The 243793-nt window shown below is 44.2% G+C and overlaps 2 protein-coding genes and 1 long non-coding RNA gene across 4 annotated transcripts; 1 reads left to right on the top strand and 2 right to left on the bottom strand.

The window, feature by feature from the left end:
• The first annotated feature begins 469 nt into the window (after nt 1-469).
• Otulin (OTU deubiquitinase with linear linkage specificity) lies at nt 470-29506 on the top strand. Of its 2 annotated transcripts, none has more exons than XM_042695182.1 (7): nt 470-667; nt 8567-8643; nt 13264-13358; nt 17789-17932; nt 23166-23291; nt 26353-26619; nt 27702-29506. In XM_042695182.1, exons 1-7 carry the CDS (start codon nt 534-536, stop codon nt 27894-27896), a joined length of 1038 nt encoding a protein of 345 aa, XP_042551116.1. In that variant the 5' UTR covers nt 470-533; the 3' UTR covers nt 27897-29506. The 2 variants fall into 2 exon arrangements, with proteins under 2 accessions (XP_042551116.1, XP_042551115.1); XM_042695181.1 differs by having other exon boundaries at nt 470-682.
• Nucleotides 9279-32103, bottom strand: LOC122120960. Its single transcript, XR_006149848.1, has 3 exons — nt 30408-32103; nt 27326-27337; nt 9279-9290 (listed from the first exon to the last, which is right to left on the bottom strand). It is a non-coding gene; the product is annotated as an uncharacterized LOC122120960 (long non-coding RNA).
• Nucleotides 32104-46317: 14214 nt separating this feature from the next.
• Nucleotides 46318-162993, bottom strand: Ankh (ANKH inorganic pyrophosphate transport regulator). Its single transcript, XM_042695180.1, has 12 exons — nt 162572-162993; nt 89902-90118; nt 80395-80513; nt 77328-77411; nt 72276-72446; nt 70301-70435; nt 68438-68530; nt 65037-65132; nt 52579-52708; nt 50066-50189; nt 49500-49599; nt 46318-47744 (listed from the first exon to the last, which is right to left on the bottom strand). Exons 1-12 carry the CDS (start codon nt 162665-162667, stop codon nt 47631-47633), a joined length of 1479 nt encoding a protein of 492 aa, XP_042551114.1. The 5' UTR covers nt 162668-162993; the 3' UTR covers nt 46318-47630.
• Between the last annotated feature and the right edge of the window lie 80800 nt (nt 162994-243793).

Raw genomic sequence — 243793 nt, 5'->3', positions numbered from 1 at the left:
GTCTCCGCGCGGCCCCGGCAGGCCGCTCCTCCGCGGCCTGGGCCCTACCCGGATGTCGGCAGCGCCAACCGCCGCCTCTGCTCCCGCTCCTCCTACGCGAGGACACGGGCACACACAGCTCGGTTCCGAGGACACGTCCACATACACGTAGGAAGCGCAAAGAACTCCAAGAGTGCCTCACGGTGACCCCTCCGCGGAGGCCGCGCGTCCCACTCCCGCGGGCGGACGGGAGGGCGGGCGGGCGCCACGTCACTCACCCCGCACGCGCTCCGGCGCCGCCGCGGCCCCTCGGCACCCGAGGGCTGAACCGGCGCAGTGGCCGCGGCGCGCGCGCACACGCACACGCATGCGCAGGCCCCGCCCCCTCGCCGCGGGGTAGAGGTCGAGGGGCGGGCCATGGTGACGCGCGCGGAAGCGCCGGTGGAGCCTGGAGAGCCGCTTGGCAGTGGAGCGGCGGCCGCGGCGGCCGGGCGCCGGGCAGGGCAGGGCAGGCCCGGGATTGCTCCGAGCGGTTGGACCCCGTCCGCCGCCGCATGAACCGGGGGACCATGCCTCAGCCCGGATCGTGGCCGGGCGCGGGCTGCGCGGAGACGCCGGCGCGGGAGGCGGGGGCCGCGGCGCGGGCCGGCGGGCAGCCCCGGCCGGCGGTGCGGTGCCCGGCGGCGCGGTGCCCGGCGGAGCAGTGAGTCTGGGGACCGGGCCGGGGCCGCGGCGGGCGGCGGCGGGGTCCCCGGTCCCCTCCCGCGGCGTCCTCACCTCACGGGGACCGGGGCGGCGGTCACCGCGTCTCAGGTGTCACCGTCCGGTCGCTCCGCGCCCCGAGACCCCCGCTCGACGTCGCTTCCCGTCAGGAAAGCTCCGGAAAGCTCGGGACTCGGGCTCCGGAAGAGTCGTCACGCGGTCACCAGCTCCCCCGAGCCCCTCTGCCCACCTGGCCGGGGAGGGACTCGGTCGCCGCCCGCGCCGCGCCCCACCTGTTGGGCAGACTTGGGGCGCCGCCGGGCCCCATTCCTCCGCTCACCCCACCCCGCCCGGCTGCACATCCCTCCGTCCTTTCCAAAGCAGAGCTCGGAAGTCCGTGCCGGACGGTGGCGGCCGCCTCCCGGGTGCCCAGCCCCTGCCTGCCGCGTGGGAATGGGGCGCGTGGGGAAGCGGGCAAGCTGCCCACACTGGCCCATTGCCTTGGGCTTCCAGAACGGACCGACAGCGCTCAACCCACTGGCCGGGCGGTGCCGTGGTTTAGAGGTGTTTCAAAGGACTTTTAATCTCTAAAAAGGTGTCCCTTGGAAGCCATCATGTAGATAGAGTGTATGCAATTACGCATTTGCATAGTACTTTGCCTTGGGCCTTGATGGGTTTCATTTACTGGGCATCCAAGTGCGATGCTAATTATTCATTTAAAGGGTGTTTGTGGGCACTGGGGAAAGATTTAGAGTCCGGTCTCCTCCCAGAGCTCAGCAGGTAACTTCCGAGGTAGACCTGCCGAGTTGTGTCTCTTTTGCGCACGGTTGTACCTCAACTCTAGCCTCTACTTGTTGGGTCTTCTGGCTTTTGTGTGAAATATCCTGATTTTTAAATAGCATCACTTATTATTTTCCTTTATATTAGCACCCACGTAGAGGCCCGTGTGTGAGTTACTGTGAGAACTGCTTCACATCTCACCACAGGCTAAGTAGGTCTCTTCCTTCTGCTCCATACTGTCTGTCGACACCTCCCTCCCTCCCTCCCTCCCTCCCTTCCTTCCTTCTTTCCTTCCTTCCTCTCTCTCTTTCTTTCTCGCTCTCGCTCTCTCTCACTCTCTCTCGCTCTCGCTCTTTCTTTCTCGCTCTCTTTCCTCGGTCATGGGGCTTGAACTCTGGGCCTGGACTCTGTCCCTCAGCTCTTCAGCTCAAGGCTAGCACTCTACCACTTGAGCCACAGCACCACTTCTGGCTTTTTGTGCTTATGTGGTGCTGAGGAATTGAACCTAGGGCCTCATGCATGTGAGGCAAACATTCTACCACTGAACCACCTTCCCAGCTCTCCCATACTAATTTCTGACTGCTGCCTCCTTGGCTGGACCCAGGACCCCACTTAGATGCCTTGGGCATGGGTGCTGTGCCTCAGTCGTGGTCAGAGCAAATTTTCCTACCCTCTGAGAGATGCATAAATGTGAAGCCAGACCATGTTCCAAAAAGTACACATGGTTTGTGTGGCAGGTTTTCTGGTACATGTCCTTCTCAGACTCTGAACACAAAGGGAAATGGTACTGGGGAAATGCACTTGGAGGGGCCTCTAGAAGGAAGTCTTTATGCTGCTTTTGTCTCCCTTCAGTTGAAATGAATCTAAAACTCTTAGCCTGGGTTTGTCATCTTCTCCACTAGAAAACATTTGCAGATTCATGTGGTGCAGTTTGGCCAGGAAGACTCAAGAGTAGGTTTCAGGGCCTCTCTGCCACCTCTTCCTGGACAACTCATAAAAACCAGAGCGGGACATAATTTATCATTCTTCCATAGATTTTTTTTGTAGTTTTAGTATTAGCTTAAGTTTTTCTCTTTCTTTTTGTTGTCTTATTCCATTCCTCATTAACTCATTAGATAGGGAAAGAAGGGAGATGCATGTAAGTTTCAGATGTTAAGTTTTGAACTTTATATCTTAAATTTTCTAGTGTATTTGTCTTTTTGAATCAGAGTTATATGGGCTGTTTGTCTTTGTGATGTTTTCTCAGGGGCTAGAGAAATTGGTTTGCAGCTTCATAGAAATATACAGTTTACAATGTATGTAAAATCCCATAGGATCATTTGCAGCTTAATACTTTGAGTATAAATTAGAGTAGTGTAATGTACTTTTGAGATCTCTTTTTTGGACATTGGAGCAAAAAACATTCTTTACACCAGATAGATTCAATGCAAATATTTGCATCCGGAAATATAAACTATATGATTGCAAATGTTTCATTTTGTGGAGTCATTTTGAATACACTTGGTGGAAGGCAGTTAGAAAAATCAAGGCAACTGTTTGCATCTGAGTGATATTTTTGGGATGTGGCTTTACAGAGGGTGAAGGGTGGCTCAGTCCTAGCAGCATAGGTTATGTTGATTTCTTCCAATAATTGTGCATTGCTCAAGAGAGAGGAATAGGGAAGAGGGACAAATAAACCACAGGGATAAACTGCTTTGTAAATCTCCTTGAGATTTTCCCTTCTTTTTATAACAGCTCATTTGAGGGACAGCCCCCAGGAGATGCCAGCGTAATTTAGTGTCCCATTTGAAGAAATCTTAAACCAGATTGTCTCCGGAAGCTCTCTTACTGCTAAGGTGTCTGTGCCCTTTCTTCTATGATTGCTTCCCTCCTGAAGTTACTCCTGCTGGTCTGCTTCTTACTTACCCTTAGCTCTGCTAAGTCATTGGTTCTCATGCACATGGCCAGGCCAGATTAGGGAGAGAGACCTCTGCATTGCTTTTCTTATCCCCTGAGGGTGGGGCAGGTTTGAATCCAAAGTTTGTGGATGGGCTCTGTTGTGGGAGCATAGATCATCTTCAATGCCCTATGAAGTTGAGGGAAAATTTGTGCATGTTTTGGGCCAGCATTAGGACAAAAGATGAATTCTCCCTCCGAAGTAGTAAATCTGTTCCTTATTGTTGCTGAGCATACTGTCCTGTGGTGTGTTTTCTGCCCCAGCTCCTAAGGTATGGTGTGGATGAGATGGGGTAACAATGGCTCCTTTTTCTTTCCCCATCTGATAAATAGCTTGCTTTAGTGATCAGGATTGGAATGTCACAAAGAATCAAGCCTCATTGTTTCCTCATACCTCTGGAAGTCACATATATAACATGAGCAAGCCAAGGAAAGTCCACTTGCGGCAGGAAGGAGGTGGAATTTTGGCCTGGGTGCCGGTACTTTCCTCAGTCTGATATGTTGCTACTCTTGATAACCACTGAGCGGTGGAGAAGGGCTGGCTTGAATGGTCTTTGCTTTTCCTGTCTGTGTGGGAAGATGTGTTAGTGTCACAGTGGTTGACAGTCTCACTAACACTGCCTGGGCTATTAGTCTTCTAAGACAGGTCAAGTTAGGCATGACCTTCAGGGCTCAAGTTCAGAGCTGAACAAAGCCATCCTTAGTTCTTTTGATAACTAGAGACAGATTGGTGCAAAGGTTCATAAATGGTGAGAAGTTAGTTTTTTGTTTTTGTTTTTGCTGGTCCTGGGGCTTGAACTCAGGGCCTGGGTGCTGTCCCTGAGCTCTTTTACTCAAGGCTGGCGCTCCACCACTTTGAGCCATACTACCACTTCTGGCTTTTTAGAGTAGTTTATTAGAGATAAGAGTCTCACAGGGACTTTTTTTCCTGGGCTGGCTTTGAACAATGATCCTCAGATCTCAGTTTCCTGAGTAGCAAGGATTATAGGATTAAGCCCTTGGTGTCTGGCTTTGTTTGCTTTGTATATACATGAGAATTGTTTTTATATCACATTTACTTAAATTAGCAATTGAAAAAGAAGTGGCTTCACAGAGGTCTTCTGCTTCATTGAGCTCTGCTTTTAATTTACAGCTTTTGGAAATAGTAGATTTTGTCCTTCATACTAGTATTTTTAAACAGTATTATAATTTGTTACTATGGTAGTCTGAACAGAGCAACAATGCTAGTTATAACTTAGTTTGTACTCTCATAATGCTTACATTGCTTTACTATTAAGAATTAATTGTTCTGGGTACTGGTGGTTCATGCTTGTAATCCTAGTTACTCAAGGAGGCTGAAATCTACAGGATTAAAGTTTGAAAACAGCCTGGGCCGAAAAGTCCATAATGCTTATCTACAAAATCAGCAAAATGATAGGCTGGAGGGGTGGTAGCTCCACTGATAGATGAACAAGCAGACTGAGAATGAGGCTCTAAGTTCAAACTCCAGTACTAGCAAAAGAAAATCATCCCAATTTTTACTATCCTTTAACTTCAAGAAACTCTTTAATAGTTTTCCTTTGAGTTTGTGAGCTCTTTTCTATGGGGTTCTGAAGGGTCACTGTATTCTGTATGCAGGAACTAATTGAATACATTTCATCTCCAGGTTGTGAGAAAGTGAGTAAGTACTGTTTAATGAGATGCTTTTAAGAAATGAATTTATGGTGCTAATTGTGACAGACATGCTAGCACACTGAGTCCCTTAAGACTCGTGTCTTTCCCTCACTACCTTCTAGAACAAAATGCTGTGGTGATCATGTTTCTGGATGACAGTGGCCTGTTTACCAGAGTGGACGCTTTCCTTTCCTCACCCAAAACTTAGTCACAAAGTAGCCAGATTTCTGGAACCATTCAGCATTGTTGATTTTAGCTAGTAAAAACTGCTTTCCTTTATATTGTTGCCCTATCTTCCCTTTCCTTAGTGAAAATTCAAATAAAACCTTGAGATAGCTTTAAGTATAAATTCATTTTGTCATCATTTTAAATATTTTTAAGGTATTCTAATTCTTAAAAAATTAAAACATTTCGTCTAACTTTTTTTTTTGGTTGTTGTTGAATAGAGCTTTGTGTATATTGGAAAGTACTCTAACACTGAAGTATATTCTTGAAATATTTTAAGCTACTAAAAATTATTTTTTCTCTTTTCTCCATGTCCTTCCTTTCTTTAGTTGGATAAGTATTTTATTCTAGTTGTCTCATTTTTTTCTGATTGTGCTGACTGAACTTCATTAGTTGAACAACCTTTCTACAAGGATTTGCAGCTTTGGGATCCTTTTTAGGGGCCATATTGCATATAGCTGATTTCCATTTATCCTTGGTGGCCAAGAAAGTTAGCAAGGATTTTTTCATAGAGTCCTAGTGAAATCTAGTTGTGGCTAAAATAATTTGCATGTACTCTGGACCTTTTATTCTACAGTTTCTGCTTTGCTTCTGTTGTATACTGGATCCTGAATCACTGCTTTTTCTTTTCCATAATTTCCCTTATTGGTTTCTTCCCTTTGCATGTACTTCTGGTGGTTCTGATGTTGGTTTCTTTCTGTTCTTTTCTTGTTCATCCTTGTAAAAATTCCTATTTGTGGCCATCTGGTGAATTTCTTGTTTGGAGAACTGTTTCAGGGAACTGGGATTGTGCTCAAATTCTTTCTGTTGTTATTTTGTCAAGTAAAAGAGGACCAAAGTAGAGCCAAGTAACATACAGTATAGCCACAGAATTTACTTGAAGTACAAATATATGCATAGAGTGTTAGAACCAAGAGTGGAAGAGGAACCATGTCAATCATACAGATTTCGTCTAGTTTTTTTGGAAATGAGAAAACTGAGAGCAAAATTAGGGAAGTGACTTGCCCAAAGACATCTTCTGATGATATAAATATTAAAAAAGTGATGTGCTTAAATGACTGACAAGGGAACAGAATTTCAGTGATAAAGCTAGGAATGAAGCTGAAAGGTAGCTGTTAAATTTGTGACAGAAAAGTGAACACATCTAGTCAGATTTTATTTTAGATCTTTGATCTGTAGTCTTCAGGCATCTGTTTGCTTTGAACTCTGGCACAGGCTCCATGGGTGATGTCACACTTTTACTTCAAGTCTCACTGGAATCACCCCACAAGGAAAGTACCTTTCCATAATATTTGTTTCTCATCCCAAGACTATTAAATTGGTCTTTTTCTCCTCTCCTTTTTTTTTTTTATCTCCTTCCTCATCGCCCCCCCACCCCAAATTTACTTAGAGAGGGAAAGTAGAATAATACTCTATATAAATGGATATTTAGTAGGAATGGAAAAGAATAGCTACGATTATAACTAATTATATGTGCCTTTTCTCAACTGTCCTGAGATGAATATTATTTTTTTCAATAAGTAGTTACTTAGACACTAGTAACCACTGTACAAATAACTAATAAGGGTTGAATGAAGGGTGGATAAACTCTAGTCTTAAGTACTGGATTCCCACTCCAACTGTTGCTCTTGGAGAGAGCTCGCCCACACAGTACCTCTCCAGATGTATTGTGCAGTAGGTGGGTCAGGAGTATGACCCAGTTGAGAGGAGAGAACACCTGGAGCCAATCACAGGTGTGAAAGCATAGGATAGTGTTGACCCAGTTTTCGGACTGACAGTGGAATGATGGGGCAGGTGTACATTTTGACATGAGTCCCTTCCAGCATCTGGGAAGTGTTGAAAGATTCCAGTACTCCCTACCTCAGTCTACCTCTTTTAGCATCCCTTCTTCTGTCTCTCTCTCCTGACCCTCTCTTCTTTCTCCATGTGCTAGGAGCTGGGTATTAAGAGTATTAGAATCTTAGTCATTTGCTTTATTCCTTACGTTGTTTTTAACCTGACACCTTCTCCTTCCATGTTCCCTTGTGTCTAGAGGCTCCCCCCAGCCGTCATTATTGTTTTAGGATGGGATGTGCTGTGGTTGGGTGGCAGTATAGGGAGTTAGGGTTCTGATGTAGATGTTAACATCCAGTCTCCTTGTTTTTTTTAAAATTTATTATTATTATTATTATTTTTGCCAGTCCTAGGGCTTGAACTCAGGGCCTGGGCACTGTCCCTGAGCTTCTTTTTGTTCAAGGCTAGCACTCTACTACCTGAGCCACAGCGCCACTTCTGGCCTTTTCTGTTTATGTGTTACTGAGGAATCTAACTCAGGGCTTTATGCATGTTAGCTAGGCAAGCACTCTACCACTGAGCCACATTCCCAGCCCCCAGTCTCCTTGTTTTTAAGTTCAGAATGGTCTGTGTACCTTTAGAAACTTGTCACTAGCTGCTGAGTCCTCCTGGGCTTCTGGCTGGCTTAGTGGCTTGCTTCCACAGATGCCTCTCCACCAGCTTCGTATATCCCTGTCTGTCATTTACCACTGCTTTCCAACTGGCCTTTCACATGTCTTCTGCTTTCAGCAATGATAGAGTGCTTCAATTTCCCTTCATTGTCATTTTGAGGTGAATCTTGAAGGGAAAAGGGGAAAGAGTCTTGTTCTTCATCTTTGGTACCTAGTGAGATTTTCTCCCTGACTCCTTAGTAAGCTTTTCTTAGTCTATTAAAGAGAGTGAGACACTTGAGGAAGCCAATGTGCGAGTAAAAAGTCATCAGTACTAGTGGTAGTCATTAGCGCATTTGGAAATATAGCAATCTGGCTGTCCAGGTGAGTGCTGGGGTCAGGGAGAGGAGCCCCCAGGAGGATCTTTAGCTTTGGAGACTTGTAATGTTGACTCGGAATTCTGATTTTGGAGGAACTGTTGAAATTTGCCTGTGACATGTTATAAAAGTTGGCAATTGGCCTGAATTCCTATATAATAAATGCTTTTGTTAGCTAATTCCCCTTGGAAATTGGCAGGATCAGTTCAAGAGCTTCACTGATAAGATACATGCTAATAGATGTTAACTTAAATGGCTGTGGAGTCTTGTAGCCCTCGGAATGGCATAAATTGTCCCGTTCAAAGAAATGCTGAAGAAGAAAGTGGTGAGGTAGAAGCATGAACATCTGAAGATGTAGAACCCCTATTTTATCAGGTTGTCATCAGGAAATGTGAAAAAAGTGAAACTATTTTTGTATTTCATACATTTTATAAGTAGCTGTATATTGTGGTGCAACAGTGTTTGAAAATGTCTACTTTGGTGTGATTTCAGTGAGGAGGACATATACCGTGCTGCAGATGAAATAGAAAAGGAGAAAGAATTACTTATTCATGAAAGAGGGGCATCAGGTATGTTTCCTGTTTCATTTATAGAGTTCTTACTATTTATAGTAGAAAACAGTTAAGTCAGTTTGTTCGCTTTCATAAAATGGGCATGTACTTCCTTGGATATATTCTTGTATGAAAAGCTTTAAATACGCCCAATGTTTATTTTACCCGTTTGTTTTTCCTAAAGTTTTACAATTTTAATGCAAGTATTCTGTCTGCATTCTTTGCATTCATATTTTTTTACTTGTGAGAATTGCTTTTATCTCGTAGTTACCCTGTCTCAGCTCATTTCTTGACATTCGTAGGAGAGTTTGACTTTGAAATGCATTTTCCATTTCCAGTGAAAAGACCAAGAAGCTGGCTATACACATCCATGACAATTAATTGCCTAAAAAACAATAATCATGGGACTGAAAGCACAATCCACATTTTATGGTTACAAGTCATCTGTGCTTCTCTGTCTGGCCTGCTCTTGTCACTTCTGGTAGGGCCCATCATTGGGTAAACTATTCTCTTGGCCTCCTCTGGTCCATGGAGACTTGTCTAGCAGAGTTACAGGTGAAGCAAATCCTTTCTTCTCTGGGAGGCCTCAGGCAGAAGCCAAGGATGGAGCTCCCCAACATAACTCACAAGTGACATTTCATTACCTGTGTCATTTATGTCTTCTGCTGGTTTGTTTTCAGCATTGGCTTCTGCTTACTTTATGGTTAACAAAAGCATTTTCACTATAATTGGGATATAGGTGTCGCATAGGACATTTGATTATTTCGGAGTCTTTCTTAAAAGTTTGTGAACGTTTCTCTTTGGTAGCCAGTGTAGGTGTCTTTGTAGTGGTTCTGGAGAGGTGCTGGGGCTCACTGTCCAGTCCTCCATGGAATTTCAGAGGATGCTCTGCTGTGTTGCTCAAATCATCCATGTTAGCCTATTTCTTTTCTTTTTTTTTTTTTGGGGGGGGGTCCGGTCCTGGGGCCTGAACTCTGGGCCTGGGCGCTGTCCCTCAGCTCTTCTGCTCAAGGCTAGCGCTCTACCACTTGAGCCACAGCACCACTTCCGGCTTTTTTCTTATGTGGTGCTGAGGAATCGAACCCAGGGCCTCAGGCATGCAAGGCAAGCGCTCTACCACTGAGCCACCTTCCCAGCCCCTGTTAGCCTATTTCTAAGGAGAATGTATGTAGTCGTTTTTTGTTATTGCTGCGAGTCCTCCTGCTTTCTCCTCTACTTTCTAGGTTTTGTTGTGTTTCTCTTTTGCCCAGTATTGTACTCCACACAGATTGCCAACTTTTTCAATGAGTCTTGTAATTTCTAGCTTTAGTCTGAGAGTAAAATTAACCCTTTTACTCTCCTTGTTCTCAGTCCAAGTTCATTGCCTTCCTGAAGTAATATCCTTTAACAGTGTTCACTCTCCAAATCAGAGGCCAGACGGACACAGAAAGTGTTCTCACCTTATTTGTTGGTGACAGTCTTTTTTATCTACCCCAGGAGTCAGCAGTCTGTGGCTTCCAGGTCACATCCGACCTGCCATCTGGGTCTTTCAACTCAGGGCTTTGTGCTTGCTAGTCAGGCACTGTGTTGCTGAACCACACTTCTATCCTTTTTTTTGCACTGGTTATTTTTGAGATAGAGGACCACTTCCTGACTGAGCATGCACTCAGATCTTGCTACTGCTGTATTCACTTCTGGCCATTACTGGGACAACAGGCAGGCACTGTCAGCCAAGCTCCCTCTATCGAGGTGAAGTCTCTTAGACTTTTCTGCCTGGCTGGCCTGAAAAGGCAGTCCTCCCTTTCTTAGGCTCATGCATAGCTTGGGTGATAGATGCAGACAAGTGCATCCAGCTTTTGGGAGAGAAGGGATCTCATAACTTCTTTGCTGTGCTTGAACTTGGATTGCCTTGAACTGCAGTCCTTTGAACTTTAGCCTTCCAAATAGCTAGGGTTACAGGCCACTGGTGCCTAGTTGATAATTTTTTAGTGTATGAATTTTTTAGTTTACATAGCGTTTTTGATGGTAGAGTGAAGTTGAGTAGCTGTGACAGTAGTTCACCTCCCTCAAAGCCTAAATTATTTCTTAACTGACTTATTACAGAAATGTTTTATATTCCTATCTTAGTCCATCCCCTGAGAGTCTGAACATCTTAAGTGGGGTTTCCCTTTTAATTTCTCACCCCTGAGGGTCTGATTCTTACTTTTCTTACTCATGTGGTGGTTAAGTACCAAACCACTTGGTTATTTCAGCTCCTTCCTACCACTTGGGGTTTCAACTTCCCTTATTTATTTTTATTTTTTTTTTGCCAGTAGAAATACACTTTTCTGCAGACAGTGATGATAGACAGGCAAAAGGTAAAAAAGGGACCGTTGTACTTCGTGCTCAGTGGGCTGATTCTGTACCTCCAGCTCCTTGTCCCTGCATAGGGCATGTGTTAGTTGTTGGAGTCCTCCTTCCAGAAAATTATGGCAAAATGGATTCAAGTAATCCTTGGTGCTGTCAGCTACGCAAGTACCCGTTTTCCTAACCTACTCTCCTCCCACAGGCCCCTGATGTAGCATGGAACTGGGGCCTGTGGCTTGGCCTCTTGCCCACGTGAGGCCCTAGGCCTCCTCCCCTCCATCCTGAGGTGGTGGGCCTGGCCAGCTCTGTACAGGGGCCAGGCCTGTCTTGGTGTAGTGAGAGTGAGGACAGCAGGAAAGGAGGCTTCCTGTGCCACAAGTGTGTTTTCTTTTTAGGCTCATACCCCTGCCTGGTGGGAACATAAGGCCCAGAAAGGTTCTGTGCCTTGCAGTTCTTCCTGCTTTGCTGGGAGGTGAGTGGAAAAGCAGATGTTGTCCCCTTCGTACAGGAATGAGATCGTGTTCTTGTGCTAAGAAGACAGTCAAAAAGTATATCTTGAATTTAAGAGTTGCAGAGTCTTTTCTGAAGGTTTGGCTGTGTGGCATTGGCTTTCGTGTTCTCTGTATATTATATCTTAGGGCCATTTTTACCTCTAAAGTAACCCTGATGTATGCCACAGATAAATGTATCTATAGTGCTGTATATATGTTATTTTCCCTCTATGTAAAAGGTTGATTTTTCTCTATGAAAGGACTCATACTGATATTTGAAAGAAAAAAAAAGTTCTTAATAGTTACTTAAAAAGATTTAATTGTCCTATATTGCAGTTATTGTAGAGAGAGTTTTGTGCTGCTTAGTCATCCTGGTATTGATCACACTCTCTGTGGTCTTTTCTTCTTCAGTAGTCTGTAATTCTTTTTAGGACAGAATCTGTTTTTGTTGCCTTTTTCTCTTTTGTTCCTGGATCAGTGTTTGGCATATATTATACACTCAGTAAATATTTGTTAAATAGAGCTAAATGAAACACTTGTTTTATGTGTAACTTACCTCAGGGATAAATACATTGTGAGATACTTTAAGGCTTATGTCCTAAATCACTAACATATACATCTTCACCAGTTTTGAAAAAAAAGTCAAGGTGTACCTGAGAATGTATCTCATTTTCTTCCTGAAACACACACATGCTGTCATATGCATGATCATATCTACACTTCTGTCTTGTCACAGACCAAACCCCAAACTTCATGCTTTAAACAAAGAAAATCTGAATTTTTTTAGCCCTGTAATATTTGCATGATCATGAGTAGTAATCCTAATTTGAGGTCATGAATCAAATGAGGTTGGTGGATCAACTGACAGTGAGTGCTCCATTATTTTCTCCATTAGTTTATTGTCAACAAGTTACAGTTTTAAGGCACCAAAGCAGCATATAAATAAGCACAGACAATTAATTATGTGTAATTTTTATTATATGTGCTATCTTTTTTATAATGGATATGAAAAACTAATTCAAGCTGTAGAAGTATTTTCTGTTGTTCAGACTGTTGAGTCTCTGATTAGGAAAATGTTCACAGAAGCCTGTGGGTCAGTGCATTTTCAGACATTGAGTAAGGATGCATCTGAGAAACAAAATAATCCTACTGTCAAGGAGCTCATTTTTTTTTTTTTTTTTTAGTTCACTGTGTAGAGGTTAGAGAAAAAGAAATATGGCAAGTATTGATAAGCATTAAGAAAAAATCAGAATGGCATATGATGAGAGCAAAGAGGTGTATATGATATTATGATGTAGGGCATCAGAAGACAGAGGCTGCAGGGAGCTGCCCTGCAGGGATGGGACAGAGGTTGGCAGGGGTGTTGCAGAGCATCTGGGGAGCTACAAGTAGGATAGGCGCACACTGAATGTGGGGAGCAATGGGAGCTGATCCAGAGGGGTAGTTGGGGCCTTTAGGGGTTTTCATGAGTCAGGGCATGTCTTTCTTGCAAATGAAGGTGAGACGGAAAACTCTCCGAGCTCTCTGGACTAGCAACGAGGACTGTTACCCAATGAGTCCTGTTCTAGGTGGGCAACTCTGGCTAGCTACCAGGTGGAGGATGGACTGGATGGTGTGATGACAAGGGAGACCCTTTGAGAGACTGCCATGGCTATCTGGTGATGGCCTGGACTAGAGGCACAGGCAGTGGTGGAATTCTGGATTTTTAAAAATGAAGTCAGAGAGAAAGTAAGGAGTGACAGGTGACCTTCATGTAAAGCAATACTGTTGTTTTGGTTATTCTTTGTTTCATTCTTTGTTTCTTGTTTTGATTCTTTGACAGAACTCAGATTAAGCGTGGCTCCTGAGATGGACATCATGGACTACTGTAAAAAGGAGTGGAGGGGAAACACTCAAAAAGCAATATGTATGAAAAAGGTACAGCAGAGGAGCACATATTTTAGGTCTTTCAAATAGTTGGTTATAACTTATATTTTTAGATATTGGTTAAGGCAACTGCTATTAGACTTGGTGAATATTGATGTTCTAATTTTAGCGATGAGGACACATTTCCCAAGGTAAGGACTTATTTAGGTCATAGTCCTAATATAGAACTGGCATCAGTATTTTAGAAACTTAATTTCTTTGAAAAACACAACTAAGTGATTCAGACTTGGGACCTCCATTGATGGTTGTCTTGGGCTGTTGTGAATGCTCTTTTTTTTGGATCACAAAGTGATTTTTCTTCTGTTGTTATTGTAAAGGTGATGTACAGAAGATTTACCGTTACATAAGTCAGATAATGAGTATATGTCTTTTTGAGCAGTGTCACCTCTTCCCTTGCCTTTTCCCAGTTTTTCCTTCTCAGCCGCCCTCCCCCCAGCCCAGGTTGTAGAGTTCATTTTTAACATAGTGTCTAACTATTGCATTTGTTCACCCTTTTTCCCACCATTTCTATGTTCCTCCCTTCCCTCCCCAAGATAGATAAATTATATGACAAAGGTATTGAAAACAAAAACAGTGTCAAAGGAGAAAGGAAAACAAAAAACAAAATAACAAAATCCTCTTGATTCCATTTCGTAGAGTTCATTTCAATAAATATCATTTTATATGAGCATAGCTCTTGAGCTTTTATGATCCTCTCCTAAGAATATCCTCCTTGGGTCTCACTGTGTCCAAGTATATAGTTTTGTCTATTACCATTCAGTGTATTTACCTGTAGATTTATAGGCACTTTCTAGTTACAACAAATGAGGGAAACCATGTAACCTATGTTTCTTTGGGTCTGGCTTACTTTGCTTAATATAATTTTTTCTAGATCTTTCCATTTCCTCATGAATGGTACAGTATCATTCTTTCTGATGGAAGAGTAGAGTTCCATTGTGTATATATACCATGTTTTCTTGATCCATTCATCCATTTAGGGGCATCTGGGTTGATTCCATATCTTAGCTATTGTAAACAATGCTGTAATGACTATGGTAGCTTTAGTGTGGCTTTCTTTGTGGTTTATGGGATAAATGCTCAGAAGTGGGATTGCTGGGTCCTAGGGAAGCTCTATGTTTAGCTCTATGTTTACTGCTTTCCAGAGTGATTAAGTAGGTTTACATTCCTACCAAAAGTGTAGTAGTGTTCCCCTTTGGCCAGTCCCCACCAGCATTTTCTTATTGTTAGTTTTCTTGATAATGGTCATTCTAACTGGGGTGAAGTGGAATCTCAGTGTTGTTTTGATTTGCACTTCTGTTATTGCCAGAGATGTTGAACATCTCTTCATGTGTCTGTTGGCCGTTCTTATTTTCTTCTTCAGAGAAGTCTCTCTTTAATTTTGTTCTCTCTCTTTAATTCTTTAGCCCTCTATTAATTGTGTTATTGTTTCGTTGAGGGTTTATTTTGGGAAGGTTTAATTTTTTAACCTGTAAGTATATTTTTGAGGCCCTTGTCTGATGCATAGCTAGTAAAGATCTTCTGCCATTTTGTGGGTTTTCTGTTTATCTTGCTAGATATGTTGTTTGCCATACAGAAACTCTTCAGTTTGATACAGTCCCATTTATCCTGTCTTCTTTGATTTGTTGTAATTCTGGATCATTTCTTAGGAAGTTTCGACCCATGCCTAGTAGCCCTGGTGTTTCCCCTACCCCTTCCTGTAATATTTTCATGGTATCTGGCCTTACATTGAAGTCTTTGATCCATTTAGATTTAATTTGGATGCAAGGTGATATAAGGATCTAGCTTAAGTTTTCTGTATAGCCAGTTCTGCCAGCACCATTTGTTGAAGAGGCTTTCTTCTAATCTGTGCTTTTGGCTCCCTTATCAAGTATTAGGTGGCCATAGGTCTGTGGGTTCATTTCTGGGTTTTCTGTTCTGTTCTATTGGTCCTCAGTACCATACTAGTGCCAGTACCAAGCTGTATCTACATGTTCACCTTCCACAGAAATGCTTCCTCTGACCTATAATTCTATTTTATGGCCCAATCTTCTTCAAAGAATCTATTTTAACTGTTGTCATCTTGAAGTCCTTTACTGAAGATGTCTGAGTTACCTAAACATTTTGTAATTTGAAAGTCATGTTAAAATCATTCCTGTATGGGATTAGTTTAATGCCAGGGGAAAAAAAGATTTGACTAGCAGTTGACCTCTTTTCAATGATAAGTCAAAGTACTTCATTGAGGCATATTTTGTTAAGATCTGTGGCATAATCAGAGTATCTTGGATGTCTACTAATAGTTTAGATCTTGACTTTATAGTAGTCTTTTATTTGTCTCATTGTCTGTTTTTTGTTTGGGTTAATGAATGTGAATTCAACTATAATTTTAGAAAGTGTGTCTCCTCTTTGAAATTGTACAAGTAATTTATGCAATTAGAAGGTGCAGTTGGATAATTAGTGGTAACTAGGGATAGCTAGGGGTCCCCCTGAGGGAGCAGGTACCTACTAGTAGGTGTGAACCTGTGTGGTGGTCCTTTATATATTACAGTGACAAACCCTTATATGTTAGTATGGTTTGACCATTAAATGCAAATGCAATTTTAAGGCTTTTATTACGAGAAAGAAGTACTTTCATACTCACATAAAACATCATTGAATGACACAGACTTTGAGAATGACGAGTAATGAGATTCCAGTATGCAAACACTCAGGATAAGATGTGCATTGTTCTTGCTTCTTTCTTTGTATAAGTTTAGGGTGGGGGGTGGATTTTTGAGTCACTGTCAAGGAAGAGTATGACAAGGGAAAGGATTGGCTGATGGGCTGGGGGCAACACAATCAGTACTAATGTGGAAGAGTGCCGCTAGAAAAATCAGGGTAGCACTCATGATCATGAACAAAGATACTAGAATTTGAGGGACCAGACATATCACTGACCATTTGTATCTTATTGTTTTACTTCCAGACAGAGCAGAAGTGACACTTTAATCCACTTAAAGTCTAACAGAAGTATCTAGACATTTCCTAGCAGTAGACTTTGATATACACATACACAGGTATGTGCCCCATATGTGTTTTGATAAACAGTAAATCACGTATACAATTGCCTCTAACATTGTGATGGGCTGAAAAATTCCCAACCTCCAGGGATATAGCCATTGTACATTGTAATGCAACACATTGTTCAGACATTTGTAGTGATGCTGCTGTGAACAAACATCATATAAAAATGTAGCACATACAGTTAGATATAATCTATAATACTTGGTAACGAAAGCTACATTAGTTACTTATATATTGGTGTCTACTATAAAACGATATGCCACATTACTGTAGCAGTAGCCTCATACATCTCAGTTGTGGGGCTTGACCTCAGAGCCTGGGTGCTGTCCCTTAGTCCCTGAGCTTTTTCACTCAAGCTTTTTTTTTTCTACCACTTTGAGCCACAGCTCCACTTCAGTTTCCTCATGATTAATTGGAGATAAGAGTCTCATGGACTTTATTGCCCTGGCTGGCTTTCAATTGTGATCTTCAGATCTTAACCTTTTGAGTAGTTAGGATGACAAGCTTGAGCCACTGGTGCCCAGCTTTTACGGCATATTTTGACTGGATAATTTTCTCTTGTGCTTAATTTAATCTCATCCTTTTTTTCATGATGGCTGTTGAACATGCTAAATCTACTGCTAAGGTTTATTAAGAGGTCATGGAGCTTAGGTGTGTTGCAGATCATACCATTTAGGTTTATGTAAGTTCACTCTGATGCTTGCGCAATAATGACATTGCCTCGTGACACATTTGTCAAGAATTGATTACATTGCTAAATGATACGTGATTTCACATAACATACCTTGGAAACTTGGGACTTTGTTTTTTAACGTAGAGATATTAACTTAGTACATCTGTCTCTTTTCATGTTCTCTTACTTGAAAGAATTTAGGACTAAATTTAAACACATTTATTTTACAAAAAATAAGTTTTATTTTGTTGGAATAGTTTTAGATTCACAGCAAAATTGTACACAAAAGGCAAAGTTACCATATTCCAATCTCCAAGTAGATACACTCTCTCTTACTATCTCTGTATCAATATACCAATATTGTGATGCTTCTTAAACACAGAGTAAACCTTTCAAAATGGTAACAGTGACTATTTCCACAGTTGCTTACAAGTAACATGACTCTGACTTTGGGGATGACTAGTGACTTGAATATTTGATTATTTTGTATGTTAGGTTTATCTTATCTGTTGCATATGCAGACACCTTATACATTACTTTCATTTTAAGAGGAGTGGAGTAATAGGAAATTATTGGAATGTTTTATATGAAAGACTCAGCCAGCTATTGTGTTCCAGTGGTCTGAGGGAAATTTTTCCACAAGACCAGAACTCCCCTTGATATTGGAAGCCAGTAACAACTATTTTCAATTCTTTGATCCTTCTTCCAGGGCTATGAGGAAGTTTCTCAGAAGTTCACCTCCATCAGGAGAGTCCGTGGTGATAACTACTGTGCACTGAGGGCCACACTCTTCCAGGCTATGAGCCAGCTGGCAGAGCTGCCCCCGTGGCTGCAGGACCCAGAGCTCACACTGGTATGTGGTTGCTTCATGTTCTCAAAGTTCTTGTGAGAAGACTCCCACTTTCTGCTCATTCTGGCTGATGATATATCTGCAGTGTGAGGTCAACACCTAGGTTCTGTGTATCCAGGCTGATGTCACATAGTGAACTGATCAGAAATCATTAGTATTTTCCAGAAGAAATTAGTCATAAAACTGTTTAGCATTCACTAAAGTGCTTATTAACAGTTTTAGTTCAGTGATGACATTTCTGTAAGTGAGCTATAATTTACTCTCTAAGGACCTGCCAGGGATTTAGGGTACACTTTTCTTTGGTCTTAGCGATGTTCCAAAAATTAGAACCCTGTCTTTGGTGTGACGGTGTGATAAAAAGCACTCCTGAAATAATTGCGTCTGAAAATGAAGACACTGAACTAGCCTGGGTAGAGGCCACACTGAGCACTGCCTCTTTCCTCAGAAGCAGTGCTTGTGTGACTGAGATGACTCCTTTCATTTTTGGAGTAGTTAAAGGGGCTGAGGTATTGACCTAGATGTAGAAAACTGTCAAAAGAAACTTGCTGACCAAGCCACATGTGTCCAGGGTTCAAAACCAAGACTGGGCACAGGATACTGCCTATCTAGTTCATGATTTTTAAAATTTTAATTCCAATCCTGGGGTTTGAACTCAGGGCCTGGGTGCTGTCCCTGTGATTTTTTTGCTCTTGAGCTGCAGTTCCATTTCTGACCTTTTGGTGGTTAATTGGAGATAAGAGTTTCATGGTCTTTTCTCCTCTGGCTGGCTTGAAACTCTGATCACTAGATCTCAGCCTCCTGAGCAGCTAGGATTACAGGTATGAGCCACCTATGTCTGACTTTTGTGATGATCTATGTTATAAGCCAGGAAAGTCAGCACACCTGTATGAATGATCAAAATTAACAATCTATTTATCATAAGCAGACTTTAAATATTTGATTATTTCTTTGACATGGACATTTAAAAATTATATATATATATAAAATGAAATATTTCAGAATTGTCGGTCAGTTGGCAAAAGTATACCTCATTCATGGATAAGAGACTAGGAAAGCAAATGAAGATTTCACTGTTTTTGTGCTAAACTTCTCTGCTGGATGACTGTGGCTTAATTTATAGATTATGACATAATTGCTCAATTTTAGACAAAGTTTCTTCTCTTCTTCTTGCCTCCCTTTCTTTCTTTTTTCTTTTTCTTTGTGGTACAGGAGAGACCCAGGATCTTTGCACATACTGTATGCTTGAGCCATGCATCTAGTCCCCAGTTTTCTTTTGGAGCTTTTCACTACTAAGGGGCTATTTAAATTTATGGATTCACTTGACGTTGAATTTGAATTTTTATTCTTTCAAAGAGCTTCTGGTGCAAGTAGTATCCTGAGTAATCAAACAAAAACACACTCTAAAATAGCATAATTCTCTTTCTGGTAACAGGGTACACTTGGATACCATCATCTACAATGTTGCAAGTAGGTCTGGTAGATTGCCTTTGGCCTGGGTTCAGTGTTAGAATGTGTTGCATATGTGAATGATGGAGCCCTGATGTGGTTTTCCTGACTTCATTCAAGTCATGTGGAAAAGTTTTAAAATTCCTAAATGTTCTTTCTAGTTTTTCATGTGGAAAAGTTTTAAAATTCCTAAATGTTCTTTCTTGTTTTCTCCTTTTTTTTCTTGTTGGTTCTTCCCCCTTTAATCTATGCTTTATTGAATGGCAAGAGGCCTGTGCCAGAGAAGAAAAGTATTATACATATTTATGAATTCTATATTTATGTTTATAAAATTTTAGTTCTACTGAATGTCTTCCAAAGAAATGATTTCTTGTTCTAATCCACCGCGAGGACTTGTCCTTGTGTTGATGTGCCAATCTCCAGACACTTAAACTTGCATTGAATGTTTTCTTGATAACATTTTGCCTTTCTTTTCAGTACAGGGCTTTGAACTCAGGGTTTTGAGCTTGCAAAGTAGACATTTTTCTGCTTGAACTCTGCCTTCAGCCCTTTTTACTCTGGTAATTTTTGGGATAGGATCTCACTTTTTGCCTGAACTGCATCCTCCTGTTTATGATTCCCACCATAGCTAGGATGACAGGGATGTACCACCATGCTCAGCTGTTGATTGAGATGGGGGTTGTATGAACTTTGTTCCCAGTCTGACCTTGAACTGCATTCCTCCCAATCTCTGTCTCTCAAGTAACTAGTATTGTAGACATGAGTCACTCTACATATTTTGTTTCATTGGCTCATTCATTCCTGAGGTAACAGATTCACCACAGCTTTACATTTGAGGTGCCAGGGAAGGAAAGGATATGCGAAAGTAGTCTGTTGCACGTGACAAGCTGCCCTTTAGCCTCTTCTAGTCATCCCTCAGACCCTCTGGTGGCACTTGCCATTTCTGTCCTCCCCTCCACCAGCTCTTCTCTTGGGAAGTCCATGCTAACATGAGTGTCATTGAGTGGAAAGGTGTGCATGGCAGTGTGATTGCAAGAAGTCAGGGGCGGAATCTGTGGCTCACTATATCTGCTGTCAGATGAAGACTGAACGATGTTCTCTCAGAACTCGATGTGTGGCTCAAGTGGTAAGGTGCCAGTCATCAGCAAGAAGGTCAAGCAAGAGAGCAAGTCCCTGAATTCAAGTCCCAGTACTGACATACACACGCATGTACAAATACACACACATGCACTCAAGCGTACACACAAAATGTTCTCTGTCGTGTTTTGCGATTCCTCTCTCTTAGACCAAACTTGGTTTCAGGATATTAAAGAGAAACAGGATAGCTAAAGCGACCAAATATGAGTTCAGTGGGAGTCTGGAGTTCATTTCTGCTGGCGTTCAGCTTCTCTAGCCTCTCTCTCTTCCCTGCCTGAGTTGAATTTTATCCTCCTGCCTCAGGTGTTGCCGCATCTCCTGTCCTTTTCTGAACTTCCTGTTTTTCCTATTTCTGTTCAGATCCCAATCTGTGTTTAACTGAAGTCAGATCATCTGAACCTGACCCCAGCCTTGGAGATGGTCTAGCTATCCTTACACTAGGAAGCACCCTGCTTTCGAGAAGGGGCGTCTTTCATAGTAGAGGTGCTTTGGTTTCCACATCCACTACAATTTAGAATGTCTCTGAGTGGGTGAGACCTGTGGCAGTGTTCATTAGAGAAGATTCTGAAGATCATTTGTGAGTTTATTTTGGGTGAATGACACATTTTAGCCATTTGGTATCTGTCATGCTGCCAAGAATTATAGGCATTTACTAGAGTAGAAAACAATCTGTTCTATAGTGACAAATGAAATGATAGGGCTATTTGCTGTATTCTTAAATATTTATAGTCTTTGTTCTCAGTTGATATCTGTCTCTTATTCTCCCAGAAGTCCCATTTCTGCCTAGTAGAAAAGAATGACTGTATGCTCTCATATGACTCCTGAGAGCATTTAAAGCTAAATTCACTTATTTCTTCTGGAAAAATAAATTTCAATTTCATTTTTGTTTCCTAATGGCTTCTTTTTCATGTCTCATTTTTTGGACTTTTGACACCTGGAATTTTCACAACTCTGAACTGGTTAATCACTCCAGTACAATTGACCAGTGAGTGAGTGAAAGGAATGAGGAAACTGATTTTGTTTCCATCTGTATGGTTAAGTCTTTGGGCACCCCAAAATAATTCAGTTGACGGTTGTACTGTATTTTGGATTCCTGGTCAATGTCACAGGATGCTAGCCAGGCTCCCTTTACCTCCTTTCTCAACTCACATCTTCCAGGCCAGTATTTTCTACCTAATTGTAGTTCCGGGAGCCCAGTTGTAATTTTACATTGTTGCCACTTGAGGGCACCCCAGGTTCTGGTGATGAATCTGAGGGTTTGGTGGGGGTGCCTGTTTGCAGGTTGCTGGAGGGCAGGACAGTATGAGCATTGAGCTGGACTGTGACAGCTCTTAGGTGAGTGGTCATTCCTCAGTGTAAACAAATGACAAGCACTTGACTCTCGAAGTTAGTGAGTGAGGTAGATGTAGATGGCCATCACTGTACCATAAGAAGCAGACTTTACATTCCTAGTGGGCTTCCGTGTTTGACATGATGGCTACAGCTTGAGAAGGCACAGCCAGTATTCCCATTCATGTAAGTGTCTTCAAGTCTTAGATCCAGTAGAAGAGAACATTGGCCACTTTGCTGAACAAGTTTGACATAGAATGTTGGAGGATTTAGTGAATTTTTTTTTCCTTTCTAAATTTTGTAGCAGTAAAGTGATATGTTCATGGCTTCTTTCTTGTCACACTCAGGTCTGAGGAGGAAGTCTTGATTTTCATGTTGTCATTGACAACATTATGCCTCAGGTTGTCCTTCGAACTCCAGATTCTGTTGTTATGTAGGTTGAAGTAAAATATTCCAGAAACTTAAAAAAGAAAGGAAGAGCTGGGAGCCGGTGGCTCACACCTGTCATCCCAGCTACTCAGGAGGCTGAGATATGAGGATCGAGGTTCAAAGCCAGCCTGGGCAGAAAAGCCCGTGAGGCTCTTATCTCCAATAAATAACCACCAGGAAACTGGAAGTGGCACTGTGGCCAAGTGGTAGAGCGTTTGCTTTGAGCTGAAGAGTACAGGGACAGCGCCCAAGCCCAGAGTTCAAGCCCCACGACTGACAAAAAAAAAAAAAAAGGAAAGGAGTTTAGTAGTTTGGTAGTTTAGTAGCTGTCAGTATCTTCTGAACAAGGAGGTATGCTGATTCCACACTTGATCTACAATAATGTTATTTCTTGGAGTGTATGTGTAAGTATTATTTAAAGATCTTTTTCTATGTCTTTCAGTAGGTTTTTTGGAAAAAAACCCCTCTCAGCATTATTATGCTGATAGGAAAGTCTCAGGTATTGGTTTTATTCTGGATGTACTCCAGTGTCCAGAAGTATCTTCCTTAGTTGTGTTTTAGGGAACTAGAGAGCTGCCAGTGAGTGTTGAATCTGGAGCTTGTCCTTTGATTGTTGTGGCTATGGCTGGCATTCTTACAAACTAGACTGTGCCCATATTTATTAGCCCAAGCACCATTCATTATAGCAGCCCTCTGCGTGATAGAGCTCCTTAAGTTCCTGACTTCCAGATTTAGGTCCTCCATCCTAAACTGATGTGACAGACTTGGCAGGAATTAACTCTGGGCACCAGGGTAAAGTTTTACAGACTTTATGTTTGTTTTTCCAGCTTGGATCATGTGATAGGCTTCTTGGAATGTTGACATCTCTTTAATTCTCTATTTCTTGATATTCTAGTTACCCGAAAAACTGATAAGGAAATATAGCTGGATCAAGCAATGGAAATTTGGACTGCAATTTGATGGGAAGAGTGAGGACCTGGTTGAAAAAATTAAGGAGTCCCTTATCCTGCTAAGGACAAAGGTTTGGAATATATAATTTCCATCTGTTATTAGTGCAAAGTTCTGTCTTGATTGTCCCAGCAGACCAGTTTGTAGCCTTTACTGGTAGATAATTTGATGCTCTTTGTTAATTTATTTATTTAAGTTTCTGAGGAAAAGAGATTTATTTATTTTGGTTCACAATTCTGGAAGCAGATTTGTGAGTCAAAATTAATTTTAATTTTTAAAGTGCTTTTGAGTTAGTTGTACAAAGGGGTTTCAGTTGCATCTGTCAGTTTATGAGTACACTTCATACTGATTACTGTCACCCCTTCCATCATTCTCTCTCTCTCTCTCTTTCCCAACCCGACCCAGGCCCTCAAGTTACCTGGTTAGACCATGGGCTTTTGAAGTCCTTCCTAGTATGTGTCCCAGATAGTGCCTTGTCTGCCCCTTTTAGACTTTCAGCTCCCTGAGAGACATCCTGTTTGTTCTTTTCTATCAATGCCTAGCTCCACACCTGGCACATAATAGGCATTCAGCAAATGCTTTGTTGAGCTGAGCAACCAGAGATCCATGACTTCCTTGAACTAAGTTTTTTTTTTAATTTAAATTTAAATTTTATTGTGAAGGTAATGTAAACAGGGGTTACAGTTACATAAGTTGTGAGACTATTTCTTGTCTAATTTGTTACCCCCCTCCCTCATTATCTCCCACTTTCCTTCCCCCCCAGTCCCCCACCAAGTTGTACAGATCATTGTACAGATCATTCCCAACATATGTCTTGTGAGTATCGCTGTTGCATTGGTTTCCCCTTTGTCCTTTGTCTTACCAGTCTGTTGTTCCCCTTTCCTTCCCTAATTCAGATAAACGCATTTACAATACCCAGGCTACCAAAATCAAATACAGTGACAACAGGAGATAAACCATAGCAGGAACAAGAAACACAAAAGAAGAAAAGAAATCACATAGTACATTAAAAACAACAACAACAAAGAAAAACCTCTTGTGTCCATGTCTTTCTTGGAGTTCATTTTGCTTAGCATCATCTTATGTGGTCATATGTATATGGCAATTGAGCTGTTCTGCTCATCTGATAAGATCATCCTAGACGTATAACAAATAAGGGAAACCATGAGACCTTTGTTTCTTTGGGTCTGGCTTACTTCATTTAATATGATTTTTTTCAATCCTTCCATTTCCTTACAAATGGGTTGGTGTCATTCTTTCCGATGGAAGCATAGAATCCCATTGAATGATCTACTACTGAGGGGCATCTGGGTTGGTTCCAAATATTAGCTATGGTAAATAATGCTGTGATGATCATAGTTGTGCTGGTAGCTTCAGTGTGGCCTTGTTTGTGGTCATTTGGGTAAACGTCCAGAAGTGGTCACCACAGATTGGAAGATCTTCACTAGCCATATAACAGACTCTAAGGGCCTCATATCTACAATATACTTAGAACTCAAAAACTTAAATCCCCCAAAAACAAATCCTCAAAGAAACAACTTCTCATTAATAAGTGGGCTAAAGACTTAGAGACTTCTCTGAAGAGGAAATAAAAATGGCCAATAAACACATGAAGAAATGCTCAACTTCTCTGGCCATAAAAGAAATGCAAATCAAAACAACATTGAGATTCTATTTTACCTCAGTTAGAATGGCTGTAATCAAGAACTGTAATAACAACAGATTCTAGAGGGGATATGGGCAGAAGGGAACCCTACTGCATTGTTGGTGGGAGTATAAACTTGTTCAACCACTCTGGAAAGCAGTATGGAGGTTCCTCAAAAGACTAAACATAGAATTTAGTTTATATTACTTACTTGAATATATACTGTTAAAAGAAGTGCAGTGATACTATTTTCCACTAAAAAGGAAAGAGAGAGAAGGGAATGGGCATTTTGTTTTGATTACCCATGTGTGTAGCATGTGTGTTGGGGGGCTCAAGGCCTGTGCTGCCCAATCTCTGGGCTAGTAGAAGCATTAGTGCAGGGTTCTAAGCCTGCACAGCTCTACTTCAGCTAACTCATTATGTGTGTGTGTGGGGGGGGGGGGGAGACAGAAAGGGAGAGAGGAAGAGAAAGAGACATACCAGTTTTCAGTCCAAGTATTGGAGAATGTTCTGTGTTGTCGTTATTTATATTTACTCTTGGTTTTAAAAACATAGTGGGTTTTGAAAGGGACCTTAAACTGTGGTAAGAAGATCTGGTTTTTATCACGTCCCTTTTCTCCTTCACTGTGACTTAAAAGCACATATAATAAAGGTTTTTTGTGTTTATTGAAGTGTTGGTTTATGTAGCTGAAAGCCTGACCCGTTTATTCTGAATTAGTAGTCAGTAAGAATTTCTGAATGGTTTTATTCATTTGAATCTCATGGGTTTTTGTTTGTTTTTTGATGGGACTGAGGTTTGAATTCCAGGGTCTCATGCTTGCTGGGCAGGTCCCGTATTGCATGAATCAAGTAGGGTCTCATATTCTTGTCTGGGCTGGTTTGGACTGTGATTCTCCTATTTACACATCCTGCAGGTGTGCATGACTACACTTAGATGGGGTCTTGTTAATTGTTTGCCTAGGCCAACTAAACTGTGATCCTCCTAGTCTTCATCTCTGAAATAGTTGGGATTGCAGGCATGAGCAACCACTGCCTAGTCTCATGAGTCTAGTAAACTTTAATATTCAGGAACCCCCACAATCTTCCCTGCCTATCTGTCATTTTGGAGGGTTGGCTGTATGTTTCTAGGGTAACTTTTTCCAAAAGTCCCTCAGGTGGTGGAGTGTGATAGTTTCTCCTCAGAGCCCCACACAGTCTTTTTTCCAACTATGTCCAGTTGTCGGGGCCATTCTTGTCTGGGAGGTTGGAGGAGTTGAGATTTCTATTCCATCACTCCAGTGCTTCTCCTTACTGTATCATACTTCTGTTGCAGATTAACAGGGGGAAAGCTGAATAAGAGTTCGTGCAGTCTAAAAGTACCATTGTACAAATCAGAAAGTTAAAATTGTAATCATTGGGATGTGACCTATGGTCCTCTAATTTGAAGAATAGTTTTGTGTACCAGCAGTGTTTAGATCACGAATTCTAATGATTATCTCTCTTGCTATAGTGGGCAGGCCTGGCTGAAATGAGAACTGCTGAAGCAAGGCAGAAAGCTTGTGACGAACTATTCACAAATGAAGAAGAATATAGCCTCTATGAAGCTGTGAAATTCCTAATGCTAAATAGAGCCATTGAACTCTATGATGATAAAGAGAAAGGAAAGGAAGTACCATTTTTCTCTGTGCTTCTGTTTGCTCGGGATACATCGAATGACCCTGGACAGCTGCTGAGGAACCATCTGAACCAGGTGGGCCACACTGGTGGCCTTGAACAGGTGAGTTCTTTGGAGAGTGTATGTAGTACCTCAGACCATGGCAGCTTTTGCCATCAAATGTGGCCTCAGAGCGTCTGTAGATTGGGAATCAGGAGCAGTGTAGTTGGGTGGTTCTGGCCCAGGGTCTCATGGGGCTTGTATGGTGCTGTTTAGGATGATTGTCTTAAGAGTCTGAGAGATTTACTTCATGGCTTTCTCCCCTGGTTGTGGGCAGGAAGCTTACTTCCTCATTGGTAGTTTGGAGGGTTCAGTTCCTCACCTCATGGGCCTCCCCATAGGGCTGTTCAGGTTTCCGTGTTATATGACAGCTAGCTTTTCTCAGAGGGATCCATGAATAGAACAAAGAGGAAGCCACAGTGAGCTCATCTTAGTAATCACATGCTATCACTTATTCTTTGTTCTGTTTGTTAAAACACCGTCTAAATCCATTGCATGCTCAAGGGCAAGGAGATTGAGCATCTTTTCAAGAGAGGAGACACATTCATAGGGTTTTGTTTACCTTGTCAGCTCCAGCTATAGAGGCTGTACTTTTCATGTCTTTATAGATGTGTTGTGCACAGATACCCAGTATAGTACTGGTTCCCATTCCACTCTGCTATTTGTCTCCATAAAGGATCTTTATTATTATTATATTTAAACTTTTATTCTTTTGATGCACCAACCACTAAAGTAACATCAAGGGTACCTTCCTCTTTCTATGACATACTCTTATGAATACCTTTTCCCAGAATGATCCAAGTGCCAGGAAGAGAGAGCCGTCCTGCAGGATGGAAATCTATAGTTTTTCTGAGGCTGTAGGAAAGAGCAGCACTCATTGTCATGATTGGCCAAATAGGATTGATTATGACTAGTTAAAATAATGATCTTTATTCAGAATGTGGATTGTGTCTCCTGAAATAGTCATCCATTCTTGACTGCTTTTTTTTTTTTTGTCCATATATATTAGGGCTGGGCTCAAAAGGGGGCAGTTACAGCCTAACCATTGCCACGTATTGGCTGTGATGATGAATGAATGGATGAATGCTGATATTGAAACATCTTTAAGTTTGGCTTTCCTCAGAATACTTGCTTTTTCTTCCCAGGTTGAAATGTTCCTTCTTGCCTATGCTGTTCGCCACACTATCCAGGTATATCGACTGTCCAAGTACAACACTGAAGAGTTCATCACAGTGTACCCCACCGATGCACCCCAGGACTGGCCAGTGGTCACCCTCATTGCCGAGGATGACCGGCATTATAATGTCCCTGTCAGAGTTTGTGAGGAGACGAGTCTGTGAGAGAGACATCACCTGGACAGCCTCGTGACATGGCAGGGCACACAGGCAGCTCCTTGCTGAGGGCCTTAGACCTGCCGGTGTTGGAAAACAACCTGTGAGAATCCCTGAGCTCCTGGGGGCCAGGTTGGACTGGGGTGTTCTGAAGACTACCTTTTGATAGTAATAATTAACTAAGTCTATCCCCTGGTGTGCCACATGGTGTGTTTCACTGGGGGCCATCAGAGCATATCTATTAGAAGGTGCAAGCTACAGTTCCACAAGTCAAAGATTTTTGTATCAGTGGACACCACTTTTGGATATGTTCATGTCTTGAATCAAAATTCTCTCTAATGCTAAAATGGCTTTTAATTTGTTTTGTAAAAGCAGTAATCTTTTGGTGGTGGTGATGGGTGTCTCTACCAGTCTTCTACGTGATCTGTTTCAGTGGTAGAGTTCTGAGATGGATGTGTTGATAGCATATTCAGGGCATCTTCTGATTGTCTCATCAGAGCAATAATTTGGATTTAGATATTAATACCATCTTAGGCAGATTGTCTCTGAGAAGATGAAGAGTTGGTTCCTCAGGTAGGTTCTTCGAAGGCTGGAGATGCTGCATGAGGGAACAGCAGAGGATCCCAGGCCTTCCTGCTCTGTGTGACCGTGACATGGGTTGGTTTGGTTGGTGATGCCTTGTCAACTTGGAGGAGCTGCTCACAAATGTGTCAGAGTTGATACTTACTCAAAGGCCCCAAAGAGACACAAGCTTAGTTAGAAAAGAGTGTGTATCCACCTGTGATTTTAGAGCTGGAGTCCAAGGCCAAATGAGCTTAGTCACTACTCTCAGCTGAGAGTTGGAGCTGAGCCCCCCAGTCTTCCTGTGCCCTTTTCACCCGGTGTTGCATATGTGTGCAACTTAACCTGGTGATAGGGTGATTAACAGCAGACTGTCTAGACTCTTCCTGAATAAGTTGAAGTGGGAGTATGTAGTAAACACAGTACAGAAGCTGTTGTGCTCCTAATTTGGCTTGAGAAGCCTGAAAGAGACAGCCAACCAGGCCATAAGCACTTGCCTGCATAGCACAGGGCAGTGTGGTGACTGGGTTAGTAGTGGGCAGTTGTGCTAAGCCTGGTCTGCCTTAGGGCTAGTGTTGTTCTTCAGGGACATGGACTTGGTCATTGTTCATGAGAACCGGACACATCACTCTTAAGATTCTGTCAGCAGAACCAGCATTAGCTCAGCTCTGTAGAGCTGATGTTTCCTTGAAGTACTGAGTCTGTTTTATATAATTAAAATATTGGATCCAATTTAAAACACCCAAGCTTATCGTTTATAAGCTGTGTAACCTATTTAGGGGAAGGGACAAACCTTTGAAAATTTATGTTTGCTTTTAATTAAAACTTATGCCTTAGTGAAGAGAACTCAAGATGCAGAACTATTCAGACTGTTACATTAGTATTTCTCCCATTACCTCATCAGTAATGTCTGCCACATTCTGCTAGATGTTTATTGGTCACAGTGTTAGAATCAAATCCTGCTCTAATTGTGTGCACATACATTAGAGAGGCTTTGTGTTTTTCACTGAGAAATACCATGGTGCCTGGAAACCAAATTAAAGTACTGCTAGAGATTTCTTGTTGGCGTTGACACTTCATTTCAGTATTTGTAACAATTCAGCTGGAAATGCTTACCCTTAATTTTGAACAATTTTGAAAGCACAGGTTGAATGTTTAGGTAACACATGGCAGGATGGATCTACTCCCTTAAGGCAGGTTGAATCTGACCATTAGTTCATATCCACTATGATTTTATTTTTTTTGTTGGTCATGGGGCTTGAACTCAGGGCTTGGGTGCTTGAGTTTTTTTTGCTCAAGGCAAGTGTTCTACCACTTTGAGCCACAGCACCACTTCCAGTTTTCTGGTGGTTAATTGGAGATAAGTGTCTCATAGACTTTCCTGCCCAGGCTGGTGATCCTCAGATCTCAGCCTCCTGAGTAGCTAGAATTATAGGTATGAGCCACCGGCGCCTGGCTTTCCACTATGATTTTTAATAGTACTCATGACTGTCTGCATTTAAAAATTATTTAGCCTTAGTGCACTTGAACTGGACTTTGGGGCAGCCTAATTTCATACATTTTTATTGTTTCTGTGTGGAATATCGTTCCTTTCATGATGCACGATACTGCATCATGATCCCTGTGACTAGTAGGCCTTTTCAGAACCTGCTCTCCTCCTCCCTGAGCCCCATAAACTTCAAAAACAAAAAACTGAAAACCCATGGTCAAGCTACCTTCTTACCTCATTAAAATTTTTTTTTTTTCTGGTCATGGGGCTTGAACTCTGGGCCTGGGTGTTGTCCCTGAGCTCTTCAGCTCAAGGCTAGTGCTCTACTACTTGAGCCACAGTGCCACTTCTGGTTTTCTGGTGGTTAATTGCAGATGAAAGTCTCAGCTTTGAACCACAATCTTCAGATCTCAGCCTCCTGAGTAGTTAGGATTACAGGTGTGAGTCACATGTGCCTGGATCTTATTTACTTTCTAGAAGCATAAATCACTGAGGAATTTTGCTTTTAGATATGCACAAAAATAAATATTTTTATTTAATATTTGTGACTACCAGAAAAAAAACAAAACCTTCAGAGTGTGTAAAGTGAATCTGAAAGTGCATGAAACACACAGAATCCCCAAGATCGTTTAGCACAATATCAGTTATTTATCTAAAGAGCTGAGAATGACCTCAAGATGACTTTAGAATAAACTTTAAAGCATAAAACAATAGAAGCTCAACAGACTTTCCATGCTTAAGTTATAAAGCATACAAATGTGAATGGGAAGAATTGTGGGCATAGATTCTGCAAATTCCTGTTTCTAAAATTTAACTTGTCTATTTGAGAAAAATATTGCATGCATAACTATGTTTTGGGAAACTGTGATCTCTTGAGGGTGTGGAGAGACAAGGGAGCCATGGAGTGGGCAGAGAATGTGTGAGCAAAGACACAGGCAATGAGTGTTACTGTTCCTATGATTCAGCTTATAAACTGGAGCCGTGAAAAGCACCAAACTGAACTGATTCAGCTGCATACCACCCTGGCGTTTTCCTGGAAGTCAGTAGCAGTAGAAGCCAGGAAGGCTTGGCCATGACCAGAGCGAGCAGCGTGGGTGTGGTTATGTGTGCACATGCTGGACTCACAGCAGTCCTTTGTGTACTGCAGCCCCCCTGCTTGGGAGTCAGGTGTATTCTGGGAAGCTGAAGACAATTGACCCATGTACTTGAATTTTTTTTCATGGTAAATTGAAATTTATTACTGGGGATGTTGGAATGAGCTAGTTTATATAATTAATATAGGATAACCATTCTGTCTGGAAGCGTTAATTATATTGAAATGGTATAGATCACTTATTATATATGTCTCTTTCCTTGGGCCTTACGGTCATTTTTATATTTAAGCATTTTGAATGCTCATAAATGCATTCAGTAGCAATAATGGAGGAGGACACTGAGTTTTGTCTGTTAATCTCAGTTGATTTCTTGGGTACAAGTTTGGGTCAGCAGTGAAATTGCCAAAACACAGCTCGACAAGAGGAAAGACACTGACCTTGAAATATCCACAGTCTTGGTAATCATATTCCTAATAACTATGGGAGTTCGAGCTTCATTCTGATCTTGAAACATTTTTTAGGTGCTTTGGCTTATGTATTGAAAATTGCTTTGATCTGCAAATGTCTGGTGTAAATCGTGCTAACTGTATGATAATCTGTATGTGCCCCGCAGCAGTCCAGTGTAATGGTGACTTCTGAGTATTTTGGTGTGGGAACAATGTGAAAATGAATATTTAGTGAATTTCCTTCTCTATTTCCAGCAGCATCTACTTTCTACCTTATCATTTGGACAGGACAGCAGCCCACTTCTAGAACTTTGGCCCATGGCAATGGTATCTTCTTCCTTGGGGAATCTGTCATGGAGGGGAGCAACTGGTGAAACTAGCTGCTCTGCTCTTGGCTTGTTTCGTGACACTTTCCATTGTAAGGTGGCAAGTTTGTCCACTTAAAAGTCATGCCCCGAAGGCCCTGGGTTTGGGCAGATTGAGGCCTTGTTTCCCACTTGCAGCCTCAATCCAGAGGCCTGGCTCATGGAGCCAGAGTGTTCTCAGCCACTTGTCTCTTGTGGTCACTGTCAGAGGCTAAGCCTACTCTGGGTTTGCTGTTGGTCTTTTCAGCACACCTGCCTACTGAGGACTGTAAAAATAAATGACTAAAAATAAACTTAAAATAAGACTCAGAAGCCTGGCAGCGCTGCTGTGGTTAAGTATCAGCTTTAGAGGACTTTGCAGACTGTGATCTGCACTTCAGCAGTCCATTAGTCCAGGGCAGGCTTGGAATGTGTAAAGCCACATCTTGACTTCGCTTCTGTGGGTGGAGTAGTGGAGGTTTGGGGACATAGTGTTGGGCAGTGCTGCAGAGCTGAATGAGATGAAGAGATTTAGCACAGTGCCTAGTTTGTAGTAAGGGCTCTAAAAAGATATATATATATATATATATATATATACATATATGTATATATATATATACATATATGTATATATATATATATATATATATGAACACACACACACAGACACAGAGTTTTGGATTTGGGTCTTGACTGAATAGCAGCCCATGAGCTACTACTAGCAGAGTTTGAGTAAGTTGCTAACAGTCTTTACATTTCAGTGTGTTCATCTGGACCATTCAGGCTGTCTCAGGTAATGTGGATTAAGTGAGTTGTCAGCATGCAAACAAAGCTGGAGGAAGATCCTTCAAGAGCAGGGATCCAGCCCTAATTGTGATCTATCCTGGCCATGTCAGGATTGTGTAGGATGTGTGAACCTTCATGGGTCTCTGCACCGCTAAGACTGTTGGAGTTGTATCTAGCAAGAACTTGTATGTATTACATATGAGTTAAGACTGCCACTGACATATGGAGCAAGTCTTCCTTTATTTTTTCCTAAATTATATTTTGTATTTAGGTAGTTGTACAGGGAGTTACCATTCAACAGGTACATTGCATATTTTCATTATAATGCAAATAGCTGTGTACATTTTTGTTACAGAATTTACTTGCTAGTATAAAATTCCTGGAGGTTGTAGAATTTCCATTCTTGGGTACTATGGGAAACATTCAATTTTCTGAATGCCTTTTAAGTAGTTGTACAAAGGAGTTGACATTGACAAAGCAGTTTTTGATCCATGTCACCCTTTCCAGCAGTCTTCCCTCCTATCCCTTCTATACCCAGCCCTTCCCACACCCTTTAATTTTGTAGGGTATACATTGAATTCTTGAGTGCCCTCTTCACCTATTCATTCATCTGCCCCTTTCCCCTCGACTCCACCTCACTCATTTCACATACCTGCCACTTGGTGTTTATTTTGTGTAACTTTTACTTTGCCTTCCTGAGGGATTACACTATTTGAGTTTCTTCCTTGAATCTATCATATTTCAGTTAATACATTTCTATATGTTTGCATACCACTCAAAATATTTACTTATGTTTATAAGCAAAATCTAGCTTCCACATTCATCCTTTGTCTCTTTGGGCCTGATTTCACTTAACACAATTTATTTCCAGGTCTTTCCATTTCCTTTTTTTTTTTTTTTTGGTCAGTTGTGGGGCTTGAACTCTGGGCCTGGGTGCTGTCCCTCAGCTATTCAGCTCAAGGCTAGCGCTCTACCACTTGAGCCACAGCACCACTTCCAGTTTTCTGAGTAGTTTATTGGGGATAAGAGTCTACAGACTTTCCTGCCTGGGCTGGCTTTGAACCTCAATACTCAGATCTCAGCTTCCTCAGTAACTAGGATTACAGGCATGAGCCACCAGCATCTGGGTTCCATTTCTTTACAAATCATACAATGTCATTCTTTGTAATGGATGAGTAAAATTCCAATGTGTGTATATAGCACATTTTCTTGATCCATTTATCCATGGAGGGGCTTCTGGGCTGATTTCCATAACTTGGCTAGGGTGAATAGTGCTGAATTGAACATGATTGTGCTGGTGGCTGAACAGGATTTTTAAAGGCACTTGGAAGCTGGGTGCTGGTGGTTCACACCTATAATCCTAGCTACTCAGGAGGCTGAGATCTAAGGATCATGATTCAAAGCCAGACCGGACAGGAAAGTCCATGAGACTCTTACCTCCAGTTAATCACAGAAGAAGCTGGAAGTGGTTCTGTGGCTCAAGTGGTAGAGTGCTAGTCTTGAACAAAAGCTCAGGGACAGCACCAAGATCCAGAGTTCAAGCCCCAGACTGGCAAAAAAAAAAAAAGGCTGTTGGAGAGAGAGTGAAGATGGATCTGGTTCCCATTAGCCAAAGAGCTACAGAACCTGTTTTTATTATTTTTTTTCAGAGATCTTTTTCTTGTTGGCATTGGGGTTTGGACTCAGGCTCTTTTTCTTGGTAGGCAGGTATTGTACTGTTTAACCAAACCCTTTTTTTTCATTGGTTTTTTGTTTTTGTTTGTTTTTGTCATGGGGCTTGAACTCTGGGCCTGAGTGCTGACCCCCAGCTCTTCAGCTCAAGGATAGCACTCTACCACTTGAGCCACAGTCCCATTTCCGGTTTTTCTGGTGGTTTATTGAGGTAAGAGTCTCACAGGCTTTCCTGCCCGGTCTGGCTTTGAACTGTGATCCTCAGATCTCAGCCTCATGAGTAATTAGGATTACAGGAGTGAGCCACCAGCGCCTGGCTTGCATTGGATATTTTGAGATAGGGTCTTCCCCTCAATGTCTCACCTGGACTCTAGTCCTAATTTATGCTTCTGTATTTGGATGACAGGTACATACCAGCATCCCCATCTGCTTCTGCTAAGATGAAGTATTAATATTTTTTTTTTTTTTTGCCTCAGAATACAATCTTCTTGATACCATCCTTTGAGCAGGGAGGATTGCAGGTGTGAACCACTGCACCCTGAGAGCACTGGACTTTTGAAGCCTCACTGGTTAGGGATTTGGCATTCCCAGAGTACATTCTAGATTGGTAACAGGCAGGAGAAGGGCCTCTCCTAAATAAATTCACAGCAGCAGCAAACTCTTGTTCAGTCTCATTCATGTGGGTTGGGTTTTTCAGTGTTGGGTGTAAATATATTTTCCCTTAGTCGGATGCCGGTGGCTCACGCCTTTAATCCTAGCTACTCAGAAGGTTGAGATCTGAGGATCGAGGTTCAAAGCCAGCCTGGGCAGGAAAGTTTGTGAGACTCTTATCTCCAATTAACCACCAGAAAACTGAAAGTGGTGCTGTGGCTCAAGTGGTAGAGCGCAGGGACAGCGCCCATGCCCAGAGCTCAAGTCCCATGACCAACCAAAAAAAAATTATATATATATATATATATATATTCCCCCTCCTTTTTGAATTATGAGGCCTGGCTCAGCTCTTGAGGGAATGTATCTTACATCTCTTCTTCCATGACCATCTGACACCTGGGAAGTAGAGAGAGACAGGTGCAGGTAGGGTCTTAGGGAGGCTGCTTCAGAAGTTGAGAACCAAGCTGCATTATATGCATTGAACTCTCACTTCCCACTTCGTATTTGCTCCAAGCCTGGGTATTCTTCCTGAAGTTTCTGAGTTGTTTCTCACCTTCCTACTCTTGCTTGGGCCTTTTTGTCTGAGTTCTGTTGCTTGGATTTGGTCATTGCCCGGAACTATCCATCTTTCCTGGTGGATGTGTGCTTAGGTCACCTTGCCAAATGGCCCCCGGAGCAGCCCAGTGACTGATGCTCCTGCTGGACAGTGGATACTACTTTCCTTAGGCTCTTGCCAGCAGGCTGAGCTGGTAGTCGGAAGTTCAATTTGTATTCATTACTTGAGGAAAGCTGAGCATATTGTCACAGAGACAGGCCATTTGCAGACCACTTTCTGGGAGCCAGTCAGCTGTTCACGAGCCTTACCTGTCAGGTACATTTTCTAATTACCTTTGGTTCTTGTGCCTGTCTTACAGAAGAGAGATCTTGTAAGGGGCAGGAGCATGGTTGCAAGCAGCAGGCACTCACTCAGGTTATCTTAGCTCCTGGAGAGGGCCTGGCCTTCAGAGATAAGAAGAGAGGCTGGCAGAAGGCTGCAGGAAGCAGCAGCTGGGTGTGTGGGAGCTGAGCAGGTTCAGGGGAGGAAGATGGGAACGCCTCGTCTCACCCGACTGCCTGCTCTGGCCAGGTGTGTACTGACCTCAAGGAAGCACAGCTCCGCTGTTGAGGCCCAGCCCTCCCAAGCCCCTCTCTTTGCCTCCTGGGTCTTTGTGGCATTCTTGTGCATTTGCCACAGGTGAGCTGACCTAGAGAGAGTCCCGGGATGAACACACGAAGTGTTCTGTCCTTCCACTGTTGATGGTGAAGTCGGCTGGAGAATGTCTCTCTCCTCATGCAAACTCAGCTCACTGTAACTTTCCTGAGTCAACACTCTGGAGTTTGTGTCTTAAATTGCCAACTGCTGTGTTAGTTCTCTGTCCAATGTAGAAAGACTCTTTTTTGTTTGTTTTTAGCAAACCTCACCTTGTGGTGAGAGGAGGCAAAGGAGAGGAAGAGATTGGAGTCCCCCAAGCTCCAATGACCTGAAGACCTCCCCCTAGGCCCCACCTCTTCATGCTCGTACCACCTCCCAGCACCCTGGGCCAAGCTGTAACACATGGGCCCTTAGGGGAGATTCATTGTAAGAATAAAACCATGGCAGTTTTGTAATTCAGTAAGAGTCTGGGGTACAACTGACAGCTAGCTGCCCTGGCTTGGTCCGAGCTGAGAAACCTTCGCATCTCTGCCCTGTCACACCGGCCTGTGTGGACAGTGCCAATGCCTTCTTCATCTACTTCTGCGGGTGGCTCACATGCAGGCACAGTGTCCGGCAGTGTTGGGGCCCTGCCATGCTCTCCCAATGGTGTTTTCTGAAGAGCCTGTTTCTTGATGAGAGGTACCTGGAGATCATCGACCATGACCCCTCACCCGCCAAAGGAGAGTGGCGCTCAGTGTAGACATCTACAAAGAAACCATCTGCACACATTTTCTTATTCAACTTGGGCTTTTTGTTGTCTTTACTACAGATGATAGCCAGCCAAGAGTTGAGTTCAAGCTCTTCTGGCAGGAGGCTAACACACCTTCAGGGTCTCCGTTTTGTGTTGCTACTTCTTATTTGCTGTTGTTACTTCTATCTGGCTGGGGCTTTCTTTTTCCTTTTCCTATATTGTTTTTTTTTTTCTTCCTTAAAAAAAAACACAAATTGGTCCTGAGAATTGAACTCAGGGCCTTTTGTTTGCTAGCTAAGCACTTTCTACTTGATACATATATCCTTGGTTCTTTTGTGTTTATTTTTCAGATTTTGTCTGGGCTACCATCAGACCGTGCTCCTCCTATTTCTACACCTGAGTCTCATGGATCACAGGCATGCAATGCCACACTTTATGTCTACAGATAGCCAGGTGTGGTGTGGAGCCCATCATGGAAAGTGCCAGGCTGGTTTTGCAGCCACCTAGTGTGTAAAATAAAGGCCGGCCCAGAAGAGCAGGGCTCTTGTGAAGCAGGGGTAGGTGGTGGTGAGCCTGCTAGAGACGGATATGGAAATTGGATGCCTGAAACTCTTGGAGGTGTTATATCCTAAGCGTGGGGACTGTGGCCTGGAGAAGAGACCCAGTTGCAGAGGCTTTGTAGACGCAGGGGGCAGAGGCACCCAAGCTGAGCAGAGTGGGGGTGGGGCGGAGGTTGAGGGGCCAGCGGGCAGCACTGATGGGACCCAGTCTGAGGGAGGGGAGAGTGTGGAGTAGCTTCGTGCTGATGTGATTCTCTAGGCAAGAAATTGGGAGGGGGTGATGTACAGAGTGGGACTTGAGGCCAGGCTCAAGGGGTCCCGAGAAGAACATCAGGATGACCAGATACACAAGTCTGACACCTGGGGATCGCAGTGGGGAAGAACTGGAAAGCTGCCTTGTTTGGCAGGTTATAAAACGGAATTCTCCATTATGGTGGGAAGGACATGGGGACCCATTTTAGCCTTGTCCTAAGACAGCAGTCAGAAGCACGGCAGCAGCTGAGGAAAGCAGCCGGGCCTCTGTGGAGAGATGTTTGATCTGAGCGAGGCCGAGGACGTGCTCCTGAGACGGGGCTTAGGGTGGTGGTGGCCGGCTCTCCACGGCTGTTTCCTTTGAATCAGAGTTTTCCCACACACCACATGGAAGACCCAGAAGAGCCTGGGTGGAGAGTAGAATGAAAGGCTGAGAAGCAGTACGCTGTGTGTGGTTCTGTGTGGGTCTTTGGGCTCAAGGGCTTCTGAATCTGAGCTAAGATGCGGCTTTGGCATGAGGAGGCTCGAGGCTTTTTGTCTGTTGAAGGCACACGGCGTCACTGGCTGAGGCTCTTCTAGCTTAGCAGATGTGGCACCTGGGAATCCGGGTCCCGGGGGATTAGAGCTCCTGAGGACAGGCAGCTAACGGGGGAGCTGGTGACTTGCTCCCCTTATGGCTATTACACCACGGGGACAGAAAATGCAGATTCATGGTTCCTGACTTACTGTTTCCTTTTGTTCAGACCAGCGTGTTGAGCGCATGAGGTTAGCATTTCACATGCTAACCCTGGACTGAGCTGCGTCACAGTGAAGGAGATGAGCAGCATCTGCCTTCCCTCTGCCCAGCCAGGCCTTTGTCGTATGGAAAGGGAAGCTTGGAGGAAGACGGCTGTCCCCGTGATCTGGGGATCCTGGCGGGATGCAGAGCTGCCTTTGGGGTAGCACATATCCGATGGGGGAAATTGTGCTGCTCAGGCAGACATTGTTTTTAAAGGCCGCCAAGAGTAGAACCCACCACAACACTAGGTGTGAAGCATGCATGGGCAAAGTACTGTGGGTAGAAGCAAAGAGTATGACCTCTTAAGGAATCAACAAAAAGCGGACCGGGCATAGTGCTGTATGGCACTCGGGAAGCCGAGGCAGGAACAGCTCACATTGCAGGCCGGCAGGGGCTGCGTAGTGAGATGCCATAAACAAGGAAGCCTGGCCAGAGCAAGAGAAGCGCAGCAGAGGCAGGATGGGGGGCGGGGATTTAAGTAAATAAATGACCTAACAGCAGGATAAAGAGAACTTGCAGCCTGACTAATTAGGGTGTTTATAATCCTGTGGATTGGAAGTATGTAAGAAAGCATTTTATCTGCTATCTGAGCAAACAAAGAATGAGTGGTCTTTGAGGTTAAGATGTTATGGTTTGGGGCTTTTTTTTTTTTTTTTCCTGGTCCGGGGTTTGAACTCAGGGTCTGGAGCTATTCCTGAGCTGCTTTTGTTCAAGGTTAGCACACTACCACTTGAGCCACGGCGTCACTTCTGGCTTTCTCTGGGTGGTTTATTGGAGATGAGAGTCTCATGGACTTTCCTGCTGGGGCTGCTGAGATAATCAGCTTTCAGCCCCCGCAGCATAGCTAGGATGATAGTTGTGACCACCAGTGGCTCCCAAGATATTATGTTAAAAACATTCTTAGCTGGGCGCCAGTGCTCCACTAATGTAATCCTAGCTACTCAGAAGGCTGAGACCTGAAGATCACAGTTCAAAGCCAGCCCTGACAGGAAAGTCTGTGACACTCATAGCCAGTTATGCACCAAAAAACCTGGAAGTGGAATTGTGGTTCAAATGTTAGAATGCTAACCTTGAGCTCAGGGACAGAACCCCGTCCTTGAGTTCAAGTCTCAGGATCAGCACATGTGTGTGTATGCATGTGTGTGTGTGCATGCATGTGTGTGCGTGCACACACATACACACACAGATTGAGAAGAACAAGACTCAGCCATGGGTAGGAGCAGTTTCCAGTTCTCCTCTTCTTGCATGCAATCAATGCACTCTGATTTTGGGGTTCCCACTTTAAGAGGGTAGAGAAGTTGGAGGGGTTCAGATACAAGCTTTCAGTATTACTAAAGTTAGGAGAAGTTAAAGTCATTTTAGTACAAAATCAAATCTAAATATATAGTACATATTTAAGACAAAAATCCCATACTACGAGGTTTTAACAAAGGGTCAGATTTTAGTGTCTCATTTAAATGCAAGAAAAGAAAATTATAATCAGGATTAGGAAATCAAGTATCTGTGGTGAGTCAACAGACTAATAGGATAAGAAAGTCAAGAAACTAAAAGCAATCTCAATTATATGCCAAGTTTGAAGCTATACTTAAAGCAAAATGAGCTTGAAACCTGTTAGTATACAGGTACAAGCTTCCTTTCCAATAAGCAGATTAAGTATTCTTAGTGATCAAATTTGTCTATATTAAATATATAAACAGCAATCGTTGCAATGCAGCATGTATTTTATTCTGATCTATGCATTCTGAATCAAAGGATACAGGAAAAAATTAATGTGATTGGTTTCACCATTTCAAACCCATCATGTTGATGTGAAATTGAAAAGCTGCTAAGCTGACAACCACAGACATCAAGGACTTAATTGTGTTAAAAACAAATCACTGCTGATGTTCGGGCTTGAAGTGAAGTAGGAGGTACTGGACCATGTTCTAAAAGGGCATCAGACATAGTGCAGTAGACCAGCAGTCTGCTTGGGTTCATGTGCAATGAAGCTGAGGGGTACGGTATGTGGGGTGTCCAGGTCACGCCGCAGGTTCCCCAGCTTAGAAGGATGCATGTTGGTGCTGAGCACAATCTCATGTGGGGAGCCGGTTTTTTGTTTTTGTTTTTCAGCAACTATGGCTTGCTCATAATAGCATTAGATAGTCACCTTAGTAAGACACCATCAAGGCAATAAAAATGTATCATGGAAACCAAGGAACAAGGTATCTTCCGAGTAAGGAGATGTGGTTGATGGTGGTGCGGCCACTGCTGCGAAGCGCAAGTTGATTGTCAGCAATGTGCATCCTGGGCTTGAGGCATGAGGCTGGTGTGAACTTTCCCCTCAGGGGCCGGTTTCTTCCAATTGTGGTTCCCTGTTGAGCTGAGCCCCACACTGCGGGAAGCCACGGGGCACCTGGCCATCATGTTCCCCAGCTCTAAGGGCACCTTGTCCCAGCCTGTGTGTCCCACAGTGATCACGACAGTGCCACTGCGTTTCATGGAGTCTGTCCCCACTGCTTTTCTTTCTTTTTTTTTTTTAATTTTATTTTATTGTACAGATGCTGTACAGAGGGTCACAGTTACATGAGTCAGGCAGTGAGTACATTTGTCAATCATTGCTACCCCTGCCCTTGTTGTTCTCCCACTATCCCTTCCCTCTCCCACTTCCCTCACGCCTCCCCTCCCCCGGCAAGTTGTAAAGTTCATTTCCAATATACTGTCTTGTGGGTATCATAGTTGCAATGGGTCATCCTGTGTTTTTGTTTCAGCATTTTGTTATTCCTCTTCCCCCCCCCACTCAAATTAGACAAATGTATATACAAGATGCAGGGTACCAAAATCAAGTACAGTGACAACAGGGAATACACCATAGGAAGAAGAACATACAAAGGAAACAACAAAAAAAAAAAATCACACAGTACATTTGAAACAACCAAGACCTCTTATGTCCATATCTCGGGTTTCATTTCACTTAGCATCATTTTATATGGTCCTAAAACATAGCTTTTGAGTTTTTCTGCTCATCTGATAAAATTATCCTAGATGTATACTAATTGCACATGAGGGAAACCCTGGGACCTATATTTCTTTGGGTCTGGCTTACTTCACTTAATATGATTTTTTCCAAGTCCTTTCCATTTCTTAACAAACTGGGGGGGGGGGCATTCTTTCTGATGGAGGCATAGAATTCCACTGTACTGTTCTTTCTATTGAGTTACAGTGTGTTGCACTCTTCTTTGGCTCACACTGTCCTGACTCCAGGGTCTGAAACTATGAGGAGGAAATGTGCTCTTTCACCCTCTGATCTTCAAATAAATGAAGATGCCTTCTTTCTGGGTTTTTCTTTCCAAGGCTGAAAGATTCTTCATTATCTTGGTGAAATTCAGAAGAACGTCACTGTTTCTTCTTTATTTTTAGATACGTTTTTATTCTCTGTAAGTAGTATAGAAAGGGTTTGCCATTTAGCAGAGCAATCTAGTCTATGAATACAGTGTCTCTTGATCAATAATCTCACCCACCCCCTTCCTTCCCTCTCCTTAATTTTTAGGCTAGCTAATGAAGTTCTTGCCATTTAACAAACCAGTCTATGCATACAACACATATTAATCTGTGTTGTCCCTTCAACATCTTTACCCCACTTCAACCTACCCTTTCCCTTATTTTTCTTAGTTCTGCGGCATATGCAATGCATTCTGGCCTGCGTTCTGCTCATTTCCCCCATTCATTCTTCTACCATTCTCCCCTAAGAGTACCCATTTCCTGGTACTCATTTTGTTGGGCTTTGACTTAGTCTCTCTAAAGAATTATACGGTTTATGCTCTCCATAGATTCTGTCATGTTTCAGTTAAGTCATTTATAACTGTTTGGGTGCCATCCAATGTGTTTACTTGTAGATTTTTTTTTAAATGTTATTTTATTTGTGAACATACTGTACAGAGGGGTTACAATTACATGGGCAAGATAATGCATACATTTCTTACCAAGCATTGCAGCCTCCTCCTTTGTTTACCCTTCACCTCCCTTCCCAGCCTCCCCCTCCCCCCCCCCCCCCACCGACATTGTAAAGCTCCTTTTTGACATGACAATTTGTACTTCTCATCGTTGCAACAGGTCCACCTGAATCCTTAAATGACTTGTTTTTCCCCATCTCCTCCATAAGTTATACTGACATCAAATATATTGAAAGCAGGGGTTATACTGTGGGGGAGGGACTGTCCCCACTGCTTTTCTTGTTTAGGTAACCTGTTTCTGAAAAGACTCAGTTCTTGTCACTTCTGTTTCTATGTGCTTGCACAGAAGCTCATGCCAAGTTTTTCTGTGAAATGTACTTGGAGTATACAGTATCGCCTCACTTAAAAAGGGGTGCCACCTAAAAAAAGCATTGCTGGTTCCAAGTGTAGCCCTCTATGAGCCATAAAAGCGTAGGTAGGTTACAGAGTTGTTAAGAGACCCTGGTCGGGTACAAAAGAGGCAGAGAATAATGTCTAAAAATTACTTTTGATGATATTGATTGTAACACCTACAGCCATGAAGTCAGGTGTTGGATTTGGGTACTCTGGTGAGCAGAGCCTCCTCAGCTAACAGGCCTGTCCGGCTATCTTGAGAAAAATCTAAACTTGAAGGAGTTTCAGAGTCTTTATTGTTGCCTTCTTTTATCTCTTCTTAGATCAGACAGTAAGGGGTAATTGGTTACTTCTGAGCAGAGTTGGGGTTATTTTAATTACACACTGTGATTTCTCTAGTGCTGAGCATTTGTGTGGCAATTTTAGATATTTAGCCCTTGAAAGAGCAGGCAACAGGGCCCTTCCTTCATTTTTCTTCAGATTTTCTCTACATCCTGTTTCATGTGTGGTTAGATCAGCTGATGTTTTGCTGCTACAAATGACAGAAATAGAGATCCAAAATAACTACATAAGAGGAGTATCTCGAATGTTTACCAAACACACCGCTCAAAAACATGCTTTTCGATGGTTCAAATGCCACGCAGGTGGCTCAGCAGAGGCCATGTCTGAGTCCTCCTGTATTACAAGCTTGATGATGAAGAGCGGGTGGTGTCAGCATAAGAAAAGACCCCTTCTCCTGGATGGTTCAAACCATGGCAGCTGTCCTGCGAAGCCCAAGGCCAGAGCTGGCTGGTCAGCCGGCACAGAGCAGCACGTGATGTTCTGAGCACAGGCCCAGGAGGAGGTGAGCTCAAATAGATTTTTTTTTTTAATGCAGAAAAACATTTCTCAAGGTCAGATAATTAAATTGTAGGAATATAAATACTTTATACAGTTCACAGTCTTATTCTGCTTCAGGTTGAAGGAAAAAAAATTCAGTGAACAGAGCTGAGTCTTCAAAATGGATGTTTCCAGAAAAAGTTTCTCTTTCTTGGCTCTTTCCTTTCTGAAATGATCCCAAACAAGGAATAATTAAGAGGGTTGCCTGTAATAGTAGCTACTCAGAAGGCTCAGACTTGGAGCCTTAAACCTGGAAGATTGTGGTTTGATGCCATTTCTAATTAACCAGCAAAATGTTAGGCTGGTGGTGTGGTTCAAGTGGTAGAACACCAGCTGTGAGAAAGCTGAGAGTGAGACCCTGAGTTCAAGCCCAGTATTGGCAAAAAGATAAAGGCCCATAAAGGGGAGCTGGGCATGGTGGCTCACGCCTGTCAGCTAGATGGGAGGCTGGGAATGGGAGGACTGTCATTTAAGGTTAGCCTGTTTTTCCCCCACAGTTGGGTACAGTGGTGCCCACCTGTCATCCTGGCTTTGTGGGAGCCTGCCATTGTGCGTATTCCATCTCAGTGTGAGAGGTGAGGCATGGTGGCGCACACTTGTCATCCTGGCTCTGGCGGGGAGAGTAAAAATAGGACTGTTGTCTAGACTTGTGCCTGGGTGGGAAGGGGGACCTATCTCAGGAAAAGCCCGGTGTGCTCACGGGCAGCCGGCTCAGTGGGAGATTGCCTGCCTGGCAAGCATGAAGTTCCGAGTCCAAACCCCACCTCTGCCCACCAATAGAAGCAGGGAGCTCCTGACTCACATTTTTGACTGGAAGAAATAATTGACTAACCCCTGTCTGGTTAGGCTAGGTAATTATTGCCCCTGCCTACCAAATCCAGAAAGAGCTGTGAGGATGCACCTGCAGTCCTGTTCCTCCTGGGCCTCGGCCTCCTCTCCCAAGACTATTTATTGGGAAGAAAGCTTCCAGAATGAAGTATACAGTGCTATAACTAGTGCAAGCAAGATTCACCCACACTCATCTGATACACCGTGCATTCCCTTCCCTCCATACTGAGGATTGAACTCGGGGCTCCACGCACGCCGCAGACACGCTGCCACCGGAGTCACACCTCAGCCTTCATCAGCTCAGTCAAGCCAGCATTCCCTGTTTCCACTTTTACATCGTATCCGTGGACGTTTCTGTAGCTAAGGCTGGAAAAGAAGATCCTGAAATAAATGAGAACATCTGGACGTCGGCAGCCAGCGAGCGTTGACTGGCTCTTACCAAATGATGCAAACAAGAGAACCTTCCTGTCCCCCCACCAAAAAACCCCCCATGCGTGAACGGTTCCACCGATGTGCCAGTCCCTCACGCCTGCTCCGGCCGTTCCTGTGGCGCAGGCCCCGTCTGGGTGTGTGCAGCCCCTTGACATCCCATACAGGTGTCCCCGGCACCAAGATCTCTGCAAGGGAGAGCCTGGGCCACTGCATCTCAAATGACTTCTGTGTCCCTCAGAAGAAACGCCTGAGTGCTTGTTGGGAGAGCGCCTCACCCCACGAAGGCTGTGCTTCGAGTGGCCCCAAGTATTTTTCATCCGTAGATAAAAACCTGCTTTCTGCCCTTGTGTTTAGACTGTATTTGTCAGCCATCGCTTAACCTGGAAAATCACCCTGGGTCATTCCGTGTCCCTTGGCCTGGTCCCTTTCTTCCAAATACATCAGCTGAATGACCTGTCCCCAAAGAAACGTTGTTGTGGGAGCGTGTCTTGGGCTGGGAAGTTGAAGCCCAGCCCCAATGGAGGCAAATGGGGAGAAATGCTGCCCCGGCCCCACCTCCACCATGCAAGTGTTGGTGAGGCCTGGAGACTCTGCTGGCTGAGTTCTCCTTAGATGAGGCGTGTGCTTGGCCAGGATCCCACAGTGCAAGCGAACGGAGGAGCCTGCACGTCCAGGTACAGCGCCGAGCAAGCCTTGCACAATCAGCTCCGCAGCTGAGGTTCTGGCCGGGCGCTACTTCCTGGATTCCCAGGACTCCCCCCTCCCTCCCCACGATGACCTCATCTCTCCACCCCACAGCAGCTCCAGAGCTAGAGTCACACAGTCTAAAGCCACCAAGAGCCAGTCACTGGAATAAGACAGGATTTCTTTTGGGTTCCAATTTAAAGTTCCAACCCCAGAAGCACGAATTAGTCACACGTGTTAAAAAATACCGTGGTTTAATTTTCTAGTCATGTAATATAAAAGAGCCAATACAATACGACTTCCCTCCCCCCAACTTTTCAGATCTACCTCTGAAACCAACTGAAAGCAGCTCTACGTGCTCATGTTCAGCTCGACCGGGCAAACGGAGGAAAAGTGAGGCAGCAGCCCGAGCCTCCAGGGCGCTGCGCCCCGGACACAGGAACGCGACTGACACGCACTGCCAGCGTTTCGCCCTTACAGGCTTTTCTTTCTAGGAGGAACAGGATGATTACACAGCACTGAAAACAATAATGTATTTTCTGGGGGGAGCTTTTTGCCCTCCCAATTTCTTCTCATCATTTTCTGCACCAGTGATTCCCAGGTGACCCAGGAAAAAGAGCTCATCTGCTGGCCCTTCCGCTCATGCCAATAAGGGGACGCTGTCCAGCTGTGGTGGTCAGGACAAAACAGGACTCAAATGCAGGGATTCTGAGCACACACTCACAGTATTGTATTAGAGACGTTTTATTGAAAATGCGAAAATAGGAAATGTATTATAGCCTAAAATAAATTACATAACATATACAGCATATATTTATATCTTTAAAATATTTGTTTTGTTTAGGTTCTTTCAGTCTAGTTATTTTTGACTAAATCAAGAATTTAGTGAACTATGTCCATAATTTTTAAAGGAAAAAAAAAACCCGCTTTCCAAAACTTAGAAAAATAGACTGCACTAAATGGATTTCCAATGCATCACTTGGGGGACACCTGGTATAAAATGTCTTGCTTTGTGGTGTGAGAGAGAGAGGTACCGGAGTACACTCCAAATTTCCTGTACCGCAGAGTTGTGACTGGGAATGGCAAAAAACCAGGCAAGCTACTTCAGGAGTTATGAAACAATCACCTGGCATTAGATGCTAGATTATGACTTAAAGCTTCTGTTCACTGTAAAGACTAAATACGGAGAGTTAGACTGCTCCACTGAACTCGCTCTAGTGCCATCTTCAGGAAAGGTGAGTGAAAGCAAGCTTTGGGGGGAAAGGCATGCGGAAGGATGCCGACTGACATCTGGAGATGCGCTTTGTGACAACTCGACGTTAGCTCACGTATATACACGGTGGGGTGGCAGCAGCTCACTGACAGCGCGGCAAAGGCGAAGTGAGCCGCTGCTGTTGATCACGTCAGCTTGCTACTCCAATGCCTTGTACACGTCAGCCCTGCAGGGTCACACATCTGCTCCTCCGGGCGAATGGTGCTCTGGGCTGCGGCCTGCCGCCCACCTCCAATGTGTGCAGTGTGTGCAGGGGAGAAGGGCGTAACCGGCCGCGGCGCACACCTGTGCCCACGGCCATGGTACTGGGGGGGCGAGTCAAAGGGGGCTGAGCTTTAACCTGCTGATTTCTGAGAGGCAATCGGGGTCAGGAATGAGTCTGTGGCCTGCCAGGCCTGGTAGCCGGCGGGGAGAGGAAGGGGCGATGGTACAGTCCTTTGGTTCCAAGTGGAGATTGTCCCAGGGAGGAGAAGAAACGTCAACCAGGAGGCAGCCATGTCTTAGGGGTGTTCATGAAGCAGGGGTACAGAGTCCATGGTTTTGTGTTTACAAAGTAACAGTAAAGACCTTTGTGCAGGTCTCCACCTCGGCGTGAGCATACCCAGTATGCTAGAGGATGTACACGAAACCTTTAAATCAAGGCCTCTTTCATTACCAAAACGAGAAAAGAAGAAGAAGAAAAAAAACACAAGTGAACCGAACACGACGGGAGAGAGGAGATTGAGAGAGAGGTCCCCAGGTCTGGCGGCGCCCGCGGTGTCCCGAGCCTTACTCGTTCCCCTCCCTCATCTCCACGATGTCTGTCACCTCCTCTGTTGGGGGCATGTCTGTCATGGCGGAGTCTTCTCCCTCCGTGGCCGACTCATTCTCCATCTTCTTTTTCTAGAGCAAAGAAGACTCATCAGCACAGGGCCATGGGCAGGGAGGGGCGGGGCATGGCTGACCGGTGAGCAGGGAGAGGCTTGGGCCCGCCGGCTGCCAACCTGGGGGACGCCATGAAGGCTGCGCCCCATGTGGTGTTCCTGTCAAGCCGTCAGGCTCGGGGGCACTGGCCCACCTCCCTGCCGCTGCCTGCGGAACCCGGCATCGGACGCCAGCTTCCGCGTGGCGGCCAGCGGAGCGTCTGCTCACCCACCAGCGCCTTGAATCTCATGTTCCAGAATACTTCTCCCTGTTGGTCCCTTCTGGGACAGCTCTGCGTCCACTCTCGTCTCCCGCTCATTTCCTGTCTTAATGACGGGTGGCCTTGCTGCCGCGTGGACCATCTTTTTAGGAAGTGGCCTCTGAGCGATCAGCAGCCCCTTGGCCAGTCTGGGGGCTCAATGCAGACCCTGCAGCTCCACTCCTTCAGCGCCAACAGAGCATCTGCATGACCGCCTCTTCCACGCTCCCCCCTCAGCGTAGATGAAATGCACAGAGCACATAGCCTGTGACCACTCCCGCCCCTACTCAGCCCAGGTTCTATTTGTCAGGCAAAGCCCTGACCTTGCTTAGGTCCAGATCTCCACCCACGGCCTTGGAACACTTGGCCTCCCTGACTGGGGAATTACAGGAATAGGGGGAGCGGCAAGCCTCTGTGTGGGGGCAGGCCTCCCTGTCTCTCTGTAGGAGCAAGTCTCCCTGTAGGGGCTGGCCTCTCTGTAGAAGCAGGCCTCCCTGTCTCTCTGTGGGAGCAGGCCTCCCTGTGGGAGCAGGCCTCCCTGACCCCTGTGGGAGCAGGCCTCTGTCTCTCTGTAGGGGCAGGCCTCCCTGTGGGAGCAGGCCTCCCTGTGGGAGTAGGCCTCCCTGTCTCCCTGTGGGAGCAGGCCTCCCTGTGGGAGTAGGCCTCCCTGTCTCCCTGTGGGAGCAGGCCTCCCTGTGGGAGTAGGCCTCCCTGTCTCCCTGTGGGAGCAGGCCTCTCTATGGGAGCAGGCCTCCCTGTGGTCTGGCTGCCACCACTGCTTCCCTGGGCAATTCGGCAGACTCTGGTTCTTGCACGGGTCATGAGACTGTCTGGGTAGGTCACCAGGTCCCTCCTGCTCGAAGAATTCTCCCCTAGACATCAGCACAGGCAACTCCTTGAAAGATATCTCCGCTCTCTCTGCCTCCTGTCCGTCATGAGGCGAGTCGCTTGCTCCCCCTAGCCTCCTCATGCTGGGCATGAGCCAGCAGCCATGGATCGACACATCTGAAACTGTGAACTGACCCATTTAGTTTCCCTGGTGTTCTGTCACACTGACTGTCTAATACCAGTATTAGAGAGACACATCTGGTACCAGTGCCTCAACTCTGTAATTCTAGCCCCCACCAGAAGCTGAAATCTGAGGATCACAACCCAAGCCCAGCCTGGACAGAAAAGTCTGAAAGACTCTCTCCGGTAAAATAACCAGCAAAAAGCATGGTCGGAAACATGGCTCAGTGGTAGAGCACCAGCTGAGCAAGCAAGCTGAGCAAATGCAAGGCCCCGAGTTCAAACCGTTGGTTCTGGCCCCAAACACAGACGTGTCTTAAAGCCACCTGTGGCCACGCTGGGCAGCGCAGGTCCTTAAAGGACAGGACAAAGGCAAGGCGGCCCAGCCCCTCCGCCCGCAGGCCTGTGCCTCGGAGCCCTGACGCCGGGTCTTCCGATGCCGGGGAGGAGACCCGCTGCTGTCTCACCTGTTTCCGGTAGACGTAGCATGCAGCGATGGCGACCATGGTGGATTCCCCGACGAAGCCTGCGAGGAGGGAGCCCACGCCCAGTGTGGCTCCGTGAACCCTGGGGATGAGACCGCACGGGCGTTTGGTGTGAGGAGCCACGCAGAGCGGCGATGCCCCCCCCCCTCCCACCCAGGAATCGAGAGGAGCGGACAGGGGCAGGAACAGCTTTCTCCATCACTCGGTTCACGCCAGGGCTCAGCTGCTTTCCTCCCAGCCGCAATATGGTAGCAGACTCCGGGACCGCAGTCTCAGCCTTGCTGACCAGCCACTGACCCCCTCGCTCAAGATGGGGAGTCTCCTGAGACTCCTTCCTGTCTGTGATCTCCTCTCGGGTCCCACTGGAGTATCTATGAGTGGATGTGTGTGTGGGGGGGACTGGCTCGTCAGCGCCTCTACTGGACTCAGCCTCTGGATTTCTAGCTCTCCCCTGCTTGGGGCCGTCACTCAAAGCACAGAATCCTCTGTGTAGACTACTTAAGCGGCAGAAGGAGCCCAGCAAGCCCGCCCCCTCCTCAGCGACATACCCTAGGTAGGGTAGGACCACCAGGCTGGTGATGAGGACGATGATGCGCAGGACCGAGCTGGGCGCCAGGACAAAGGTTTTCTTCAGTGTCATCAGCCAGCCGGTGAGATGCGCCCGCACCGTGACTGCGAGGAGACAGACTCTTAGCCAAACCTCGCCGCAACCCCGCTACCCCAAGTCCAACGCCTCTGGCTTGAGGCAACATTTTTAAGACCGCAGGGGGCTGGCTGGGACCTGGCCTTGCTGCCAGGGATCCCTGTCACTTGCCCTGCACTGCCGGGCTTGACTGGTGTCGGCCACTGACCCGCACAGGCTTCCTGTCCCCACCGCGGAGCAGCAGGTGCCCACGCGCCGTCCTGCTGCCCCCGGTTCCCGCCAGCTCTGTCCACTCTCTAGAAGAGGAAGCCCCAACTTAGATACAGGTGGGCAGACGTACTGGGACGGGAAGCCGTTGCCTCCCCCACCATCTGAGGGGAGAGAGGCCAGGGAGGAGGAGGAGGACCGCTGCCCCCACTTCCCGTTCTGACCCGGCAGCCTCGGCTGTTTCCTTCCCTCCTCCCCGGCCCGGCGTTGTCACTCAGCCGTCACCCTGATATTTCACAATCACCTAGCATGTTTCCTGCACTCTGCCCATGCAGATCTGCACACTCCTTTGAGCGTGCAAGTGCACAGCACGTGAATGATACTGCTCTGCAGGGCCTCGGCCTTTGTCCTTGCTGGTAAGAGATGTCCTGAAGGTCTAGCTTCCACCTAAAGCTGGAAGGTCTTAGAAGACCCTTGGCCCAGCCTGAGCAGCAGCAAAGGCTGCCGGAGGAGGCCATGCTGGCCAACACCTCATTTCCAGGGCCTGGGCTGCTAGGTGGGACCTGCTGTTGCTGCAGCCCTAGGGCCTTGTGCAGGCTGGACACCTTCTCCACCACCAAATGGTACCCTGGCTCTGCTGTCTTCTTGGTTTGTGGAGACTTCCCTCTCCCAGAGAGATGAAGAGCCTCATCGTCTTCACTCAGACACAGACAGGGCCACTTAAATTTAGCCAAGGGAGAGGAAAAGGAACAGTCATGTGGTAATGTGGTCGCCCCAACCCAGTAGATTGCAGGGAGTGCACAGGGCTTCTGGCTGTCTGGAAGCCCACTGCCTCACAGGCAGGAAGTGGGGTTGGGAGGAGATGAAAGGCAAGTCATACCCCCCGCTAGGCTCTCCAGCTCTCTTGGCCCTCCTTGAGTTACCCCTGCAGAAGTGAACCATGTGTCTGGACTTCCAATTGTAGCTTTCTCTGGGTGTCATCAGCTTTTCATGGGCTGGCTCACGAGCTTTTTGAATTACAGAGACCGGCCTCATCCCACTGTGGGCTTTGTCATTTCCTCCAGTTTTTCTACACCATGTCATGCAGAAGATGACACCCACAAGGGTTGGTGCCTGTGTGAGGGCTGCTTATCCCTACTTTGGGGACAACATGGGATGACAAGTGTGCATTGGCTCTGGTCTAAACTAGCTGCAGAGCTCCTATCTTTTTTTTTTTGTTGTTGGCTGTGGGGCCTGAACTCTGGGCCTTAGTACTGTCCCTCAGCTCTTCAGCTCTAGGCTAGTGCTCTACCACTTGAGCCACAGGGCCACTTCTAGTTTTCTGGTGGTTTATTGGAGATGAGTCTCATGGAGTTTCCTGTCTGGGCTGGCTTTGAACTGTGATCCTCAGATCTCAGCCTCCTGAGTAGCTAGGATTACAGGTGTGAGGCACCGGCACCCAGCAAAGAGCTCATATCTTTAACTGGTTTTATAGCACCTGACTTCTAAGTTTATTGATTTGGGTGGGTGGGTTTTTTTTGGTAATTTTTTTCTTCCCTCTTTTTCTTTTGTTGGGGATTAACCCTAGCATATCATGCTAAGATACACGCCCAGCCTTGGCAATTTATTTTTGACTAACTGATATGCACTTGCTAGAGAATTCCAGTGAAAAATGAAATAGAGAAGAAAGGTCTTCCTTGTAATCATGAGTTTCCAGCCCCCAATCCTGCTTCCCACAGGCAGCCACTGTGAGCAGCATGGTGGATTTCTCTTAGAAACAGAATATAGATTTATAAGCACTTACCATACACAAACTACAATACAGATACATAGATGTATATGTATGCATGAATATGTATGTTCGTTGAGTATAATGACTGTGCTATATGGTTTTTATAACAATAGTTGCATATTAATCACCTTGGCTTTCTCTAATACGCAGTCCTAAGAATTGTGATTCATGTACCACCACGACCAAGACAGATGGCAGGTCTACCATGGCCCCAACTCCATCCCAGATCTTTTGGGCTCACTGTGTTGGGCTCACTTAAAAACTTAATTGTGCTTATTTGATTCAGTTTTTGGAATTTTCAAACTATTGGCTGATGTCTTTGTATCTTTCTAACTCCAGGTAAAATTTTACATTTTCATTGTTGGTGTGCTCAAGAAATTCCAAAGAAATACATTGTACGAGGATGAGCAGGAGGGACGCCTCTGTCCCTCCGCCCTTACCTGGCACAGGGAAGAAGGAGAAGATTCGCAGGGGAACAACACACAGCTCTGCAAAGGCAAAGTCCACGCCAATGATGTCTATCAAAATCTTCTCAGAGACGTTGGGGGTCCAAAACATCACAAAGCAGAGCTGCAGAGAGGCAAGGTTAAACAAGGCTGTGAGGGGTTCTGGGCAGTGATGCGTCTGGGTGCCTGGCACGCCGGGGCCGCAGCTGCGCCTTCGGGCTGGTGCAACAGCATGAGCTGCCCTTGCCCAGGGGCTGCGGCGGCAGAGGTGGTGCATCCACGAAGGGCCAGGTCTGCACGTATACAGGCCAGCAAAGGGGCCAGGGCGCTCTGGTTAAGGCTCATCTGGGATCCTACACCGCTCAGGCAGCCTTTGCAAAACTGTAGAAACGCACTGCGGATGGTTCTGAACCACATGGAATCAGCAAGCAGGAGGAGAAAGGAAAATAGCACTATTTACAGTCATCGTCAGCAGTGATGAGCCAGCCCGTGGGTGTTGGTGTTGCTCTGAATGCCAGCATTAAGGATGGCACACAAGTGTGGGACTCCAGAAAGCAGATGCGTGAGTCAAAGACGACTTAAAAAAAATGGAACCTCAAACTGACCCATCAGACCAGGGAGCAGGGTGAAGATGGGTCTGGAGCAGGTAACTGGAGTCTGGTGTCAGCAATCCAGGCATTTGCCTCCCCCTCCCCCTCCCCCTCTCCCCCGCACAGCTGCAATGACATCTCCCACTCAGCAGGACAGATGGACAGCTTAGTCTCTGGATAAGGTAAAACCGAGCAGGCTTGTGACACCTTCACAGCTCCCACAACTCAGGACACCAGATAAATCCTCCAGGTAAGAGACTCCGGGCAGTCAGCCTCCTATCAGCCCAAGAGGGAAAAACCTAAGTTCCTGATGTTCCTGTTCCCAAGCACGTCCCGCTCCCAAGCAGCTTCCCAAGCTGCACAGCAGGTCGCCAGGGTTGAGAACAGTTTCCTCAGTGGAGAGAAGGAAACCTGATGTGTCTGAATACACGACAAAGGTGTTATACAAAGGAAGGTGAGCATAAACTAGCGTTAAGCACACAGGCAAGAAAAGGGAAGATGATAAGACAGTTATTAAGTGCAGGCCAAACTAAAGGTGTTTAAGAAAGGAAGGGCATTGGAACTTGCCCATGATCATGGGAAGAATGTAGGGAGGCTCTGGTTTAGCTGAAGGGGAGGGGGGGAGAGGGAGGGGAGAAGGGAGGGGGGCAGGGCTGGAATGGAGAGCCGCCGGGAGGGGGGGGGGAGTTTCACAGCCCCTATGGATCTGACTTTGAAATTGGGTACAGATTTTAAATACATGATTTTTAAAAAATGTATTCCTATAACGCGGGGCCAGTTCCATCAAATATTTATTTGTCCTCCCTCAAAAGCAAGTGATTTGTCTCTGAGATAAAAGTGAGCAGGTTCTAAGATGAATTACAGGGGCAGGAAAACAGAACTCTTGAGATTTTAGCATCAGACACCTTTTTGCTTTGGGTGAATTAAGCGTCATAGAACTAGGCCCATTTAAATACGACGCCACGCGACACATTTTAAAGAACACCTCGGGGCAATTTACCATAGATGCGTCTCACTTTAGAGAGGTGAGAGGCCTTTCCCCCAGTCCTCAGCCTCTGGAGGTCTGGCTCACTGGTTTTCAAATATGGCGGGAGCGGCACCACTTAATCCTTGGCTCTGCTGCCAAGACTGACATTCCACTTTGACATGAAGGGAAAACTACTTCCTTAGACTCAGCAAGGTGGAGCCCAGGGACCTGATTACGGGAGCCCCTGACTGTTACCCTTCCCCAGTGCTAAGCTGCTGGCCTAAAGCGAGATCTGTCCAGGCTGCAGTGCAGGTACGGGAACAACATCACATGACCAATGATAAGCAGGAGGCTAGGACACACCCATGTCCCACCTCATCCCCTCAACCCCCATAACCCAGCATTCCCCACGGCAGTGAGGCTGTGAAAATCGAGGGGAGAGAGCGCCACCCTGAGTCTGGAAAGGACCTGGGCTTCCAGACGCGCGAGCGAGCCAGCTTCTCATGTCTTCCTGATGGTGAGAACGAGACACGGAGGACTATTTGGTACTTTCAGGAGAGTCATTAGCTGGCTTTATGTCGCAGCCAGGGATCATGTGCATGTGAGATAATGCCTCCACACTGTACTGCAATCTCTCTGGGCTTGGACAAATCATGGTCAAGAGGCTTCTAGGTTACAGCAAAAGGAGGAGGGGTAATCACACATCAGAGAGAGGCCGATGTGAGCATGCCAGGTCGCTCCTCCCTGGGGTCTCTCCCTCCACACAGAGAATGCGCCGACTAGCCTGCATCTTGTGGGAATGACGGGCTATCCTCCGGAGGAGGAGTCTAGCCAGAAGACACAGTGGTAGTTGGTTTGCCCACGTCACATGACACACCCCTATCTAAGTCAGGCAACTACCATTTCTGAGTCCTTGAATACAAACACGCTATCCAACTGATGGGTCTCTCATGGACGCTTCCTAGGACAGCAGCTCAATACTCCCTTTCTAAGGTTGCACAGTGTAACGTGGAACTGGTAAATCACTGCTCCTCTGCTAGCTACCTGTGCCAGGGGCACCCATGCCACATGCCGCAGAGCTGCCTCTTCAGGCTTTTCAACCACACACTCAGGGCTTAGATAGGATCTTCTAGAACACCCAAACTGAAAGCTGTCGGCCCAGTCTGGGGCTTAACCAACTGGAGGCTGATAACTCAAGGGAAAGGAAAGCTACAGTTATCAAGGTCGTCTACTTTTTCCTTCCTGAGGCGAATTAAGCCTCCACCTTGCAGGAAGCTCTTCAACAAGGATATGTCTGCATTGTCCAGAAGGGGGCGCACACCGTTCAGAATGAGGTACAGTGGTTGTTAAAGCTTTAGCAGCATCTCTCTCTGTAGGTCAGCTCTCCCTGAGCAAATAAGCATCCCAGCCAAAACACCAAACCTCATTCACGCAGCGTGCTGCAGAACACCGGAAGCTTTATACATTTCCCCAACACAGAGCATTCAGGAGAGGTGTCCTCCTGGCTTCGCCCCGAGCGGCGCCCACTCAGGACGTGGCCTGCTGGCTGACCACGCACACTGTGTTCCTCAAAGATTTACAGAGCTCAGTGATGCTGAGTTTTCAAACCAGATGAGAACCTAATGAACCGGCGACGAGGGGCAGGGCTGGTCCGGGGCAGCCGCGGGACGGGGCTTTCTGTTGCAGAGTTTGCTGTCACCATTCTCTCATTACAAAGCAGCCTTCAAAACAGAACAAGCCACCACGTGCCCAGATCCTGGCTTTTCTATTTATTCTCCAACGAGAGGAAGCAGAGCTTCTTGGAGAAGTGACTCACTGTGGGACGAGAGCCGAGAAGATCCAACCCCGCTGGGAGTGTCTACCGTGTCAGAAACGTGCCAACAGCAAGACGAGAGGCCAGGGGACCCAGGAGTCACTTCCCAAAAAGCTTCCAGCGACCACCGCTGGAACTGTTTGAGGAAAATAAATATGTCTGTAAATACAGCAGAGAAGTGAGAAATAGTTCAACTAGGAAGTATGTGAAGAGACCAGAAAGGGTGAGGCCCGATGTACAGCAAAGACAAGAGCGGAGTGAGCGCTAGGGGACTGGAGGCCACGCTGACCCCCAACAGCCTCCACCTGTCCTCGCTGCCATACGCAAGTGGAGACACAGGGTCTGGCCCAAGAGCCCTTCGAAGGCTAATGCACCTGAAGGTAAGCAGGAGCCCAGCTTCTGGGGATCTGCAGGGAGCAAGCCGGGGTTGACTAGTAGAACCAGTGGGTCCCGTGCTGTGTTGCTGCCGCCACCGCTCTTGCTGACGGTCTCTGAAAAGACTCTAGAGAGGGCCATAGGAGAACACCTGCCTGCAGGTAGCCCCCGGGGAAGGAGAGGTCCCCGGTGGACGATGCTTACGTCGGAGCTCAGCATCGAGGGGTGTTCATGTCTCATGGAGCGCCAGGCAGGCAAAATTTTTAGTAGGCTGAACAAAGCAGTGAATTACATTTGTTCCTGAAACAGCTTGGTTTTCTATGCTAGAAAGTCTGAAAAAGCACAGGACAACAAAGTCGTGTGTGTGTTTCTTCAATATTGTACCTCATATTCACCATCTGGCTTGTTAATCATAGTGATTATCATACATCCATCTTGAACGGTTCCAAAAGGGAGTCAGTGTTAGAGCATATCCACTGTAAGAAAATAAAAATAGAACTGCGTGCCAGAGCTCTGTCTAGCTAGGTGCTTCCTATCTACCTGGGCGGCTGAGGTTGGGGTGACTGCAGTTAAGAGATGAGTTCGGGAGGGTCGTTCCCAACTGAGCTCTGGGTGTGGTGGTTTGTGCCTGCCATCCCAGCTGCAGTGGGAACCCCCAAAGAGAATCGCAGTCCCACTGCCTGCCAGGGCACTTTATCCCAAATATGACCAGCGCAAAAAGGGAGGGTGGTGTGGCTCAGCAGTAAAGCACCAGGTTAGCAAGTGCAAGGCCCCAGTTCAAACTCCAGTATTACCAAAAAACCACCCTTAAACAAAAATGTACCAGTTTTAGCTGTGTTTTACAATGCCCCCCTTTAAAATTGTCTTTATTTGTACAAAGGGATTCCAGTTCAACATGTCAGTTACCTTGCTCCTTGATTTTTTTTGACAATAAGAAGAGCGAATTATTCCTGCTGTAGTTTGACATGGCTCATGACAGTACAGGTACCTTTCCCATCCAAGGCAAGGGAAGACTCAGCAAGGCACCAAGTGCTGCTTGGGAGAAACAACAAGCCTCAAACAGCAGGGGGCGCTGTGCACCAAGCCCGCAGAAGTTCTAGGTCACACATGGCTTGCAGGTTCTACGTGCTATATCTGAAGTTCCACTCTTTCCTAGCCTCACCCTGTCTGATTTAGAAGTTTCCACCTTTAACTTTTCCTTCCCATTGACTGTTATCTGTAAACTTGGAACTTGTTTGGGGAAAGGAGAGATCTGGTTTGGCAAGATAACAAAAAGTTTTATGATGGATGGATGGATGGGGTATTTAATTAATGGTACAGGTAAAATGGCTACAATGGTGAATTTCTATGTATCTTATTAAAGTTAAAGGTTAAAAAAAAATGGAACTTGCTCCCAACAGTCCCACATGCCTGTTCATTGAGTAATCATTTTCAAAACTCTCACGAGAACCCATATTCGCTTTATGAAGAGGTCCCGAGAGAGCTTTAGGAACCAGCCACAATTGTCTCCATCTCCCCGGAGTCTCAAAAATAACCAGATCAATCCCCTCAGATCTACAGGATGTGCTCACTTAAAAAGCAAACGCTGAGTTGGGTGCCGGTGGCTCACGTCGGTAACCTTAGCTACTCAGGAACCTAACATCTGAGGATCTAGGTTCAAAGCCAGGCTGGGCAGGAAAGCCTGTGATGTTCTTGTCTCCAATTAATCACAAAAAGGCAGAAGTGGGCGTGTGGCTCACGTGTGGCCAGCCTTGGGGGAAACAAAGGCATATAGCATCCAGGCTCTGAGTTCAAGCCCCAGGACAGACACAAAACCAAACCAAACTAAGAACTAAAGCAAATGGTGGACTACAGATGCTTCCTGCACAGAACGTGAAGAAGTTCGGGAAGCGGCTGGGAATCCTGGCAAGTTGCTTACACGCAGCCAGGAGCTGTTCACAGCGGATTTCACGGCACCCCTACGCGGTCCCAGGATGGTGGCCTCGTGCTAGGTCCTCCCTGATGAGGACACGTAGTCCTGTTGGGGCCGCACGCCCTGCCCCATGTCGCCTGTTCCAAAAGGGTCTTGAGGACCCTGAATCCTCACCCTCTCCTGACATCCAGGATGTCCTCCGGCGCTGGAACGTTCCTGCCCATCGGGCCTCAGTTCCTTGGGATGAGAAAGCTGTGAACTCTGTTCATTTACCTTGGGCCCTTTCTTCCATCCCTCATGCACAAGAGAGTCATTTTCCTCGCTGGATAATGGGATCAGTGGGCAGCAGTCTCCACCCCCTGGCGTGGGGGGGGGGGGCCTCACACAGCCGCCTTTGTTCCAACCAAGGGTCAGCATGGTACACGGCTGCGGCCCCGCCCCAGCCTCGCCCAGGATGGCTGGGCCGCGGGCAGGCTCTGGGGTGGGGAGTCACGGGAGGTGAACCTGGGTCCTTTTTAGGAACCCACTTTAACATGGGCATCACGGCCACCTGGACACTCTCTTTGGACAAAGGATTTTAGTCTCGATCGCTTCTGATCTCGCTGCTTTCTAAACTGGCCATCGGAACAGTCCCGGGACAAGCGTTGCTGACACAGAGGTCACCAAGAGCAAGGATTCTTAGAGTGACCAGCACGGAAAACGGAGGCACCAAATAGCAGCCAAAACAACAACAACAAACACCCCAAAAGGGAGCTGAGGAGATCAGATCACCCTGATCTGCATGAGGAGATCAGATCACCCTGATCTGCAAGGTGAAGAAACAGACTCAAGCCGGGAAACTCAGGCCGCGAGAGGCAGTGCCAGCCCGGGGTCCAGCCTCTGACTTCTGGGCAGAGCGCTTTCCCCTGCGCATCTGTCTTCATCTGCCACAGCGCCTGAGAGCCCGAGGAGCAGGTGGCGGCTTCTAGGGGAATTAGAACACTATAAATACCAGCACCGCGGTGACCTTGCTCTCTTGGAGGTGGAGGCGGGCAAAGGGCGGAGTTCTTGTTTGTGTCTTGGAAAGGGCTGCCTGCCTGTAGAGCTACCTGTGTGCTCCTGGCCTCCATCCAGGAGGAGGCAGGGAGGCCCGAAGGAAGAGGCTGGTCCTGCGGGGGAGGGGGGGAGTTCATGCTTGGATTTCCACAAGAAGACTCAAGAAGGAACTTTCATCTCCTTTCCTCGCCGTCAGATACAGCCTCTCCCCTCCCTTCCCCTTCCACACGCCAGGTGACAGGCGACAGCTCTGTCCCCTAGGGCAGGCCCGGCGGGAGGCAGAGGCCGCCGCCAGGGGATGGGCGGACCACGGCCTCTTTGAAGTCACACACCGAGGAGACTCGAAAGGAATAAAAGGAAACACGAAGAAAATTGCGAATCCAGGGCGAGTAGGCTCCCACAGCACCAGAGAATCTAAGAGGAGGCTCAAAGGTGCTCAGAAAGAATTTCCCCCTCATCACCAGCAGAAAAGAGGCCGGCGAGGAAGGGTGTGTGGGCGATGGCGCCCTGGTTTGCAGGGGTGAAGCCTGCACGGTGGCATGCCCCTGCCTGGCCCTCTCTTCTGGCCGGCCCAGCAGACAGCTGGGATCTTGGCCTTCCAAGGTTCCCTGCCCTGATCCAGGGGGCGCTCCCGCGGCCGCTGGGCTGGAAAGCCGGAGCCTGGGGCGGGCGCGGAGGCCAGAGGCGCTCAGGCAGCCGCAGGAGTGACGATGGCAGAGCTGGGAGCAGGGCATGCTGGGGGCTCTGGGCGGTGGAGGCCTGAGGAGAGGGCGTGTGAAGTAACATCCAGACATCAGGAACCAGATCCTGCAGGATGACCAGACAGCTGACCTCGCATAACCCGCGTGGCCCGCCGCCCTCCCTGGGGGCTTCTTCTGTCCCTGTTCCCGTTGCCGCCCTGGCTCCGGCAGCCCCATCCATGGGAGGCTGTCTGGGGGCCCCTGCATGGCCCCAGGACTTTGCCATCACCTGAACGCGGGCTGGCAAAGCCTGGTGAGAGCAGTCCTCCGCGGCTGCCTACGTGACGGGCTCCCCGTCACCCGAACTCCCCCTGCGCAACCCCGCAGCAAAAACCACTTACTGATTCCTTAGAAATGCTGGGCGCCCGTGGCTCACGCCTGTCATCCTAGCCACTCAGAGGCTGAGATCTGAAGATCGCGCTTCAAAGCCAGCCCGGGCAGGAAAGTCCGTGAGACTCTTATCTCCAATGAACCACTAGAAAACTGCAAGTGGCGCTGTGGCTCAAGTGGTAAAGCGCTTACCTTGAGCTGAAGAGCTGAGGGACAGCGCCCAGGCCCAGAGTTCAAGCCCCACAACCGACCAAAAAAAGAATGCATCTTTCTTTAATCCTTCTCTAGTGTACTGCAACTTGGACTAAAGGACAGACAGCTGTGGGAGTCTCAGCGTATCCAGGCTCCGTGGTCTCCCCCACCGCACCCCACTCCCGCCATTCTGCACGGGCTTCTGCGACAAGCTCTTCTCTCTGGGGTCCCCTGACCTCCACATCCCTCCATCTCTGTGGAATGGAGCCTTCCTTCCTTCCCCGCTCCTGGCTCTCCCCTCCTGGCTGTCTCTGACATGGGGGGTGGGGGGGTTCTGGGCACAGGCTGCACAAAAGTGCCTGCCTGCGGTGCTTGCCAAGAGCGTCTGGACGCACGCCCGCTTCCACTGTGCACAAAGGGGCTTGGGAGCTCCGCAGCAGCCAAGCCTGTGCTGTGCATGGATTCTTCCCCACTGCTCTCAGACCACAAGCTCTCCAAAGCTCAAGCAACACAGAGAGCTAAAGAAGAGAAAACAGCAACTGCTTAGAAAATGCCACTTAGGAAGCAACATGGAACCCTGAGGACTCTAAGCAGCTGCTGAGACCCCCGTGTAAAGCCATGTGTTACGGATGTCAGGAAGTCGTAAGGATGAAGTCTCGCATACGTTCTGGGTAAATCAGCAAATCTGGTAACTTCAGTCTGATGGGGTGTGTGGGCTTTCACTAAGCTGGTGTGGCATCTAGGAGCAGGTGGCGGTGTGTCACTCTTTGGGGACCACAGTGCCATCAGGAGGCCACACGGCACCCTGATTCCGGGTTTTCATTTTGCCCCATGGAAAGTCCAGTGGGGACCAGGTTGGGTCTTCTTGGAAGCAAGGTCTCTGCATGTTTAGCACTGCCAGTTCTTCCCAGCAAGACAAATCCCTCTGCAGAGTCACCGCCACCCTCCTTCCCTGCCCTCTGCAGCCTTTCTACCGAGAGAGGCAGCCGTTGAAACGCACACCACCATACAGACAGCTGGGCCTGAAACGGACAGAGACCACGGCTCTATGGGAAGGTTTAGGGCCAAAGAGCCTTGTTCTGGGAACTAGGCCAGCACTCACCGCCTGCTCTTTGAGTTCTGCATTCTCCCCCATCCCTGCATCACCACCTGAAGTTCAGCCTCCCGGTGTGGCTTCAACAGGTGCCTTGCAGGGAGCAGTCTTCAGAGCTGTTCTCTGCATGGTCTTACTGTGCACGTAGTTTTGGACTATTTTCCTTCCCTTTAAACAATGCTTGGCATCGCCTTGCCGACCTTGCTCTGCATTACGTCCATACCCTCTCTGCTGTTCACCTGACTGTTTTGACTTCCCCCTGTCCTTATCTCCACTCCTCTGTGTTAGCTTGAAGAATCCAGTCAGTGTTTCCTTTGGCCCCTGAGAGCCAGAAGCCAAAAGGAACAGGAACAGAGAATAAATTCTGCTCTTTTCTGCTCTCTATAACTCCTAAATTTACTCTTCTAATTGCACAGAAGAAACCTGCTGCCTTTCATAAAACCTACCGCTTTAACAAAACAAAATGCTTTTGGGTAAGAGTATGAAGCTAGCAGAATTTTGTAGGATACTCTACATTTAAATTTACAATCTATAACAGAAAATAAATGTGTCATTGCAGCATCTCAGTCTCTTATAGGTTGTTAAGAGTAACAGTTACTTAGGAGGCTGAGATTTGAAAATCATGGTTTGAAGCCAGCTTGGGGCCTGGAAAGTCCATGAGACTCTTATCTCCAGTTAGTCACCAAAAGCCGAGTGTGCAGCTGTGGATCAAGCGGTAGAGCACTAGACCTGAGCAAAAAAATTCTCAGGGACAGTGGCCAGGCCCTGAGTCCAAGCCCCAGGACCAGCATGTGCACGTGTGCATGCACGCATACATGCATGCATGCATGAGCACACACACGTACACACACACAGAGGTACCTACACAGTATATGACAGGTTGATATTTAACTTAGAAAAGCTTTTGCTTTCAGCCAAGACATTCAATCAAACAACTGAGTCACTGTAGGGAAAAGAGTGTGAGATATCACAAATTCAAATACTACAACATTTAATGTTGAAGAGACGGTCATTTCTTCAAGTGCAGTGTCAACTATCCCAATCTGAAGACCTGAGGATCAGTATTTTTTCCCTATTGTTTGGGGACAGTGAAGTTCAAGGTAGGGGGCTGAGTTCTAGCAAGTTCTATTATTGGATACTTGAACAAGTCAATTGTCCTGTCTGAGTCTTTTCTTTTTCTGAGAAAAATGATAGGTTTTGAGTAGTTCATCTCCAAGTTTCCTTCTAATACAGGATTCTGTCTCTTTCTTTCCCTTTCTTCCTTCCCCCCCCCCCCCCCCCCCCCCCCCGTCTGTCGTGGGGCTTGAATTCTGGGCCTGGACGCTTGTCCCTGAGCTCTTCAGCTCAAGGTGAGCACTCTACCATTTGAGCCACAGCGCCATGAGTCTTTATTCTAAGGCAAAAATTTACCTTAAGATACTTCTAGTTAAAGATTAAAAAAATCCGGGATTAGAGTAAGTAAAGAAATAAACCCTTGGAGATGTACAAATTTTTCCAGGTCCTTAGTCATCATTTCAAAATAAACTTGCTGCAGAATAATTTGTTTCAGAGGTACAAATGGCTGGCCATGAGCCACGCGCAAGGAGAACTCTCCTGGCACCCCACGCGATCAAGATTTCCATCGCCCTCCACTCCAGCTGTGGAAGACTTTTCTGCCAGGAGAAGCAGCCAGCCTCGGCCTGGCAGCCACGGCCTCGACCCGCTGGCTTTCTACCTGGATGAGGCCCAAGTCAGAACCTGGCTTCGGGCTCCACTCTCAACTCACTGCCCTCTTACACGGTGTCCAAAAGCTGAGGTCCATTCTTGGAATAGAAATTTCTCTGTTTTTCCTAAAATACCCTTCTCCTTTTTTTTTTAAAAGCAGTTTCAAAGTTGTGCAGTGTTTTGCTAATATTTTAGGGAACTATGGAAAAACCTGCACAGCATAGGAAGGAAGAATGCCAGCAGAGGCACAGGGTCGCCCGGGGTCACTGGTCTGACTCCAACAGTCATATGAGAACAGCAATGCCTTGCCAGGGAGGAAGGCCGGGAGTAGGTGACTGACACCCCCACACTCCAAGGGTCGATGGTGGGAGCGGCGGCGTGGGTGGTGCTGTTGCTGAGACCCCGATGCCTGGGTGCTGGGTTTTTTGTCTTGAGTTTTCCCTAGAACACTGTATTCAGGTATTGGGTCAATAAAAATAATGCCCACTAGAGGGTTAACGTGAGCCAGGGCTTGATTTTAAAGCTACTCACAGGGGTCATCACACGAGCGGTTAGGATCATGGTGAGGAATGCAGAGACTGTGTTCTTGCTCTCAGTGTGAGCTGACACCCTGAATACCCTTCGTTACTGGTGGTTTATAAGGACTGCTGTACACACTCAGACATTCTCGTAACACTGCACATGGAAATGGAAATTCAGTTCTGCAGGACTTCATAAGAAATGTGCAGTCACAACAATAACCTGAAACACTGAGCGGGGGTCAAAGACTTTCTCCACTTCTTTTAATCTCCTTCTCCCCCATATCCTTACAACCCAAAGGGCACAGTCTACCGCGTGAGGATGTTTGTAAATGTGAGGTGTGTTGCTATGGTATATCATAAACAACCTTAAGTGATAGACCATGTCCCTTGGATGAGAAAGGACACACAGACTATTTTTTTTTTGGGGGGGGGTCTGGTCGTGGGGCCTGAACTCTGGACCTTGGCTCTATCCCTCAGCTCTTCAGCTCAAGGCTAGCACTCTACCACTTGAGCCACAGCGCCACTTCCGGCTTTTTTTTTTCTTTTTGCTTATGTGGTGCTGAGGAATCGAACCCAGGGCCTCAGGCATGCAAGGCAAGCACTCTACCACTGAGCCACCTTCCCAGCCCCACACACAGACTATTTGATACACTTGAGTTGCCCCTGGGGTTCAGTGAAGGAAGGTGCACGTTGTTTACTGAAGGCTGTGCACCCGGACCCCAGTAGACTGTAGTGGCTCACAGTTACCCACAGCTGCATCTTTGGCAGACACAGAGGACTTTGGATTGGGACTGTCCCCATAAGATGGACGAAATAAGTCCCATCAGGGTAATGTAATTAGGAACTTCTACCAGAGACACGGAAAAAATTCCAGTGAAGTCTGAGAAAGGACAGGGATGGTTATCAAGTTGCATTTGGATGTTTAAAAAAAAATTAGCTGGCTGATTAAAATTAGCTGGGAATGTTATTCAAATGAAGATGATCATTTTTAAGGGTCCTGAGAAGCGCGTGAAGTAGGTAGGACTTTTACTTCTAGATTCCATGACTTTTCTGACAGTAACTGCTCACAGGGAGAAAGAAGACCATCTGAGATGGTGTGAAGGAACCTAGCACTTTAAGTTCCTTTAAAAGGACAGCTTTCCCTGCATACGCACAGAGTGGGGACAGGCTGGGCTCTTACCGTCAGGGACAGGGCCATGCAGACAAACGTGAACTTCTTGATGTGGGCCGCCGTGACCGTGTTGCTTGTGCTCGCCAGTTTATTGCTGGGGTTATTCTGGGGAAAGAAGACGGCAGTGAGGATGGGATCCAGCTTATCCTTGGCTGACCTCCCCCCAGATCGGAGTCTTGTGTGATGTGTCTGAATACGGATGTCAAGTGACCGCGTGGAAGAGCACTGTCATGCTCAGTCTTTCTCAGACAGCTGTCATGCTCCTGTACGTGAATGTTAACCAGGGTAAAGTCGGGATGGATTCAATCCTTTCCTTTCGCCCTGCCCTGGGCTCCTGTGCCCCTTCGAGGCTCGGGCAGACACTGGCCTGCCACCACCGCGGTCTCCAGAAGGCAGTGCCTGGCTCAGTCTGGCTCCTGTGCTGTCTGATGACCCTGCAGCTGTCTTTAGGGCAGGAACTGAAGCCCGCCGCATCCACCGCCTGTCTGGGGGACTGTGCACTGCTGAGAGCGAGCACCTGTGTGTCTCACTGACTGCTTTGGCTCCGGAGCACTTAACCCAATATGGAGCAGAGAAGATCTTGAAGAGCCTCTGCCGCACTGAATCGTAAGCAAATTGTGCAGGTAGCACGGCTCCTCTGTCAGGCCACTAACCTGAGGCTTGCCGAAGTTTTCCCAGCCAAGTTCACGCCTCCCCCATCACAACAAAAACGGGGTTCTGAAGCCAGGAAAATCCTCAGAGAAGCCCTATCTCATTAGAGAGCCAATTAGTCCCAGAGCTGATAAACAGAAACTACCATGACACCTGGCTCTACATCTGGCCTAATGGAAGATACGAGACTCTCTGGATTCTGCCAGAAAACGTGGTGGTTTTCTTTCCCTGAGGAGGCTGAGGAACCTTTGAGACCCCCAATCTTTGTGGATGCTAGCAGGGGACTTGGATGGATTGTGCATTTCTCAACTCTCATCTCTAAAACACGTGTGCTTTTCTGAATGACTGCTCCCGCAGCCAAGTTCAAAGCCCCCTGTGCTGGCGATCTGTGTCTCCATGCATCCCAGAGGATGCTGCAGTGATGCCTGGAGAATCAGGACAGGGAGGGAATCAGGTGGTCTCTCGCAAACACACACTCTGCCGTGGCTCACACGGTGTGAAAGAGCAACTATTTCTCCAGCAGGGTAGAAGTGAGCTTGCCTGTGTCACCAGATGAACACAGGGGTTTCATTTGCTTGCCTGATCTGTTCAGAACATTCTCTTTCACCGATGACAACTAAATTTTAGAGAGTTTCTGCACTCGTGGAAATCTTTCTCTGGTTACGAGAACTACCACAAGGTGCATGAGGAATTTCAAATCTCTTCTGGAAACCACAATGAAGCTAAGGACTTCAATGGTCAAGATAGTAAAGCCTGCACAGAGGTGTCTACAATGCCCGAAACCAGATGGCATTTCCATTACTAGCTCCGCATTGCCCAGTGGATGGGTGGAAACAATGGGTGAGCTTTTAGCAGGATTCCAGGCTACTCAGGGGCATGCTCATTAAGTAAGTTTTGTCATGGCTCTAACCTCTGTAATGAAGTGAAGACTATGTTTTCTTTGGATGTTCCACTGAAGGCGTACACTGTAGCATTGTTAAGTCTTATTAGTTCAAGGTAGCCAAAGCCAATTTCAGACGAGATTTTCCCGGCCAGGGGTACACCCGCTCTGGCCTCCGTGGCATTATATAATCTCATTCTCCAGAGCTCCAAGTGCAAGGTAGCAAGACTCCCTTTTCTAAGCTCTACCTCTATCTGCACATTTCTTGAAATGAAAGCAGTGACTTCTACCCACAGGCTGTGTTAGACCCGCTGAGCACAGACAGTCCGCTCACCAGTTCTGCGGGAGACTCAGGCAGTCTAGTTATGGGGGCCGGGGGGGGGGGGGGCAACGACCTCAAACCTGTCTGAGGAGACGCTGCAAGCTAAAGTGTCATCAGATGTCTGCTGCAGGTGGTGAGAGCCTAGGGCAAAGTCCACACCCACCAGAGGCCAGAGCAGAGCCCAGCCCGGCCCGGCCCACACTGGGCTGCTTGCTGGGGTCCCTGCCGTATGGAGGCAGACAAGTCTGAGTCTCTGTGGGTAAGCGCATGTGCCCAGGACATAGAGGAGGGTGATGGGAATCCGGGGAAGGGGGTGGTGTGGAGGAATGCACGGGAATGGAGGAGAGGGCATGGGGTGTGTGCATGCGTGTTCACACGAGTAGCACACTAGCAGGGAGACTGTGCCTGTGGAACTGATGGAGAGCGGGTGGCTTCTCCAGGTTCCATCATTGGGTGCACCTCATTATAGTCTGAGGTTCTTGGGGGCTGCCTTGAGCTCAGGGTTTGAGGACGGAGGGTAGAGGACCAGCAGGAAACCCATTCCACAGCTGCTGACCCCTCACCGAAGCTCCCATCTAGTGGCAGGGGTACTCGGGGCGTTGGCGAGTGTGTGGCCTGAGGCTGCCCAGGGCTCTTTCACCTCTGAGAAGCCACAGGGAGAGGTGTGTGGTGGGAAGCAGGAGGAAGGGGAACCGGTGCCGGCCAGATTCGAGCTCAGACTGCCCGTGCTGCCGCCGCAGCTGACCCGCTGGGGACCCCTGGCCCAAAGCTGCCTGTCCTGGCTTCACGGACTATTGCTGGGAGCAGAGAAAACAGCACCGCCCACTGGGATAGAGACCCAGCTCGGAATGGCCCCAGGGCAGGCGATTTGCTTCTTTTCCATCTTCCCATTGCCAACACTGCCCACCACTGACTGGATGTCTTGGTAGCTATTTGCTTTAGAGTAAAAATAAAAAGTTATGGATGCTCGCGAGATAGATGCTGATGTGACGTGGCCCCTGCGGCCCGGCGGGCGGCTGGAGGGCACACAGCCGTCATCTGCTGAGGATTTCAGGCAGAACAAGTCTGCCATATCAAGGCCGAACTGGACGGAGGCCCGTGCCGTGCCAGGTGCCTCCCATGCCTCCTGGCCCTCGCCATGAAAGACAGCTGTGTGCCTACCGCCTCACCTGCGCGGTGCGCTACGAACTCCATGAGAGCGAGTTTCACTAGAGAACCAACCACACAAACAACACCTACATAGTCATTGCTTGATGGTTTATTTCCCCATTGGCAGACAAATGATTTCTCCATAGGAACACCCTCAAACGATCAGAGAAGCCCCCCATGTGGAAAAGCTCTCAACAGATCAACGTCAAGGTAAAAACTAAAAACTGCCCTGTTATTTATTTTTTTTTTTAAGAGGAAAATACCCCAGTCACCTCCAACACCCCAATGCCATGATAACCTCACAAAAAGAAGTGAGCCCCGGAGGCAACCATGTTCCTCTGAGACCCCTGTCGATCAAAAGACAACTTGAAAAAACATGTTTCCAACACCGAGCCATGCGGGTCTCACCTTGTCAAAAGCAGGATAGACAGCCCGGATTTCTGTCAGCCAGCCGTACGGCATGTGACCCACGGGGTACGTGGCTGTCAGAATGGCCACTGCCTGCAAGGAGAAGAGCGGGCAGCATTAGCGTGGGTCCCGGCACAAGGTCTCTCAGTAGCTGCAGGGCTTGAGACAAGGCTGGCAGCAGATCCCTCTCCCTAGCCAGCCACAGAATGGTCTAGAACAGAGAGAGCAGGTGACATACAGCGAGTAACAGAGCACTGGATGGAGAGGCTAAGAACTGAGCCCAGCCTTTTCAGACTCCAGGGCAGCCCCACTGGGCGCCTCATCCGCAGGTTCTGGGGCTCACTTCTCTTGGGAGCGTCTCAGCTCAGTGCGTTCCTCACCCCTCCGTTCCAGCAGGGGCACTGTTTGTGGATCTGTGCTGCTCTCTTTACACTTCAACTCATTTCAGACTGCTCGTCAGTGCGGCTCAATTAAACATTTTAGTTTCATGAAAATAATAAAGAATTCACAGACAAAGAGCTCTTGGTGGGTTTCCTACGGGGAAGAATAGGAGAAAAATGAAAAGAGAACATCTCTCAAATGAAGAGATCGGCAGGCTTCATCGACTTGAATGTCCGGCATTCCAGTTCTAGCATGTGGAGAGACGGCTGGGGTGGCATGAAGGAACAGAAGAAGGCATTGTGGCTGCGGGGTGCCTGGCTGCAAGCCTTCCCCTCCTCGCCTCTCTGCTCTGCGAGACACGAACCCTCTGGGAGCTTCCCTCTGCTCCAGCTGAACAGAAATGAGGCTTATCTCACAGGCTGATGGGGAGCCAGTGAAAAGTATATAAATACCGCCCCATCTGTAGACATCCCACAACTGCTGGTTCTATGACGCATGCTGTCTTCTATGCATTACTGTCCATTTAAAAATGGTTCTACTACGAAACTGACCCTTTGTTTGTTGGAAAGGGAAGACGGAAAGTCCAATAGAGAGGTGATGGAAGTCCCATTCTTCATGACTGGGAGACCAAGTATTCTAACAAAAAAGGGCTACTGTGTTATAGAAGCCATCCAAGATGGCATCTATGATGTGAAAACAAAATCCAGAAACACACGGAGGCCGGAGAAAGCATTCTGCTTTTGGTTTGCAGGCTTCTCTTGCCCAGCCAACCCGAGCTCGTCCCAGGACCTGGAAACTGGCAGATGCCCGGGGCTGGAGAGCTGCTGACAGCGCGTCGAGTCCTCTGCTCCCTAATGAGGAGCCGCCAGCCTCCTTGAGGCTGGCCAGGGCCAGACACGGAACAATTTCTCCAGAAGGCAGTGGAGGTGGGAAGAAATGAAGTCATTCTATTTGTCCATACCCAACTTAAAGAGGGAACGGATGAGTCAACTCTTTCTTTGGAGTAGTTGCCAGTTTCCAGATACGTTTTTTTGGGGGGAGCTGGGAGGGAGTAAATAAAAGAGACCCTCATTTGGAGGAAGGCGGATTGCCAAAGAGTCTGAGGTCCAGATGACGGCTGGGGTGCTGGCACAGGAGGGCGGTGGTGAGCAGGTGAGCGAGGTTCGGCTCAGCGTGTGGGCACGGTCACTTCTACTGCCACAGGGCACGGTCTACGGTTGTCATCCACCATGCTAGTCAGAGGCCCTTTAGAGATCCAAACCATGGAGGAATGGCAGGCCCCGAAGTTCCTCAGGGGGTAAATGAGAGGACGAAGCAGATGCTATTTTTCCACAATCATAGAGTCACTGAATGGGATGAGGTAGTTGGGTCACATAATTCAACACTGCAGAACTCTTTGAGCACTTGAGATAAATTGAAGAGGACTCTGAATCCTCCTCCCTGCCCAAGGTGGTGCCCCCCCCCCCCCCAACTGTGCCCTACCTCTGTAGCCGCTGAGCTGCCACCCAGGTCCCGGGAGACGAAGAGGTTGACGATAGGCCGGCTGATTCTCTGCGTGGCGAGAATCAGAGCCAAAGGCCACCAGAAGCTCAGCATCTTTCTTATCGTTGCATCTCCCTGCATTAAGAAATGGAGATCAAAGTTCACCGGAGCTCCTGCCATCCACTAGAAAAGAAAACACAACTCAAATCCACCCCCGCCCCCTTTTTTTTCCCATGCCAATCAGGAGTTGATTCACTATATTTAACAGCCATACAGGGAAAAGCCTTGTAGGCATGCCAAGTTGAATTAAAATAAAAAGAAATTAGAAATTAATTCAGACAGCTGAGAGGGCTACAGTGAAATCAAAGCTCACACTGAAGCTCTATCAGCTCCACCTTATTTTCCATATTGGATTCAGTCTCTAGCCAAGGTGGAGCCCAGAGCAGAGTCTTTGTTTCTGTCACCACAGTGACTGGGTAGAAGCCATGGCAGTAGGGGGTAACTCTTAGAATTTCAAAATTATTATCATCTAGGTTGGAATCAGTCAGTGTAGATAAAGGTGATTATCATGGCCCTGTGAAAATCGACTAGAGATTCTTACTTCCAAAGCTATCACAGAAGCCACATAAACTGTGCAGAGAAGCACAGGCAAAATAAAAGCATGGTAGAGAAAAGCTGTGTCTAAGCACTCTGCAGCCAAAGTGTGTCCCATCCGTAGAGCCTGGCTTTCATGACGCAGTTTTGGTTTGGATTCTTTAAGAGGGAGAGTCTGCTTTGTGAAAGCATCCTATGCCCACTTTTATATCCCTTACGTGGTGGTGGGATGTTGAGAGATGGATTGCTCCTGTCAAGACTAATTTGATGTGGTTAGCCTCGTGGTGGAAATAACCAGGTAGAGTTTATTGATAGCTTGACCTCAGATGCAGGTAAGTGGTCAATGTAATTACTGTTTTGACACAATGGAAGCAATGTGTGGTCCGGGAGGAGGTTATGGGCTAGAGGGTGGTGATTTATTCAGACATATTTATAATCACACACATCTGCTTTATAGCCAAATGGAAGAAAGCCCAGTGATGTCTATTATCTACCTATAGGTAGGAAAAATTTACATAAATCAGAAACAGCTTATACTTAGGATGTACAGAATGGCCACTTGTAAGAAGTTATGCATCCTCATCTGCATCTTCTTCAATTTTAAAAGCACAGACCAGACTCTGCCCTCCTCCAAAGGGGCTTCTTGGAGCATGTTACCACGTTCGTCCCCACAGTTTTGGGGGCTCACTGAAGGTCATGTCTAGTTGTTGCTTCTCCCTGGGTCTGACCTGCCACCTGGGACATATCTGAGACCCCATCCCATCTCACAGGCCATATCTGAACATTTTCTGTCACGCTCTTGCACCTAATGTTCTGCTTGATCCTTAAGAAGCAGGCACATGAATCAAAGATTGGGATTAGTAGTGCAGAAAGTACAGGCAAAACCTAGATCCTTGCCAGGAAATCAATAAAAAGTAAATTCAAGAGTCAGTGGATCTGAAAACGTCCTTGATTATAGAGTAATTCATAACAGAGAGAGGATGGTGGCCTCTAAGATCAGATCAGGGGGAGAAAACGAGGGAGAGGGTAACACTGTTCAAAAAGAAACGTACTCGTTACCTTACTTATGTAACTGTAACCCTCTGTACATCACCTTTACAATAAAAAATACAAAAAAGATCAGTTCATTCTCTAGAGTCCTTTCATTTTCCAGTGGTTTTCCTGAGGATACAACCCCGCTCTTGGCCATTGGTTTTGACATCACTGAGTTATATTGTTATGTTCTCGTTTCCTATGGAACTGGAATACAGCCTTACTCGACCGAGTCATGGAGAAACTGTGGTTGAGCTGGTTGTGGTCACACATGGTATATACCTGCATGAGACTAACAAGTCAGTCCCATGGATTTGTATGGCTGACATGCATTTATACAAAGGCGTACCCCCAGCTCCGGTCCACTTCTGTCGGGGATGATGTCGTGGATGTTCCTGTAGTAGCCCAGGCACAGGGTGGTGCAGCGCACGAGCGCACCCATGTACAGGGAGAGGATGGGGATGAGCAGGGGCTCGCGGCATTCCAGGTGACTGTGAAGTAAAATGGCTACGAAAACAACCTGAGAAAGGGGAGGATGTGACTGGTTAGTGGGAGAGGGGAACTGGTGCGCAGAGACCAGCCCGCCCTCCTGAGCCAGAATGTGGTTCACAGCGAGAACCTCCCCGTTGCAGCAGAGCACTGAAACATGGGCTCGAGCTCAAGTTTGTTCAGACAGGATTTGGGGGGCAGCTGTTTAAGGTTCCCTGAGGGAACACATGTATGTATCACCTTGCTAGATCCACCATTAAGATTTCTTTTCTTTTTTTTGTTCCTCATGGGGCTTGAACTCTGGGCCTGGGCGCTGACCCTCAGCTCTTCAGCTCAAGGCTAGCGCTCTACCACTTGAGCCACAGCACCACTTCCAGCTTATGTGGTGAATCAATCCCAGGGCCTCATGTGTGCGAGGCAAGCACTCTACCACTGAGCCACCTTCCCAGCCCAAATTTTTTCCAGTCCAAAGATTTATTGAAGGGAAGGGCACATGGAGTTAATACGATCACTTAAGAAATATCTAGAAATTCTGGCTTCCTAGCCACCCTTCTCCATGTAGAGTAGAGCTTTTCCCTCTGGAGGCTGGAAACCCTGGCGCTCACAGTACCCGCCCCTGAGGGAAAGCCAGTGGCCTGTCACTGTGCAAGCAAAGGGACCTAAATGTTTATAAGACAGGAGTCACTAAAGATACTGTCCAAAGCACTACCAGTAATTATGGTAAAAATTAAAATATAAATGTATGCAGTGGGACAAGTTGAAACTTCCAGAGTCAGGAGAGAATGAAGTCATATTCAAGTGTCCTTCTCTACGGAAAGGCACCGTGTCTCGAGCAAATATTTCAACGCATTCCTCTCCCTACATTGTGGAATGGCCAGCCTCTACACAGAGGCCTCCTGGCATCCACTTAAGCAAAAGACTGTGGAGGCACACTGAGGAAAAGCAGGGTGACCGCTCAGAAGGATGCTCCAGGGAAGACGCCCGAACTCATGGAAAAGCCAGCAGGTCAAATATGATGGCGTCGGATGATGTGACGGAAGGGGATAAAGGAAGACCCCTCCAGGATGGAGCTCAGGTTTCAGACCAGATGATAATGCAGTTGCTTTACTGAACAGAATGCTTGATACGAAAGACCTTCCACTCAGGACCTGGGACGTTCGAATAGCCTTGCCAGAGCTCTGAGCACGAGAGGCTACAGATATTTAATAGGGGATTTAACTATGTTATGGAGGCTATAAACCTAGGGTACTGCATTAGTCTGTGTTTCATTGTTAGAACAATATGCCTAAGACAGAGTAATTCAATGTTCTGAAAGGGGAAGGGTATCTGACTCACAGTGTGAAGCCTGAAAGTCAAGAGAGCACATGGCAGGCTTTGTCGGGGCTCTGCGGTGAACTGGCTGTGTCACTTTAGGGCTGAGGGCAATGGTGGGAGTGTAAGAGGTGGGAACAGATCACAAAAATCCAGAGAAACTGAGATCCACAATCCATGGAAGGTGCCCTCAATGGCTAGGCCTCCATTATCATACTAAGGGGTAACTTTGCTATGCATGACACTTGGGGGACTAACAGTATCCAAGCCATAGCGCACAACAATTAGACTCTCCATGGAAGGAACACAGAGCGCGGGTAGTGGGAGGACTGACAGGGAAGGGCTGCTGCACTGTCCAATGAGAAGGCAGAAGCTGCGTCAGGGCAGTTCTACTGACTGGCACACGGTCGTTAGTAAGAACTATCCATGTGAACTCACCACAGAGCAGCCAGCCTTCACGGGGAACAGAAGGAAAAGGAAGTGAAAGAATGGAGGCAGTGAACAGATACTGCCCTTGTATGAAGCATTACCGAGACTGACAAAAGAGAAAGAATGACCTCTAATGAGGAACACGGAGATCCAGAGAGTGCCTCTTGCTATTGTTTGCAGAGATCTCAGAAACAGTCCAAAAAGGCAAAAGATGATCAAGAACGGATCAGTAAAGCTCCTGAGGAAGCAGGTCAAACCAGGACCCAAGGAGCCTGCGCCTTCGTGGTCCTAGATTAGAGAGGCGGCATCTGTCCTCCTCTAGTGAGGGAAGGTGGAGATGACACCAAGGTTTGAAGACCTGGGGAAGCAAAGTCACTTGCTGGGAAGTGGGTGGTGGAGAGGGAAGGAGCCTCAGAAACGGTCTCAGGTCAGCTGAAGTGAGGAGGATTTCTATGTACCGTTTGGTCAGGAGTCCCTCCATGTAGGTTTCTGCATAAGCATTTACTACTGCTGGGGCAGGCAAGAAGGGACACCTGTGGCTGTTGGTTAGCGAAAGGCTGAGATGCAATGGCCACAGGCAGGGAGCCCCTAAAAATGCAGGGAGACGTTCATCTGAGGAGAGCAGGGCAGATGGCAGGAGAGAGGCCACGGAACAGGAGGCCCCAGGAAGGGACAATGCAATGGCCTTGTCAATTCTCACTTCAACACTGAGCAAGCCTAGAAAGCTCAGATGACAACGGGACAAAGCAAAAGCAGCAGCAGCATTGACTAGCGCTGGAACCGTCTTGCCTGTTGTCTACTGCATGTCTGAACAAAGCAAGAGCTTTTTTTTTTTTTTGCCCTGCTGTGTGAAATCAATTAAGATTTTTTAAAACTGAGTTTGGCCATTGAAATGAAGGCATTGTTGATAAATTTCATTTTATCAGTGATGACTGTTTATGGCAAGATGGTAGCTCAAATAAGTATTATGTAGAAAATCTATTTATAAAATTGCCAAATTAGGTAACTTAACAAATGCTTGCAGATAATGAGAAGAATACAGGCTGAGGTGGGGGAGGTAGGCTTACAAAGACAAATGGAATTTATTCCCTAACTGAAGTGTGGCAGGAACTCAAACAGCAAGGTTTAAAATAAGCTCAAGGACAGATGGCATCTGAACCCAGCCTTGCTTGCTCCTACTACCCAGATCTGTTTATTCTAAGAGACAAGGCCAGGATCAAGTTGAAAGCTGAGGAGAAAAATGGCTGTGGGCCTGGGGGCAAAGCGATTCTCAGGGAGATGGCTTGTCATCTGCTTTTGGATGCTTAAGGACATTCGCCTACTCCTTTTCTTTGTCCTTCTTTTTCTTCTTCTTTTTGTCCTGGTTCTGGGGCTTGAACTCAGGGCCTGGGCACTGTCCCTGAGCCTCTTTGTGCTCAAGACTAGTGCTCTACCACTTTGATCCAGAGTATCATTTCTGTTTTTTAAGTAATTAATTGGAGATGAGAGTCTCACAGGCTTTCTTGCCTGTGCTAGCATTGAGCCTCAATCTTCAGATCTCAGCCTCCTGAACAGCTAAAATTGCAGTCATGAGCCTGACTTCTTTTTGTTTCTAAAACAACAATCATCTACAAATGAACACTGACATGCTGATGCTGGTGTTAGAATGAGACGTGCTTCCTTCATTTCAAATGAAGTGATTAGAGAGGATAAGGCAGCTTAGTTAGTCTCTCAGAAGTTGGTCTCTCTGAAAGGAAGATTGGGACAAAACTCTAATAAAGCTACAAGAAAATTAACGAAGATATATCAAAGAACGATGTTAGCTAATATTAAGGCACTCACATATGTGTTTTTGGTAATTAATATAAATTACTTTTAATAGTGATCCACAGAGTAAGCACAATTAATTCGGAAATTTAATTCCTGCTCCGTAGGGAGGTAAATCTAAGTTCAACTGTTGATTATTGAAGCAGTGGCTAAAAGATGAGGATGTTAAGTGAAGTAAGTCAGGCCCAGAGAGAGAGAAAGAATGCATGTTTTCTCTCCTATGTGGAGGCCAGAACTAATTTATAAACGTGCAAGAAAACAGATATGGGGTTGTATGCAAGTGTACGCAAATGCATTAACCGAGTATAGTATTTGCACGGGAACATTCAAATGGTGCAATTCCTTAGAAAACGAACTCACAGTCCAACAAAATGAATACCAAGAAACTAACACTTGAAATGAATGTGGGGGGAGATCAAGAGCAGAAGGGGAGGTGAGAGGGAGGAAGGGAAGGATGCAGCCACAATAATGAATGCCTATCATACAATTAAGGAAATGAGGGGGGAGGGCTGAGGGGGACAACAGAGAAGGATAAAGGGATGACGTTCATCAACATACATCGTACTAAGTAACAGAGTTGTTGCATGGTAACGCCTCTGTACACCTTTGAAAGTTAATAAAATATAATTAACAAGGAAAGGATAATAAAAGTATAATGTAAAAAAGAGCAGGATGTTGCACAGGGGAAAATGGATGGGAATGGGTGGAGATGGAACGGACAATGTGGACTAGAATTTGTGATAGAGGGTGAAGTCTAACTTTCCCCTCTGTATTGTCCCCCCATGCCCCTAGTTTTATGTGTCCTAGGTGAAAGAAGGAAGGAAGAGCAGAAGGCCAGGCCTGTGCCAGCCGCTCTGCAAACTGGCCTGCAGAAGGTGAAGACGCTGACTTTAGACAGGGGAACCAATTCCGGGTGCTTTCACACGTGGGGAAATGATGCGTGAATTCGACCACTCTTCGTGGAGCCCACAAGAAAACCAAAGTTTGAAGCAAAGTTCCCAGGGCTCCTTCTAGAATAGAGTGACAGACGGTGCTACATGATCCACAGAACCACAGGCCTTATGACCAGCCCGAAACAGAGAAGAGGCAGTTCTCATACACACGGCTCAAAAACCAGGGGACAGTCAATTCAAATTCACACAATCCTCGCTCTAGCACCCTTGTATAGGCTTTGATCCTAGGACATTTCCTTTACTCAGTCGTTTACAAACATCGACGACAGTCCGTATCTGCCATGAGCTAAAGGCAGGGGGAGCTGCACAGGGCACGAATGAATGAACAGCGGTCAGCACTGTCACATCCAGCTGGCCATTCACTTACCACAAGGCCACTGAGTATAGCTGACCGACACACAGACCATACATACCTGAGCTATGACATCTGAGATTGAGGCACATCCCACCAGGAAACTGTATTTGTGTTTCAAGAGAATGCCAGCATGGGTCCAAGCCTGCCAGGTAGGAAAGCGATCACTATGAGTACACCCTGGGCATTGCAGTGTTTCTCCTCATTGTGATTCCCCCACTACCCCCAGGACTGGGGATTGAACTCAGGGCCTCAGGTTTGCTTCCACTTGAGCCACAATGCTAGTCCTTTTGTTGTTAGTATTTTAGATGAGATCTAGTGCTGGTCTCAGAGCATAATCTCCCTGCCTCTACCTTCCAAGTAGCTGAGACCACAGGTATGCACCACCATGTCTGGACTTACTAAATATTCCTGAGACATCTTCCATATCTCTCAAAGTCCTAGCAGCATAGGTATGGTAAGTTTTCACTAGGTACAATTCCTATGGTCAGGTGGCATGCTCCACATTGAAGTTCTAAGTGAGAATGACAATATTATGTATTTATTTAGTACCAATTGTATGCAGATGAATGGACTCATTAGGTGTATATGCCTATTAGGAAGCTGAATGAATACCAAGAGTGAAGGAAAAAAGCGCTTTCACCAGAGTGGCTTTTCCTAGGAGGTGTGGTGTACTGAGGGCTCTAACATGGTCATGGCCATTGCTGCAGCTCACTGACTGATTAGGGTTCTGCTATTTCCTTGTCTTGACGATTCTGATCTTGATGCTGTGCCTTACAAGGGAGTTGAGACGGGGCAGCAACCCCAACCCTGGGTATTAGGCTAGAAGTTCATGATGGGATCTGTTTAAGGACCGTCCTTCTTACTTTTAAGGTGGACTTTGACCCAGAAATAACATTTCACTGGAACTAAACAAAGTCACACAAGGACTATCTATTCCCCAGGTCCATGTCAGGCTTTCTAATACCAGCTGCTACATTCTCTGCTCGGAGTCCCCTCGGTACCAAATGTTCAACAAAGAGCAAACTGTAGATAACATTTGTGAATGATACCTTGTGGGCTGCCTCTGTTGTCTGGAAGCCATCTGGATAATAAGCCTCATAGCTTAGAGACATTATCCCTCCAACCAATATGTGAAGGCTCTATGTGTGTGTGTGTGTGTGTGTGTGTATGTGTGTGTGTGTGTGTGTATGTGTGTGTGCGTGCACATGTGCGTGTGCATGGTATACAGGTGGGAGAGGGGAGATATGGTCTGTTCTGTGCAAATGTTCATTATTTTGGTTTTTATTAGCAGTCTCTTACTGTTATATGAAGGCCTTTGGGAGAATTTATAGATAAAACATGGAATAAAAGAGTAGGGTCATACAAATGAACTTTACTGTTGAGAATTCCTTGTTCAAAACCTTTGAGATTGTTTTGGCTGTTGAATTCCTGGGGAACTTATTTATGTATATCTAAAATGAGATACCTCAGATTTGGGACCCATGTCTAACATAAATTCATTTATGTTTCATGTATACCACATAGCCTGGAGATAATTTTATATAATATTTAAAGAAAATGGGGCCTGAAACAGAGCTTCACACTTTAGAGTGTGTGTGGAATTCTCGAGTGGCAATGTCTTGTTGGCTTTTGGAGCAGTTAGGATGTTGGATTTCTGGACCAGATATGTCAAAGTCCAAAACTCAATCCTATACTGTCTTAGAAACTCTCCTATGGCAATTAAAATAGCGCTGAAGGGCAAGGAAAGACAGGGTATTTAAAGGTGCAACTCACTTTCACTAACAATCCTGAGACCCTAGCATTATTATGTGTAATGATAATTCTCTATTTAGCTTCCCACTTTCAGTTCAGAGGGGAGGACAGGCATTTGGGAGATCTGGCCTCCATCTAGGGGGGTAGGCCGTAACTCTTTAAGGATGTAAAGAAGGCTGCACTCTCTGTTTTCTGATACAGTAACTTAGAAGCAGTGGGCTCCCTGTAGGCCAGGCTAGCCAGGAGAGGCTGACTCACACACTGCAGCCCCTCCCTTGCCTTTCCCTTCCTTGAATCTCTGTCAGCACCTAATAAAGAAAAACAACTTGTGACAAGTAAGAAAATGCAGCGCATGTGTCCAGGTGACTTGATCCTTCCTCCAAGGTGGCATCCTAACAACTAAGAACCAGAACCTTCATGTCAGCCTGGAGCTTAGTGTTCCGGGCTGACCCGTGGATTGGCTGAGTGCTGTCTGGGAATCACGGAGGCTATACCAACCATCTGATAAATGGCCATACTTCCAATGACCTGGTAGGGCACAGGTTGTTTTTACTTTGCCTCATTTCTCTAAGGCTTTGGAAGGCCTTACGTGTCTATTGCTCATGAGACTTAAGGCAGACTTAAGGTAAAAAAAATTATGCAGACTGATGCATATATTGAAGATTCCTGTTAAGAGTCAGGAGTGTAGCTCAGCAGGAGAGCACCTGCTTAGCATGCATGAGGCCCGGGGTTCCTTCCCCTGCACGACAACAAACAAACAAACAAGTAAACAGCAAATGAAGGGACCTGAAAATGTATTAACTACATCTTTGCAATGGAACATTCCTAAGCCCTAATGCAACCAAGAACTCGGTGCATAGCCTACAAAATGAAGAAGCACGAGGGAAAGGTGGTGAGGAAGGGATGGGGAGAATGTTGAAAGGGGCGGCCTTCAAGGTGTGGCCTCCATAAACTGCTTTGGTCAATGGCAACTCCTGGTACAACTACTTACAGACAATAAATACATAGAAAAATTCAAAAAGGAATGAAATTCTAACATGTGCTACAACCTGAAGAGAGGAAACAAGGTTATGATGTAAAATGAAATAAGCCCATGCTCTCACTCATATGAGGCGTCTAATGGAGAATGGAGTCAAATTCCTGGAGACCGGGGTGGGGCTGGGGGGTGTGGCGGATATCGGGGCTGGGGCGGGGAACTGCTCTTAACGGACACAGAGCTTCAGTTCTGCAAAGTGGCGAGGGCTCTGAAGATTGTGCACAAAAGCGTGATTGTTCTTCGTGCGGCTGACGTGCACACGGAAACATGGTGAACATGGTCAATGTTCTGCTCTGTACGTTTCTCAAAGCAAAAACTCCACGGCCCCCGTGCTTACCATGGCATCCATGAATGGGAAGGCGGCGAGATACAGGAAGGCCCTTCGCGTTTTGCTCCCCACGGACTCGTCCACATGGTGGAGTTTATTGATGATGTAGTAGCCCAAGTCACTGTAAGCTGCAGAGGGTCAGGAACACACACGTGGAGACATTTAGAAAGGGACTTCGTACATGCTTTTTACCCTAACAACTTAAAAGTCACTTAGAAGATCCATTTGTGATAGACAAAGGGTAAGAAAAGCCTCTGGAACCTCACCCCTCTATCCAGAGACAGTCACAGCTAACACTTAGGGCTCTAATCACCAGGTTCCTCTCCAGATGTGTGGGGTACGTGTGTGGGTTTTATTGTTTTTCTTTTTTTTTTGTCGGTCGTGGGGCTTGAACTCTGGGCCTGGGCGCTGTCCCACAGCTCTTCATCTCAAGGCTAGTGCTCTACCACTTGAGCCACAGCGCCACTTCCTGTGTGTGAGTTTTAACAGGAAAAACGGGACCACCTTTGAAGGCATGAGGACGCCTTTCACCATGTGCTTCTATATTTTGTTTAATCCATTCACTCCTTTAGGTAATACCAGCTTATTGACTCTCCTGCAGTTGCACATTTACAATGTCATTTCCATGTAATTAAAGAATGCTTTGTGTATGGGTGTGAAGCTAAATGTTTATACACACATATATTAATATAACAGGTATTTGAATACTTGAACCCCAGCCTTGGTGCTCAATACAGATTGTGTGTGTGTGTGTGTGTATACTGGTACTGAGGCTTGAACTCAGGGCCTGGGCACACTGTTAGTAGCTTTTTTTTGCTAGAGTGGTACTCTACCGTAAGCCACAGATTCACGTTCAGCTTTTTGAAGGTTAATTGGTGACGAGTCCTACGAGCTTTTCTGCTGGATTCAGATCTCAGCTTCCTGAGGAGCTAGGATGACCCCCAGGCTGCTGAGATGCATCAGTTGCAGGGGGAGAGGGGGAGGAGGGAGACCCCAGCGGCCATAAGCATGGTGGGTCTGGGGGTGATGTGAAGGGGTGGGAGCTAGGATGGCTGTGATTTCCAGAGAGCACAGCAGGCTGGGGAGCTGGAGGAGGGAGGCCTAGCAAGCACAGAGGGGAGGGACGCTTCATGTCTCCAAGGAGAGGCTGCGGTGAAACCCAGACAGAAGCTGTAGAGGTAAGATCAGAAGCCGAGCAGGGCATCTGCGGCGGTGCTGTGTGAGGGGGAAGGCAGCCCACCAGAGCTGAAGTCAGTTGTACTGAAGGAAGATGCATATTCAGACCAGTGGTCATTTGGTGAGACCAACAGATAGAGCCTACAAATAGCCTGCTCAGGACGCTGAGCTGTGGAAGTTCTGTCTCAATGTGTATCATGGCTTCCATTTATCTGTTCGTGTGCTTTCATGCAGTCAACGGATGGTCACTCTGTAGGGTCCTGGGAGGAGACCGTCTCTACACCCATAGTACCAACCCTGACACAGCTACTGGTGATGGACAAGGTTGTAATGCCATGTTCACGAGCACAGCTATGAATAGCTCACGAGCTAAGTCCCCTGGTGAAGGTGACAGCCAATGGAAACTCGTGTGAAGTGATCTTGGTTGCAGAGGTCAAAGCTGGGGATCAAGAAGGGTGGTGTGTCGAATCTGACGGTCCCCTCAAAGTTCAAACACCAAGGTCGTAAGGCCCGTGCCTCACGACGTGGAGCATCGGGGTGGCTGCAGATACAAGTGAAGACGAGGTGGTACTGGACCCCAGCACCCAACCTCGTATGGCTGGTGACTTCACACAGATAGCACCCCGGGTGAGGATGGAGGCAAGGACTTCACGTGCCCGTATGTGCTGAAGAATGCGGCCAAGGCCCGCAAACCCGGGCACAGCCAGAGTCAGTCCTCCAAAGGAACAAAGCCCACGCCGTGTCCTGTGACTTGCAGCCTCCACAATTGGGAGAGGAAGCTTCTAGATGCAGCACTGTCCACAGCAGCCCTGACAAATGGATGCAGACAGCCTCTGAGGAAGAAGAGGACTTATTTTTGTATTAAATTCTGGGTTCAGTGATAGTAGAAGAGATGGGATGTTGAGTTGGAACTGTTGAGAGCAAGGTGTGTGTGTGTGTGTGTGTGTGTGTGTGTGTGTGTGTGTGTGTGTGTGTGTGTGTGTGTGTGTGTGTGTGGTTTGCCAATGGAACTACTTATTAGGATATTTAACTAAAACAGTCACACAGGGCCTTTGTGCAGGGCATCGGGAGTAAACACATGCTGCTCAGTGGGGACTGACGGCTCGCTTGGAGGAGCTAGCGCAGCTTTCTGTGAGCTCCGCTGCTGGTCTCAGCTCCCAGGGACTGCTGGGAGCTCTCTTTGGATCCCAAGTTCTAGCCTTGTGACTTCTGGACCCAAAGCTTCTTCTTTTTGCTTCTTTTCATTTTTGCCTTTTCCTCCTTCAGCTACTTAAGGAAAAAGTTTTCACACACTTCCTTACCTCCTTCTAGTCCAGCGGTAGAAGGAGGATCTTCTAACAGCGAAGGTTACTTCCACCCTGGGCACTGTTGAGTGTGAAGCCCCAGCACCTGTTTTCACCCAGTCTCTTCTGTCCCCCCAAGCCCTTCCTCCCTCACTTGGCTGCCCCTGAGCTATTTCCATCACCGGGAGAGCACGCGGCTCATGATGATTTGCTTAACGCGTTTTGCATCGAGTCCCTAATTACCAGGCTAGCTGTGTTAGCAATATTTAGTAACCAACTCCCATCCACTGCCTCACCAACACCGGGCTGCAAGCTCATAATGAAGAGCGGAAAGTTATAAAACAAAATTAAACAAGGCTTCTGAGCAGGTGTAAACGGGCTTTATGACACTGTAAACAGCAAGAGGATGGACGCTGCCCTGGCCTATTTATAGGTAGCTAGTTAGGACCCTGACCAAAAGCAGGACAGACAGAATGGGCTTTTAAGTTCATGGACCTCATGACCTGACCCACCGAGGAATATGGCCCCTTTCAAGCTTGCTCTTGTATTAGCTACGAGCACATATCACCAACTATGAAGTATTAACATTAACCAAAACAAGGCTACCTGCAGGTATTTTCTCACAGGGAACTGAGAAAAAGGCCAAGCCTCCTCCCTGATGTGAACAGTAGGACAATGTAGATTTCCAAGAAATGAAATGCATGTATGAGAACCTTTTTTTTTTTTAAATTCAAATCCCCAGTCCACCTCCGTTCTTTATTGAGCATGGAGTCCTGTTTATGAGGCTCCTCACGAGAGCTGCCGCCTTCCGCCCTGGTTTCTGATGTATCACTTCCAAAGTGTGTACACTCGCACGGCTGACAGACCGCATTGAAATCACTTCAGCAAATATGTGCTGAATGACTTGTTTGTACCAGGCACCGCGCCAATGGGCCAGCCGCGAGAAGAACGGTTCCCTGCATGGAAGTTGGGACGGACACTGATGTATGACTCAAATGTCATCTGTATTGAGCAAGTGGGTCTGATAAACAAGATGGGAGGTGCATGCACGGCCTAGACCTGGGAGAAAGAGCATGGATCCATGGCAAGTAAAGTCACATTTCTACTAGAAGAACAGCCTTCTACCCAGGCAGCATGGGGCTCCTAATACTTCACTGCCCGCATCTGCTTCTCTCTAGACAACTTACCTTGACTCAGGTCTGAACACACAGGACCAAGGTCTAATCCAGTGTTTACCATGTAGTAGGTGTTTGATAAATGTAGACTGAAGAGATGCACAAATCCATGACACCCAAAGGAAGGAACTATAAAGATGTCCCTAGTTCTTCCTTCCTCCTTCTATCTCCACTTTGTGACTTTACACCTTCCGCTGTCAGAATCGGCAGCTTATGTCCCTATACCTTGGCTTCCCTGCTGGCCCCTGCTATGGACTGCTCCGCTGGGGGCCGTGGGGGAGGAGAGTGTGGACTTGTGGTTCTTGCCTCAGGAAGCTTGTGTGCCTCTACCCTTCCACCTGACCACAGCCGTTAAAAAAGCCCAGAGAGTCCTGCTGTCCCAGCAGAGGCCACCTGGGTGGGCCTGCCTCTGGCTGACCTTGGGCTGGCCCTCCTGACCTTCAGCTGCCCACAGAGGCAAGTTCCCCCCCACTGGCCAGCCAGCTGGCCGTGGTATGGCGAACAACAGCAACATACTGGTGTTTTGAGCAAAGTACTAGAGTTGGTTTTAGATGCACAATAACAGAGCACAAGACTATTGAGTCGGTCATTCCCAGCACCTTTGCTGGCAAACCAGACTCATTTCCCTCTTTACAGGGCTGCTCCAGAACCCATGCATAAAGGTGGCAATTTTGGAGGGGAAAGAAAAACCCTGGCAAATGGAAGCGGTCTAGCAATGATTTCACATGTTCACTACCCAGTGCAAACATTTAGTTCTACTGACCACCCGGCTGCTTCTGAACAAGGCAGAGAACAATGGCTCCCATATTCTGTGAGAGCGAAAGGAAGCACTCATTTCCTTGCAGGTAAAGTTGACTTGGACCCCAGAGAAACCACACTGCAAGGTCAGCAAGCTTTCTTTTTTATAGATTCTTTAAGAGTGAAACAGGATCAGAGTGAGAAACAGGATTACCACCTTCAGTGACCACTCGCCTAAATTACGAGGTGGTCTGGGCAAACCCCGTGGGCAAACCCCGTGCTCCGCAGCTTTTATAAACAGTGCCTCAGGGATGAGTCCCTGACAGAATGCGTGGCTACAATTAAGTTCAAAAGGGATGCTAGGTCAGGAGGCCGGGCGGTTGGTAGAATCTGTTTCAGTCACGAGTGGGAAACCCACACTCAGGTGATCATGGCTGGAGGATGACAGAATGCCCTGCTCAGCAGTGATGAAATACAGTGGAAAAGAATTCCTTATCTAGAGCAAATGCAATGAAAAGGACTCCATATAACGTTCCTCCCTTTATTGGTACAAATGCAACTAATAACAGAGGAGGCTTTTACTGTTCGTTGACATGAGACTATTTTGATTGTCCTACTGTGACCCACGAACTGACCACAGAGATGGCACAGGGTTAATGAGCGCGAGGAGCTGCATCTGTGCCCTACTGTTCAGAAGTGGCCATGGCCACATGTGAAGGTCTTTCTAAGTGAAGACGGCCCTTCAAGGATCTAATTTATTAACAGTAATAACAAAAAGTGTGGCAAGTTCATCCAACTAAAATTGAAGCCAGGCTGAAGCCGGATTTCTCAAACGTTTGGAAGCAAAATTTGAGAGGAATCCTAGGGTATCTCACCAAGCTCTAGTCCTTAGCCAAGGAGATGATACAGTTATAAAATACAGCCAGCTTTTTCTAAATACAAAATAATCTCCTTAGAGATCAAGAGGTTACAAAGATAAATATTAGTCGAACATAGCCACCTCATTGGTGAAAGCTGAACCAGACACACATGAACAACGTGCTTATCTGTGAGACATCACAAAAAGAGCTCACTGGCATCAAAGGGTTTCCAAGGGAGTCCACACAGAGCTGCAGGCAATGTGGCTATGTGATGCTCGCTGCCAGCTTCCTCTCTACCTCTAGTTCCCTGCCCCCTATTCCTTTCTCCTCTCCTTAGGTTTTCCAAGCAGCCTACAGAGCTCTTCCTAGTCTCAGAACCTTTTCCTGGTCCCTTGTCTGACTCTACACACAGTATCTACTCAGGGACCTATTACAGTCCATGCTGGATTCTTTCTTGGTTCATATCTCTTCTTCCTGATGATAAATGTGTGGCCACTGCCTGTCCCTGAAAGACTTCCTTCCTCTCTGTTTTCTCTTTGTCACCGTCACCCTGCTCTTTTTGGGTCTAGGGATGTTTTAAGGCCCTTGGCTTTTGATGAGTTTATTTTCACCACTCTCAAAAGCTCTTGTTACCGGTGCTATAGAAATGAGCACGGGATGCACACACTCTTCTGTCAGATGCATGTACTCAGGGCAATGGGTGCATCTGACCACATCTTCTGTACTCAATCTCTCTCTCCTCCACTTTCTTTTTTCAGTCAGTCCTGGGGCTTGAACTCAGGCCTGGGGACTGTCCCTGAACCTCTTTGTGCTCAACGCTGTGGCTCTACGTAGACACTTGAGTCACAGCACCACCTCTGGCTTTTTTTTTTTTTTTTTGAGTAGTTTATTGGAGATAAGGAGTCTCATGGGGACTTTTCTGCCCGGGATGGCTTCAAACCCTGATCCACAGATCTCATCCTCCTGAGTAGCTAGGATTACAGGTGTCAGCCACTTGTGCCCAGCCTCAATCTCTTTTGATCAACAAGCCCATGCACTCATTTCCTCAGTACATATTTCGTTGAACCACACCAATGAGAGGTTAATGGGTCATTTAGAAAGTAAATGACACAAAGCAATTTTTACACTTACTCTTCTGTACTCCCCTGTTAACAATCAAAGAGGAAGATGAGCTCTAGCAATGTGAATGATGTTAAATGGTTCAACTCATATTTAACAACATCCTATGGTAAAATGGATGAGCTTTATCCGTAAGAACATATGAGAGGAGACACACGCGCGTTAAAAGTACAAAATGCTCCACACTAGGGAAAAGTGCTATCTTAGAGAGTAAAGTAGAAAGCAAAGCAAGGAAGTAGCCACTTATCACAAAAGTGCAACATATGACAGAATAGCGAAGTATTAGAAACAGGTCAAGTACTTGAATTTAGTTTTAGAAACAGGTCAAGTACTTGAATTTAGTTTATACTGAAAATTAGGGGGAAAAAACAAACCCTAAGAAGAGCTGGGCCAGACACTCCACAAGGCCTTTCAGTCCCAATCCCCCAAACAAAGAAGCTCTTCCTAATCTATGTGCTCCTCAGTGCTTCTAAAAATCACACACACACACACACACACACACACACACACACACCAAAACAAAAACGGGGGAAAGAAATAAATTACTGAAGTGGCGAAGGAAGTGGCAATTAATGAACCATTTAAAACAATCAGCCTGTTTTCATCTGATCAAAAGATACAGAAAACTGAAGTTAGGCCTAGATATCTGTGGCACATATTCCCTCTCTGAGTTAACCGAATGCATTTTTGGTAGGTGGTCTCTGGCTGACTATGGGCTCCACTCAGGGCTGCTCCTGCAGATCAGATGCTCATTCCCATAGCCACTTGGGCAAAGATGGCTAGCAAGGCTTCCTGAGATCCTACCACAGCGTCTCAGGTTCAGCACATGCACTGCATTTGTGTTTTATCTATGTCAGTGGCCCCAAGGCACAAGCACATCCACATGCTGACAGCTAAAGCAGAAATGTAAGCATCTGTTGCTAATATTACTACAGAGTGAAAATAGGTTGAGGCGTCTATCGAACACCTTCAGTAGATATAATTGAGAAACTGATACTGTGAGGTTAAAGGTCACTGATATAGGAAAATGATGGCAGGAAAAGGTTGAGCACGGATGGAGAAGTAGTAATGGCTCATCATGGAGCTAAAATCCAGATTAGAGAAAACAAAGCATGGACAAGACCTTACAGACCATGGAAAAAGGAAGGATGGAGAAAGGGAAATGAAGATGAAGATGTATCAGAGACAGAAAACAATAGAGACTAAGCAGAAAGGAGGCTGGTCAAAGGGCGACATAGATCACAAACTGACACATTGAATAACTGAAACCCCTTTGTACAACTACTTAAAAGATATCACTACTACCAGTGATAATAAAGTCTTTTCCAAGTCAAAAAGTAATTTTAAATATATTGAAAAAGATTTAGGTGGGCTACAGAAATTGCTTATCAACTGAAGAAGGAATGAAGCTTGATGCAGGTAATAAGAGCTTTCAGTACAAAATATCAAACGTGACAAATGATTACTACGTATAACTGAGATAGATACCTCTCTTCAGTTAAATTCCAAATTTTATGCTTCTACTCTAAAAGAGAAAAACAAGTTTAACTTGAAAAGCCATGCTCATTTTTTTTTAAGTGACTACATTTTCCTCTCATACAGTCTGCTCAGTTTCCTCTTTCTTAGCTGTTGACAGGTAGCTATTAGCTATTTATCTCAAATTCTCATTCAAGCATGGTTAAAACAGGGTACATTAGGTTCTTTACAGATCCAAGTAAAAGCACCAAACAAAAAGGAACTAGCTTACTATTTAGATAAGATCTTTGCTTCAAGGATGTATGGAATTTTCTCACTGCATATACTATCTTTAGAAATGGCCTAGATTATATATAGCTGCAGAAAGACTGGCAGTTTCAGGAACAAATTGAGAAAAAGAAAGGCATCTTTACCTTCCTACCTATCTTCCCTCTGAATGAGGCTTTGAGTACAGAGAAAATGATCAATATCAACACTCTGGCTGAATAATTTCATTAGCAGAGTGGCTCTCTTCCACATAGCTCTTAGAACGAAATTCGATGCCATGTTAAAGAGGAAAACCACAAAGGCCATGCCCTATTAACTTTGAGATTACAGTGATGTGAATAAACATCAGCTGCCTGGGAATACACTGAGTGGTTTGGATTAATCCTTTATTTGCTGCTGACATCCAGGTGTCTCACACAGCAGGTACAACAGTAGGGCTCATAGTGGGAAATGAAGTGATATTCACAGTGTCTTACCAACTGGCTCCAGCATACGTGGGACTTAATTTTTAGCCTTACAAGTATGCAAAGAAGCAGGGGAACATTCTGAAATAAAGGCCTTGTAGTTTCAGAACCACCAAGAAGACTGGAAGGAAAAGCCAGCCTTGAGGAAATGTGTTCCCAAGGCCTTGCTCCCCTGAAGGCAGTAAGTACCAGCCAGCTTCCCATTTCATGGAAAGAATGCTTTGACCAAAGCCATCAGTCTTGTTTGTGACTAAATCAGCAAAGAGAAGCACTAGAACAAATTAATTTTAACAAATAAAACAACCTGCCATTTGTTCACAGTATCAGTAGGATCCATTAAAAAATAATCCTTCCTACTTTTATTCTAGGATCAATAATTAGTACAGTGCATGTGCGCCGCTACTAAAAGTCTGTGCTTTGTTGTTGTTGTTGTTGTTGGGGTAGTAGGGCTTGAACTCAGGGCCTGAGCACCGACCCTGAGCTTTTTCACTCAAGGCTAGCATTCTACCACTTTGAGTTATAGAAACACTTCTAGTGTTGTTCTGGTGGTTAATTGGAGGTTAGAGTCTTACACACTTTCCTGCCTAGGTTAGCTTTGAACCATGATCCTCACCTCTCAGCCTCCTGAACAGCTAGGATTACAAATGTGAGCCACTAGCACCCACTGGATGTGCTATTTTGTCCATCTTCTAAAATGCTATTTCTAGGAGCAATCATCTATTAATCAAATCACTCCCTCCCCAACTTTGGGAGCCAGAGACACAAAACTACAGCTTTCCAGTAAGATAAATTTATTTGCTAGAACTAAGAACATGACCACCATTCCTTCCACCCACGAAAATTTCCATGAGGGATGGTTCAGTTAAGAAATCACTTATTCCAGTAACTGTAAGTCAATTAGGAGGAATTAAAATAATGGCCACAAAGCCAGCAGCTTTAGTGACCATCAAAGCCTTACCTATCAGGGTATGGAAGACAGCTGCTATGGCACCAGCCACCACCATACACAGGACGGCTTTGGTCCTGTCTCGCTTGCTGTTCACAAACACCAGGCCCACATTTTTGAAGTCACTCATGGGTCCTGTGAAGAACTTCATCAAGGAGTACGCCAGCCCATAGCTGGCTAGCATCTCGACAGCATCTTCCTTCACAGCCGCAATGCCCCGGTTCAAGGCCTGCCAAGGGAGAGAGAAATACTCAGAGCATTAGAAAGGGGGAAACCACAGAAAAGTAAGCATGACACTCAGCAGATCATAGCTGGGCAAGTTCAAGGCCAGCCTGAGCTACATAGTGAGACCCTATCCCAGTAAACAAACCAATACCTCTAACCTATCACATCTGCATCTGCATAATGGAAACACATTCTGGAGGTGCAGCAAGTGGTTTATATCAATGGGTGACATTTTCTTTAAAGTAGGCATGCATGCGTGTGTGCATGTTGTGTGTGTGTGTGTGTGCTCGTGCATATGCATGCATGCCTGCTCACATGTGCACCAGTAAACGTCTGTGCATGTTCTATATAGGGATCCTCACAGCACAGAGTCCTCTTTTATGAGAAAGAATTTTATGCTATCAGTGGATGGTGACTATAACTTGCAATACAATCCTGAGTTCTGGATAGACAAATACAGAGGAAAAGAACACCTTTAGACAGAACACATGGTTTATTATCTTATATTTGTGCAGGGCAGTAAATGTCCCTGTACAAGCTAGGCAGGCATTCTACCACGGAGCCACATCCCTAGTCTCAAATGGCAGGTATCCATCATCACAGAGTCAGATTTTAAAAAAATGACACCATAATACCTTTGCCCGCCACGTCAGTACTCCAACAGGGCCTCACTGATAGCTACAAAACCCATTATATCTCTGCGGATTAACTTAAAAAAGATATATTTTTCTGGTCTCCTCTGCCTCTCACTTTCCTCTGTCTCTCCTATTTTTATTTTTATCATCTTTAGGTAGTGCTCTCATTTTTTTTTTTTTTTTTGGTGTGTGCTGGTATCAGTGTTTGAATGCAGAGACTCATACTCAGCGTTCTTGTTCACATGTGGCACTTTACCCCTTGAACCATACCTCTAGGCCAATGTTTTGACAATTAATTGGAAATGGAATCTCACACACTTTCTGCCTGGCTGGCTTAGAACTGCCTCAGCTTTCTGAATAGCTAGGACGGCAGACATGAGGTACCAGAATCTGGCTGCAATCTTTTTTTTTTAAATTAAGCAAATAGTGGCTTATAATTTTCTTTACAATGACTGTGATACTTGTCATATTCCTTGGTATGAATATACACAACACTGTGGGTGCTTGAAAGAGTGGATACAATAAATTCAAGAATAAATCTTCAAATACACAGAATGAAGAGCTGTAACTCATACTGTATCACAATGAAAGATACCCAAGTAATTATATTTCATCGACTCTAATATGCTGTATCAGTTGTAAGATAGACTATTAGTTTATATGCCACTAAGAAAGTAAAAAAATACCTCCAGTTAAAATTGGATGTACTTTGTTCCTAAACTGTATCTACATTGCAGATATGGTAACACAGAGGGAAAATGTGACTCAGAACTGAGAGAGGAGTTCCACTGATAATGGGCTCTCATTCCAAAGGCTGGGTCAGGATGCCATCTCTAATACAATTCACTGGCAGTCTGTTCAGCACAGGCACAGGAGTCATACTGGCCAGGAACACTCCCGGCTTTCAAATTCTTCACTTGTACTTAGTTTCATTCACTTCCTACAACACAACACTGACAAATACAGTGAATCTTTAATATAGTCAAACATTCTTAACAAAACACTGAGGGGGGAAGTATTTGTACAGGAAAATACCACTCTAACAGCAGTAGAAAAATCCAGAATAAAAGTGTATGATAGCAATTGGAATTTATTATCATTCTGACTACTGTATACCCTTTGATAATTCTTTCCAATAACATCTCAAATTCTTTTTCTCCTTTCTAGTAATGACTTGGAACTTGCTTTTTAAGGCAGTCTTCTAGCGATGTCTTTTTTTTTTTTTTTTTGTGATCCAAGCTGATCAAATACCCTAACTCCAAATCAAAATGAAAACCAAGGAACTCACTGATAATAAATCCTGCTGTTTAATAGATTTACCCAGGGGGAGGGTTCCTGTTATGCATCATGGCTGAACACCTGATCATTTACTTTGGGACTTGGTAGTTGGTGATGCTGGCTCCCATTCAGACTCCAGATCTTGCAGTGCCCTCAGCCCCGGGGCTACAGTCACAGCTGCCTGCTTTACAGCCAAGAACCCCCAGACACTCTGCAGGTGTGAACCACATCTGACATCCCAGCATAGGAAGCCAAGGACTGGTGGACACAGGGTGTAAGTGGTCATAGGTAGGCCATTCTACAGCTCCTCCTCCAGAGTTCCCCACCAGGTCCAGGGAAGCAGTCTCCAGAGGGGATCAATCCTTGCTTAACTTTTCCCCAGAGCCTTAGCCCACAGGCTCCTCCTTTTCTCCCAACAGCCCTCGCTCCTTTCATCACAATGCATGAGATCCACACACAGGCTCTGCTTCCAGACAACGGAGCTAGGACAGCTTCAAATTACTCATCTCACACACCAAGAATCTGTTCAGTTCGTTCTCTTTCCCATTCTCCCCGAAGTCTATGAGGGTGAATTGTTTACTTGTCTTTGGATTGCTTGAAAGTGAGTTCTAATTTAAATGGCATCTACTATTTAGCACACATTGCAAAAGCCCCTCAGAGTGCTGGTCACCTGGCTGCCTGGCAAAACTCTACTGTTGGCTAAAAAGACATGGGCGCTGTGGGGCAAGCGCTGCAGAGCTTTCATCTCCACCAACAGTTTCTTGATGGGAGCCCTCACCCTGGCGAGGGCTGCGGCAGTGGGAAGCAGGAAGGCTCAGGTAATGATAGCTCTGTCTGCAGGACGGGGAGGGGAAGTTTCATTTAGCTCAACAATTATGGTAATTTGAGGACAGAGCACAGGGTGCCGAGGCGTGCAGACTTGGGCTAGAATCAGCTTCCACCACCCAACTGCGGAATGACCCCAGAGACTCATTTTCCCAGAAATAACCCAACAGATCAGAGCAGGGCTGTAGGCAGGTAGAGTATAGGCCATTGAGTTTTTCTCCCCCTCTCCCCTCCATTCCTTCCCTCCGCACCTTCTGTTTGTGCTGGTACTGGGGCTGGCACTCTTGCTGGACCTTTTCATTCCTGCCACTTAAGCCAAGCCTCAAATTCCATCTTTTCATTGGTTGGTCAGAGATAAGAATCTCCGAATCTCCAGGATTTGTCTGCCCTGGGCTGGCTTTGAACGGTGATTCTTAGATTGCAGTCTACTGAATAGCTAGGATTATAGGCATGAGGCAGCCAGCACAACACAGGAAAGTTCACTATTTTCTATAAAAAAAAGTTTAGCATTCATACTAATTTTTTACATTTATTTTTATTGCTCTGAGGGTTACAGGAGTAAAATTGGTTGTGGGGCTTGAACTCAGGGCCTGGATGCTGTCCCTGAGCTCTTTCACTCAAAGTTAGCACTCTACAACTTTGAGCCACAGTGCCACTTGCAGTTTTCTAGTGACTAATTGGAGAGAAGAAACTCATAGACTCTCCTGCTGGGGCTGGCTTTGAACCACAATCCTCAGATCTCAGAATCCTGAGTAGCTAGGATTATAGGTGTGAGCCACCAGTGTCTGGCCCTACTATTTTTTTTTTTTTTACAAAAGAATTTTACCTTTTAATTATGAGATGTTATTGCTTATAGGATACAACTATTTGATGTTTATAACAATCACATCTAATATAGGCATTATATGAAGGAAAAAAATCCATTCTGGTTTCTAAAATCTTTCAAATGCAAGAAAAAATGTGTGAGAGTTGAGGACATGAACTACATGTTACTAGAAGTTTTGTGTTCCCACTGATACCAAGTATTTCTTCCAATTTGTCTCTTCTTAAGTTCATGATATTCTTCTGATACCAAAACAGTAGCTCACTATGGGGTCTAGATAGACCTGTGGAGTTATTCAACACTTTGTCCTCCTTTTACCACCTCTAAGGTAATTTTATTCTAGTTTATGACTTCATTTGCACACTTAACTTTTTAACCTTCCCAGAACTTATGGAACAAAATGCATTTGGAAGAAACATTCTGTATAAAGCATCTCCTGTCCATTTATTTGTGATGGTTTCTTACCAGTTATGAGGCTCTTCCGGGTCCTTTGGTCATGCATCATCTCTCTCTGTTTACTTTGGTCTTTCTTCCTAGCATGTTCACTACTTGAAGCATGATCTGACATTATCTGCTGCAGTGGGCATCAGTCCTACCTGGGTGTGAGCTCCAGGGGAGCTCAGCCGTGCATTTCACTGCTCTGTCCCCAGACCCACAGCATGGCGGACATGACAGATGACGGACAGATGAAAGAATGAAGCAAACTATACACAAGCATTAGCTGCGATAGACATGGAGGAAATGAATGAGCCAACGGATTTACATAGACAAGGGGGCCCTGTGTGGAGGTGACAGTGGAGCTGACAGTCAAGGAACCTTCTAGTTCCTTGAAGGAGGCAGCTGGAAGAGGAGCTGGAAGAATGCAGAGAAGGAATAGGAGGAGGCAGAAGACGTGGAGAGGAGACAGGGCAAGCTTGGAAAAGCAGGCGATGCTAGGCTCATTCTCGATCAGGTGGACAGTATTATGTCTTGTGCTGAGACTAGCAAGCATTCATGAAAGGTCCTGGCAGAGGCAAGACAGGTACTCATGTCAGCATGAGATCTGTGGGAATGTAGACCAAGGCAAGGTGTTGGCATGGGCAAGGTGGGGGACAGAAGTAGAGTGACTGGAGAATGTTCTGGAAGCAGCCAGATCTAGAGATGGACTACATGATGGGTGTGAGGAAAAGAGAGAAGTCTAGAATGACTGTTGAATTTTTTGGCTTGAGTCCCAAGGGGAAGAGTGATATTACCGAGATGGGTGTGAGGGGGAGGGGAGGTTTGAGATGTAGGTTAGAATTCCAAATAGAGCCAGGTGCTGGCTCACACTTGTAATCCTATATACTCAGGAGGCTGAGAATCACAGGGGAAGCCAGCCTGGGCAGAAAAATCTGTGAGACTCTCATGTGCAATTAACCACTAGAAAACCAGAAGTGGAGCTGTGACTCACATGGAAGAACGCTACTACCCTTGAGCAGAAAAGCTCAAGGACAGTGCCTAGCCCCACTGCCAACCAACCTTCCCCCCACCAAAAAAAAAGAATCGCAAATAGAGAAGCAAGAGGTGGTCTGGAGAGTCAGGAGCAGTTAAAAAGCCAGAGGACTGCACGGGAGCATCCAAGGATATAGACAGAGGGGGAAGAGAGCCCCACACATGTCCGGAAGTGCTTGCCTTTGGTGCCACGCTGGCATGTGACTCTTATGTTCCAGTGGTGAGCTGCATGTTTCTAGCAATGCAGCGCTCAGCCTACCAGCACCTCTAGGAAGACCAGGAGCAAGGAAGCTGTCACGGCCAACGAGGAAGACCAGTCAAAGCCTTGAAAGCCAGCGCAAAGAGCATCTAGATTCTCTGCCGGATGAGTGAGGGCTTCAGGATGAATCTGGCCCAATATGTTCCTAAGCGATGAGACTATTGGTTGCTTACAGGCATGTCCCTAAACCTCCCCTAGTTTCCCAGACAAAGACGCTCTGCTTCACATCAGGGCCACACCTAAACAGTGCTCTGGCCCCTGTAAGTACGAGGCTGCCCCTTAACCACAGCCGGTTCTCGTCCCAAGGGGATGACCTAGTTCTTCCCATGCTTCAGACCCCAGTGCAGGTGGCTTGTAGACACGTGACGTCTGACTTCAAAGCACACCTGCTTCCAGCCAGCTCTGGGTGGCTCGTTCATATCTTCTATCTCCTGGTGTGTTCCAGGGTCATGGTGTTCTGATGTGTGCGTTCTTTCTTTTTCTTTTCTTTTTTTTTAAAAAAAATATTTTGTTTTTCCACAGTTAAGTTGCAAAACCACAGGATATTAAGAAATATTTTTAAAAAGAAAGTCCCAGGAAATGGCTACCAAATCCCACAGGTATGAACAGATCTTTCTGGCATGAAACTGTCCAGATCAGTAAATACTAAAAGATTTCCTGACATGTTAAATTTGGAGTCTGGAGACCAGACAAATCTCAGTGCTACTGACTGAGATGCATCAGGGCAAGTGGCTGTTTCCCCCCAACCCTGCCTCTCCTTCCATATTGATGGTGGCATAAGCAGCTTTGCAGAGGTAGGGAGGAAGGTGAAGGGAACCCTCCTGCCTTTCTTCCTTCCAGTTTCTCTCCTGGCTAGGAAGCCTGGGAGCTCTGAAAGTGTAGAGAGCTTATTTTTGTGGGCTCAGTACAAAGACTGAGTCCATGAGCCGCAAGCACAGCTATGGCAACAGAGCGAGGTCCATTAGTCTGATTCCCCTGGCCTCTGATTGACACTGTTGCTTTCCATCCTGCCTGTGGTTTCAGCTGTGGTTTACGTGGCCGGTGTGAGCACCCAGAGGTCCTGCACAAATACGCATGCAGTGTCCTGCCTGACCACACTCCTCACGTACCGCTGTCCCCCGCAGGGTGACCCTGCACAGCCTCTGGGTGGAGGAAGCCCTTGAGGGGCTCAAGCTTCTGGACAGGAGAAGAGGAAGGTAGGAGGAAGGAAAGAGCGCTGCAGCTGCTCTCTGCTTCCCATCCTGAGGGTGCTGCTGCGATCGCTTCTTTACTGCTCTCCCAGAAGCTTCCTGTGTCTCTGCGACTCCTGCCACCTAGCCACCTCCCATCCCATCCTATCTCCCCAACAGGATCCCTGTGGAATTCCAAATAGAAGAGTCAACCCTTTGGGTCAACCTGACCCATCTCTCTTCCCAGTTCCTTGACCTCCTCCACGTCAGTGGCCTTCTCTACCCAGGCTCCAGCCTCACCTTTGTTATTCATCTCTTTCAAGTCTCAATGGAAACCCAATGGGTACAGGTGGGGTAGGACTGGATACAGTCTTCTGCCACACCAGATGTTCCTCCCACTGCATCCACTCTTAAGGTCACTGAATTTCAAATCATGTCTGAAATCTCCAACCTAAGGTTCACTCGTTACAGACCAGTGCTGCTCTCATCTGTAGACTTCTCCTAGGCCTTTGACAGAGTCACAAATACAACATGGTGTGCAGCTACTCCACAGGGCTCACCGCTGCCCTGCCAGCCACCTCCTCTCTTCTATCCCTTCTCTCAGGATTTCTGGGCCACCTAGTTCCTTCTAACTCAGCAGAGAGCTTCACCTCCTACTTCATTTCTAACAAGGAATCCAAGGTAGAGGCTGGATTTCTCAATAAAAGTCTGTCTTAGGCGGGCGTAGGGGTGCATGCCCATCACCTTGGAACTCACAAGATTATGAGTTGGAGCCCAGCCGAGGCTGTGTAGTATTCAGCCTGGACTATCCAGTGAGACGTTTCTAAAACCAACCAACGAACCCAAATCCATTCCAAGCCCTCCTTAACGGAAAGGCCCGTCTGACCATGAGCCCTGGACTACCCATCCAAGGCTGGGCAAAGAGCGTTGCTCAGTTCTACCATTTTCCTCTCTTTGCTACTTGACTGCCACCTTCCTGTCGATACTGATCCACCTCCTCCATCTCGAAAGGATTTTGTCTCTGGACTCCATACTTCCTCACCAGCAGCTTCTTTCTCGCCTTCCCTGACCTCCAGGCCCCAAGGCTGTCCTTTCCAGCTGAGCTGTAGTCACTGTCCACTCAGCCGCCCAGCTCACCATCTACTATTCCTTGAGGTAGGGACTGGACTGGCTTGCCACCAGTTTTCCTGAATCTACTGAGGACCATGAATAACTGAACTCAGGATAGGAACAAAATGCACACATTAACTGTGGCCTATAACTTTAAAATCCTCTGTTGGTTTGGTCTTCTGGGTAAGAAAAAAAAAATTTTTTTTAGAAGCGTCTACAGACTTAAACTGTTATCAAAATGGTAACCGTATGAAATTTAAGCAAATAATTTGTTCTCTTTTTTTCTACTTCCTTTGGGTGGCAATTGGAATATTGGACAAATTGTTCTTAAGAAGTCAAGGCAAGTCCTGTAGCAGAAGTTAGCTGCTTAGATTCAAAGGATAAGACCGTCATTTCTGACCAGACCCTGGATAAACTAAAAGAACTCTGACAGGGCTGAGTCTGGGGCTGGGCCGAGTATGGGGCTGGTAGAGCACTTACTTAGCATAGTGTACTTGAGGCCCTGGGTTCAAACACTGCAGAACAGACAAAAAAAAAAAAAAAAAGATGGTGAGTGTGTCACTGACCAGACCACAGTGCCAGGCTCCACATTCTTAAAGATGGGTGCTTGGGAGGGCATTAGGGCATGCAAGAAAGATGGCTGCATAATCTGGGAAGTTCTGAGAGCTCTGTGGACCTGATCCTGTACTGTCACCCATGGCCAGATGGGGAAGTAATGATCATGTTCTTCCTAAGGAACGTTTCCAAAGTCTTCTGCAGCAAGGTTGCTGTAGAAATGAGCATCATTCTCTTAAATAACAAGCGATTATTATATGAAACACTGAAGCCCCCACTAAAAAAAAATTTAAGTAAGACAAATACTTCCTTTAATTGCTACATCCTGGATTAGAGGAGGCAGCTAGACCTAAGGGCTGGGCAATCGTTTTGTCTTGCTGGGAAATAGTCCAGATCATCTGCTAATCCTTTGATAAAAGACTCCTCTGTCTATCGCTTCCATGTCTCTGACATCCCTTAAACTGGCCATTTCAGCAGGTGAAATGCAGTTTAAAAATCTTTCTTAAACCCAACATCTTTAGAAAGGTGACATTTGTAGAAGTGTGGGAAACTCTGAAGTCTACGTCTAGGCGGGGACACTGACGGGACAGGGAGAAACAGCCATTTTGGATTATAATCCTTTCTCTCGGAGTCTGGGTTCCTGTAATTTTCCACTGTTATTGTTCTGTTTGTCTGTATTTTAAAAAGTGGTTTGGGTTAAATTAGATCATTTGTCTTCCCGGTAGTTTTCCAGCTCTGTTTTGTTTTCTCAAGGATCTATACTGCTCTAAATGAGACAACTTCCCTCTGTTTAGCTGGAGCTCCAGCCAAGAACCCGACACCCACACATGAGGTTGTGGTTTCAGGAGTGCAGAAGTCAAATGAGCCCATTCTCTTTAGAAGTCAAAGTCACTGCTCTGCGCGGGGTCCATATTTAGTCTTTCCTGAAATCCCAGGATGAGTCTGGCTATGACACTGGTGCTCTGTGTCACTTCCCAAACCTGGAGGAGAGAGTCTTTAAAGAACAGAGACAATCTTCAGAACAGAGTATGACAAAGCCACGGCTAACTCAAGTGTTCCCATGTCTCTAAGGAAATAAAAACCATAGTTTGGGATGCTCTCTGAATCTGAAAATATGTTCATTTTAGGTTCATTATAGAAGAAATGTCTTCTTTATAGGGAAAATTTCAGTGTCACAGAACCCTTCTTAAGTCCTCCCTGTCTTTCATTTAGATATAAACCTTACTACCTGGCCAATTCAGCTGTAATTCAAGATGGCAGAAGGCTTGACAAAGAGGTATTATTGTGAAAATTCCAGAGTTCTTACAAAAGCCAAAGGCTTCCTGTGCCACTTAAGAATCTGCTTTTTCCTTACCTTCACCTCATATATGAACTCTAATTGAAATACCTATATTCCTGATTGGTTCTGGGATCACCATATTTCCTGGTAATTTTCAATACTTAGGAAGATAAAAAGTCTCTGAATGATATTTCTTGGTTGATAGCTCAAGACCATGCCCACTCATTTCAGAACTGAGTATATATTACATTTAATAATAACAACAACAGCACAGGTGGTGCATGCCTGTAATCCTAACTACTCAAGAGACTGACATTTGAGGCTCACGGCTCAAAGCCATCCTGGCCAAGAAAGTCTGTGAGACCCTTAGCTCCAATTAATCACAGAAGAGTTAGAAGAGGAGCTATGGCTCAAGTGGTAGAGCACTAGCCTTGAGGAAAAAGGAGCTTAGGAACATTGCTCAGACTGAGTTTAAGAAGCACACAAGCAAGCAAACAACTCCATAAACAATAATCTGGAATAAAAGGCTGACTCTGAGACCTTAGACGTCTACCAGCTCTCCACATTCACTCTCTCCCTACTTGCTAACAGAATTCCCCCTCATTACTCTAGTACTTCACCTTGGCTGCTGATCTCTGAGCCACTCAGAATCTCCAGCCCCCATTTTGGACTCAACGCAACACTGAGAAGCGTCGCCTATCACCGTCTCTTGAATCAAGTGAAGATGCATTTGTGTTTGCCCCTAGCAAATCCAATGACACCAAAGGACGTTGCTCCAAGTATCTGTGCAGCTCCCTCTCACTGAGGCCTTGCTCCTGGTAGATGCTGTTCTAAGAGCATCACTTATCCTGATGACGCAGAGCTTGGGGTTTTACTTTAAGGTATTGTAAGTGGTCCCATTTTTTGCCTAAAACCAGTTCTTTCAGCATAAAGGTCTAGCCACCAAGTCAAAGAAAACTTTTGGGTAGACTTTTTTTTTAATAAAAAAATCCCATGAATCCTTAAGTAAAGGTTGTTTTTAAAAGAAGTTCTATCTGACAAGATGTGCAGCATTTGACCATGCCAAGAAAACAGAAATCGAGGAAGAAACCCGGTCAATTACATTCTGTAACAGCACTGTGAACTTGGTGAAAGTTCAGAACCTGTGAACACAGCCCATAAGGGCTGATGGGCAAATCCCAGCGCCTGCCCAGCTCGCCCCCTCCATGTCCTCCCCCCTCATGCCGGGATTGCTAAGAGGCTTGCTGCTGCTGCCTCCCCAGGGTCTGGACAGCCGGCGGCTGCTTCCACACGCGGTGACGAAGGCATCATCCCAGTTTGTCTCATGTGTCGGATGCTCCAGTTCGCTTCTCAGCACATTTATTTCTATGAGTGTGGTGGGGGGTGGGGTGGGTGAGAGTCAGGATTCACTTTGGGGAATTACACAATGGGCTCACACTACTCTGCCTTGTGAATGAGCTGTAAGGGTCCGGGGCTTCTGATTTGAAGACTCGTAGGGGAGTGAGAGTTACAATACACCACTGAACAACTTAGATCATACAGACCATGACTAAGAATCAGTAACATGGATTGTAATGTAAGATGTAGCACTGTAGCGCAAAATAGAGCAGTCCTGCCCTGCACACACGGGGCCCCCATATGTACACATGCTCATGCACACACACAGGCCCAAACACTTCAGGAACAATGCTAACAGCCCTGTAACAAAGCCATTTTCAGGGTTTGCAGTTCACAGAGGCTTGGCATCACCTCCCCCCCCCCCCCCCCCCAACACACCCATCTCTCCACTGCTGCTACTTTAGGTAAAGTAAACTCATCTTGCTGAAGTAAGCTGCCTAGACGTAGTACAGGAAGGAACAAAGGACATCACCACGGCACCTGCAAATCAGGAAAGCATTTAGAGGGTGTCATTAGCTGCAGCAGATATTTGAGACTATTTCACAAATTAATTTTGTATTTACAACTATGACCTTGTTTTATGCCTAATATTTTGCACATCAAAAAAAAAAGTGGTCTAACAAAGGACAAGCCTAGAAGAAAAGATGGAGAACATTAAAATGCTCTTACATAACATAAAAACAGGTCAATGAATATTTATTTTCCCCCTTCAGTTATGCATGCATAATAGATGAGCAGAGCTGGGTGTAAGGGGCATACACCTGGAATCCCAGTATTTGGAAGGGTGAGGCCGGAGGATCCTGAGTGTGAGGCTAAACTGAACAACAAAGAGAGACCCTGTCTCCAAACACCAAAACCAGACAGATATATGAATAGCAAATCCAGATACAGAGCTTCATTCCAAAACCCTACTGCCATCTTGGACTTTTACCTTTGAAAATTAGAGCAGCCCTTGCCCTTTGACCTTCATGTCTGAGAGGGCAAAGGGGATCCAGGGAAGGAGACACCTTCATCCTTCTCTACTTTACTCTTAACACGCTGGGGTCAATGCTATAGCCCCTGAGCACGTATGATCATTCATCCCAGAAACAATGGTGCATCACAAGAAGAGTAACCTGCTATAGACGCGGCATCGCAAAGACTTGAACATGATGTTGCACATCCTCTGCTAGTTCTACCCAATGATGCTACAGCCGCAGGGCAACTAAGGGAAATCCCCAAGTTGTAGATGAGGTGGCTGAAAGACATTCCAAGGTTTTTGGTTTTTCTTTGGCGGTGCCAAACTGGGACAAGTGAGCCTAGCTGGCCTGGTGCTTTCTCCTCCCTGTAACACTAGATAGAAGACAGTGGAGGAGTGGCTAGGATGATCCATTAAAAGGCCTGTGAGCAGGCCCAGCACACTTAGGTAGTTCTGATACTGTGCTAAGAAACCCTCCACAAAGTGGGTAGAGAGTTTTTCTGTAGCTTCTGTTCATCTTTCTGGCAGGTTAAAGGCTGAAAAGAGCCAGCAAAGCTATCAAAAAATTTCTGCCCTAAGCCGGGCGCTGGTGGCTCATGCCTGTAATCCTAGCTACTCAGGAGGCTGAGATCTGAGGATCGCGGTTCAAAGCCAGCCCGGGCAGGAGAGACCGTGAGACTCCTATCTCCAATAAAACCACCAGAAAACCGGAAGTGGCGCTGTAGCTCAAGTGGTAGAGCTCTTGCCTTGAGCTGAAGAGCTGAGGGACAGTGCCCAGGCCCAGAGTTCAAGCCCCATGACTGACAAAAAAAAAAAAAAAAATTCTGACCTAGTAGGGTAATACGCTGGACCCATTATAGGTCTTGTATGATTTCTACTCATTCAGAATAGAGATTTGGAGTAAAGATTCCAAAGCAAAACCTAATACATATATGTACTAAATACAGCTAGTTAAAATGGAAATGAAAGCATTATTTAGGAAAATGATAATAATATATACGTGTCCTAGGAAAATAATATTCTTATCTTCTCTAGTCAATGTTTCACTATATGTTTATTACTTAAAAGTAATTAATGTCAAGGAAAAAAAAAGTAAAATTTAAAAGTTTTTCTTTCTCCATTTGTGATGGACATATATTCTGTGACTTACTAGACTGATAAATTTGTATGAATGATAATGAAATGAATAAATTGCCTTTCATCACAGCAAAGACAAAACCATAAAATTCTTGGGAATGATTCAACAAATAATCCTAAATGAAAACAAAATTTTATTGAAGCACATAAAAGCAAGAGTCAAATAAAATGAAGAAGCAAGCAAGCTACGTTTCTTGATGCGGAGACGTCATAAAACATGAGAGATCTCACTGAATTCAGCTGTGAAACTAGTGGAGTTTCTGCTTAATTCCAGTAATTTGAGTTTTCAGTTAGACCTAGACACAAAGGAGTTCTAACTTTATAGAGGAGAAAAGCCAAGAGGAATGCGGTGAAGCCCAGTGGTCGGAGCTGTTCTTACCCAATAGTTAACCACAGAGAAGAAGTTACAGAGGAAAACAGGGCGGTGGCTTTGTGCACACGAAAAGATACTCTGCATCAACAGAAATAAAATGAGGTTGTTGCATCAGATATGGAAAAAAAATAAATAAAAACAACTGGTAAAATGGAGTCCTAGCAAAGAGAAGGCATGACAGGTAATTTTATATAGTACTGATAGACATGTACACTGCTGTAACTTTCAGGGAACAGAACATGTCAGGAGGGATTACGATGAAAAGTGTACCAACTCCCTGATCCAGTACTGTAATCTCCTTTAGACGTCTATCTAAACAAAGCTACAAGACAGAATGGCATACGTACAAAGGCATTTGTCAAAGCATTCTCTGTAAGGGAAGAGAGCAGACAATTATCCAGCTGTCCAGCAACATGGGAAAGGCTAACAAATTATGATACATGTGAATCGCATATTCTCCATGTCAGCTACAAAGCATGAAGTGAAACTGAATGCATTGCACTACATGATACACTGTTAAGCAGAGATAAGCTGCACCTCCAACAATATAATGGATTCAGTTAAAAAACAAAAAAGAAAGATTCTAAAAGATGTGTAAGCAGATCTGTGTGCAGAGGGGGGGGGGGGAGAGAGAGAGAAAAGAAAGAGAGAGAGAGGCTGAGAGAGCTGGAGAATAATGCAAATCAAGCTGGAAATACTGGTTATTTTAGTAGACAAGGAAGAATGGAGGAAATATGTAACTTTATACACATCTTTATTGTTTTGCTTATTACAAAGATCAGATGCAACTTTCTTTAGTTTAAAATGATAAAAACCACAAGAACCATCATCAAAACACACATTAACGCAGTGTCTAATTTCCTAAGGTTTAAAGCCAAAAAATCACCCTTACCCCACCCCAGTCAATATTGACATGCAATTGCATGCTTTGAGTGGTGACCTGGACAGATATTTCCAGGTAGAATCCCCTCTCGTCCATCTTGCTTGAAAAACACCATGATTTCCAACAGTTTTAATCATAAGACTAAAACTAGGAGCTATGTTCTGGCCAAATGAGAGCTATGATACTCCCAAGCCTGTACTTTTGGGCATGAGAAAACAGGAATAACCAACTCATGCTGCTGCTTGTGTAAGCCCTTCATGACCTGTTCCCCCTTTTCTGACATCAATACTTAATTCCTGATTTGCCTGAAAATATATAAAGCAACAATCACAGTCTTTGGAGCAAAAGAACATTTGACCTGTTCTATGGGTCATTGCGGTTATAACTCCAATCTTTAAATCTCCCCAGAAATGTCACAGAATGACTTTCTATTATTTTCTGCCCATCCTTTGAGAACAAGGTCAAGGTCAGGTCATTCCCCTTCCAGGAATTCACTCTAACCAGTCTGAGTCCATGTTGCTGTTGATTCAGGTACTTTTAGCATATTTTATCATTTCTACAATTACTCCATTATCAATATAGACTCCGTGAACGTGGCATGTCTGGTGCCATGTGTGCTCCTGATCACGGCATATGACACAGTGCCCGCACTGCACTGTAAACTTTTTATGGCCACTGCATCATATACTTGGATCAGTAAAGACATGGTGTCAGGCAGATGTATTGTTCTTGCCCAGTGTATTGGCACGTTTCTTCCCATCCCAAGGATTAGGGCCTTTTTGTAGGATAATAAGGACACCCTCAAAAAGCTTCAGATGGAGGAGATGGGGAGAAGACAGGAGAAAGACACAGAGAAATACATACCAAAGGACCAGCACTGAACCAAGGCCCAGATAATAATACGCATAATAACAAGTCACTCAGATAGGATGATACTCCTAATTGACCAAATCAATAGAAAGGGAGCATTAGGACGAAGGCATTTGGAAGGCATCCTCAAAAGTGTTTCACATGTTCCTGATGTAGTTGGGGCTCTTTGGATATAATCAAATTCAAACACATTTGACATTATATAGAAAACAATATTTAGAATGTGAGCCTCAGAGTTAACTTGTTTGAGCAAGTGTCAATGTTGAAGCTTCCTATGACTTCAATGCTTATTTTTGATGCAAATGTAATCATCTCATTTTACATCTATGTCCCATACAGTTACTTCAAACTTACCCATTCTTGTGGGATGAAAATGCTAAACTCCCTTCCTAAACTCTTTTCCTCCAGTAGTTTGACTTGAGTTTTCTATTTTACTGCAAGAAAAAGGAATCCTCTTGGGTCATGTGTTAAACTTCAAAATATCCAGAGGTAGAAAGTTTGAGTTGCACTCCAAAGAAAAAGGATGATGAGAATCCTGGACTTTGAGTAGAGCACATACTTTCTATATAAAACTGTTGATGCTGAAATATGAGTTAGTCTGCTTAAAAGGAAGTTTTCTGCTACCCTCCTTTTTCAAAGCATGGAACAGGAGGCTTTTCTACAAGTTAAAGTGCATTAAAATCTTCCTCCCTGGTCTTTATGAAATTGAGTTCAAATATTTCTCCTTAACTATTTACTTTCACGTGAAGATGGAAATGAACTCAACAGATGAAATACGACAAGCTATGTTATCCCCTAGTTTTTAATCCTATTTGACACCTATGGAAGTTGAGACTAGTCCCATATGACTGGGTTACACATGTGCTTGGCTGATTCAAAAACTGAAGAATTCAAACAGAAAAACACTGATGGGGAAAAACAGGAAGTCCCAACTTTGAAAAACACCCAACCACCTTCCATGCAAACCACAAAAAGATTAGACAAACTAAGTTCATATTGACGTTGGCTGTGAATTCTAAAAAGGGACTGGACCTTAAAATCTATCTGGGATGAGACCAAATCACGTATTCACCAGCTCTTTTCTCTTCCTCTCTTAAAAAAATATGTTTTAAAGGAACTGCTAACAGAAACCTAAAACTATTTATTTTGCAAAGGGTGACATTGCTCAAGATGCATAGTACTCATAAACTAACGTGTTAAATTGAAGCCTCTTTGTACAACTGTTTGAAGATAATAGATATTCTGAGATCGGATTAGACTAGAAGAGGTAGATGAAGACTGCAGTGTACTCAGGACATCCTAGGTGGGCAGTGGGCCTGTGCGCGCACTTCTCCTAGGTGACCACATTTGATTTGATCCTCCTGAAGACACAGGGTTGGAAGAAATGCCCTACCTTATTTAGTTCTATGGAAGATGGAAAATCTGGGGCTCATAGGGAAGAATAATTTAGGAAAGGCCATAAAGCTACTTCGTAGTTTATTTTACAAAGCAGAATTGGAACTTTAGTCTCCAAATACTGCTAAGTGAACTGAAAAGCTTATAGGGATGAACCTGAGAGAAAAAAAAAATATCTCAATGTCCTTAATCAATCAATCAATCAATATATATATCAATGTCCTCAATCAATCACTCTGTAACTGTCTCATGTCGGGCAGATTAGGGTTAACTGATCATGATCCAATGGAACCAAGCCACCCCGCCTCTTGCTCTCCCTGAAGCAAAGCCTTCCAGTGGAGATGTGATGGATTAGAAATGTGACCCCCAAAACAGAAGCTCTGGCTCACAGAGTCCCCAAGACCCTCAGCAGACCTCAGCATGCAGGTTTGAATCGACAGCATGAAGACTTCTGGCATATGTAAAAATCTTTTGAAATTATTTACTTTTTTAGAAGAGCCATAGCTGATGGACAGAGTCAGTTCAAAAGTTAGTCCCTTGATGATCTGACACCCACATGGTGCCTTCGTGTGGTTTGGAACGGGGGAAGGGCAGGTGAATAGACAAGCTGTGTCTTCCACAAGTGACCGTGCTGACCCAACTGCTGAGATTGAATGCCTTTGGTCAATGAAGGAGAGAAATATCAACAAGAGGAACCGCAGGAGCTGCTTTGTGATGTTTTTTTCCTTTAAAAAACAGGGGAGCAAAATTATAGACTCAATGAAGCCATTCTAATGGTGCCTTCTCCTCCATGACCTTCGGTGTGGTCCTCCCGTTTCAGAAAGCCTGGGCTTCTTTTGATTTCCTTCATATATATATATATTTGATTTCCTTCATATATATATATACATATATATACATATATATATATATATATATATATATATATATAAACAACACAAAAAACAACATGGTACTCTTGTTTAAAAATTGAGACAAGAAATTGGTTTTGAAGAAGCAAAAGCAAGCAATCTCCTCATTACTGAGTATTTATCTCCTTCCATATGATGGGTTTAAAAGGAAATGTGCAGATGTGTCGTGAAGTGCTGGCTTTATGTGATCAAAAGCGGCTCTCAACGATGCCCCGGGCTGTCCGTCTCCCCATCCACGCTCACCCTCTACCACACAGAGGCTCCGGGGCATCTGGCCGGTCTGGCAAGCATACCATTAAGATCTGTTCAGACCTTACGGCGTGCCTGTTGCTGTCCAAGGCCAGGACCACAGAGCACGTCAACGAGGTTTAAAAAGTGGCCTCTGCCTTCACAGAGGTCACAGTAATAACAGGAGGAGGCCTGCAAAACCCAACCAGAAGGTTAAGAATGTGCTGTGTGTGCTGGGGGGGAGACAGAGAGGGGCCCTGGACCCAAGGTGAGGGAAGGTTGGGAGGTTTGAGTGGGGGTGGCAGCAGTGGCCGAGCTCAGCTTGCTGGGCGCCCAGGAAGGACACAGGGGAGTGGAAGGAAAAGAGATCTAGTAAGGCAGTCTGTGCACAGACTGGCTATGACAGGAGGCAGGAAGGACTGCAAGTCTGTGAGTTACAGGTCATAAAGACAGATGAGAATGTGCCTAAGGGACCAGAATGACAATAGAACAAACAGCGTAGCTTCATGACCCGTGCTGGCGGTGGGGAAGGAGGAAGGGAGCTCACACATAATCTAATGTAAGAAACACCCTGTGCCTTGTCTACCTCCATCACTGCTTCTCCTAGGTTTTTTTCCCTCTGAGGGTCAGGCTGCTAATATGAAGGTCAACAATGACCACTGGTTAAAGGGAAGGATTTCAGAGTTAGGAGCCAAGGAAGCAGCCTAGGGGTAGGAGGTAGGTGTCTCTCTGCCTGAGATTGGGTGCTGGGTAACACAGCTGAAAGCATTACCTGGGTGAACTGCCCATTCCTGAAGTAATAGGAGGTAAAAATAAAACAATACTTACTTAGAACTAAAGGAAAGGTGGACACACTTACCCAGGTCTGAAGAGGGAAAGGAGGTGTTGTCAGACAAGCTGTCTCAGACATGGGCTGTCCAAGGACTTGGTGTTGAAAGATGTCTAGAGGGATATGGAGAATCTCAAGCCCCACCTCACTCAGCTGACCCACATGGATTGCTGTATGCAGCGATTGCTCATGGCATCCTGTTCATCCTGGACCTTGAGTAAAACCAACAACCTGACCCCTGAAGGTTCCTTGCCTAGGTCAGCTCCAGCCAGTAACTCAGGGATTCCCTCCATTTTGCGGAGTTGAGCAGAGCTGGCTCAGGAGGAAGTACTGGAGGGATCAGAGGCCAGAGAGACCACAGACATCCATTCAGCAGGTGCATGGTAAGAGTATTTAGATATGAAGGCTACAAGAAGGCAGAACAGGCAGGCAAAGGGCCAAGCCAGCACTAGCAGCTTCACAGGAATGGATGCTGCAGCCCTTGCCTTCTTGGCTGCAGCTCTCCTGGCTCTGCATGAGTCTGTTGGAGAAGCTTGTGAGTGATACCCACTGGGCCAGCCAGCTGGGTTAGCCTTGGTGGTGGCTAGGGAGGCCCTGACAGGAGCCATCTCCGGCCTGTTTGCTTTCTCAAAGGAGAGGCTGAACACCCCCTCCCCTCCCCATTTGCTATCATTGCATTTCTGCATTGCTGACTGTTGACCAATGAATGGAATAGCCGCCCACTGGGAGAAAAATGTTTTTCTCTAAGTGCAAGAAGTAATGCTAACCAGTGATCCATTCTGGCCTGCAAAGCAAATGTGTTTGCTAAGCTAACACTTATCTGATGGCAGACTGGCGTGGAGATAAGCAGAAATGTCACTAGGGTCTGTTGACACCGGTAAGAACCAACTCTGTTGGATGTGGACAGAGTAAATGTAACTGCACAGGGCTCCCTTCTCTCAAGCAGCAGACAGTGGAAGCTGAATGGCTTGGGCAGGAAAGCACTGGTGAAGAGTGTTCTGGAACAGCAGCCTGGTAGAAGAATCTATTTTCAAAGGACACTACTTTAGCCATGGCAGAAACCTGGAGATGGCAGAATTACTTGAGCTAGGATGCTATGCAGTAGGTTCCTGCACACCCAGCATCAGCGATGAATCCAGAGCGTAGGTAGTGGGGACACACAAGGCGAGGAAGAAGAGTTACAGAGAACAGCCTTGACCAGGACCTGCAACCAAGGACAGCCGGTGGAGTGCAAGACCATGAGCCAGACAGGGGGTGCCGTGTGCGAGGATGCTCCAAGCGTTCTGAGGTGGGGTGGGGGGGATGTTTTCTCCTTCTTCTCTGTTTTTCCTCTATGAATTATTTCTACCAATAGACATGCTTTTTGCTTGCTGTTACAGCACAGTTTAAAGACAGATGTCCTCAGATTTATTAATGGCAGTAACCTGGAACCGTGCTGTGGTTAAAAGGGCGCTGGTGGCTCACATCTGTAATAATAACCACTCAGGTGGCTGAGATCTGAGGATCGAGAAGCCCATGAGACTCTTACCTCCCGTTAACACCAAAAAGCTGGAAGCAGAGGTGTGGCTCAAGTGATGAGCAAAACCACTAGGCCCTGAGTTCAAGTCTCAGTACCCTATTCAAGCTAGCTCTCATAGCAGAGCCCTTAAATTGCAGTTAGTTATCTTTCCCATGATAAGCAAATGAGGGACTTTGCTCTTTATCTTATACAATAAGCTTAGTTTTTTTTTAAAAAAGCAGATTTGTAAACCAAGGCTTGGCAGTAACCAATTTCCTTTTCCCAGAATTAAGGAAAGAATTACATTCAGCATTGCACTGTCCCAGAACTTCGAAGAACTAAGTACGGCATTTGCTTCAGCACGAGGGGGAGGCAACGGAAAGACAGAATTGCTTTTGTGCTCGGGAAGGCTTGTCCTGAGCCTCCACGGCTGTCCTGGATATTACGATGAGGTAATGGAACCAAGAGGTGTCCAGGGCCACGTGTGGCTCTTCCTGCTTTATAAATGAGACCAAGATGTTGGGACGCAGGCCTGGTCCACTGTGTCTTCCCCTCACACCCCATGTTCTCTGCCTGCTTGTTCCTGGAGCAGACTCCTTCGTGTTTATGCACACATTCACCCCCACCGGCTCTGTGGTGTGGCAAGCAGGTGGCCATGCTAAACTCGCTTCCTTGACACAGATCCAATACGAACGTGTGCTCAGCAGCAAGAGGGGGAAACATTCTACCTCCAACGGTGCTACTAACAGCTGATCACAACTGAGTATACACTGCTGCCTATTATTTGAATACACAGCCTTTTCTGCATATGAAAAAAAAATACAGCTTTTATCCTAACCTAGGGAAATCCTGATAACAATACATTGTGGCTCTTACTCTCATGAAAGGAAACAATGATAATGTCATGTAAAACGGATTAATAAGGAACAAACAACAACAAATCTCCCCCACCAAAACCAAGAAAGGAAATGGATCCTTTAAGCAAACCTCACCCTTTTCAAATGAGAACTAGAGAAGGGATGTTGCAAAACAGGTGACAGAATACATAAAATCGGCAAAAGGGCTGGGCGCCGGTGGCTCATGCCTGTAATCCTAACTGCTCAGGAGGCTGAGATCTGAGGATCGAGGTTCAAAGCCAGCCTGGGCAGAAAAGTCCATGAAACTCTTATCTCCAATAAACTACCAGAAAACCGGAAGTGGCGCTGTGGCTCAAGTGGTAGAGTGCTAGCCTTGAGCTGAAGAGCTGAGGGACAGCGCTCAGGCCCAGTGTTCAAGCCCCATGACTGACCAAAAAAAAAAAAATAATAATATCCCCAAATGCATGAAAGCAGGCCTCCTGACAGCAGCCAGAGACAGGGGCTGGGCTCTGCTACCCTGCATCGTAGTGCTGTCCAGTTCCATAGAAACTGATAGTTACACATGTTCCCTTTAGACTGTCAAGATGGGTCTCAGCTGAAAAAATACCATTTTTTTTCTTAATGCAATTGCCTCCCTCTTTCTGTCAGTTATAGGGCTTGAACTCAGGGCCTAGGCACTGTCCCTGAGCTTTTGTGCTCAAGGCTAGCAGTCTACCACTTTGAGCCACAGGGCCACTTCTGGTTTTCTGGTGGTTCATTGGAGATAAGAGTTCTATAAGACTCCTGCTTGGGGTGGCATCAAACCCTGATCCTCGGATCCTCAGATCTCTGCCTCTTGAGTAGGCCTGAGCCTGTAATATCATATCAAGCTTTGATGTGCTATTATCAGTGTTTGTGTCTATATCTTTTGAAAATACAGTTTTATATATCTATTTTAGAAGACTGAACAGAATTACTGGACTAAGTGTTTTGCCAGGATTTTCTCTTTCTGTAGCCCTTCCTACAGAAGAGTGTGTGTGTGTTTATGTGTTTATGAATGCACACTCTGTTTCTGGGTTTAAACTGAAGGCCTGGGTACTATCCTTGAGCTTCTTTTCCTCAAGGCTAGGGCTCTAACACTTGAGTCAAAGATCCACTTTTGGCTTTTTGGTACTTTATTGGAGATAAGAGTCTCATGGGTTTTCCTGTTCAGGCTGGCTTTGAACTGAAAGTCTCAGATCTCAGCCTCCTGAATAGCTAGGGTTACAGGCATAAGCCACCTGAATTCAGCTTTATCTCTTATTTTTAATAGGCCTCCATTCAATGCCTTCTTTATTAATTCCTTAAGTTTCTCTATGACCTTCATAAAAACAGATTCGACTGCTTCCAGTACCTTCCCATGGCCTTACCAGGGCCAATGCTTATTCTGAAGTACTCCAGATCTAGACATTGACAAGATAATGCAGTGTCTGAAAGTATGTCCTAAGAAAGCAATTTTTTTCTAGATAGTAACAGGTACTGTGTAATAAAAGCTTTAGCGCTGGAATTACTTTAGGAACTAGATTGGTATTTGGGGTGGGGTGGGGAGGGAGGAGTACTAGGGTTTGAACCCAGGGCCTTTCCCTTGCAAGGAATGCTCTCCCGTTGGAGCCGAGTCCCTAGCCCTTTATAGACTGTCAGGGTGCTGCTCAGCTGAAAACTGTCTGCTTTTTTGATGAATTATTTTTACAAATAAGTTTGTTTACAAATAAGTTTGTGCCTATACCTTTTGAAAGTGTAACTTGATAGACTTATTTAAAAAGTTAATAGAATCATTGGACTACATGCTTTCTTTGTAGGCATGGGATGTTTATCTCTAATCTTTACCTAGGACCTTAAAGTAGATACAAAGTTACCATGAATAGACAACACCAGTAGATACATAGTTTCGGGGAACTTGGCTGAAACTTTGTGATCACAACTCTCAGTTCTTCCAGTCCTTTCATTTCAACACTCTTGTTCTGAAACATTTAAACTACAATTGCCTAATTTAATGCCTATTGGACAAAATGAAAACATCCAGTCAGTTAAAGAGAATTATATGTCTTACCAATCACAATCTACCTCCAAAGGAAAAACAGAAAACAAACTCTCCAAACAGCATCATACAACATGTGTGAGGGGAGGGTGAGGGGAGGGGGGCAAGCCACAGAAGTCTCTTGTTTATTCATAGTTAAACCAAGAAACCTCAATGTTTTAAGGGAGCGGTTCACCTCAATTTTAATAATTTCGGTTTACAATGATCTGGAAGCTCAACATACAACACTCCTCTCCCTGCTGTTGGTGGTTTTCTCATCAACTGTGTGATGACCCCTGTGCTTCGGGGCGGGGAGGAGAGCTATGGCAGGAGGTCACTTCTTTCTATCAGCAGAGCCCAGGGGGTGGCCAGGGCGGGTTTCTGTGGGCTCCTGGGGTTGCTTCTGCTAGCTGTCATCTGTCTAGGAGCATTATCAGTTTTCATTGTCCTCTTGTGACCTCTCATAAATGGAAAAAGGAAACGTTAGGGGAGACCGTGCAGCTCTAGCCTCATCCCTGATAAAGGAACAGAAGAGGAAGAAACATCGCAGGAAGTGCGGCTCAGTATTCTCTAATTCAGGAAATGCATGTTATTTCTAAGCAAAATGAAAGCTCTACAGTATTGGTTCAAACATTTGTTTACAACATTCAAAAACATTGCTCTTATTGCTTATACCATGTGACAAAATGTGTTGTATGTCTCTTTCTTCCCACCCAAGCATTCAAACACCTACCACCAATAAGTTGCTACTAAGTCACAGCTGTGTACTACCTGGTGTGCGGTACCATTATGACTCCTACTATGTTGTTGAATGAGCACAATGGGTTTGTGAAAGCTTTAAGGATTAACAGAGTCCTTAAGCATTGTTTCTCTAGGAACCAATCCTCAGCATGAACCCACTGTGAGAAAAGTAAAGTGTATTGAAATATATTCTTTCGTTTTGGTGGTACAGTAGCAGGGTTTGACCTTGTGCCTTGCACTTGCTAGGCTGACACACTACCACTTGAGCCATGCCTCCAGCTCTGTTTCTCTACTTGTTATTGTGGAGATGAAGTCTTGTGGGTTTTTCTGCCTGGGCTAGATAGAATGGTGTTCCTCCAGATCTCAGCCTCTTGAGTAGCTCGGATTATAGGCATGGGTCATTTTTTTTTTGGGGGGGGGGGGTCGGTTGTGAGGCCTGAACTCTGGGCCTGGGCACTGTCCCTGAGCTCTTCAGCTCAAGGCTAGAGCTCTACCACTTGAACCACAGTGCCACTTCTGGCTTTTTCTGCTTATGTGGTGTTGAGGAATCGAACCCAGGGCCTCATACATGCAAGGCAAGCACTCTACCACTGACCACCTTCCCAGCCCTGGCATGGGTCATTTTTGTATACATGTCTTTCCACGTACATTCCTGGGGTGATCTGCTAGACTATCAATCTCTAAAGACAAGTACTATGTCCCTATAAGAAAATTTATATGCCCGTCAACTGGGAAACTTATGGGAGTGTTTAAATGTTTGGATGAGATGAGGATACAGCACAATGAATTAAGAGCTCCTCCATAGTCCTCTTTCTCCTCAATATGAGTTATGATGCCTTTCTATAGTCCTGAAATGCTAAGAGCAAGTGTGACCTGCAAGTGATCACTTCTCGTCTTTCTGGGCCTTCCTGGCTCTTTCGGACTGAGTCCAGGGACCATTTGGGTGGGAGGTCTCCCAAGAAAATGGAACCCACAGGAAGTGGGTGATGACTCAATCGGAGGGATCCTGCCTGAGTCAGCCAGGTCTGAATGTGACTCAAGTGGGCACCGGGCACCCAAGCCAAAACAGAAGGAAGATTTACAACCAATATATTGCTCGCAAAGGAACCTGTACAGGAAGCTGGTGTTTGAATGCCACCTGAGTTCAAGCCACAGCCACAGATTCTGTTTTCAGTCTCTGCTTTCTTTGGTGCTCATTATTTTGACTTCCCCAAGTATGATATACCACCAGAAGCTTATGAGTTCTGCTAATAAGATGAACCAAGATGCAACTCTAATGTTGATGGGAGAGGAGAGTATGGATAATGACAGCAAGAAGATTAAGGATTCAAGATTAACTTTTGGACACACAAAGTACAAGGACGCGTGTGCATGGCACTATGATGGTCTGAATTCACTTTCATTGAATTTGAATGTAAAGTACCCACGTGATATGGCTACTGACATGAAACTATGCCTCACCATTTATCCCAGCAATTGCCAGTTCCAGGGATCTTTTGCAGCTCTAAGCAATCAAAGAGACAGCTGCATGTTTCATTTCTATTTCCTGACCTCTCAGAAGTCATTGCTTTGGGGTTCCCTGGCTTATTATTCCAGGGTATATTTTTGCTTTTAAATGAAAAAGTCGGCAGAAGGAAACAAAAACAGGATGAAATAAAATCTTACAAGTCATTGTCAGAGTCGTGTTTTTACCTCTTCATACCTAGGCTGTTGGAACAGGATGGTTCATTCATAAGATTCTGGGTTCAAAGGTGACAAAATACTATTTCACAGAGAACTACGTCTTCACCAGGGCACCGTGGGGTGAGGACGGTAGGTGGAAAATACACAGAATATAAAAAATGAAAGGTAAAAATGCCTGTGTGGGCTCCATAGATGGAAAATACACAGAATATAAAAAATGAAAGGTAAAAATGCCTGTGTGGGCTCCAATCGTGGTTTCTATGGTGTATCTCACACAACCTCCTAACGGAGATTTCCTCATGCCCTGTGTAGTACATTGCATTCTCCACCTTTTCTGTGGTTGGTCACAAATAGTCCTTTGGCTTTCAGAGTCTCACTCACCTCTGTCAATTGGAACAAGCTCCAACACTATCTCCATCTTCACATAGGAGACAAGACTGATGGAGAACTACACCACAGAAACAGGAGAAACAGAAGGGGAGAGAAGCAAACACCTGTGGTCTTCACAGACACCAGGATTATTCTTCTCTGACAACTCCATGACCACTGAGATGCCTCACAGGGTCCTCATATGACCCCAGGGTGGGGGTGCGGAGGGAGTGGTAGGAAGGGAAGAAGGGGAGGCAGGCTTGCTGTTTATAGCTCATGGAAGTCTCTGAATACGTAGATCCTTTTGAATTGTCTTCTGGGCAAGTAGTAAAAGGCATTCTGATTATGTTGCACACCCAAATACAAGCAAATGTTGTATGCCATGAAACAATCATGAAAAAAATACCGAACCTTTGACTTTCAATCAACTTCATTTTTAGTTTACTAGCATTTTAATACATTTCTAAGTTCCATGAAACCTCAAAATCTTCTTCTTTATTGTTCCTAGAGTCTAACTCAAAGAGGAACTTCCTGCTTTCTCCTAAATTCTTCTTTCTGCTAATCAAATGCCTGAGTACTTTTAATTCTTTACTAAACAAATGACTCACTCATGGAATATGGTCTTCATTTTTTTCATAATGAATCTGTGCTAAATATAACCCACCTTTATTCAATTTCTTCTTCTATTCTTAATTCTGCAAAGCCTAAAGACCATGGGACAAATAAATTATAGATTGTGCCTCATTAGCAGTAATGTTTCAAGTTTGAGTATAAAAAATATCCTTCTAGCTTAAATTGTGGTGCTATGATAGTCTATTCTTCCTTTCTATTTCCCTCCATAAAATTTTTACTGAGACAATTTCGTGTGGATGTCTATGCTGGTACTGGTCTTGAATTCAGCACCATAGCTTTTGGGGGCCTGAACTCTCCGTTAGTTTTTTGTTTTTTATGAACATTGGTACTCTACAAGTTAAGCCACAACTCCATTTCTGGTTTTTTGTTTTTGTTTTTGCTAGTTAACTGGATATGAGACTCAAGAAATTTCCTTCCCTAGCTAGCTTGTAACGCTATCCTATCTCAGGCTCCTGATAAACTAAGATTACAGGTATGAGCTGCCAGTACCCTAAGCCACTTTTAATAATTTGACCTTTAAGTTACTACTTCTATTAATTAGGAGTACTGGTGTACAAAGAAATGAGAAAAGGTCCCACAGAGTTGAAAATTTACCCAGGGAAAACATCTTTATTTAAGGGTTAATATTTCTGAAGTTAAAACAAAAACTCAGAACTGAGTTGGGTACTGCTGGCTCAAACCTATAATCTTGGCTACTCAGGAAACTGGGATCTGAGGATCATAGTTTGAAGGAAGTGTGGGCAATAAAGCCTTTGACACTCTTATCTCCAACTAAACACCATAAAGCTGTAAGTGTACCTAGAGCTAGAATGGCAGAGTGCTAGCCTTGAGCAAAAAAAGTGCAAGGGCAGTGCCAGGTCCTGAGTTCAAGTCCCGTGACCACCCCTCCCCCGCAAAAAAACCCCAAAACAAAAAACCCAAAACCCTCAAATTGACATTTTCCCACATCTACCTGAAGGCAAGTCATTATGACTTATACCACCTAATATAAAGGATAAATGCTACAAAAATAATCACACTATATTGTTTGAGGAATAATGACAAGAATAAGGAATCTGTGTATTTCAGTAGAGATCCAATTTTCCCCAGATATTTCCAACCCAAGGTTGGGTTGACTCTACAGATCTGAAATCCGTAGATACAAAAGGTAACTATATTACTAAATTCAAGGGGGAAAGGACTCTAGATCTGGCCTGGTTGAGTCTAGTCACTCTCCAGGAAAACATCAAGCTGACCAATGAACCAGTCATATACCCAGAGTGACAGCACCATATGTTTTCTGTCACTTGGCTGTCCTATGTTGGCTCCCCGTTGAAGAGATTTGCGGTGTCAGGCTGAAAAGCTTTGAAAATAGACTGGTGAAAGTGTTCTCCACCGAAACATCTTCAGTTGTCATCTGAATGTGAAAAGCACATTCTGCTGCAGTTCTTTTCCCAATGAAAGACAGTCTCCTTTGCTCTCCTCTGAAAGCAGCTGGAAAGAACACCCTACTTCTGCCAGTGAAACAAGCTGCATCCATCTTCATGAAGGAGAAAAGAGAGGGTTGCACATTTTGGGGGGGCTTATATTTGGTAAGGAACCCGTCTGGGCCTCATCTTCCATAGATCAAGATGCAAGAGTTGGTTGAGAAGCAGAGAGAAAGAGAATGGAAGGAAGGGAGGGAGAGAGGGATGGAGGAGAGCAAGGGAGGGAGGAGAGAAACAAAGAGCGAAGCAAACTACTTTAAACAGGTACAAGTTGAACTTAAACTACATCTTGGAGAGCTGCAAGGATGGCAATGATATTTTTTCCTCCTAATGCTTTCACTCCCCAGTCTGACTGAACACCAGAGTCACTTGAGACCTAAGAGAGGAGCAGAGGATGAGAAGGTCTCTGTTAGAGAAACAAACTCAGAGTGAGGAGGAATCGCAGCCACCTTCAGGGGGATGCAAAAGGCCTGGAGATGCCCTGGGTCTGTGGCTCTTCTGTCCCTTAGTATTTCAATTTCAGTGCTAATATTTTCAGGAGGCCCACATGTTTTGGCTGCCTCTTCAACCCTGGTGGCAACTACACCACCTGACTGTTCCTCAGGAGAGTCTATAACAGGTTGGTCTGGCCCCAAGAATAACTTCTCAAAACTGCACCCAACCAAGAGCAGTGCAGTCCTCACACTTCAGCCTCTCCAGGAGCTTTGGTCAATGTGCAATGTGCTGGCATATGAAACCACCCTGCAGGGGAAAGAAAAACACTCACTGGGGCTGTGAGGAAAGGCAAGCCCACAGGCTGTGTGATCGGGCTTTCACCTGACCCTTTACATTCTAAACACACGTCTGGCCACAGGTTTCTAGATTTTAAATCCCCAAACCAGCATAAAATCGTCTTTGAGGATTCTGTGGTGCCATGTTTTTCTACATTCAACCATTTTACTGTATAAAATGCTTCAATTCCTTCAGACATGAGCTGTCTCTTTTTTTCTGTTGTTTTTGCCAAACAGGCAGATGGAAAGGATGTATCGTGCAAGAGTCTAGGATTGACACTGCAGGGCAGAAATGATGAATCAAAGCGTACTGATTCTGTTTGGCTTTCCACAGTGCCCCAGTGTGTTGGAGGCCACCTTACCACGCACCTTGCTCCTGCTCCTGGGCCATGGCTTCTCTGAGCGGTAAAAATGATGGACAATGTTCAGTCTGAGTGGAAATGAGTGAAGTGGAAGGATGGGAATAGGAAAGAAAAAGGGGATGAAAAATACTCTATAGAGGTATTTCTGAACTGCCATGGGAAGGAATTCGTCATGTTAAACTAATTCCCACCTTTTTGTACACTGCATTACAGTGGGCCAACTAGATTTTCTCAAGCTTCATTCTTCCACTGTATTTATCCGATGTAGAACCAGTCAAGAAGACAGACTTTAGAAAGTGTGACACCTGCCATTACTTTGTTCATTTAGGTTCAGAGGTGTGGAGAGTCAAAACATTCCTTATTTCCCCAAGACATTTTGTCTAGAAGGCTGAGGACAGATGTCTCAGACATGGCTCCACAAGCGATGTCAGCATCTGGCTGAGACAGGCTTCATTCCTCTTATGACAAGAAAAGTAAGATTCAGAACATAAAGGCTATTGCAAAATGGGCGAGATATAAGACCAACAAAAGCTTGCTGCATTTGTCACCTTTCTCATTAGCCTGCCCTAATTCACCAAGCATCCAGAGGAAACCTGTACCAGTTTTCTTCTTCCTCTTCATTTTAAGAAAAGTATTATTCCTATCATGATGACGATCTTTAAGTAGTTGTACAAAGAACTTCCAATGCAATGTATCCATTTATGAGCACAATGTATCTTGAGCAATGTCACCTCTTTCACCTTTCTCTCCCATCCCTCTGACTGCATCCATGCCTTGAGATACCTGGTTCCATTTCCACATCTGTACATTGAATATCATGGCTGTATTCACCCAGTTTCTCTCTCCACTCTTCTGCCTCTCTCCTGGAGCCCCATTCCTGGGTGGAAAGTCAGAGTGTGACCAGCTTCATGTTGAAGTCTTTATCACTTTCTAGAAGACCCAGGAAGAGGAGAAAGTGGTTCCCATCTACCTTCTTCACCTCTCCGTCCCTCTCAGCCCTATTTTATTCTTTCCTTTTTTTGAACGAAGCAGCAAAAAGGGTCACATTCATAGAATTGCACCTATAAAAACTAGCTTTCAAATGGCCTTAGTTTCAAGGTCACCACTTTTCTAGTGGAAACGGCACAATTCTGTTCTCGATTCTTTCACAAGGAACTCAAAGCCTTCATCAGAACACTAACATGTGGGTCCGTGACACTTTGAAATGTGCTCACCACAGACACTTAGTAGATGCCTTGGAAGCCCCCATCTGTCAGGAAGAGGCCCTGTGGTCTTCAGGCATCTAGAAGCAACCAATGCAGCCTTGGAGGTCATTGTCCAGGGACTTCCCATTACCATCTTCACAAAAAGGAAATGCTACATGCTATTCTGTTCTCTTGACCTCTTACTTTTGTGTAATTTGCAATATAAACACTAAGGGAAGGAATTCGGCATGAAATCAGTGGACATACCAGGCTATGTCTCTGTGTCTATCTAGAACTATATTGTTATCATATGGTCATGAAAACGATCAAGAAGTCTGGGCTTTGTCATGAATTATGGGGCCCAACATCTACACAAAGAGGTCTGCACTACAATGATTCTGTGAGCTTTCAATGCAATTCTGCATCGCCTTCACTTTAGTGTGATTTCTGCCGCAGAGCCACTCTTCAAACACACTCACAGTGGTTTTTCTAGGAACGAATTAAAACACATCAAACCTAATCTCTAACAACTCACTGGACAATGAACAATAAGTGCCCATAAATAAGTGCCCAAAATAGGGCCAAGCATCACTGTGTGAATTAAGAACATGTTAATTTCTATAGAAATGTGCCACTTTCCCATGGACCATACTATGTTAAATATAAACATTCCACAAGATTAAGTGTATATTTATTTTATAAATAAGAATTCTGTAATGTTTTTTGACAAGTTTTTATACTTTGGATGTTAAGTATAGTAAGATGCCTAGATGTAATGATATTGGATTTTCTAAGAATGAACTTCGATTTGAATTAGGTTAGTCTGCTTTTCAGTGTTTTTTTATTTTAGATGCCTGAATCAGATGAACTATGGCCTCCCTGTGTATCATTCTACAATAACATTGTTCTGAAGTTTTAATCCATGAATTTTCTGTGCTTCTTAGGGGTCATTGTGTTAAAGAAAAAATTTGCTTTGACACGTGTCCCAGTTCTGAGGAAGATTTTACCCAGATTAACTTGCAACAGGAGTCAATTCTATTGCAATGTGGGAAAGAGGCGGAGTTCAACTCTGAATCCCAGAGTAATGGGATTTACAGTTGGCCAGTGGTAACAAGGATCCCTGGATTGAAAACTACTAAGAGGAGACACACAGAGTAGAGGAATTTCTTGCTGAAGGCCATCCAAGGGCTTTACCTTACTGATAGAGGAACTTTATCAGACATTCTGGACTATCAGATGTTGAGGGTAGGAGGAACTCCACTAAATTGATACTTTATCAGCTTGCTAAAGGCAGGCCAGGGAAGGACAAGGCTGAGAAGATGGTTCCCAGAAGTCTGGTCAAGGATAGAATAACCAATTCCCACAATTGAATGAATTTAAGTTTAATATTAAAGTTCAAAACCATGCTGAGAGTTTACTGAGTGTCTAATATCATATGGAAAACAGGTCTATGGGTTTGCAGATACAGTATTTTAAGTTAATTCCAAGTACATGCCTTTACAAGCAAGCCCTCGAGGGAAATAACTTAATAAAACTTCTATCTCTAATCAGCTGCAACACTCAAACATTAAAAATGAGGGTTTTGCCAAAAATGAGGGCTGATGGGCAACAACCCTTTTAACTGGACGCTAGCATTACAGACTTTTACCATGAAAATGGAGGACAAAAAAAGATACCATCTTCCAAAGACATACTGTGGAGGAATGTTGAACCACATGAAGACTTTGTGCCTAGTTCTGATTCTGAGCAAATACGAATTGTCTTTTCAATAATTATGGTTTACACTTGTGAAGGAAATGGTGTTAATGTGCTATTTTTTCCAATGACCACGTTAAATCAAAACATAAACTTCTCACAAATGTTTATCAGGTGGGGGGGGAAGGAAGGGGGGGGACTTGATATGAGAAAAATAGCCTTTAGTTGAAAAGTAACCTGATAATTAAAGAAAGCTATACTTACAACTAGAACATAACTTCTATAGTGTTCTAGCGACATGACCAAGGCAAGAGTAGACCAGATGAATGAGTGAAGAAAGGAATCCTTTAGATGACTGCTCTCTGAGGTGGAGTTTTCATTTCCTTGAGGAAATGACTAACATTAAATCAGAGGTCTCTTTTTTTATTGCCCCCCCCCCCATGAAAATAAACTCAAGTCTGCTATGGAATGGCATTCAATCTGTGCAAATAAACATCAGAAATATAATTATATTTTCCAGAAGGTCCTGTCAACATTTTCCCTTTCAAAAAATGGACATTTTCTGCTAATGAATGGCCATGCCACACACTCTCATTCTTTCTCCTCCTATCTGAAGCTGCAATTGGACCATGAATGGGTGCACTTTACATGTGCCTCACACACGTGCAGTCCAATGCAGCAGCTAGTAGCCACGGGTCCACACCGTGGCTTGTCTGAAATGGGATGTCCTCTCAGTGCAAACAGTAGATTAATTATTCCAATAATGATTTTACTTGGATCACATATTGAGATGCTAGTATTTTAGATATATTAGGTTAAAGAAAACCTCACCCATTTATTTCTACTTTTTAAATGAGACAACCAGAAAAATTTTGAATTTTCTATGAGGCTCATATTGCATTGCTATTGGACAGGAACACCACACTTTCCTGGGGAGATTTTTCCTAGCTAGTCATCCGAGAAGAGTGGATATTTCACACTTCAGAAATAGCACACAAGCAGAACCATATAATGACCCTACAATGGACCCATCTGCTCATCAGCTATGGACTCAGCACCGTTATATCTTTCTGTCACATACTAAAAGACCTTTATCCTCCATGACACACAGTCTGCCTCCAGAAGTAACACGAACCACAACAGTAAAAACTCTGCCAATTAGTCCACATGAAAACCACTTTTTTCTGTGCCTCATCTAACTGCCATTAAAAACAAATATTTAAAGCAATCCAAGGTTTCTGGGGTTAATGATATTAATTGCCCTCTTGTGTAATTTTACAGCAGTAAATAAAACATAGCGCTTGACTACAACTGATACTGACTGTATTCCTTGCAAAGGGCAGAGTCTGAACTTGACTGAGAGATTATTGGAACACTTGTTTAGCTAGTCAGACAGCTGAATTTATATTACTTGATATTATAAGAAACCAATTTTTGTTCATTTATGTTATTGGTTTGAGTGCTTTGTACAATGATTCACTTAACTGTTACTATGCCAAGATTAGCAACAATAGTTTTTAAAATAGGAGAGATCCTGCTTGTAAAAGGAACACTTTACAATGTTATATGGCAAGAAGACACAACATCATTTGAGTGGTGGACCTCCAATAAATACGTAACTGGCAGAGTGGAAAGGCAAAATGTAGATATTCCCAAGCAAAATGGAGATCAAAATTCACAACTGACTTTCAAGTTCACAGCCGCTGCCACATACAAAGTCATTTCCATATTTAAACATCCCTTTCTTCCTGTGGTGCCGCTGCCCAGATAAACAGGCAGTAGACAGAAACCCACGAAGCAAGTAGGTGGCATGCAAGAATATCTTTCACTGACCAAGAGCCCTTACGCTGTCTGCAGATCCTCAGACAGCCGACTGCAGAACAAAACCGTCTCCATTACATGCTGTCTCCACAAATATAAAGGCTGAGACCATCTGTTTCCAGAAAGACCATCTCTTCCTTGAAAGAGGAAAAAACAACAACAAATGGGTTCTTTCAAAATACAAACAGAAAAAAAATTAAAAAGTGATGGAGCTGGTAGGTCATGCCTGTAATCTTAGGTATGCAGGAGGCTGAGATCTGAGGATTAAGGTTCGAGGCCAGTGTGGGCAGGAAAGTCTGCGAGTCTCTTATCTCCAATTAACCAGCAGAAAGTTGTGAATAAAGCTGTGGCTCAAGTGGCAAGGCTAGCCTTGAGTACAAACGCTCAGGACAGTACCCAGGCCCTGAGTTTAAGCTGTAGGACTTGCACATATGTACATGCACATGCACACATGCACACATACACACACACACACACACACAAACACACACACACACACACACAAAGTGATAGAAGTGGACTTTTTTTGTTGTTGTGGCACATTTTGTATTGGCCAAAGAAGGGAAAAATAATAAGAGTCAAGGAGTCCTAGTTTAGAAATGATCTGTGCACTGCCTAAAACTTGTTCCTGTTTGGAAATAAAAATAAAAGGTAGAGCAAAAACCTAAAAATCAATAACGACTAGGTGATTTATTTCCACCCCCCACCAAGAGTAGAGAAATAAAAACTGCTTTTTTAAATGGTAAAACTGGCTACATTTGGAATGACAATGGATGTCCACAGTCACAAAACTGCAAATACAATAGGTCATTATAGTAATGAAAACAACCAGTCCTTTTGGGGACAAGGTAAGTTAATAAATACAATGAAAATCTCTGCAGTTTGAGATCATGTTATCACGGATGTGAGTGATTACTGACACTCCTGTAATAAAAGGGGCCCTGGTGTGGAAGAATGAGGTTCCAAGTTCAGAGTTCCTCCTGAATTGCCACGGCTCCATGCCCAAGGAGTTGGCCCTGGATGTTTCTATTTTCTGCCTGGCCACTGACTTACAATTAGTCTGCCAAAGATAAAATCAGTGGCCTCCAAGGCTCTGTTACACACCCCAAAAGGTGCACCTTTCCCAGCCCAGTGAAATTATTCTAAAGGACAAATGTGATAACAAATGTGATAACTACACACTGAAAAATGCTTTGAAGTCTACAAATGAACAGAGCCTGGGATTACTTCCTACCTGTGGTGGATCCATCCGCCCATTTGTCTAATTCTTCCTCAAGTTTATATTTTTAAAAACCCAAACAAAGCAGCATTAACAAAATACAACAAACAAACACATAGCAAATATTGAGAAACAGGTTCTTTCTTTGTTTAGCTGCCATTACTGAGATTCTGGTTTTCTGTTCTGTTTTTTTTTAGGGCAGATGAGGCCACAAACAACTTGGCCACCTTCAACTGTCTTGTGACTTGGCCAAAAGTGTTTGAGTGGATACACCAGTACACAGAAATTCTAGTGACTCAGCTCTTCTACTGTTGATCACAGCTCTTTGTACTGTCACACATCTGGGGATCTTCCATCTGACATCTATTTAAGTCTCCACTACGAAGTGCTTCTACAAACATTTCTTAGTTCCATAGTTACATCTATGGAGCTGATGAAGACCGTAATGACTCATCTTAACTGACCATGCAGAATCTTCTTGAATCTATCACACAGGTGCACAGAATTGTGCCTGCAGCTTTAAAAAAAAAAAAAAAAAAAGCTCAAATATTAGAAACCTCAGTTAACATGTATGATTGAAATACTATGCAGACCTAAGTAAGTAAGGGGTCTAAGAGATCTTTTAAGAAATCATTGAACAGATAGCAGAGATTAAGACACTGAAGTGCTTTTGCTGGCTCATTCAATGCCTGCATGGCTAAACTGATAAGCAAATAAAGTAAACCAAAGGATAAAGTGCACATTTATGTGTATTTTTCCATGGACTTGAGTATTATGTTTTCTTGACAAATAACCTAGCTCATGACACATTAACAGGTGCTCTTCCAGGCAGAATGATATCGTGGACTGGATAAAGTATCTTTTGCAGTAGATCTGGATTTGGTCTCCCGATACTGAAAACAGAGTAGAAAACTAACTCCTGCTACTACCAAGTTTTGTCACATAATGGATTAAAGGCATAGTGAATAAGACCAACTAGCAGCTGTTTCAGTCTTATTTATAATTCCGCATCAGCTTGTATTTGTTTGACTTACTGACGTTTTGGTGAATTCAGTTCCTTCATCTATGTGGGTTATTCAGGTACCTATCTCAAAGACTAGAGTGGAAATTAAATTAATTTTCTATTATTAATCAAACAAGTATGTACTTAGTATTTTGGTACATAGTAAATGCCCCCACAGATGTTTGCTCTTATTATTTTAGTCCATACAAGTAGGTGAATTTCTACATGAACATTAGGATTTGTGTTGCATGTGAAATAAGGGAGGCTTTTAAATTAATTCTTAAAATTAAGATTTTAAAAAGCCAATGCTTTCTGGTGAGTTCATTAATTATCAAGCCAAAACCATCAATCTGATATTGGTTTATCCATGTTCTGACTAATATCCACATTCTTCTCTGCTTTTTGAGCAAACAGCTAAACTACATTTCCCAGTTTCCTCCATTCTTGGGTGGAGTCATGTGTTTCTGCCCAATGTAATATAGGTGAAGTAATGGAATTTAAAGCCAACAAAATGTAGGAATAGGGGAGAGGTCTGGCCCTCAAGAACTGTGAAACGCTCTTCCTTCACCTGCCCACTAGATGATGAAAATCACTGAAGAATTCAGAAGCCCCAGAATACAGCAGAACTATTACATTCACTAATTTAAGATCCCGATGTCTGCACAGAGCCCAGTCACCTCATAGACCAGGGTTGTGGCAAGAATGAGACCGGCCCAGGGCTGATGGGCTGTTGTCTGCTTTGGTAGATACTAATACTCGAATCCATGATTTTCTCTTCTTCTTTTCCTAGGCATGATTCAAATACACTTTAGTAAGAAAGAAAAAGCTACTATTTTTACCATATGCCAGACATTCTCTAAACATTTTACACAGTCATGTGGCTTACAATGCAATCATGGAGCAACAGGCTACACTGTCCACCCCAGCTGTATAGAAGACTATGTATGGAAGACTATGCATGTAGGTTTGTGGAAGTACATCTTAGCATCCTCATGTGATAGCTGACAAAATCAGCTGACAACATTATTTCTCATTAATGGCATATGACTACATTGGAACTTCAAAATTTTTTCCAGTTAGGAATGACAACCCATCAGCTTCTGGATCTATAAAGTTTTCCTCTTTCCTTTTAGCGTTCCCTCTCCAGGTCTTGTTGTTGTTGTTGGTCATGGAGCTTGAACTCTGGGCTGGGACTGGGTTCTGTTCCTCAGTTCTTCAGCTCAAGGCTAGCACTCTACCACTTGAGCCACAGCGCCACTTCTGGCTTTTTCTGCTTATGTGGTGCTGAGGAATTGAACCCAGGGCCTTGTGCATGCAAGGCAAGCATTCTACCACTGAGCCACCTTCCCAGTCCTCTCCCCCTCACCTCAAGGTCTTTTCAGTGGGACATCACATTGCCATCATTTTCAGCCCAGCCATGAACCCTCCAGCGGGAATGGGACTTGTACTCTTTTGGTTTATTCTACAGGAATCAGCCAGGGCTGAAATTCCAAACATCAACTCGGAGCCAAAGCATTTCCAGAGATTATTGTTTTGAATTCTCTCATCTTTACAAATGATTAGTATTTAAACCCCCATGGGAAAAAAAAAACAGGGTTCTATGTTATTTCTAACATCAGCAACAAACAACAAACAAATAAATAGATCAACGGCAAGCAGGCAGCCTGGGCTCACAGGGGACCACAGGGACAGTCCGATGCCTGCGCAAGTGGCATGGGAGAGAGTTTTGCTGCAACATGGGCCAAACTGCGGTGGAGCCAGGATGGGAGGTGATGGAAGCCGCAGACTGCAGGAGTCTTTGACTTCTCATACGTGGGCATGTGTGAGTGAAGCACCTGAGCCTAAGAAATCTGGTGTTTTGTGAAGGAGAATGGGAAAGGGAGGGTTTGGGGCACTGGCAAAAGGACACTGCGGCTTGGCCTGGAACTGCCTCATCTCCACTTGAGGACACAGTATGCTACATCTTGCTGCATTCAAGACTTACTACTACTCGATGGCCAATTCTCTGGAACCACCAACTGCAAAACTTAATGCACATTTGAATTGAAAGAATATTACATTTAAGCACACTGTTAGCAGCACATTCAAGTAGTATATCTTAATATAAAACTGCATTATGAGAGGCTATCTCAGATGACTTTTAACACAGCTTGTCATGCTTTGAGATTTAGTACCTTATGCATGATTCCACAATTGGCAAAGTTGTCATCATTTCCTGTGAATTACATTCCCTTTATCAGATGACAAGCCACTTCATCTAAAAAGGTCTTTAAAAAGGAAGAAAAGAAAGCTAGGTAGGGTGGTAGAGGTTTGTAATTCTAGGCTGAAGCAGGAGGTTTGCACGTTCAAGGCCAGCTTAGGCTATACATAGTGAGTTCAAGGCTTGTTTGGGCTACCTAGGAGACCATCTTAAAGCAAACAAAAGAAAATAAGAGCAAGAAAAAGAAAGGACTTAATTGCCTTCCTAGGAGGTGTACTGAGGAAAGGATTCAACACAGGGCACCTGTAGATCTTTAGCGTGATCAGCTGATCCAGATACCCAGGACTGAGAGCTTCCCAGGAGGTAAGACACTCCAGGAGGAAAGCTTATAAAAATTTGGGCTGACTCAAATTCAGTGCTTAACCAAAGGGAGCACCTGGATTCCTTTCTGGACATAACTTGTGAAAATGGTCAGTGGGGAGGTAGCTAGGGACAACAGGCCTGTGACCCTGAGATCCTAAACAGCTTCTCATTCCCTTGGCTGGATTTGTTCTTGTTATTCTCTTTCTGTTATGACTAAATTGTTTTTCAAGGTTAGCAATATTTTTTTAATCCCCCAAGCTACACTCATGCACAAGTGAACATCATGCACACCGCCATCCTCCACATACACACCCACTATTCTCACTCCTACCCAGCACTGATTAAATATCCAAAGCCATCAGGGAAGATCTTTGCAGCCACTTCCTTCCTCTGCAGGGAGGGATGTGTTTGGTTTGGCCTCTTCCCTCAGCACAGGAGCACGGTTTCCTTACCTCCTATTCCTGTCTCCCCACCCAGGGTTACTCTAGCCCATGTGGGTGAGCATGAACGTCCAAAGGCAAGGCACAGGCAGTGAGTGTATTCCTGGTCTGACACAGCAGGGTGTTAGGTAAGCACAGAAGAAGCAAGAGCCTGGGTGTAGAAGAGCCTGTTTGGAAGATTTGTGTGTTAACAAATTTTCCACACTACTCTGACGAAAAATACATGTGTGTTGGTTCTATGCACAGACTCAGTTTGTCCCAGTGGCAGGTGTGCATATTTTCATGAGGTGCTTTCAAGCATAAACACTAGACTTTTCTTACACTAATTCATACTTCATCCATCCTATGGATCAAGACACTTCGAAATCAGGGTCAGAAATTACTACGATAACTCCCTGATTTATACAAATTGGCCAACTCACTCCTTTCTTTGAGAAGAATTAGACTGTAGGATGAGGTTTTCCTGGCTGTGAGAGGTTGCACTCTGACAAAACTATGTTATTTATGATTTCCATCTTCTATTTGTCCCGAGGAGAGGAAGACCGGTTTATATTTGTCTCAGGTCCCTGCCTTAAAAAAAAAAAAAAAAAAAGCCAAAGGAAACGTGATAACTTCTGCCTACACTTTCATCTCTCCTCTCTCCTTCTCCTCCCTTCTTGTTTCTTCAAGTCTTTTCTCTTCTTCCTCTTTCTCCTTCGTTCTCTCTCCCTCTCTGTTTTCTCTTCCCCTTCCTCCTCTCTCCATCTTGACAGGGTCTCAGTAAGTAACCTAGGCTGGTCTCAAACACACAATCCTCCTACCTCTACCTCAGGCTCCCAAGTACTGGGATCACAGGCATCCCTGCAGCAGGTCTTTCTATGTATTTTGGTTTGGGGAAGAGGCCTTTCAAAGGCTGGTTCTTGAAACACACGTGATTTGTGGTAGCTGAGCAGCACTAGCCTGGCAGAAGAGAATTCTGGAGCACACATCAAGCATTGCTGTTGGTTTGCTTTATGAGAACAGGCAACCTGCCCAAATCCATCCTTCCCCAGCATGTGGCAGTTTATTTATAAAGTGGGGATCTGACACTTTTTCTCGTATCTCAGAGCCTGTATTATTTGTAGAACTTTGACATTTTCCAGTGAAAGCTAAATCCTAATTATCCAGCATATTTGGCTTTTGACAGTTCTATAGGATTGTTTCTAGATACCTGACCACCAAGACTGAGAAAGAAGAACAGAGAAGACATGAGCATCTGTTTACTGAAACAAATATTTCTGGTTATGTGTAGTACAGTAGAGGCTGGACATGAACTAACCCGAGTTCAACTTCTGGCTTTACCACCTGTTAATGATGTGACCTTGTATAAGTCTCTTGATTTCTCCTGGCCTGCTCCCTCCTCTGTAAATTGATAAACAAATGATTGGGAAACTTATTCCATAGAGGAATTTCTGAGTAGCTAAAGCAAGCAGAGCAACTACTTGGTAGTAAATAAGTCCTGGCTTCTGCTGTTCTCTTCATTATAATAAACAAGAGTCATCAGGTGACTCAAATGGCAGTGAAGGTCCATGTTTGGAAATGGTCAGATAAGCAGTTTCCCTGGGGCACTCAGATCTTAATGATCTGTGCCTTGGATTCATATAAACACCATTTCTAGCCTATTCTTTTTAATTTTTCTTTTGGTTTGGATACAGTACAAAGAGATGTGCATTATTTTAGCAAGTTGGCATTTTCCAGTGTCTGAAGTCTGTTCCCAGGGATATTTCCCACACTGCTGATGGTTTGGGCCTGTGGTACAGGCCCAAAGAACTGCATTATGACAAAGGGCAAGCTTGTTGGAGATGCCCCAGGGCAGAATCCGCACTGCTCAGTCACATGCTGCCTCATCTCTCATTGTGCAGTGAGCTTACCAAGTCACCTTTTTCAAAGTAACACAGGGCAGATGGTAGTTTTATGTAGCAGGGTATTGGAAGGCTGAGGGTTTAGCTCAGTGAACAACTTGATTAGTAAGCATGAGGCTCTAGGTTCCATCCCCAGCACCATAAAAAAGAAAGAAAGAAAAAGAGGGCATAGAAACAGCACCTGGGAACAAGGCAACATGTTTTTCTGTTTGTAACTCACATGCTTTATCAACTATGCTAGAACAGGTGCTCTGAGGTAGGACCTGAAGTGTGCCAAACACTCTTCTCTGTCCAAACAGATAGGTCCTCCATGCCTATCTGGAGATATTAGGACATTCTGGCAATCAAATGACCATTTCAGATTATGGTAACCTGAAGAAGGCCTCCACTGAAATAAAAGATAAATAAAAGAAATATAAGGCCTCCACTGAGAACCTGATGCAATATGTCAAACTGCCAAGTTATCAGCTCTCAGGGAGCTGGCTCCCAGATGAACAGTCTTAGGAAAGCAGTTTTCATCTGAGAACAAACACAACAAAGGGAGTTGCATATGATAAACAGAGTGGAGGCCAAGGCAGGAGGATCAGGAGCTCAAGGCCAGCCTGGTCTACGTGGCAAGATCCTGGGTCTTTCAAGGTGGGTACACCAGATGTAAGAGGCAGTGAGATACCTGATCACCAGCTACTTGATGAGAGAACCAGTTAGCAGAGAAAGAGGGGTGTGCTGTGACAATGTGCTTTGAGTATCCCTTATTGACAAGAAGCCTTACCACTTCTGCCAGGCCTGACCCCATCTAATACTCACATGACTAAGTAATCCCAAAGCCGTGAGGTATTTATATTTAAAAGTCTAGGCCAGCAGTCGAGAGTATGAATTAGGGCTGCCCTGCAGTTGGCACCTGGTTTCTCTAGTTACCTGGCTGTCTACTTTGGTCTGATTCCTTAAGCTCGATGTGTTTTCTAGCCCTTATCTGTAAAAAAAAAAAAAAAGAAAGAAATACCTGGCCCTTAGGGTTCTGGAGAGAAGATACACAGCCGTGCATCACTCAATGATGGTTCTACGTGCTCTGAGAAGTGTTTCCAGTTGGCGATTTGGTCATAGTGCGAACTTCGCACACATACTAAAGCAACGACCAACATCCCTGAGCATCAGAATCTTAAAGGATCATCATATGCATGGTCCATTGTTGACTGAAATGTCATTATGCAACATGGAACTATTGATAGCTGTGACTGACAAGGAATACAGAGAGTCCATGGCTAAATGTTGGAGGGGGTTCCTGCATAGCATCTTGTCCCAAGAAACCCTGTGGGGGAGAAAGCTACCCTCACCCTTCAGGGTATTCAATGTAACCTAACTTGTAACTTCCTATAGTACACCCTCCGCAAAGGCATCCACAGGAGTGAGGACACTTTCTTCAACCAAAACACGTTAATCTCACTAATTGAGAGAAAGAAGGTACCAAACAATGTATTATATCCAGTAGATACCTCGCTCTCTTCTATACTAAATGACATTATTAACAAGAACAAAGGAGAAAATTAACTTGGGGGGGTACAGGGTCTCACTATGTAGCTCAAGTTCATAATCTTCCTACCTCAGTCTCCTGCATGCTATGATTATAGGCATATGCCACTAAGTCTAGCAAACCAGAAATAATGTTTAAAGATCAAAGATGAATGATTTAGGAAAGGTATTCTATTTTCAAAACTTTCCCTAAATTCTTTTTAGGGGAAAGAAATCCCTTCCCAGTGAAATATCCAATTCTCTATGGTATTTCACAATAGTTCATAGTACAACAGTGCCAGTTCTACTGAAAATCAGACCAATTTAGACCAATTAAAAAAAGAGTTTAAATTTTTTTCTGGTCTGAAAATCACACTAAGAAGTTAGTTTTAAAACAGTGTTATTTCCAAAAGAGAACAGAATTCAAAAAGTAAAAATATCACAAAAAATATTGAGAAGTTTTTAAATGGTTGCTGCTGGACATAAATTCTATTATCTCAGTGGGAATTCTGACAGCTTTCCTGGTGCAAGTGAATGTTATTTCTACTACTGTGGTTTGTTTTAAGCTTTCAAAATATTTGTAATGAGGAAAAAATAGTATTTCTAGATGATAAGCAAATTATTCTTCTCAAATTCAATAACTACAGTCAATTATCAATTGGTAGTGGGAGGGATCAAAGAGAGATATACAAAGGGGAAGTAAAAGTAGATTATACTCAACAAGTAGGTTTATAGAACCATGTAGGTCAACTAAATATAAATATAAAGATTTTAAGACTCTAATCGATTTATTTAAGAGTTCTGAGGAAGGAGTTGGAGCAGGTAAACTACAGACATCTTGTTTTCATGTTTTAGTTTTCCAGTTGTCAAGCTACCTACATAGCTTATTGTGGTATTGGAAATACCAACCCTTATAACATCTGGAGGTTCAAAACTAGGATAAGAATGTCTGTTCCACTGTGAAAGCAGTGAAAAACCTGGGGCAGAAAAAATGGCTATTGAGATACTGAAAGATACACCAAATGGAACATGTTTGAAACAGAGAAGTTTAGTTCTCCCAAATGTTTCCAACCGACCTTGCATTTGACACTTAAAATGTAATAGCCATAAATAAAGGAATGCCAGTTTCTGAGGCCTGATAGGTTTTCCATCTGCTGATGTGGGGCATGGTGCTGTTTTGGTGGTCCTGAGCTTGGCTCACCAGCCCTGAGTAACAACTGGAACCTTTATTCCTCTTGTCTCAAATGGACCTGCCAGGCACACACAGAACCAACACAAGGGTCATGGTTTTCCTCTGGCTAGTGTTAAAGCTTGTGATGGAGTATGTATCCAGATGTCCCAAGGGCAGGGGTGGTAACATTCATTTCATAGTTACATCACAGCATAGCCCTGTATTTTGGAATTCCTACCAGAGAATTAAGCCTAAAAAGAAGAACTGGCTTACCACAGCCATTTAAACATGGTGTATCTTGACCCGTGCTTTGGAATGCCCAGGTCTTGAGGAGTTGTCGCTCACACACAAGGTGCCAGCTATTGATGGTAGTCGGCAGCAGACCAGCTGAGGCTCTCACCGACCCCCTGACAGAGCTTGCAGGGCTGTAACACTTGGAGCAAGGGAGGCCGGAACATTCCCTGGTTTGAGGATGTGATCCATTATTGAGTCAGAAGTCAAATGAGTAAGGATTACATTGAGTGTTTGCTGTGTCTGTCAGAGACTTTTTAACACAGCCAAGATGTGCTCCTTTCCAGAGCTGCCTGGGTTAGGATGAAAGGAAGTGAGCAGAACGGATCTGCAGACCCCACTTAGCTTACAATACTGTGTAAGTAACGTAGCGTAAAAATGATCTCGTGCACACTAACGACCTCAGATGGATCTTGCCTTTAGTCCAGAAACATACTATTGACATGCAAAGGCACTGCTGGCTGGACTCCTGGTCCTCAACACCACTCTACCTTCTCTTCCCCGTCTGAAAACTCTTCTCAACTGCCTCAGGGTTGGTGGCAGGAAGGCATGAGCAAAGCAAACAGAAGGAACGTGGGGATGACATGGAGTCAGGCCGGCATGCACTCGCTTCGCTCGCTTCACCGACCTGGCCCGTGTTCAGAACAAGCTCACCTTCCAGGAAACCCAAGAGTACCTGAAAGCAAAGATGCGGACTTGAGGGATTTGGTATCGGTTTGAAAGCACAATGAAAGGAAGGCCGATGCAGTGGAGAGAACTCTGGACAAGTTATCTGACCTCCTTAACCTTAGAAGAAAAGGGACCTGCTTTGCTGGGAGAGGGGATAAGGCTACAGTGGTCTCAGGTTAGGCTGAGCACTGCTCGCTAAGACATGCATGCACCTCCATGCATGCACCTCGTGACAAGGAGAAAGGGTATTGTTCTATTGGATGGAAAACCCCATCTATTCTGGGGATTTACTGAGGGATTTTTTGAAATTCTTTTTTTTTTTTAAAGGTGAAGATCCATTGTGTGGTCATTGGGAAGTCAGTGTATCCTTCTATGCCTAGTTGCAAATTTGGAGAAACAATGAGAGCAGTCCTTGCTGTGTACGATCATTCTGAGGATTAGCAGGGTAACCCACAGAAGGCGCGTAGAGAGTCGAGCCACAGTCAGGGCTAGGTAGCTCTCCCTTTTACCATCAAGCCAAAAAAAGCATGGTTCTCGGAAAGATAAGCGGAAAAGAAGGACTTTTCAAAACGATCAACCTTAATGAAGCCAGCAGGATATATTCATCATCAGCATTATTGTTACGCCAGTGCAATTCATTTTTATTGTTATGGTGACACAATCTTTAACAAGGCTTTTTTTTTTTTTTTAAATTCTGGATTTGTAGAGGGCTTGTTAAACCTTAAAGTGCCTCCACATCTATTTTTAATTGTGTTGACACTGAAAAAGATGGACATTTCATCTCTGGTTAATCATGGGACTCGTTTGTTTCATGGCTGAACATTCCCATTGCAATGCAGAACCTCTGAGAAGGATAACTATCTGCTTCCACCGCCAGCCTGGCCCAGGTGAAAATGATAGCCAAGTTCAGTACTATTGGCTTGAAAACCATGTTTACAACTGGCCATTCATCCTGGCAGAAGTCTTGGTGTGTCTGGTGGTAAAAAAAAAAAAAAAAAAAAAAAGCAGAGAAGCAGTAGGGTCTCTCCCCCCTCCCCCTCACCACCCCCATTAGCTTCTGGGGAGTTTTGGGCTATCAAAAGCCTGGCAGATGCTTCTCCTGGATACAAACTACTTCTCCTGTTTGCCTTTCTGCTTAGCTAGTCACCCTCGCTGACTCCAGCTAGGATCTTGCTGCTCAGGGGCAGTCCTCACTTCAGAAAACCACACCAGGGGCTCTGCCATGCTCTTCCTCCACATGAGCGGGAAGCTGAGATGGGTAGCTGTGGTCATGTGAGCCCAGCACCAGGGCCCCACTCCCACTCTGCTGACCATGACCAGCCCCAAGGGTCCTGCACTCAATTCCATCAGAATTATTGTATTTGGCAGCTAACACATTGTACACTTTCTGATAAAGGAATATTTGGAAATCATTTATTTTTTTTCTAATAAATCACTTAAGCATAAACGAAACACTCTGTGGTATGAATTTTTCTGCCAGTGTATACAAACTGCAGGTTTGCCCAGGCAACAAACCCGGCCAAGTCCTTCCTGGCCCCTAAAAGGTGCATATGTTGGACAAGGAATGGAATCACTATCCACATAAAAGCAAAGAACACTCAGACCCCAAGCTCTGGGAACAGGGTGTTTGTAGACATTGCACCGTATTTGAACACTAACTCAAGTGAAAAATTATTCATAAAAGTCTCAGCAATGATCTGTGAAATGATTTTGACCCAGTTATCCTAATAGATCTTGAGCTGCTTTGAACACAATAGAGCTTAGTGTCCTGTTAGCTTAATGGGATCAAAGGTCATAAGAGCAGCTGGGGAGGCAGAGGGACTTAAGTGGGAAGCCAGGGCCCCCTCAGACCTGAATATTTCCTAATCTGACTTGAATCTCGGGCTTAACCTTAAATGCTGAGTTCAGAAAAATACAGGTTGATTTTTCATTCCTGTCAAGAAAATATTATATTATTATTTTAATTCTTAATATGAAGAGCAGTGAAGTCAAGTAAAAAAAATGTGCTAATATAGATAAGTTAAAATGTTATAGCTTGAACACACACACACACACACTCACACAATTTGGTGCTCCTTTAGTGTCTTATTTGGTCTGCTTAAAGTACAACAGTTTATCAGTGATTTTCTTAAGGCAGTTAAGATAAACAACAAAAAAATTTCTCTTAGGTAGAAAAAAGGGTCTTTGGTTTTATTTTCAAGGCTAGCTAGATTCGATCGCTCTCCAAACTCATATTACCTTCAAGCTGAAATCAAGACTACAAGCCCTAGATTTCCTTTTTTCCTAGAAACAACTACAGACCCTGGAGAATACGAGGTAAGATGGCATTCCTTATTTAGCCCTTCATCCTTACCCTCTACTTCAACACCATACAGAAGAAAAATTATGAATATGGTGATTGTCTGTGGGACCCAGTGTTTTATTTTGGCCAGGTAAAGAATGTAAAAATAGAACATCCCAAGGCAGAAACATTCACTGGCAAAGTACAATCTAACAAACAAAGCCAAATACATGTTCTGGCTGACCCTCCACATCACAGAAATCACTTGGAAATAAGCAAGGGGATATATGCAAAGTTTTCTTATTTTAAAAGGGGGAACACTTCAATGGTGAGACCATGTTTGAAAAAACAAGCCAGGTGTTGTGGTGTGTGACCATGGTCCCAGATATCCAGGAGACTAGGGAGGAAGAATGCAGTGAGAGGCTAGCCCCGGGGTGATGAAATAGGACACTGATCCAAAAAGTAAAGGAAAAAAAGAGTTAGTGGTGTGGCTCAAATGGTAGAGCACCTGTGTAATAAGCACAAGTCCCTGAGTTTAAACCCTAGTACCATCCATACAAACATACATATAAACACATACATATACACCTACAAACACATACGTAAACACACATACATACGTACACACATACATACATACATACACACATACATACAAACACAGACTGTGTATGTCTGTGTATGGCATGAGATGATATCTGCCTCCTCACCAAACCTCCTACATATAGTTCGCTCATAAAGAGTCTCATGCCTTTTATTCTCAACAAGTATGGTCTGGTCAGGATGAGCAAATTTCTACAGTTAAAATGTTAATTTTTCCTCTTCCTATACCCAAATATGCTCTAAAGATTTCAAAAAAGGAATAGACATATCTACTGCTTTCCATTCTGCTTAAGGAGAGACCCACATTGAGAAAGTTGCTCTGCTACAATTTTCTGGAAAGAAAGACATTATTGGATATGAAAAAAATGACATATGAGGATTTTTTTTCTGGGTGTAGAGCTCAGCCAAATCTTGTTTTCTTTGAATTTTGTTCTTACCACATTAGGTTTGAGATTCTTGCAGTAGCAGTCTCCTAGTTTTTTTGGTTGCCCACTTCAAGCATAAGTTGATGCTTACAATTTCACTTCTTAAGAAATGACAAATGAAGCTGAGGACCAGTGGCTCATGCCTGTAATCCTTGCTACTTGGGAGACTGAGATTCAGAGAAGATCAATGTGTGAAGATACCCTTGGGCAGAAAAGTGACATTCTGTTTCCCAAAACACCTAGCATAAAGCTGGGCTGGAGGCATGGCTCAAGTGGTAAAGCACCTGATGAGCAAGCGGGTGCTTGCTTACACAGGTACCAGAAAATATTTTTTTGAAAAGATAGATTTCATTGATTTAATCAGGATTGCAGTTTCAGCTCTCCTTTTCAAAACTCTACCATCTTTCCGCTTCCGTGAGTTCCCCCTGGCTTTCTAATGATGCCCGAGTTGCCTCATTCCTTGTCATCCCCAAAACAAAGTTTTCACATCTAAAGATAGCCTAGGTACATCCTGGAAAGTGACTCAGGGATATCTACAGGAATGGAAATGACTGGAAAAATGGGATCTCTGAGCAAAGCCACAGGAAAAAGACTGTACAGCTGTTCCACTTTTTATCACTTGACAGGTGAACATCTTAACTATGATTGTTTGTGCTTCGCTCTGTAGTACACAGGTGGAAGTGTCTGGAACATTTTGAGGGGCGATAATATGACCAATGCACACGAGGATACTGTCACTAACTGGAAGACAGGGTTTTACAAGCATTAGATAAAATCCAGCAATGAAAATGGTTAGAGGAAAGAAGAGCTAACATATAAAGTCTGGCTTAAAAAAAAAAAAAAGAAACAAAAAGGAAAAATAACTTAGGCTGCTTCAGTTTAGACAAAAAGGGTTCCAAAGGAAAATAATTAATATACAAAATATGTGATATTTTAAAAATCATGGTACAGTATAACATGCAGCCTCTCAGAGTGCAAAGAGGTGGCACTAAGACTATCCACCACCATTGTCCTTGCAAAACTGAAACGGAGCATTACGGAGCACCAGCCCTCCCTTCCCTTCCTTCAACTCCTGCCATTCCCCTTTCTCTTGTGTCACTATGAATCTATGAATCTATTCTGTGTCCCTTGTGCAGATGAAATCATGTAGCATTTGTTTTCTGGGATTGGCTGACATTAGTGGGCGCAGTATCTTTAAGAGACATCTATATTGTAACGTTTTTGTGGACAAGAAATTATTTAGTTCACCCAAATCTTAAAAGTCCGGAAGTAGATGTCAATTCCAAAGCTCCAAAGGAGCCATTTTAAAGGAAAATGTAAACCCTGAGCAATTGCTACCCCGTTAGATAATAAAAGGATAAAATAGATAAGTGCTTCCAATAAAATTAGATGAATTTCTAGGAAATAGATAGAGATGGGTATTTGCTGTAAGGAAATTTAAAATGTCATTCTAGCCTGCTTTCAGGTAGGGATGATATAACGCTAGTTCATCTCCTCTCTTCAATTTTGATCTCTGGGAGCTGCCTGGCCACGAAGCTTCTGAGTTGGCTAAATGTCCATCCAAATCCTTTCTATACCTGCTGGGCCTATCATTTGTACACCTGGTGTAACTATTCAAAGGATCAGCCCCCGGCACACCTGAAGGCCAAGGCCAGGGACTGGGATGGCATTGTGGAGCCAGTTCTATGGAGGCCAAGGCAGTCTGGTTGTTGTATCTTGGTGAGCTAGCACACTGATGTCTATAGGACTTGACCTTGTCTGAGGTCTTCTTTAGGGACTGGCTGGATCTTAAGATGTTTCCGCACAACTTGGAGACAAAAAAGAGCTGACCATCAAGACCTGAAGAAGTGTCTGGAAAAAACTCTGCTCAGTTTCTTGGGACTGGACTGGGAGCAAGTCAGGCCCACGGGAATCAGCATGTGGGGATTTTCTTTCTGTCTAGCCAAGTCTGAAAGACAAACCCAGGAGGAACTCTTCTGTCCACTAAGTGCTCAAGAGCCTGGCAAAGGCATTTCATCACACATTGGTGAGGATACCTCCCCGATTCTCTCAGGAACGGCACCCAGAGCAGAATGTTCTGACCATTCAAGGCAGAACACATGAAGATGCCTACAGAGAAACATGTTCCACTCAGGCCTCCCCTGTGATCGGCATGCCCTGTTCCCATTGTGCTCCTGCCATAGGACAGCAAGGTCTGTTTGGAGAACGTCAAGGTAACTGGGCTTTGAACTGAGATGTGGCCAGATGCCCTGGAGTGATGAGGACTTCAGAGACGTTGCTTTCTGGGTATGGTAATTACTTCCTGCGCTGTGGTGGACAGCCCGTCCCCTAGGCCGCTCAGCTCCCTGGCTAGAGAGGTCTCAGCACAGCCACTGGAGTTCTAATTTCACTAACCAGACCCCAAAGAAGCAGCTTCCCTCCCAGGAAGCCCTAGGGGTTGGACAAAAAAGAACCTGGAAAGTCTAGTGATGCAGGCAGAAGAGATGAACTGGGCATGGGAGGGCTGGGGGTGGGTGGGGGGGGAGAAAGGCAGACAAGTTCAGACCAGACTCTGATCAGAAAAGACCCAGAGCGAGGAGAGGAACGTCAGTTGGGGTGGGCTGCTCTCCTGCCTGTCCTAATGCCCTCTGCTTACTTCCACAAGGTCCCCTGGCTCTTGACTTATTCTCCAGGCAAGGGAGGACACAGCCATCACTCTCAAAAGATTTTATAAGAGAAGCAGAGCAACGACTTAGGGTTATAATCATGAAATCCTGACTTCCCAGTATCGCCTTGGTAACCCCACCCACCTACAGAAGTCACCCCTTTTGTACGGATGGGATGTAAGCATGAGCTATTTTAGACACACAAATGTAATCTTTTCATATGAGGCACCACGTTTTCCCCACCCTCCTCTAAATCCAAGGAGAGAGGGACAGGGGAAAAAGAATCGCGTTCTTTTACCATCCACGCGACCTAACTTGAGGTCAAGTTCATTCACAGAAGAGTACAGAAGCATCTTGGCTGAAGAGCAGGACAACACTGTTGAACCTGATCGCAGTGATCTGTCTCGCTCTGCAATGCACCTTTTGTTTTTGTTCCCTGAATTCAGATGTAACTTAAAGCCTTTAAAAAAAAATCTCCTGATTGGCTCAACCCTGAATCTTAAAAGCTCCGTCAGTAGTCCATTCTTTCTCAGCACATTAAGCAATAGGTTTGCTTATTTAAAACAAACAAACAAGCAAACATAACTATGAGCCACATGCCAGGTTTCTTTGACCGAAAGGGCTTGTAGCTACACATAATGTTTCAGTGGCTACTGGCTCTCATTAAGTGGTCAGACTTCCATCCAGCAGTCTTCCATAGAAGAAAGACAACAATAAGAATACAATGTGTTGACTTGAAACCACTTAGTATTAAAAAAATAAAAATCAGAAACCAAAGATAGACACGATTGCTATTTCTGTCTAGAGCTCAGCTTCTAGTACTGTAGAACTGCTGTTGTTTTGAGAAACTTCCACTGAAGCTGCTCAGATCTCAACAGAGTGACACAGGTATAGCTCAGACATCTGGAGAAATGGGGGGGAATCAAGGGCACCATCTGGACTTCTGGACATGGTGAGTGGGGGAGGCGTTACAATGTGGCCCCTCTGATACAGCTACACTCTCTCCACAGGGGCTCAAACAGGGCTGGTAGGTTTGGGATGTTTGCTAGCACATTCCTTAGACTTTAAGGATTTTTCATGTTTGTTTTGAGTCTGAGAGTTATTCCTGTCTCCCACCTTTTCTTTATACATAACAAGCTCTCGGCCTTAGCCTCAGAGAACTCTGGTATCCCCCAGCAAAGACAGGCCACAAGTCTGGTATCAATTTTCTACTAGAAAATGTTTCTCTCAGGGGGAGACATTTCTTTCCAACTTATCATATTATCAGCTTCTTCCTGCAATTCTATTCCTGTTTACCTAAGCATGCAAGAAGAAGAAGAAGAAAAAGAAAAGGCCCGCCAAAAAAGCAAGCCCTTTCTCTACAGCACAACACTCAAATAAGACTTCTAATAACATATTGGCCACTTACCATCCAGATTGTTGCTGTTAATAGAAACATACTTTACAATGACTACCCCTTCATCAACAAAAATGACTTTTGTTCTAGCTTTTTAATTGGTAAACGTGTAAGGGACTAGTTTCAATGCATAAATAAATAAGTATAGTGATGTCTTTCCCCATCCACCTACAGTAGTGCCTAACACTACTGTAATGAGGCTTAAAGACATCTCTGTTGGCAGATTCTTTTTTTTGGGGGGTGGTGGTGGTAACTAATCCTGGAGCTGGAACTCAGGGCTAGACACTTTCCCTTAGCTTTGTCATTCAAGGTAGAACTAGTTGAGGTCCAACTCCGCTTCCGTCTTTTTGTGGTTTCATTCAAAAAGACAAGGAGAGAAGACAGTATAAGGTAAACTAAGGAAACGATGTACATGTTTGGTGATATATCACTAGAAAGAGTCACCTTGGGAGTCTCTTGGAAGAGTTTAGTCCCTGCAGCCCTCACCGCACAGGCCCACAAACTTGCAGGGTGTATTCAGCCCCTCAATGGAGAGGTTGGTCTGGCTCCAGCAGCAGCCCAAGGGGCATAACCTGGGAAATGCTGCTTTTTCCTTTGGCTCTGACCATGGAGCCAGGCAGAACCGAGAGCACACTCCCCACACAGGCCTCTCAAACACGCCAGTCCCTTGAATGTTTCACAGCGCAGGTCAATGGCCACGGGTGTAAGGTGACGAGGGTGCAGCTGACCGGCTATGAGTCAAAGGTGACAGATTTCTGTGACTGTACTGCACATTGCGGCAATAGGAAACTCCTGCTCAGGCTCTTTACCAACAACTAGGGGCTTCTAGCTAGTCTGTGTTGGTGCAGCTGAATTCTAATCTTTGTGTGTCTTTTGTAAATGATGCTTAAGCAAGAGTGTCAAACTGCTAGGGAGTGGTTACAATCTTGAAAATTGAAAGACGGTTACCCAGGTATCTGTGAGTCATGTCCATCATCACCCTTGAATTTTCCCAACCATGAGGAAGTATCTACAACTATATTTACATGAATATAGTGTAATAGTGAGTTTAGACTAAAACAAAACACAGACGGTAGCACTTATTTGATTAATGTGGTTTTTAGTCACTCATCTCTCTCTCTCCTGCGTGAGCCATACCTCCAGCCCTTGCAGTCCTTTAAAGGATTTCTGTTTAAATCCTGTCTATGTGGGCAAAGGAACAGTAGCACAAGAATTAAATGGCAACGTCCCACATAAGCAATTATTGTCTCCTGGGCCATCCCTGCCACAGATCTATCTTACATCATCCAACACAATTAGCTGAAGAGAAAGGAGCCACATCTCATGTCTAGTGAGCAGGACTGCTAAGAAGAAACTCAAGCTTGTGATTTTCCAGCTATGGTCTGACAGGGGATGTTGGGACTTCGATGAAGGATGCTTTATCATGAGCATGTGTTGCTCAGAGGAGATGACGGGAGCCAACAAACCATCACTAGCACAATGCTGGCTGGCGGGAGGAGCTCCTTCACTGTGTTCTTTCCAGCTGTATTGGGGAACAGGCAAGGGAACGAATGGGTAGAGACTCACGAAAGAAGGGCTGTTACTGGCTTGGCGGCAAAGACCAACGGTGGTGACACCTGAATGCACAGGAAAGAACTGCCCTGTAGTCCTTAGGGACCTGCAGGTGCAGCAGACAGGGAGCACGTTTTCCAGGCTGCTCGGGGAACAAAGGGTAACAAGCAGGCAGGCTGTGTGCACATCAAGGGCTTCCTCGGTGTCCCTGGGGGAGCAGCCAGCCCTGCATGGCCGGTCCTTTGGTTTCAGCCATGTTCTGGATCTAACAACTGCTCGGGGCCATGTCAGCTGAATGACAATCCACAGTCTAGGCTGCCAAAGCATGCGGACTGGCGGAGTGAGATGCTTTATTCTGTGCCAACAGATAGGAGCACTGTCTCTGGCTACCTTGGGACAAGATTTTTCTTTTACTCAGTAGGGGAGGAACACAGGCTTCCAATTGACTACCAGGCATTAGGAGACTCTACAAAAAGGACAACAGAACATTCAATAAGCAAAGTTTTGTTTGTCTTTTTCTTTTTGGTATGGGGCTTGAACTGAGGGCCTGGGCACTGTCCCCGAGCCTCTTTGTGTTCAAGGTCAGTGCTCTGCCACTTGAGCCATGGTGCCACTTCCAGTTTTGAGTGGTTAATTGGACATAGTCTTATGGGGACTTTTCTAGAGCCCAGGCTGGCTTTGAACTGAGACTCTCAGATCTCAGCCACCTGACTAGCTAGGATTTCAGGCATGAGCCACAAGTGCCTGGCAATAAGGAGTTTTTATTGTGCTTTGAAATTTTACCCTTTTGTTCTATAAACAAGAAAAACATCACTATATTTTTTTTCAAGAAGCAGTAATAATTATTAGGATGAAAGCATTTTGGATGATGAGGAAAAAGTTATAAATTACTTTTAGCGATATGAGGAATATTGAGCTTTTTTTATTCTACCCTTATCCTGCTATCCCACCCTGTAAGAAACAAAAGACAAAAATAAAAATCAAATCCCCTGAACCCTCAAAATGGAGAAAGAGGAAGAAAAATGCTTTTACTAGGTGGTTTTTGATAGTTAATTAGAGATAAGAGTCTTATGGACTTTTCTGCCTAGGTTGGCTTTAAACTGCAATCCTCACATCTCAACCTCCTGAGAAGCTAGAATTTATTTTTGTTTGTTTTTGTTTGTATGTGTAAGTCCTAGCTTGAACTCAGGTCCTGGGACTATCCCTGAGCTTTTTATTTTTTTCCTTTCTCTCTCTCAAGGCTAGCATTCTACCACTTGAGCCACAGCTCCACTTTTTGGTGGTTAATTGGAGGTAAGGGCCTTACAGACTTTCCTTCCCAGGCTGGCTTTGAACCTTGGTCCTCAGATTTCAGCCTCCTTATTAGCTAAGATTTCAGGTGTGAGTCTTGGTTGGTTTAAAAAAAATACAAAAACAAAAAACTGAGCTCTATTTCATCAAAAAGCATAGTCCACTGTATTTAAAATAGTCTGAAAATACTTCATAACATGTTAAGGAAAGCCTCACAAAACAGAAAACTATCAAAATGTTGCCAAGGTTATGTAACCAATTGCTTAATAACCTCACAAGAGGAGAAACATTTCATTTTAAAAAGATCCTAAACAAGGAGGCACCACAGTTCTTCAGAACAGGAGTGATGTTTTACACACAGGCCACGTTTATTTCTGTCCTCTTCTCTTGGGATTGGCACCTCCACCCTAGTCACTAAGAAACTGGGACATAGTAGAGGGCAGATCTTTTCTGTCAGATTTGTACGCAGGTGATCCCAGTCATATTTTCTCTCTCATGCTCTCAGCTGGATTCAGGGAAAGGAAGGCTGTCTAGTTCCATCTCTGACCATACTCTTTTTGGGGGGGTCATGACAATGAAGTCAGAATCCCTTCACCAAAGGGAAGGGCATTTGTCCCTACACATAGGAAGCCCAACAATTACGGCTGTTCACATTACCTGCACAGTAAATCACCATGGGTATCTAATCACAGTAGACAGAGCGGTGAGGAAAGGTAGGCTCAATAAGCAATATTGTTTGCTAGCTGTCAGACTGCTATGACTTCAGTACCATTCTCTATTCAGGTCCATTGACAGAATATATAGTATAATACATAGCAGAGGACACTCAGGCTTGTTAGTTTTGGCCACAGCACATTCTGATGACCCTAAATGCAACATGTATCCCAGAATGTTCTGTACTGAAGGATGGTAATCAGCAAGATAACAACTCTTCCTGTGACCATTACTTTTCTGTCCCATCTATTTGAACCACAGCTGCAAGACTATCCCTCTATCAGACACAAATTTGTCAATCATCCAGGAAGACGGTTCTTGGGTTTTTTTTGTTTGTTTATTTGTTGTTGTTTTTGGTGCTAGTCCTGGGTCTTGAACTCAGGGTCTGAGCACTGTCTGAGAACCTCTTTTTCAGGCTAGCACTCTACCACTTGAGCCACAGTATCACGTCCATCTTTTTTCTGTTTATATGGTGCTGAGGAATCGAGCCCAGGGAAAGCACTCCACCACTAAGCAACATTCCCAGCCCCCAGGAAGACACTTCTTTCCACATCACCTGGATATGTGTGCTCAGAAGAAACATGTTCTATGGCTTTCTGGACTGTAGTGGTCAGGGGCCCTCTTCTCAGCCCCCTTCCCAGCTCATTTTTCCCTTCCTACAGTGGATTCTGGGACTAAGACCTCATTCCAACCAGGCAGGTATTCTGGAAGTCTCAGAGCACTCCAACTTTGCTTCCTTAGGTGCCATCACCTCAGATAAGAGGCACATCCGTCTCCCAGAAAACGGTCTCACCAACACAATAAAAGGGTTTGTTTTTCAAGTTTGCTCATCTCACTGGCTCCTACATTAGAACCAGCAGGCATACCATGTCCAGGCCACTGCTAAGTCCAGAGTCTGCCCGGAGAGGATGCCTTCCTTCCTGGTAAGAAGAAAGCCTGTTCCACAGGTACACAGACACACAGCTAGGCTTTTTTTTCCTGCCACAGACATTTGCCAGTGTGTTCACTTAGGAAAAGAACTTATAAACTCAGTTTGTTGTCTTTCCAAACAGAGAGAGAAAATGGTGCTCCATTTGATTGCACTAATAACCCTGACAAAAATCACATTTGGCACCGTATCCTTTCGGGCGTCCCTTCATTCTTTGCCTTTCATTTACTCAAGCTCTTCCGAGTGGTGTGGGAAAGAGAACCCAGACACAGGGGCAGCAGGCAGTGCCACACCGCAGCCCCAGGGGCTCATGGGAAGATGGAGGGACCTCAGGTCAGACGGAGGCACTGTGGCCCCTCCCGGGACGGTGGGTGGGATAAATGTGCGCTCCCCTCTTCCCCTCCAGAGCCCACTGGCTGCGTGGAGAGGAAAGGAATTCACGATGGCGCAGCCAGGGCAACTTAATCTACCACTCATGAGTGCTCAGAACTGAAAAACGAAAACAAAAAAAAGCAAAACTTAAAGTAGCCTCGACTTATGAAAAGGTGTTGAAAAGCAGAGAAACCGTCATGTGTGCCAGAGGGCACAGCCAGCTGACGAAAGCCATGGAGCTCACCCTGACTGTTGGGGATTTGGGGTTTTTTTTTTTAACCTGACAATGAGGTTTTAAGAAAATTGTACAAGTAAGCAGAAGGAACTCTATTTCTGTTGGTCTAGGAGAATACAGAGGGGACAGAGAGAGGCTGGGTAAGGCACAGCCCTTGCTTAAGGATGAACAGAATCGCAGGAGGACAGGCTAGGATGTGCATGAGGCTGTGTGGACCCCTGCCTCAGGGCTGGGTGTGGGGGGGCTTCAAGTTTCTGTAATCAAGACTTCACTCCAGCCTTCCCCTTCCTGCTAAGAAACAGCACAGGGTGGAAGGAAAGAGAAGTTCCTCTAGGAGTTGCTGAGGGCTCGCACACCCACGCTAGCTCTCAACAGACAGCCGCCTGGTCAGCCCTGCTCTCCTTCTGGTCAGGCCGTAGAATAATTACTGCATGCAATGAGAACATACTGCTGAAGCTTTCTGCATATGTAAAGTACACACCAGGCAAAGAAGAGCAACATTCATTTTGTTGCCCTTTAAAATAAGATTGTCAACTTCTGCTGCACTAAAAGAAAAAAAAAAGAATGGGTTACACATTTGTTCTCAGCACCCTCAAATCAAAGCATTTGTCACACATTGGAGATGATTGATTCTCAAAACAAAACCAAGTATGGATATCATATTTGTAATTAGAGATATTCCTTTTACAAAATGGATGTTTCAATCACAATATCATTTCTCTTTTAAAACTCATTCAAATGCTGAGCTATACTTTATGGGTATTTTACTATTAAATGTTGCTTTTTTTTTGCAAGAAAAATATCAACTAAGTGGGAGTATAGGTAAGCCTAAATCAAGGACAGAAAAGTGTTTTTAAATTTTATTCTCGCTAGGAAATACAGCAGTCACACAAGAAAACTGAGCACCACTTAAGAAGCAATCGAATGGAAACCCTTTACACAGTGACTTAATAAGATAATTTAAAAAATAAAAATAAATTATCAAAGGAAAGGAAAGATGATATAGAAGATCCTTAGAAATTTGCCAGGCACACAAAACATGATTAAGGTCACAAAGATACAGGACAGAGAAAGTCACTTTTCAAGTCCAGGTAGCTTCTGATAATGATAAACAGAACAAGCATTTCTCTCTGGAATGTGAGTGACTTTCTATGCTGATACATGTGAAACTGCGTTTCGTGGGGTTTAGCAGCACAGTACCTGCTGTTCCAACACTTGGCAGGGTGAGTTACAGGCAGCGGCTCGGGGTCCTTCCACGCGATGATGGAGGCGCAGTTCATCCCTCTTACCTCACTCTCCTCTCTACTCCTGTAGCCCCAGGCCCATCCTGCACAGAAGCCACCAGCGGCCAGGCAGGCATCCTAGAGCTTTGCAGGAGACCCAGTTTCACTTGAGAAAATCCACCCGATTCCCCACCAGCGCTCGTTCACATCATCTTCCTGGCTTCCAAGTCTTATCCTCCAGACCGCCCCCGCCCACACCCCCAAGAGGCCTGCTTCCCACACATCTCTCTTCTGAGTTTCCAAAGGCTCTAACCACGCTCTAAGTCAAGCGCATCCAGAGGACATTTTAATTTTAAATTAATGCAATCTGGAAGGCCCTTGGCAGGAACCTACTCCCCAAACTGCTATCACCCGCTGGTATCCTTTGAATGTGCAAAGTCTCCCCCTGGGCTCATGAACTGGGAGTATGTTTTCCATCTGACAAGCTTTGGGGAAATGATTGGATCCTGAGCACTCTCCGCTAATCAACGGATTAATCTCTTGATGAAGTCACGTGATGGCAGTGATGTAAAGTAGGTGTGAGGCCTGGCTGGAGAAAGTTGTTTACTGGGAGTGTGCCTGTGGGGACACACTGTCTGCCATGAGGTGAGTAGCTCTGTCCATGCTCCAACACCATGAGGCTCTATTATCACAGACCCAGAATCTGAAGCCAAGTTCTATGGACTGAAACCTCTGATGCCATGGGCCTTATCAATTATTTTCGACTGAAGTTGTTCTGCTAGATATTCTGTCACCTATGCGTGTTAGCACCTGCCTTACACTATAATATAAATCTTCTTAAAGACAAATAATATAGTTCAGTAGTACTGTTTTCCCCAATTACTATTGTACCAGGGTAGTTTTCTACTACTCCTAATGGCAAACATCTACAATCTAACTGTAGTGTAGTGGCCCGGAAACTTAAACATACTTTATAGTTTTATTTTATATACAGAAAAATGCATTCTGCTTTTCCTCCCCCTAGCAGTACTGGAGTTTGAACTCAGAGCCTTGAAATTGCTAGGGTGATGTAATACTACTGCAACATACCTCTAGCCCTGAACAAGTCTTGTAAGTAAACTTTGTGATTCATAAGACTAGTATAAGCTGCTGATGTTAAAACAAACATAAAATCATAGTAAGAAGCCCTCGTAAGGTGAACACACCTCCTACTATTTACACAGTAAAGAAAGACAGCGCACACCACGGAGCTCATCCAATTAAATTCCAAAAGGCATCTCTCTGCTGTCACCAGGGGGCCTGGTTTCATGTAATACTACCTTTAGTACAGCATGATGATACAGATAAATTTTCTTCCCCCATAGTCCTAATGTATTTCAACGCCAATTATGCATAAAGAGTTTTAAATTTTCTATGTCATTATTTCATTCAGGCAAATGGCTGAGAAGTGACTATATTAAAATAATACATTTTTATGTTTTAAAGAAATAAATGAATAGTCATAGCTTTTGCAATCAGGTAAAAAGGAGCTCTAGGAAAATTCATATTGAGAGTGGACTGAAGTTAAAGAGGAGAGAGAGGAAAAGAAAGAGAAGAGGGTGGGAGAAGAGGAGAATTTCATAGGCTAAATGTTCACTGTAGCTCCTATTGCTCATTCATAATCTGTATTCTTTCACCTTTGTCTACTATAATTTGGTAGCCCTAACATCTGCCTCACCCTCCTCCACTTCAGCCAATCCGTGGAAGATTCCATTTGATTCTAGATTGGCTTCTCCACCAGCCCTCTTTCCCTATCCCAACTCTAATCTGGACCACTGACATCTGCCTGGTGTTTATCACTGTAATAGTCTCCTAATTGATTTCCTTACCTCAGAGTCTCACTTCCCTCTCATTCATTAGCCACAGGGAAACCAAAATTATGTGTCAAATATGCAAATACTAGCACACTACACCCTATTGAGAACCTTTCCTACTTTCCATTGTTCAGGATCAAGTCCAAACTCCATGTCCTGACTGACAGGCCCTTCCCAATCCATATCCTTATCCCTAGCCACCCTTAGCTCACCGCTCAGCTGCTCCAAGTGCCCTACTCATTCGTCATTCCTCAGCTAGACCTCTCTTGGCAATGGAGACACACCCTTCTTTCGGGGTCTCACTTGGACAGAACGTGTCTCTGCCCTTAAATGGGCTAAAGTCTACTCTAAAAGGATTCCAGAGCAGGGTCTGGTCCCTCCCCAATTCCACTCTTTAGCAGGTGCCTGCTGGCTTATTTGCTCTACTAGAATTCACTGGAAGGCAAGGACTGATGTAGTTCTTTTCACAACTCTGGATATTCTGGAGAGCAGTCCTAATTATGTTGCCCAGGCTGGCCACAACTGCAAATGTGTTGAGGCCTCTGGCCCAAACCATCCTCCTGTCTCCCCTTCCCCCAAGTGCTGGGATTACAGGTGTGTGTTGTTATACGAGACTTTCTATTTTTAGTGGCTAGCAATGCACCTGGGATATTGCATGTATTCAAGAAACCTTGGATGTGTAAACAAGTTTGTGAATGCACTCCTGCCCTCTGTGCTCTCTGTTCATCATTCTTTAATAGTGAAAACTCTCAAGCAGCCACTGCACGTCTTGGGAAGAGAGTTAGACCTTTTAGCTCATTAAGTAGTTACCAGATGTTGTCTCAAGCACCTTGGTGTGTAACCACCACAATGGTCAACAAAAGTGCGAAAAGACAGGTCCCAGCTGGATGTTTAGGTTAGAGAAATGGCTGATGGTACAGAGAATAGCCACCTTGCCTCTCATCCTCAGTCAAATGGTAGCTGACAATGAAAGGAAAATTAAATTTCAGCTATCATTTCATAAAGCACAGGTTACTCAAACCATAGTGACTCAGCTTTAAAAACCCCAAACCCCAAAACTTGCTAGTAGAAAATTCAGCCATACACATCTCTTCCTCAGAGTGGAAAAAGCAAAGAGTAGCATTCTGACACACAGGCTGTAAAAGCCGATGACTCCCAGCATCTGCCATATTCGTGATTCCTCCCACCACTAATCCCCTTACTGCAAACCACTGAATGAATACAAAGCACACATCAGCCCGGGATGCATACAGACAAATGGCGTAGCAGCGGCATACGAGGCTCAAAGACTTAGCAATATTACCTTTCACACATACCACATGTACTCAAACGACTCTGGCATTTGTTGTTTGGGAGGCATCCCAAGAACAGCAGATCCATCAACACTTTATTCCCACCATTTGACAGCTAGGAAAGCTGAAGGCCACACAGGTCAACGCCACAGAGCCAGTGGGTATAGGGAGAGAGATCGGATCCCGGGGTCCTGACAACCGAGACTGTGGTCTTCCTATCTACCACCCATCATCCTGCACATCCGCTACTGGGGAGGCAGAGAACAAGCTGCAGGAGTGCAATGTGCGTGTGCATTAGCAGGCTCCCTGTCTCCTCTCCCCACATCTCTTTCTCCTTCTGCCACGGTATACTCTAAGCAGCAAGACCAGGGACAATGGAAGAAGCCAAGGTCGGCATTACAGAAAAGAGAGAACACTTTCTATTCCCTTTCATATCACTACCTCTACCTGTACATGTTGCTATGACACTGCCAACACCAAACATTCTCCGGGGAGTCTGGGCATGAGGCACCAGTCAAACAAACCTGCCTTCACAGGTCCAGCCATTCCTCCATTCTTTAAGGCAGGAGGTGATAGCCCACGGTGCCTGCCCCATTCCTAGGACAGGGTCTGGCTCCTATGCTTCTCCTCACCTACCTATGTGTTCACAAGCAAGCAAAGCTTCTGGAACTCATGGAAAGAACGTACTTTTCTCTGCCTTGAGCCCTGCAGGAGCTTGTATCTTCCTAAGCTGAGGCGGCTGAAACCAAAGTAATCCCCTGCCTCCAGCATTTGTGTCCTAGAGCAGTAGGTACTTGGTCCAAACTATGCTTTCTGAGTAGAAGGGCAGTCCAGGAATGGTTTCAAAGTGTTATATCGTGATGTTCTTAATCGACTGCTCAGCATTTAAAAAAAGGTGCTTTCAATAAAAGAAAATTGTGTGAAGGGGTTCAAGACCATGTGGCTAGAAAGTTAAAATGTTAAAAGTGCAGTTTTGCCTAATGTGGACATCACAGGCCATAAAACAGCTCTTGGGGAAGGAACAACCAATGGCCAGGGACAGAAATACATGGGAACTTGGTGGCACTGAGGTAAACTGGGGCAGCTTTCTATAGGGGAATGCCCTCTCCCCCAGGCCCCTGTAACCACCATTCCATGTTCACCTTCCCAACATGACCATTCTAGGGATCTCATATAAGTGAATCAGACAAGAGCTGTCTTTTTGCATCTATTTCACATAGCATAACGTCTTCAAGGTTCACTGATGCTGTGACACACATTATAGTCTAATTTCTTCTTATACCTGAATATTTCATTATACATACACACACATCTTATTTTATTTTATTTTATTTTTTGTCGGTCCTGGGGCTTGAACTCTGGGCTTGGGCGCTGTCCTATAGCTCTTCACCTCAAGGTGAGTGCTCTACCGCTTGAGCCACAGCACTACTTCCAGGTTTCTGGTGGTTAATTGGAGAGAACTCTCACGGACTTTCCTGCCTGGTCTGGCTTTGAACAGTGATCCTCAGATCTCAGCCTCCTGAGTAGCTAGGATTACAGGTATGAGCCACAGGTGCCTGGCTTATTTTAGTTTTTAAAACACATATCACTGTTGAACCATGTGTGAACTATCAGCGGTTCATATAATTTAAGATGTATATCGCTGGAAGAATTTTAAGCACCACATAGCACAAATGAAGGGGAAAAAAAATCACCCTACACAGAAAGTCAAATGCTTTACCCATCTCAAAGTCATGAATACACGTGGTGCTCAGCTGCACTTGGGAACAGGAATTATGGTACTGCATACTGTAGTCACAAGGGAGGGTGCCAAGCCCAGCTGTCAGAGGGCTGCATGGATGTGTGTCATTTGGTGCAAGCAGAAAGACTGACAGAGATCAGAGAAGTGACTGTCTCAAAAAGTCAGTGAAGGGGTAGCAGGGAACTTTCTGTGCTGATGGAAATGTTCCCCATCTGAATGGGTGGTCACTGCCCAAACACGCATTTATCATTTCTCAAAACCCACAGACCAAGCTGAGTGGCAGTGGCTCACATCTGTAATCTTACCTGGGCAGGAGTTCTGAGACCTGAGGATCATAGTTTGAAGGCAGCCCAAGTAAGAAAGTCTTTGAGACAATTATCCGTAATTAACCACCAAAGAAGTGGAGCTGTGGCTCAAGTAATAGAGGGCCAGTCTTAAGTGACAGTGTCTAGTCCTGGAGGTCAAGCCTCAGTGCTGACAGAAACAAAAACCCTCATAGACCTCTATGCTTTAGAGCTGCACATTTCCTTCTATATAAATTATACTTTGAAGATAAGAAATGTACTCATTCCCTTACTCATGTAACTGTAACCCCTCTGTACAGCATCTTTACAATCAAATAGAATTTAAAAAGTTGTACTTTGAAGAGCATTTCTTTCTCAGCCACCACTCTGAAAGGAGGTATCAGCGTCACTACGAATTCAGAGAAACAAGCATTTCTGTAGTTCAGCTGGTGCTCACTCTCAAGTCTCTGCTGTCCCTGAAGTGACACACCAGCAACTTCACACTCACTGCTGAAGCTGACGCACTGGTTGGTCTGGAAAAGTCTGGAAAACGCCGCAGGAAAAATAAGCTACCTGCAGTGCCAGGGCACTGCCCCACATTGGAGGCACAATAGGTGTGAGTCCTGGCATGGTGCAAGCAAGGCCTCTGTGTGGGAGCAGGAATGAGGTGTGCCCTGTTGCACGTCAGGCTCTAGAACAGGTGTCTTCCCAGGTGACTGACTCAATGCTTTATGTGGAACCATTCCCCCATCCTAAAGAACCACAGGGCCTCTGAAAGGTCATGAGGGAACCTAAAATGTCTCAGTGTGAGCCTGAAGTTAAGGAGCCAGTTCCTTCACTCCCTTATCAGGCTGGTGGCAAGCTGTCCTTCTGGTTACTGTGGCAAGGACTTGTGTAGAATGATGAAGATACGAAAGTCCCCACCTTCTTAATAAGGAGGCTTAGTTGTTGCTCTCTGTGCAATTTGTCTTATGAATGTCAAGTTTAGGGCTGCGTGTATGTGTGGCATGCTGGACTTCCTGCCACACTATTTAAAACAGCAGTCAGATTTTTTTTTTTAAATCTGCCATTTCAGATACTATAGGTCTCTATGAAAATGCCAATCCAGTGGTCAACATGTGTCTAGGTCGCTGACAGGGCAAAACCTGAGAGCACACAATATCTTATCGTCGAAAAAACAAGCCTTGGAAACACCTAACAGCCACGCCCAAGCCAAATGGCAAATTCGAACATGACAGTCAAGAATTCCAGTTCTTCTCTGACTTCATGTTATAGTTTTAAAAACATTCAATGGGGATCCTGAAGTGCTTGCTGACAGAGACTGGATAATTTTAGTTGAATTAGCACAAGTGGCCAGACTCCCTGATGAGGCTCCCACGGGGGACTTCTGAACACAAGAGTTTCTGGACCAAGACATTCCTCTTTGGGCCTCTGATGAACTGAGCTTCCTCTATGTCTCCCAGTCTCAGAAGACTGTAATCAAAAGCTGCCCCTGCCCTGTTTCTTCTTGCTTCATCTTGCTTCCTAGAACAAGTCTCATTAACCTACCAACAGACGATGTTTCCACCCATTTCATTCCAGCTAAATGTGCAGAGGTGCCTTGAACTCATTTCTCACGTCCCATCTGAAACTTCTGATGCCGGTAGGCTCACTCTAGATCTCCTTTGCCTTAGCCACAGATCCTCACTGACTGCGGACCTCTGTGCAGGTGGGTGGGCTGGGCAGGGAGGTTGGGGGCAGGGCCCAGTGCTGTGCTCTCAGATAAGGCATTGTACCCTTCTAGGCCCCAAGGCTGGAAATAGTGATGTCAGCCCAAGCTGGTGAGAAGACTACACATTCTTCCAAGAAAGCACTCTCCCCGCCCCCCAAAAAAATGACCTTTGTAGAGAAAAGTAATCTCACAGGGCCGTGATATCACAGCCACTGGAAGGCCCACCAATCAATTCAGCGCCTATGAAAATACCACTAAAAAAAAAAAATCTAAAAACCAGCATTGGACAGGGTAGCACATGTCTGTGATCCTAGCACTTGAGAGGCTGAGGCAGATTTGTGAGTTTGACGCCAGCCTGGGCTACCTAGGAGACTCTGTAAACCAACAAGCAACCAATCAAACGATTAATAAATCTCAAAACTCAGGGAGGACCAGTGAGATCGCCAAGCAAAATGTGCAGCCCCACCTAGAAGTGAAGCTGGTCAACCTGGGACTAGAAGTACTGGCTGTTAACTGGCTGTTGACTCTTGATCTACGGCGAAAACAAATTTCTCCACCACTCTGACTAATAACCAAGTTATCTGCCCTCCCAGGTTAGACCTTCAAAACAGGTTTAGAATGACCACAAGAACTTGCAATCAGTAAACCTTCTAGTTGACTGAGATAATCCTCAAATGTTGTCTTTGTCATTTACTCTATTGTCATCGGATGAATGCTGTCTGGTTGACAGACTAGGAACATAATCCCAAAGCAATGGAAATTGCAAAAACAAGCAAACAAAAAACAGAACCTGGGTTTATATGGCTTGATGTGAAGGTGCTACTTTACCTACATTGTCACTGTCTTCATCTCCTAGACCAGAGCACTCCAGCGCTCCACTTTGATGCCAGCATTTCCAGCAAGGCAGGGCACCACAACATCTTGAAGAGAACTATGGGTAAACATCTTGCTGTCTCATCACCAGCGCCTGAGTGACTGCTCAGTGGCAATTACTGAAGCGCCTCAGTGTGGGTTATGTTAACTGCACTGAACAATTAGACCCTCTGCCCAGTGCTGCTCTGTGTACAAAGGTGTTTCATGTGAGCTACTGTTGTGTGGAGCTGGGGATTGAACCCAGGGCTTTGTGGATGCTAGGCAAACATTATACCGCTGAGCTATATCCCCAGCCCTTTTTCAAGTTTTATTTGTTTTTGTTTTTTGTCAGTGGATGGGGCTGAACTCTGGGCCTGGGCGCTGTCCCTCAGCTCAAGGCTAGTGCCCTACCACTTGAGCCACAGCGCCACTTCTGGCTTTTTTCTGCTTATGTGGTGCTGAGGAATCGAACCTAGGGCCTCATGCATGAGAGGCAAGCGCTCTACCACTGAGCCACCTTCCCAGCTCCCTTTTTCAAGTTTTTATGTTGAGACAGCGCCTTACTAAACTGACCAAGTTGGCCTTGAACTTGCTATGTGGCCTAGGCTGGCCCTGAACTTCTGATTCTCCTGCTGCAGCCTCCCAAGTAGCTGAGATTATTGATATGCGCCATCACACCCAGTTCATGTGTGTTTCCTTAAGCAGGATCTAAGCAATTTGAGGACAGGAGCTGTGTCAAATGCAGCAATTCTTCCTTTTCCTTGTCTTGTCCTAAGGTCACACCCACAGTGACTCTAGGATATCTCTAGAACAACAACTAAATTAATGAAGAAAGTAAGTATCCCAAAGTAGTACACGTTTTTCCCAAAAGAGGCCTTCAAAGTTATTCACTCTTCATATTATTCTAATGAAGTTTTAGTTTCCTGGGTAGAGACTAGATCCAAAGCAGAAAATTGAAAATCAAGACATCAATGTGTGATGGCTCTTTTTATTACATTTTGATCATTAGGTGGGCACATTACAAAGCAAAAGAGGAAAAAAAACCTGACAGTTGCTAACTGGTCAGCAGAAAAATGAGCTAAAAATATTTTTTAAACCCCACTCTTATGCATGTCAAGAAGCTCACAGGAGGAGTAATGTCCAGAGTGGGCTTCCACTGGTTGCCCTCCAACTAATGGGTATTTTGAATGTCCGCTGCCAAGGGACTGCTTGGATTGCCCAGGCCTCCACAAATGTTGCACTACATTTTGCATGTTTAACATTTATTTCATAAGGCAGAAGGCTATACAATATAGGTTAGACATTAAACAAGATTTGCTTTTGCGCTTTAACAAAGGAGAAAACTCAAATGTTTCTTGTTTAAATGCATAAGCTTCATTTATCAAGAAAATTCACACACATGAGTAATTCATACCCAGCTAATAGTGCAGAAAGTAGGGTTTTCTGTGTCCATCTCTACTGTAGCTACTAAAATCATACGTGCTCCAAAATGATCTGATTTAACCCAGGCGCTGGTGGCTCAGGCCTATAATCCTAGCTACTCAAGAGGCTGAGATCTGAGGCAGAAAAGACCATGAGACTCTTATCTCTAATGAACCATCAGAAAGTTGGAAGTATAGCTGTGGCTAAAGTAGCAGACTGCCAACTTTGATCAAAAAAGCCAAACAAGAGCATGAAAGCCCCGAGTTTAAGCCCGAGTACTCTTTCTGTCTCTTTGACAGCTTGTCTGCTTCTCTCTCTCTCTCTCTCTCTCTCTCTCTCTCTCTCATACACACATACCTACAATTACCTAATTTATCTTATTTTATTAATATAGATAACCCCCATGTCCCTGTGGTATGTTATACCAGGAATTTCACAAAGTTTGTTTACCAAACACTGAAGGAATGATTACAATCCAGGACCTGTCGGGTTCCACCCCAACCTGCCTCCCCCATCATTCCAAGTCAAACAAGAAAGAATGAACAGCAATGGACAACGCCATACCACGAACATAAAGCCAGGCTTGTCATATCTAACAGATGCTACAGGATCCTCAACAATACTCTAAAGCCAAAAATGGCTTCTAAAGACCTGGATGCAGGTCCACACATAGGAAGGGCAGAAAGCAGCTTTTCAGCTGGGTATCACACCACCTCACTAAGTTAACAAATGAGTAAACCAATCAACCAGGCACAGGATTACACTTCCCTGGCTCCTGAAACAAGCTGGTAACTAAGTAATCTAAAGAGAAGCTAGGAAACAGGGCAGGGAAGTGAGGATTAACTGGGCTGAGAAGGTCATGGTGTCCTTCACTAAATATGGACTGCAAGAAAGGTGTGACCTCATTTTCTATGTATGAATGAGAAACTGAAATAGACACCGAAGTATGCCAGGCATAAAGCCCAGGGCAGCAAGGGCAGCGCGTTACCTAGTTATTACACCAAGATGTTCCCTCAGACCTCAGAGAGCAAAAAACAAACAAGAAATCTCACTGTCTAAACAATAGGATAATATACAGCAAAGGGAAGAACAGCATGTTTATATGGTCAAATATTACACTGCCATCGAAAATCATAAATACTTTAATATTTGCTGTGCTACAGACTGATCCCACAGCCTTAAGTATGCTACGCAAATGCTCTACCACTGAGCCACAACCCCTGGCTACACTTGCACTTTTAAGTGCTTTGGAAACAAGACTTCCATGTTCTGTGAAGCACTATTAATACACACACATGTAATTTCCTCAATTACATTTTTTACCAGAGGGGCAAGAGATACTCAAATTGTTGAAGGAGTTTTCAGAGTGAAATTAGAGGTACTTTATAGTGTCCTCTTTTATTTTTTCATTACTTACCAAAGTTTAAACAATGAGCATATATTCATTTTATAATGAGGAAAGGTAGCTATTGAAATTGGGGGGAAATAGTCTCCCCTGAAGTTACATAGGGCCTTCACCTGGCCTTCACTTCTGTCTTCAGGCATCCTGGGTGGGTGCCCAATGTGGTGGACACCGAGCTCTGCCCAAAGAGGCCCAGGCCCTGGCTCCCTGGCCCTGGCTCCCTGGCCCCGGCTCCTTGGCCCTGGGTGAACGGTCCCATCCCATGTGGATGAGTGCCATATGCTATACTTGCACTTTCGACCCTCATATCTCTTGTCTAAAGGAAAACTTCTGTGTGTTTGGTTAGGAGTAGGGAGAGAGTGTATTTCTCTATTCAGTTAGACAGAACATTTTTTTTTTTTTTTGGTCGGTCGTGGGGCTTGAACTCTGGGCCTGGGCACTGTCCCTCAGCTCTTCAGCTCAAGGCGAGTGCTCTACCACTTGAGCTACAGCGCCACTTCCGGTTTTCTGGTGGTTTATTGGAGATAGGAGTCTCACGGTCTCTCCTGCCCGGGCTGGCTTTGAACCGTGATCCTCAGATCTCAGCCTCCTGAGTAGCTAGGATTACAGGCGTGAGCCACCAGCGCCCGGCTAGACAGAACATTTTTTAACTTTGGTCCTGGGCTTATCTTTTTTTTCCTCACTGTTTATGACATTAATATTTCAAGATCCTCTTTTACTCAGAAGCTTAATTCTGGCTTTCCTAAATTAGAAAGGGCTTTCCTAAGACAGTAGTCTGAGGAAACACTTGAGCATTCTTATTACCTATCTTACTCTAGTAGTTCTAACAATCTCTATGTAGAACTTGTTAAACAGATATACACCTCAGACTTTGGACCATCATATCAGACCCCACCAAATTCAGACTTCTTCAGAGACATTTGAAATATCTAGCCAGCATCGTAGTGCATACCTGCAATCCTAAATCTGGAAGCTGAAGCCCTAAGATTGATAGAAAAAAAAAGGGGGGGGGAGGAAGGACAAAGGGGAGGGGAAGGGAAAGGAGGAGAGGGGGAAGGAAGGGGAGGGGAGAGGGGAAGGGGATGGGAGGGAAGAAGGAAGGGTGAGTCTGAAAGAATGATTACCTGCCATAAGCAGAAGGTATTTCTTCTTGAGCACAATTTATCTTTCTTTTCTCTTCTGCAGTCTTCACAGCAAAGTTGTCTTTCCCCACCCCTCACCCCCCCAGTCCTGGCCTTGAACCTTGGGCCTAGGCACTGTCCCTAAGCTCCTTTTGCTCAAGGATAGCACTCTACCACTTGAGCTACAGCACCACTTCTGGCTTTTTCGGTGATTAATTGGAGATAAAAGTCTCACACAAACTACCCTGCAAGGGCTGGCTTTGAACCAAGACCCTCAGATCTCAGCCTCTTGAGTAGCTAGGTTTACAGCGATGAGCCACCGGGACCACCTTGTCTTTTGACATTTTTGTGCTGGGCCCGTCTTTGACATTTTAGGTGCTATGAAGTATCTTTCAAGAAAGTTCTTATTTTATACAGTTTGGTGAACTTGACTTTCAAGGAAGCTAGGGACTTTGTACCAAATTTAGTTTGAAACAGAAATATCAGTCCTTTGAACACAGTGAGATCAAATGGACATCTGCAGGCTTACAACTTCATGGTTTAAAATATACTCTAGTCCTTCCTTTCTTTATTAACAGTCTATATTGCTGTAATGACACACAAATATTTTAAATAATTTATTGTAAAGGGGTATTAGTTGCTTTTTAGTCTCTCCCCCACCCCGCTTTACCAACCCTTACGAAGGTACAAGATTTTGTTTGAATTATCTGAGTTATTAAGCTCTTAAAGGAACCTAGTGGTTACAAGGTCTCTTTCCTGGTAGTGCTCTGATTATCCTACACTTGTGACTTTAAGTAACAATCAAGTATAACAGCTAAAATTAAGTTTACACCTCGGTTGGGATTCTGAAAAACTAGAACTTATCCCCAAATTTCTAAGAACCCTGGGCAAAACTCATTGTGAAAGCTTTGACTACCAGGGCACACAGCAGAATGGGAAGGGCCTTGACAGTGGGTGTGGCCTTGAACTTCAGCTCAGCCATTGGCTATTTGCTACACTGGTAATCTCAGGCAAAGGATTTAACCATGCCTAGACCTCTCATTCTTCTCTCAGACACAGCATGTGTGAGAGTTATAAGCATGAACTTGATACTCAACTAACGAAATCAACGAATACACTCTTGGTCTGTAAGGATGGATAATTCCAGAGATGCTACAGTCATCATAAATTGTTTTATATACCGATGTGGTCTTTATCTAGTTTTCTGCAATAATATAGTTTCAATTTTCACTATGGTGCTTGTTTTATATTAAAAAAGAAAGCCTTTCTCTTTCATGTAATTTGTTTTTAGTATAGAACATACCGCACTCCAACTTCTTAAGGTACTACCATGACTACCAAATTATGAAAAGAATACAATATAGGTCTTGCTAGTTTTGTTAAGAGTTCATCACATTTAGGTTGCCTCCTCGATTGAGCTATACAGTGATAAGAGGTCTACACAGTGCAGCTAGTATGCACAGAGAATACTATAGAGAAGGATCTCCATTGACTTCCAGGTTTCCGGGCTGGAAAACCCTTCTTTACTTTACCTGGCTTCCTATTGTGCAGCTTAGTGGACTTGCTGTGGACCAGGCCGGGTATCCATTCTCAAACTTAGGGCCACATTTTCTGAAGACAAACGGACGCTTGAAACCACACACCTCATCTAGAGCCTTCTGCTATCCTTTTGTTCTCTACAAGTCAGAGACTTAAACTAAACTTAAGGGGATGCCTCAAGGTTTAAATTTCCCATGTCTTCATTAGCTGCAGACCCTGTGAAGCAGAAGTGAACCTTTATTCTCCCGCATCACCTCTCCAACCTGAAGATGTGTAAATCACTCATCTACAGATCGTTCACTACAGCGAGGTGTGTAGCACACCTGCCCACTTGTGGCTGGACTTGTATGTGTCCATTTGTCTAAAACTGACAAAAAACAAAAACACAACGAAACTCGGAATGATCCGAGTAGCCTTTATCTCAAGTGCTCCGAAGCCCAGTACCGAGGAGAGAAATAAAGCTAATTTGCAAAAACAGGTCTACTTGAAGGCTGATGGCAATCTGCAGCCCGCACCCGGCACCCTCCCCGGGGCCCTCGAGTGTAATTACAGCCGCCGGAGCCCCGGCGAGCCGCCGCAGAAAGTGCAGGGTTGCGGGAGAGCCTGCGGTGCTCCATTTGCCATGACGCCACATGCAGAAAACAGGGGGGAAAAGAAAGAAAAGAAAAGAAAAAGGAAAGGAAACCGACGGCGAGCACCTCGGTGCAGCGTCTTTAATGGTCCCGGGTCGGGGGGGTGAGGAAAGGGGGGAGGGACCCCAAAGTAGCGGTAGCCCACGCCCCCCGGCCCACTCGGGACCTCTCTCACCTTCGCAAAAGAAAACACGTAAAAAGAAAAACCCAACAAAATCAGAAGTCCCTGGGACGCCAACTCGAAGCCGTTCCTCAGAGCGATTCCTCCCACCGCCCGGGCACCCCGGGCCCCGGGAAGAGTCCGACCCGGCACCCGGGCTGCGGCGCGCGGGGGGCGGGGGACGCGTTCAGTTACGGACCCGAGCTTTACATAATCACAAATTACATAATGCTCCCAGGTGAAGTTCTGGCACCCCCCGGCCTGCCCTCCCTCCCGTCCCCCCCCCCCAGCCCACGCCCCGCATGTTCCCAGCGCGAGCCGCGCGGTGCGGGGCGGTGGGGGGGGGACACCGAGGGCGACGCGGTGCCGGGTGGCGAGTCACCCTGGAGCAGGCTGAACCGTGCCCGGATAAAAGGGAGCGGGGAGCAGGTGACTGCCTCGCCCCCTCCCTCCCCACCCCCGCCCGCACCCCGCGGCGAGCGCCCCGCACCCGGGGCCGGGGCCGGGCGGGCGCGCGCGCGCGCGCGAGCCGGGGCTCGCTTACCTGCTCCCCGAAGTCGATGGCTATGTTGGTGATGCCCAGGGGCACCAGGAAGCGGATCAGCGGCCAGTAGTGCGTGAGCGCCGGGAATTTCACCATAGTCCCCGTCGTGGGCTGACCCCACACACATCTGCCGCGGCGCGGGGACTGTGCGGGGGGCGCGGGGCGCTGGCGGGCGGAGGCCGCGCGGCGGCGGCGGCGGCGGCGGCGGGGCCTCGGGGCGGCGGCGGCTCCTCCTCGCGTGCGGCGCCCTCTCGGAGCGCGGCGGCTCTAGCAGCGGATCCGCGCACTCAAGTCCATCCCCGCTGCCCTCCCACACAACAAAGATCGGCCGGGAAGGAGGAGACCCGCGGCGGCGGCGGCGGCGGCGGCGGGAGGCTCCGCGGACAGCGGCTCCATTATAAGCGCTCTGGGGCCCGGAAATAAATAAATAACCGCGCGCACGAGGCGCCGCCGCCGCCGCCGCCGCCGCGCCGGGGAAATCAGGGGCGGGCGGGCGCGGAGGCGCGGACACCGCGGGCGGGCGGGCGGGCGGGCGACCCGGGGGGAGGGGGCAGGGAAGACGCGGAGGGGGCCGGGCCGGGCCGGGCGCGCCTGGGCCTCCTTCCCCGCCGCCGCCCGCTCTCGGCGCGGCCGCTGGGGGCGCTGCGCGCGCGCAGGCCGCGGGGCCGCCCCGCCCGGTCTTCCCGCCGGGCGCCGCGTCCCGGGCGGCGGGGGTGGTGGGAGCCGCCGCCGGAGCCCCCGTCACGCGGCGGGGCCGTGTGCTCGAGCGGAGACCAGGACTCGGGTTCATGTCGAGGATGACCTGGTTGGGCGGCTGGGGCCCTGGGGTCCCGGAGAAGCCGGGATAGGCGCGTCCGGGGCCCTGGGAAGGGCACGGCCGTGGGGGGCCCCGAGCGAGCCGCGCCCCGCGGGCGGGGACACGGGAAGGGTCGCCGGGAAGGAAGCGTCTCCCTCGCTCTCTCGGGCTTGCTCCCTCGCTCTGGCTCTCCCGGGGTGACGGGACACACAGGGGAGGGGGGGAGGTAAAGGACTTGGTCCCCCAGAGGCTTCCAGGCTGGGCTGCTGCGGCCTTCGGAGCTGGCTCCCACCGACAGCTGGCCCACGGGGGCCGACGACCAGGACGGAAAATCTGCTTGGAAAATAAAGGGGAAAGAGAGAGAGAGAGATCTGTTGTTTTGTACTGCTTTGCCCTGGGTGGATGTTGCACGCACCGAGTTGTGTTGAGAAAGGTGCTGAAAACTCAGGAGATTGAAGGAACCTCCGCCCCGCACCCCAGCGCGCGGTGGGGTCCATGGCTAAGCCCGTTCCACAGAGGGTCGGGGGGGGGGGGGGAGGGATCTGGCCTGGGCGGGAATTCTGGGGCTGGTCTGGGGGGCTCAGGGGTGGCCTGGTGGGGCGACGGCTCTGGGGCTGCGTCCTGCAGGTGCACAGGGCCCAGCCCCCAGTAGGACCCGCGTTCTTATTTTCACATCTACCCTGGTCCTCTTCAAATTTTTAATTTGAACAAGAGGCCCTACACTTCCATCTTGTGCTAGGCCGATTAAGTGACACAGCCTATTATTATTTTTGCACCCCTGTATGCACATCTTTTTTTTTTTAAGTTAAATAAGCACAATGAATTGAAGCAATTATTATTAAAAATAATAACAAGGAAGTATTGCTGAAGGTCCGTAGCTCACACCAGTAATCCTAGCCACTTAAGAGGTTGAGATCTGAGGCTCAGAGTTTGAAGCCAGCTCTGGCAGTTAAGTCCTGAAACTCTTATCTCCAGTTAACCAACAAAAAGCTGGACATGAAGCTATGGCTCAAAAGGTAGAGCACCGGCCTTGAGTAAAAAGCTAAGGAAGGAACAGCAACCAAGCTGTGAGTTCAGACCCCAGTACACCCCTACCCCGCCAAGTGTGCTTACTAATGAACCTGGTCCCCTAAACTTACATTGAACAGTGAGCTTGAGAACTCAGCCAGAGTTCATGTCCTTCCCAACTAGACTGAAAGTGTTCAGTGGTTCTATATTTGATGGTCCTTTAAAATTCCACACAAGCTGAACAAGACCTTGAGAAACAGGAAGTTTATTTGCCTTGCTACTCCACATAACCCCAAATTACATCACCTATAATTAAACTGAAACTTTGGGAATTGTTTATTGTGTTGAATATGTCAAACGGCCACCTTTGAAAGGTTTTTCCAGCAGGACAGGAAGTTCTTGTGTACAAGACTCTCTCCTCCCGAACAAGTTCCTCAAAGGTGTGTGTTCATGTAGTTGATGAATACTTCTAATTATACAGAAAAGGGAACTGGTGTTTAAAGGAATTCCCTGAGAAAGAGTTCTCTTCTAAAGCAAACATGGCCTCCACCTTTATACATTCTGTTGGTCGAGGTTTCCATAGGCTCCATTCACTTAAAGCAATCTAATTACACTGACCTTTGTCTTGGACGTGGAGTGATGAGGTCTTAGATCGATCTCCATCAAGGCCAGTTTGGTTTCACCGGCCTCTGGACGCCCGCTGCCATACCTCTGCTCCTGGGAACACAGATGTACGCTTTGATTCTTAAAGAGGAAGACTGCAGAAATTCTAGTGAGTCAATCAAAGGTCATTGTTCTTGCTTGAATACTCTCTAAGTATAGTTTTATTTTTTTATTTTTATTTTTTATTGTGAAAATAAGTATAGTTTTAATGAGTGATTTTGTGTCATCTTAAAGCAAAGAACCCTTTTTCAGATTTTAAAAGGCTATGAATTTCAAAGCATGAAAGTGAATGGGATATTAATATTTTTTCCCATTAAAGAGTCATATCAGATGACAGATTAGAAGGGGAAATTTCCCCTTTTCCCCACTCCTTTTTTGAACTTTAGTTATTGTTTGAAAAGAATACTCCAGAATACATATTAATGAGCAGACTTTTTTTCTTAATTGACCAGAAACTAAAAGATCCCAGAGTCACTTCAATTCCATTCAGAACGTATTGTCTTTGAGAAAATACCACTCCATCTTTTTTTAAACTAAAATTTCACATTTGAGTGCTCTGGACCAAAGATCATACAAGATTTACAAACTCTACACTCATATGTACAAGTAGGAAAAAATACTGAAAGAAAATATACCATCTCTTAACAGTAGTTACAGTGCCAAGAACAGGAGTGATTATTATTTTCCTTTTATACTTTTCTAGGTTTAATGTAATAAGCAGAAAAATGTAATAAAAGAAAAATTGTTTTAAATAATTATAAAGCATTAGAAGAGTAAGCATTGATTTTGAGGCATTTCAAAAGTTACTCTGGATCATCATGTCCAGGAATATAATCATATTGTCTAAAATGATTGTAGCTGGCTGGCCTCAAACTCAAGAATTCATCTTGTTTTAGGCTTCTCACTTCTAGGATTACAGGGATGTTATCACCAGACCTAGCCTTAATCCTGTGTTTAAAAATTCATGCAAGGAAAAGAAAGAATAAAAGTGTACATGTATGATTTACCTGTTTTCTGAGTTAGTCTAAATGTATAAATTTAAGTTGTTTCCAAGAATACTTACTGCAAAGGCCAGATAAAATACCATGCTTAAATAATCTAGTTCTAGACCTGTGCAATTTAGACATCCTTGATTTGAGAGGCTCAATAAGGTCAGATCAGGATGGTATTGATGGGTATAATTTGGAAACAGATGCCCTGTGGATCTGTGTGTGACCTAGCAGAGTTACCTGCATTGCCCATGGAGAGCTATCCTATTTCATTAATTTACTATAACCAAATTATTAAACAGAGAGTTTTGATGGAAGATATAGTTCCAGAGATTGGTGTATGGTTTTCAAATGAGCCATAAGCCCACCCAAAACAGCACAGACCTGCTATAAATTTAAGCCTTGTATCTAGACCTAGTGGCATATTGCTTCATGACTTACTGGGGATGTGCAAAGGGGAAAAAAAATCACTGGTTGTTGCCTATTTAATTGTGTCCCAGCAAAATCAACCTACTGATGAAATCCAGATTCCCTCCTAGGAAGGAAAAATAAGAGAAGTTGTTTGCTTCTCCCTAATTTTAAATTTTACTTGGGCCATCTCTGCATTGTTCCAGCTCCAAACCTAGTGGTAATTTGCCAAGGAGAATGATTGACATTGGTTTTGTACTCCCATCCTGTGTCTAGTTGAATACAAAGAACGAGTGGCATAGTAAATTATCCCCAAATTGAAATTTGCAGCAAATAAACTAGAAAGCATCTCAGTTCTGCAAAATTAAAGTTCTTGTTTTTAATGACTTCTTTAATAATATTTTTAGGGGACCATACAGCTCCTTCAAATTGTTGTGCTATAAGAACAAGGAGAAGTCAGGCATTAGTAGATGAGACTAAGATCTGAGGATCATAGTTTGAAGCCAGCACAGACTAGAAAGTCTAATCACCAAAAAGACAGACGTGAAGCTAATGCTCAAGTAGTAGGTGGTCAACCTTGATCGAAAAAGCTAAGAGACAGTGCCTCGACCTTTAGTTCAAACCCCAGCCCTGGCACACAAAAGGATAGAAGAGATTTTTTTTAAATTTTTTATCGTAAAGATACTATACAGAGGGTTACAGTTACATGAGCAAGGTAATGAGTACACTTCCTATTGAGCATTGTTACCGATAGAAGAGATTTGTACAAACTGTTTTGACTGATCTATGGAATAGTTTAAGTGGAAAAGCAAGAAATTACATTGAATAATGGTATGCTGTTCGGGGCACATAAAAGGAGAGAAATATTAATATTGATGTGTGTAAGCGTGTAAAATTTTATTTTATTTGCAAAGAGATACACCAGAAGGAAAAGCCCAAAATTAATTAAATGTTTATGAGGGAAGAAAGAGAACACAGTGTAACAGAGATGGAAGAAAACTCTCTCTGGCTGTACCTTATTATCTGATTTTGGCTTTGAAAGCATGCATGTTTTACATGTTGGAAAAAAGTAAAATTAAATCAAAAGAAAACCTTGGATAGCAGACCCAGACAGTCACACAACATTTTTCTCTTGTGAATTCCCTCCTTATTATGAAAGACATTTTGAAGCAGCTTCCCAATCAAAGCTCAGCTGTAGGATTTATGTGCACTTATAGATTTTTATTTCTCTTGAATTGCTGTACAGTAAACATTAGGAGAGACTGTAGCCATGTCAGTTGTAGAATCCGATGAATTTGTACAGTGGTAACTATTTACTCTGCCCTTCCTCTTAAGTGTGGTCTAAGACACAAATATAAGTTTGGGGATGAATTCTATCTATGTCACTCGAAGACACCACCACCACCAGTGAGATTTGAAGGGTCTTAGAAATATAGAAATACTGAAGGTGAGCCCTTGATGATTTGCTCATTTGGCGAAGCTGCTCATTTGGCGAAGCATAAAAGGTGAGTACAGTTATAAATTCTTCCTGCCTGACTCTTGCAATCTTTCATATATAGGATGAAACAAAGAGATAGAACTGAGGTAAAAATGTAACCACTTTTCATTTTTTTCTTTCTTCACCTTGTGCTCATGACCATAATGACATAAAGTGCCTGAAATTAAAAATACTTAATGAAGCTTACATTTTCATTTTTTACTACCTATCTAAGGTCTATTATGTATGTATGTATATATTTATTTATTGGCCAGTCCTGGGGCTTGAACTGAGGGCATTGACACTGTTCCTGAGCTTCTTTTGCTTGAGACTAGCAGTCTACCACTTGAGCCATGGCTTCACTTCCGGCATTTTTGGCAGTTAATCGAAGATAAGATTCTCACAGACTTTCCTACCCAAGCTGGCTTTGAACCGTCATCCTCAGATCTCAGCCTCCTGAGTAGCTAGGATTAAAGCTACCAGCACATAGCTAAAGGTCTTATTACTTTTAAAAATACTACATCTTTCATAAAGATTCCTTGCTCATGTTTTCATTTTATGTTTTGGCAAAAACAGTAAAAGCTGCACTAACTTCTGTTTTTAGGGCATAAGTATAATTTTTTTTTTTTGGTCGGTTGTAAGGCATTGAACTCTGGACTTGGGCGCTGTCCCTCAGTTCTTCAGCTCAAGGTGAGTGCTCTACCACTCGAGCCACAGTGCCACTTCCAGTTTCTAGTGGTTTATAGGAGATAAGAGTCTCACGGACTTTCCTGCCTGAGTGGCTTTGAACTGTGATCCTCAGATCTCAGCCTCCTGAGTAGCTAGGATTACAGGCGTGAGCCACCGACACCCAGCATAAATATAATTTTCTACTACAAAATAGTAAAAGTTGGGACCCTTTTAGAATACCATTATATCACCCTTCCTACTACTTCTCTCCACCTCAAAGACAATAACAAACATGAAAAGATATTTAGATTGAGTTTTCAGTACTTGTGTGTGTGTATGTGTGTGTGTGTGTGTGTGTGTGTGTGTGTGTACGTGTACCAGTACTGAGTCTTAAACCAGGGCCTGGGAGCTGTCCTTTAGCTGTTTTACTGAAAGCTGGCACTCTACCACTTGAGCCACAGCTCCAGCATATTTTGGTGGTTAATTGAAAGTAAGATTCTCTTGGACCTTTCTGCCCAGGCTGGCTTTGAACTGTGAATCTCAGAACTCAGCTTCTTGAATAGCTAAGGTGACAGGTGTGAACCACCAGTGCCAGGCCTCTAATAGTGTTTTTTGTGCCTAGTCTCCAGGATAGGAAATGGGCTGGCTTTTTCCTCACACAGTGAATACTCAGGAGGTCTTTTTAGCATTGTGATAATGTATGGAAATCCGATTCTCTGACTCCCCAGGCTTTCCACCCCTTAGAAGAGGAAGAGGAGCCAGGGTTCTCTGAAGTGCCACTGCATGTCAATCAGCTCTGATTTAGTAATTTGGTTAGAGGATTAATAATTTGGTTAGTGCAGTATCAACTCATCAGAAGTTTAACTTCACCTGTACATTGCACAGCTTGTCTCCAAATTCTAAAGCCCACTAGAAAATTTTTACACTGATTTCCATAGGATATTGTTTGACAAATCTCAGGATTTTGCTTGTGACTGAATTGGTTGATTAGTTGCACAAGTTGTTAATGGAATCTTTGTCTTTACACCTCTGTATATATCAGTTAGCTTGGCTTTGGCTCATTCAGTAACCTCTTTTCAGTATTTATTCTATGCCACACATAGTACAAGATGCTGGGTATATTATAGTACTGAATAAAGCAAACAAAAGAACCCTCCCCCCTCAAGATGGGGAACAATGTGCTCTCTGACCACTCTTAGTACTTAGTGGACATCTGGTCAGTACAATCAGATATATCAAGGAAATAAAAGGCACAGGCATTTGGAAAGAAAAGCTAACTCCTGGGCCAGGTACAAAGGCACATAGTGAGCAGGACACTGAGGTCGGAGGATCAGGAGTTTGAGACCATCTTGGGCTACAGAAAACTCTGAACCCTGATGCACCCTGCCCAATAATAAAACAAAAACCCAGGAATCCCAGAAACCAACCTCTTTATTATTATGTAATAATTTACACACACACACACACACAACTCCAAAGCTTCTACAGGAATACTGCCAGAACTAATAGTTATACTCAGCAAGGTTATAGGGTAGGCTCATAGCTCATAATCTTAATTAATCCTCAAAGAGATCCTGTGAATTTCCTACTATTACTTTGTGTGTGTGTGTGTGTTTGTGTGTGTGTGTGTGTGTTTGTGTGTGTGTGTGTGCACGCGCGCGCGAGAGGGGGGGGAAGCAGAAGTATAAACACAGAGGTTGAACAAACTGTCTAAGATCTCAATAATAATCAGCAAAGTTAGTACTCTAGTTCTGATGTGTATGACTTAAAAACCTCCTTGCCTTGCCGGATCTTCAAATGCGGAGTCTCAGCTCGCATCCAGAGGCCTTGATTCCACTCCAGAATGGGTGAGTCTTGGCACGCTGCATTTTCTCAAGCACAGATTCTGATGCAGTTTGAACAAAGAACCTCGAGTGTAAACGTACAGTAGTCCTCCCCATCCACTGGGGAAGCGTTCCAAGACTTCCAGATGGAAACCTTACTAGTATCAAGACATATGTGTGTGTGTTACGATTCTTCCTACCTATACATATGTGCCTGTGGTAAAGTTTAATTTATAAACTGGGCACAAGAAGAAATTAGCAATAAGTAGGGAAAGTAGGAGAAAAATGAGAGAAGGGGTAACAAGTTTGACAAGAAATGTACTTATTATCTTTCGTAACCGTAATCCCTCTGTATACCACCTTGACAATGCAAATAAATAAATAAAAAGAAATTAGCAATAGCTAATAAATAGAATCATGCTGACAAAAGTTATGTGAATGTGCTCTCGCTCTCTCTCAAAATATTTCCCATGGTTGCTATTGTGACTTTGAGATAAGGGTCTTACTATGTAGTCTGGGCTGGCATCAGACACATCATCCACCTGTTTCAGCCTTGCAAATGCTGGTATTTCAGGATCCACCACCGTACTCAATTCAAAACTTCTCATTGGATGCTGGAGAGAAAGGGGAGTCCCAGGGGTGAGCTGGGGGGCTCAGCCAAGGAACTGAAGAGTGAGGCTGTAGGGCTGTATATTGAGCACACAGGCAGCTAATTTGGGAATCAGTGAGGATGAGAGAGAGACAAATGAGTAAACTGCACACTGCACATGTTACCACTGTTGTTAACAACTTGGAGATTACTTTCTGTGTAGCTGCTATGTGTGTGGCTATATGCAGTGACCCTTCAAGACCCTAAAAGCCTCACAACTCTCTGAGTTTGGCATAATTTATCATCAGCTCCATTTTGTTGATGAGGAAACTAAGGGAAGAGAACTTTGACCCAGACCTCTAAGTTAATCTGCCTCTTGGTTAGGATTTCTTCCCAAGAAAAGCTACAGTTTATATTGCTTAGAAGTGAAGGGCATACCTTCCAGACTGCAGAATGTGGAATGGCTGGAAGTAGTTAGATAATGACAGAGATCCCGAATCACAGAACAGTAAACAGTTTTATTTTGTACTGTTTCTCTGGAGCCTTTCCCAGGCTACGCAAATCCTCTACCACTGAGCTACATCCGAAAGTCCCAAGTTCAAGGAATTTTAGACATTATTTAGTCTAACCGAATCCTGTGCTTCCGCATTAAAGGACAAAGGAAAAAACCAAAAGGTTTCCTGGAAAGACCCACCATGTGGACCGCAAACAGGGGAAGTGGTGGACAGCTTAGGCTAAGCTCCTGGCAGTGGGGCTCGGAGAACAGACCGTGGGAAGTCAGGGGAAGTCAGTCACCCCAGGGCATGACACCATGTACATTATAATCTTCCTATCAGTTACATTCACTTCTTTATTTAAAAAAAAAACACACTTAATTGTGTTCCATTATTGGAGTTTGTATTCAGTTCCTTGTTTTTCCGCTCAATCATTTTGTTGATAGCTGGCACTCTTCCACTTGATCCAGGCGTCTAGTTTAGTATTTTGCTGGTTAACTGAAGATAGGGTCTCACAGACTTTTCTGTCCAGGTTGGCTTTCAACTACAATTCTCCAAGTCTCAGCCTCATGAGTAGCTAGTATGTGGCATGAGCCACAGCACCCAATATTACGTAAATTCACTTTTTAAACTTTTAATTTTTTTGGCACTCATCGTGGGGCTTGAACTCAGGGCATGGATACTATCCCTGGGCTTTTTCAGTCAAGGCTAGCACTGTATCATTTGAGCTATAGCTCCACTTCTGGGTTTTGTTTTGTTTTTAATTGGCATTAAGAGTCTCGGAATTTCCTGAGTGTAAGATCCGCTCCTGGATGGCTAGCAGACTCCACCCTCCTCGAAGCAAAGTCGCCACCCAGTACCTGCATTACCTAGGCAAGTGGGACACCTGGAAGGTCACATCTGCGTCCCCTGAGGTCACATCTGAATTTGATTTGGCCACACCTTTCTCCGCCCATACTCTAGATAAGGCCTACCCCAGGCCCAGACGCTCGCGCTCTCTCTCTCTCTCTCTCTCTCTCTCTCTCTCTCTCTCTCTGTTCTTTTCTAGCTCTTTCTCAGCTCTTTCCTTCTCTTCTCTTTCCCAGCTCTCTTCTCTTTCCTAGCTCTCTCTTTCCCAGCTCTCCCAGCTCTCTTTCTCAGGCCTTTCCCCACCGCGTGGAGGACCAAGATGGCCTGGTCCCAGCAGGTCTACTGAATAAACCTACCCCTTACCTGAATACCATGTGCATGGTGCTGTTCTTACTCGGCTACCTCTTTTTAAAAACCTAACATAAATGGTGCCGTGACTCAGATGGGACAAGCCATCCCAGCAACGAGCACCTAGACTCAGCCAGTCTGGGGAACAAGGGAACATGGACAGGAGTAAGAGGAGATGATGTCACATCAGCTACTTTGTGCCTGCCCTTTCAAAACTGACCAGAGCCGGAGTTCAGTAGAAGTAAGAAGCCTTCATCCAATGTCTATACCTGTCTACCTATTAACTGAACAGGAATTTATATTCTTGCCTTTGTCACCTGACTTCTCTAACTAGTCTCCAGATGTCAGAAGTAGCTAGGGACATTTCTACCAACATTTTTCAGCCCCATTCCTTCCTCTTGCCATTTATTTGCTCTCTAGTATTTTTTTTTCCAGCCCCTCAATGCCTCAGGAGACTTCTCCAGACTTCATCTAAGAACTCAGCCACCAAGGGACAGCTGCTGCTCGCTGCCTTCTCTGGGAGGGGACCAAATTCCAGCCTTTTACCCCTATTGTCAATGCCCCATGTCAGCAGGAAGTAGCCAGAGAGAATCAACACCCTATTTCATTATTATTAAAAGGCTGGAATGTAAGATCAGCTCCTGGATGGCTAGCAGACTCCACCCTCCTCGCAGCAAAGTCTCCACCCAGTACCTGTGTTACCTAGGCAACTGGCACACCTGGAAGAGGTCACCTCTGCATCCCCTGAGGTCCCATCTGAATTTGATGTGGCCACACCAAGGCCTAGCCCAGGCCCAGATGCTCTCTCTCTCTGCTCTTTTCTAGCTCTTTCTCAGCTCTTTCCTTCTCTTCTCTTTCCCAGCTCTCCCAGCTCTCTTTCCCAGGCCTTTCCCCACCATGTGGAGGACCAAGATGGCCTGGTGCCAGCCGCGTGGAATGCCAACCTTGCCTGGTCCCAGCAGGTCTACTGAATAAACCTACCCCTTACCTGAAAACCACGTGCGTGGTGCTGTTCTTACTGGCTACCTCTTTTTAAAAACCTAACACTGAGTAGCTAGTACTACAGGTGTGAATCACCAGAGCCTGGCTCTATTTACTTCTAAGAACAAACCTAGATGAAGGTGTCTTTAATGGTTCTTTTGGTGAAAGGTAATAGAAATCATCTTAAATTAGCTGGTATGATCTGAAGGTAGGTCAACACTGGAATTCATTTCTGTTACATCCCCATTGGGAGGAGTGAAACGAGTGGGAGCTCGCTTCATCTCTGGTGATGAGAAGTGTGGACGGTGGGAGGTTATTAGGGGTGAGTGAGGCCGTCAGTGTGGAGTCCCCATGATTGAGCCTTGGTGGCTTTATGAGAAAAGGGAGATGCGGAGACACACATGTGCCCCCTTGCTTGACACTGATGCCCGTACCATCTTGGGCCTCTGCAAAAAGGCTGTCACCACATGCAGGTCCTTATCTTGGGCATGAGTGATGAGCCTCTATTCTGTACAAGTCATCCAGCCTTAGGCATTTCATTATAGAAACAGAATGCGAACTCATCCATTCACCTACGCTGAAGAGGATTTATTATGATGCAGATCCCATGCGACCCAAGCAATGTGTCAGGAAGAGACTGGAACCAGAGACTAAACGATCATTAGGAATTCTTCCTACATCTCTAATCACTATTTCTGTGTGGGTCTCTTAGTGTTTATCTGTCTATCCAACTGGGGAATTTGTCATTATTATTTTTTCCTATTAAGTGTTCAAAGTCTTTCATTACACACAGGTTCCAGGTTCTTTCCACCTCTGCACAACATCTGCATCCACCATAGGGTCAAGTCCTAGAAGTGGAACACCATCTATGACCTCTGGTTTCAGAGAGGAAGAGTAGTTTCACCTAGAGGAATAAATCCCTTAGGCTCAGTTACCTGGCATGCTAAGCCTGGGTGCTATCTGTCTAAAGGAAGGCAAGAAAAGCCAGCTGTCTGGTCCCAGGAGACCTTGGCTGTGCCTTGTCCTAGGGGAATTGATGTCCAGACAGTCCCCTTCTGTGGCAGTTGTGTGTATGCATGCAATCATGCATGTGTGCATGCATGCATGTCTGTGTGCGCACGTGTGTGGGGGGGAGTGTAGAAGTGGGGGGAGGGGGGAGAGGACGCTGCCTGACCTTGGGTCCCACTACCTTGCTACTTCAAGGAAATGGAAATGCTCTTGGGTCACAGGGCATGCCTGCTTGTCTACGCAGTCAAAATGGTAGAAACAGGGTTGTAGGTCTTTGATTCCAACGCCAGTTCTCTCATCTTCTTGAGTCTTTGACTTTTTCTGGGCTGTAGGTCTTTGATTCCAAAGCCAGATCTCTCAACTTCCAGATTCTTTGAGCTTTTCTGCATCTATACCGAGGCAGGACTTGGACCGGGGTTGCCACCTACGATGGACAGAGTAGGCATTTCAGGGAGGCAGCCCCACAGGGGCAGAGGCAGGGGCAGCATGCAGGGTAGGACTAAGGCAGAGACTAGTGACAGACGATGAGAATTGGGATAAACCAGGGTGTGATCTACATGGCCAAGGTAAAGACTAGAGCTTCAAGAAGAACCTTCAGGTGTGGCTAGACCTGAGGTGGTGGCAAGGGCTGACTGTTCACAGGGAGACTTGTTTTGCATGGAGAGGAACTGTTAAATTGTTTGTTTTTCAGTGAAATGCTCCGCCCAAGAATGTTCCAGTCATGCTTTAAAAGGCTGAGCCCCTCCAGAGAGGGTTTGGTTTCCCTGAGTCAGTAATTTTTGTCTCCTTCTGTCTAAGAACCCTGCCAATTTGTCTTCAAGAGTGTTTTGCCCTGAGGGTGGAGGGGAGTTCAGCTGAGTCTGGCAGAGACCCAGTCCTCTTGGCCTTAGGTTCAGTAACTTTCCAGGTCCCTCTCTACACTGAGGTGGCAGGTGGGTGGTTGACTCGAACCTGACACTAACTGGGTCAGCTCCAGTTGCCTGGGCTGTCTGCATATAGCAGTGTCCATGAACCTAACAGGCTAGCAGTCCTTATCTTGGTGACTTGGCTGCCTACCAGCCTAGGGGAGAAGACTGCTGATGGCCCCATTCCAGAAGAAAAGAAAAGCATCTCTCCTGGCTCTGGTGTTTGCCAAGGACTCTACTAAGTGCATTTAAAACATGTTTGCATGCTCTGCTCTTGATGGTCCATGCAGAAATTGTAGTGCAGAGATCATAACATGTAAATGGATGATGAGTTCTTATTTGTATCCTAGGTTCTAATGCAAATAATACTGTAGGTTTATTTAGTTTGCTTTTCCCAGGGTTTACTTCCCTCTACCCCGCTCCCCTCAGCTCCCATATATTTAAATCTATGCGATCTTCCAAGCAGCATAATAAGTATTAAAGGTCAGATCGATTCTGTTTTCTGAGCAAAAAAATATATCACTTCGGGTTACTTTCCAAAGTGAGTCTGGGAGTTATATCAGGGGGCAGAACGATTTAAGTTGTTGAAAATTTGGCTACTACAGTAAGACTACTTTTATATGGGGACTTGTTACCTATGGTTTTTGCCAAGTATTGTCAAAATAATAATATGTAGGCAAAATCAAAATAAATTTCAAAATAAACAAGCAAAAAACTCTCATGGACCCATTACCCAGCGTGGTAGACACATAGAAGCTCTCAGTCAGTCCTGCCATCATCAGTTGTATTTAAATCATGTGATCTGTTGGCCATTTTCCTGTCCATCATCTTATGAATAACTGCCTCCACAAAAGCAAATGGTGCCCCAAAGTGAAATAAAAGCTACAGTAGTCCTCCCATGCCAAAAAGGCTTGATTTAAGTGCTAAGGGGAGAATTATTGATTTGTCGAAGGGTGGCAGATTGTTCATGGAAGTAGGGTGGCATTATGGGAAAAATGAATCAAGCATCCTCTGCATTTGAGATAATGAGCGTGAAATGAGATCTCATTCAGGGTGGAAAGCATTGTGTACAATAGCGATTTTGTGGCAGTGAGGCTAGTAGGTTTCAAGTTATGGATGCTCAGAGCTACAGGATGCATGATACTGGCAAATTTGTTATTTAGTTTTAGTTTCATTATTTCCCTTTTTGTTCTAAGTAATTTTAGAGTGGGGAACGCCATGCATGTTGAGCATTCACAGTTTTTCTTCAACAGGAAAATATATGATTGTCCTTGAAATTATATACCCATGGACACCAAGGGTCAAGCATATATGAAAATTATTGAACACGTGGTCTGCATTGAGGCTGTTCAAGAAACACATGTGAGCCACCCAATGGCTCAATGTGAAGACTGTACAATCCCATTTTCCTGATTGAGCACTTGCAGCAGAACCAGTCATAATGATCACAGAGGAAGGATAGTCATAGGGCCATTTTTTGTTGCCATGGTAATCTATTCCTTTCTTCTTACAACTCTTAGGTTTTTCATGGAGAAGACTAGCCATGAAATGGACCATTAAAACTGAAGGACCTTCTATTGATCTTGTGGGGAGGTGGGGAGAAAAGGGATGGTAGGGGAAAAACAAAGGAGGGGGTAACAATACTCGATAGGAAATGGACTCATTACCTTGTTCATGTAACTGTAACCTCTCTGTACTGTATCTTTACAGTAAAAATATATTTTTTCAAAAAGATCATAGATGGTGCTTGCACAATCAAAGGACATAGGACAAAACCAAAACCTGACAATATTTTAGGGAGCTATAACTCTGTCTTTGAGGAATATTGTAAAATACTAGACCTGAAGTGCTATTTCTCGTATGGTATTGATTATAGAAAATAAGAGTCAAAATAATCTTTCCTAATGAAATACTTGTGCAGGAATGTAATTTTCCATAGAATAAGAGGCCTCTGTGCTCCCAATAAATATGAATTGTTCGAGAAAAGAAAAAAAAAACCTGAAGGACCAGAGAGAAAGATAAAGTGCATAAGTTCTTGGACAAATTATTATTTCTAATCAAAAGAACAGCACCACAGCATGTGATACTGATCAATTATAGGCTATGTGCCATGGTTTATCTGAATTATCCATCCATTTACTCAAAACCCATTGTTTTTTATTCTTATTGTAAAGCTGATGTACAGAGGGGTTGCAGTTATGTAAGCCAGATGAGTACATTTCTTTTAGAACAATGTCACCGTTTCCCTCTCTTTCTTCCATTTTTCCCCTCATGTTTCCCTCCAAGTTGTATAGTTCACTCTTAACAGTGTCTAGGGAGTATCGCCGCTGCATTTGTTCACCTTTGTCTCACTGTATCTGTGCTCCCTCCTTACCCTCCCCAAAGCAGATAAACTTGCATACAAACAAAAGGTACAGAAATTAAGAAAACAGTGACAAAGAAGCAAAAAACCTTATTTCCATTTCCTGGAGTTCATTTCAATAAACCTCATTTTATATGACCATATGCATATAGCTACTGAGCCTTTGTGATCCTCTCCTAAGAATATCCTCCTTTAGTCTCACTGTGTTAATATCTAGAGTCCGGTGTACTTTATCGTGTAGTTCTTAATGACATTCTAGGTGTCAAGAACAAGAATCAATGAGGCAAAGTCTTTGCTGTCATGAAGCTTGCTTTTTAGTAAAGAGAAAGACAAGTGACTGTGCACATAGTGTCAAGTAGGTGAAAGCTGAGTAGAAAAAGAATCATCACTGGAGAGTGGAGGACAGGAGTCTATGGAGTAAAAAGCAGAGACAACAGATGACTCTGAGCTTGTGAGGACTTGGCCAGAGGAAAGTGGCAAAGGTGCAAGTCCCAGGGTGTAAGAGTGAAATGAGGAAGCCATTGGATAGTATTGATCAGGGACATATTTTGATGACAGTTCTAAAGGTAATGCTCTGCCTGCTTGTTGGAGTAGAGGCTGGTGCAGGGGCAAGTTAGGAGCTATTGGAATACTCCAGGAAGGAGATGGTCATAGTATGAAGCCCCAGGCTAAAACTAGATGAGGAGAAACAGTAGATTTGCTTTATTCTCCAACATAATAAGGACAGGAAGATGGATTTGAGTGTGGTACATACCACATCTCATTTGGAGGATTGAGCCCAAACCAAGAGTACCATATCCTAACGTAGGCAGCATAGAGAAAGAGGAGCCCAGGTAATCTGGAGATGGAAATCAGGAGTTTGGAGTTGGAGAAGGGGTGTGGCTCAGTGGTAAAGCACAAGCTGAGTCTTTGCAATTCCCTGTGTTTGATTCAGTAACACACACACACACACACACACACACACACACACACACACACCACAAGGCTTGGAGTTGGTGTGTCAACTTTGTGATGCTTACTCCAGGAAGAAAGATGAGAGGTAGTGAGAAGATTTGAGGCCTGAGGATCAAACTCTGACTTCCCCAAACTCCACACACAGAGGAAGGAAAACTGAGAGTGCTTATTTTGACAGCAGATGGAGAAAATGACCAAGAACACTCATAGCTGAGTAAGATGCCGGCTGCAAACAGACCACAGGGTTCAGCAATGTGGATTTCAAAGCCTTATGCAGTGGGAGCTGTTATTATCCTTATTTTACAAATGAGGAAGCCATGACTCAGAGGAGCTTAAGTAAGTCTTCTGGTGGCAAACAGTATGGAGAGTCCTCAAAAATCAAAAAAACAAAACCGAACCAGAACATGTTCCAACAATCCTACCCCTAGGTATATCCGGAGGATATAAAATCAGTGTGATGAGATATCCACACTCCCGCACTCATCCCAATCATGATCACAAGAGCCAAGATGCAACTTAAGTATTCATTGACCAACTAATGGCTAGAGAAAAACATGACACACACATGTGTACACACATACGTATACATGCATACACACGAAAGGCATTTGATTGCTCAACTTGACTATCTTTTGCAACATTATGACTGATCTAAGAGAACACTACGTTGAGTGAAATTAGCCAGGACTAGAAAAACAAACACTGCGTGGTGTCACTTATATGTAGAGTGTTGAACTCATAGGACCAAGAAATAAAATAGAGTTTACTGGAAACTGCAGGGTAGAGGGATCCATGACAAGTACAGTTATTGACAACAGGATATGGCTAAAGCAGAGATTATGTATTTTCAACACAAAGAAATGGTAAGTGTGCACATATTAAGTATGTTCAGAAGGTTAGCATTCCATGATGAGGCATCATATTTTACACAATTAAAAAAAAAACATGCTAGGAGTTGAAGCCATGGTTCTGTACTTGGTAGGCAAATATTTTACCCCTGTGCTACATTCTCAGAACAAAACATGCAATTTTTGATTCATTTTTATACATGTAACCTGCCAAGGTCCACACTGTTTAGTGATGAATCAGGACACCCACTAGAGCTCTCTGTTCCTCAAAGCCCCCGGCTCTGTTACCAGGACCCCAATAGCCTTTCCGACTTCCAGTGTGTGAGGTCTGGGGCTTTCTATTGCCTGCCCTTATCGCAGGTAAACCGTGGCGGCGCCAGCAGAGAAGCCTCACGTGGCTCTGTTTCGATTATTGCAGACATTTCTGAGACTGATTCCAAATGAGGCCAGTGGGGGGATAATGTGAAACACGTAGGCAAAGCCTGCTTTACCACTTATCTTCCCTTGTAGCTCAGGATGGCTTGAAAATTTTCTTATTAACACAAGTGAGAGAAAAAGGCTCAAAATAAAAGTGTTTATTCTAAAAACTGCAGTGGGGGATTTGCATCTTATTTTGCTGACAGATTATGGGCTACGACACAGATTTGCAGGGGAAATCTAAGCTCTTCTGACTGGGTCTGTTCCTTTTCATTCCTTTATATCTAGTGCACATGAAAGAAAAGCTAATTGGGAAACTATAGGAACAGCATAAATAATCCCTACCCTTAAATAATCTCATCTCTTCACTGCGAAATATTTTGCATGGAAAAGCATTTTCTTTCTTTTTTTCTTGAGAACAAAGTACTAAAAACTGCCCATATATATGTGTGTGTGTGTAATATATATGAGTGTAATAAAATATATATGTAATATATACCATATATAATGTAAAACATATATGTATATATACATATATAATGTGTATATATGTATATAATATATTTATATGTATTTATTTATAATATTTATATAAATATATTTATATAAATATATTTATATAATTTATATAACAATATAAATTTATATAAATATATAACATGTTTATATATTTATATATACATTATATATATGTATGTACATATATTTCACTTTCTGGCTGCATATTCTTAAGTTTCTTCCAGTACTCTAAACATAGATTTTCAAATCTAGGTTCCCCAATCTAAAGTGAAATGAATTTAAAATTAGCTTTATAGACTTTTGCTGCCAATACAGATTTCTAGATGAGAGTTAAAAAATGAGAGAATGTTATTTTAACTGTAAATTACTTTCTTAAATCCACCATTTAAAAAAATCACCAGAAACTAAGTAACTTAAGACCATAGAAATTTACTGCGTGCTGCTGGTTCATGTCTGTAATCCTACCTACTCACGATGCTGAGATCTGAGCACCTTAGTTTGCAGCCAGCTAGAACAGGAAAGTCTTATCCTTAGTTAACCAAGAAAAAGCCAGAAATGGAGCTGTGGCTCACATAGTAAAGTGACATACTTGAGGAAAACAAAAAAAAAACAAAACTAAAAGACCTAGGGCCTAAGTTCAAGCCCTAGTATGGACAAAACAAACAAAAAACAAGATAAATTTAGTATCTCTCTAACTTGGGCATTTGAAGTCCAAACTTAGATGCTAGCAGAGCCCTACCCGCTCTGAAGGCTCCAGGAGTTGCCACGCTTCTGGACTTGGGTGGGGGCAGGCACTTCCTGGCTTTGCCAACAGAAGTCCCGTCTTAGCCTTGGTCTTCACATGGCTTCTTGCTTCCAGTCCCTCTCTACTTTCTTCTGATAGGGACACTGTGATAGCATTTAGAGCTCACCCTAAATCAAGGATGATTTCATTATTAGTTATCTACAAAATCCTTTTGCTTCTGTTTTTCTTTTTTTCTGGTCCCTGTGCCTGGGCTCCAGGCATCTCTTAGCTGCTTGGCTGAAGAATCTAAGTTTCTTTGTTTGTTTTTAGTTCATTTCGCAAATAAAGTCTTTTACTTTTGCCCAGACTAATCTTGGAAGAAGATCTTCCTATTTGTGTCTTTGGAGTAACTGGGATGCTAGGTGTGTGTGTCTGCACCAGCTCCTTTTGCTAAATAAGGTCACGGTTACACACTCTGGTCCTTAGGATCTGGACATAGATTTTTGAGGGGCCCCTGTATCCCCCAACTATCCAATATTATGCTTGGAGGTGGTGGGAAGGAATCGGAGGCTTCCTTCATCATCTCCCTCAGATATCTATTCTTCTAAGTGTTCATGCTCAACACCACCTTTAAGAGCATAAGAGCTGAGTGTCCCTTCAAAATGCTCAGGATCAAAAGCACTCCACATTTCGGAGTCTCTTGGATTTGGGACTATTTGCAAAGACTTTATCAGTGGAGCATTCTTGATCCAAAGATCTGAAATGTTCCCCAAATTGAATCCTGCATTTTGGTATAGGAGATTACGTCCAGATCCATGACCATGCCAAGCATACTAGGGCTCTAACACACTGAGCTCTAACCCCTATCTGGAAAATACCAGAAAGTTCCTGAGCATTGTGTCATCATGTCAGCACTCAAAATAAATTTTAGATTTTGAATGAGATACTCAGTCTATGTAACAAACATTTAGAGTAGCTTACAGAAAGAACTGGGGGTAGGGGGTAATGTGGCTCATCCCGCGATTGCACCTTGCAGGTATCTGAGTTCCACAACAGAGAGGAAAGGGAATGCTGAGCAGGCATACCTGGTGGGAACCAGCCCCGGCCATTGCTGGCTGTTGGGCCTTGGCACATCTTCCTAGCCCAGCTTTGACTTGTGACAGACGAGTAATAATACTGACCTTGGCGTGTCCCTGGGAAATCAAAGAGGTGCTGAATAGCAAGCTCCTTACACAGTGCTCAGGTGACTGAGCTGCCAGTGTCCCCTTCTGTGTCTGTAGAGACAAGGAGCATAGGACTGTGCTCCCTGAATGGCATCAGGATGCCATTCAGCCTTTAGTTTTGAAGGTGTTCATTGATTGGTTAAGGCAGGGTCTCACTCTGTGGCCTAGGCTGGCCTCAAGCTCACTCTATAGCCTGGGCTGCCCTTGCCCAAGGGCATCCACCTTCCTGCTTCAGCTTCCTGAAGGCTGGGATCATGAATGTATATACCATCTGAGTGTCCAGGGGAACCAGCTTCTTCTCAGCAAATGATGGGCTGCTTGGCTTATTGAGGGAGCCCCAAACTTAAATCCAAAGACTTGTATGATACCAGCAAGCTAACTAAGGTCTCTGAGGAACTCTAAAGCAACAAAACCCCAAACAACAACAACAACAACAAAATAACAAAACCAAAAGTTACAGGTTGTGTAGAAACATGAACAAGACCATGTACAGGAGTGGGGGCAGGGATGAGTTGTACTTGGAATTTTTCTTTGCTTTGTATTTAGGGACAGTCTTGATATGTAGCTCGGGCTGGTCTCAAACTGAACATCCTCTTGATGTCACCTGCTAAGTGTTGTGATTAGAAGTGTGTGTCACCTCATCTGGTTTATTTATTATTATTATTATTATTATTGATGATGATGATGATGTGATATAGGTCCTCAGAAATACTAGGCAAGCACTGTGCCTCTGAGCTACATTCCTACCTTTAAGGTTGTTCTTTCATAACATCATTGTAGGTCAGGGGCCTGCCTGTGACCAGAGCCTTTCCATCTGTTCTAGAACCATTATCCTTGAATACATTCAGAAGAACAATGCTTGTGACAGGGTTAAGGTAAAGTCAATCCAAGCTGGTCCGCAGGGGTTTGGTGCCCATTGCTTTTGGCCCACTTGGCTTTTATTTGACAAGAACAAAGAAGCTTTGGTGGTGCTTCTTCAGCCCTAATATCTAGCAGTGCCCTGGGGAATCTCACTGTCATGCTGACCCCCATGCAGCCACCATGGCTGGGCCAGGCGATGCCACACAGGCCATCGAAGGTTCATACGGAGCCCCGGGGACAAGTGACACCAGGACCTGGTCACGTGGATCCTGCGGTCCCCCAACCGTCAGTCACACTTCCCCCTACACTTTCTCTTGCCTTTACTGAAAGCTTATCTTCTCCAGGTCAGCACTGGGACCCAAATAGAACAGAGGTGGGAAGGAAAGGGAAATGACTGCTCTGATGAAAATGGTGTCTTCAGGTGATGCACAGGTTGGCCCTCGGTTAACTGGAGAGTTCTGTCTGCCAGGCTTTAACATTCACATTTTGGGTGCAGCATTACAACTCAGTCTAATTCTCACCTAGCTCTCCTCCCTTTTCTTTTCTCCTCAGTCGTGCCCACCGTCCAGACATGTGGCTTACCACCATTCCTTTCAACACTGGTAGCTTCTTGGTATCCATCTCATCTCTGAGCAGCAGCTCTTTCTTCAGATCCATTCTCAGTAGTACTCCTGCGAGTAACATGAGTCCTCTTCTTGGGCACGAGGGCAGCTACTCAGAGGGTGCCCTGAAGATCACCGGATGGAGCAGGTAGACTCAGCGTCTGCTGAGAGGTTGTTCTCTTCTTCATACATGGTGCCTTTTGCCATGTCCTCACATGGGGCCTCTTTGATAAGCACACCACAGTGTGATTCATAAGAATGGAGCCATCTTGACATTATCATCTTCCGAAGACTCCACCTCCTCATGCCGTTACTTCGTTGGTTAGATTTTTTTGTTTTGCAGGTTCTGGGGCTTGAACTCAGGTCTTGGGCATTGCACTTCCTCTTCTCTACCACTCGAGCCACAGTGCCACTTCAGGCCTTGTCTGAGTGGTTTATTGGAGATGAGAGTCTCATGGACTTTACTGCATGGGCTGGCTTCGAACCATAACCCTCAGATCTCAGCCTCTTGAGTAATTAAGATTGTAGGCATGAGCTACCAGCACCCAGCTAGAGGTTAGGTTCTTAACATAAGAATTCTGAGGGGGGTGGGGAGGGGGGAGATGGGAAGGGATGGGAAGGGGAAACAAAGGAGGAGGCAACAATGCTTGGTAAGAAATGTACTCATTATCTCGCCCATGTAATTGTAACCCCTCTGTACAGTATTTTCACAATTAAAAAAAAAAGAATTCTGACCACAGAACCCCAAGGTAAGGACTCAAATGGTTTTTCTTGCTTGCTATTGTTTCTAACATATTTATAAGATATTTGTGGTGCTTTGTGTGTCCCTCTCCCATGGTATAACCCCTGTTTTAACTGTATTTGATGTTGGTATAATTTGGAGAGGGGAAGGGAAAAAACAAATTGTTTAAATAGGGATACAGGTGGACCCATTGTAACAATGAGATGCACAAGATGTTATGTTGAAAAAATGAACTTTACAACTTTGGCTGGACAGGGGGTTGGAGGTATGGGAGATGGGAAGGAATGGGAAGGGGAAACAAAGGAGGAGGCAACAATGTTTGATAAGAAATGTACTCATTACCTTGCTCATGTAATTGTAACCCCTCGGTACGGTATTTTCACAATAAAAAACTTATTAATAAAAAAAGAATTCCAATCATAGTCATAAAATTCAATGCATATTCTATAAAATTAAGAAAGTTGAGGGAAGGAGTGGAGTTGGCAGGGATGGAGGAGAATGATCAAAACGAATTGTAGTCATAAACTGCTTTGTTGAATAGCAACCCCTTTGTTCAGTGACTTAAAGACAGTAATGATAAAATGATAATAAAAATAATAGTAAAGAATTCAGAGCTTTCAGTCCATAGAACACAGGCCACTTAACTTTCTTGGGAGGGATAGAACATTCTTGCTTAGACAGCATTCATTTCTAGAGGCTCAGAGCTGGGCAGCTAAAATTTCTAGATGGGGGATGGGTAAGAGGCAGGTGGGGGGAGGGAGGGGGCATGGATGGGTAGGACAGGGAGCAGAGTTCATGTGTGAATATAATGAGGACATCCACTGTGATACCTAGCATAGAGAAGACAGAAGGATGGAGAAGGTAACGCTTACCTGTCAGAGCAAACACCCCAACCCAAAGAAGCACAGAAGCTTATTCACAAACCCCAATTCACATGATGCCATCGCTTCCCACATGGGAGTGGCAGAGGAGCTAAAGGAATTCTCATTGTTCCTCTGATTTAGGAAGAGTAGGATCACAAAGGTTGTCTTTCTATGTCGTATCATTATCTTGTGATTAGAATGACTGACATGTTAAATACACGGCCATTTCACAACACTGAGCCCCACACAAGAGACTGATTCTGGTACCAGGACTACAAAGCGGTAGATCACACAATACAATTCCCTGTTATACATGAACTATTACACTAACGGGGCTTGGTGTGTGGCTAACCTCAGCTTTACTGTCCCTCCTTCCATGAGTCATGAATCATTCTATCCAATAAACTCCTGACTTATTTTATAGCCAACAGTACTCACCCTCATGATAGTAAAATCGCCCCTCATTGCTAAGTAGCTCAAAAGTTAAAAGCCACCTTTATGAGTTATGAACTTGAAGAGGACATCAGAAAGAAGGTGCATGATTAAAACCATGGAAACTACCTTGCTAAGTAATGGACTTACCATGCTCATTGTAGAGTGTGGTATTTCACATTTGTCCTTGTTCAATAAGGAGACAAAGATTTCTAGCTAGCAAAGTAGACAATAGTCCCTTTACTGTGAGAGATTTGACTAAGGTTTGAGGATGGGATTGAAGGATTTATAGATTTTCTTTCTTCCTTCTCCCCCCCACCTTCCTCCTTTATTTGACACAAAGTCTCACTATGTAGTTCAGGCTGGCCTCTAACTTACAATCCTGTCCAAGTACTGCATTTAGAGGCATACATCACCGTGCTAATTTAGCACAGTGCTGAATCAGAATTATTTACTATGTGTGTGCTATGTGTGTATAGATTTTGAATACAAGTGGATCTCTTGGTTCAAAGCATCAAGAAATTATCTCTCTAGGAAACACTTGAAATCCAGTCATATGCTGACAAGACCAATGGATGCCCTGTTTCTGGGGGCTCACAAACCAGATGGGACATTGGCATATATGTACATAACTCTAGAGAGATGGGGCTGGGAAGGTGGCTCAGTGGTAGAGTGCTTGCCTTACATGCATGAGGCTCTGGGTTCAATTCCTTAACACAACATAAACAGAAAAAGCTGGAAGTGGTGCTATAGCTCAAGTGATAGGGCACAAGCCTTGAGCTGAAGAGCTGAGGGACAACGTCCAGGCCCAGAGTTCAGGCCCCATGACCGGAAAAAAAAAAAAAAAAGAATGGGCCAATGGCATTCTTTCTAATAGAGGCATAGAATTCCATTGTGTATATATTCACCACATACACCACATTTTCTTGATCCATTCATCCACTGAGTTGATTCCATATCTTGGCTATGGTAAACAATGCTGCAATGAACATGGTTGTACTGGTGACATTAGTGTGGCCTAGTTTGTAGTCATTTGGATAAATGCCCAAGAGTGGGGTTGCTCTTTATTTTTCTGAGGAACCTCCATACTGCTTTCTAGAGTGGTTGAACCAGTTTACATTCCTGCCAGCAGCATAGTGGTGTTCCCTTTTGGCCACATCCTCACCAGTGTCTATTATTGTTAGTTTTCCTGATAGTGGCCATTCTAACTGGGGTGAGGTGGAATCTCAGTGTTGTCTTGATTTGCATTTCTTTTCTGGCCAGAGATGTTGAACATTTCTTCATGTGTCTATTGGCCATTCTTATTTCTTCTTTGGAGAAATCTTCAAAGTCTTTAAGTCTTCAGTCAGTTTAATTAGGTTGCTGTTTCTTTGAGGATTTGCTTTTTTTTGGGGGGGGTGCTTAAATTTTTGAGCTCTAAGTATATTTTGGATATGAGGCCCTTGTCTGTTGCATAGCTGATAAAGATCTCCCATTCTGTGGGTTTTCTGTTTATCTTGCTAGCTATGTCTTTTGCCGTGCAGAAACTCTTCAGTTTGATACAATCCCTTTTCTCCAGTCTTTCTGTGATTTGTTGTGATTCTGGATCTTTACATAGGAAGTCTTGCCCAGTACCAAGAAGCTCTGGTGTTTCTGCTATCCCCTCCTGTAATATTTTCAGGTTATCTGGTCTCGGATCCACTTGGAATTGATTCTGGTGCAATGTGATATATAAGGATCTAACTTCAGTTTTTTGCATGTGTGTAGTCAGTTCTGACAGCAACTTTTGTTGGAGAGACTGTCTTTCTTCCATTCTATGTTTTTGGGTCCCTTATCAACATTAAGTAGCTAGAGGTCAGTGAGTTCATTTCTGGGTCTTTGTCCTCAGGCCTATTCTTGTGCCAATACCAAACTGTTTTTATTACTACAGACTTTGCATTTTATTTCCTGTCAGGCTTTATACAATAGTGTTTATGGTGTTTGCTTAGACTTGAAGCCTTAGAAGATAGGCAGAGCAGCTGATTGGTTCTTTCTGTGAAAGTCTTAAGATGGAGTGGAAGGGTTGGGGAGGAGGGAAAGACTCCAAAAGTCAAAATGAAGGCTCTCAAGGCAGGTAGCTGTAGAACACACCCCAAAACTTCTATAATAAGAAGCCTGCACAAAATCTATTTCACAAAAGCCTGGAGAATCAGGGACTTCCTGACTACACTACAGTGAAAAGGATACATTTGTTTTGATTTCTTTCTTTCTGACCTATGCTTAGCTTCATAGGTGGGAAGATGCTGAAGGTTGGCTTCTTGCTCCAGAATTATGATCTGTACTAACCAAGGCAAGAAGAACAGATGTCATTGGAAGTTCTTTTATCCCAATAGCATAGGGAGTTGTACTAAATAGAAATGAATTCTAGTGAGTCAGGAAGATACACTCAAGTACTAGCCCTCAGTACCTGAAAATATGACCTTATTTGGTACTAGGGTTTTTACAGATATACTTAAATTAATACAAGGTCATACTGGAATGGGGTGGATCAAAATCCATTCACCAGGGAATTTACACTGACTCTCTCTCTCTCTCTCTCTCTCTCTCTCTCTCTCTCTCACACACACACACACACACACACACACACACACACACACACACACACACTAAGATGGCCATGTAAGGACAGAGGCAGAGATAAACATTATTCTACAACAAGCAGAGAAATGCCAAGAATCACTACAACCACCTGAATCTCAGAAGATGCCAGCATCTTCCCTACGGACGTCTGAGGGAGTGTGGCTTGACTCCTGTTGTCACCTGCTGTGGCCTTGCTGACTGACACTTTTTATTCCTCTAAATTTATCAGTGGGAAAAACATATTGCATTTGAAGACACATTCCTTCTATGATTCCCAGATAATCTGCGCAACTTCATTTTTTTCACCCACATGGCAGAAGCACTGGGAAAGAGAAAGCGCCAGCGAGTGTGGCTTTTAGGTGTTTAGTACCTGCAGACAGCCAGTGCAGCCAGGCTCACCCAGGTGACTCCAGGGAGATACCGGGCCATTTATGTGGACCGCTTCCACTTCCAGCCTCATTCCATTTGTTCAGGAGACAGGGGATGGCGCCTCTGGCTTCTTGGCCATATAGATCTTAGGGACAAGACAAAACTCCAACAAGTTGCTTCAAATAATCATCAGCATTTCATGGTGCTTCTCCAAACCAGAAACCCAGAGGTATGAAGTAACCTGCTCTTATTCTTGTTTCTACACACAATGTATGCTCTAAATTGAGACCACTATCTACTATTTGTGGGTCTGCACAGCAAATTGGATGCTCAACTGCTCCAAAGCCTTTCTCTCACTGGTGTGGGCTAGTCTCTGCTTGGTAGTTGCCCCTCAGAGTGGATGCTGAGATGGACAGTCCCTTCCAGAGGGGCTCTTGCACAGGGAAACACACTTGATATCTCCCAGGTTGAGCCTCCGGCTGGTAGGACTCCAGGGGCTCCTACCCTCAGTCAGTACTAATAGCTTTAGAGACTTCTTGTCCTTTCTCGTGTTACATTTTCCAAAGACTCTATGCTTGCCAATGGCTGCAACTCAAGCTTTGCTGTTTACCTTTGTGCAGCCCAAAGCCTCTGCAAACCCACTTCTTTCTGTCAATGGCATTTCCATTGTGTCCCAGGAACCACAAAGCCTCAGCACATGCCATTTTGTTTGGATAGGATGTGTCAGCCCTCTTTGCTCTGTGTGTGTGTGTGTGTGTGTGTGTGTGTGTGTGTGTGTGTGTATTTCTTTATTCTCTTTGTATCTGAGAAGGTATTTAATCGAATGAAGTAGGCTGCTGGAAAGTTCTGCCTTGTCCATCACCATTATCACAGCATATGAGTCCTTGGATCCAACTCTAGAACCTGCAAGAAATATTCCAGACCCTGCAAGAAATATTCTAGACCAGGTACTGGTGTCTCACACTGGTCATCATAGCTACCCAGGAGGCTGAGATCTGAAGATAGTGGTTCAAAGATAGCCTAGGCAGAAAAGTCTATAAGACTCTTATCTCCAATTAGCTAACAAAAAGCCAGAAGTGAAGGTGTGGCTCAAGTGGTAGAGTGCCAACCTGGAGAGGGAAAAGGTCAAGTGAGAATGTTAGGCCCTGACTTTAAGCCTTAGTACTGTCACACAGACACAGACACAGACACAGACACAGACACACACACACACAGACACACACACAGACACAGACACAGACTCAGACACAGACTCACACACACACAGACACAGACACACACACACACACATACACAAGGGAAGGAAGGAAGAAAGGAAGGAAGGAAGAAAGGAAGGAAGGCAGGAAGGAAGGAAGAGAAAACAAAAACGTTCTGGAACATGTTTCCTGATAGTCACTGTTTTTTTAAACAATTTAGATGTCTGGATAATAAACTTGACAGACCGTCCTGGACCTCACCCAGATGAGGAGTAGAGGTGAGCGATGAGAGACAGCAATGAGGCTGATGCTGATACAAAATGGCAGCCTCTCTTCCACTAGGCCATTCATTCTATGGACAAGCTCTTGTGTAAGTCTAGGGCTCATGCTTATGTAGTCATACTGCACCATTAAGCTAAGAGTTGGAATAATTTCATGTGTGGAAAATATTTTATATGCATTTGCTAAAGCCAACTATATGAAAAAAAAATGTTTAAAAACAAGGAGTCTTTTTCAGTCTCCTGAGAAATGTTTTTGAGGATCGTCTTATAAACACAATAGGTGTATACTAAACAGTGCCTTCTTTTCCTCCTCCTCCCCCCCCTCCTCCTTCTTCCTAAGAGAATGGTGACTAAAATTTCAGGTACTACACCCATACTCTTTCTTGTCTTTCTAAGTGCTATGTGGAACCAGAAAACAGGGAATCTGGCTGGAAGCAGAAGGTATCAGTGGATTAAGAAGTCAAGGACTGTAGATGAGACTGGAGTGTGGCTTACGTGGTAGCCACCAGCCAGCAGAGAAAAGCCTAAAGAGGGTTCAAGGTCCTGAAGATCACAATACCTTGATTTTGGATTTCTCCACCAAGATTTTCGTGCTAGAGAAGAAGCAATTAAAATATTGTCTGTAAGAGATATACTTACATAGAAAGGCACAAATAAATGAATGCAAAATATAGGGAATAGGAAAGATGTAAACACTAAGCAAGCAAAGACTACTTTGTAGCTCCTTTAGTATTAGACCAAGTAGATTTTAAGAAAGGGGCTTTCAGCAAGGAAGAACATTTCTTACCGATAAGTTATTCAGCAAATTATAGAACAATTTCACCATGATGACCATGTATAGTGGTACACACGAGTAAACCCCACACAAATGAGGTTGAGACAGGGAGACCTCAAGTTGGAGACAGACCAGCCTGGGTTACATCGTGAGACCCCTGTTTCAAAACAACAAACAAACATTCGAAAGTGTAGACAACTAGTAAATTATATACAGCAAGACATCGGCCTAATGGTAGGGAGAAATAAATAGCAAACCACATCATAGCTATTTAGACGCTCCCTGCCCCTTCTCTCAGTGACTGGTAGAAAGCACAGGAAACAAAGCAAGCTCAGCTTGCATAAAGCTGCTTGAAAGAAAAGTTGAGCAACGAGCTCTTAATGACACAGGATGATGGACGTAACAATTGCAGATGAATCTCCCACTGACAGATAATCATTCATATCTCCCCGGTCCCCCCAAATGTTGGCAGATCTTGGGATATTATGGTCAGGGACAGTCGTGTGCATGTCACACAACTTTCTATAAGGATAAAGGAAAGGCAACTCGTGATCTTTATTTCTGGTTCTTCACTGCCTTGGTAGCTGGCCATTAGCACCACAGGAGGAAGAAAGACTACTTGCTCTTGAGAAATTGATCATAATCGAATTGCAAAAACAAACACGTGTCTGGGGGTGCTGTGTGGAGTGTTGTGCTGGAGAGCTGGAGTGTGAGCCCAGAGAGATCACCGAGGACACGAGTCAGAGTCCAGACCCAGCAAAGCCTTGCCTCTCCTTGAAGCAGGGGAGAGGCAAGGCTGTAAAGTGGAAAAGGAGATAAGGGTTTGACCAGTGGAAAATTACCCAAGGCAGCAAAGGGTTTAAATCTGTGGACTTTGGAGTCTCACTGCATGAGTTTGAGGTCAGTTCTCCCTCTAACCACCTGTGTGACCTCAAACAAATTAGTCAACCTCTCTGTGCCCCTGTGTTGTGTTCATTCTAAATGGTAATAAACTGCTACTCTTGGCAGATGGCACAGGGGAAGAGTATAGATGGAATTCTATGCTTCCATCAGAAAGAATGACATTACCCCCTTCATAAGGAAACGGAAAGACCTGGAAAATATTATATTAAGTGAAGCAAGCCAGGCCCAAACAAATATAGGTTTCATGATTTCCCTCACTTGTAATTAGAATATGTCTATAACACTCTTAGCAGGGCATCATGGTTGCCCAATTGCTAAGTGCATAAGGCCATATATAATGAAGGGTATCAACATGAACTCTTAAGATTTAGAAACAGGAGGTTCTAGTTTTTAGTTTGCTGTACCATTTGTCTTATATATAAGCTTATCGGATTGGTGGAAGGGAAAGGAAATCACAGAAATAGCAGGGCATGGGATGAATTAATGCAACAATGATACTCATTAGACACTACGTTGGAAATGAACTTAACAACATGGGGAGGGGGGAAGAAAGTAGGGAGGAGTAAGCAGGAGAAAATGAGGGAGAGGGTAACAATATTTAAGAAGAAATGTACTCTCTGGGTGCTGGTGGGTCACACCTAGAATCCAAGCTACTCAGGAGGCTGAGATCTGAGGAGTGCAGTTCAAAGCCGGCCTGGGGAAGGAATGTCTGTGAGACTCTTATTTCCAATTAACCACAAGAAAACTGGACATGGCGCTATGGCTCAGGTGGGATAGTGCTAGCCTTGAGCTGAAGAGCTCAGAGACAGCGCCCAGGTCCAGAGTTCAACCAAAAAAAAAAAAAAAAGAGAAAAAAATGTACTCATTACCTTACTTATGTAACTGTAACACCCCTGTTCACCATCTTTACAATAAACTGAAAACATGAAAAAGAATCCACACAAAAAAAAGAATATTCTGGAGGCCTGCATCCAACACTTGAAGATCTTAGTGTGGAGAGGTGCAAATCAGGCCAGCAGACATTTGGGAAGCCAGCCTGTGGGGTTCTCTGGAACATAGAACAGACACTCATGCTCCGGAAATGCTCTTTGTGCCCGGCCTAGCATTCTCTTCCATCATCTTTCTGGTTCATTGTTGGTGTTCTAAGCTTAGTGAGTTTACTATTATTTTTTCGGATTATAAAGACTCAAGAATGATTGCAGCATTATCTGTAACAGCTAACAATCAGAGACAAGCTCAATGGCTGTTTATGAGGGGATGTGAAGATGAAGGAGGACATATTTGTGGGATGAATACTGTACAGTGGTTAAAGATAAACAATGGGCTTCAACACAGAACTCCTGAGTGGTTCAGAGAAGTCTAATGACGAGTGAAATGAGGGAGCCCCAGTGTTCAAGGTCATATAACGTTTGAAGGACACAGAAGGTGGTGTTTTGTGACATGGCCGGACCAGAGCTGACAGAAAAGTGGATGGGAGACTTGCTGGGTGTGAATACTGCAGGACAGGCCTTAAGGCCTGGGAAGGAATGACTCAAACATCATGTATAACATTTGTTTCCTTCATTAAACATTGGAAGCAAAAACAAGTTAATTCTGAGTTAGGGAATCCTTATTTTCCTGCAGTTTCCTGCACCCTGTTGAAAACACTTTTCATGAATGCTGTAGAAAATATAGAATATATATATACATATATAACGTATGTATACATGTATACATATGTACGCAACCATTTGCAAGTACCTATTATGTAGTTCTAATCACTATCATCATTTTTGTCCTACTCCGGTACGAATTGATAGATGTACAGTAGAAAGGACACTCTACATACAGTTGTGTAAAATGCTTTTTAAACTGAAGGTCTTATGTTTTCCATGGCTGTTAAATGGTCCGTAAAGCCATGATTCCCATGCCCTCAGGGGCTGTGAGCTCTGCTCTGGGCTCTGTTGAGATGTCTGCCCTTGCTCTGGGTGCTGTGTGGCATGAAAGCTGGTCGGGTGAGAACAAGCCTTAGAGGAGGGGAAAGCCCAGCGGCATAGCAGCAGAAGGAGCATCTGCGCCCTCTCCGCTGCACATGGATGTCCCAAGGTAATCCCGGATGCTGCTCTCATGGCGACCCATGAACCACCACTGGAGAGAAACCAGCTTCATGCCAGGTGTGGTGTTGCAAGCCTGCAGTCCCAGCTCCTCCACAAGCTGGGGCCAGTTTGAAGACAACCTTGGAAGCAGGAATGACATACTGAGGCTGCATCCAAACAAAGCAAGCAGAACAAAATTTTAAAAAATCCAGCTTTGCGGAAGAAGTCTACAAGAACTCCGTCAAAGACAATCTAAGACTAATCAATCGAAGGCAAGCTCAAGGAAAAGAGAGAGCAGAGACCCCAGACCACAGCCTTTTCTGCGGATTCTTGTTAATTCCCCTAAACCACTAGCCCTTTATTGGTGAAATAGGAATCTAGGTGGCAAGTTTGCTCAGCTGGTCAACTGTGAGGATTGTGTGCCCCTTCCGAGACCCTAAGCAAAGCAAGTATGGCTTACAAATGGAAAAATAGTGATTACTTTGCATCTATCATCTGCTTTCATAACTGGCTGCTGAGTTAGAAGTTCAAACTGCATGCACACTTTAAAGCTACACATTGCCAGTTTAGTGTCTCAAAAATTCACATTACTTGAGACTGTCATCAGTAATGCATAGGATGCTTACTGATGTAAAGTCTTTTAATCGATTATTAGGACCCCTAAACACACCCAGTTTCAATGGCAAATTTGTTTTTCCTGATCTATTTTCTCTTGGATTTCCCCCAGCAGAAGTTCAAAACCCAGGAAGGGAGTGGCTTCCGGCTGGAGGGCAGGCTTGCTTGGTGGGCGATTTCACTAATATTTGCTCCTGTGGGAACCTCTGAGCCAACCCCCTTTCCTCTGATGCATGCAGTCACTTCCAGTCATCTGGTTGAAAGCCCGTCTTGTTGCTCTCCCCACCTCCTACACAGTGGTTAACGCGTGGTGTTCAGCCCTCCCTCACAGAGGAAGGACAGCCTGTTATTTAGTAGTTGTGGCTGTCTTCTATCAATAGGAAACCAGGAACAATATTCCCAGAAAACAAAACATGTATTCACCATAAGTGACTGTTGCTTTCTAAATGTCATAATGGGGACCCGATGTTCACTGTAATCAGTAAAAATCCGACATCCTCATGTCTCAATTGGCTTCAGTGGAGAGGTTATTGTTGAGCGTGGCGTGAGCGAAGGGTTCAAGTCTTGACCTATTAATTTTTCATGGGATCTTTGTTGGTTATAGCCTACATCTTTATTTCAAAGGTATACATAGGAATAAGCCCCAACTATTCAGAAAGGGCATTTCACCTTGTAGTACTACATTGCTTTAAAACTTACTCATGTACACACAGAAGGAATTATTTGCACACCGGTCACTCGTAGGTTTCCATCTATTTGATATTTTAAAGCTAAAAAAATAACGTAGCTGCTTCTCACTGCTATCGGGATACGTAGCCATGTCTTCGCGGTGAATCAGTCTGGCTTCGGGTCATGTGCTCTCTCTTTCTCAGGCCTCCTTGACTTTCTTCTGGACCTTCAACAGCAACACATTCCCACCGGCCACTGAATTTTGTCCATTTCATTACCTTTACCCAGAATAGTTTTTTTTTTCCCCCTCTGATCCAGAAACTTCCACCCCAACTCTCTCCTGTACCCAGACTCACTCAAATCACTGTGGTGAACTCAAAACCCACCTTCAGGATAGGCTGGCCCCAGTGCCCCAGACTGTGTCTGGACGCTGATTTATATCATCAGAGCCTCTGTGGGTTTCTTGGGATGCTTTGTAGTATGTAAGTCTGTGTTTATCTGGTCACTGGTGTTTGATGTCGGTCTCTCCCACTGTGTGTGAATTCTGAGAAGGAAGGGATGGCGGTTTCCTCCCACCATACACACAATGCCAGCATGGTGCAGGCAGGTGGGATGCTCACCGACATGAGACTGTCGATGGCGTGGCTGGTGAGGTTGGTGTCTGAGTATTGCAGTGCTCACGTCCTTTGAGAGGTGATAAATTATTTCTTAGGCCATGTAAGAGTGCTAGTATGTAGAAGTTATGAGTGAGATGGGTAGGTTTTCTCACATACTAATGGTGAGACCTTATTATTGCCTTTGCTTCAGTCTCATTTTCTAATGAAGAAAACACCTGGGCCTGGTTGTATGCCCCTGTTAACACTCCCAGCACTCCCAGCACTTGGGAGTGAGCCGGGATGATCATGAGTTTGAGATTAGCCTGGACTATATAGTGAGACCCTTCCTCTGGAAACAAAATAAAAACAACAACAAAAACATAAAACAAGAACGATATCTCTATATTTCCTTCAACTGAAGCCACACGGATGTTAGTATAACATCAATTAATAGCTTGCCAGTGCAACCCCCCTCAGACCACACCAAACTAACAAATATAAAATAAAAGCTAAATCAAAAGAAATAATCCACCTCCAGAATCTGCTCATTCATCCTTATTCCCAGCCTAAATATACACATCAATCGGAAAACACCCAATGCCCAGGCATAAAGAGAACATTTTGGAGTTGAGACAGAAGGTGGCAATATTTATCACAAAGCCTAAGGGCTGTGTATAGTGGCACATGTCTGTAATCTTAGCACTCAGGAGACTGAGGCAGGAAGATCTCAAGTTTACCACCAGCCCTGACAACTTGACCAACTTCATCTCAAAATAAAAGGAGGAGCAGCTCAGTGGAGAGTGGTCCCCTAGCTGGCACGAAGCCCTAGGCTCAATTCCCAGCGCTGTCAATAAAAGGAATATGATTTGGGAATATTAGAAGAGATGAGCGTGTGCTGATTGTTCTGCAAAGTGCCTGGTATCCCATAAGTACTCTTACTGTGAATATGATCGTTTTATTTCGGAAGAACTAGCTTGTTTTTATTCACAGTGATATAAGTGATTTGTAACCTCTGTCTTCTTTATAACTTCAATCCTTTCCTATCCCACTAGTGTTTAGTATGACATGTGAGCACGTAAGAGATTCTGTAGGGGTACACTGAAGCCCTGCAGCCATGAAGAGTTGTTGGGGTCCTGCCTCCTGCTTAGAAAGATGAAGAAGCAGTCAAGGGTGGGGTCCTGGCTTTCCCACAAAGTCTCTGGTGGGCCTGCATTTGCTGTTCCTCTGTTGTGGCCAGGATGTTATTGTTGTCTTTTCTGAATTTCAGTGAATAATACAGGCGCATGTTTATTCCAAGAGGCCCGTTGTTGGGTGTTCCCTGCTCCAGGCCACCACCTGGCCCCAGGACCTCATTACTCTGGCCCTGGGCCATGGCCTCCCCACCAGCTCCCTCCAACCTCCAGACATTGCTTCTTGCAGTTGTCTTGATTTCATTCATTTCAGCAGCACAGTGCACAAGGGCTGTCCTTGGAGTCGTCCATCTAAGACATTGCAGTGTGCTCTCCTTGGTCCTCGGGATTTCTGTGGACAGTGGCTAAGGCAAAGTGCAGAGCCTTGTTCTTACTCACGTGGAGAAAGTAAAGTCAGTTCTCTGGGCTGGCTCATGTGCTGAGCTTTCTAAAGTCAGGTCCCGTTCTGTCCTCTCAGCCTTCTTCTGCCAAGCCTGGGCTCGGTCTTGGGCTCCCTGTGTGGAATCAGGTTAGAGCAAGTCTTAGTTTCCTTCCTCTTCTAGAATAATCTCTCTCTCTCTCTACCCCACTGAGAGCACTGGCTCAGAATCTCCTGAGTACTTGATTCTATTTTTCTATTTTGGAACACGATCAGGATGAAGGCAGGCACTCAACCATAATCACTGTAATGTCATATATGTATGGGTGTGTGTGTGCATGCATGCGCGTGCGTGTGTGGGTGTGTGTGTATTGCATTTACTTCACATAGAAGAAGAAGTAAATTCTTTTTTGGTGCCTGAAGCATTAGAAGGCACTTACAGGATGTCAACTCTGGGGTCGAAAAGTAGTAATGAGGATATCGATCAACCACTTGCCATGTAAGTGAAATCAGTATAAGGAAGCAAGCACATGGGGAGCTCTCATAGTCTATTATACCGGAGTATATTCATTTGTAACTGCTTGCATAGCACCCAGCGTGTTTACTTACAGATTTATGGGCACAAATAGTATAGTTCTTTAGAAAGACTACATCCAAGTCCAACAAAGTAAGTACTAGGAAATAGGTACTTGCAAAGTGGATGGATAAGGGGAGAGGGATAGAAAAATAAAGGGGAGGAGGGAATGCAGTCAATCAGTCATTATTTATCCCACAAAATTCAGAAAAATAGGGGAAGAAGTAGGTGGAAGGGACTGACACAAAACAAGATCCATTGTATACATAAACTACCTTGTTAAATGGCAAAAACTTCAATATATATATGGTCTTTAAAATCAAGAAAAGTTAGGTTGGGAGGGATGGGTGAGAATGTCAGCAGGGATGTTATTGACCAAGAGGTACTGTATTCATAAACTTCTTCATTGAATGGCAACTCCTGGGTACAACTACTTAAATAGGATACACATATTCAAGAAAAAGCACATGGTGAAGGGACCTATCCTTTGCAGAGAATGGTGTGTGTGTGTGTGTGTGTGTGTGTGTTTTCTTGGAATCAATTTAATGGTGCAAAGGATCTTTTTGGTTTTGATGGGCAGAGGCTAAATAGAGATGCCTCTCCGTCTCTAGCTATGTGTCCTTTCTTGCCTGTAGCCACGGCTAAGATATGGCCAGTCTGAATTTCTGAATCCACCTGGGTGACTTAATATATAAAAGTGCATTGGGTTCAGATGTAAGGCCAGGGAGCTAAAGACAGGCTCAGCTTTGGCTTGGAACCAGGGTTCAGGCCCCAGTGAGCTAGGCCATCCGAATGCGTCGTTGATTGTGGCGGCTGGGACGCACTCGCCATCCTCACCCTGAAGAGCCAGCCTGACCCCATTAGCTGGCAAGAAAGTAAGTATCACACAGCATTGCTCTAAGGCAATGGCTTTTTTCCTATCAGAAATGAGAAATCCATGGTCTTTCAGGGTGCACAGAAAAACTGCAGAAAGTCACACAGCCTTCCATGGCTTCCAGGTTGTGTTTTATGGATGTCTAAAGTGTCAGGTGTTCTTTTGAAAGTAATGATTTTAAAGTTACACACATATGTGATTTGTGAACCCACTTTTATTTGTCAGTGGTACATTTTTATCACTTGATAGGTGATCTTCAAATTAATTTTCCTTATCAAAAATCAAAAGAACAGTTTTTGTTGTTATGAGACAGTGTCTCATTAGATAGACCAGGCTGGCCTCGAACCTGGAAACCTCCTGCCTCAGTCTCCCCAGTACAAGGGTTACAGGTGCACCACCATGTTCCTTTCAAAATAGCAATTAAAATTTGCGTTTATTTTTTACTATAAAGGTGATGTACAAAGGGGTTATAGTCACATAAGTCAGGTAAAGAGTACATTTCTTTTTGGACATCTGCTCATCTTTCTCCAGATCTCTGCATTATTACTTTTACTCTTAGGCATTGACAAACTGGCCTCATTTTGAATGACCAGTGCTACCTGAATGGTTATCTTCTTTGTGTGTTCTGTGTGACCCCACCTTGGTGGCCATGGGCATATTCCCAGAACAGGCTCCTTCATGCCAGTCTCGTGGTAATGGCAAACTCCCATACACTCTGGGGAAAAAGACATGAGGGTGAGGTACTCTTAGGTCTGATTTTTGTTACATTATTTTAACCACATGCTAAGAGAAAGAGACAACTAGGAAACCAGATTGAGCTCTGGGAAATGCCTACCTAATTTCTTGGAAGTTTTTCTATGAGAAATGTCATTCTTGGGTCAGGTGATTTTTGTTAGAATAGAATTATTTGCCTTAAGGATTTTTCCAAGCCCATTACTTTTGCCACAAAAGACTCTCAAGTGGAACAATACATTTCTTATTATATGGGTCCTTTCATTACTGGAGACTCAAAATAGTTGACAAATATTTGAAATTCCTATTCAAGGACCATTAATACGCATGTGGTGATATACAGTGACTCTTAATACCTCGCTGCCGTAGTCATAAAATCCAGATGTAATAAGAAAAAGAAGGTTCCTGGATCTCAATAACAGCCCAGTGCCTTTGGGAAATTCTGAGTCATCACAAAGGCTGCAATGGGAGTAGTAAGGACATTATTTGGAGTGTCTAGTGACCTTGGGAAGACCTGGGCAGGCTTTCTGTCTATTCTGAATGTATCAGTTTTCTTTTGGCTGGACTTCATGGAGACACTGCTTCCTAGGGGGACCTTTTCTCTCTCACCCTTTGCTTACATGTATATGAACGATGCTGGCTTTAGAGCAGTTGTCCAATCCTGAGTGGCAGAGCACTGTGTCTCAGCTGTGACCCCTAGACCGGAAAGCCCAGAGGTTTCCTTATTCTTTGGACAGAATAGAAAGGTAAAAGTAATGTTGACTGGATAAACACCCTCCCTTGGGGCTGGGAAGGTGGCTCAGTGGTAGAGCGCTTGCCTTGCATGCCTGAGGCCCTGGGTTCGATTCCTCAGCACCACATAAGCAAAAAAAAAAAGAAAAAAAAAGCCGGAAGTGGCGCTGTGGCTCAAGTGGTAGAGCGCTAGCCTTGAGCTGAAGAGCTGAGGGACAGCGCCCAGGCCCAGAGTTCAGGCCCCATGACCGGACCCAAAAAAAAAAAAAAACACCCTCCCTTGGTCACATGCCAACATCATTCAAAACTTTTATGTGCTATAGATTTAGCAACCTGACATAGTTAACCTTCTCTTGTACTAGATAAGTTTTCAGCATTACTTGTAAAGACAGGAAATTGTGTGGGTCTACGCACCAATTAGTACTATAGTTGGAAAAGGAGTCTCTCTTTGTGTATGCTCTAACAATATGCTTTTCTACTTTAGAACCAATATCCTTTTACTTAAAAATATTGATAATAAACCAGATATTTGGTGGATAATGCTTGCAATCCTAGCTATTTAGGAACTGTGATCACAGTTCAAAGCCAGCCTACGCAGGTAAGTCCTTTAAACTCTCATCTCCAAAAAGCTGGAAGTAGAATTATGGCTCAAGTGGTAGCATGCTAGTCTAGAGCGAAAAGCTCATGGACAGCACCTAGACAGTGATTTCAAGTGCATGTGTACACACACACACACACACACACACACACACACACAGAAATAGTATGTTAAAGTTAAATATTTCTTCTTCTCCCCATGGAAAGGAATTCGGAGATATTCGAAATATTTTAGAATTACATAGTTACTTTAATCGTAAGATTAAAAGGAGACATTGTGATCATGAAGAGATGTTTCTCCCCAGCTAAAGCACAGAAGGATTCTGATCTTTCTTAAGATGAGAGCAAAGTTAGTAGAATCTGTGTTATTGAAACACCTTAAGTGCTTTATGGTTTTATTATGCTCTATAGCTGAAGGGTTTGTGTTTGTCCTGGTATTGTTGCTCAACTGACAGGTTTTGCCCCAAGGCCTGGATGATGAGTTGCAGGAGTACAAGTAGGACAAGGTAAAATTCCTCTGCAAGTCATCTTTCAACACAGGGAGCCGTGGGAGTCGGTCTGCTCTGGCCGGTCAGTCTCACCACATCCAGGCACAGACATGGAATGTCTGTCGGCATCATCCCAGGGCTCTCTCCACCCCTGTGTGTGCGTCTGATGGAACAGACAGGTGCCGAGTGACAAAGTCTTTTAAAGAGACCTGAAATCATTTCAGTTTGGGGAGATGAGTGTGTTAGCAGCTATTTAGTGATAAATAAATTTATCCTGCAGGTGAAATCAGTGAACGAAGAAGCTTCCTAATTGATGATAACTCCTATAGGTTTCTTCACCTTTTTCCAGTTCCCTTCTGACCAATATTCCCTATGCCAAGCCTTAGATTTCTATAGGGCTGTGGCGAATGGTGGTGTTTCCTTCGCTGCTCACTCAGCAATGTGTCACAAAATGTGAACAGCTGTTGCATGAAAAGAAAAATTAGATTTTCCTGGCTGTATTAAGGGTCTTCTAAGGAATAAAACCCATAGGTTGTGCATATGGAGAGAGTCTAGTGAGCAATTCACTGGTTGTCAAGTTCAGGGATTGAGACTCAGGAGAGCCGATGCTGCTGCTGAAGTTCAGAGTCTGTCTGCCAGGAGCTCCCTCTCAAGTGGGAGGCCAGCAGCAGCTTCGTTCTGCTCACACTGCTTTTAGAGGAGGCCCATTTTTTCCCATTATGCAGCCTGGAGGAAGAGGGTATGGGGGAGAGAAAGGCATGGCCCAGTTAGTAACTGCGTCCTAAAGAGTTAAGCGGGAATGTTCACCATAAGGATAATTAGAAGAAGAGAGCCTCAGAAAGCTGTCTTTACACAGCGGCCCCTGGACCCTTGCAGGGAAGGGTTGTCAAAGATGGAGCTTAGGGCACACTCGGTGTGCTCAGGATTCACCTCCTCCTGCAGGATGCAGTGGGTAAAAATATTCCACAGTTGCCACTGTGGTTCAAGAAGGTGCAGGCACAGCTCTTGCCAAGGTAGCTTCTTCCTGATTTCAAAGGAAAGCTTGAAAAGCCAGGGTCAGGGTTCACGTACAGAGACCTGGATGGAGAGTCCCATTGGGGCTCTGAGTGTGGAGTGCTCAGCATGTATGCATGTGCGCCCTGCCGCTTGCCTGTGGTGTTCGGAGTGACCTTGTGATTCTGCCAACCAGAGCCATTACCGGACATAGACCTCTGGCTTGTGGCCAGAACCATGAGCCAAAACAAACTTCTTTTCTTTAAAAGTTACCCGGTCTCGAGGATTTCATTTTAGTTACTGAACACAGCCACTGATGTTTTTCTACTTGCACATTCATAAGCTGATGAGATACATTTTTTAATGCAAGAAAAATTGTAAAGCATCTTTACTGCTATCATTCTGGAAAACTTGAAGTGTCTGACGGCTAGACACTCCTCATGGGAATATACTATTTGCTAAAAATTTCCTGCGCCCTTGCAGTAAGACATGTATGTGGCTCTTGGAAGGTGGGTGAATCATGGAACATTCTCAAGGGGTGTAACTTTATCTGAAAACAAAAGCAAAGTCTTTCCAGTTAACTCATAGATAATGAACCTGCTGAAACACAGCAATTATCTCACCAAAAATGGGATTCTTGTTTTATCCCTGGCTCTTTTCCTTCTCTGGTCCTTAGTGGCAAAAGTGGGAATTGCCGAGTTAGGTGGAGCAGAGGGAGGTGGAGATTGGCTAGCTGAGGGCCTGAGGCTGCTTGCTGCTGATTGGGAAATGAGGCATATCTTTGCAGATGTGGTTTTGCAGAACTGGTTTCATCCTCCATGAAGACCTAGAGCAGTGCCGAAGGCTAGGGGGCCAGGAAATGACAGAACATTCCTGTACTAAAGTCACTCTGACAGCCTCCAAAGCCCAGGTAAGTGATGAGGGTGTAAGAATGCAGGTGGTTCTCCACTTACACACCGAGTAAGAGCAGGGCTTCTGAAGGTCAGGGGCATGCATTTGTACATGGTGTCTCACACGTTTGCTAATACGCCATCTGTGAATAAGAAAATGATGTCACTACTAAGCCCAGTCTTGTACCTTGTCAAAGTTTCTGGACCCTTCTCCCTGCCTGGTACTGTGCAATGGTTTTAGTGGCTATGATGGCTGCAGATCTGACCAGCTAAACTCACTGGATTTTTAGGCTCAGGCTTCCTTAGTTGCTACCTGGGGTGTTGACAGGGCCTAAGGCCCAACTGGAAGATAACTAAGGCAGGATGGGAGACCAGAAGGTTTCTGATAAGTTGCTTCCTCCCTCCCTTTCCTGGGACTCAGGATCTGCCTACAATCTTTCTATGCTCTCTGAAACTCTTTTATTTGTACTCATCCTGGGGTTTGGACTCAGAGCCTGGGTGGTATCCCTCAGCTTTTTTGCCCAAGTCACAATTCCACTTCCAGCTTCCCCCCTCCTCTTCCCCCTGGTAGTTAATTGGAGTTAAGAGTCTCATGGACTTTCCTGCCTTCGCTAGGCTGGAAACTGTGGTCCTTAGGTCTCAGACTCGGGAGTAGTTAGAATGACAGGTATGAACCACTAGTTCTTGGCTGAAACTCTTGCAGGTTTTTCTATTTTCTAATCTTCAGCTGGTGAGTGAGCCAGGCAGCTTCATTAACTTGTTAATAGTTAAGTAATAGTAATGGAAATGAGCAAGAAACAGGGGTGGGTACTTCCCAATGTTTTGAAATAACAGAAAGTGTCTTCATTAGCAGATGTATATCTAAAACATCATAGCATACATTTGAAAAAATTCCATTTAAAACATGATTTAATCTGTTTTCTGATGATTCAGAAGGTAACTTCAAGTATCTCCCAGGTGGTGGTCATGACTAATTGTTATAATTGTATTAAAGATGTGTGGATAGTCTGACTAACAGGATCTCAAAGAGCAACAGATTTCTACACTTTGGATATGAAAGTCTTGTATGTCTCCTGGCAAAATCCTCTAGTGAGCAGTGATAAGCTTCTACTAAAACAGAGGCCCAGGAAAATAATCTCACCAAAGACTTTGTACTTTATGAATAAAGTCAGAAATGCAGGGTGCCAGTGGCTCACACCTGTCATCCTAGCTATTCAGGAGGCTGAGATCTGAGGATTGTGGTTCAAAGCTAAAACTCTTCTCTCCAATTAACCACCAGAAAACCGAAAGTGGTGTTGTGGCTCTCAAATGGTACTGTGCTCGCTTTGAGCTGAAGAGCTCAGGGACAGCACCTAGGCCCAGAGTTCAAGTTCCACAGCCTTCAAACACTGGTAATTGTCCCCTACACTCAAACCACTATTTGGTCTGTGTCTCTTACTTCCTTAGACACTGGAGAAACACAACAACGTGGTCTGTCTTGTAGATAAGAGAATGGGCCCAGACAACAAAAGCACTAGGACCAAGGTCACACATGCCATAAATGGAAAAGTCAAGGTCAGAATCCATCTTCTTCCTCTAAGACCAGCTGCTGTTTCAAGCACCGTTAGAGGATTGACGTCATCCCTCGCTGCTTTTTTGCATTTACATGTTTGAACTATTCGGAAGGGGTTTAATCTGAGCTCACAATGGCAGCCATGGCTTCTTTTTCTTTTGGTTTTCTTTTCTTCTAGGGGGAGCCGAGTCTTAGGATGCTGGTGTTGCAGTCATTACCCACTGCAATGGCTCTATGCACCAGCATTAGCCTGCAACACGATCCTTCACAGTAATGGCTGGCAGCCACCACGCTGTGTGCCAGGTCCTCTGTCTGAACTCCTCACCCGGGACCGGCAGGGAGCCCCCTCATCAGGTGATTGCTCCAGGACCTGAATACTGATGCAGGAGTTCTGGAGCTGGAGGCAAAGGCACATAATGAAAGCCATCGTTTTCACTTACTCGTGAAGACCTGCCGCAACCTTGCAGACTACTCCGCAGGAAAAGCAGTTGTGATTTTTCACATGCCAAAGTAAGACTGGCTCTTAGATGATAAAGTCAAAGGACATCCAATTTCCCAGTAGTTTGTATTTCTCGGATGCATGCCTAATATGTTAAATTCTTTTTGTGTGTGGTTTAAATTTTTTTGGAGTATTTTTTATTGTTGTATTATTGCGTAGTTGTATAAAAAGTTCCAGAATTAAGGTTCTAAGTACAATTCTTCCTGGAAAGAAGCATATCACCCCTTCCTTTGTTATCCCCCATTTTCCTCCTCTCACCCCTGTACCGACAGGTGATAAGTTCTTAAGGGTGAATTAAGCTTGGAAAGTTAGTTCCAGCCTGCGATCCAGCCGGGATCAGTGGTGGAGGAGGATGATGCCACTCAGGTAGGACGTGTGTTGGGTTTACTCTGAGTCTGCTGTTGACCAGCCTGAAAGATAGTTGAGGTTTCACAGCCTGGGCTCTAAAGTGAGATGCTGCTTGGGTTCCTGCCTTGACCGGGCCACTTAACCTTTCTGTGCCTCAGTTTTTCATCTGTAAAACAGGAACAGCAGGCAATTGTACATATCCAATCATGAGTTTGAGGTCCCAAGAACAGGGCAAAGTGAGAATTCTTACACCTCTTCCTTTTCAGAGGCCTAGAGCTGTGAATCGAGTTGTCAAGCCTGAGTCAAGGCCACAGAGACTGAGGGCTGGAAGCCAGCTCTGCCCAAGTTCAAATCTCTCTTCTCACTTTGGGGCAGAAAAGAGCGATCCAGGTGAGCTATTATAAAAGCAAGCGAGGACCACTGATGTCCCCAGCTGACACTTAGGGCCTGGAGGCACAACTCCAGGAGTACGCGGGACAGGTGGAGGGTGACAGCATCACTGTCCAGAGTCTGTCCAGGAGTCCTGAGGTTAGATCAGAGGAAACAACATGCAAGTGCTTGGTGCCAAGTGCTTGAAAGCCAGTTCCAGACATGAGTCCTTTAAAGGGGATCTCCAGTCATACAGCTCAACATAGACAGGAAATACCTTCTCTTTCTAATTTCTCCCTTTCGAAGGTATTTGGAGGGTTCACTGTGATGAGAAGAGGTGTAGAGGTCATGACAGAGAAGCATCAAGAACAAAGACAGTCACAATCCTTTCAACATTTGCTCAATGAAATATCCCCAGCTCTGAGAACACTGGCTGGCATGTATTTTATGGTTACTGATGCTTATTACCTTAATATAGCGAATGAATGAAAGGGTAAGTTACAGGTGAGAGATGGATGATTTTATGAATTCAAGTGTTACATGCCCGAGGAAGGCAGAGAGGTGCTTAGTGAATAGCATCCAATGTTCCCTAGGCTGGTGCCAAATATGACCCAGAGCAGCTGCTAGGGAAACCAGAATGGACTGTGTGAGTGGCAGGGCCTTTGCAAATTTCCGTACACTTCTCCTCTTCCTAAGGGGGGGCCGTTTAGTGTGGACAGTGTATCTACCCACCTGCAACCCGCAGGAGGGCTTTCAGGACACAGAAGAGAAGAATAGCCCTAGCCATAGCATAGCCGCTTCCAAAGGGTGGAGTGTGGCTCGGGGCACATTCCCCAAGAAGCACATTGTAGCGGTGGAGTGGGCTGGGTACCCCTAGAGCTGGAAGACTGTTTCATCCATTCAGGTGAGAACTGAGGCAGGTGTGGAGAATGGCCTGGAGGTGGTGTATTCTGGAAATATTTGCAGGAAAGATGTCAGCACTTATTGGACGCATCATATCCTGCCCCGAGGCCTTAGATGTCCCCAAATAAAGCGAGTTTATAGTTTCCAGCTGAGAATGTTGGCCAGCCACCAGCTATTGCTAGGAAATGGCTTTTTTTAGAAGGGCCACTATATTCATTGTTTTTGAATTTCTGAGTACCATCTGCTGTGTTTCTCTGTTTAACAGACTTATTGAAGTGGCATTAATTCTGAATTTTTGCCCCTAGGAAGTCACGGTATCTTTTCCCATTAATTTAGCTTTATGCCTCCAATCTTTCTCCCTTGTCCTTGTTCCCTTCTTCTTTTTTCCCTCTTCCCTCCCCGTCTTTTAGATATGAGAGGCTCCAAACACTGCGATAGCTCATTACCCTTCAACTTTTATTCTAATGCTGGAGGGAACTTTTCATAGCTCAGAGTCCCTTCAAAGTGCGTTAATGACACGCTCATTCGCAGGGTCGTAGGCGTCTGCAGCTCTGATCCAGGCAGGGCCTGCTTGGTGTCAGGGTCACTAGCACTGTAAAGGAAGATTGTCACTTGTTCCTCTGCTCCTCCCACGAACTCTCCAGTTCTTTCCTAGAACCAGGAAGCTGTCTCAGTGATTGGCTGTGTGGCTAATAGCTTCAGGGCTTGTCCCTGCTCTGCTGGTCATATCTATCTTCCAGCCATTGTCTAGCACAGGCCAAGAGGGTTGCTTGGAACAAGTCAGAGGGCAGACCATGACCAGTCTACTTCCGAGAGTCCCTTCAGACCCTCCCATGCAGACCTGCTGTCCTTCTGTTGCAATGTCTGGGGTCTGGTCCCAGACTCCTGCTCTCTCTCTCTGCTCTGGCCCTTCCCACTTTCCCACACCATGGCCTTAGCTCACCCATATTCTTTCTGTCTAGATTGCATTCCTGAGACTGTGTTTCTTCTTATTTGTGAGGATTTTGGAACTCTTTTGTGCCCCTTAGTCTAGTTTGGGGACCTTGGCTTCGACCTTGCCCTTTGGCCCTTTTCCTGTTGGCCCTGACCTGCGGTGCTCCATGTCCCTGGGTGGCCACTGAGCTTTTGTTTGGTGAAAAGGAACTTGAGTTCTTGCCTCATTGGATAGAACAGCCCTTCTGGAAATCTCCCAGTCACTTCCCATTGCGCCTCAGATTTTCAAGTTCTACCTCTCTAGGTATTCATCAAAAGTTGGCAATTCATTGTTCGACTGAGAACTTTTTTTAATTTTTCTTGTAAAAATGTGATGTACAGAAGGGTTACAGTTATGTAAGTCAGGTACTGAACACATTTCTTTTTGAACAGTGACATACTGTCCCTCATTTTCTCCAAGATTTTTTTCCTCCTGACTCCCCTTCCAAGTTGTATGGTTTATTTTCAACATAGCATCTAGTGAGTATCACTGTTGTATATTTACCCTTTGTCTCACCATTTGTGTGTTCCTCCTTACCCTCTCCAAAACAGATAAACTTACATACAAGACAAAAAGTTCAGATGTCAAAACAGTGACAAAGGAGAAACACACACACACACACACACACACACAAAGTAACATAACCAAAAACCTATTGTTTCTATTCCTTGGAGTTCATTTCGATAAGCATCATTTTATAAGGTTGGATGCACATAACCATTGAGCCTTTGTGATCCTCTCCTAAGAATACTCTCCTTTGGACTCACTGTGTGAACGTTTAGAGTCCTGTTTAATTTATTATGTCCAAGTATAATTAAATGGAAAGACTTGGAAAAATTATGTTAACGCAAAGGATTGAGAAGTTTGAGGCCCATGTGAGCTACAGGTGAAACTCGTCCAAAAATTTATGTTATATTAACTATATTGACTGGGCGCAGTGGCTTAAACTTATAATCCTAGGTAGAAATGGGAGAATTATGTTCTAGACCAGCCCAGGCAAACAACAACAACAAACAAACACAAAACAAACAAAAAACAAAAAAAAACAAAAGACACTCCATCTTGACAAATGGCTAAGCACCAAAAGATGCTCCATCTTGACAAATGGCTAAGCACAGTGGTTTGTGCTAGTGGAGTGGCTCAAGTGGTAGAGAATCTACTCAGCAATTGCAAGGCCTTGAGTTCAAAACCCAAGTACACACAAATGGTGTGTGTGTGTGTGTACCCTATGGTTCCCCAGAAAAGTATTAATAATGGATGTACTTAACATGCATGCATATACTTCACACCAATCTATGACTATGCAACATATAGATGTGCAAACATCCTACACGTATACATGCGTATAAACACTTAGATACACACACATACATAAAACACATCTGCAAATGTCTTAATACTTTTGTATTATAAAGATGGGATGGATCACACTATTAATATGTCTCTGCATGTGATCTTTTTTATTTACTATCACCTTTTGAACATCCTCCAGTTCCACCTGAATACTCTCTATTCACTTTCCAATGACTTTGGGATAATCTATGGAACTGTCATATTATGCAGTCATCTACTGGGGAGAGTCTTGAACATTTTGGTTAAAAAAAATTCTTGGAATGGTGGCTATTTGGCTACTGCCATTTGAAAGCTTAGTGTCTGATCTACATACTTTCTTCTTTGAAAGTAATATAGCAATTAAGTTTTATTGATCTGATGTTTTATTGATATGACTATACTTAGATTTTTTTCTCCACTTATTTATAATGACACTCAAATATGCTCTTATATTTTAGGGCCAAGACAATACTTTTGGGCTAATTTGAATTTTATAGTGTGACATTGTAGCACAAACTATATTTGAGAGTCTCTATTATATATGATATAAACTTCACTTTAACTAGTGGCTCATCATAAAATTCTGTACAGCTTTTCAGGGAGGGATTAAATATGGACCCAAATCAAGAAGGTGGAGAATTGTCTTTGAATTTCTCAGTTGTTATAAAATGTGCCTGATCTTCAGAATGCAATAAAGTTTTTATGGTTTTACTAAATTTTTCACTTCAATGGTTCAATTAAATACACTATTTAGTGTTTTGTATTCAGATATAGTCAACATTTGATACTTAGAGGTTAGTAAACTAACATTAGCTCCTTATCACCAAACTCTAGCAATTAATTTATTTGTCAAAGATCTGAATTATAGATCACCACTACTTAATTGAAATAACACTGGATTATATATAAAAGCCCAATTTTTGGTAGTTAAATATATCTTGTGGATTTTAATTTATTTTTTTTAAAAATGTTTTCATCCACTAGTTGTACAAAGAGTTTTTAATTTAATATATCAATTTATGTGTACAATGCAATTTGGCCAGAGTTGTCTCCTCCATTATTCTTTCTCTCCCATCTGTTTTATCCACCTGACTCTTCAAGTTTTCTAGTTTTCAGTATGTACACTGAGTGAAACTGTTTTTTAAAAGGGATATATGTGTGTATATATATATATAATATAAACACATTTAATCCCCAACTAAATTTTTCTTTTTTACTTTTGGGATTATGAATACTACTGATGAACAAGGACTAAAGATGCACTTAATAGTTGGCCAAAAGTTTTAGATTAGGTTGACCAAATGCAGCAAAACCCAATGCTGAGCAAACTGTGATGACAGCTTATAAATCACTTCCTATCATTGTAACCACAGGAAGGAGAAGTTGTTAGCTTGTTATATTTGCCTGAAATATCTGACTGTGGCTTCTATTACCAACAAACTTACGAAACACACTCACCCACTGCCATTAACTTTTGACTGAAAAAACAAGTACATAATAAAACTTTCTCCTTTGAAACTTAATTTAAAAACCAGGTGTTTGGGCAAAGAGGTCTTGCTAATGTTGAACACAGGCCTTCAGTCACATGAACAAGTGCATTGTATGATGGATAAATTGATACACACACATATAGATATATATATGCCTACTGTCTTCTTTGCAAGAAATGAAGTCAAGATTCCTTGAGAATCTGCCCAGTGTTTCCTTCACAAGTCAAATGACTGGATGGCTGGCACAGTACCTAACACACAGTCAGAGGATCAACAGCCGGCCCAACCCTGGCAAAGCCGATAGCTTACGCAGAGGGCTGGAGCCCCCTTGTAGTTTTAGGGATTAATCATCACCCTTTGCCTTGTGAATGTTTTTCTTCTCACTGCATCTCATCTGCAAGGATGGCAGGAAGGCGAGTGTCTGCAGCACAGACAGCTGTGGTGAGAGATTTGGAGCGAGAGAGCTGCTCTCCACCACCCACACGTCCCTGCCCAGTGTGGGCTGGATTCCGGCTGCCTGGCCTCTGCTAACCTCCAGGCTGACTCACTCCTCACATCCTCTGCCTGGGCGCTGTTTGTACCACAGGCACAGATCCCCTGTGGCTCCCCAGGACTGGAAAGGCATCAGCTTTCTTCTGGGGGTCTTGCAGCTCTAGGGAGAGAAGACTTGGCTGTCTCCTCAGCCTCTTGCTTTGTAGAGGAGTTAAGGATCGGGGAGAACATCCACGTGGGGACAGACTTCCTGCCTTCCATGAATGGCCGCTCTATCCCACCGGCTCATTCAAGTGCTTGCCTACAATTGTGCCTACTGTAGGCCAACCTCTTTAGAATAATGTAGTCTAGCCCAATACCCTTTAGGGAGGGCGCTATCTTGGCCAAGCTCAGAGCAAAGTTGTAAGACAATGATTGCTCTGGCTTGAATGTCATTGTTCCCATTGAACAACTGCAGGAGTTTAATTCCCTAAGTCATACATACATAACATGAGGAGGTTGGCAACTTGACCTGACTATGGTGTTTAGAAAGGGGTTTCTGGGAAGTGATTGAATTATGTCATTAGAATAATGAACCATAGATCAGAATTTAATCCTGGTGGCTTTATAAGAAGTGAATGATGACACAGAAGTGCACACGAACACTATGAGAATCTCATGTTATTTAAGAACTCACAAATCTTCCAAGAGGCTCCTCACGACAGCCTGTGAGGGCCAAATAAACCTCTTCCCTTTATGAAGTAACCTGCTACAAATATGTAGTCATAGTAAGGAACATGGACCAATACACCTATCTTAAAAAGGAAGATGGCTGTAGGTTTAGATGGAACTTTTATGTCCTAATATGTTAAATTCTTTTTGTGTGTGGTTAAAATTTTTTGGAGTATTTTTTGATATATTATTGAGTAGTTGTATAAAAAGGTCACTGTTCCGGAATTAAGGTTGTAAGTACAATTCTTCCCGGAAAGAAAACTATCACCCCTTCCTTTGTTATCCCCCATTTTTTGTTGGTCCCTTCCTTTGCTCTCTTCCAATTCTTCCCTTCTGTCCCCACTCACGAGCTGCATAGATCATTTTCAGCAGTGTCTACTGCCTCATTTGTTCATCTTTTCCCCCACTATTTCTTTGCTTCCCTTTACCTTCTCCAAACAGATAAACTTACATACGAGACAGAAGGTATAGAAATAAAAAAAAAAAAAAAACAGTGACAAAAGAGAAGAAAGGCAAAGTAACAAAAAACTCCTATTTCCATTTCTTCTAGTTCATTTCGATAAACAACATTTTATGTGATTGTGTGCACATAGCCATTGAACCTTTGTGATCCTCTCTCAAGAATATCTATCTTCCTTCGGTCTCACCGTGTGACTGTTTAGCATCTCATATCAGTTCTCACCACCTGAAATCCAACTCAGCATCTCGAGAGCGTTCTGAGGACTTACCGTCTTGTCTCTAACTCCATTCAGCATTGAGCTTGGTGGCTAAGAGGAGACACAATATTGGTATTGGATATTCTGGATCATTACAACATTTGCTGTGTCATCTGCTCAGTGCCTTGGGGCCCCTGTTGTCCCATAATACTCCCACCTCCCCAGGGAAGGGCTGACACTGAGGCTGCGACAGCTCCATGTGCATTTAGGAGGACTTCATCTCTGGATAGGTTAAGTTCTGAATGAATATAAAAGACTTTCCTGAATTGTTTTTTCAAGAGAAGCAAATCAGAAATGAAGTCACATTTTTACCTTCTCTTGGAACTTCCAAGAGAAAACTCTATAATGAGGGTTTCTCTCTTTCTTCCTGTTCTGTCTCTTTCTCTGTCTTCCTCCTTCCTCCCCTTCCTCTATCTTCCTCTCTACCTCCCTCTTTCTCTTCCCCGTCCTCCTTTCCTCCCCTTTCTTTCTCCCCTCTCTTTCTTCTTGTTTTATCTGTCTCTCTCTTTCCTCACCCCTCCATTTCCCTCCCTCCTCCCCCTCCTCTCTCCCTTCCTTCCTTCCTTCCTTCCTTCCTTCTTTCCTTCCTTCCTTCCTTCCTTCCTTCCTTCCTTCCTTCCTTCCTTCCTTCCTTCCTTCCTTCCTTCCTTCCTTCCTTCCTTCCTTCCTTCTTTCCCCTCATTGTTGGGGATAAAACCCAGGGCATTCTAGGCAATACTGCCATTGAGCAACACTTCCTCCTCTCATGATAGGCTTTTAAAGGTATAAGTAGTGATCTTTTAAATAAGGAATGTGTGGAATAGAGCTCATAGTAAGCATGAGTGAGTCTGTTTTATTTTATTTTATTTTTTTTGTCGGTCGTGGGGCTCGAACTCTGGGCCTGGGCGTGGTCCCTCAGCTCTTCAACTCAAGGCGAGCGAGTGAGTCTGTTTTAAATGGAAGTCATAAGCAAACCTTAGGTGGACCGGGGCCTACACCCCTTTCTTGGCGATGCTGCCCCTGCTGGAGCTCCATAGCCACATTTGGCGTGAATCTGCATTCCAATAAAACATGGCCCATGGTTCTATGATGCCATAGGTCACTCCTTGAGAGGAAATACTAGCCATGGATTTTTTTTTTGCACCCTAAATTGTATTTAAAAATTCTAATGCAAGAAGACAACTTAACACATAGGGCACTCTATCCATCGTTGACACTCAGGCTGCTTTTATTGGCTTCCTGTCAAATTGCTATGAGTTCTCTCTTTGCAGACCCCTGATAGATGCTCTGTATGCTGTCCCTTGACTCTGATGCATGTTAGTCATGCTATTTCCTGCACTTAGGATACCAGGCGGTGCGTCAGAAATTCCTGCTCCCCGAGCTTGTGTACCACAGCTGGCAGAGGAAAGTTACATGGTGGGGGTGGGGTGGCGGGGAGTGATGCTCAAACCATGTCCAATGTAAACGGGCCCAAATAGGAGTACTTGAAAGAGAGTATGAAGAACCACAGTCTTGGCTTTTTGTAAAAATCCAGCAAGATAGAAAATCAATTTTAAATACTCAGGTATTTAACACCCACAGTTAACATCTCCCTGCCTGCCCCAGTGTCTTTATTGTTTTTGAATTTTCTACATTTTATCACTATTGTAGAGGTGATATACAGAAGGGTTGCAGTTGCGGTAGTCAGGTAATGAGTACAATTCTTCCTCAACAGTCACCCCTCCCCTCACTGTCTCCCAGTTTTCCCTTCCCGTCCCTGCCGCAAGTTCATTTTCCCATGTTGTGTCTAGTGCGTACCATGGTTGTATTTGTTCCCCCTTTGTCTCCCCCTTTTCTGTGCCCCCCCTTACCGTCCCAAAGACAAACAAGACAAAAGGAAAAGAAAGCAAAAACCGCAGCAATCATAACTAAAAAGATCTCTTGTTTCCTTTTCCTGGAGTTCCTTTCATAAATTATCATTTTATAGGATCATATACACACAGCTATTAGGCCTTTGTGATCCGCTCTTATTCCTGTCCTCCCTCGGTCTCCACAATGAATGTCTAGAGACCTATGTAATCGATCATATTCAGGTGTGTGCATGTGTATATGTATTATATATATGTATATAAAGCCATTCAGTGTGTTTACTTGTAGATTTATAAGCACATTCTACTTACCACAAATGAGGGGAAACATGCCACCTAGGTTTTTCCTATTTCCTGCCAGTGAGGAAAAAACCGTCTTGAACTTGGAGTTCGGCACAGGGACTGAAATTTCACAGTTTACTATGCTGAAATTTAATCTGATTTCAAACTCCAACTACTTCCCAGCGGAATCACAGTCTTTGGGCAGGCCAGGCCGAGTGTTCTGGAAGTTACGGTGAGGTGGCTTCCTCACTTCACCCCACCCCTCCAGGGCTCTTCTGTGTGTGTGTGGGGTGGGGGGGGGGGGGGAGTAGACGCCATTCTGGCCTGCTCCGAATCCTGCCCACTAGGCCAACGGTGCTCTGCTGGTTCTTCTCTGACTTGGGCAGGCCGGAGGAAGATGCTGGCATGGTGAGAAGTGAGGGGAGGCCTTGTTCACACGCTCTCCTCTCGTTCATAGACTCAGTGTGGCCTGAGTTCCCAGACTCACTCTGCCTAATGGTATCTGCACACGGCCCCTTCCCACCAGAGGCTCACAGACGCTGCACAGCTTCCCTCTATTCACAGGCTCATGTTCTGTTCACTGCCAAGTGCTCTTCCCCAACAGCAGCCGGCACCATCCAGCAATGGGACATGCTTTCTACTCCCACCAGACTAAAGTGTCACCCAACCAACCACGATGACATGAGGCTGCACATGCTTATCTGGTCTCAGCTTGAAGTCTCATGAGCCTTGGGAAGTACAGGCCTGGAGTCCCTTCAACATGACGGTGAGATGAGAAAGGCTGATTTACTCCATTTACTCTTTGCTCAGCCACACAACTGCTGGGATTGCAGGCATGTGCCACCATACAGGTATAGTGGCATATTCAAGGTTTTCCAGGAACATGTTGGAACTTTCCCTTAATTGCACTGAGAATAAGGGATGGGTGGTGTCTTGGGACTTGCTGACATTTAAATGATCCAGTCCCCCAAACATTCTAGACAAATTGGGGTCTGACAAAGGATTTGCAAGTTTGAAGGCCAATCATAGCAGTGTGTGCCTCTGATTGATTCCAGCACTGAGGAGCAGGGGCAAGAAGATGTCAAGTTGCTGGTCAGGCCAGGCCATACAAAGAGACCCTGCAAAACAAAACAGCAAAACATCAAAACTAAACAACAACAACAAGAAGACAGGAATCGTCCATGCTTGGATTTATTATCAACAGGTGCATTGTGAACATAACTTTTTGTTTCTTACTTAAAAATGGAGACGAGGGAGGGGGGCAGGGATAGTGGGAGAAAAACAAGGGAGGGGGGTAACAATGCTCCACGAGAAACGTGCTCATCGCCGACCTCATGTAGCTGTCACCTTTATAACAAAGTAACATTAAATAAAAAATAATAACCTACAACAATGGAGGAGTGCTTCTATTTGCCTTTCATTTTTGGTTAATTCTTTCAAAGTAATTGTAGAGATTGGAATTTTTCAGATACCTTTAAAAGAATATGTTTGCATTTTTAGACTTTCTATAGTTCTGGGTTCAGTACCTGGCAACACACACACACCACACACACACACACACACACACACACACACACATGCCCATACACACACACATAGAGCTAATATGACTGATATTTCATATAAGAGAATGTCAGAACTAGAAAACCTAGACTGAAGGTTAAGAGATACTGTATTATGAAGAAAAATAATGATTTTTTAAAAAAATCCAAGTGAAGTTCATAAACAAATACAATCAGCCATTTGAAAGTGTATAATTCAAGCCATTCAGGCAAATTCAGGCCCAGAAATACAGTTTTACTTTTATCCTGTCTAGTTTGAATGATGGTTGGCTTTGTTTTAGCCAAATTGCCATGCTGAGGACTTGCAGTACAACTACGACAAATGGAAATGAGACTGAAGGTGTTCATTTTTACCACTGCTGTTTAACTTTCTCCTGAAAGTAGTGGGTTTTGCAGAAAAATTTCCATGCAATCAGCACAAATAAAGGCCGGTGGTTCATTAATACTCCACATCTCTAAGGTTAGATGTTGGGGCAAGTTTGCTGTATGAACTGTACATATTTAGGAACAGAGAAATACTGTAGCAGTCCTCCTATAGGAGAACAATTAGTATCTCAAGGCTAGACTCTCGAAGAAGTCTGGGTCTAATTTTTGGCTTTTTGGGGGGCTTTTTTTGTTTTTAAGAGAAAGTCTCACTGTGTAGCCCTGGCTTGCTCCAAATTTGGAGTCCTTCTACTTCAGTCTTCTGACTGCTGGGATTACGCACATGCAGTGTCTTGCCTGGTTTGGGTTTATTTTCTGATAAGTGTCCATTGGCTCTATATTGTTTTTTTTATTTGGGATTACTAATTTCGAAAGAGTGGAGCTTTGCTTGGGAACGTGCAGTTCTTTCTGGCTATTTATGAGGAAGTTTTTTTTTTGGGTCTGGTCATGTGCCTGAACTCTGGGCCTGGGCACTGTCCCTCAGCTCTTCAGCTCAAGGCTAGCGCTCTACCACTTGAGCCACAGCACCACTTCCAGCTTTTTTCTTTTTGCTTATCTGGTGCTGAGGAATCCAACCCAGGGCCTCATGCATGCAAGGCAAGCGCTCTACCACTGAGCCACCTTCCCAGCCCCTATGAGGAAGTTTTAAAAGGGATAAACAGAGAGCTGACAATGGCTGAAGCTGGGGAAGTGACAGCCAGCACAAGAGAAAGTGGAAGAAAACCCAGCCAAGTGGAAGGCCCGTGCGTGGAAGGAGAACTAAACGTGAAATTGATTTTAATGGACTGACTTCTGAACTAGGCCCTTGTGCATGCCATATGATGCTCTACCATGTGAGCCATGCTCCCAGCACTTTTTTGCTTTAATTTTTTTCCGGGTAGTACCTAATGCTTTTTTTCTTTTAATTTGGGATAGCCTGGACTGTGATTCCCTTCCTTACACCTTTAGTGTTGCTGGGATTACAGATATGAACCAACTGCTTCCAGCTATTTTTTGTTGTTGTTGAGGGGAAGGGATTTTGCTAACTTTGTACTGAGTTGGTTTGAAGCAGCCATCCTCCTGATCTTAACCTCCTAAGTAGGCGAGACTACAGGTGTGAACCCATGCACCAGGCTTTCTGTAAATGCTGATTATTATCTCCACTGACCCTACAGCATCAGTTTTGCTTCATCCAAAAATGTGAGTATGTAATGTATCACTCTTTTTCATTTGTTGGTCTTATGAAGTTTGTTTCCAGGCTCCAACCTAGGCACCCTGGAGCATCCTCCCTTTGACCCTCTAGCCGAGTAGGGACGGGGACACTTAGAGCTGCTTGGGGCAGCACAGCCAATACTTTACAATTTTTATTGCTATTGTTAAGGTGGCATATACAAGGGTTACTGTTTCATAATTCAGGGAGTGAGTACATTTCTTTTGGGGAAATGTCACCAGTCAATCATTCTTATGATGACCTTGCTTCAGACAAAAGTTAAAATGACGTTTGGCATGAAGACTCCTATAGCCACACAGTTCTGAAGTGCTTAGTGGGAAAGTTTCAGTTTCCCAGGCTTTCTACCATGTGTTTCATTCCTTGTCAGTGTTGGGGAATTTAGTGTTATATGAAATGATGGGGAAAATCTTGTAAAACAGAGGTCTTCAAATACATTTCTGAGGGAGGGGACAGAAAAAGGATGTAACACAATACTTTACCCTGCAGATGTGGACCGATGTATTTTTATTTCTCCAGGATATTTGAGGATAGCTCAGCCAGCACATATTTAGATCAGACGGACATTTCCTTAGCATCTCAGTCTTGGGAATCCCCATAGTTTATTTTTTACTCCAGAAAATTTTTGAGAAAGGAGGCAAACATTATTAATTATACCAGGACAGTAGGTATAAGCCAGTACTGTCTTGGACAGTAATAATAATAAATAATAATAATAATAAACGGAAGGTCATTCTAACTAACACCATTCAGACTACCTGATATTTGAATCTCGTTGTGACTATGAGTTTGTCATGGGAAAAAAAAGTAATAAGAGAAATGTTAAATCCATTATAAGCCAGACTTTTCACGGAGAAGAAGATGAGGGTTCATTGTTACCACAGTGGCCCAGCCGGCCTTCCAGTCCCCCTGTGTGCTTTCCTAGACTAATCTGGGGTGGCGAGGTTGGCCTGGGGCCCACCTCAGGCAGTCTGATACTGAGTGCATGAAGAACAGAACACCTGGAGGGGTTTCTTGGGCCATTCTTTTGGTTCCCCAGACATCTTACCGAGGGGGTAGGCTGGAGTCACCCTTATGTCACCAGCGCCCACAGTGGGGAAAGGTCCGACGATACAGTTGTGGCCAGACTCCTTTCTAAGCACGAAGGAGGCTAATTTCTGTCATTAGGATTTCCTTGATAAGTAAATTTCAATCAAACAGGAACAGGAACAGACTTAATCAGGGGAATGCTGTTTATGGGTCTAAGGGTTCAAGGTCACGCTGATTAAAAAGTCAGACATGGTTTCCTTGAGGTGAATGTGCTAAAGTTTCCCTGTCGGACTTCACGGGGTTTTACAGTTCATAATCACTGACCGGTATAGATCACTGTTGAGTGAGTATCGCCGTCTAAGATTGTGAGTACGTGCAGGCTCTCGTGCAGCAGCTGTGGATCAGGACGGCTGGTGGAACAATGATAAAGCACCGCAGTCCTCTTCATCTGCCTTTAGTGCTTTTTGTTTAGTACCTGCTATCACCGTGAGCTGAATATGCTAACTGGAAAATTCCAGCTATAAACAATTCGTATGTGGAAAAGTGTGTGCTGTTCTGCCTACTGTGAAGTCTCACACTATCCCTCGTGTAAATCAAATGTGTTGCACAGGAAAGCAGCTTGAAAATGGTTTTTCACAGTATAAAGCATTACGGCAAGAGGTAAAGATTTTTAAAATTATATTCTCATTATCTTTAAGTAGTTGTACAAAGGGGTTACCATTTGGTTTTAAAAGACTTTTAAGAAAACCTTGCATGGTGTTTTTCAGGAAATATTGTTTTACTCTTTTATAGTTTTCTTCCTATTTTTTTTTTTTCTGGTGTCAATCCTGGGGCTTGAGCTCTGGGCTTGGATGCTGCCCCTAAGCTTTTTTGCTCAAGGCGAACACTCTATCACTTTAGCCACAGCTCCAATTTTGGCTATTCTGGTGGTTCCTGTCTATAATGGCTTCAAGCATGATCTTCAGATGTCAGCCTCCTGTGTAGGTAGTATCACAGGCCTGAGCCATCAGTGCTCTGCTCTTTCTTATTTTGAGTAAGGGAAATGCTATTATCCCCCTTTCTTTAGCTTGGGTATTTCTTTTTTTAAATTTAATTTTATTGTCAAAGTGATGTACAGAGGGGTTACAGTTACATATGTAAGGTACTGAGTACATTGCTTAACTCTTGCGGGGGGGGGGGGGGGGGGGGAGGGGGTAGTGGGATCCTGGCCCTGTTTTCACTGTTTCCTGGTTCAAGATATGTCACCTCTTGTCCTTACCAGAAGCCCAGACCACTGGGACAACTCCTCTTAGCCTTGGATCTCCAGAATCATTAGCTACAGAACCAAAAGCTAATCTCTTCCAGAGTTATTGTATTTTATTGTAGAATCATGAGACATGGCTATCCATCTGTGGTCAAATGTGCTTTGTGGAATCAACCCCCAAGACCACTACCAAAAGGTAGCCTGGAAGGAAGGAAGGATGCAGCCTTTCGGCACTGGAACTTCCATTCTCACTCAGCAGAGCAGACTCTATGGAAGGCTGTTTGGTTGGTAGAGATAACAAAACCTCCACTACTGTTTGTTCTTCTTGTTATCTGGGTGGATTATGGACCAGAATGAGGAAAGTTACCACATAGGCTGTTGCCACACTAATTGGTCTATTTCTAGAGAAGCCTAGAAGGGATAGATTGTAGTATTCATTTTTTTTCTAATTCTAGTATTCACCTTCCTCTCTCCCAAATATACTCAGTACTATACATAAAATTTCAAGGTTGGCCTTTGGGAAGTTATATTTTTTTCTTTGGTCCTGGGGCTTGAACTCTGGGTCTTGATGCTATCCCTGAGCTCCATTTGTTCAAGACTAGAGCTCTACCACTTGAGCCACAACTCTACTTCCAGCTTTTTCTGTGATGAATTGGAAATAAAATTCCAGCAGTTTTCCTGCCCAGACCTTCCCTGGCCTCAAACTGAGATCCTCAGAACTCAGCCTTCTGAGTAGCTAGGATTACAAGTGTGAGTCACCCAGGTGCCTGTCTGGGAAGTTATTTCTCAGCTTCAATAAATGTATGTGAACCTATAACCAGTTTCTAGATACTAGTATAAGCAACAGCTCATTAATGTTTGCATCCTGGAGACTCGAAGAACTCTGATTGGAGTAAGGAACACATTGGGGATGGCATTTTGTAAGTTCTGATTTATCTTCATGTTTTTATTTACTCAAAATAGTTTGTCCAACTTGTCAAAAATGGGTCATTCTAGGGTTAGGCTTCTTGGGTTCAAATCGGCATTCTATAACTCACCAACTATGTGACTTTAAGCACATTTCTTAGTGTCCCTGTGCTTTCATTGGCTCTCAAAAAATAAGTATAATAACAATACTGCACAGGTTGCTGTGAAGATTGAACTAGATGATATATGGAGGGTGTTCAGCCCAGCGACTAGTATATAAAAAACCAGTTAATATTTGTCACTATGGCAATGACTGCTGCTATTTCTACTACCATCACTGCTATTGTTGTGTATTAATGGATGCCTAGTACTGGCCAAGAAAGCGGTACAGTGTAAGGTCAGTGCATTTTATATTGTGATGTCGGAAGAGGTTGGAGTGATACAAGTGCTAATGAGTGTTACCATTTCTTTGAGGAGGCATTAAGATTAAGATTAAGATACAGAAAGGGAGAGGGGTGTAGGGAATGCCTACGTGATTCTAATGTGTGGATAGACCAAGCACTGATTTATATATTTTAAGCTCTGCACTCATTCTTTGCTTTTAATTAGACAATCCCAGTTGATGACACTGCATTGAAAGAAAGTTTCTACTGCGTGGAAATTGGTAGGGGAAGCTAGCAGTCATGTACGTGGATGGATGGATTTCACCTTATAGCCCATTTGTAACTTCTGCAGAAAACAGTGAGCCCAAAGGTCTTGATGAGAAAGAAAGGGGGTCTCTGAAGCCACATTTCTTTCCCTTAAGTAAATTAAATAACTCTGTAGGTAGTTTCAGACTGGAAGCTGCTACTCAGTGTTACAAGATCATGAATGAGCTAGGGGACATTTCCTACAGGTTCCTTGGTAAAGAAACAATTGTCATCTGATAAAAATGGGATAATCAGGAAAGAATGATGTGCCTTCTGGTGCCATGAATGGTGTTCTTCTTGATTAAAAAAAAACTCGTCAGAATAAGACAGCTCCTGTGTTTGTCATCATCACAAATCCAGCTGGAGGGCAGTTGTTTGTGATGTGGATAATGACAGCTGAGCCAGTGTGAAGAGTCATTTCTAAGGCTCATTTCCCTGCAAGAAATACTTGTGAAGCCAGGGCTACCATTCCTAATTAAGACAAGCGTGTGGTAAATTCCTGGTTTAGGACAACCTACCTGAGCTGTTCAGCAATGAACTTCCCTGGATGGCTGTAATTTTGTGAATATATTATTACCTGCTCAGAAGTAAGTGTTTGGCATTTGCTGATATCTGCCTATTCTTCACATTTGAACAAATCATTGATAAAAATGTGTGTCTACAGACATTTAACCATAATCCATGGCTAATACTGTGTACATGGAATGGAGGGTAATGACTCTAAGAGGTTCAGTGGGGAAAAGTGCTCAGTGTTTCCTAGTAGTAACAATTTACTCTTCTTCCTCCTCCTCCACTACTTCTTCTTCTTCTTCTTCTTCTTCTTCTTCTTCTTCTTCTTCTTCTTCTTCTTCTTCTTCTTCTTCTTCTTCTTCTTCTTCTTCTTCTTCTTCTTCTTCTTCTTCTTCTTCTCCTTCTTCTCCTTCTTCTCCTTCTTCTCCTTCTCCTCCTCCTCCTCCTTCTCCTCCTCCTCCTCCTCCTCCTCCTCCTCCTCCTCCTCCTCCTCCTCCTCCTCCTCCTCCTCCTCCTCCTCCTCCTCCTCCTCCTCCTCCTCCTCCTCCTCCTCCTCCTCCTCTTCTTCTTCTTCTTCTTCTTCTTCTTCTTCTTCTTCTTCTTCTTCCCCTTTTTCTAGTTCCTCCTCCTCCTCCTCTTCTCTTCCTTCTCTTCCTCTCTATCCTCCCTTTCCCTTCAGTTCTGGAAGTCAAACTCAGTGTCTCAAAAGTATCCTGAAGTCCTCAACCTCTGATCTATGGCCCTAGCCATTTCTTCTTCCGCTTCTCCTCCTCCTCCTCCTCCTCCTCCTCCTCCTCCTCCTCCTCCTCCTCCTCCTCCTCCTCCTTCTCCTCCTTCTCTTCTCTTCTTCTTCTTCTTCTTCTTCTTCTTCTTCTTCTTCTTCTTCTTCTTCTTCTTCTTCTTCTTCTTCTTCTTCTTCTTCTTCTTCTTCTTCTTCTTCTTCTTCTTCTTCTTCTTCTTCTTCTTCTTTTTCTTCTTCTTCTTCTTCTTTTGTAAATAGAAACTTTTAGTCCATATCTGAAAATACTTCACAAGAAACTTTTTTTATAAGTAACCTGGGAGATGTCCTTTTGCCCACAGTGCTACCTGAGGGCCATCATACAGATAGAAATCAAAATCATAAACCTGAAGTTTGAACCAATTAGTCAGAAGGGAACATTTTAAAATGTTCCTTAAGTGATTCATGTCATTAGCTTTCTCCCTGTGGGGAGCAGCATCTACGTTGTATGAGTCTGTGGAAGTACTTTTTATTTCCTGAAAGTTCCATTTTAAAGTCTGTTTCTTACCTTTTATTTTCATTTTTAATATAAGGAAGGCGGAGATCTCTGATAGAAGTTATTCTTCTATTGTGCTTTGGATTGAAAATAAAAAGATAAACGTAGTAGATAGTACTTTCACTCAGCTTTCTATTTAGCTCCAAAGGAAAACAAATAACCTCACGGAGCACATTATGACTTGAAGGCCCAGGAAGTGAGACACCTCATGTAATATCCTGAAGCAGCGTCCCGGATGCTCGCTGGCAACCTCAGGATAAACAGAGACCACTTTTAGCTGCACATTTCCCCTCCTGTGGTCATAGACCGGGAATCACGGGGAATATTTGCTTCCTTTTTCAGAGCAAAACTAACCTATTGTATCAAAGCAAATCAGGGGTACCTTTTATCTTCAGCATTAGTTCTGGGCTTTTTCTCTTCTCAGCATAAGTGGCTGCTCAGCAGGTTTGAAGCTGTGACATCAGCTCGGTTAAAAAATAACCTTTGGGTTTGTTATCCTGTTCCCATGTAATGAGCACGAATCAAGAAGAAGGTCACGCAACGCATTTCCACTCGGTTTTAGTTCCACTAACAAGCATGAAAATACGCAGGAGTTACAACCTAATAGGAAAACTGAAAGCCTGGAGTCTATTCGACTGTGCAATCCAAAGTGCCCTTATTGAGTTTTTTCTTCCCAATTTTATGGTCCCAAGAGAATAGTAGATCAATAAGTATTCTGAGGCAGGAGTTTAAAGGATTACTTGACTTCAAGTCCCCTGCCTGACAGCTACTTACATCTGTCAAGTTAAATATAGTTCAGTTTCTCCTTAGTTGTCAATGAGGCCATTTGTCAAATCCTTACACAACAGTGTAGGATGGAAAACTGACAGTTTCCTATTATTTAATAGACACTGGATGGTTGACTAAGAATGTTGAAATCTAACTTTGGATTGCTGTTGTTGTTTAGCAAGTCTGCAAGATATCATCTCCAATTAACCAGCAAAAAGCAAAGAAGAGGCATGACTCCAGCGGTAGAGTGCCAGCTATGAGCAATAAAGCTGAACAAGTTTGAGGCCCTAAGTTCAAGATATAGTACCAGCATCAAAGGTGGGGGTGGAGATGTGGGGGGGGGCGGAGAGAATGAACCAGAAGCAAATAACTAATAGACCCTCCCTTTGTGAAGAAAGACCTTTGAAGAAGCACAAACATTTTCTTGTATGACAAAGGGACTTTGCAGACACAAAAGAAGAGAGAATAGCTTTGTTCCTTCATAGTCTCTAAAACTGATAAGAATAGAAATCTGTCTCAAGATTTAAAAAAATTTTGCCATAGCAAAGTTTGTTTTAAGGCACATAGGTTACTTAAGGTGAAGATCTTGTGTCTCCAATACAAGGGTTTTGGTCTAATTCGGTCTAATTCAAAGCCCCAGGTTTTTTTTTTTTATGGGCTGGTTTAGATACTTCTTTCCTTCTATTGTTCATTATTAGAGAAATATATGAATAATGTGATGAAATTTATTTTAAGCAAACTATTACAACATATTCGCCCATCCTCAAAGTGAACATTGTATTCATTCAAATAATAGACTATTTTTGGTATTCTCTTTCTCTCTCTCTCTCTCTCTCTCTCTCTCTTTTTGTGGTCGTGGGGCTTGAACTCAGCACCTGAGCGCTGTCCCTCAGCTCTTCAGCTCAAGGCTAGAGCTCTACCACTTGAGCCACAGCTCCACTTCCAGTTTTCTGATTAGTTTATTGGAGATAAGAGTCTCATGAATGTTCCTGCCCAGGCTGGCTTTGAACTGTGATCCTCAGATCTCAGCCTCCTGAGTAGCTAGGATGACAGGTGTGGGCCACCAGTGCCTGGCTTCAGCATTCTCTTTAGAGGAAAATAAATCAGTATTCCATATTGAAGGTTCTGGTCTCCCTCCCCTGCCTCTCGGTCACTCACCTGAACTTCATCCAGCCCTGCTCAGCATTGACCACTTGAGTTGATTGTATGTGCGCCCATGATTACTTTGGAATGCACAAAAAGCTTCCTAGGAACTAAATCAATCTTTTCCTACAAATCAGCCCAAATCAAAGGTCTCAAAGAACTAGTCTCCTCTGCCAAGCAAAGGCCTTCTGCACTCTACCATTTTATTTATTTATTTGTTTATTTATTTTGTTGGTTGTGGGGCTTGAACTCAGGGCCTGGCTCAAGGCTAGTGCTCTACCACTTGAGCCATAGCACCACTTCCAGTTTTTGAATGGTCAATTGGAGATAAGAGTCTCACAGGGACTTTTCTGCCAGGACTGGCTTTGAACTATGATCCTCAGTTCTCAGCCTCCTGAGTAGCTAGGATTATAGACGTGAGCCACTGGCACTTGGCACATTATCATTTTACATGCCTTAGATTGGTTAAATTTCACAGATTTCTTCTCTCCAGTACCACTTCCCATATTTTACCTGAAGAAGAAGATGCCTTGGACTTTTGCATCTATTTATATCTCTTCCTGTGCTCTCCAGAAAAATACCATAATTCCTAAATCTGAATTATCATCACTTAGCCCATAATCAGATCAAGAGTACACATTCCTTAGAGACATTTTTCTCTTGCATACTGTGCTTTTTCTCATTGGATCCTTAAATTATTACACGGTAAGCCTCATTCACATATGAAGCAAACTTAAATCATACGAATAATGAGGACTTTTGGAGTTACTTTACTCTCTCAACCCCCAAGTTCTGTCCCCTTGTATACCAAATTGAGGCAAAAATGGAGGTATAAGAAGGGCACTCGTGTAGGGAGGGGGAGCCTCTGGTTCTCCTGTGAGTTTGCAGCTAGTCTGGAAAGGTTAGTTCCATGAACTCAGTAATGTGTCTGTTCTTGCTCATTGGTGTATGCTGGGCTTAGAACAGTGCTGGGCACTGGTAAGTGCTCTGTGATGGTACAGTCTGTCCTTGGGCTATTTTGAGAAGGCCAACAACAATGTTGATAGAGCTGGTATGTGAAGTGTGAAGTGGACTGTGGCTGGGATGGCAGAGGAGGTATCCACACTCTGTGTCCAGTTACTGGGCATTTAGAATTGCATTGGATGGATTACCATCATGCTCAGCACAATTAGGGTTGTAAGTTGTCTTCCATATGCGTGTAAGCAGAATAGGGAGATTTACATTTCTGTAACATGCTAATTGGACACAGGTTTTAGATTTTATCTAAGACAATTTATTAATTGCCTTGTTTGGAAACTTCATCCTGCCCAAACATTTAAGGAAATAGAAATAAAAATAATTCCTTTCTGTTTAATGATGATATGACTAGTTGTATTGAAAGAATTTTGTCCTTGTTTGCCTCCATTGAAGAATGCAATTGGCTATGGTGCACTAATATACTCAATGCCATGTAAAAATGAAAAGTAAAAAAATTAAAAACAAATCATGGGCTTGCACAGTACGATTGCCTGGTTGGATGATTGCTGATAGGGGGAATATCATTTTAGATTCTTAAGTTGTCTGGCAGGGATCAGGTGAAGAATGGGGGCTTTTCAACATGTTTAGTTAATATTCCTGTGTATGTGACAAAGCTCTGTCACTTGCAGTCCAGGACATGGTTCCTCTTTAGAGCCAAGGCTATCACAGTATCAAAGTAGAGGTGAAAACCAACCAACCAATCAACCAACCAGCCAACCAACCAACCGAAAAAAAAAAAATCCCCTCAAAGGACTCATCAGCCTGTCAAGGCTGTTCATTGGGGAAGAGGCTGGCTTAGTGATCATGTAACCCTAGTGCTCATGGGGCTGATAGGTCCATGAGCAGGATAGAACCAAATAACTAGTTAGAAACAGAGCCAGAATTTAAATGCAGTCACATTTTCCTACTATAGAATTAACTATTCCTCTTTTGGTCTTTCCTTAAGAATTATTCATTTCGACCTTAACTAGAAAGAGCTCATTTCTGCAGTGGGACCAATGTAGACTATGTTAGAACAGCCAGATCGAGGCAAAATTCTTCCTGCTGAGGGATTTTGCCTACAAGCTTTGTCTTTTGCTGGCCCACAATGGGCCTTTGTAGCATTGGTTGGGGAAATGGCCAAGATGTATGTTTTCATTCTGGGCCATTGTGGTACTTTGGGTGGCACTGACAGAATTAGGAGAGGGAGCTTGGGGGTTAAGAGTTTAATTATTTTTGCTCAGGCATTGATGCCATGTCAATGGACGAGGAACAAATAGCAGTTACTGTGTTATGGAGATTTCTTTAGGGCATTTAGAAAATTGAACAGAAAGGATGAAATAAGAAATAAAGCCTTCAAAGGTCACCATAAATGCTTAAAAGAGTTATATAATGCCTTTGGAAGTAACTGGAACATTATGTAGTCCTATAGCCTCCCGAAGTTTTCAATCCAAACTCCAGGTAACATTAACACCTTCCCAAGTCCTACCTTTACATATTTTTTAAGAGAAATAATTATCTTCTTTCAGCATTTCCTGTTTTTATACATTAGTAAATGTGCATTTTTGATACACTAAATATTAAAGTAGTGGATATGGGGGTGCATGCCTAGAATCTCAATACAATTAATATTCAATTAGGTATGCATGAATATATTTTAGTGATTAATCCCATATTAAACCTCATTGGAGAAAGCCATTGCTGAGTTTTGATTCATTCTTGGCATCCTCTTCCCTTTAAAAATTTGCACTTTTACACATGCATGTGGTCAAGGTCCCTTGTATCAACTTGCACACCATTTTGTCTCCCTAGTCCTGCAAGACTTCTTGAAGATTTGCTTGCTTCTCCACCTCTTTTCTTCTTCTGTCCCGCTTCCTAGTCTCTAGCTCATTACCAAGAATTGACATTTCCCCCCAGTATTGTGTTTCATTCCTGCAGTACAAGCCTTCAGGAGGCCGAGACAGGGTGATTATGAGCTTGACACCAGCCTGGGCATCATAACAAGTTCTAAGCCACTCTAGGCTACAGACTACAACCAGGTCTCCAACCAATCAACCAGCCAGTCAATAACCAACCAATCAACAGCAAAAAACAGCAAAAACCCCAAAAACCAAAACAAAGTTACCTAACCTTACTTGCCCTGAAGGTAAAATTGTAATGTAGAAAACTGAGCTCATCTCTGGGTTAGGGATGTGTCTCAAGTGGTAGAGCATTTGCCTAGCAAAGCTGAGTCTGAGTTCAAACTGCAGTGCCTCCAAATGTTCAAAACAAATACATGAAAGACAAAGAAAGTCGGTCTCCTCTCTGTTGCATTCTTGTTCAGATCTTGTCTTGGCATTCTCTCGTGCCTTTTAGACAATTGGAGAGATAGTTTATCTGCTTTACAATTTTTATTTTATTTGGTCTTATTTTTGTTTTTATTTTCTGGCATATGGGAAGTTACTGGCTATTTGAAACCAGTTACTATGTGTGGCTTTAAGTCTATCTGTGGAGAGAAGGGACAGGAGTTTCCTTGCCTCCAGGAATGCATTGTCAGATTCTCTTTCTTGTGAGTTGGTTGTGGTGTGAAAGGGAGCCCCTCGCTCCTATCTCCTGAGGAACACTAACACTGCAGGGTCACCACCTGCCTATGTGTTGTTTTGGAACTTGGGCAGGTGTTCCAGCCATGAAGTGCCTTGTTACCCTTCCCTGACGGATGCCTGAAATCCCTTTGATAAGAACAGGGTCCACAGCTAGAAGAAGCTCCCATTTGCCAAACCACTGAGAGTCCAGGGCAACACAGACTTCAGTGCCCACTAATTATTAGATTATTCCAAAGGACCAAGAATGAGGAACTAAGAGAGGCTCTCTGTGACCGAGAGAAAGAATCGGGAATGATCGAACGTTATTATCATGCCTTGGTTGTGTCTAGAGCCAGGGGCAAGTGAGCTAACATTGCTGCAATAACCAGGGTTAACCTTTGCCCTGTAACATCCCCATGAGCAAGTGGGTACCTATATACAGACTGGGAACCCATGGTGCTAGCCTGTTGGCCAATCAATTTTCTGGTTACACTTTTCTCTCTGCCACTCCCTCCCAGACTGAAAGGTTGGTTCAGGGAAGTCAGAAGTCACGAAAGGGGGATTTCTCTTACTAATCATTTGTTAGAAGCACGGGCCTTTTGACAAATACACATTACTGCTGAAGCTTGAGGTGTGGTGTGCTTTCCATGTATAAATATCCACTTTCCATCTGTTATCTGTTTGTGTATGGTGTACTATAAATACATTAATTGGTGCCGCTTTTCATTTGGCTGTCATCGTGGTCGCTTTTCTTGACAAGCTTGTATTAAATGGAATAAAATATGATGGGAGAAAACAAAACCACCCAGATATAGGAGCCTATTTTGGTAAAGAAGAATGTAATAGGAAGAAAAGTTAGGTTTCCTGTGGTGAGGACAGTAAAGAGTCACTGGTGATGGTATGTATGGCCAATTTAGGAGTAAAACTTCCTTCTTAGAAGGAGGAAACTGCTGAGTAAGGAAAGGAAGGTGCCATTATCAGAGAAGAGCTGCAATTTGGGACATGGGCTGAGACCAATTTCAGCCTCATTTAAACATGCATAAAGTCATTCTTATTTTAGACAACTTTGGGCTTGGTGGCATTTCAGAAACCATCTCCCATATGTGTTTCTCTATGCCTTGAAAGACTACAGCTGTTTAATGAGGCAGTCCAACTGGTACAAGTGCCCGTTTCAAGTGTTCTTTAAACTTCATAGTTGTACAGTGGAGAGAATGCTTACAAAGTCTCATCCACGTGTCATTTAAGGACATAGTTGCGTGTCATTTGAAAGGTCTGCTTCTGTGTGTCCTAAGATTTTAAACCAAATTTCAGGGACTATCCCATTGATTCAATTTAGAATGTAAGGACATCCTTTATTTCTGCTGAGTTTTAGACCCATAGACTTGGTTTTCTTAGGTCTTCCATGGGCCAGGTTATGGGGAAACTCATTTCTCTGACTGCAGATGCTAAGTACATCTACAAAACATCTCAGGAGCACCTAGAAGAATCAGATAGCAAAGACCGCTGTCACTGGCCGTGGAAAACTGTCTTCTGGTTTGCATAGAATCATCCAGAAGTGCCTCTTATGTATTTGTGAAGAGCAGCATTGGTTCTAGAGGCCTGGTTTGATGATCTGCCCTGTGACTCCACTGTGGAGGGTCGGGGTGTGCAGCCTCCCGGAGCCGGAAAAAGTCAGCGGCAGGCCGATCTGTTCTCATAATCCTTAATGCTTGGTTAGAAGTAGAGCTCAGGATACGATACCCTAGGGTGTAGTTTTTTTGTTTTCATGAAAGCTGCACAGAATGAATATCTAGATATTCAATCAGTCTTCGCTTTTCCTTTTCCTTTTATTTCTGGAGAATAAGGTGTTGGAAATGGCTTTGAGAATGTATAATTTGTGTTCAGCTCTGAAGCATGCTTAATGTAAAATATATCAAAACTAAGAAATTCTTTAAAATTTTTTATTTTCTTATAAAGATGCTATTCAGAGAGGTTATAGTTACCTCAGTAAGGTGATGAGCACATTCCTTGTTGGGCATTGTTACCCCTCCTTTGTTTTTCTCCCACTATCCCTTCCCTCCCCCACCTACCTTCCCTACTCCTTTCCATCCCAAAGTTGTAAAGTTCATTTCCAACACAGTGTCTTGTGAGTATCATTGTTGCAATGGGTCATCCTGGGTCCTTGTTTCAGCATTTTGTTATTCCCTCCCCAAATTAGATAAATGTATATACAAGATGCAAGGTACCAAAATCAAATACGGTGACAACAGGGATATACCATAGGAGGAAGAACATACAAAGGAAACAAAAACATCACATAGTACATTAACAAAGAAAAACCTCTTGTGTTCATGTCTTGGGGTTCATTTTGCTTAGTATCATCTTATATGGTCATATGTACCTAGCTTTTGAGCTTTTCCACTCATCTGATAAGATTATCTTAGACATATACTAGTTATTGCAAATAGGGGAAACCATGGGGCCTATATTTCCTGGGATCTGGCTTACTTCACTTAGTATGATTTTTTCCAAGTCTTTCCATTCCCTAACAAAGGGGGCAGTGTCATTCTTTCTGATGGAGGCATAGAATTCCATTATCCATTATATATGTGTATGTGTGTGTGTGTGTGTGTGTGTGTGTGTGTGTGTGTGTGTGTGTGTGTGTGTGTGTGTGTGTGTGTGTGTAGCATTTTCTTGATCCATTCATCTACTGAGGGGCATCTGGGTTGGTTCAGTATCTTAGCTATGGTAAATAATGCTGTGATAAACATAGTTGTGTTGGTAGCTTTAGTGTGGTCTTGTTTGTGATCATTTGGGTAAATGCCTCAAAGTGGGATTGCTGGGTCATAGGGGAGCTCTATGTTGACTCTTTTGAGGAAACTCCATACTGCTTTCCAAAGTGGTTGAACAAGTTTACACTCCCACCAACAATGCAGTAGGGTTCCCTTCTGTCCACATCCCCTTCAGCATCTGTTGTTATTAGAGTTCTTGATTATAGCCATTCTAACTGGGGTGAGGTGCTTTTTTTTTTTTTTTTGGAACAAAAGAGAACTAAGAAAGAAAAATGGAGCCACAAAACTGAAAACTGTTCATTTGGCCTATTGATAAGTGTTTGAAAGAAACTTTCACCTTCTTTTCTACTTACTATAAGCAATGTTACTATATAAGTAATATATATGTAATATATTACTATAATATATAATTATATATAAGTAATGCTACTATATACTTTCTTTAGTTTGCTTAGTAAGTAGAATGCACAAAATGAATGCAATAAGAGTAACTAATATACCTTCGATAAGAAAGGAATTAAGTTTTATTTTAGCTTCAATTTTACTTTGTGATAACTGAATACTGACTTTGCTAAAGCAGAACAAGAAAAGAAGTACAGAAGTTCTCCCTCTACCAAACCCTATTTTGATGCTCTTTTATTTATTCAATTATAACTTTAAAATATAACTTCTTTCTGGGTGTGGTATTATATGTCTATGGGAGGTTGAGGCAGGAGGACCATTAGTTAAAAACTAGTCTGGGTTACATAGTGAGATACTATCTCATATAACAAAACATAACAAAAATACAAAGCATGTGGTGATGGGCATATTCAACACCTAGTAAAATGCCCTGATGTTTCCTGAGCATGACAAATACTCACTACAAAAATCCATGACTTTTATAAGGCCTTCAAATTCTATCACTGTACTCGCAGAGGAAAAGGGAAAGATAAGTTTAAACATTTTGAGCTTTGTTTTCATGATAAAATGATTTTGAGAGAGCTCTAAAGAGAAAACCCAACTTTGAAGCATGATTGCTTGAGGAAAAAAGCCACGCTGTTCATGTGTGGTGGCAATGGGCAGGGGGAACATGGGCGTGGCCAGTGAGCTCAGAACCTTCAAGAACATGACTGAGGCACCATCAAGGTGTCTCATTCACAGTTATGGTGCCCCTTCCACTTGTGGTGGGAAATTTTTCTTTACATCATCTGCATCTATGACAAATTGTTATTCAATTTTCTCTTTTCATATTTTGATTTCAAGCTTATGTCAACCTCCTAAAGTGATTTAAAAATTCTGTCCCTTCTTTCACTCTGTAGAAAAATGGCCCAACATCAGTGATGTTTACTTTTTTATATATTTGGAGAAAATCCCTTTGTGAAGTCACCTAAGCATTGACAAAGTTTCTTTCCTTGGTGAAACTTTCGCTTCTCTGAATCCTCCTCTGAAGAAGGCTTTGACCTTGACTCATGTCCTTGCTGAGCCTCAAGAGTCCAGTGATAGCAAGACTGTTGCTAAGTCAACTAACACAGAATCCCTCCTCAATATTGGGTCAAAATAGTCATTACCTCATCACCTCCGACTTATCACCAAAATCCTGTTGGGAGCAAGGAGTTCTCAACCCTTGATATCACCTCTTGATAACTCGCCATGTATCCATCCCTCATTCTACTCACTTATGTTCTTTTTCTTTCTTTTCCCCTCTTTCCATCTCTAGACAGAGATTAGAAATACCGAGGGAAGTTTTGCTTAGTGAGAGTGATTTCCTGTCCCTTCCAGGGCTGCTTGATGGGCACTGTGGACCACTAAGCCAGCAGAAACTAGTTCTTTACTCAGGATGATTACAAGAAATCATCATATTATCTGGTGGAGAAATTTCATTTCTTTTATCAAAGTATTATTCAAGTTTTTATTGAAAACTTCATCTTGCATTGTGACATAGAACACAATTGTAGGTACATATAAGCATACAATAGCACAGTTTCCTACCCAATTTAAATAACACTGTTCAGACTCTCTTCCTTGTTTCTTGTGATTTTTCTTTTCTATTCTATTTATTATTCTAATCAATTCCATTTTATTCATTATTCTAGTCCATTCTATTTGATTCATTTTTCTATTCCGTTTTATTTTCTATTCTTTTATTGTCTATTCTGTTCTGTTCTATTCTATTCTCTCTTCTATTCATTTTTTCCTATCCACTATTCTATTCTATTACATTCTATTCACCATTCTACTCATTATTTTATTCCATTCTATTCCATTTCATTCTATTCTATTCATTTTCTATTCTATTTTCTATTCATTATCCTATCCTATTCTATTCCATTGTATTCTATTATCTGTTCTATACCATTCTGTGTACTATTCTATTTATTATTTCATTTCATTCCATTCTGTCTTCTATTCTTTCCATTCTTCAATTCTATTGCATTCTGATCTCTATTCTGTTCCATTTGATGTTCTACTAATTCTATTCATTATTCTATCCCTTATGACCCATCCGGGTTATCCTCTTGAGCCCAAGTCAGGTCCATCTCTCTTCTCTCTTTTCATATCCAACCCTACCCATTCTCTCCTATTCATCCTTCTCTATCCTTTCTCTTTTTCTGAATTGGTGCTAGGATAGAGACTCTCTTCAATTCACAGACCTCATGGAAGTCAGTAACAAACAGTAGCTACTGTTAGGGATGACTTGGGTGATCTGGATTAACGTCTGGATATGACATTAATTTGTACTTCGTGGTCAATTCTGGGAAATGTTCTAAAAGACCATAGAAAAGAAATTAATCGCCAGCTTTCTGGGTGATGTTAATGGAGTTCTCATGAGCTTTCAAAGGAGAATGTAATTTGTTCTGCATTTCTGTTTAGTTTGGGTTTTCCAGAGTCTGGACTTCTTTATTAAAGACTGTCAACGGAGGGCTTTGGCCACAGAGATTTAGCACCATGTTTTTAAGAAAAAGAAAATCAAAACTGGGGTTAATGAAAGTTAAAAGTCTGCGATTCCTGTAGGTCTCCTGTACTGGCACTTGCTTTACAACTGTCTCTTGTCTGGGTGAGCCAGGTTTTTGCAGACCAGCTCAACCAGAGGAAAGCAAAATAAACATTGCCTGTGGTGGTAGCTGTTGTGGCCTACAGCCTCCTTTTTCCTCTACCAGACAAGCCTTTTTCCTCATTAAAAGTTTGTCTGTATTTGACATTTTGAATCACGCTAGAAGATGGAATATTGTTTTTGTTGAAGTCACTGGTAAGTGTCTCCTACCTACTCTGTCTGGGGAAAAGCCCTTGACATCATCCATTTGCCCTTAGAGAAAGAATCCCACTCCTCTGGGCCTCTCTGTCACATTTTCTTTAGCCCTGTCAGGCTCACTTCCCAAGCAAGGGAATCCATACTGCATCCAAGAGACCTTAACCTGAACATGGTCAGGAAATCATGTAGTTCTCATGTTTTCAGAACCCTGAGCCTACAGAGTGCAATGCATCTGACTAGACTTCAGAGAGCAGATGATGTGTGGTACTCCTAAGCTTGCAATGTTAGTCATATAGCAAATAAAAATGCAGAGACTCTTGAAGGAGGCAGATTGAAGTATTAAAGGCACTAGAACTAAGTATCTTGTCATCACTGCTTTGTTTAATGGACAGGTGTGTGCTGATATAGGGTTGTCATTCTTAGGCTGCTCTCTTTATGTCTCAAAGTGATCCCTGTCTCCTTCCTAGTTCTTTTGAGAGCTGGCTTCGACTCCTTCCTCTTCCTCTTCTCTTCCTCTTCCTCTTCTCCTCTTCCCTTCTTTCCTTACCCTCCTCCTTTTCTCTTTTAAAATCAATCCTGAGCTAAAGGTCTCTACCAAGCACTCTAACACTTGAGCTATGCCTTTAGTCCTTTGACTTTAATTTGATTTTCAGGTAGGGTCTTATGCTAACTTCCCTAGTTGGTTTCAAAGCATGATTCCCTTATTCCTACCCACTCCCACAATTGCTGGGAGCACAGGTTAACATCACAACACTTGGCTTAAATTTTGAGATAGTCTCACCAGGTTTTGCTCAGGCTAATACTGAACTATGATCCTACTATTTTCTACCTCCTGAGCAGCTAGAATTACAGACTTATTCCATCTCCTATCTCCTTTTTTCTACATATATACTTTCCTTTATAAATTACATGCTATAATAAAAATATTCAAAGAATTGCATGCTAGCATGTGAAATATCATTCCCACACTGAGAAATAAGACCTTCTTGGCAATTCTCCCTTCCTCCTGTCTGCCAGTCTAAGGTCCAACCTGTAGTGCACATGTCACTGTATTTGTAAAGCATTTGAAGATTCTGTACTTCTATCTCTATACTTGGTGAAAGGCTTTGTATTTATTTTAGCTCTTAACACATCTGGTATTTTTTTTTCTTCCTTGTGTCATGTTATGTTGGGTTTAAAAACAAGGATGCTGGAGTTCTCATCTCAAGTAAATTACAGGGCACGTCTGTGTCTCTCCTTAGTCATTTATGACATGGGGATTATTGCACAATCAAAGGAGATATTACATTTCAACTACCAAGTGTAGTTCTAGGCACAAAATAATTTCTTCATAGTTGTTAGTTATTGTGGTGATTATTTTTTTTTACAATAATTCACTCAATTATCCTCCCACTGTTGAATTTTAGGCTTCCCCATCTCTCTGTCCCTGTCTCTGTTTCTCTCTCTCCCCCTCTCTCTCCCTGTGCTATTATAGCTAATCCTGGCAGAAATAATAAAAATTAACAACAGATGATCAGAATTTGGATCATTTCTGGCTCTTTGTGCCTGAAGTTGATAAAAATCAACTTAATTTTGTATGTTTGAAATAGTTTCTGGAAACCTTGGGATTCCTTGTGACCTTTTCTACATTAGCACAGTAGGACTTCTATAATTAATTGAATGCTTCTCTCTTGCTGAGCTCCTACTTGGGTAATGGGTAATAATGGATTTGCATTGCTATGCTCTTAGATGGATACACTTGAGGTTTTGAAGAACATTTTGGCCTTGTTTCTGCTAGATCTTTGTCCCTACCTCAAACATCTGGGTTTGAGAGACCCAGATCTTCTCTGTGCTAAGGGAAGGAGCATTAGAAGGGTTCTGACTTTTTTTGATTGGTTTTAGCCTCTTAGTCATTTTTGGTGGCTAAAACAAAGACCAACTGGGCACCTTAAATTACATTTATTTCTTACAGTTCTGGAAGCTGGAAAGTATGAGATTGAGGTGCTGGCCAATCAAGTTCCTGATGGCAGTGCTTTCCTGGTTCAGATGGATATTGCCCCCCCCCCCTCTTTCTGTGTGTGTGTGTGTGCGTGTGTGTGTGCCTCTGTCTCCTCTCTCTCATCTCTTGTAAGGATGTTAATCCTGTTTATGAGGGTTCCACCCTCCATACTTAATTACCTCTCAAAGCCTCACCTTGAAACACCATTGCACTGGGGATTAGTGCAATCTATGCATTTTGGGTGAACACAAATATTCAGTCCATAGCAGCTTCCCCCCGCCCCCCAGGAGGGGAAGAGAGTTAGGGAGTTTTCTGAGATAGATCTTCTGAAGTAGAAATGTGGCCTCCTCAAGACAATGGCAGTTTTAGGACTGTACCACATAACCTTAGCTCCTGTCACCAAAGTATAGTGTATTTACAAATTTAAAAGGACCTAACTAGCAAGCATATTTTAACCTGAAGGTTCTTATTAAGTTACAGTGTTCTCATTGTTTCCTGTGCTTATAAATATCTAACCACAATCTCCTGTTGGCACTTATGCTCTTATTAGGGTGGTATGATATTCAAACAAAGTTGGGTGAGTCTCAGCCTGAGAAACTCTCTTAATAAGTCTGTCTCTACATGAATTATTAAGGCATTCATTTTCCTCAAGGCATTTAAGCATATATTCCATTCATTGACAAGATTTTAGTTTTAGAGACATTCGATGGTCTGGGATGTTCTTATGTGTCCACTGTGTGCTCTTGTGAGGGTCACTTTGATCACCTGTGGTAGAGACAATTTTCCCACCCTCCTTTACTATGGCCACATGACTGAGTTCAGCCAATAGAATGTGAGAAGTCAGATCCTCACTGTTAAGTCTGAAGCCGCTTTAGTTTCTTGGTTCTGTTTCCTCAGCAGAGGCAACTGAGGAGAAAAAAAGGTGGGAAACAGTTGCTCTGAAACATCTATTTCAGAATGTACATGAGCAAAAATGAAGTTTAATGATAGTAACCCACTGATGTGTTGGAGTTTATCTGCTCGTCAGTAGATAAACTTTAATTTTGAAAAAAACTCAGATTTAGTTCTCATAGTCAGTCCCTCGACTGGATCTATTGATAAGAACATGAGCTGTGGAATTACATAGAGATGACAGGGGCTCTTCCTACTAGCTATTTTAGCTTTTCAGATGTGCAGTTCTTTCATTAATAAGATGGGGAGAGAATATCTTTGCTGTTTGGTTTGATCGTCAGGATTAAAGAGAAAATATTTCTTATAGTGCCTGACTCTTAAGAAATGACCAATGATAGGATGGGAAGAGTATTTTGGTTTATTTTTCTCATCTTAATGGAAAATTGGTTCTAACAATTGTTTCTCCTATGATTTCTCTATTATTTATGGTCAGATGATATGCTATGCATTTTCCATCTGCATGCTTGTTTTCTTCTTCTGTCAAAACATTCTTTCATTTTTTTTAAATCTGGAAAAAATATTTTTATCCTGAAAGTTGTAGTTCAGAAATCACTCACTGTGGTGGATTTTTACTTTTCAAAAAATGGATACACGGTGTTTCTAGTTCCACAAACTCTTCTAGATTTTACTGTGTCTCCATCAGGTAAATGGAAGGTCTATGTAATTAAAATGTGGTAAAATTGCTGTTGTGTGGCTTTTGAGGCTGGGTTATGAAAGACAGCGTGGTGCTGTGTCTTTCCGTTTCTGTTCTGATTTAAAAGGACCTAACTAGCAAGCATATTTTAACCTTAATGTTCTTATTAAGGTAAAGTGTTCTCATTGTTTCCTGTGAAATCATTCATGTTGTAACTTAGTTCTTTTCTTCTGTACCCTTCCCTCCTTCTTCTTTGTCTCCTTACTTTGTTTCTTCCTCTTTCTCTAATTCTCTCCTTCTTTCTTTCTCTCCCTCCCTTCTTACCTCCTTCTACCCCTCCTCTCTCCCCTCCCTCCTTTGGTCCTTTCATCATCCTTCTTTCTTCCCTTCCTCCCTCTCTTTTTCTTTTTTCTTTTTTTTTGGTCCAGTCGTGGGGCCTGAACTCTGGGCCTGGGCGCTGTCCCTCAGCTCTTCAGCTCAAGGCTAGCGCTCTACCACTTGAGCCACTTCCGGCTTTTTTTTTTTTTGCTTATGTGGTGCTGAGGAATCGAACCCAGGGCCTCAGGCATGCAAGCGCTCTACCACCGAGCCACCTTCCCAGACCCTCCCTCTCTTTTTCGTCCTCCTATCCCTCCATTCTTCCCTCTACTTCTCTCCTTCCCTCTCTCACTTTCTTCTTCCACCTTCCCTCCTTCATTTCATGTCCCTTTATTTATACCCCCCTACTTCAGGTGAATTTCTTCATTTAATTATAAGGCAAATATAATTATAAGGAGCCTAGGTAACATGGAAATGCTTTGTATGAGTGTTCTATAATTCTCACAGATAAAAGTCCTAGCCAATGAGCCTCAGTCTCCAGAAATGTGATGAATGAACCTGTGAACGATTCCAGTTCCAAGCCTGGGATAGCTCCAGTGAGGGCTGAGGGGAGCGCAGACAAGCTATCACCACCGAGCCTGAATCACAGATCCAAAGGCAAAATGAATTTTGGGGTAGTCTGTTAAAGAGCAAGAAACAATGGAATACTTTCTTTATGAAGTTACCCTTATGACCTCTTAATTTTATTGCTTCTCCAAAGTGAACTTTTCCCTATGCTCCTCTAGCTTTTTATTTCTTTTTAAAAATGAAACATGAATTTTATTGTTTCTCAAAATACAACCCAGTAAAAGCAAGCATATAAACAATCTTGAATTTGGGGACTGCATTCAGTTTTGATTTATTACTCTTTAATTCAATTACTATTTAATTGAATCAAATTCAATTACTATTTAATTGAATCTTAAACTTATTTTTCTCTTTGGGTACAATTCAAATAAAAACCAACTTTACTACAAAACGTCAGAAACTTAAATATTATCTCATTGGAGACATTCTTAATAGTCAATCACACAATGTAACAGATATTTAAGAGTTAGCAGAACTACATGCAAATATGGAGTCATGAAATCAAGGTCAAGTATCAGTCACACCATACTTTAGTTCTTTCACTAGCACTTAGTAGTAGTTGGTTAACATTTGTTAATCCCCCCCTCTCCTCCCCAAAGCAAAAGCCAAAGCTTATTGATTCTTTTTGTCTTACTTGCCCCAGATATCAGGTGATTAGCATGCCGCAGATCCTGAGACAATGCTGGGTACATGACAGTGCAGTTTACCTTGTCTTTGTCAGAGCTTATGTGCTGTGCACCAAAACTTCCACTGTGTATTAACTTCTGTGTAGCAGTGTATGCAGGGCATAAGCAAGCTGCATAAAGCTCAAGAAAACGGTGAAGACTGTAAGGAGACAGATGGGAAAGTCACCAGAAAGATACGCTAAGCAGTTATTAAACAATGTTCACCAGCCATTTCTCATGCTGTATACGGTAATTTTAAAAGCTGATCATTGCTATACGGAGGGTAAACATTATGGAGCTTTTGATATTATCAGAATATCACTTGTGGAAAGAGATTTAAATTGTTTATAAGCTTGCAGTGATTTCCAACCATGCCATCTTTAACTAGATCACAAAAGTGTCCCACAAGATGTTCTGGCATACTTAGAAAGCAAAGTTGTCACTGCACATGTCTGTTCTCCACACTCTCTCATTAGCAGTTGCTGCAGGAAATGCATGCTTATTTCAACATCTTCAAGTTGCTTATTTCTTCTCCATGAAAGAACTGCTGTGCCATTTCCACAGACTTCTCATCCTTGCTCTACAATTGGCTGGGTGTGTGATCTCCCTCTGCATTTTAATTGTTTTCAAATCTAGATGCCCATGTCCACATTTGTGAACAGAGAATTGATAGTTTCTGGGGCTCATCCAAGGGAAATCCATCATTGTGAGAATAACCGTGGCAACATTTTGAGTGATGTTGAATATACTTTCAGACATTTCAACCCTTTGGCGGGGGTGTGGTGGAGTGGGGAGGGTTATTGATGTAAAAGGTATTATGATTTTCAAACTTTGATTCTTCTCAGCAGCTCCACAACATTATCCTGTTCTTTAGCTGGAGCACTACATCTTTAACTATCATGAAAGTGGCACCATATGATGTGGAAACCACAACAGGGCCACTGGAGGTAAATCTTTAATCTACTCTATTGTATTCTTCCAACTGTGCACACTTATTGTGCTATAAAATAATGAAATTTCTATGACTCCTTTAAAGCTACATCCATTTTAGGCTTGTCTAACAGGTTAACTCAGGGTTCCATTTTGAGATAATAAGAATATTGAGTATTGCTCCATAGATAACAAGTAGGAAGCAAGATTACATTTTTTATAGTATGTTCTTTAAGGATGTTTTATAGTAAATCAGAAAACCTGTCTATTTCAGATGTTTTTCAATTTTCCTGGCCAGTCAGTAAACCATCATCATCGACACCATTTTTTCTCATTTGATCTAGCAAAAGTATCATTTTTCCTGTTATGAAAGCTTCTCACTCCTTGCATTATGCAATCACCAATAATAGGGAAAGAAATGTGGACACAGCATATAAAAAGAGCATCTTTTCAGACCACTACATGATTTGCTTGGTTTACAGCAACCTGATGTTCTCCGGATATTAGGTCATTGTAGGTTTCCTCTGATACCTTCCAAGTCAGATCGTCTTTGCTTCATTTCCTTATTCCTCCTCTCACTTGTATGTTTATGGGATGCTTGTGTATATTTTAACAGTGACAAAGATGAAAATAGCTTGAGGTTTAGAGTAGGATTATTTTTCAAGCTCCAAGAATGAAACTCATGTTTTCCAGAGCACAGAAGGCCTACCTAGAGTGACATGGGTTCCCTAAAACACAATGAGCCCTTTTGTTCTGGGCATCAGGACTGGACTTATTCTGCCACTTCTGTGTTTTATGATCTAGTTAAGGTTGACTTCTACCTACCTGGTAGTGCTTTTTTTCAGCAAAAATAAAATTCTTAACCGAGCGCATTTTTATGACTGACTGTAAAATCTTTCCTTTGACCTCACCTGCTAGCAGAAGGAGCCAGCCCTTTTTTTCCTTCCTGTACACTGGGAATAAATGGAACAAATACTGTAAACAAAATAGCTATTGGAAAAAGGAAAGTAGTAAGTCTGAGATGAAATTGTGCAAGGCTCTCAAACACTACTCAAATATATGCCCATTTTAGTTTTAAATAATGCAAAACTTTTCTAAACTAGTTCCTTTCCCCCCTTTCCCTAGGGAATCTTTTATCATGAAGAATGTCCCCTGGTGGAATTGCCATAGATTTATTTTAGCTTTGGTTTATTTGAAGGACAATGACAGATCTATTGATGGGCCACTGAGGCCATATTTATTATTCTGTATTACTATCCTTAAGCATTTAGTAGACATTTGTCTTGATTAAATTTGTCTATTAAACACAGTAGTTGTGATAAATATTGCAAGAGCATATAAAATGCATTCTTGAGTACTACAATCTTTAATTTGAATGGATTTTTTTAATCAATAGGGAACAATTCAGTCCTCAGAGATGCATGGACAGTTTTCATTGATTTGTGTGCAATGCCATGTATTGTGAAAGTGATGAGTAGCTGAGTGTGGTTGTTAAAGAAGAAAATTATGATGCTGGACAGAGATGGGGTATCATTGATGAAACTGGTCATGGTTCACCCCAAGGTTTCCAGGTGACCAAATAGAACTGATAGCTTAGCTTCTGTTTTCAGGCTGAAATGATTCTTTGTAATTCCCTGTCATATGTGCTTTGGTATTCTTGTCTCCTGGGCAGTGATACAATTTAGTGTTGTGAAATTTGCAATGAGTTAGCACGTCCAGGTGTTTGATGTGTTGTCAGGTACAGAACACTATGGAAGTGTTAGAAATAATTATCAGTAGTTATTCTAGGACCAAATCACATACCAACTGTTCACATAGATAAGATGGAAATGGGAAACGTGAGTTGGGAGGGAATACATCCCTGTTAGTGTTTGCTGTGTAACGTAGAAACCTCATGTATCATGACTATTTACTTAGTTCAGGATTTTATGGGCAATCAAGTTGGAAGGGGCTTGAGCTGGTCGTTTTCTTGCTTTGGGATTTGTTCTCTAAAGCCTCTGCAGTTCCTCTGGTGCTATGGCTCCGATGGGGGATGGCCAGTCTTTGCCACACAGGTCAGGGCAAAGACAGGAACAAACTATAAGCGAAGTTAAGACTCCCGCTCCAACTGGTCAAAGAAAGCTCAATTGGGCTCACTGGATGGGGAAGGTAGGTCTTTCTATTCATGGGAGAAGATATAAGATAATAATGGGAAAGGTGTGAAGAGAGAAGAGTGAGAGATAATGGATTCTGTAGGATGTGGTGGCTGACAGA

This window comes from Dipodomys spectabilis, unplaced genomic scaffold, assembly GCF_019054845.1.
Source record: "Dipodomys spectabilis isolate Male_0828 unplaced genomic scaffold, ASM1905484v1 ptg000179l, whole genome shotgun sequence".
Classification (NCBI taxonomy): domain Eukaryota; kingdom Metazoa; phylum Chordata; class Mammalia; order Rodentia; family Heteromyidae; genus Dipodomys; species Dipodomys spectabilis.
This window is presented reverse-complemented; position numbering and strand designations above follow the sequence as displayed.

What these genes read in the sequence shown, in the direction of transcription:
- Otulin (XM_042695181.1), top strand. Translation starts at nt 534, where the DNA reads ATGAACCGGGGGACCATGCCTCAGCCCGGATCGTGGCCGGGCGCGGGC. An exon ending in TCATGAAAGAGGGGCATCAG is followed by an intron (nt 8,644 to 13,263) that starts GTATGTTTCCTG and finishes ATTCTTTGACAG; the next exon opens with AACTCAGATTAAGCGTGGCT. An exon ending in AAGCAATATGTATGAAAAAG is followed by an intron (nt 13,359 to 17,788) that starts GTACAGCAGAGG and finishes TCCTTCTTCCAG; the next exon opens with GGCTATGAGGAAGTTTCTCA.
- Ankh (XM_042695180.1), bottom strand. Translation starts at nt 162,667, where the DNA reads ATGGTGAAATTCCCGGCGCTCACGCACTACTGGCCGCTGATCCGCTTC. An exon ending in GCAGCTCAGCGGCTACAGAG is followed by an intron (nt 68,531 to 70,300) that starts GTAGGGCACAGT and finishes TTCTCCTTGCAG; the next exon opens with GCAGTGGCCATTCTGACAGC. An exon ending in GCATGGCCCTGTCCCTGACG is followed by an intron (nt 52,709 to 65,036) that starts GTAAGAGCCCAG and finishes GCCTCTCTGCAG; the next exon opens with CTCTGCTTTGTGATGTTTTG.